The sequence below is a fragment of the Siniperca chuatsi genome, linkage group LG18 (genome assembly GCF_020085105.1).
Source record: "Siniperca chuatsi isolate FFG_IHB_CAS linkage group LG18, ASM2008510v1, whole genome shotgun sequence".
NCBI classification, from domain to species: Eukaryota; Metazoa; Chordata; class Actinopteri; order Centrarchiformes; family Sinipercidae; genus Siniperca; species Siniperca chuatsi.
The window spans coordinates 17,307,344-17,595,701 of NC_058059.1; the positions used below are offsets into that span (position 1 = coordinate 17,307,344).

Genomic DNA, 288,358 nt, shown 5'->3' on the forward strand with positions numbered 1-288,358 from the left:
AACCCCTCTATAAAAACTTCATAAAGCCATTTGCAAAACAAAATCTAATTCTACAATACAGACGGTCCATCTGTAAAAGTGTCATTGCCTTACCAACCAATATAATAATAATGGTTTGCTGTACCATAGTCATGGAAGATATTATTTGCTTGGTAGTGTTCATGATAATTGCTAATCCAGACTGCACTTCAAACAAAGTTATGGCCAACATTTTTATCACTGTTCTAAATCAGTGCTGATGATGTCATAAACTGTATGTAAACATAACCACTGCACAATTTATACACATCCATTAACTCATTATTTTCCCAAAAAGGGGGTTTCACTTCTGACTCTGAGCTGATTGACTAGTTGTTCTTCCATTGTTTTTCTATAACCTCATTACTTGTTGTGAATTATTTCACATAATGGATTCAGCAGAGAGCTTGGTGGCATTCTTTGCATACACCTGGTCCTTTCATTTGTCAAGAATTGTCAATTGACTTTTATTGTTTTTCACGCTGTGTGGTAAAGCCGAAGGCCATTTTCCACAATGTGGACAATAAAGTTCCTAACTAGCTAACTAATTTCCTATATCGCAACGCCTTGCAAGACCTTGACCAGTCACTGCAGTGTGCTTCACTTTTAACACACCCGTCACTGTGACCCGGAATCCTTATATTTTATCAAAGAGTAGAGCAGCTGGTCACATACCTGTCATTCTTCTACATAATAAGCTGGATATAACATCTATATTCATCCCGGTGACCAAATGTAAACAGTCAACACCAAACAAGAAGAATGCAAAGGGCCTCCTGAACTTTCTATTCATACTGTCAAGGATCAGGGAAAAACAAACTTGTTTTCACGCAGGAGCTGTATTGTTTCTCCACGGGTTGTTGTGCCCAGTCAAGCGCCGAGCAGCTGAAATGTGTTTATGCTGGCCTTTAGGTGCAGGTGCACAATCGAACCCAAGGGAAGGAAATGGAGAGGAGGGGTTTGACTGTGACACAAACAGGAAACAAGCTTTGTGTTCCCTCCCTCTCAGTGGAGCACACGAAAGGTTTATTCCAAACTTTGCCCTTGCGCAAGCTATTTTGTATCTAACACAATATGCTTTGCCAGGAGCTTACATAACAGGCACTGTTGAACGATATTAACCTACTAAATTGAACTCTATTATTCTAAAACCTTTTTAAGTCTCTTATTGATCACATTTTTATCTTCACACAGAGCTGTACAGATCCGAGTCAGTATTTAATGGGAGGTCTGGGCAAAATGCCATTGGAAGTTCAGGAAATGCCTCTTGGTTCAAAAAACTGATGGCAAAACAAGTCCCTTTTAAGCATGTTTGTTGCTGGTCAAATATGGGACAACTGTCCTCTTTGTCCCACTGTTGGTGATAGACCAGAAGAGTCTTTTTATTGTGTTCTGGCTGAAAAAAATGAATGATGAATGATTTGAACCCAAAACAAGCAAATACTGAGCCTGAAGCAGTAAAACTGTTAGCCATGTAACCAGCAGTAGTACTGAAATACCAGCCAACGTAAACTACTGGAAAAAAGCCAACATAGTAACAAAATATAAAACTATAAGAGTTGTGAAAAAGTGTCCTCTGGAAAACCTATCCAGCAAAGTAGTCAATTCTTTGTTCAAAACTTCCCTTTAAAAAGGACCAATATATGCAAAAATTGCCCTCTGAAAAACGGTTTATTTCTTTGGTCCACACAAACTCAACTCACTTTGAATAAAAAATGTAATGTCACGTAATGCCAAAACATAATCTATATTTCAAATGATTAATGATTGTAATGTTTAGAATATACTGTACCATCCTTCAAACTGCAAAGTTTATTCAATACATTAAGTAGGACGGACACTACTGAGAATGACTTCTGGATGGGAGCCGAAACGTCTTGATTCTGAAAACAGTGTCCAGATGACTACGACTGAAACCTTTTCTACGATTTCTACGATAATACATTAAGTATCTGGCTAGACTGCTACAGTATGTAGGTCTGTATGTACAGGCAGCAGGGTGTGTTTTCCTTGTGTGTGTGTTCAAGGGATGTCCTCCACGATGTGGGAATAGGTCCTACCCCTGTACAGGAAAGACATTAGGAACAACACGAGAGAGGGAGGGAGACAGACTGGGTTGGGGGTTCTTTTCAGGGAAAGGAGGAAACGAAAGGAGAACACCCTCGACTTTTCTTTCTCACAACAAAACCCCTCCCTCTGCCCCTTCCCCACTCTCCCCCTCCTCCTCCCCCAACAAGTGCGAAGTGTTCCTCCTCAACAATAAGTGCACTGCAGCGTGGCACAACAACAAATAGTGCGTCACTAACAAGTCACAGCAAACATTCCTGCCTGTCTGCGTTTGCATGTTGTCCACTTATTCCCGCCACTTCGTCCCAGACTTGAGAAATGTGTTTTGAGGCAGACAGTTTGTTATGGGAGGGGTCGTCTGTGTGTTTAGCTCTAATTTTTTCTCCAAACAGCCTGGAGACTTGGCTGACTGACTTTTTGTTGTGATCCAGCTATCATAGGATCCCTTAAAATTGCTTTTGCCTCAGTTTGGCCTGGAAGATGATTTGTGTAATGTTCTAAAGTAATTGATACTAGAAGAACTTTGAGACAGTTTGTGGGTTAAGCAATAGTGCAATTGTAACAAATGTTTTAGTGGTCGTTTTATAATTGTCACATATCATCCATATTTTGTGGAGACATTGCAGCTCTGAAACATCAACTTTTCAGAAATAAAAACAAAACAGAAAAAAATATATACCCAATCATTTCTGGGTTTATCCAACTTGATTTGAAAATGTTTCATAAGATTGAAGATGGCCTCAGTTCTTAGATGAGCATGTAATCCTTCAGTTGGATTTAATGATTTTCACATGAATATCCACAACGGGACACAGGGTTTTCATATAACAACAACGATTTGTGACCTGAATCTGGGCCACAAACAGCTCTTCTGTACATGCCAAAAGGGAGGGAAGAGTTTGCTTGTTTTCAGAGTGAAGTGCCACTCCAGCTCCTCTCATGGGAGTGATTCATTCCTGTAGCAAAACAGAGAGAGAGAGAGTGAGAGAGGAGGGAAATCAAACCAGGGATAAATAAATATATGGTAGTTTCCACTAGTTGTTTCAGAGGTTAAGAAAAATCATATTACATAAGAGCAGTATTTGTTATTACTGGCTATAATAGTCTCTGGCTGTTAATACAGAAATAATAACAATTATGATTTTGCTAAATCAGATGTTTTAAAATGTAAGAAATGAGGTGACTGTCCTCCCAAGAAAAAAGTTGCAATCAGTCGTTTCATCAAGTTGCCCCAAAAAAACATACTGTATGAGTATGTTAAGCCCTCTAGCACCCAAAGTAAACGGGAACAAAGGAGGAAGACAGGTGACGTTGTCATAGAATGACAAAGTCCGCAGAGGGAGGAGGTCGGGGTGGGTGGATGGGTCAACAAAACATCGGACTTAATATAAGAGACTCTCCATTTCCTGTTTCCAACTGAAAGTCAACACCTTTTTAAAACCATGACCGCAATCCATCCCTAACCTTAATTGAGTATTTATTATTGTTACAATGACAATGCAGGTCCCCAACCCTGAATGATGTAGTAATTTTAACTCAAACCATGATCTTTCCCTAACCAAACCTTAACCATAGCCTTGTTACATCATAAAACGTATTCATTTTTCAACAGTGTACAGTTTTGGAAGGTACAGACAAATAATGTTGTCCTGCTGATAGGAGCATCAGTATGTGTCGTTATAGAGAGCTTGGACAAACAATTTGTTATTTAAGTTGGAGGACTTGTTGGAAATGAGATCTCTGTGTTTGAAAATGAAGAATAATTCAGTCCCCAGCAAGAATGGTGGAGTCAGGACCAGAAAAAGTAAGTTTGACATTGAAACAGCACAGTGATATTTTTAATATTAACACTGAATCAAATGACTCCATGGAATGTGAAAGAAGAAAGACTTGCTGATACTACAGATCCCACTGAGAATCAACTCTACCGTCCTCAGCACCTTGTAGCTTTGAGACGATTTTAGCTCACAGTTTTGGTTAGCCACTCTGTATGGTTGAGTCCCACTACAGCAGCTCTCACTAATTCCCCCATATAAAACTGTAGGCAGCTGTAGATGCTCCATGCTTATGACCTCACACAAGCTAAATGTACACTGCCCAGTGGGAACAGACAAAATAAATGAGTGGCTTCAGAAAGTCAAACATTTAGAGTTGAACATCCAGAAACAACAGCAAACACCAAATATTTTTCTCAGAATTTGGTTGACCAAACCAGAGCTAAAAGCTATGTTTGGAGACTTCCTGCCTCTTTATGTGTAAAAATTGTTTAATACAGCTAACAGTCACCTTCAATGCAACAAGTGAAAATAATCCATTTTGGTTCCCTAATACTTTTGTGATGGAAGAAAAAGTCTTCCCACAATTCTTGTATGCAACACATGAAACACACATCTGAGTTTGTCTCACAAAATTTGGACTGTGTTCATAAACAAACAGTAATGCTTTAAGAGGCAGCTGTCTTCAAAACAGCATTTATAATCACAACACAGCGTCAGGTACAGCAACTTTCAGTAAACTGTGGAAGAGACGCAATTCACATGACAACTTCTGATTCATGTAGCGCTTCCTGTGTTCATGCTTTTGTATTAGAGTAAAGCTCAATTATAAGCCCCCCCAAAAATTAGACAGTTAGGAAGACAACAATAGCTGATTCATATCTATCTCACTTAATGACCAGGTTGCAGTTTGACCTTCTGACCCCAGCTTTGTCCATGACTCAATCGTGGCCTCCTAATTAGTTCAACTTTACAAACATATCCCTCAGACTGCCTGTCTTCCCAGGCTCACTGTTGTTGTTTTTTAAAGACAAGACTGTATGGAGCTGTTGCACTGGTTGTGCTAGTTTAACTGGTGATGAAGGAATCTCTGAAATCCAGGTTTAAAAACTATGGGGGGGGGGCTTGTAGTCAAGATCTGTGAAGGTCAATGTAGTTATGTTATAGTTGTAAAAGGGCATAAATAATAACTTATTAGCATGTAGAAAGAATTGTTAAACATGTTGTTGTGCTACAGAAAGTGCAGCACTGATTTCCATTTAACTGTCAACAATTTGGTGTATTTATTTACTTAAATCAAATAGATTTTTCTTTATTTCATTTTTGCATTCTGGTTATTAACTGTGGTGATGAATTGGTTGTGAATAGGACTGAATTAGTGATGAAAAATAGTAAATATTTAGTCATTAAATGTTTACACATGGTGTCCTTTCAAATTCTGTCCCAGCACAATAAATATTATGATCATGTTTTTAGCGGCATGATGTTTTTGTTCCTTATTCCTGGGATAAAAAAGGCTCACCACTCCAACAAAAATAGCTTTTGGTGAGTGATACGTACACTGAGAAATTGTATCATCATAGATAATCCAGTTAGACGTTGCATGGAAAAAGATCACAAGGAGAGACCAGATATTAGCTTTGGGTACAGCACATGATATATAACGAATTTCCTGTTTTTAAACTTACAAACAAGTCTCGTCTGTTTTTAAGGCCCTCTAGCGAGAACACAGGGTTCACAGGTTTGAAATGGTTGAAAACTAACCAACCGCAAAGTTATGGCAGAACATCGAGCAGTTAAACTACCGTGTCCTGTGCATGTCATTGATCATCATGTATGAATGATGTGTTGTTGTACTGTAAATTTGTGCAACAAGCATCTTAAAGTCTAGCTTACTGAGTGACATTTCTTTTTCTTTTTTCTGAGTGCTTGTTGTTATGACTAAGACGAAGCAGTGACTCAGACGATATTTTGTTTAGAAGTCTTTAATGATGTTAAATTGTCCGATAAGCTGCAGGGTCAAATGGTTTGGCAGTGAGTCAGGCCACCAGCTGCTGGCAGCCATTGTATTTGGGGACTGACCTCTGTCACAGTGATGGAGAGGAGAAGTTGAAACAAGAGCAAAACAATCCTCAGCTGAAAGCGTGATATTGTGTCAGGGGAGCAGTGTGTGTGTGTGTGAGTAAGAGAGAGCAAAATGGTACGTGTAACTTGTAAGGGATTCATGTGAATACCTGCACGCATGCATGCATTTGTATTTGAGCGTGTGTCCGTATGCTTGTGTTCAAAGTGTTCGGAAAATTTAATTCAGACCAAAACTGAGACGTGATTTCTTCATGCACTTGTTTTGGAAATGTTTTGGAAGACAATCACCAATCTCTGGTGTGTGTGTGTGTGTGTGTGTGTGTGTGTGTGTTTATAGAGCTGAACATTGCAAAAAGAAAGCACTGAAGATCAAGACCTCCTGACTTGTGACCAGGCTTCTTCCATTTCTTTAACTTTCTTTCCATTTTGAAAAAACCCCACTGTAAGACAACCACAGGTTGTTTCCTCTCATCCCTTCCCATCCTTCCTTCTCTGCACTTTCCCTTCCCGTCACTCCTTACTGTAAGTGCTGATCTTGCAGATGTCGCCAATGTCTTTGTTTTCTCAGAACAATATGTTTTATAGGTTGGCAAGGGGGAGAGGAAAATAAATATAATTGTAAGATGACAGTTGGGATTTGAGCCAGTGGATTTTGTCAAAATACTTTGTAAGTTTGCACACTTTGACGTTTTGCAAATTTTAATGTCAAAACAATTATTGTGCATGTACATCAGTGTACATCAATACAGTGCATTAGAAATCAAGAAAACAGTCTATTTTATTATCTTAAAAGTGTTCTTTTTCATAGTAGACTTTTGGACATGTCATAGCAGGAAAAGCATAGGTGTAACTGATAACAAAAATGCTGGCTGTTTTCTATTTAGTCTTGCCTGTTTATGGCCCTAGTATTGTTCACTCACTAGGACGCTTCAGTGGAGCTGAGCCATCGTTTATGTTATTAGTTCCACCTGTGCTTTTCCTGCAATGAAAAGTCAAAATGTTTTCTGAGAAAGGTTGTCTTCTATGAGGATGTGTATCCTGTATTGTTTTACTACTTTGTGTTCTTTTGGTAGTCAGAGTTTTAGTCATGCTAGCGGTGTAGCTCCAGGTAAGGCAGTGTTTTCCTGTCGGTGTGTCGGTCCAATGATGAGCTGTAATAAAATTAGTGGTCCCTTTACTTTTTATGCTGCACTATCAGGTAAAAAAAAAATCCAATACTTTAGTTAGTTTAGTTAGTTTCTAATTAGCTAATATTAGCATGCTAGCACACTACACTAGTGTACATAAACCATATGTACCTAACCATATACCTGCTAAACATCAGCATGTTTGCATTGTCATTGTGAGTATGTTAGCATGCTGACGTTAGCATTTAGCTAAAAGCATAGCTGTGCCTAAGCACAGCTTCACAGAGCTACTAGCATGGCTCTAGACTTGTTTTCCAAAGTGTGTGAGAGCCTGAACACCTGCAAACAGACAAGATTAGATCCAAAACAAGACTGAATCTGATGTTGGCAAGTAGGAGAGGATGGGGAGTTGGTCTGTTTTCTATTGGACAGTTAAGTACTGGTCAGCTAAAGATACTACAGCTATAGCACTACTGCTATTTGTTTTTGTTTTTCTTTGGTGAATGATTTAATCTTAACTACTTCTTATCGTACGTTATATTTTCTTGTCCTGTCTTAATAATTATCACCTCTTCTTGTGTCTTACATTACGTGTTCTCTTTTAACAAGTGAGCTAAATAAAGCAGCTATGACTCAAAGTGACTCACACCTCAATCACTTTCCTGTGCATGTGGGTACACATATACACACACACGCACACACATATATACACACACACACACACACACACACAAACAAAGACAAAGGTGTCCCCAAGCAAAGGTAGCAGCTGGTCCCAGCATCACGTTGCATGTTTTAGGAGAGAAATATATCAAATATCTGAAAAGTTCCCCTAAACATTTGAAAAGGTGGGATACAATACACACAGACATAAACACACACACAGACACACAAACTGTGCAAAGTCTGGTGTGTCTTACAACTTAATGCAACTTGCCAGCTTGTAGTTGCCAGAGATGGGGAGAGTACACCTAATGAATGGCTGACCAAGCTCTGGCCTCCCTCTCTCTCTCTCTCTCTCTCTCTCTCTCTCTCTCTCACACACACACACACACGCACACACACACACACAAACATGTACTCTCCCCCCACTAGACAGGATCAAATGTCCTGAGCTGCTCTTTGTTGAGTTTTGTTAAAAATGTCACGATATTTAAGCTAAATGCTAAAAATGCCCAGAGCAAAGAAAAACAGCAGCTTGTTAATTATCTGTGTCCTTTCTGATTTTATATCTATCTATGGATCTCAACCTTCTATATCTCTCTCTGACAGCCTCTTTCTAAACTTCTTCTTCATCTCTATCTGAGACTCTGGCCTTTCTCCACAGCCCCTTTTCTCTCTTTTGCTCTCTGTTCTTATGCAACCAGCTCATAAATAGAAAATGGAGTGTGTCACTCAATTACTGTATTTATACTGGAAATGAACTAAAGGCTCAGGCCAAGGTTTATACTGAAGCCCACACAGGGTTTTAAGCCTTCTTCCATTAACTTTATTTTTGCTCCAGTATCAAAACATGGTGACTCATTCATCTCGGCTGCACAGTTAGATAATGTGTTGGGCTTTTTGTTTGTTTTTAGACAATATTGTTTAGCAACTCAAAAATCGATAGATTTATATCAAACTCCTCATGAAAACTGGAACTCACACGTGTGCAAGCATGAACAAATGTGCCAACACATGCAGGATACAAAGTTGAGGATGGAAGGAAGATTGTCATCCATTATTATTCCAAGAGGGAAGCAGGTTTGGCTTTCTGTTTTCTTTTCTTTACACATTCAGTTGAACACACAGCAAAGTGTTAGTGACAGGGTACGACGCAAACATGTCAAACAGATGAGCATGTTTCATCTTCCAACTTTTTCAAAGTGCATTTGTGTATAGAAAAACATCTACACACACAGCTATTAACCCTATAGGTGCACGTCTTTTGATTAACTGATTGACTGATTGTTCATGATTCATCGTTTCATCTCAGTGTTTTTGTAGTTTTGGCCATCATCTGTTGCTGTATCATTTATCTATCAATTTGCTGAATTCTGGGGTTGCAGGTTTACAACAGTGTCCAAGAGGGCAAGCAACAAGGCTAGTCAGACAAACAGATGGTTTCAAATAAATCTCCAGTGTAACACAATTATCTAATCCACTGAGGTGAATGTGAGAACGAACTGGACCCAAAATGTGCTTCATATTTCTCCACTGCATTGTAAAACTGCATGCACAGACTTCAACGTGGAACCAGGAAGTAGCTCTGCAATATCTAAAATAATTTGGGGAATAACTTAAATGTTCACCTTTTATTTTCAAGTATGTATGATTAAAAAGGTTAAACTATGATAACCTGTCTGATCTCTTGTGTGGTTGCATTATAAGTAATTGTAAATTATTAATTTTAAATGCTACTACTTTATTTTATAAAACTGTAAAACTGTCTAGCTGATTAAAATGTCATCATAGCCAATAGAAATTATTTTCAAAACTTTAAAATGAGAATTAAAAAAATGTCTCTTTAAAGATTATGTGTTGAAGCAAGAGACTGTGACCTTCATCACTTGTGTAGTTCCCAAATAGCACAGAATGCTAATAAAATATCTGCTGGAGTTTATTGGGTTGTTTAGCAATACCTCTTACCCACAGTCTTGTATGTATATGTGATTCATTTGTTTATATTAGTAGAGAAGAAAAATTATTTGCCTTCAGCATCAGAAATTCCTCTGCAAATGGGTCCTGATGCACAGAAAAGATTCATTCCTGTGAAATGTAGAAATTAGAACTCGATTTAAACATTCACTTGTCTGCTTGTCTAGCTTGAAGAAAAACTCATAAAAGACTTTTCCAGCCCAAAAGACAAGACGGTAATCCTCTCAGCCTGGGATCCAGGCTCATTAAAACACACCACCACTCTCGTCATGAGAGGACCCGTCACCAGCTGAACTGTGACCCATTTTGGGTGTGACCTTTTCGTTTGAGAAACTGGGCTGCGGAGTCTATTATTCAACACCCTGGGAACTATAGCTAAACCCAGCACTCCTCTCATGTGCGAGCCAAGCAGCGTTTATATCAGCAGCTGAATAAAAGACCTTATGTGTTCTTTCAACAGTTTAATGGACCAAACTCTCTCAAGCACATTTCAGTGTATGTGTGTGTTTGTGTGTGTGTGTGTGTGTGTAGAGGTGGGAGGGGTTCAGGATACAGACTAGGGAGTGTGTCCTGCAGTTTGAACAATCACACCCAAACTTCCACTTTACCTCAGTCAGCCACCGGACATTTCCCTCCTGTAACCTCTCGTTCCCTTTTACTTCCTCTCTCCTCTCTCTTCTCTGTTTTAGCAATTTTGCACACTTTGTTCCTTCCCATTCTTCATATCTATGTTTTCTTTCTCTGTTTTTCTCTTCCTCTGTCTCTCATTTTCTCTCTCTTCTATCCCTCTCTGCAGGTCAATTCATTTCAATTCAGTGGGCGCCCCTGGCATCAGGGGTGGAAAGTAAATAGTAATTACTTTGACACTGTTGTTACTGTAACTCAGTAGCTTTTTCAGGGGGTACTTTTTTTACAACAAATTCTACAAGTGTTGAATATGAAAATGTCACACTTTGGCGAGGGGATACGTCAGAATCGTAGGGAGGATGTAGACTTGCTTAGTTCAACATTGTAAAATACTGTTACTACTACCACTAGTACTCTCAGACGCATGCTTCAGATCTCTTTGCAAATTACATATATCTCCAAAGTCTGCACACTGCAAAGAGTTGATTTTTTTGTTTATATGTCAGATTCAGAGAATGTAACGCTGCCTTGTACATTGGGGGTGTGGAGTCCAATGCAACATCACAGATTTACATCCACTATCTATACCCTCATATCCTTTTTCAGTTTACATTGAGTGAGAAGTGGGGTACACCCTGGACAGGTCACCAGTATATCACAAAGCTACGTCAGATTTATTTATACATTTTTATGTATTTATTGGTCCAGAGGGCAGTTTTACTCACTATTGGCCAACATCATAATTAAGTGAATGTCTTATGACCTTCTCAGGAGGATTTTCTGTATATTTGCTTTGAACCCCTTTCCCCTCATAGAGGATGATCTGTGATAAACCTTACTAATACTAAAAAATATACTTATCATTCATAATCAGTAAATTGCAGAGCAGTTGGTTTGCAGGTAGTGCTGTTGGGGCCAGGAGGCCACATTGGCCTTTTGAGCTGTGAAACTATAAGTTTCTCAGAGTAGACACCAAAAAAATGCTTTCTTTCCCTGTGAACAAGTGGTCCAAGTCACATAACATGTAATCGAAACATTCCTTGTTCAAAAAATAAAATAAAATAAACTTTAGTATTTGTACTTGACTACCTCACATAATCTGGCTACAAGCAAATAAGCATTCATCATGATAGATTTGTAGCAGAAAATGGTAACATACTGAACAATGGCCTTGGGTCAATGCTGCTCATTTTGATGTGTGACAGCAGCTGAATTTTTCACACCACAAGACAAAGTAAGAAAGGTTGCCATGGGTTAAACTAAGGATGGGTTCAATTCACTACCATACTTTTTTCAAAATAAGTCTTGTCTGTATTTTCAATTGTTTAACTTGAGATCCAGTCTCAGTTTCACATGAACAGAAACGCACAATCTGCTGTACTTTATATAAAGCGCTTCAGCCCATTTCTTTTTTTCTCTCCTTCTCTGTCTCTGTATGTGTTATGACACCTCCCCCTTGTGTTCATGTTTGGTACTATGCACTACAACAGCCAAGGGGAGGATCAGAGGGTGGAGCTCCACCTTGCTGCGCTCTGCTCACAAGCACAGGTACATTTTTTTTAAAGGCTGTAAGCCAAAGCCAGCAAAGCAAGTAGAAGCTGTTAGTGTTAGGGAAGTTGCCAGCAGTGGAAATGACATGCAGAGCCAGTGATGTACAGTAAAGACAATGGACAGCACAATCAAGCAGCCAGAGGTTGCTCTTAACTAAATGCAAGTTAGATTTTAAGGGCCTAACTAACAATGGGGAGTTTTGTGACCAATCTGTTTCTGCTCCTGCTGATTGCCACAGGACAAGTTTATGGAGGTAAGGCACTGCAGAGGAGAGAAAACCACCTTTCCTCCTAACTGTGTGAACAATTATTCAACTTTACAGTTGAATGATTTGTTGCGTTGCTATAATAGAACTGGTAATGCTGTAAAAAGATTTCCCTTATAGAAGCATGTAAAAATGTAGTTTTTAATGGTTGCTAATGCAAATTTATTAAAGCTAACCTTTAACATTCACACACAAGCTGTGGTTGTAGTATTGTTGTTTGTACAACCTTTGATTAAGTTAAAATGCATCTGTGACAGTTGGCAGTTTATAAAGGCAGCTTGTTTAATCCAGTCTAATATGGCAATATGCTGCTGTATACTGGATTATTTACTTGATCTGATGTCACACTGCTCACCAAATGTCCTCCTAAAATTAGGTTTCTAAGATTTTCCTCTAGTGATGTAACTAAACACTGCCATCATAACAAGTTGTTCCTTGCTCTTCCCTAAAAACATTTCATTGCACACAGCAAAATCAGTATTTAATGTAAAAATGAACATTTAATCAGTGTTTCTGAATCCACACACATCAGAGTTCATTTAATACTTCACTTACTTTTGAAAAGCCGCCTCAGAGCTTTATCAGTTTTGTCAGTGGACTACTTCTCAATCAACACTTCTGATCAAATCTAAATAATTGCCACTGGAACATCAACATTTCGTAACAAAGGTGCAGGAATAACAGCATATCAGCATTGCTGATTGTACATATCTCTGTACTTATACCTTCTCATGACAGCGCATTAAAGACCTGCATTCATATTCGAGGTATGTCTGTGACTGTAGGAAGATTACTAATAATCCAATGTTCACTGGTATTATAGAGGCAGATTAGAGATAGATGGACAGACATGGGTTATACTGACAGCAGGCCTATAGGCTTTATGCAGAGCGGCATGCTGGGCCACCCTGCTGACTGAGTACTTCTCACTGGGAATAGTCTTATAACACATAATAACAGCCTTGATCATTTATTGCAGGCAGTGCATTTCCCAACCAGAGTTGCGAAGGGATTTAAAGGCAATAAAGTAATAAGCAATTACGATAAATGACACCAATGCAGGCATAAAATGAAAAGAACAAAAGGACAAAAATATGGAATGCAGAAGAATGTATGTAAAGGATGATTATTTTAACATTGTTTTCTATATGTTTTTAAAAGCAAATTTGTACAAAAAGGAAAATCTGTTCAGATTAGATGTTTGACATGTTTAACACACATTTTTTTTTAACCAAAAAAGCTTACCCAAAATAGTTTCACCAAAATTCAGTCAACTGAAACCGTTCCTTAGTTCCTGAATAATTTGACAAATTAATTAGCAACAATATTTAGAAACTGACCACTATGTTAAATGTTAAATGGTTATGATTTCCTACATGTAAAATTGTAGCTTGAGTTGCTGACTGACTTTTATGTGTGTGATGTGGGAACATAAATTATTGGATTTCATGTAATTACACTGTAGAGTTGTACACAGCAGCTTTTGTGAGTAATTTATTCATAAAATGTCTCTGCTTCGTTTTTTTTCCCCCTTCATGCCAATTCTTTTTATTGAGACAGAGAGAGTCTGATGTATAAAACTATTTCTTTAATTTTTTGGATCTGGCCTTTCATTTGAATCATTTAAATGCGCTTTAATAATTTCTTTAAGTTCAGTTTCACTGTCATTCCATACTGCTGTACTGTTTAGAGAGCTTGTTGCTGTTCCCAACCACACATACACACACACACACACACACACATCTCTCTGACCTCTATTTGCTGTGTGTTACGGTTTCCACAAATTCCGTGGCAGTGACAGTCATTTTGACTAAGTGCTCCAATACAGCTGCTTTGTAGGTCAAATTGATTAAAATCAAGACAGCTTCTTTTTTTATTCACAGATGTGAGTGGTGGGTACACTGGCCTCAGTACCAAATACAAGTACACTGTAATACATATAGACATAATTATAAAACCCTAGAATGGAAAAGTGTTGATCAATTGTACCCCATTTGTGTGGGCCTTTAGACAAAAGCTTCTCAAATGAAATGAAATGCAGTGGGATTGCGTCATGCATTTTTAGCCACAATAATTGCAATCTAGCCTAATGATTTTGGAGACCCCCTGACTTTTCCTTTAACACCACCATGAGGTTGACATTTGGGGTTTTTGTGCCATGACATTTGGTACAGACATTCGTGTTTCCCTCAGGATTAGGTTAATTATAAGAACTTAGATGATCCCTTAACATTTCATCTAGCGCCAACATCAGGTCAAAATGTTGGCCAATACTTTGGTTTATGAGCTAATACCTGCAAAATTAATGACATTCATCATCAGTCTCAGCTGTACTTTGTGTTTAGTGCTAATTAAAATGTTAGCATGCTAACGTGCTAAACTAAGATGGTGACCATGATAAACATTATACTTGATAAACTTCAGCATGTCAGCATTGCCTAATTACAGCCTAGAGCCAAGTTCAAACTAGCCATATAGCAGTGTAGTTGATATCTGGCATGCGGGTACAGCCATGGTCTTGAATGAATTAAATAGTTGTTATTTACACCTTTTTATTTCCATTTGAACCATGGGTTCTCAATTTGAGTTTGCAGTGAAAAACAGCTTCTTAAAAAAATTGCTAATTGCTTTACACCAATGATGTTATTTGTACGTTCAGAGCAGCTCTGCCATTGAGAAATGTGTGCACAACTAATTGTCCAATCCGCGTCATTTGGGTCAACAGTGAAGTCTAATTAGCATCAGAACATTTCAGGATGACCCACTCCGGAATGCATTAGTTGTCATTAATTGAATTCGGATAGCAGGTGTAAAGTGCAGAGTAGACACCACATTGACGAGCCAGTCAATACAGATTAATGGAATAATCTTTGCTGGGAGAAAGCCTTTGGTCATCAAATGTTTATTTCATTGTGGGTGTCAGTAGATATTTTTGTATATAGATATAACTGAAAAAGAAATAAAAAAAAAACAAAGTATGCCAGCATGGAACAAATCTCCAGTTTGCCTTTTTATGACTGTTTTATGACTGACCTCATAATAATTTAAGAAAGCTGGGATTAAAACTCTGTTTCAAATCAAGTTAACATGATTCTGACTGGGCTGCAAATCAAAACAGCACAATATGAACACCTTACAATATAATGTAAACAACAACAAGACAAACTACAGCCTTAAATCACGGTGTAGTCCCTCATTCGTCTAGGAGTGTTCTATCGTAGAAAAGGTTTCAGTCGTAGACACGCATCCGGAAGTCATTCTCAATTGTGAAAAAAAACATTTTTTCACAATTGAGAATGACTTCTGGATGGGAGCCGAAACGTCTTGATTCTGAAAACAGTGTCCAGATGACTGACGACTGAAACCTTTTCTACTACAGCCTTAAATATTACTACAGAGTTGAATTAGCACCTTTCTGTCAAAGTATTAATGCTGTAAGCTTCATTACATTTTCTTTTGTTGCAGGGCCATTGGATTGCATTAGATTTCATAGGTGTTTATGATATAGTGGCCACCAACTGTATGTCAGCATATTAATAAAATTGTTTTGGAATACAGAAACTGGTTATTTGTGTTAAAACCCAAATCAACCTTCCACAATTACATTGTGAGTCAGCAAAAACTTTCCATACACCTTTATGGACTTTTACATTGTTGTAGTGTCATTCTACGGTGATGGCTACATCCACCTGCGGACAGTGGAGGCATCCATTCAGACGTTGCTCCATGTACGATTTCGAACCTCCAGTCAGGCGGGGCTGCTGTTTTTGGCAGCTGGACGCAGAGACTTCTTGCTGCTGGAGCTGATCTCTGGACGCCTGCAGGTAGGCTAAAGCACATATTAGGATATTAGCACACTTGTCAAAAGCAAATGGATGGATCATCAAGCAGGACAAACAAATTAATTGTTCATTTTAAAGAATGCAAAGGTTATGACAGGATATTTGTCAGTTTGTTTTTTGGCCAAGGAAAGACCATTTGGATTTTAGCAATATGAACATAAATGAGTCACAGTAAAAGCTGTCCAGAGGCTCTCAAATAAAGATGCCTCACACCTTCAAAACCAGAGAAAATATTTGTCCCTTGGGCCATTTTAGCTCATATACGTATATTGGCATTTACTATCCTGAAGAGAGCCAGAGAGAAGTCTGAACACAAAGCTTGGTGTCGGATTGCTTGCAGAGAGAAAAAAATAACCCCCTGGCACTGGCTTCATTTCAGAACAAGTTCCCTCATGACCCAGGTTAGGAGAGAAGACCACAATAGTTTAATGATAACTCATGAGAGAGTTTGGTGGTGTATGTGGAATAAATCCTTTGATTTACAGTTAACAACTGCCTTGATTTTTTTTTCAATTGTGCACACTCAACATCTCATCATCATGTTATGACTGCTTTTATGTGTTTTGCTTTTCTTGCAACTTTTTCTTACTAATTAAGTTTGTGTTTTGGCACAGAAACAGATATTGGAAAGCATTTCATGTGTCTTGGTTATCACCTTTTATCACTCCTTTCCTCACTCTTTCCCTCCTCTCCTCCCCCTTCATCCCTCAGGTACGTCTGGACATGGGCTCAGGTGAGCGTTCACTACGCTCAGAAAAAGGCATCCATCTTAGCGACCTGGCATGGCACTCCATAGAGCTGACCCATGACCACCATAATGTCAACATGACCGTGGACCGAAACTCTCATACCCGGCTCCGTATACCAGGACCAGATCTGGAGCTCAGTGTTGAGGACGGGCTTTTTGTTGGTGGGGCAGCTGGACTGAACCACCCATACCTTCTCAACATCTCTGCTGGGTTTAGAGGTTGCGTAGATGAAGTTGTGTTCAATGAACATAACCTGCTGTCCAGCCTAAGGCCCTATTCTGGGTACAAGAGTGTCCACGAGGTATCTCTGGGCTGTAGTCCGCAGTTTTCTGCAACAGAAGAAGATTCTGTCAGTTTTTTCAGCTCTAAAGCCTTTATCTCTCTCCCGCCGTGGGAGGTGCCACAGGAGGGGGTGTTTGAATGTGAATTGCACCCCTCTGCAAGAGAAGAAGATGGCATGATCCTGTATAGCTCTGGCAACCAGGGAGGGTTTGTTGCCATAGAGATCAGAGATGGTCACCTGGTGGCAACGGTAGGAAATGGAGAGGGGAGTAAGACTGAGCTGCGTTCTCTAACACATGTCCACAGCAACCACACCTGGTATCCCATCCTGCTGCACCTGCAGCCCCACAGCGTCCAGCTGAAGGTGGGTGAAGAATTGATCAAGGCCAACCTGAATATGGAGCTCCAGGTTATCCAGCTCAAAGGGCCTCTCTTCCTGGGAGGGCTGGACGAAGATGCCCGGGGAGAGGCAAGGCGAGCTGGGCTAATGTCCGCTGTGCCTGGGGGGAAACTGGCTGGGGGAGGAGGCTCCTTTAAAGGCTGCCTCCGCAAAATGAGGGTGAACACTCAAAGAACAGGCCTACCTCATGCTGCCATCACTAAGGACATCACTGTGGGATGTAAGACAGGCAGCAGGCAAGCTCCAGATGCAGTGACCACCACCAGCCCAACAGATCGTCCTGAGGTTGATGTTACAACCACACCACCAATTATCAACAATAAGAAGAACTCTAACTTTTTGTTGCTGAGAAAGCTAGAGGTAGCTGAGGGAGGCCGGGCACCACTGGAGCCCAAACACATGAGGGTAGGACTGGTTGTCTCCTGTTGATCTGTTCTAGTTTTCACTTTTAGTTATTTGACAGGTTTCTTATACATAAATGTCAGTAAAATTAAGCTGGAGTTATGTAGTTTCCACATGATAGCACCAATATATAAGTCAGTTCCTATTTGCACTCCCTTCCAGGTGAATCTGGATTTTCGGAAATTGGGCATTCATCCATCCCAGTTGATGTTCCGCATTGAGGGGCAACCTGTTCACGGCCAGCTCCGTCTGGATCTCAGTCCAGACCCTGATGGGATGCTGGATGAGGGACAGGACAGGACTATCACAATTGGAGCAGAAGAGGTCGACCGGACGTTCAGCATGCTGGACCTGTGGCAGGGCAGGGTGATGTACGTTCATGGTGGGTCAGAGGACCAGCAGGACTTCTTCATGTTTTCAGTTTTCTCCAGTAATAAGAAGAAGCTTCCTGTGTTTCTGAAGGGCAACCGCCTGCACCGGTTTGATATTAGCATCAGTCCTGTTAATGATGCACCTGTGCTCAGCCTGCCAGAGGGAAATCTTTTCACTCTGGTGGAGAAGTCCAAACGACCGGTAGGTACAGCAGAATGCCCGGATAGTATGTATATGTGTGTATACTATAAAATTAAAATGAATACAACCACAATATCCCCAGCTGACAACAGATGTGCTGAGAGTGTCGGACCCTGACAGCAGTCCTGCAGAGCTGGTGTTTAGCTCCCTGGGAAACCTCAACACTGACGTTGGACACCTTGAGCACCAGGATTACCCCGGAAGGTTTGTGTTACGGCTTCTGAGGCTTTACAGTGCCTTGCAAATCTTCTTACAACCAATCATAAGAGGTCTACTGGAGAGAGATGGTTTTGAAAAAAAGGTTTTGACAGAACCTATTTCAAAGACTTGTTGAAGAGGTTGTTAAATGTTAAAATAATACAATCTTTATCCAGATCACACAAAATATTCTATACAAAAATGAATGCTAGTGGATATATCTTTGTGTTAGCAAAAAAAAAATCAACATCTATTAAGACAGGACCTGACAAATTAATCAAAATAATATAGACAATTCTGTGGTTGCCAGATTTTGATATGGGCATGTCACATTCCACATTCACTCTAAGCCACTTTTGTTACCTTGTTGCACCTGGTTATGTAGCCAAAATTAATGCTAGCTGCTGCTACAAGATGTGATAGTGTTTCAAATCAGATGAGTATCATTACCGTTTACTGTTTGTCCTGAGTGGACCAGGACCTTTTGTTGCAGTTAATGATAGATTACCTCTACAAACCATACACATATAATCAAGGTGTCATTCCTCATTTATTCATTCATTCATTCACTCATATTAATTTTATTAGTGTGACCACTGTAATGTTCTGTAGTCGATCCTGACCGCCAATCACCTTTTGCAATGTCAAGACAAACAAGCAGAATACGAGACAGAACAGAACATGGAAGTTAACATCTATGCATCTATCTTCCAGGGCCATTAACTTGTTCTGCCTGAATGATCTAGAGGAGGGTAAGATCAGCTTTGTCCACACTGGGGTCCCCACCTCCAGGCTGGCACTCAGGGTCAGTGATGGGCAGAAGGTAAGTAATTTAGTAGCATGTCCAAGACACAATAAACCCATAAACTGTAACATTAGGATGTGAGATTTAGGGTTGAGGCATTTAGCCACGCTAGCGGCTTTAGGGATGGCAATGTGGGTCTGCCGGTCTGCTGGTCGTTTGGTTGGTACATGACTTTGGTCCAGACTGAAATATCTCAATGGCTATTGGACAGATTGCCATGACATTTAGTACAGGTATGCATGGTGCCCAGAGGATGAAAACAAGCAACTTTGGTGATCCTCTTATTTTTCATCTAGCGCCACCAGCAGGTCAATGTGTTCACTAATCCAGTGAAATATCTCACAATCTACTAAATGGATTGCCACATTTTGTACAAACATTAATGATTATTAGATATTATTAGAATCCTAATGACTAGTGATTCCCTGACTTTTCCTCTAGCACCATGAGGCTGACATTTGTAGGTGAAGTGAAATGTTTTGACAACTATTGGATGGATTGCCATGAATTTGGTACATTTATGTCCCCCTCAGGATGAATTATTATCACTTTGGTGATCCATTACTTTCCATATAGTGCTTTCATCAGGTAAAAAAGTTTTGTGCAATACTTACCTGCAAAACTAATGACAGTCCCATCAACTTTTGATGTACATTGTATTAATTAGCAAATGTTAGCATGCTAATATGTTAAACTAAAATGGTCAACATGGTAAACATCAGTATGTTAGCAATGTGTCATTGTTTGCATGTTAGCATACTGATGTTAGCATTTAGCCCAAAGCACCACTGTGCTTGAGTACAGCCTCATAGAGCCGTTATTATGACTGTAGACTCTTTGTCTTGTTGACTTGTAGGTGATTGTTTTATTGCACACACACACATTTAATGTTGCCATTGAGTTATATCTGTATAGGCTTAATTAACCATGTGCTCCCACTTCTCTAATCTCCTCATTCTTCTCTCCTCATCTCCTGTTTCCTCATCTCCTCCCTTGTTTCCTCTCCCTTTGTCTCATCTCATCTCCTATCCTCACTTCTGGTGTTTCCTTGTTCCCTGTCGTTTCAATAGTTGAGCAACACAGTCGTTTTGAGGATTATGGCGGTGCCACTCGAACACAAACTGGTGAATAACACCGGACTGGAGGTGTACCAAGGCGGGGCTGCCATCATCACAACCTTTCACCTTGCAGTACAAGTTAATGTGGCTGATCAGACAGTGGAAATCCGCTATGACATTACAGAGTTGCCACAATATGGTGAGCTCCAGCGGTTGCACTCAAGTGGCGACTGGAAACCGACAACTTCCTTCTCTCAGAAGCTTCTGGAAAAAGAACGGATCCGATACCTCAGCACTTATCATGGCCTTCAGAATAAGAACAACATCACTGATCACTTCAAATGTAACATCAGCATCGGTTACCTGGCTACTGAGGAGGTTGTTTTCCTCATCATGGTACACTTGATCCACTTCAAGGTCACACGCAGCAAGATGGAAGTCAACGGTGTTCAGACTGCTGCTGTCACTCCCGAGGACCTGCATGTGATTTCTAAGGGTGTTAAACTTGATGAGAGTGACCTCTACTTCAGGCTCCTAACAGTCCCAAAGAAAGGGCAACTATTCCTGAACAACAAAGTTCTACAAAGGAACTCAACCTTCAACCAAAAGAATATCACCGATGGCTTGGTGAAGTACGAGCTGCTCAACAGGCTGCATGATGACACAAGAGACACATTCAGCTTTCAGGTGTTTTCAACACATGCCAGCTCAACAACTTACGACTTCAGAATCAACATCAAAGCCGAGTCGACTGCCATCACTGTTGTAAACAAAGGCCTTTCAGTCCTGGAAGGAGGAAGTAAAGTCATCAACAAAGATATCCTGTTCACTCACACTGCAAGTAACCGGGAGGTCCAATACAGCATTACAGTGAGCCCCAGGCACGGACAGATAAGAAGGATCAACCTTTCCAACTCAACTTCCATTAACGACAACATTGTGACATTCACAAATCAGGATATCATTGGGGAGAGGATCATGTACGTTCACGATGACAGCGAGACCAAGCAGGATTCCTTCACTTTTCAAATTATGGTTTACAAACCACACAAACACACCAGCAAGAAGGAGGATAGAAACACAGCCGAACACACCTTTAATATCTCTGTGCAGCTCGTCAATGATCAGAGACCCGTCAGGGTTGTCGATAAAGTTTTCCATGTGGCCCGCGATGGGCAGAGATTGGTGACGTTGAATGACCTTCGTTACCGGGATGATGACTCGAACTTTGAGGACAGTTGGTTGGTGTACACGCGGAGGGGGATTCCAATGGGAGAGCTAGTGCTGGCCAGTGATACCAGTCACAAGCTGTATGAGTTCACACAGCGGGACCTCGAGCAGGTTCGCACCATTTATCTGTGAAGATTCTTGGTCATCCAGGTGGTAGAATATTTAGAATCATAAAGTCAAAGGCATGGGGATTTGTTGTTTTAGTCTTCAGATGTTTCTGTGTCATGATGTCAATAATTCTCATGTGATCCTCAATGTCTGACTAATCCAAAAATAGGTTTAAAAGCCTTGCAACTTCCCTTTTACTCACCTCTGCACACTTGGCCAATTGCTGCATAAAGTGGGTGTACCTGTCAGATCATTGGTTTGAAAAGACACAGTCCCAATGTTGGAAAGGTGTGGAGGAAGGGATTTCAGATGCTGTTTGAAGATCAGACAATCACTTTAAAATAGCAAATCCAGCTGCCTTTGACCTCTAGATACTCTGTTGTACTTAAAAAGTAATACTGGTGTTTCTTCAGTTCGTAATATTTTTTGTATAAAGCCTGCTGATTCCTCTTCTGTCATCTCCTCCTCTTTTCTCTCCTCTCAGAAAAAGGTGTTGTTTGTCCACAGAGGAGTGAGTTTCGGGCGTTTTGTGCTTTTTGTATCAGATGGGAAACATTATGTTTCAGCACTGCTGGAGGTGATTAGAATGTCTTCACACTTTATGTATTTTATGGTTATATTTATTTATTTATTTATATTTTAAAGGGAAAATAATTGTAAATAATTAATTTCTGTCTCTGTTGTGTAACTGGCTGGTGCAGGTGATGGCCCAGGATCCTTACCTTCAGGCTGAGAACAACACAGGCCTCACGGTCCAGCGAGGTGGGATCACAACCTTGACCTCTGCTAACCTCAGCGTCTTCAGCAACCTTGACATCCGAGACCCACAGGAAGTGACATTTAAGGTCTTCCTTCCACCTAAACACGGTGTGCTCTGTTTTAACGATGCAGATCGTGAGACTGTAACAGAAGCAGATGCAATTTCAATATTCACCCAGCAAGATTTGGTGGTAGGGCGAGTGGCATATCACCACGATGGCAGCCATGAATTGTCTGATTGGTTCAATGTGACGGCTGGAGCAAGGGAGAAGAGCACAGAGAGGCGACTGGACAGAGGGAGGAGGGAGGTACATCTGGACATCGGAGTGCCGGTAAAAATCTACCTGGAGAGTCACCAGAGGCCACCAACGGTCATAAGTAACCATCCAGTAGTGGTGGCAGAGGGACAGAATGTCTCCATAAGCAGGGAGCACTTAGAGGTAAGCCAATAACCATAACATAGTATACAGTATGACTCATTACTTAACCAGGTGGTCACTTTCCAGCCTGTATTTGATTCTGACATTGCAAGAGAAGTTACTCAATACTTGACTTGGCAATATATCAAGATGTATTGTTTATTGTCTGTAATGTGATCATACTGTGGGAATTTTATATATGTAACAGTCTGCTTTCTAAGTAATATATTTTCCAAGGTAACACTTCAAAGCAATTACTGAGTCAGATTTCTCCCTAATGATACTTGGCGACTGAAAATGACAGTTTCGCTTTGACTTTTATGCAGTCCAGTGACAATCTAGACAATCTCTCATGGGATTTTCCATATCTAAACGGGTTCAATTATATCTGTCAATATCAGAAGTTCATTGCAATGTTTATTTTGTTCCATACAGGGTGCCCACCTGTATTACATCACTCCTGTGACATTTTATAGTTTATTAATGTCATAGTTTAATGCCATTGTTATAGTTCTGTATGCAGGATTTGTCATCCTCATCTTCTAGTGTACATACGTACTATATCATATTCAAGTGTTGTTTAATAATGAGGCCTGTACTAATAAACTAGACATATTTCCATATTATTTGCAAATATGTTTTGTTTGAACAGGTGGTTCATGAGGACAGCCAGCCCTCAGAGATAGTTTTTACTGTCCAAAGTCCTCCCACCCTGGGCTTCCTTCAGAGGTTTTCCCCCAACGACAAGCACCAGAACAACAATGGAGAACAACAGCACCTCTATCAAGTACAGTGAACATTTAACCCAGCTTTTGTTAGGTTTAAAGCAGACTAAGTGGAGCAGGAAGATGTTCCACTATATTAACAAGCTAACCACAAATTTTGCCTGTCTGCAGTTTGGTGCTGGGCAGGTATTGTACAGAGGGTTTATCTGCTGATGCTGGAAACAGGGTTAAAGGCCCCAAAAACCTATTTGCTTGATCAGCTTCTTATTATGAGCCAAGTTTTTCATAAGAGTTAGAACAGTTTTGGTTGTTTCACATGAGAGATTTCTGTTTTTGTCCTTGCTTTTCTTACTTGTTTGAAGTGGGTAGGGCTCAGTTGGAAAAAACATGATGTCACATATTTCTGTGCACCAATCAGAGTTTAGCAACATTAGAATCAAAATGTGGGGGTCAAACCTGATCACACCCACACAGTCCAGATTATGCAAACTTGAAGTTTTTAACTCAAATAAATAGTAACTTAGGAGGTTTTCTCCTAACTAACAAACTAATTGTTGCTTATTTAGTCATGAATATTTAATGTTATAGAGAAGTACTAAAGATTTTAAGTGAGGCGAGCGGTTTTCAAATGATTGCAAACTGCAATTTCACCGCTAGATGCCACTAAATCCTACACAGTGGACCTTTAAAGTGTCAAAGGATTCTCACAGAAACAGCACTTGATGGGTTTGTCTACTCCATTCCTCAATGCAGGCCATCAGAGAGCAGGCAACAAACTCTTTCACCCAGGAGGACCTCAACCAGGGATTGATCATTTATCATCAGCAGGCTGCAGGAAGCACCAATGACTCTGTACTGTTGGAGGCAACCAACGGGGTCACAAAGGTCGGACCTATCAGGCTGGAGATTGATATCATCCCCATCCTGCTGCCTCTACAGGTAAAGAATGTATGTATAGATGTTAGATGACCTCGAAAATGGAAAGAATTGCATGAAACAGAAATTAATTTTCTCAGCCAAAGGATTACACAAAAACAGAATCAATTGATCAGTTAGTCAACTTTCAAGTGACCCACCAACAAACCAGTGGATCAATACTATCATCTGTTTGATTCTGTAGGTGTCTGACTTGACCCTTGATGAGGGGTCGTCCCTGCCACTGACCTCTGACATCATCAAGGTCGCCAATCATCACTTCTCAGGGATGAACTTCCTGTACCAGGTCATCGTTCCCCCACGAAACGGACACTTGGAGCACAGCCGGATCCCGGGGATGCCCATCACTGCTTTCACTCACACTGAGGTTCAACTGAGCACACACACAAATACACAGGGGACATTTCTTCAAATTGTAGTTTGGACTCTTGTTCTTTTTAAATTGGGAATTTAAAGGGTAATTGGGAAGATTTATGCTCTAAAGACTATGTGATCCAATGAAGGTTTGTTCATTAGCAATGCACATTTCTGAAAGCAGCACTTTGTTGGGAGAGTAACCATGTTAGGTATCTAGTAGGTTGAATATTAAAATAAAAACTCAACTTAATAAACCCTTTTTCGCTAATGCATATTTAGAAAAGGGATCCTTAAGATGCACTCAAGTTCTTCCTGTCAGAGCATCTAAAGATGCTTTTTTGAAAACACTTCTTAACAACAATAAGAGGCATGGGAAAGAGATTTTACAATCATTTTAGTCTTAATTTGCTTTTGGGAAATGATACTCAGCTGTGCCAAAAGACACTTTGACAAAAGACACCTCTGTTTTGTTGCTGTGTTCAGCATATTCAACATAAGACTTGTTGGTCTTATGGGGTCACGACAATGGCTGCTTAATGGTCATCACACACCATATCTGACAGATTTTTCATTAAATTAAATGGCGAACACTTATATCTGTGTATTCAAATTTATTTATTTATTTATTTGATCAGGGCCATGTTAGATTCAGTCTCTACATGAATCTTCTCCACCTCGCTTCTGTTTCCAGGTGGAACGTGAATACATCTCCTATATCCACGATGGCAGCGACACACAGAGAGACAACTTTACCATTGTGGCCAATCAGACGGAAATCAGGAAGCACAGTCTGCCCTGCACAGTTCACATCAATATCAAACCCGTCAACGATGAGACTCCTGTTGTTGCAACCAACAAGGGTCTGAAGGTGGGAAGTGACAATATACAACCATAGGACACGTTCATAAGGAGTAGACATGATGGTTATTATCAGCCCAAATATGGGAGTCTGATAGCATCACCTTTTCTGAATAAAGAGAGGCTGATTAGGATTACTTTGAACTACGTTTTGGATCAAAAAAGGAAATATACATGATTAGGGAGTTCACAAATGACAAAACCCATTAGGAGGCATCGGAATCGGTAAATATATGTTGGCCTATAAGTAACAAGAAATAGCAGTACAGAAAGGTCAAAGTCATGTTTGAGATCATGTAGGAGCAGTCTCGCTATTAGTTTGTCTAAGTTACGAATTTTTCAACTGTAAAATGTCCCGGTTAGTACATACCTTGGTCACACTTCATTAATAACCAAATTTAAGGGAACCTTATCAAATGTATTTGTTTGTGTTTATGTAAAAAATACACACCCGCATATATATATATATATATATATATATATATATATATATATATATATGCTGATATATCTTTATCGAATGTTTTCAGCTCTCATATATGGTATTATTTTGTTTTTATATGGTAATTGTAGGTATTACACTGAAACTCACTTGAGTATGTTAATACAATAAATTACAATTAAAAGAAAAGTCTTTGGGAAATACTCTTATTCGCTTTTTTACTGAGTTAGATGAGAAGATATAACGTGTTAATTAGTTAAATTTAGAGTTAGGTGGATGTCTTTCCAGTCTTTGTGCTAAGCTAAGATAGCCACCTTCAGACGAGTGGTATCGATCTTCTCACCTAAGTCTCTGCAACAAAGCAAGTTAATTTCCCAAGATGTCAAACTATTCTTTTAGTAGCTAAAGTTGATAGCCTTCCAATCCTTTCCTTCCATCTTTCCTCTCATTTCCTCAGGTGTGGGTGGGTTCAGTGACAGAAATCACCATAAATGATCTTAGCGCAGAGGACTCGGACACTCTGTCCGAGGGGCTGGAGTTCATCGTCACACCACCCAGCAATGGCTACCTGGCCCTGAAGAGTGCCCCCTCCAGACACATCCTGAACTTCACCCAGAATCACATACAAACCGGACAACTGGTGTTTGTGCACAGTGGTAAGCACATTTTGCTATTTGTAGTATGTTTTTCTAGACTTTTAGACTAACAGATGAGTCAGTCTGGAATAAATGATGTTTTCTTGATGTTGACTCTGTTCTTGTGTAGGTGCTTTGTCAGGTGGCTTTCACTTCCAGGTGAACGACGGCGTGAACTTTGCCCCTCGCCAGATCTTCAGCACATCTGCCCACTCCCTGGTCCTCACCCTGCAGAGAAATCATCCAATGGAGGTCTACCCAGGTGGTTTGACACTCAGGACTTGCACAAAGACATTTCTCTGCTCAAGTACAGTATCTACATGTGGTTTTTAAATCCAAACTGGTGAACTTGATGAAAATATCACATATAAACATATAAAGTTATGTTTCTGCCTACTCAAACACATTACAGTACCTCTGTGTTCCAGTCAGTGCCAGGCTGATAGTGCCACTTTCCACTTTATTCAAGTGGTTCTAACCTGTAAACATACACACTTCACACACATCAGTAGTTTCTGTGGTCAAGGTTACATAAGTGAAGCTGTTATTCTGATAGATAGTCAAGTATGAAACATTCAATATTGTATTTGCTGATATTAAAAAATATATATCTGACTTATATTACTTATATTACTTGTGGTGATAAAGATATAACCATACAGTAAAATTACCTTATGACTTTACTAATATAGCAAATCATAATTTTCTATTTAAAATATGTATTCAGATCATTCAGAATTTACTACTACAGTATGTGGTATCTACTGATAATACATTTAACCAGAATCATTCACTGCCTCTTCTCTGTCATTGTGAGCTTTTCCTCTCTCTCACTGTGTCTTTGTTACCTTTAAAGGCTCTGTGACACCAATCTCTGAGCAGGAGCTTCAGGCCGTAACCAACGATGTCATTGACATCAGAAGAAACCACTCTGTGGTGTTTGCAGTGACCGCACCTCCTAAACTTGGTCGCCTGGTCCGACGTATGCCCGACAACTCTACACTAAACATTTCCACGTTCACACAAAGCATGGTAGGGATGTGTGTGTCTGTGTATGCGTTGTTGTTGAAAACTTTACTTCTCTAATAAAATTATTCCCTTTCCCCCTCCTCATTTCTTCGTCTCTGTCTCTCAGGTGAATGATGGAATTATCTTGTATGATCAGAACAAGCCAGAGTCAGTGGGATGGTCGGCTGCAGATGCTTTCTCTTTCACCGTGTCCTCCCCTCCAGCTTTCCTTCCTCCACACACCTTCACCATCTTAATCTCCTACCAGGCCAACGAACATCACGACAACCCTCAACACAAGACCAGACTACTGAACAACGCAGGTACTATGCGACTGCATGTTGATATTTATTGCATTTTCCCTCTCAGTACAGCATAAACAAATGATAAATACTAACAAGTTAAAAATTATTTCAGATGTTCTGCATTGACATAAGTATTTAAACTCTTGGAAATAGCATCACAACTTGCAGTTATGAGTAGCTCCAGCTACAGCCGGATGAACTCTGGAAAGACAAAGCCAGATTATATACTTTCAGATGGATAAACACTTGTACCAGGAAGAATATAAGTTCAAGAGGACCAATTGAGGTGTTTGTATCTGTCATTCAGGTGCTGTGGTGGCCGAGGGAGGTAGGGTAATGATTGACAGGTCTAAACTCGATGCCTCAAATCTCCTTGGGAAAGTCCCAGAGCCCCACCGGAAAGACCACCACATCCTGTACCGTGTGATTTCCCTGCCACGCCACGGGGCTCTGTCTATACGAGGACACAACCTCACCAGGTGCTTGGATCCTTTCTTGGTGTCTCAATAAATTAACTGCTTCAACAAAAACATTCACCAAACACTACTAACAAAAAGGCAAACTGAAAATTATATTATTGTAAAAACTTTAAATAAAGCCTCAGGTTAAGAATATCCAGTGTGGTCCTTTTAGGGGTGAGATGTGACAGTTCCTCTCAACTTAGATTTAACTCATGCGTGGTTTCCATCCTTCACGTGTTTATGTTTTTCTTTTTAAAGACAACCTTGAAAGTAAATAATAACAAATATTTTTATATCCGTCTTTTCTCAGGAACCAACCTGATTTCTCCCAGGTCACCCTAAACAAGTTAGGCATCACATACATCCACGATGACTCAGAGACGACGAGCGACAGCTTCACTTTCCGGGCCTGGGTGGCTCCTCTGGATCTCTCCTCGTCTTCCTCCTCATCTTCCTTGTCTGCTTTTTCCTCCGATTCCTCCTCCTCCTTTTCCCCTCTCTATTCAGCCTCATCGTCCTCCCTTTCATCATTAGACGTGATTTCTCATCCCCGTGTCAAGGACAGCTTGGCGGTGACAGAGACATTCAACATCACAGTGACGCCGGTCAACGACCAGCCGCCACTCATCAGAAGCAGAACCCCGAGTATGAAGGTTGTAGTTGGAGAAAGAGTCGTACTCGGACCAGACAATCTGCAGGTGGGCAAAGTGCCAATGTCACACCAGATTAAATTTATCTTAATTATAAAGTGTGTAGAAATGTTATTATTTTCCAATGAACCACTGGACTATCTATTATATTTAGATGTTACAGTTTTACAATTGTAGGTAGCTTGCCTTTGCTTGTTAATGATGGTGTAAGGAGATTATAATATTAAACATCCACAGTATTCCTCCAATGCATAAAGCATCAAAAATCATCAAGTCACAGTAATAACAGGGATAGTGATATTTTGAGATGTATTAAACCAGCAGCAACAATATTTGAATACGAATGTTTACTTTGAATGAACATTCCTTTTAGAGTCTTATAAAACACAGTCCTGTCAATCTACATGTCCAGGTTGAGGATCATGACACCCCTCCAGAGGAGCTGCACTACCTCGTGATCAGTAAGCCCAACAACGGCTACCTGACACTGGGGGAAAGACCGGAGCCAGTGACCTCCTTCACCCAGTATGACGTCAACCACGGCCGGCTGCACTTTATACAGCAGGTGAAGAGTCAGTCTGCTGACGGCGACTTTACTGCTACAATTCTTTTTTACAAATGCGTGTACATTAGGGATGTCCATTTGAAGCCCCAAATGTGTGTAGGTTTTATGTGATTATAGAATTGTATAACAGCATCTGATGGCAAAAGTTTTTGCTTGTAGAAAAATGTGCATTCAACACAAATGTTCAGATCCTACAAATTGGGGGGTTTAAATAAAGTTTTTTATCCTCCACTGTGTCAAAAAAGTTTAAGCTACAAAAATACAAATTTGTCTTGTCTTAAAAATAGGTAACATGTTTTAGAAAGTGACATGTGGATGCTTTAAGAACCAGAGCATGTTAAAGTCAACCTCTGCAAATCGTAGGCTTTAGGTTTTTTAAAAATGTATTTTTCCTGGCCCAGCAGTAGCCATTGATTGCCATTCTTTTCAGTGTTGTGTGGAAATCAGTTTGAGATATGTAATTCATCAGCGTCTTATTTTGTCAGTTACATCATTGTTGTGTGATAATGTTGTGGGCTCTTAAGTTTATTTGGTGTTTTTTCATTCCATTTCCACTCTGTTTTTTCTCTCTTTTATCCTTCCTGTGTTCCTACTATGTCAGGGTGAGCCCTCAACAGGTGTTTTCTACTTCAACGTAACCGATGGTCATCATCGTCCACTCTACAGACTGTTTAGTTTGGAGGTGATAAAGCCCTCTGTCTCCATGGTGAACAACACTGGCCTGTCATTGGTTCAAGGCAGGACCGCTGTGGTCCTGGCAACCAACCAGCTTGCAGCTCAAACCAACAGTCGCAGCCCGGCCAACATTACCTACACGGTCACCACACACCCTCGCCACGGACGCATTGCTATTAATGACCAGGAAGTCACGACCTTCTGCCATGAGGACCTGCAGTTTGGCCGTGTTGTCTATCACATGACTGATCTCAGCGAATCAGAGGACAGCTTCCAAGTCTCAGTGTCAGCTTCATCCCCTGATGTTGACTATGGAAATGTAACTGCACAGACGGTGAAGGTAACTGTGCGGCCGCTGATCTACCTGAGGGAGCCAGTAAGAGTGCCCAGTGGTATCGCTGTGAAACTGGGGAAAGCCATGATCGATGCTTCTGAGCTGGCGAGAATCAGCCGAGCTGACCCGGTCTTTGAGGTTCTATCTTCACCAAAACATGGAAAACTAGTCAAGGTAAAGCTTTTGATAAAGTTTGATACTTGTGTTTTTGCACAAGAGCTCAACTCCAATTTGTGTACATATGAAACTTGTAGAAACTTGACACTCACTTGTGATAGGTAAATAAATGTTTACTGTGATGGATAGTTTTCACTCCAACAACTTCACTCCACTCAGAACAGTATGAAATCGATAATAAAACAGAAAGATTACAGAAACCTCAGTTACTTGTGTCACTAATCATCTGATATCAGTTCACTCTCTCTTCTACTGTGTCTGTGTGTCCATGTATGCAGATGACCTATGACCCTAACCGCGCATCAGAGGTCCTGAAGTCGTTTACGTTCCGAGATGTGGTGCAAGGCCGGGTCGCCATCAAGGAGACTCTCAGTGATGGTGACAACCAGCTCCATAATAACAAATCAGCACTTGCAACAGCTCGAGGCCACGCCCCCGCTACACCTCTCAATGATTCTTTCATCTTCCTGCTGAAGGCCGGAAACGTCCAACCAGCGAAGGGCGAGCTTCATTTCACCATCTTTCCCCACCACCAGATGCATCATGTTCCAAGTGTTTCAAATAAAGCAGACGGTGCAAGTCGTGAACACACGACGACCCTTCTGCCGACACATAATAGGACTACTACCGGAGGAGGAAGAGGAGGTGGACGAGGGGGATCCACGACGCGCAGCGGGATCGGGGTGGGATTGCCCCCCGACATTTTGTTACATAAGAACAACAACAAGACACAGCACAAGTTGAGGCCTCACAGCCGCTGGGGGAACCACACACGCAGTGGGAGTCATGGAGGAAGATCAGGGAGCAGTGCAGAGGGAGCAGGGGGAGGTCACAGTCATGCCCCACAACCACACAGTCCTTCTGTCTCAGACAAACACGGCCCAGCAAACCCTCCTGACATCCACCCGGTTCACGTTGAGGTCCTCCCTCGCCCAGCATCCGACCCTCTTCTCATTATCCTGCCGCTGCTGTCGTGTTTGCTCCTCATCATAATCCTCGTAGTTTTGATTCTGGTGTTCCGTCGCCGGAAGGAGAAACAGGCCCAGCTGCGGCTCCTCCAGCAGCTCGCTGCAGTGGCGTTACCCACTGACGAGGGCACTGAGGGCAGCCCTTACCTGGGCCGGGCGGAGCGGAGCGTGGCTATGCCCTCTGTGGTGGTCACCCCGCTGGGCCCTAGAAGCTGCCCTAACTCACCCAGGGTAACCATAAGTCCCAGAAGGAAGAGTCTGGCCCCTGGGATGACCTTCTGGGGGCCATTTGAAGCTGACAGGGGAGGTGGTGATAGAATTATTAGAGGTGGTAACAGTAGTGAAAGAGATAATGTACCATGTGGTAATGCGGTACCAGCTGTCACTGCAGGATTCAAGACCTCTCTGAGATCTAGGTCTCCTACTCCAACTCTTAAAGACAACCAGTACTGGGTTTGATGGAAGTAATTCAAAGACAAACTGTGCCTTAGAGATGTATTTTTGGTGTGAAAGGTATACATGGCATGTGTGTACTCTCCAGGGTACATCTATAGTCAACTAAGGCACATTTGACCTGCTATGAACTTTTTAAATACAGCACAAAAATATGCACATTTATTGAAGAGATTGTTGTTTTTGTAGGAAATGTATAAATTACATTATATTTAAGTCATTTCACTGAACCAACTTGAACTGAACTCTGGAAAAACTGTTATTTAAGACATTACACAGCTACCTAGAAGGTGTGCGGTATTATTAAAAGTAAACAGAACCCATTATTACTGCTTAGGCAGCTGTTTGCCATTGGCATTTTCCAGTTTTTATGCAAATATGCAATTTTTGTAACCAAAAGTGACTAATTCCTCTGCTTTTAACTTCTATAGTATTATATTTTTGGAACTGTTGCTGAACACGGAAGTGAAACACAAACTGAGTGAAGCATTTACTGTAAAAAAAAATGTCAGATTTAATGTAGCTGAATTTGCTGAAAGTTAGCTCAAATGTGAGTACTCTCACTTACAATATTCTAACTGTACAGAGTTGATGTGTTACTTCTTCAAAACTATGTATGTCAGCTGGTAGATCATAGTGTTTGTTTATACATGTGACTAAAGGTACTGTAAGCTTCCAAGTCCATGCATGCAAACTATTTTAATAATATTCACCCCTCACAGCCACAGGTGTCATTTAACTGTTCTGCACTTTTCTGTTTCCTATGTCTGATTTCGTCACAGCTCAAGGCAGTGAGCTATTTCTAATAGTCTGTATAGTATTAACAAAGACATCGGTAGCTTCCTAAGGTCTTTACTGACCAACACTTTTGTCACGTTTGACCCATTTTATGCCAGCCTCTGTTTGCCATGCACTGTGAAAGATTTATTTTTAATAAAAGATATTTCTTAAAGATGTCTGTGTGTGAAAAATAAACAAAAACCTAAGTGCAAACAATAGTCAGTGGAGTAAAATCTAAGAAAGAGGATCAGAATTCATCTTTTTCAACTCATGAGCTTCCTTTTGTGCAGTGTTTTTTGCTCTGTTAATGATCAACAGCAACAGACTGTCCATCTGCTGACAATGGGGATGCACATTTTAAAAGCGGAGTACTTGAACACATAAAAAAACGGATATAAAACTGACTTAAAAATGGACAAATGTGTGACAATTACATAAACCCATTTTAGGTTTTATGTAACTTGCATACGTAGGCCTCAGCCTTCAGAGCCATTCAATAAGACAAAAAAAAGGCTTTCACAATCTACAGGTAGATATGTTTTTTGTTATTTTAAGTGTATGACCCAAATATGCACCACAACACTTGCAAACATATGCAAATTATCCTGAATAAATTACTTTTGTGGTCTTTAAGTGGTTTCTCAACCTTGTCCTGTATATAAAGTTTTAGAAAGTTTTTCTGTTTTTAATCAAATAATTTGTGTATGTAAATGTTTTTTAAATTACGGCCAGCCTGACCAACAGGTACTCCTGCTGTGATACTTTTAAAACTTGGTGGATTAGGTGCAGCATTTAGAGAGCAGGAGAGACTTTTTTGTATGTGGGAGAAAATATCTTAAAAAAATAATCTTAAGAATATCTTGAATTGAAAGTATTGGCTGATTCAGAACAGCCAAGAATAGTCATTTGAAATTATTATCAAAAACCAGTAAAGAAGAAAAAGAAAACAGGGAGGAAAGGAGAAAGAGTCTGGTCTAAATAATGAAGAGCTTGCGACTGCAGTAACCTGACATGCAGTCTGTGAACTCTGGTGTCAGATATCAGGGACTGGAGTGCTGCTGCCTCCACATGAAAAACAAGTGATAACACGCTTATCTTTGGGAAAACGTTGCACTGAAAACACACTAAATACACATTTTTATGAAAATATGATGGAGCAGTTGTCTTGTTTTAAAAAAAAAGTGATTTAAAGAAATAGTCTGACATGTTCATACAAATGTAATGCTGTTCTCCACTGCAGACTTATTTGACCAGCATTTACGTGCTCTATAAATACGTTCTCAGAATGTCATATATTTGGCATTTATATTTCAGAGAACAAACAATTAAACAATGCACTGTATTTGAATGTTTACTTTTTATGCTTACTGTGCAATGCACTATTACTAGCAAAAACATCTGGGTGAAATTAAATAACTTGTAAAAATGTAGGTGATTGTATATGTCAGCAGTTTGTGGTGGTGTTGTGTTTCGGTTAATTAGTGCATATCCAAAGCAGCACATTAGTGTGTTTTCATATTCAGGACATGGGCTCTTCTCTGATTTTGGTGAACAGTGTTGGTGTTTACATGTGACAACTCAAAACAAAACATCCTGAATATAAGTAAAACATTCATCAAAACACTAATTGGAAGACACAGAACGGATCAAGTGAAACTATAAGTTATATTTTGGGACAACAGTCAAAAATACAGATATATGATTGAAATAAATTCTACTTTCATTTATCTACTGAAATGCTGTTCCGTTGTGTTACATTAAAAGTGTTTAGAAACAGTGACATCATAGTGAATTATGTGTTTCTGAAGACTGGTGGTTTATCCTATTATAAGTCTTGTAAAGTTAAATGCCAGGAAGGGAATGTGAAGTCACACCTGATGTTACGACATTTACCAGAAATACTCTATGCAAGTGCAAAATTGGTTACTTATTGGTTTAACAAGAATATTTTAGAGTAGCATGTTAGCATACCAAGAAGAGCAACCATCCTTAAAGCCACTATATGTAGAATTTGAACATTTCCGATTTTGGCGTCCTCAAGTGGTAATATCAAAAAAGACAGCGCTGTCGTGCCTTCTCGGAGACACTAAGAAGAATGTGGTGAAAGAAACACATAGACTGATTTTCACCAAGATTGTCTTCACTTTTTAACAATAAAAAAACCGATGCCCTCTCCGAAGAATTTGAAATATGCTATAATCACAAAAGTCAACACACAGTGGCTTTAAACTGGTAGATCTGGCTTTAAAGCTTCAATGCCAGGAAGCATCCATCGTGTTGAAGTGCCTGTACCCTGAGCCTGACCTCTGACCTCCCCAGATTGAGGGAAAGCAGAAAGACTCATGTGGACTTTGGGTTTTAATAACCTCAATGCCTGCAGTAACCCAAAGAAAAAGAACTGTGGAGCAGCTTCTCAAAACAAGCAGAGACAGTCAAAACATAAAATCAGTCTGAGATCAATTATTTGTTTAGGTCAGGCAACTGTAAACTAAAATGCAGAACACAGGGCTTAATTATAATATGGTAAAGAAGTGAGATGTTAGACATCAGAAGTAGGTCAAATTTCAAGCTGTAATGAAACTATTAAACTAATTCAACAGAGTAGATTATGCCCAGTTTGAATCTTTCCATATTCACAAACAATCACTTACGTGCTGTCATGTCCCAACAAAACAATACTGAACAGGTCATTCAAGTAAAAACAGATAACAAAAATAATTAAATTCATTGAGTCCTGTCTTTCAATCATTAAAACATCCAGTTTGGGGAGTGATTTGGGGAGTTTTAATCTCTAGGCTTCTGTCAAGTTACCGTGTTCCCGAATGGAGGATTTCCATGAAGTGGCAAGGCAGTGGAGGCATGGAGAGATCACGTGACCCTGAAACCGGGAATCGAGAGGCAGCGCCGTCATATTGAGAGCAGCTGTTTTTAATATCTGTCGCAGTCCCGCTGAGTTGCAAGATGTGCCTGGAGCGTCAGCAAAATCTCTGTTACTGGTACATTCATCAGAGCCGTCAAGATAATCCAAGAAGTTGTCATTCTACAGTCCAGTGGCCTATATTTTTTAAAAGAGTGGTATATTTCTTTCATCCATTACATCAAAACATTTTCTCTCTTAAAGGAAGATAAGATGTTCTCCATTACTGTAGGACGAACCCATCAATCATTTCTGTCTGGCCCTCTCTTCAAGCTTCCCCCAGTTTCCTCAAGGCCTTTGTAGTCCAAATTCTCAGTTTTCTCCCTCTCTTCCTATTGGACATCGTCATATCTCTGAAGCGTGTCCTCCAGCTTGGCGGTGATCTTCTGGAAGAAGCCGATCTGCTGACGGAGGTGGTGCTGCATCTGTGTGCGGAAGTCCCGTACACGCGTGCGGTGGAAGTGTTGGATCTCTGCCAGCGTGGCGCAGGAAATGATGTTGCAGCGGTCGTGGAGCTCACCTTCCTGCTTTGGACAGTCTTTCACCTTGGTCAGTGCACCTGGAAAAAGATGGCGGAGGAGGGCGCGGGAAGAGAGGGAGAAGACTGAGAAAATGTGGCAGGTCTTGTGTAGAGACAAACTATCGGTTTTACTAAGAAAACCTAATCCAAAATCACAGGAAAACTACTAAAAATGCAGCCTTGAAACATAATTAACAGTGTCATACAGTTCACTGTTTTCAGCAGCCTTATTGTATAGTTTTCTTGTTTTTCCTTCAAAGTATTTGCTTTCTTGCTGAGTTATATGAGAAAGTTGATACCACTCTCATGTCTGTCCGTTACTTAAGAAGCTACAGCTGTTGTTTTTACATTTAGTTTTTGTACAGATTAAACAAACTAGAGATAACGTGTTAATTAGTGAGCTTTAGAGGTGCTGTTAGGATGATTTTTTTTTAACCTTTTAACAGAGCCAGGCTAGCTGTTTCCCCCTGCTTCCAGTCTTTATGTTAAGCCAGCCTCCTGGCTGTAGCTTCATATCTAATGGACAGATGCTAATAAATTAATCATTGTTTAACTTTATTAAAGTCATAAAGGGTTCAAACTCTAACAACAAGTGCTGTAGTCAACACTAATTTATCTTAGAATATATACAGTAAACAGCGGGAACACGTTTCACTTTTTAACCCTCTATTACACTGAGTTACAGAAGCTAGTGGGATAGGAGCTAGCCTGGAAGTAATGTCAGGACAAGCTAGTACAGCCTACAGTTAAAAAGACTGCACAGGAGAAAGGCAGGCAAATTCTCCAAGACGACCATGACATTTTATTCATACTACAGAAATGAGCTGGTTATTGCATGCCGTTTCCAGGTTTCCTTGCAGTCACCCAACTCCCAGTCGTGACTCAGAGTGTCTAGTTTAGTGTGACTAAACTTTCGGGGGGGAAGAAGTACAGTTTGGACAGACATGACCCATAAAAAAATGGATGAAGAGGAACTCAGAGTAAGGCTCTAACATGGCAGCACACCATCCCTGCACAAGTACGCTAACAAACTGAAATTAACTTGGACTTTGCTCTCCTCGCTGCCAAGGCGATTACGGAGCTGTAATCTGAATTCTTATACTGTCGGCTGGTTGGAAACTTGTACTGCTCTGTAACTATCTGCACCCCCTCTTACATATACACACACACACCCCTCCCCTCTTCTTCTTCCTCCTCCTTCTCTTCAACTTGCTGTATCACCAGGAGGAAGGAGGGAAAGAGGGAGAAGAAAAGAGGAGGAGGGGAACCTAATCCTGAGACCGCTCCATTTTGCATTCCTGCAGTCCCAGGGCAACACAGGACAAGAGGCCCAGGAATCTCCACTCATTCAAATCAGATGTAGCTTTTGGACCTCACAGACAGAACCAGCAAAGTCTGACGATACTGTACGGGGACAACTAGGTCAACAAAGCTGTCCACCTTAAGAGCCCAGCAGCTGTTTTACTTGCTGATCTGTGCTGTAATTTTGCCATGTTTTTGTAATTTGGTGGTTATTGGAGAAATGTTCAGCGCTATATGAGAGACAGAGATATTTGTGGAATGTAGAGGAATGGAAGTTTTTGAAAATGTGAAACCTCTGCAGTCAGGTTTTCTTTGTGTGCGCTAAGTCAGAACAATGGCATCCAATGGTTATCTTAGTTATAAAATTTCTCATATCTTTGCACTAGTGCAAACATTTCTCAACATTTCTCTCAATGAGTGTCCTTCAACAAAATGACTGCTTAAGGAAACTGTGACTAAACCAGCCATCTTTTCTCTCTCTCAACTATGACAGCAGTGCAGACTTTGCATTGTGGGGATGTGTTAATGGGTGTTACTCAAACAAAAAAAGGAACTTCCTATGACAGCAGTGATGAATTACTCAGTCTGTGGTTTTATCTCTCAGCCAGGACTGATTACATGATCTACCACATGCTGGGTACATTAAGAGAACTCTGAGTCAATGACTCTCATAAACTTGTTTGTCAATTAGTTTGCAACTAAACAGTCATGCAAGTTACAAAATGTTTTTGGTCTTTTTGCTTAGTTTGTCTATTAAGTGGCAGGACATTTTGACAGATTTCAATGAACTTTGGTGGAAAGTTAGGCCATATCCCAAAGAATGAATTGCCCAAATGCCCATTGCCAAAATGATTAGAATTTGGTGTGGATCCAAGATTTTTTCAATTTTCTTTAGTTGGGATACAGTCTGCATTTTTGAAATAAAAACAGAAAGAAAGAACGACTGCTGTTCCCATTCCTCCCATTAATCTAATTTGGTTTCTCATAAAGCGTTGCTAGCTATGGTTTCCAGAAGTGAAAGCCATGCTGGTACCCAAGAATGATGACAGTGATTTGTGTGAGATCCTATGAAAGCAGAAATGATGACGTCATATCCTATGAATTCCCTTGAGATCTGATTCATTAAGTTTTAGGTCAGTTTTGAGGGTTAAAATGAGATTAAATAGTTTTAGTTAAGTTAGCTTAGTAAAGGTTTAGGTAAAGTTTTTATTATGTTTCACTTACATACAAGTTTACCCTGCCTGGTTTGAGTCATTATGATCCGTTACTTTTTGTACGTTGTCCCATTTCCCATTTCAGCACAAATGAGATCATGCTCCACAGAGACACATATTAATTTTGCATACTACGTAAGTTAAGTAATCAATTTCAACTTAAGCTTATTAGTCAAAGCTTAAATAGTAAGAACAGTATCTTCCAGTGCAGCAGAAGTGAGAGAAATGCGCAAAGTTGTTAGAAGTTAGAAGCTCTTTCAGGGACATAAAACAAAGAAAGTAGGGTAAGTCCTGTCAGTCTCAGGGACTATTGGGATTCAGATAGTGTTTCTATAGTTCGGAGCTGTGATTGTATCTAGAGAACAGAGGTCAGCGGACTATAGAAACAGTGCCTCTAGGTTTGGAAAACATCAGGACTTTGCGTGCCAGGAGCAACTCCCTCCTCCCAACCTGCGGGGAACTAACAAGCTAACTCCTCTGCAAGTCCTTTGTACATACCCGTGTGAGAGTTTTTCTGTGTTTGTGTTTTCCACTGAGCGAGTACAGGCTCTCACAGTACCCAGAGTGTTACAATGGACTGGACACTGCGATTCAGTAAATGAAAACAGATGTTGAAACAGTCTCTAGGTCTGTGTATTATCTGCCTTTATAGTGACATGATTAATAGATAGGGAGGCTGTGGGCTGGATGGCTTTTGGAAACATCGTTAATTATTTTTGAATGCAAGTGAAAATAAATAAATCTGTGAGTCTTTGGTTTCAGAGATTATCCAGCCTGCAGGATGGAAACTCGAGAGCGAGAGGTCTGGTGTTGTTCTGACTCCTCCCCAGATGCAACCCTCCACCCTGCAAAGGCATCCATGAGTAAGACTGACAACTCACTCCAGCTCTACTTGAAGCTAACCCTTGACCTCTGACCTCCCTGTGAAGAGAAGTATGCTAGGTCCTGCATCTGTTTCATTTCTTGCAAGCATGTTGGTGTTTTATTGCATTTTTTGTCAGTAACTCCTTTCACATACTTCTGCCATTGCTTGTCACAGCACTGCACAATTTCTTTTTTTTCCTCTCCAGGCTATGACATGTTTGGTATTTATGTCCCACATCAAAAGACTGAGTGGAAACATAAGTGTGTTAAAGAGCTCAGACGCTGATTAAGATAAAAAAAAGGTAAAGGCTTATTTATAATACTTTCAATAGAGATCATTTGGCTGAATTGTGTATGCAAATGAGCTCACTGTGTTTACATTTATGCTATTTGGCAACAATGTGGTTCTAATTTCAGAGCACACACACACACACACACACACACACACATTCTCACCTTTCTGCACATGGATGATGTCAGGAAAATTGGCCAGGTGTCCTCTGTAGAGGTCCAGAAGGTCAGAAATGGGATCCAGGTCCTGGCGCGGCTGCTCTGCGAAATACTCTCCTATCGCCTCGTAGGCCTCGCCAGTGTCGGCGATGGCTTTGTTCAGGCCAGCTGAGTAGGCTTGCTGGTCCAGCTCGAACGCCTGTGCCAGGAGTTTGAAGGACTGTCCGACTTTCTGGTACTCCTTCTTAAACCCCGTTACCTGTTTGCGAGCGAACTCGTTGATGGTGGTGTTCACGACCACGCTGTTCTCATCCATCCTCTTGGTGAAGGTCTTGAAGCCTTCGATCTTGCTCTCCACTTCCTGGAGGTCCAGCGGGACAGCAGGTGTACTAAAGAAAAGAATGAAAAAGACCACAAGGCTTTATTTTAAAACTCCTTTAATTCAAGCATTACATCATCTTTATTACACAAACACATGAGAGCAGATTATTCCTCTGATCTACTTATCTCATCCTCACTATCAGGCACTCCCTATGATGAAAGCTTTCAGTTACAACACATTAAAACAAGGAAAACTGATAACACTTGCTATAGGGCAAATATCCTCCACTGTTACTTTATCTTTTACATGACGTGGGTGAACAAAATTACTGGAACACCTTCAAATAACTGGAACACAATACTATGATGTAAAACAAGGTCACTTGATTTATACCTCCTCGACACACTATGAAGTGTTCCTGTCATTTTGTCCACCCCCTGTAGATCATTCATTTGCAAAGTTTGTTAAAAATTGTGTGTAAAGTGCTGTTATATATGGTTTTGGTGTAGTTCTTTCCCTCAACTTGCCACATCTTGTACTTCTACTTCAGCTAGTGATTGCCTACATTTCCCAGAATGCCTTTTACAATCTCCAGAGAATGGGCTGGAACCTGATACGTTCAATGGCTGGTTATAGACGTAGAGCGAGCGTGTAATAGTGATGACAATAGAGCAACGAGTGTTCATTTTTCAAGTTAAGAAGGTGAGGACCGTGGCCCTTTTTGAAAACCCCATTTGTGTTGTAGCAGCATTGGATTCGGTCTATTTCCTGCTCTTATTGGTGTAGATGTTGGTCTCTATGCCTCTTCTACAATGGATTTCTCCTTACGCTGAATGTTGTTGGAAAATGGTGACTCTGCCCTTGTTCTTGCACTACAAGTGCCTGACATCAAACCTGGTGTTTTAGATCAATAAAAGATTTCTGCAACTCCATTGGAGCTGATGGAAGTATCAGTTATCTATATTACACATCAACCAACAGCCATCTCCGACAGATACTTGTTACATTATAGGCTGTGCAAGCCATGTAGAAAAAAAGATAGCTGTATTCATCCATTAAATTCGAAGCCAGCATTTGAACCCACAACCACTGAAGTATATAACCCAGCCTCCTACCTAATTGTGAGGAAGAAATTGGCCCCAACCAGATCGTCCCTCTCTGCCTTCCTCTTGCCTTGTTTCCAGGCCTTCTCATCTGCCCCGCATGTCAGGAAATGCTGGAAAACATCACAGCGAGCCAGCACCGGGTGGCTGGTCATGTGGTTCATCCACCAGATCAGTCCCTTTCTCCGCTTGGAGATGAAGTCCTCCTCGAAGCGGCCGGTGGCCTGCTTCTCTGGCAGGTGGGGCACCGAGATGACCGGGAAACGCTCCACGAGCCGAGCGTACAGCCAGTCGAAGTGTTTATACCTGCGGGGATGATGGAAGGGGAGAGAGTGGGAGGATTTATGGGGACATTTTGAGTGGATGAGAAGGGAGGGAGAAGGTTTGGTGAAAAGGAGTGAGGGAGATTAGGAAGTGAAGTAAATGGAAAACGAAGGAAGGAAGCAGGGAGGGCAAGAACTTTCCCCAGCAGGACCAAGTGGAAACTGAAATGTAAGGGAGTAAGTGTTGGTTTGAAATGACAATGACAGGGAAACAATGTAAAAGGTGCAGAGGGAATTTCAGAAAGGAAAGAGGAGATTCCTGAGGACTCCAGAGGGCAAAAAGGCCACAGTTTTTGCCATTTTGTAGGAACATTTGTGGCCACAAGAAAAGCCACAGAAACATTTATTGTAAGTGTATGGGGGCCGGGGGGGGATCCGGTGAAGAAATAAGCCCAGTTTGGAAACCCCCAAGAGGCAAGAGGAGGAGAAAGAGAAGGAGGAAGACGGCCTGTACCTGCGGTTGACTTGTACATTGGTGTGCGTTGGGGTCAGGCCGTAGGACATGTAGCTCTTCATGCCTTTGAACTTGGTCTGCTTGGTGGGATCATCAATGGTGCACATGAATGGATACGGGTCCTCCTGCCACTCCGGCCCATGCTTCCCCATCACCACACAGATCCTGTCCCCGTCCTTCACAAAAGCAGAGGCCTCCCCAAGCAGGAAGGCCTCCCCTCCGGACTTGACGAAGGTAGAGAACCTGTTGAGGTTCCTCCCCACTGTTGCTGAGCTCTTGGCCTGCTGCTGATGCTGCTGGGTGCGCTCACGTCGCCCAGGCAAGGAAGACGTCACCGGGTACAAGGGGGGCGTGCTGCCGAGACCCTGAGGCACATCGGTCGCAGGAGAGCTGTCGTCCCAGTCGTCTTCCCAGTCGTCATCACTGCCCTGGCTGGTGTGGAAGCTGCCCCCGCCGCTACCACTACCACCGGCCCCGAGTCCTCGCTGAGACTGGGTGTCCGAGGACATGTAGGTAGTGTGGGTGGGCGTCAGGGCTTTGGTTTTGGGCGAGGAGAAACCGTTGTTGGTGTTGGAGGTGATGTGGTCCCTGATGATCTCCACATAGGAGGCAGGGAAGAGGCCAGCCTCCCCCCTGCTGTTCTCCCCCTCCAGCCAGCCCTCCAGCTCCTCCTCGTTGAACAGAGTCACCAGCTCATTCTCTGTTATGGAGATCTCCCCTGGGTTTTCAGACTGGAAGTCGTATAACACTCTGGCCTTTAACGCCATACTTGTACTAATATTACTTTTGTCTTTTTTCTGTTTATATGTCCGGTCTTTGTTGCCTCAAGAACTTGCTTTTGTTCCCGGATTAAGCCTTTAAGATCTCTCTGAAACTTGAATGAGATTTAGATCACGCAGCGGCAACAGCAGCAACAAGTGGGTTATTTTTTTTCCACCTTCGTCACGACCAAACAGACTTATATAAAATAACATAAAAGAACAAGAACAGCAACACACAGGCTTGTGTCAGACACCCACCTCCTCTCTCCGCTCCTGTCTGCGGGTTCAAATATCATTTGTTTCCATGCAGAACTTCATCCAAGTCGGAAAACGCACAGGAAACCAGCCTTTTCGGGATGTTTTCTCTCCAAGGGAAGATGCCGGTTAGAGGTTAAAGCTGACGAACTTGCGACGGCGGTGTAGCTGCTTTATTCCTCCAGATAATAATATTTCCTCCTCCTCTCTATCCTTGCACGTTAAAGGAACCAGTCTTAACACGTAGTTGCCTAGACTGGCTGACTAACGGAGGGTGGAGCCAGGGGCAAGTTCAGTCAAGGCACCGCATTCATACATGGAAAACCCCCACATAACCTCTTTTTAAAAGCTCCATTTTAACGGCATCATATAAATGTATAGTCCTGCTCTGTAGTCACGTCATCGTCTCTACTTTCAATATGTCTGTGCTCACCTTAATTAAGAGTTTAAGACGTGTACATAGGAGTATGGTTTTGTGACATCACAACTAGTTTGGTGGCCAGTCGTGGTGCAGTATGCAACTTACACAATTGTGATGTGGAAACATGAAGCAGCACACTGAGAATGGACTTTTCAGTGACGTAGGAGACATCTTGTTTCCAGCAGTTTAACTTCTGAAATATTTGTATATTCATACATTTGGGATCTTTCAGTGAGGTAGAGGGAGTAAAAAACATATCAAACACAAATTCAGAGTAAAAAGCAAAACCAGAGTATATTTATGTCCTACAGTATATCTAGAGATCTTTACTTATGGTTCTATGCAGATTTAATTATCATATGGTCTTAAAAATACATTTCCCTTCTTCATCTCACATTGCTTCCCATAGAATTATTGGTTTAGTGTAACTTAATTATAGGAATTACTTTAACACAACACTGAATGGGCTACATTACCCAAGTGCAAATTCAACTACTAAATTTAAATTGTATTTTTCCCCAAACAATGCACAGGATAGATGCCAAAACCTTTAAAACTGTCTGAAAACTGGTAATTTCCGTAAAATTGTTCTCACAGGATTCCCCTGTTTAATCGAACATAGAGGGATAATATAATATAATATAATATAATATAATATAATATAATATAATATAATATAATATAATATAATATAATATAATATAAGTGGCCCGGTGCGTTGATCCACCCCGGCCACTAGAGGTCAGTGTTACATCACACAGTTAGAGGAGACAACAGTTCCTAATCGTTCCTCCTCCTGTCCAGCTGCTGGCAGTAAAGCGACTTTCACGTTGGATTCTGGCGACATTAAACTGCCTCTTTCCTGGTTTTCGACACCAGTGTCTTTTGTTGAGACTCTGAATTCTTATTGGGCAACATCAAGTGAAATGCTGCACACATACCAGTGGTGGGTTCGATTCATGGTTTGATTACGAGCCTGGCATGAGCCACTGGAAAACAAATCTAGCACCGGCCAACCAGGAGACTTAAATCGAACTCATCCTGATGTGAGAAGAGAAGGTCGATGAGCGAGCTGAGGTAAGAAAGTCTGATAAATAAGCGAACGAATAAGACTAGAAACCATAAGCGGACTGCCCATCGGGAGCACCAGGACGCTCATGATACAAAAACAAGAGCGAGAGAGACGCGTCGTCGGCCCACTTTGATTACACGTGGCTGGAATAAAGGTTGTAGACTTCAAAAACGGAACCTAGCCTTTAGTGCTTGCCTCTTAATGTTAGCATTAGCTGCCAGACTAACATTAGGAAGCTAGCGTTAGCTGGCTAACGTGCTAGCTAACAATGAAAATAAACTCCCCAGCAAGACCTAAAGCGACAAAAAAGACTGAATTTGCCTGGCATTTGTACTCCTGTCCTCCACGTATTTGTACTACTGTCCTCCACGAGAATGTCTATGTTTGTAAAACTTTGTGAAACATGACAACATGTTGCTAAAGTATTGTCTGTCTCCTTGCAGTTCTTTAAATACGTCTTAAATTTGATAAATATTAATATTGAATTAAATAGTCTACATTTGTATCAATGGAGTCTTAATTACAACATAAACATAATTTCATTCATCCATCTATTTTTTTTTCTTTCCCTTCACCCCCAAAATAAGACAAATGGTACAACAGTCAAATTTTCTGATATAAAACAAAACCTAATTCTGCTTTTTATATTGACCTGCTACACTTACTTGCTGGGACAATTCCTGTAGCTACTGTAGTAGATGAACCCAACACACATTTTATTTACCTGCCATACGTCTCTGTAGAGAGAATAAAAAGAAAATCCTTATACTTTACCTGTCCCACTTTCTGTGGAATAAAGTCCTGTGTTAGATTTATTACAGTAGCTTCTTGCTGTCTAACCCAAAGGATACTTGAACTAATGATTCCTGGAATAATGTGTTTAATAACCAACCATATTCCTACCTAAAATTGACCTCTGCATTGAACAAAATATTTAGCACTGACCTTTAAACTTAACCTGCAATCCTGTTTTGAATAAGACAAAGATGATTCGTCCTAAAAGAAGAAATAAATGTCATAGAAAGCATTAAATTTAAGATTCTCACTCAGATTTACAAAACAAACACAAATTATGAGTAAACTGTTTGTGTTTCTTGAAAATCATTGCTTTACATGTTTTAGAACCTTATAATTCCAAGCAGAAAGTGAGTTCTTAGGATTAGAAGAAACACTGCACTCAGGCCAGGGCTAAAAGCATTCTTAGAACCTTCGGTAACACTTTATTTGAAGGGGTGTGCATAAGACTGACATGACACCCGTTATGTACATGAAGGTTTACGACTGTTGTCATTAAGCGTCTTCGGTCAATTATGTCACTTTTAATGCAAAGTTGACATTGTTTGAGATGTCTTTGTTATGACAAGTTGACATTAACCAAGAAAACATAACTTGTCATAAACGGGCCTAATTATCAAACTTAAAGAAACTATTTAGCTTTACGTATTAACATTACATTATACTGTCATATGTGGTTGATTTTGACATTGGCTGTCATGAGACCATTATAATTGTCATGAATAATTCCCTTGACCTTAAGTAAAGTGGAACCATTTGAACTCATCATAAAGATGTCAGTAAGTTTTATTACACTGTCAAATGCTTTTATATCCGTGTCATGAATAATTCCCTTGACCTCAAGGAAAGTGGAACCATTTGGACCATAAACATGTCAGTAATGTTATGAGGGCAGTTTGACGACAGGGTACAGTACCGAGGTGATTTATGGAGTTTCCTGATGGACAGATAGCTTTACTTGTTGCTAAAGTTACGTTAACTAACCTGACCACATTGGTGGTGGTTGAGGTGGATTTCCCCCCTTCACTGTGAAGTGCTTTGGGTGTGAAGATAAAGCGCTAAGGTTATATAAATGTAACTCATCCATTATTATTATTATTATTATTATTATTATTATTATTATTATTATTATTATTAGAACCGCGAACTGCTGTTAATTGTAACTGGTAGCTGCTGTTAGCTATTTAGCTCGTTTAGCCGTGCAGCCAGCTGTCCTATTAGCTGACTCAGCCACGGGGTGCCAGAAGCCAAACCCAGCAAGAAAACACCTCGGTTCTGTAGTCCCTGTCAAACAGGCCACTCTTATTTCCGTGGACTTAAAATCATTGTTTTATTTGATTGCCTTGCTGCCCTGCTATTTGGCCTTTGTGCCGTCAAAACATTGACAACACCAAAGGCCAAGTGACCTTGCCCCTAAAACGATGAGATTCCGGGCCTGGATATGATAGACATGTAGGCAGTCTGATCATCGACAAGATGTCTGTTTGTCCCCCGATGATGGTTGAAGTGTTGTTTCAAGTGAGAGTTGCATGCTCGATTCACTTATCCAGCTGTGTTATGGTGTGAGTGATTGAGTATGTGTGTCTTGAGAGAGAGAGAGAGAGAGAGAGAGAGTGGGAGAGAGACAGAGAGAGGGGGTGATTTTTCAGACAGTTGGATATAAACACATATACACTGGGTAAGAAACTGTTTTCTGTATTGTTTTGTATCTTAAAATAATCTGGAAATCAATCTTTATTCCCAGTGACACAAAAAAAATCCAATTGAAATGTGCAGGCTCTGTCTCTGCTCTGTTTATTTAATATAATTTCAGTATGAAATTTAAGGCTTGCTCATTCTGTTCTCTGTATACATGTAGATGTACACATTGGCCTATTGTATAGCGCTAACCCATAATGGCTTGTAATATTGTGATGTTAAGCACAGTTTTTTTTATAAATTTGAATAACCTTTAATCACATTGAATTTCATCTACGCTAGCTAGTAATATAATATGGATTAGTTGATCGACAGAAAATTAACCGACCAAAATAAACTCTTGATAATTGAATAATTGGTTTAATCATTTTGTCAGCAAAAATGCCAAACATTTGCTTGTTCCAGTTTCTTGGATGTAAAAATGTGATGCTTTTCTCTGTCATACGTGATAGTAAAGTGAATCACTTTGGGTTTTGGACCGTTGGTCTTACAAAACAAGACATTTTAGAACATCAGCATGGGCTGTGGGAAATTATCATAGGCATTTTTTACTATTTTTTGACATTTTTTAGACAAGACGATTAATTGAATGAAAGAGAAATGTTTTAAGCCAGTCGTTCTCAAACTGGGGGGGGGCTGCTGCTGCTGCTGGCCCCTAGTAGTGCTGCAAACAAAAGACGGTTGGAGAGCTGGAGAAAATATTTCTGGTTTTATGGAAAAGGTTGCGTCAGTTACAGATATAAACTTTTATAGACATCAAACAGTAGTAAACTTTGATGAAGTGATTTGAGTTTCGGCAGCCTTAACAGTTGTTATACACTAAACTAGCAATGGCTGCAAGACACCTTCTCCTCTCTGTCTTCTCTAGGTTTCTATCATGTCCGACCCGGTACAGACCACCTCTGACAGTCTGTGTAAACTCGTCCGCTGGGCTCACAGCCACGGCACCATCTGCGACCTCATCCCCAGCCTGCAGCACCTCACCTGTGGTTCCTACAGTAACGTGCTGACACCGGAACCCAGTCCCCATGGCAGCAGCGTCCCTGTCGCTGTGTGGGGTTGTGGCGCTGGACACGCCTACCACTGGCCACTCAGTGACCGTAGCAACGGCTGCGGAGGCTCAGTGAATACCAGCCAGGGCCAGGAGAGGTTTGTTGGAGGCCGTCCATCCAATAAGGTAAAGTAGAGATTTAAGGTATTTTTTCTGTATAATCTTGAATTTAACAGTACCTTAATTTGAGATGCACAACCGTAATACTGGCAATACAATAAGATGCTCTCCAAAGGGCTTTGGGTTGTCCCACTGTAAAATCAGCTTTCCCTTACTTACTTCCTTGAGGAGCCCTTGGAATGTGACTTGCAACCGCATTATGGTGTATTCAGTCTTGAAATGCAAGGGGCCGTGATTGTCAAACTTCTCTTACATTGTCTACCAGAAATTAATTTCTGAATAAATTTGAGAATTTTGAAAAATTTGCCATTCAGTTGCAGAAAGAAACATGGTTAATTTCATTTGGATAAAAGTTGTATTTGAGGTGCTGGAGTTGCTGTCTACAAGTGTCTTTTTTTTTTTTTTGGTATCACCAGTAGGACGCCGGATCCTACAATTCCCATATTTCAACTCAGTCGCATCTTTTGTTAGACTTCCCTTACCTGGTAAACACCTACGTCTGCCGAACTCCATGCCCCAGTTTGTAACGCAGACTTTCTGTCAAAAACTCAAGCCCAAGCTAGATGGAGATTCAGTCTGTAACTCTACTTCCATTCGCTCTTTCTTACCTTCCAGGTGACAGCGAGGGCGTCATGTGACCTCTCCTGCAGCGAAGCAGCATCAGAGGGGGAGGAGTTCAGCAGCCAGCTGTTTGACATTGCTGGATGTGAGTCATCGGCCACAGACGAAGATGGCGACTACGAGCCCCGCCCATCCAGGAAAAGAGGCGGGGCACCAGGAGGAGCAGTTGCCAGGAAGAAGGTCAAGCAGGAAACAACCTCAGCAGAGGATTTTGACACAGCCGCTAACATAGCTAGCACGGGGTTAGCAATGACAGACGCTGTCGATGTTTCGCAGGCTTGTCAGGCACCAAACACACACTCTCAAATCACACTCACACTATTGCCGAACAAGCCCCTCCCACCCTGCCAGCAGTCCCAGCATGGACAGAATCTGGGGTGTGAGGGATTAGTGGACCCAGAGATGGAGCTGCTAGGAGAAGGCAGCTGCATGACAGGGACCACGGAGCAGGCTGAGGGATGCAGCTCCGCCACAGAGACTACAGAAAAGACTGCAGGTACAGCTTTGTTGTTAGGCTTGGACAAACATGCAGAGATAGAGCCTGCACGTTTTGATTGGATTTTTTTTTGTGTCAGTGGAAATAAAGATTGATTTTCCAGATAGTGAAAACACAAGATTAGATGATTATTATTATTATTATTATTATTAAAACACAAGATTATTTTATGATATATAATAATACAGAAAACAGTTTCTTACTCAGTATATATGTGTGTATCCAACTGTCTGGCTTCCTGTGTGTGTGTGTGTGTGTGTGTGTGTGTGTGTGTGTGTGTGTGTGTGTGTAAATCTGCAGGGGGGCAGAATGAGCTGGAGAAGCTGCGAGCGTTACTTTGTGCAGAACGCAGCCGCAACCAGCAGATGACAGAGACCATCTCCAGCCTGAACCAGGACAAAGAGCTGCTGCAGCATGAACTCACTAAAAAAGCAGAACTCGTCTGTGACTTCCTACAGGACAAACTACGGCCAGGTAGAGTTTGGTTTTAAAATCCACCTATCAATGAATTAAGTGACTATACTGTGCCGTTTATCCTTACGAAAGTATTGCTACGGCGGAAGCAAATTTCAGTGCTATTAAAATGATAGCAGGTAAGCAATTTGTTGGTGCTTTTAAATAAAATAATTTTTCTATATATATTTTATTTATTTTTTATTATTATATCTATTTTGTGGAGAGTAGTAAAAGAAGTAAAATAAATCAGTATACTATCAGTAAAAGATTACTCTGAACGTCTACATTAAATTTATGGAAATCCAGGAATCCCAAAATGAAAAACAAAATAAAAATAAAAATTCCATTGAATAATAATCTCCCTTGTATTCCGAACTATAATACTGTAGCTTAAAAGTTTCTCTTGCCGCACTGTTACTTTTTATTGGTATCTTGTAATCTTAACCAAATTCAGAGTTTCCATTTTTCTATTTCTAATCCTAGAGAAGAGGTGGTCTCGCCGCTCTAATCAGATGGAACCGGGAACTTCACACATTACCTCTCCTGACGATGTGGCAGGGTTTGATTCGCCAACACAGTTTGACTCGTTTGAGGAAATGGAGCTTCACCCTCTGGAGCGCCATCGGACCCTGAAGACCAAGAGGAGCCGGGACAGAGAAAACACCCGAGTCAGGAGTAAGGACATGACACATTAAAGAAGATTAACCAAGATTAACAACTGTGATTATAGGCGCCCATAGAGTAGAATATATGGTTATTAGTCAATACTGCATTAATTAGCCTCTTGTATGTGCTGATGTGTCTCTCTTACTGCCCCTGTATATCTCCTCTCCAGTGAAAAATGTGGTGGGTGTGATCGCGCGCTACATGACAGCCCTCCAAGAGTTCCGCCGCGGTGTTTCCATGAAGGTGGCCTTTGACCGGGTCGGCGTGGACCGCAACACGATCTCCCGTACAGCGGCCATAGGTGAGCTCAGCCTGGCCGCTCCGGAGGTGTTTCACGCACTGGCACCGTGGGATGAGAAAGAGGAGACGCTGGCACATTATGCCCACCGCTGCCGACAGGCGATGGATGACAACATTAAGGCCAAGATCAAAACGATGAAGGCTAAAGGCGAACTGCTGCCCATTGTCTCCAAGTGACAAACTGTTGGAGATAGTTTGCTGACTGACTCTTTCTGACTGAATCAGAGGCCTACAATGCACACTTCTTGAACATATAAAAAATCCAACACAACACACGTCAAAGAAAAAGCCTATCCTTAGATTCTCTTCTTCTACTGTTAGATACTGTACCGTCTGAGTCAGTTGTGCTCAACTTATTCCAGGAATTATATTGCCAGGTTGTTGTACTTCTGATCATGTGACTGCATTAGATTCTGGCCACATTTCAGCCACTGTGGGTGTAGAAATAAATCTTTCTGCCTCCTGTCCAGTGGATTTGTCCTTGTATGGCTGTGAAACATCTGTGCAATATTGTGACTGAAGATTAAACTCTTGTTCTGAGATTGTCACCAAAACCATTTACTATTATTTTATTTATTTTTTAGAATTCATTATAATCAAGTTCCAACTTTTGGTAATTGGTTAATTCTGTGGTGGTCACTCAAACCACCTTGTAATGAAATGGCTCTACCTTTGATGTTCCAGTAAATAGTCTGATCAATAAGGGACTTGTAAGTATTCAAGGTTGAGTGTTTTTTATCCATGGTAATTACAGTATTCTGTTTTGTGTGCTGCTGACCACTGTTTTACAATAAACCACTAAACACAGTGAACATTGCGAAGTTAAGCAAGTTTTCTTTCACTTTAGAGAAGAAAAAATATTCCTTCTTCCATGGGTGTAGTGTAGCATAATAAAATCCAATTTCAAGCACTCAAGTGGATGGTTACAAATGAAAGGCCTTGATAAATTTGGGCTAATTTTTTTTTAAAAAGACCAACTCGGATTAGCGCGCATGTTCACTCGCTTTTTTCGGGTAACACCCTACCCGTGGATGAAGAAATGTTTTTTTTCTTCCCCTTTCTCCCTCCAAGAGGGTAAAGTGAAGTGTTCCTGTTATTGTCTTCTTTCATATTCACACTCAGTGATGTGTCTGCCTTTTTGTCTGTATTGGCTCCAGTGCAAAAAAACTGAAATTCAATAGATATATATACACACACACACAATTAAATGTAACAATTTTATTATCCAAATAGATACAAATGTAAAAAAACAATGTGATTGGTGCCGTGAAAGGCAACACAGCAGGATGGCATTTACAGTATTTCTGTAGACTTCGTTTTTAGCCCCTGGACGACTTGGATGTTTCACAGCTATCTGGAACCGACTTCCGACTGTTTTGAAAGCTTTCCTAAATTCAGCAGCCAGCTTGTTAGTCTGGAAAATGTAAAAATGATAGTCACGCTCCCCTGAGATCGTTTACAACATGACAAAGAACTGTCCATTAATCACAGACTTAAAAGAGGAAACCGAGAGTGGCCGGGGTCTGATGTGCACGTATGTCATTCCGAAGCTTTGTCTCATACCGGGCAGCAGGAGGATGAGGACAAGAGGTAAAAAGGTCAAGACTCAGGCTCCAGGCGTGGAAGGACGGGGAGGATTAGGTTCCCGAACGAGGAGTCTTGAGTGATGAAGAAGCCTGATGAGTGTGTGTGTGCATGCTGAAAGAGAAGACACAGTCAAACGTTTATGTTAGCACACCTGTATGAGGAGTTTCTACTGAACACATTCACCAGTTAATAATCATATTGATTAAACAAATGAGACATACTTGTCTTTAAAAAGGTGCTGGTAGACGGAATTACAGAGAAACCTTACAGCACAGTAGCCATGGACAAATGTAGGAGGTGTTAGTTCGACTTGCTTAAGTTTTTGTGTTTTCACTCTCGCACATTAAATCACATTACAGTGTTTGAGGATGATGCGCCAAAAACCACGCAGTGACCGTGGAGCCTCTTTGTACTTCTGTGAGATGTTTCATGTTGCCTTGAAATCTCTCTCTCTCTTAAAATGATTTTCAGACTTCTGTTCAAGCCGGTGACTGGTATTGAGCTGCTGTTCAAACATGTTTCAGTACAGGTGCCTTCGTGCTTTTACAAAAATTGAAGTGTGACTGCATTAATAGCGATTTGTCATGCCACTTGTTGCAGTGTGGAAAAGGATATGAAGTCTTCTCTTCTGTCTCACCTGCAGGGCAGCTTTCTGCTGGGCAGCGATGTGCTGCTGTTCTGCGCTGTCCCTGAACTCCTTCAGACTCGGTCTGGACAGAGAGATGCTACAGGATGAGAGGGCAAGGAAAAAAGAGAGACAGTTTATAATGTTATGGTGTAACTGGAAATTTGTTGACAATACCCTTTTGTATACAAGGATATACTGTATATGGATATACGATATCAATGTTTAATTTCCCCCCATAAAAATGTTTCTCCAAGGTTTTGACTGAGATAAAACTCCTGTTACCCTCTATGGCTGGACACTAACCCTACCTGGCTCCAGGAGTGTTCATGGACTGATTCTGCATCAGCCGTCTCCTCTCCTTCTCCAGCTCGGCCAGGATCGCCACCCGTGCCTTGTTCGGGAAGGCTGGATTGGAGTAAATGCAGATGATTGTGTTAACCACACAATGTGATAACCAATGGTAAATTAGAAAAAAATACACATCTGCATTTTACTGTCTTGTTGAGTTGCAGATATATAAAGGTTAAAAGGGGTAAAAAAAAAAAAAAAAAAAAAGAACATAGTTATTTAATACTTTACAGAGCAGATGTGTCAGATTAGAATGACATTTAATCACAAAACAGATCAGGTTAAAAATGACAAATATAAATAAAAATCCATCTCCACAACTGACCAGATATTGGTGGTGAATATCATCATACAATTTTGCTTCTGTAATTATGCAGTGAGAGAACCTTAGATGGCAGATTGGTGAAGACCACAAACTGAGCACATATAGACCTATAGACAGTAGTTTTATGCTCAGTTTTTGTAGTAACTGTGGATTTCTTTTAGCTTTCATGCATCAAATTGTAGCACTCTATTAGCGTTTGTAGCTACGCCCCTAGAGTCAGGAGTGGCTACAGATTGCTTGATAAAGACAAAGAACTTCAATACCAATATCGTTTGTCACAAAACAAAATAATTACCTTGTCCTGGAGGATTAGTAGCCATGTCGGTGCAGGTAGCAAGAGGTAGGTGTAAATAACAAACTACAGAAATGATTATATTAATGGTTTAAACAGTATTTGTGTGTGTTTCCTTCCGACCAGCTAACGTTAATGTTGCACTGATGGATAACGTACAACGTTAAAAGTCCCCCTGGAAGATAAATGGAACTTAAACTTGAGTTGGCTAAACTACACAGACTTTGCTGTTGTACACCACTGTAACAGTAACTGAAAGTTTAAAATAACGATAAAACTCGTGGTTATATATTGTCGGTCCGTCGCATTTTTCCTCTTGAAACAGTTACCGGTTTTTTTCAGCTAGGAAGGTCAGATAGGAGGATATGAGACGAGGTCTCACTCTTCTCTATTTCCGGTAACCAGTAAACGAATCATGGACCAAGAGAACGGCACAGGATAGTAAACAAGCATAATTATTAAAAAAATATTATGAGCTCTTTAAATGAATCAAGATATCATATGGAGGCCCACTTATTTGGAGCCCAGATGTCTGTGGAAAATATATGCACACAGGAAATCAAATACAAATTGTTTGATCCTCTTGAGGATCAATAAAGTATTTCTAATTCTGATTTCTGATTCTGATTTCCTCAAATGTTAAATGTATATGGTCAATAAAGTTAGCACATCAGTTGTGTGCTTGTTATGTAATTACTTCGTCATGTGCACAAGTTATTTAGTCTAGAGCACAAATTATTGATAGCACAAATAATCCAAATTTTGACCACCTGCTTAAAGTGATCAATAAATATGAGCGTGAACATTCAATCTTGACTTTGGGAAATAGATAAATAAATATTGGTTAATAATAATAATTAATAAAACTTAAGGTCCAGTTACTAGCTTATTTCCTTGGCTTTCAATCACATTTCACGGTCCTCTTCAGCAGATGAAGTTTGCTCAGTTGTCATGGAGATAGTTTAGTGACAATGACAGGGAAACATTTCCATGATAAATGAGCTCTGGAAAATGCTAGTGAGTAGACCTTGAGTTAAGAATGTTTTTTGTCTAATTAAATGTAATAATATTTTTATTAATATTTTATTCATATTGACTGCTTTTTAGATGATGTTTCCTTCCATTTTTTTGTTGTGCGGTGTGGTGTTACAAGCTAATAAACTTGGTAAAAAAAAAAAGCAGGGTTAGAAGTTTCAGTTGACTGATCTTCTCGATAGACGATCTTTAGCATTTCATTCGTTGCTTGTTGTCACGTGATACATATGTTTACATCCGGGTTCGTGTAGTTTAACGTCCGGAGCTGCGCAGTGGGAGTCAGCTGACAGTTGTGACCAACCAGCGGGTGTAACATCTCAACTGAAGAGACCCTTGAACGGAGAAAAAAAAAAAGCCTCCCTCTGTCTATACTAACCGTATCAGCCGTGGAGAACCGGACAGCCGTTACCACCGATACCCGGTCACGTCTTCTCGCCTCCTGCAGGATGAGTGTCGGCGCTCCGAGAGGCCTGGCCAGCTCGGGGCAGAAGCCTATCGCGGAGATCCTCCACCCGCTGTCCGCCTCCGAGGAGCCGCTTTCCGTCACCGTCAACGTCGAAGGGAACAAGGTAGGGTCTGCTGGGGCTGTACCGGACACCGGTTTGGCGGTTTGAAAGCAATCAGGGGATGGAGAGAGGACGGTTAACCAAACTAAACTCTGTACACTAACCTGTTTTCAGGCAGCCACCAGTGTCTATGGCTAAATCCACAAAGTAAGAAGTAGCAAACTGGTGGAAGTTAAATGGAGAAAACGGGATAAACGTGAATCATCGCCCTTTTCTGGTTAATGTTAAATGTTTTTCTTTCCATGTTAGGTTTACTGCCCATGACTGGAGGTTAGAGCCTGAACCGTTTTGAGTTTGTCACTGAATCACTGTTGGATGAAAGAAAAATCTCAAAAACCAAAAAACAGTGTTTTAGCTAGCTGTGTCTTATAACGGTACTTACGTTTTATTACAATACAGCAAATAATCACAAAAACATTAAAAACAAACAAGCACAGAGAAAAGGAAAAGAGGGAAGACATCTTACTAATGCACAAATAAACTCACAAATACACACACAAGGCTACTATGTGTAATGTGTTAACACCATTTCAATTGGATTAGCCTAGGTTTTAACATGTGTTGCACTACACTGACTCCAGTTTACACATATTTTGGTTAGAAAACAGATTCTCTCGTTGCACTTTCTAAAAAGAGACTTGACATCATTATCAGCCTAGGTGTGCCATATAAACAAGGATGGACCAAGCCAATAAATCACGAAAGCTTTTATTTATCCTGCTGTTGTTTTACTTAGGAGTAACAACCTTAGCAACCACTTTGGTTTTGCAGTTAATTATTGCCAACAGGAGATGCTATGATAAGTCTGCCCAACAAGGTTACTTTGCATGGTAAAGTACTTTCCTTACTTCCTGAATACCCAGAGAGCCAACCGGAGGCAAAAACAACCTCCACACAAATTAAAAATGTGAAGCCTGTAAGAGTTCCCCTGTCTACTCCTGTCACCAAGGAGGTTATAGTTCTGGTCCCAGTCTGCTAGCAGGATATTCAATGTGTCAACACATTTCAATAAAGTTTAATGGAAAGTTAGACCGTGGGCCAGGGAACAATGATTTGTCTTTGGCAAGATTTTTTTGGGAAGGATTTCTTAACATTGCATTCTTAAAATGTTTTAACTTTTTTTTTGTCTAATGAACTTACTAGAATGACAAAATCTTGTACATATATGCCATGATTGTCTGTCAGCAATTTTGTAATTTTATAATGCAAACCCAGATCCATCGCAGATTTAACATTTATAAACATTTCTTATTATAAAAGAATACATTTGGAATATTGTACCGCCTTGGTGGATGAATGAGTATCGTCTGGTGTTTTGTCATATTTTAAATATTTATCTAAGCAATCTTTTTTTTCTATGCACCTTCCATAAGAATAATAATCCTCTGAACAGATTTTGTATAGCAAAACTCAATTGTCTCATTGTTTGTTTGTGTTTTTTGCCTTCTTTCTTTTATTTTATTTTTCCTCCTGGGGTCCACGTGAAAGTTTTTGCAGTACTTTAGTGAACATAGTACACACAATGTTAAACAACCAAATCCTGTCATTGACCTGCTGCTAAGGGTTCAGTCTTAGTTTCTTAACCCGAGAAAGCAAACAGGAGTTTGTGTTTGTACAGACATTCTTGAAAATCTGGAATTTGCATGACTGATCATGACATTTTTACTCAGTCCCACAATATCAATAATGTAGTGATATGAGATTTTGGGTATGACTATTAGTGTTTGCGCACAATATTTAATCACATCCTTAAGTAGAGGTTGATGTCATTTAATATGCCTTTTTCACAGGAGATATTTTGACATGTCATGTCTTTCTGGGAAGCCATCATTAATGTTATTACTAACACCTGTGTGTTTCCTACTATGACTAGTCAAGATGTCTGCTGTGAAAAAGGCCTATAACGATAGTTATATCTGTGTGTCTGAGTGTGGCTGTGTTGCAGTGGCTTTGGTTGTTCATTCACAGTGGTGTAATGATGCAACGCAACGTAACTATCTGAACTGTGATTACCAGTGCAGGTTAGCATCACAGTGTAAAAAAAAAAAAAAAAACTTACAGGCTGCTGACTTCGTAAGTCAGCAGCCTGTGAGTGAGAGAGGCGAGACAGAGGGGTAGCACTTTTGTCGACACTGATTGAATTGGAAAAGTTGCACACATGCCCACTTCAGGTGATTTAAAAATATATAAATAAAATAAAAGTGTGTGTGTGGCAGAAAAAAAGTGATTAAGGTTGAACATTAGCTTCTCTGCTTTCCACATCTGCACCTTAACCTGTTTCAGGAACTAAGTTGTTCCTTCCTCATGTGAGGCAAGATGTGGGCCCAGAGGACATTAGTGTGTTCAGATTAAATCAGATGTGGCGGTACACGTTGTTGTAGTGAGAGATTTGGTTGGTAGCTTTATTTTCACAATCTTCTTTCGATGATGCAGCCCTGCTGCCTGAGTGTTCTGCCTACCTTCCAGTTGGAGTGTTTACATTTTAGTCTTTGTTTACATTTTAACATTCTGTTGCCTGCAGTCCCTGCTGCTGTTTGCTAATGAGATCTTCAGAGACCTTGCTAAAGCACCTAGAAGTAGAAAATCAACCCCATAATTCTCTTTTCTCTAATAATAATGTGTCCAAATCCACAGGTTGTCTCTTCATTTGAGGAGACACTTTCCAAAGCCTCCACTTTTGTCTAGTTATTTGCCTTTTTATAGCTTTCCTGAGCACTTTTGCTGTGTTTTGATGGAGCCTGTGGAGGAAATTTGTCATTTGCTCTCTACTTGCTGCTATAAAAAACACTAAAATTTAAAGTGCTAGAACAAATCTCACAGCACATATTTTATACTGACGTAGCTGTGGAAGAGTGTCATCTGTGAATAGCCTATAAATAGTTTTGCATCAATTTGATAGTGATATATTGATCAGATCTGTAGATCCAGATACTGATTGTATTGATTAATGCAACAAGCGCCTACTTTTGTCCGAAAGTAGAAAGGATGCCATGAAGGGCACTTCGCGGGAAAACTTATCGTCTTTTATAAAAGTCATAACTAGCCATTGTTTTCCCACAGTTGGAATATTTTGTATTAAGCCTGTGGAAATGTATCCCCAGCCCACAAATGCTCCATTTCTCTCCTCTCGTCCATCATTCAGTTAGAAAGACGGGAGTAGTGTCAGATGATGTAGAGTGTGTACGCAGCAGCAGCCTCAACAAGAGCCCCATTTACAGAGAGAAACAACGGCATCAGCATCAGTCTATCAGCTCTTTGTTTGCAGCTTTTCCCATAGCAACATCCGAATTTGATATCACCATGGTCTCTGTCCACGCAGGAAGCAGGGCTGACCAATGGCACGCCGGTTGAGACGTCGAGTCCCGCCTCCGCGTCCTCGCTGTTCAACAGGCTGCAGCTGGACGACGACCTGGAAGCAGACGTCCGGGACCTCTACACCTCCACAGAAACCCGTGACCTTTTTGTCACAGTCGACGACCCAAAGAAGCACGTCTCCACTATGGAGACCTACATCACCTACAGAGTCTCCACCAAGGTCTGCTATTGGCCGGTGTCATGGTAACACTGTCCACCTGGTTTTCTTTGGACAATAGGGGCTGTGTTAAACTTCTATCTAATGGGATTATAGCGGTTGTGTAGCATGTTTTAGCCCACCTACCAAGGTGGTAGCCTAATCCATCATAGTCTTCGTTTCATTGTGCTTTATTATTGTTTCAAAAACTCATCTTGGTGGTGTATTCTAGGCAAGTTTGATATCCAAGTGCTAAGAGCTGTCTCATGAACAGCAATGTTTTTTAATATAAGAAACTTCAGTTTTTATATTATATGTTCCTCAACATCCATATCTGCTTGTACCCATTCAGCTTCTCAGCTGCTAACTCTTAAATCCCAGGCAGTTGGACCTTTTTTCTTGCTTTGTAAAATGCCGTGCTGTAATGTTAATACACACAATTAGTATTTAATGGGATAAAACATGCAAAACTACCAGTATGGAAGATCTAAGGTACCCTTTGGAGGTTTTGATCACTATTAGCATTATGGAGCAATGTTTTTATGAATGGGTTCCCGCATTGTTTGTATCTTGAGCACATGCACACTTCTCACCATCGTTCCCACTATTCGACTGATCGACAGTTTGTGGCGGTAATGTGCCCAGAAACGTAGCAATGCGCCAACAAAGGCAGGGAAGAAAAAAACTGGATGTAAACAATTAATCTTAGAAATTCTTCCAAAAATTGGCTTTGCAAATGAAGGAAATGCACTCGCCACATTTGTTAGGCCTCAAGAATGCACACAATACGATTTGTTGAGAAACACTGAATGTAGACATAACTTTGTTTTTCTACAAGAAAACTCCACAGGGCACCTTTAAGAACATAAAAGATAGAAATAAAATAGAAATTTCCTAAATTTCAAACATTTATTAGAGGTGAACCACCATATGGTATTGGCTTGTGACTCTTAAACTCACTCACTCACATTTAGCAGGCTGCAGATTCTACACAAGGGGGAGCTGTTCAGTCATTGTCCCACCAGTTCTACACAATGCCAACCTGTGCCACCTACAGGAATGCAAAGTAATCGCAGCAGCTGCAGCAGTTTAGCACTACAGACATACCAGTGTCGCCACCTTCAGGCAAAGAATGTATCCCAGGGGTGACTTTTTCCTTAACCTTCCCATAAAAGATTTATATTCCAGAGGTGAGATGAATTCAGTAACTTATGTGTTGTTTACCAGGTGGATCCATCCTTCAAATGTCGCTGCTGGTAAACAAGAGCAGGAAGATCTCAGAGCCACCACTCTGCCTGACAGAACTTAATTTGTTCTGACTTTCAGCAGTGAATCGTAGCTTTGGATGCCTTTCCATCATGTAATGAAAGAAACAGATTCAGAGGGAGACACTGCCAGGAGCTCTTGGGTGGCGTCATGACAACAGTTGCTATGTGCACTATGGTGCTTTGGCTCAGAGGTTGCAGACAAATATCACAGCCCAATATGAACACAAAGTGTTAATTGAGAGCATATGGGGGGTGCCTTTTAACACTATATTGTCAGAGCGAGAGAGAGAGAGAGTGTGTGTGTGTTTGTGTGTATGCACTAGGGCTGCACGATATGGTAAAAAAAAAATCATATTGCGATTATTTTGACAGATATTATGATTGCGATATGATTCACGATTAGTGGGAAAGATCATTTTTGCATCACGTATTTCATTTTCACTGAAAAAAACTATTAAAATCATGATGATGTGATGATCGTGTTTTCTTACATCTGGAGATTGAAATTTGTAGGCCAGGGCATCTCTGCAGCACTACAGTACTTCATTGTAATGCTGTTTTGTCACACAATTGACCTTTTATCAAAAAATTGCAGCTTCTGCGATTTGGATATTGCACTTGGCCATATTGCGATTTTGTTAATATTTCGATAGATTGAGCAGCCTTGGTATGCACACTGTCAGCTATATTTCAAGGTCAATAAGCATATACAGTAATCCTGAATGTGCTGAGATGAACAGAGACATGGCCGACCTCCAGTCTAGTGTGGGCATATGAATTCTACTGCTGTGTGCAAACGTACTGTACTTCCATTTATGAACTTATTGACTTATTATACAATGAAAACTAATAATAAATAACTAAACCAATCATTAATACGCTTATGTTTAAGCTGTGACGTGAAACATGATTCATTGCTACTGATCAATTTAAATCCTGTAAATTGTTTTTTTAAAAATAGGTAATTGTACAAACTCGTGTAATATTTTTCACGTTTGACTATTTTAGCCATTTTAACAAAATGATGGCGCAGTAGTCTGTCAGTAATAGCTGAATCTGGAAACAAAAAAAATATTTGATAATAGACTAAATATTCAGATGTAATAGGAAAGTCAAGTAAAGATACAGTGGTATACAGTGTAATATATGTAAAGCATAAAAAAATAACTCAAGTAAAATCTACTTTCCTTGACCAAGCACACCCAGGGAATTTGCAGCCAGCGCCCTCTTTGATTTCACAAGGCTCCTAGTCAATATACTGGATTTCTCTAGCCCTCAGGCCCCCAGTTACACAAGGGTTTGGGTCCCTTTTCAGTGTTGTGTTAAATTAAGGGTCAGAATTGGGCTTTTAGTAAGTAATAAACACTGTATCCTCCTCGGTAACACAGCAACTATGCTTGTGTGTGTTTTTCTTCAGACAACAAGGATAGAGTTTGACCTGCCGGAGTACTGTGTGCGACGGCGCTACCAGGACTTTGACTGGCTGAGGATTAAGTTGGAGGACAGCCAGCCGACCCACCTCATCCCTGTAGGTTAAATGAGCCACTATGCAGCCTTCTGTCCTGCTTTCCATCGAGAAACGCTTCATTTATGTTCTCTGCTCTGCTTCTCCTCTTTCCTCCTCCTCTATCCCTCTTGTCTCCAGCCGTTGCCAGAGAAGTTTGTGATGAAGGGCGTGGTCGACCGTTTCTCGGAGGAGTTCGTGGAGACGAGGATGAAAGCTCTGGACAAGTTCCTGAAGCGAGTTGCCGACCATCCCGTCCTCTCCTTCAACCCACATCTAAACACTTTCTTGTCTGCCAAGGTAAGACAACACAAGGGTGGGAAGTTCAGGGACATTTTGGTCTTTTATAAGAATGTATGTCCATGATCACTGCTTCACCCCTTAACAACAACAGTAAAAATGTTTACTGATGTAAAAGTTTGTACATCTGCTGCTTCAGGCTGGGTAGTTTTTGGCTTTGGCTCAAAATTGTTCTGTATTTGACACACACACACAAAGTCAGGCGCTCTCTCTCGGAAGGTTATAAACTGTAATGACTCCTTCATTCAGAGACACAAGGTGGACAGTCAGTGCTTTTCACTGTCACATGCTTGTATGCAATTCATTTTATGCAGCACCTTGCGTGTTTTAATGCAAATAAGAGATCTTTCAGTAAAATGCAATACCACAAAGTACAGAGCTTCTGCTTCTTTACGTGTGCGTGTGTTTTCTCCACATCTGCCATCAGTCACAAATTTTGTCTCTAAGTACCTGAGACACAAGACAAAACTTTACTGATCCCTGTGGGGGAAATGAGGTTATTGTAGCAGTAGCGCATAAGCATACTAGAACAGTATCAAATCTTTTTTTTTTTCTCCTTTTAATATTTATTTCAAAACCATACAGGCTTATTAAACATTCAATATTTCAAGTAGAGCAGGTCGAACAATTGAACAAAAATGAAACCAAGAACAAAGAAAGCCATAATTACAGGGTTGAAAGAAAGAGCATCCAAATTATTACTTAGCCAAAGTGCATTCTAAGATTTACAAAAATTCAAAGACTCTTTTAAAGATGACATATCATGAATAAAAACATTAAATAAAGGTTTAGTGTTGCCAAATTTACATTTGTGAATGAAAAAAATTTCCACAACAATCATACTATTAATTGTTAAATCTTTTGATTTGTCCTCCAGTACAATGCCAAATTTAACATCATTGTAATCGAAAGATCGGACACCCAAGTTATTTTGATAAGCCCAAATACAGAAACTATCCCAAAATATCTTTGAATAAACACATGAGAAAAAGAGATGCTCATCTGTTTCAATGTTAGCTAAACAAAAAGTACAAACATTGTCCTCAATATTAAATTTTGAATGTAAAAATTCTTTGCATGGATAAACATTATTTAACAATTTGAAACGTACCTCTTTAGCTTTGGGTGGGACAGGAAGTTTTAAATAGGTACATCTAAACTTTTTTTATATTTTGACTGGTGAAACCCTCCATAAGAACAGTATCAAATCTACAATGTAAAATGTGTGGTAAAACACTGAAGGTAATAAAACAGTAGAAGAAGCTGTCTGTTCACAAAATGAAGAAAGTCCTCTTACCTGTTTTATTGCCACATTAATGCATTTGCTTCATTCCCATGTAGTGGGATTCATGATATAATGTTGCCTGTTGTGTGTCTGCAGGACCTGAACAAGCGTCAGGGTCTGGCCCTGCTGACCAAGGTGGGCGAGTCAGTGAAGCACGTGGCCGGAGGCTACAAGCTGCGGGCGCGGCCGGCCGAGTTCTGCGCCATGGGAGAATACTTGGACACCTTCAGCCAGAAACTGGGGACCATCGACCGCATCGCTCAGAGGATCCTCAAAGAGCAATCAGGTAGCAGACCAGTAGAGAAGCCTGATGACATAAAATGACCCATGCCACTCCAAGGGTGATGATTCATTGTAAATCAGTTTGAAAAAGAGAAATAAATTCACAAATAATTTTAACAGTACAGGTTTTAAACAGGAGCGTAAAAGATGCATTTGTTTTTCTCTTTGAGCTGATTTACCAATTCAATTATCATTAACACAGAGCCTTATTGTGGTGAAACTTTACATATAAGCCCTGCGATGTAACAAGCACTTTCAGTGGCTAGAGAGCTGAAGCCACTTTTTCATAGTTACTTCTTCCAACGGTGTATTTTAGGCACCAGGAAGCAACATTTTGAAACAGCGGTCTGTGCTGCTTGCAACATGGCCTCAAGTAGTACTCCTTGTAGTTCTTCTCTCAGCAGACCTTCTTACTGGCAGCTATTCGTATGTGCTACAACACAGTGCTTGTGATTAGCTTGTGTCATGAGATGGTTCAGTCTTGAGCCGGGTGGCTAACGCTAGCTTGTATGAATTTATCTGCAGTATTGACTTTTTCAGTGCTGTAGTGTTTGGTTTGGAGAAATCCCCACAGACCTTTGGGCCTTGTTTTTGATAAGTGCAAGCCTAACTCATGCATGACAAGTGATTCTGTAAATACCTGTCATCTGCCGTGTGAAATGCTCGTCGACACCATCTGTTCGAGTTTTAGATGTGCTGCAGTTTATGGCCTGTAGCGTAAACGAAAGGTCCTTGTTTCCATATTGGAGGAGATAAGATGGGAACTCGGGGATAATATAGATAATGAAGGCCTATGAGCTGGCAGAGAGTGTAAAAAAGCAAATGCCGTGCATGCTTGACTCAGCCGGGCGTTTAGCCATCACCCTCTCTCATGTGTAATTTACAAATATAGATTTAGCAGTAGAACATGGCGATCCCTCCTTATCACCTGTGAGGAAAGAGAGAAAGTTCTGCTGTGATTTGTTTTCTAGTCCAGCAGTGTCTTGTGTTGTTGCAGAGTATTAGCCACTCAAACTTAAAATCTAGACACAGAGTATCCACAGGTCATTAAGTAGACCATAACTCTTCTTTTCTTAATTTCTTACTTGGCTGTCTAACCACCTCTTTTTGCTTCTACCCCCTCTAGAGTACCTCACAGAGCTGCGTGAGTACGGCACCGTGTACTCCAGCTGGGCGGGGTCTGAGGAAGAGCTGCGGCGCCCCCTGGAGGGCGTTGCTGGCTGCGTGACGACGTGCTGTGGATCGCTGGAGGACCAGAGTGACAGCATGAGCCAGGACTTCCTTCCTGTACTCAGAGAGTACGTCCTCTACATAGAGTCCATGAAGGTGAGAGGGACGAGGGATGTCGTACAGGAAATGTTTTGTTTAGTTTATAGATCCAGAGAGCTGGATACGGTACAGCGAGTCAGCCTGGTGGTCAATTAGCGACTGCGGTACTGCCACAAAAAAATCTCCTGCAGCCAAAAAAGCATTACCCCTGTAGACATCCATTATTAAAAAAAATAAATAAATATGAGAGTAACTACTCTATCTTGCCACACACGCTGTGTCCCAAACACTCTGTTTTTCCTATGATTGAATACTTTTTTTTGTTTTGTTTTCCAGGATCTTTCTGGAGCAGTTTCACCACTACCCGCAATTTGTTTAATGTCTGCATTGTGGGAGAATAGTGTGCATCAACAGCACATGCAGAAATCGTCCAAATTTAGTATGCTCACTATCTGGTTTGAGTAAACCTGATTTTGTCCCTTTTCCAGTGTGAACATACTACATACTAAAAACCTGCTGAGAATTAGGTTGTAGTATGGCTTTGGGACACACCTGCTTCTTATTTGAGGCTGAACAGAGGAAGTGGCATCTGAGATTCTGCATGTGTCCCTTCCTGTCCCTCACCAAGCTGCTGATTCAGCATATCTCTCCCTGTTAATTATTTTTCACATGTTGTCTCTCTCAGAAATATTACAGTATCGGTAAATGTCACACTAACAGTGCAAAGTAAAACAGCTGATGTTTTCTGGTTGATTACAGAATGTTTTGAGGAAGCGAGACCAGAGCCAGGCGGAGTACGAGGGTCGACTAGAAGCAGCCATATTGCGCAAACAGGAAGACAGAACACCAGTAAGATTCCTCCTTCCTCTCATCTGAATCTGAAGCTCCTTTCACACATAGGTCTTAAAATTGCTGTGTTTACTGTTGCTATTTCTGGCATTGTCTATAGTTTCCCAGAGTTCATTTCTGGATATTACTTTCTATCCCTAAAATTTCTCTGTTGTAAGCACATGATGTGACATTTAAACATTTTAATACAAGTGTTTTAACTATACAATTAACTAAACTTCACAAAAATGATTTTATAGTCCATCAATGAGTTAATTTCTTCAGAGTATTTAAATAAAAGCTTTTAGTGCTGATAGGATTAGTTGGATATCGTTTGTCCATACGCAACACTAACTCCACAAAGAAAGACTCAGGATTTGAGAGGGAGAGTTGGTGGAAGTCTTCTGTCACTGTCAAATTTCTCTAATACAACCCTCTCCTCCAAAACTCCCGCACCACCCAGATCCCTGTGGTAGTACTCCTGTAGCCTGTAGTCTTGTATTATGTCCCCTGAAGGCCCCTGTAGCTGTAGTCTTCTCTGTCTCGCCGTAGATGCCGGTGGAGGTAGAGAAATGCCAGGACAAAGTGGAGTGTTTCAATGCTGACCTGAAGGCAGACTGGGAGCGCTGGCAGAGCAACAAGAGACAAGACTTCAAACAGCTTCTCACCAGCATGGCCGACAAAAACATCAATCACTATGAAAAGGTACGCAGGCTGCTGGAAAGCACTATGTAATGACTTAAAAACACTGCAAAAGGACTTTAAATCTCTTCGGGATAAAAAGATTTAATTGTCTTGTGATCGTTGATCAAAACATCTTAATAGTTAAAACAGAAACAGAAAATATTATCTGTATTGTGTTGGGATGTATTCACAGATTTAGCTTTTCAGAAAGTCTTAGGCCCAGTTCCAATGACCTCCCCCGACATTTTTCCTTTTAATTATAATCACTTGTTGTTAACCAGCGCTATGTATGTGTAGTTGTTTGTCGTATGATGGCAGATGCTGATTTAGTCGGACAGAGCTGTTTCACTTTCATCAACAGAAAGTTCATTAAACTGCATTCAGACATACAGTCTGAAATATCAGCCTCGTGCTAAACTGTGCACAGAAATGTCTGTGTCCAGGTAAAATGATTTCACAAAGTGCTGTCCCATTCCTCAGACTGCGTTTGGTCACATACTTAGGCTAATGTCATGTCCATTAAAGTCTGTGAGGGTTCAGTGCTTAAGGCTTAGTGGGGACATCGGAGCTGGCCCACAGCACAGACATTAACCGGCTTTTTTCTGCGGCAACAAATGACGACAAAGGAGACGTTGGTTTTCATGTTTCCCACAATAACACTAAAAGTGTCAGTGGAGAAGAGAAGGTTATGGATGCGTGTCATTACAATACCTGAGATACCAAAATAACACTTTAAAAAAAGTATTTTAAACATGTTTCAATACAAAAATCTATTAATCTATAAATTTCTGAAATGCATCAGTGGTAACTGTTTTAACATGAAATTAAAAGTATTATTATTCACATCAAGAAATATCTGATCATGGAACATGTTTTACTCAATGCTCAACAAGTCAGTCAGTACTCAAAAAAAGTATTGTTTCTATAGATGATACCCACAGGTCTGCAGTAAACACATAATGATAAGTCAATACTGTAAAATAATTTAGTATGTGTAGCAAGCTGAGCTTTGGGACCAGAGCCAACGGAGAACTCAGTCAGTTGTTGACCTTTTGTTTATCCAGGGTAAATTCACTGAACATGAATGCTCTTTAGCAGAAACGTTCACACTCACAGTTACACACACTCACACCTGGAAGTTGCCCAGTACAACATCTACTCAAGCAATAAGGAGTTAAATTCTTTGCTCAAGGGCAACAACGTGGTGGCAGTGAGGGAGGAGTGAGGACTACTTTTTCACTTACACCAGATTATCTCACCAGTCCGAGGGTCGAAGTAGTGATCCCAGACGGTCAAAAGCTGGCTTCTCAACATTACTGGCAACAGTGAGAATAAATCTAAAGCTGAACAAAGTGTGTGACAAAAACAGATACATTCTGTATTTACATGAAGCTGCCACTGATTATTACACTCCCTCTGTCTCTCCCTCTTTCCCTTTCACTTCATTTTTTGCCTCCGTCGACTGTCTTCATCCATCTCCACCCTCTGCAGTGCCAGGCAGCGTGGGAGTCGCTTATAACGCTCCTCCAGGACAAACAGACTGAGGACAAAACGAGTGAGACGAACTGAAACACCTCCTCATGTGTCGGCCCCCTCTCTGTCTAACACACTCTCTCGTGCCAAGGAAAAGGACCAACCGGGGCAGCAGACTTGAACTGCTGGACTTTGCCCCTGTTCTCCTGTGAGATGATTGTACGGAGGGGAGTCGTCTCTCTCAGTGATCTGACCTGCGAAGGAGGTAACGGATGGTGCATTCAAGGCTGGCGGGGAAAGAGGAGAGACCTACTATGTACAGACACTTTTTGTTTTGTTTTTTTGTCGTTGTTCTTATTGACTTTTTCTACTTCATATTTCCAATTAACAGTTGCCAATGCTGCTTGTGTTTATTTAACCGCGGCCTCAGAGAGGCATTTTTTCTGTCTGTTCTCTCCATGTTCACATTTAGCCAAGTGTTATGGATGACTCTTTAGCGTTGCAGAAAACAGATACAATAATATTATTTTGCGTGGGCATGAAGTATTCAGAGCATCCCCGAGATTTTTTTCCCTGTCAGGTTGTAAAAGCCTTTGGAAATGTAACACTAAAACTCTCCACTGATACAAGACTCATTAAATTCTCTTTCATCTCTTAAAGGGACCACATTGGCTGTAAATTTGAATCTTACTACTTAATACTTAATTTAAAGGACCATACCCATTCATGAAGCTAAGCACAGATCCACACAGCAGATTTGGTTATACATGTGTTTTGAGTGCAGTGTAGCAGCACCACCTAGTGGTTAACCTGCTAATAGTTTTCATTCTTTTGAAACTGGTGGCTAATACCTCTGTTGGATTCTCCTGATAGCACATGTTTTGTTTTAGTTTTTTTAATTTATTTTTTTACCATGGCCATTTATACCTGCTGTAGGGATTTCAACTTCTTCTTCAAGCGAAGGCTTTAACTTAGTTGGGGATGCTAAAAGGAACAGCGGGCAGAAAACGTCTGCATTGGGAACATGCGGCATTATTGCACCTCATTAACAAAATGTGTCTTGTTTTAAGAAGAGAAAGTCTCGAAGGCTGGATATGACCTGAAATAACCTTTTAGAAAAGAGTTCAGAGTTTAGAGCTGTCATTGAGGCTTCTGGGAAATCTCTGCGGTGTCACCTGAGGAGTTGGATAGACCAGTGCTACAAAATTAGTTTTGTGAAAGCTCTTCAGGTCAGAGCCAGATGTTGCAAAAACTACATTCTGAGTGATACACCCTTTTACTTTAAAATCTAACGAGACTAAATGACTCAGTACTGTGGAAATGGTTTACAGTTTAGTTCTGTTAATCCCCTCTGACTGAGCAGTTTGACGATGTGACCTTGTCTGCTCAGCTTTGACGCATTTTTCTTTGACTCACATTTTTAAGAAGGTGTGGTAGCACTGCAGCATGTACGGCGACCAACAGCATTTTTGCGTAACACTTGTTTCCTTTTATGGGTTTTTTTTTTTTGGCTCAAAATGTTGTTGATGATGTGGCCTTGCCTTGAAGGAAAAATCCATTCTGAGATATTCTGTTATAAATACATCAATGCCTCATCTTTGATGAACCCACTTTATTTAGTGATTTCTGACTTTTCCCAAAATGGCTTTCAGCCATAGAAGATAAATGCAGCTTGCTGAGAGTTTAATGTTATTCCTTTTAATATCCTGGCTAATTTGAATTTCCTCAGCCGTACTGCGAGCTCATTACGGTCAGCATAAAGTAGCGAAAACTCAACCAATGATGACCACGGGCAGACTCAGTAAGGGACATCTTCATCAGAACCACATTTACAAAGACACTGATTTGAACTTTTGTTCATTTGTGGCACAGATCCCACAGTGTTGTAACCTCATGAACAGAATTTTTTTCCCCCAACAAATGTAATAATAACTTCTGTTTGATGACGAGTTTCTTCAGCGTCATTTCATTTACTGAAAGGATTTTCAGAAATAAAGTGCTGATTTGACTTGTTGCGGTCTGTGAGAGGCTTTGTTAAAAACAGAGAAATCTCCTGTGTTTTTAGTTGTTTCTTTTAAATGTCCTTTGATCTAATTGTCCTGGAATGGCCCTTGTCCTGTTTTTTTAAGCTGATGTCGCATTACTGAGCCTGCCCTCAGTGTAGCCAAATGCGAGTGCTGTAAGACAGCGATGAGAGTAAGTTACTTTGGCTGTTTTTAGTACTTTGTCAGTTCTCTTTTTATTTGTCCTTCATGTTTTCCTCGAGCTTTAAAAGCATGAAGCAGCTTCTTCTTACTACCAGAAGTCAGTGAGGTGGCACATGAAGAAAATAGAATTTTTATTTTGGCATTTTGAATGCAGCCAGTTAGACGGAGAGAAGCTTTCTGAGTAACTGTGTTCTAGTGTCGAGGCAGCTACGAACAGTACTACAGATACACTAATGCACAATTATTGTATTTGTACTGAAATATTAAAATCCACATGTTTCTTTCACATATACTGTAGAAGAAGACCTCCGTTTTTATCCCCAAACTACTGCTAGAACCGTTCCACTATAATTTTCCACATTTTCCATCCTTTTTATGTTAATTTTCATAACTTACATGAACATGCACCACAATGGAAGATATTTTAAAAATGGTTTATCCAAACCTCACAGACTGAGTCACTGTTATTCACTTGGCAAGAGCAGGAATTCAGGAAAGGTAATGCATCACTATTAAGCAAAGTTAAAGGTACCCTGTAGAGTTTTTGACCACTAGTAGCACTATGGAGCAGTGTTTTTGTGAGTGGGTCCCCAATTTGTTTTTTATATATATATATAATTAGTTTTGACTATAAAGTTTCAGATTTCAAAATCTGTTCACCATTTCATATTAGTGCACTGCACTCGGGAACAGAAATGAGAGAGCAAGTTAATATAATGACTTGATAAAGAACTAAGGAATAGGAAATGTAGCAAACATGATAAAAGTTAATCTGATAGGACAAAAAGCGGCTTTGATCACGGTTTCCTTTTAGTTCTGTTTTATTTACTGGATCCGATCGATACTCTGTATCTGTTTGTTTACAGCTGATCACTGTAAATCGTGGCAGTGATTTTTAAAACGAAGGCACGGTGCATCTGTAGGCTTTGCTGCTATAAATGCTGTAAATGAAGTAACTGTACTGACACGGTGTAGTCCCTCATTCGTCCAGGAGTGTTCTATCGTAGAAAAGGTTTCAGTCGTAGTCATCTGGACACTGTTTTCAGAATCAAGGCGTTTGGCTCCCATCCGGAAGTCATTCTCAATTGTACAATTCTACAATTGAGAATGACTTCCGGATGGGAGCCGAAACGTCTTGATTCTGAAAAGTGTCCAGATGACTACGACTGAAACCGTTTCTACGATAACTGTACTGACCTGACCTGAGCATGCACAAGTTATGGGATCATTCAGACTTGATTGAAATGTATTTTTGCTCTGATGGTAATATACTATATAGTCAATATACCCCAATGTACAGCTGAATTATATGGTACAGCTGGGTCTATTTTTGTATAAAAGAAGCAGGAGATCATTGTTGGGTTTCCAATGAGTATGTGAAGTACAATAACACATTTTAAAAGGGATTTTTGAAGATTTGTACCGATGTAAATCTTGCATAGCCAAAATGCTCATTGGAACCCCAACAATAGTTCTCTGATTAATTTACTTCTTCTTACTCATAGCCATTGTAAAATCCCCATCTTATACTAGGTGCCTGCTGATTTATTTTTGCACTATATACATAGGACGGTGTAGTCCCTCATTCGTCCAGGAGTGTTCTATCGTAGAAAAGGTTTCAGTCGTAGTCATCTGGACACTGTTTTCAGAATCAAGACGTTTGGCTCCCATCCGGAAGTCATTCTCAATTGTGTTGTAATTGAGAATGACTTCCGGATGGGAGCCAAACGTCTTGATTCTGAAAACAGTGTCCAGATGACTACGACTGAAACCTTTTCTACCACTATATACATAGCTCCACCCCCTGCCAGAAATGTCTGCTGAACAAAAGACTACATTTGCTTTCTTTCAGTTGCCAAAAATGACAATAAATAGTCTGGTGTCGAGTTGGTTGAGACATATTTTACGTCTGTTTGGAAACTTGGTTCTCTGATGTAAAGAAAGTCATCGTCTGCAAACAGGGATGACGATGGCTGCCACTAAAGAGGGGAGAGTCAGGGGAGACGGGAGTTTTGTTTTTCTTTGACGTACAATTCAAATGTTTCCAAGCCAAATGTCCACGTCTTTTCCTCATGCCTTCTTCACGTAGATTCACACATGAAGAGAAAATCTGATTTGCAGCATAGATTAAACTTGATCAATCAAACCTGTAAGAAAGGTTAAAAGTCAGGCGACTTATGAACATGTGAATCTAGCTTCAGTCTTTACTTCTGTTCCCCCCTAGTGTGTACTGTTTACGTTCAGAGTTTTTATCGTACATTTGGATGCTAATAACATCTTGTTGTAATTATAAATAAGCGTGTATACTGATGTTGTTTTGATGCAATTTATCTTTACCTCAAATGATTTTTTTGGATATATTGGACCAATAATAAAAAGTACGAATGCATTTGATACTTGTCTGCTCAGGTCTGATTTCTTTTTTCTCCTGTAACACTATTTGTTTTCGCCAGTTGAAATGTATTGTGGGTGCACCAATTGCTCAGCGCACAATTATTTGATGAAAATACATAGAGTAAAAATGTTCTGACGAGGATGTAACAAAAACATGAATTGAACGGGTTTAGATATAAGTCTTTAAATGCAGTACTTATCATTTCGAAAAATCCATTTTAATGTTTTGAACACTTATTTGCAGAATTCAAGTGAATTTCATAATACATTGTATCCAGTTAGTTTCATATAAACAAAATCAAATTACAAACCTCAAAACAAATGTTTATAAAAAAAACTAGACCTTTTATACAACTTTCATTACTGCAAATGTTTTCCCTTTTATTCTAACCTTTACATTTACAATTTACCCAAATTGTACCTTAAGTGTAATAACCTTTATTTAAATTGAGAAACTCATTGACACCTACCCTTTTGTATGTGTGCTTTTCAAAGTGACAACAAGTAGAAGTGCAATAATATATTAATGCATAAAATAATAATAATATAATATGTGTAGCAAGTAACTCTTGTTGCACTCCAAAATACCATAAAGTGCATCTATTTTGATTTTAATCTATTTACAAAGCATTTCTATTTTGGAAGACAACAGTTGGTATGGTTTTTGGCCACATTCTCACTACAGTTAATGAATCTACAATTCATCAACAATGTGTATGGACAAAACACTGCAGGTGTACACATCTCAGAACAAAATAATCTAAAGCCAAAGTACGCAATCCCAATAACAATGTAAAATCCTCACTGATGCTGCATGTATCAGCAGATGTACTGGTTACTGGAAATTCATATTCCAACTTGTGTCAAACTTTATATTCTTGACACTTCCCAATGAAGTGTCAGAGTCACAATGGTATCAAATATTTGATATTTACGACTGAAGACTAAATGTGATCCAGTTTGAGGAACACAAACAGGAAACTTATTTTTAGTTCATTCTCCTTCTTTAGGTGGTGCTCGCAAGGGACTTTTTATGTCTGACGCATTCAATGACAAATCCACATTATGTTGAAATCACATTGGATTTGTGGACATGACTTTCACTGGCTGATGAAATCCCTTGGTTACTGACATTTGCCTGCATCTCTGTCAAAAGTTCAACAATTTAAAACTCTTGTCAGACTGACTTGTCAAACTGGGTTGGGATATTTTCATGCAATAATCTCTGGGCATGTATACGTCTGCATAGGCCTCATTAAAATATATCAGATCATTTCTGTTTTTAAATATAAAATGCTCGTGAAAACATAAAACCTGCTGTCTGTTCCTCCTGTAACAACCAAAGCCTGTAGGAACTCCTGTCTATAGTTTTAAAATTGTAGGAAGTGAGATTAAAGACACCATTCTCCTTTTGCCCATTTCAAGTCTCAGTTACTGTCTGCCTCGTACCAGTGCTAACTCACTGCTGGTGGTGATGTCGGTGCCATCAGTCTCCCTGAATCCTCTCATACTGTCGCCTCTGAGGTGATCTACAGCCGACGATACTGGAGGGAGGAGAGAGGAAATATTCTTGAGATGATGTGTGTCTTTAAGTCTGTTTTTCATTCAAGGTTGTACATCATATTAACACTGGACGTAGACAATGTAGAAACAATAGCTGTTTTTCACATACCCTTAATGATGATTTTATCTTAATATAAGATTTATTGTTTTCTATTTTGTTTAAGTAGCAGATTGTTCCCCTTTCTCCAAGATGACACAACTCAAAAAAATGTTGTGGTTACAGAAACTGAATAGCAAAATAGGGGAGAAAAAGCAAATGAGCTGCTCCTGAAAAGTAAAAAAGATGCTATGCTAAGCTAAGCTAAGTGAGCTTCTTAACTAACTCTTGGTAGGAAAGCCAGTATGTGTATTCCTGAAAATGTTGAACAATGTTAGTTAATAAAAAATTAAGTAAAAACAAAAAAAGAAGTGGCCAAACTACACGGTCAAACTACAAAGAGCTTGCATTGTAAACAGTGTTCTTAAATGTTTTCACCCTGATTTTTTTGTATTAGACTTTTTTAAATCAAATTTTCATACATTTTAAAAACATTCAGAAAAACAACAACAAATGCTTTTATAAATTTGTTTAGTTGAAAAATGAATACTAGCCTTAAACAAATATTGAGCCCTAGGAATAGATCAATTGTTATCACTGCCAGCAACATTATATCGTCCACACCCTACCTGATGGGTATCATTCCCAGTACTGTAAAGATGCTGGAGAGTGTGAAGACGAAGCCTGGGAACCAGTCCAGGGTTCTCTGATAGATCTTAGTAAAGGCAGGGATGTACGCCAGACCGGCAAACTTCAGAGCCAACTGCAGGGAGGTGAGAGTGATGCCTGATGGGAAGGAGGACAGATAAATCAAAGGAAAGAGATGTAAATTAGGTTCAGAGTGGAAACATTTTCTTTTGGGATAAGTTAATCTCACAGAGATCTCTTTAAAGAAATAGTTTGCCATTTTTGGGAAATACACTTATTTGCTTTTGTGCCGAGAGTGAGATGAGAAAATTGATACCACTCTCACATCTGTACGGTAAAGATAAAGCTACAGCCAGCAGCCTGCTAGCTTAGCTTAGCATAAAGACTGGAAACAGGGGGAAACAGCTAGTCTGGCTCTGTCCAAAGGTAACAAAACAGCACCTCTAAAGTTCAGTTAACATGTCATATCTCATTTGTTTATCTATTTATCTATTTTCCATTTTCCGGGGGGTTATATGTCAGACTATTTTCTGGCTGTAGGACCAGTTGACTCCAGAAAGTTGTCGAAATGTCGAACTTTTCGTTTTAAGGTTGTCTTGTATTCATACATATTTTTCAAATTTCTTGTATGTGTGTGTAAGTGTGGACAGGAAAAGAGCTGTGTGTGTTGTCTGTTGACTTCTCAAACAGACATCATGTCATAGCAAACACACGGGGGAAAACCCTGACAATGAATAACCCTGCTTATCATCTGTGAACCCAGTCTGTGTTTTTGTGTGTGTGTGAGAGAGAGAGAGCGAAAACAAGCACGACACTCTAACCAGTGGCAGAACAGGCTCTTAATCATGCGTCATCCTTTTGGTATAAACCAGCCTGACTGCAGGTTTCCATTATACACCACTCCCCCATGTGTGCATACTTGTCTACAAGTTGCAGGACACTGTGACACACACAAAACACAAAAACTAAAGACTACAAAGGATGGTAGCTTGATCAAAATCTATAAATTATGAACTCAGAGATGCCTAAACTTTCTTCCTTGGAAATCTAAAAATTAAGCTAGATGGGGGGAAGAGTTCGGGTCAGAGGCAAACACACTATATTATACTGTGAATTACTGTATTGAAATAAAGTTTTTAGAGGCAGTAAATGCACTAAACATCACAGACTGATAATAGCAGTGTCAGAGGATCAGTAAGGGTTTTTTTCTTTCTGACCTGTCCCATGACCTTTAGACTGCAACTCAACTTTCAAGAAATGCCATGTTGCCACAACTTCCTCCTGTACTCACTCTGACATACTGTGATCCTGCACTTCTCTCTGACCTTTGACACCATCCGTATGATAATATTATAATATTTTAAAATCTCTATTGTCACTCTGGATAATCCATAGACCTTGCTGTGAACATCTTTCTTTGGAACTACTTTCTACCGAAGAAATAGTCCCTCTAGAAACACTAGAGGTATGTGAGAAAATGTTTTTTTTCTTGTTTTTTCTTGTAATTAAGGCGAACTGACCCTTTAATAATCTAAAACTGTTAGCAACAGCTTTTAGTAGAAACTTCAAGTTGTAAAGCCACACATGTGCTGTCCCACGTACTCTCCATATTTCTAACTTCTAGTCAAATGAATATTTTGAAACCATCAGTAGCATGTGTTTGCATAATACTGCTGTTTATTTTAATTGTTTTCATTGTTCAATTATCTCTACTGTTATTATTACTCATCTGTAGTGCTTTTACACACACACAAACACAAACACACACACACACACACACACACACAGAGGTTGCATACTCACCACATGAGGATGCTGGAACCTGCTGTGAGAGCAGAGATCTGATAGTTGGCATCGGGATGAGAGCAAACAGGTTGAGCGAGCGAGCTGCAGAGAAATGAGCATTGATTAATTTTTTCCCTTTCATTTCCCTCTTTTCCTCCACAATGTCCTTTTGTACACCCAACCACCCACAACTGCCACGCAGTTACTATTTCTTCTCTTTGGCAAGGTGTGTGTCAGGTCTCTAATGGTGCTGTAGCCAGTTTGGTATCATCTCCATCAATTGGTATCCATTTTGTTTCCATCTACCACTCCTTGCTTTAAAACAGGACTTGTTCAACATTATATCAGTCTCATGAAGGCTTTTCCATTTCCTGTTGTGTGCAGCTTGTGTCTGCTAGCGCTTTCCTTTTGCAAAGAAAATTATGTGTTTAACATTTCTGTTTTATTTGGAATTAACACAAGAAGTGGGTAGTTAGTATGCACAGCCAGAGCTGAGCACTAAAGATGAAGAACATGTGAAAAAAAAGAGAGCTGTTTCATGAGAAGATCGATACCACTCTCACATCTGTGTGGTAAATATGAAGCTACAGCTAGCAGCCGGCTAACTTAACTTGAAACAGCTAGCTTGGCTCTTCACTATTAACAAGTTGTATCTTGTTTGTTTAATCTTAGGTATTAGGTTAGGTATTGCACTATTTCTTGGCCTGGACCAGTAACTTCTTGGAGTCCTCACTAGTTGCTTGGCAACAGGTCCTGTCCAAGAAATATTCCGGCTAAGCTAAGTTGGCTGGCTGGCTGCTAGCAGCAGCTTCATACTTAGCATAGCGATATCAGAGTGGTATCGATCTTTTCATCTAACTCGGCAAGAAAGCGAACCGAAAATGTCGAACTTTTCTTTTAAGTAATTTATCTGCATTTTGACTGACTTAGTCAAATAAATATTTGATATTGACTTCATTCAAGTCTTAAAACAAGACATTGTCCTAATTAAAATAATCTTTAATTATTTAATGATTTGTGCGACTTCTATCAAGATGAAGTCATTGGGGAGCAAATTCAGTGCCACTGAATAATTTGTTACAACAACATTTGGACATTTCCTCAGTATTGAACGTGTAAACATAATGTAAGCAATACCACTAGATTCAACATAAGCACAAACACTGTAACTGGTTGTGTGTCTCTCTCAGCTAGCTGTGTTGCTAACACTGTGCTACAAACAACCATTTTCCAGTGTATCTGTAGCATGCTGGATGAAAATTAATACATTTTCGTGGCTTCTATTCACTCTCACTTCCTCATTTTGGTTCGTACATTCTTAAAATTTGTGCTGATAACCTAGATCTGTGAGATGTGGAACCAGCAGACACAATTAGACCTGTTACAAGAAGTAAGAAACTTGACAGCTTGACTTTTAACACAAATAAGATGAATCCAGTTCCTCATTCTTACTTTTGCTGAGTCAAACCTAGAAAACCAACGAGACACCTAGTATTTTCTCAGTTTTTTGTGTTAGCCATTTTGCTAAATGAAAATGAAAGTGAAAAAAGAGGTGACTCAGAACACCTGGCTGCAAAAAAACAAATGGCTTCATGAATTTTTTTTTGTTGTTGTTGTTGATATACACAGATAAGCGTCTAAGTGGTGCTGGACAAAATATATTCAATACATTTCAAACTAGTGCTGAAACAATTAGCAGATTTTTAACAGAAAATTTATTGCCAAAGTAATTTATCAAGCAAAAATACCGGTTCCAGATTCTCAAATTTGGGGAGATTTGTTTGTTTTCTGTTTCATATGCTTGTAAATTGATTATTTTTGGGTTTTGGACTGTTACACAAAACAACCAATTTGAAGATGTCACCTCGAGCTCTACAAAAAGAGTGGTGGGCTTCTTTTCACTATTTTCTGACATTTTATCGACTAAATGTTTAATCAAAAAGTAACTGACAGATGACTTGTTATTTGCAGTTCTATTTCAGTCCACCAAACGGGTTTGACCTGGTGATACAACATAATGGGGCGAATGTTAAGGAAGAGTTGATGGAGTATGTTTCTGTTGTGAAAAGAAATGGTGAGTACGCAGGAACGGTGTGGCCTTCGTCAGGGGGTAAGACATAAAACTGCACGAAGATAACATGGCATGGAACTGCAACCTGCAAGGATTTTTTTGGGAGGGTTAAAATGTCCATTCGTCACGATCCACCACGAACTGTGCCTCAGTCTGAGATGCTCAGTCTTACCGAGGTAGAACATGTAGGTTGCCGTGACGAAGGACATGAAGTAAATTCCAGAGGCGAACGACAGCATGCCGATCAGAATGAGCATCACGTCGCTGACGCAGCGACGAAACACAATGACACCCAGGAAACTGGTGAGGAAAATCATGGAGCCTGCTGCGTTCCCATAACCCACCTGGAGGAAAAGAAGTGAAAGTGTGAGGCAGAGAAAGTGAAACAAAGTAAAGGAGAGAATTGGACAGAAAAAGAGAAAGTGCAACAGTGAAAGAAAGAAAAAAATGGAGAGAAAGTGAAATTAAAAGTGAGACAAAATAAGTGAGACTGAAAAAATGAATACACACTATACTGTAAAACGCACAATACATATATGTATTACCTATACCTAAAATTCTATGTTGCTGCCTAATCATTTTATTGGACCAATTTTAAATCAGCAAAAACCCTGTTATTTTATCTTTCATGCATCAAAACCTAAATACATACATGCAGAGAGAGCAAACCTGAGTGGCGTTCCAGCTGAGTGGCTGTTTCATCACAAAGACGGCCAGTATTTCTACGGCTCCACCCACTGCAGAGCCGTACAGCACGGCAGCTGCAAACAGCAGGGCCACGTTCACCATGTTTATCCCAGCAGGAGCCTCCACTGCAACATTACTGGAGGCGTGAGAAGGGAGCTGGCTGTTCTCCTCTGGCTCTTTTTTGGAGACTTGCTTCACCTTAAATTAAGACGGGCACACACACATTTAACATCTGCATGAGCTGTATACCGCTCTCAGCTACATAGTTTTCTGTTGAATTAAAATGAATATTTGGGCTACATTTTGGGGATAAAAAGCTGAAAACGTGCTTCTGACAAGATGAAAACAATGTCAGACTGAAATCCAGTCAAGCTTGATGGGAACAAGTATTTCTGGTAAAGTTTCAATACAAACATTTATACCATGGCCACTGAACATTTTGGATTGGCTGGACAGTGTGGATTAACTTTTAGTAGCTGGAGCACGCTCAGTCATGTCAAGATGTCTGCCTCAGTTGTGTACATTCTTGCTCATTCTGGTTCTCTGTCCCTCTTCAGCCACATTTTCACACTCGCCAGGGCCCTTCATTGCCATTTTCCATCTATCCACCTGATCTCCTAAGACTTTGCCTCCTTTCCCCATCACCTGCCTGCCCCACCCATCTACACACCTGTTCCCACTTCCTCAAAACCATTTATTGCCATTCCCTACCTACCCCACCTGGAGCGCGTTCAGCCCCGACAAAACATAGCAAAGCGTTCATTTAAACGGAAACGGCAGTGCGTTGACCTGTTGTGTTACGCAAGCGTTGTAACTATGGCAGCTGAGAGGGCCATTCTTTGCGTTCTTTTCGAAGAAGTTTTGGAGCCTGGTGAAATCGGTTTTAATACGTGTTTAATACTACAAAATACGCTCGATGTTACAGTCACTGCCCCTAGCTGTCCAGATTAGCAGAGAACATCCCAACCAAGTGAAGGGGTATGTAGAAACTGTGGCTCCTAATTATAGTGACCGAACATTTCACACTTCTTACCATCGTTTTACAATCTACATGAGCTAATTATTTTATTATGAGTATTAGGCCTATCTTTATAGCTGGTAACTGTACTGTGCGCACTGTCTTTTTCATACTGAAGGGTTTATATACACGTCGCTACTGATTGGGCAACACCTCTGACACACCCACCAAACGAGAGAAAAGCTCAAAGCCCGTTGCGCACCGTTTTCAGATTGAACGTGCCCCTGTTCTCACTTCCCTCATCAGCCACTCACTACATATGCCAGCCCAGATGCTTGGTTCCTTTGTCAGTTCATTCTAGTTGCTATGTTCCTGTCTTGCCTTGTCTGGATCCTTTCTATTTGTGACACTTCAGTTCCACAGTACACACAACAGCCTTCATAAAAAGTATGTTTTTGAAATAGAGTTAATAGAGAATAGATCCAGGGAGGCATTGATTTGTGATTAATCATCAATCCAAAATATTTTCAAAGGTGGGGAAAGGCTGAGTGACAACAGTAAAGCAATTCTCAGACTCTGGCTATTTATTAGCTGAATCAGAATAAAATGCTTCAAATATATTATGGGATTGCAGTATACAGCTAACCTTGACAAAAAGTTTTAAAAAAGACCATTTCTGGGGGACAGGAAGCCAAAATGTAAAGGAAACAGGATGTGTTATTTCATCCATTTTCACTCTTAATAAATGATAACTATGACCCATTACTTTTAGAAATGTGCAGAAAGTTATTAACTTTATCTTTTCCAAACAGGCTGGTAATTGTCACATTAAAAAAGAGAAGTTTATCCAAATAATATTTATGGTTATATTATCAAACCTAAGCCCAATAAATCTGGCATGTTTGATACTGGTCCGTGATGGTAAGCTATTTCTAACATATATCTAAACAATTATTGCCAGATGACAATACACTGGCCAATCGATGGTGCAGCCTTGGCTTACAGAGACACAAAAATCAAAACACACATCCATAGATATCCTCTGTATATTACACACACACACAGACACACTGACCTGCAGCAGGACTATGGAGTGTATAAGGCTGAGCAGGTGCAGCAGTGCGCTCACAGTGAGCAGGATGGTTCCATGTCCCAAACTGGAGCCGTACAGCAGGAACAGATGACCCGACGCCAAACTGCCCACCAGACCAGCTGCCCCATACAGCAGCTCCACTCTCATCATCACCTGGATGCCATATGGGCACACATTACTCGGGTTTATATGCATTAGTTTAGGGGCATGAATGAAATGCCAGTATTAGGTGTGACATAGTTTCAGAAAGTCTTGAACATAACACAGCGCATAAGAGGGCATATAAAAGTAACAATACTCCAGTGTAAAACACTCAGTTACAAGAAGTCCTACATTCAAAATGCTGGCGGCTATGTAGATTTTCCACCCATCAAAATGTGTCATACTGTACACAAAGAAAATGTGTGTAGTCATCCAGCTAGTGAGACTTCAAGCAAGATGTAACAAATAATTCACTGGACTTGTTATTGTAGTTTAATATGTTGTAGAAAGGGAAAGAATAATGAGTTATGATGGTGACCTGCTTAGAGGATCAGCTTATTGTAAAAGCATGACATGTTTATATATTATATTGTTCAAATATTACCTCTAGTGATATTTTTAGCTATAGTTGGTGTAAGACAGTGCTCACTTAAGATTTAGCTACTCATTGAGGACATTTGTGCTTTGCCTGTTTATAAGAATGCAAATTCTCAGCCTTATAACTTTGTTGCTAAATGACAATTAAATTACATTTAGATAATATAAGACATCTATAAGTAGCCTAGGTCTACTTGTTGCACTATGTTGTGGATCTGAGAACCCTAACTGAGACTACTGACCTTGGACCGGTCAGTCTCCGTGGAGCCGATCGACGCCAGCGTCATCACGCCGGGCCAGTAGGCGCAGAACCCGCCGGACAGCCCGAATAGAACCGCCGCGCCGAACATCACCTCCAGCGGGAGGCGGAAGATGACCACCAGGAGCAGGGCGATCCTGGACAGCAGGTACCCGCTCAGGGGCACCACGATGGGGGCTCTCCTCCAGCCGCGGTCGCCTAACCTGGCAAGGAGCAGCGCAGGTAAGATCGGAGTCAGCTGGATGATGAGGTTGTAGGTCATGTAGAAGTCCGACATGGCTTTCTGCTGGCTGTCCTCCCTGGAGAGATGGGTTTCGGGGTAGGTGGCGTTGGCACACTGGTCCTTGACCACCATCTGCAGGGCGGTGTCGAAGAGAGTGCTGCCCAGCTGCTCCAGCACGAGAATCGGCTCTATCTGCCGGAGCACCGTGAAGGCTGCTTGACACAGGTTCGGCAGGACCATGATTAGACTTCTTCTTTTTTTTTTTTTTTTTTAAGTTATCCAAAGAATAATAACTCCTCCACTGATACGTCAAAATAAGACTAAATGTGAAGAACTGCAGAAGTCAACAAAGTAGCTGTTGAAGTCATTCTGATATAATGAATGAGGAATGAGGCTCTGACTTCTCTTCCTTTTCTTCCTCAGTCAGTTGTGTGAGTGTATCAAATAAACCAGCGAGGTGGAAATAATCTCTCACGCCCACTTCCTCCTTCCTCTCCTGTGCTCAGCTGGTTCTAGACGGGCAAGATGAAACTGAAAGGTGTGTATGCCTGTGTGTGTGTGTGTGTGTGTGTGAGAGAGATATTTGGGAAACCACACTCCCCTCAACCTCAACCCAATAGACTTATTTCTTTATTCCAAAGAGACTACCGTCTGTTTTTGCTGTGGCCTCCAACAGTTGAAACACTTTGCTGAACAGAACACTAACACAAAAGGAAAAGTTAAGCATCTGATCAGAACAGATGTTATTACCCCTGGCCTCTGTGGTATGGTATTCAGAAAAAACAAGACATCTTTTAATATTTATGAGTAGCCTGTACTAAAAGGTTTTAGACTGATTTCCAGCCTTCTTTGCAGCCACTGATTTCAGTTCATGTCAGAAGAAAAGCAACTTGCAGGAACTGGGAACACGAAATCCCTCTCAGTTACTTTTTCAGTGTAGTTGTGGTTGTGTGTTGTTGTCTGTAAAATCTGAAAAAATGACAGTCACATGTTCTTGGAGCCCAAAGTGACCTCTAAAACAGTCCAAAAAGCCAAAGACATTGAGTTTACAATAATGTAAAACATGGAGCTGGAACCGGAAAATGTTTAGTTTTTGGAGCTTAAATGACAGCGACAGTGTAAATTTAGTTGTTTAATTTTTGTCAAAATGATACCAATGTTGCTAGAAATGGTTGTAAAGTCTTCTTCGTTTGAGAGCTGAAGGAAGTCGGCCGCTTAAAAACAATGCAGTTACAATCACACACACTTCATTGCACTAACCACAAGGTACTTTCAGAACAGTTGCTGCTCACAACTGTATTATTACATGATGTGACAAACAATAAAGCTGACCGTGATAAAAACACAAAAACACCAGTACAGTACATGTCTTAGTTAAAAGTAATAACATACATGAATGAACCACTCAGGAATCCCACATTTACAGGTTTTGTTTTTAATGAGAAAATATTCATAATATGTGTAGTAGGTGTATAACTGTGCGCCTTACATGTGCTATAAAATAACAAAGCAGAGTATGAGCATACAAGTGGTTAACATAGGAACAGAGGTTATACTGTATACTGTAGAATAAGATTGCTTTATCACTCACAGACAGCGTGAGTCCCACACTGAAGCTGGCGCTTCTGCAGGCCGAAACAAGCTACCAGCATTTAAAAATGATAAATAAATCATCTCTGCACCATGAATTCAAACAACAAAAGCATAATAATAATAATAATAATAATAATAATATATCACACAATTACAACTCCTCTGCATGGGCATGATGTCTGTTACCATTTCAAAGGCATTGTAGTGTATTTGATGGTGTATTTGATACACAGTGTGTGTGTGTAGAATAACAGTTTGTCTTCCTGTCGCAGCCCAACTGGCTGTTTTCGTTTGTCCCTTAACTCTTGTGGCAAAATTAATCTCGTATCAGCAGCAATGACACTGTACCTCCGTTGCATTTGTGGTATCTGTAACACACTTCCATTTCTGCTGCACCGCAAAAAAGGGACACAAGTCCTTTAAATGTGTGTTAGTGGCACTGTGGTCCCCTCAGAGAGCATATCACAGACAGCCAAGTAAGATAAGTTGCTAAGAGAGACTTGTCCTGCACTCAGGATGGGACTGTCCCAATAAATATAATAGAGAGTCGTTATTGTCAAGGGTTAGTATGTGTCCCACAGTTCTTTATATTTTGTGCAATTTTACCTCAGTGTACATTTATATTTCAGGCATTTAGCTGAGGATTTTAGCCGGTGAAGGTCAGCGCCTCGCTGAAGGACACTTGAACAGGCCACGCTAGCAGATGCGGTGATCAAAACTGTGACCTGTGGTTTAGAGGGAAATCTTTCTCAACATCCTCCTGACATCCTAATGCTGAAAAAAAAATCTCAAAGGCTTCAATAAACAAGCTAACAAACACTGAGAAGCAGAATCATTTTGCTACTTTGCAGTTAAAGTGGTTCACAAATACTGTTTCTTCGGCCACGCTGACACATTTCTACTTTGAATTCTCATACAAAAACAGTCCTGTAGGCTCCAGGGATTTTTCCGATTATGTTTCAGTGTGTTTACTGTTTTTTGAATCCTGAAGCTGAACCTTGTTTTCTACACCTGGACAATCCACAGAATCACCACATTCATAGAGGCCTGCATTTCGTTCATTTAACAAAACAGAAAATCCTGCTAAATCAAAGCTCACAATATATTTAGTAAAAAAACTGACACCCCCAACTCACGAATCTCCCCTTGTTATGTTATTGACATATATAATAAAGTCAGTTGCCTTCTTTTCTCTGCTTGTTGTGTGCTTGTTTTAGGTTAGGAAAGGAGTGTAATTTCATGCACACAATCAGTACTTCTTAAATAGACGTAAGAGCGTAGGCTGACTAAATAACAACATTCTGTTTTGGTATAACAACTTTTTATAAAAAGCTTTTTCAATATTTTTCATCAAACATTATCCTCAGCTAGCAAGGTTAAGTAGATACAAGGCAGTTGCCCCGCTGGAATCTCAACATACATGTTCATACATCAAATACACAGTCCTACCTCAGTATAATACATGAAACGACTGCTTACATCAGAAAGCACAGGTCAACAAAGCGACGTAGCCAGCAAAGGTAAAATAAGTGATTTTTAGAATACAAACCCCCCGAACCAGCCCTTTAATTAATACACACACTGACGCAAACATGACCCGCAGTTAGCTTCCCTCTTCCCCGTCGGTCGCCTCTTGTCTCAACTTACTGCACTTAATAGACATGAAGTCACTGAAATAGTGTTTTATAGACAGACTTTCTATCTAATGTGGTTGTGTATTTTCTCTAAGGTCTACTGAAACTGTAGTAATACAGAATAAGAGAAGATAAAATACATCATACATATTGTGCATCCAACAATTACTAACGGTCTAAGGCAAAGTTGAACCTTTCATGCACATTTCCTCACTAGCATTCAACAGTTCAAGAATGCTGACACTCAAATCGGCACTTAAGATTTTATACAGATGCTTGAAAGGAATGCGAAAGCTCCCACCAACATGTCATATGTGTGGTATATGTGTACTGTGGTGTACTGTGGCACTGCAGGATGCAGAAGTTGAAACTTAACGGGTTCTGAAAGTGACTGGTTTCTGGTAAACATTCCTGCAGCATCATCATCAAATCCAGGTAAAAATAATTCTGAAATTACAGAAATGATGTCTGAGTGTATCAGCTTTCAGTCAGAAGTTTCTTGATAGTCACTCTGCACACTCCTGCTTTTTGTTTTTTCCTGTTGGTAATGAAAAGCTTTCCACACATTTTGAAGATGATTGGGATCATTATCAAGCACCTGTTGCCAAAACCATCATCAAGAAGTCTCAGGCAACCTGTCAAAATAAAATCTTTAGATCTTTAGACCATATTTCAATAACGAAATTTCAGGTAAATGAAAAATCTTATGAATATATAAGTCATTCAGCGTCTACCGACTAGTAAAAACCTTTTAATCCTTCTCTTAAACCACCATAAAACCCTTTCAAAGTGTCTCTAGCATCACTGACCTTTTTCTCTCCTAACTCACCTCAACACTTCAAATGTCTCTCACATACTCAGTCACTCAACATACTGATGCGCCTTCAATCCTCAGGTCCAAACACCACAACTTGATGCATTTCTTCAATGAGCCCCATTGGTCAAGCCAGTGGGTCATGTGATCATCAGAATACTATTAGTGAAATAAATACTGTTTCCTTTCCTTCTCCTTTATCCCTTGCTTCCTCCCCCTCCTCTCCTCCTGTTTGCATTTTTCCTTCAGTCTCTTTAGCCTCCTCTTCCTCCTCCTTTCCACTCAGCCCCTTAACTGTCTCTGAAAGGAGCTGTTTACTCCTCCTCCTCTTCTTCCTCCTCTTCTTCTTCTTCTTCTTCCTCTCCTTCCTCATTGGCGTAGATACCGGCTTCCCACTTCCGTGCCATGTCGCTTTTCCTCCTGGTGACACGAGTGGCCTCCAGAACCTGTCAATTACAAAACAACCCATCAGATGTACGCACACTCAAAGCAATGTAATAGTTAGCATGAGCCAGCTAACCGCTAAAACTGTTCAAAGCCATGCTTTTTCCCAGCTCAAGGGATATAATGGCAACACAATCACAAAAGGAAACCCACCACAGTGACTTTAATATGACATGCAGTGTATGTCAAAAACTGAGGGAGCGCTTGGTTAAACCATCCTGCAGTGAAGGGTTCACAACTAATGACATTATGTTGTATCTATCAAAATAAACCACCAAATGAAGCGCACCTGCAGAATTTGACAATAAAAACAAATTTTACTCCATTTCAGGGAAAGTTTCATGCTTGAACACTAGATTTGTTCCATATTTTATGTTCCCCAATCACCGTCCCTTTCACACAATCATGCTAAGACACACACAGTCACAGGCGCACACACACACACACACACACACACACACACACACATCACACACACACATCACATACAGGAAAGACTTCTTTGTGAGCAGGAATCCAGGGTGAAGGTGAAGTGGATTGTGGGTAGAGGTGCTGTACGGTAGTGAATAAACACTGAGCCCTACTCAAGCTTCTAAGCTTTTGTAACTATGACCTCCAGTCGATGATGATCACAACACTTCCACCACATATGAGTACAGAAAAGCTTTTTGCTTCTTTGAATGAAGCATGCTGTGTAGTTAGAAGAAAAAATATGAGTGTTTTACACCTCCATATATCCATTTGGTAGAAAAGTATAATTATCTGAGGTTTATTGTCCAATATTTGCACATTTCATAAAATGTTTTTTTTGCCAAAAAAAAAAAAATATTCTGTTATATTTTAAAGAGCAACATGATTTGTTTAATGTCATTAGCTATTCATTCTTTTCAATTTTTTTCAAAAGTAGCGCACATCTTTTTTAACTGGTGCTGTACAGAATACAGTATGTTTTATATACAGAGGGCAAGTGCATTGTGCAATGGAGGGGGGGGGCACACCAAATCCATGGACAAGCACATGCAGCACCAACACCACAGAGCAGACACACAAGCAGACCTGGGACCAGATATAAAACTTTTTAGGTTTCCTTCACAGAATCCAGTCTAGGGTTTCAAACTAAAATAATACATCCCTGTTTATATTTTCTGGACCAGTTTCAATTCTGGGAGACTGAGTGAAGGGAAGTTTTTGTTTCCTACTGTTGACTCATCTACATTTACCATTTAATGGAGAATAAGAAAGTGACTGCCAGTGGAATTCTCCACTCTTATGACCCGACTGTATTTGGAAATGTTCTCTTCTTTCGTAATTGAACTGAAATAACCCTCGTGAAAACAAACGACTTTAGATTGCCATGAATGAGCAGTTCCTTCAGTCAGATGTGATACAGATATATAAAAATGTTTTTTTCTACTGGTAGGACCCACGGTATGTCTTAATCTATAAAACTATAATGGGATGCAAGTCTTTCTTCAATCTTTACAGAATCAGTCCACATATACACAGGAATGTATTACTTTTGCTAACAGTTTTCTCTTTAGTCTGACCCAGGTCTGTCAGTAAAGGCAATTAATGGAGTGAACAGGTTTGGGGTGCGACAGGTACCTCGGTGGTTACCTCGTTAGCCAGCAACAAACGGGCATACTGACCGACCAGCAGGAGGGAAGCAACAGTACACATAGTCAACAGATGTGATGTCATCATGGATAAACAATAACAAGATCAGCAACAACATCAGTTGACCCTGCTGCATGTTCAAGATAAATTCAGGTAAATATCTTGAAAAATGCTATGAATGCAATGTCATACTTCCCTTTTCCGTTTATGATCTCCTAATGGTTGTAATGTAATGTTGCCGTAAAGTGTCTCTTTTCTTGTATGTGAATGTTAAAGCGAGTGTACTGTATGGTGCTCATGAATTAAGAAAACAGACCATGTTTTAATTTTCTGGTTATGCAACTTTTTTTTGCGTCATCTAAGCCATTTTGCAACTCAGTTATTCTTCTAGACCTTTACAAATTCTGCCAAGATTCAATACTTCCTCTAAATAGAGACCTAATTCTGAACACTGTCACACTGCCAGAAGGAGTCTGGCATTAAAAAACGTATTCAGGTACAAAACAATGAGAAAAGATGGAGTCAGGACAGAAATCCCCCAGCGTCTGTGCCTTACTTTTAGTTTAATTTCCTCCTTCAGGCTGGGAAATTCTTTTTGGTGTTGTACAGTATTTGCTCATGGATGGAAGCATTCAGCCGTGTTGACTTAACAAATCCCAGTGAACCACAAGAGTCAAACAAGTACGTAATGCATGATGATCACCTTTCTCCTACTTTCACTCACTGAGATACATTTTGTCATCTTTGTTGCATATCCACTGTGGTGGGAAGTCCAACAATAACTTTTGTGAAAAAGTTCTACATGTTTATTTAGTTATATTTTATTTATTTAGAGTAAGAATTTTGAACAAGGGGGTCATACTAGCTGCTGGTCACTAGAAGTAACAACTGAGCAAACCCATAGAAAATGCATTTGTCCTGTTTTGTTTCAGCAGTTGTCTAAGGTTGACAGCTTTGGCTTTTAAACAGAGTTCCTATTGTTTTTGTACAGACACATTGTTTATACATCTTCTTTTCTCTCTACTATTTAAGTTTCTTCAGGTTTAAATACTTACGCTGTTGTCCTCCAGTTTCTCCCTCCTCTTCACCTTGTGTGATTCATAGTCTTCCATAAGTGTCTGCATGAAGTTTTTGGGTCGTGATCCTCCAGAGTCCTCGCTGCCGGCGTCAGACAGGGCTCCTTCTGAGGGTGAGGGTGAGACAGGCGGTGCAGGTCGAACCTTCTCGATCTTTCCTGCACATCACAGAAAAAAACGCATGGAGTTAGATGCATGTTGAATTAGCATGACCACGCAAATATTAATGATGGCTGCACTCCATTTAGGTTTTTTTTAGTTCTAGCCTGCTATTTTGCATTCTGGATCATTGTTATAGCTTACTGACGCTTAAATGGAATGGAGCCATCGTGCTAGGTGTCTCAAACAAGGACCAATGAGAAGACTCTTGCAAAGCGTCATGGTACTGACCCGGTGCTGTCCTCGCTGTCAGTGTGAGTCTAGCTGGCAGGCTGTTGCTCTTCATCTTATCTGCTGGGGAAATGGTGGTTTGCCGCATCCCCGTCCTCATGTGACCATGACTGCTGCTGGAAGCGTTGCTGGGGCGGACAATAACAACAGGCTGCGTCTCCCTCTGTTTCTTCAGCTCCTCCTCCCTCTGCTGAGCTGCTCGGATCTCCTCCTCGATCATTGACAAAGTTCGCTGCTTCTTGGAGCGCAGGCGGAACGGGCCGCTGGCCGGCTCAACCTCAGGGGCTCGTGCTGCTGCCGCTGTGCTACGCAGCTCAGCCGCCTCTGAGTATTTACTGAAGTAGCTGAACTCTGGTTTCTCCGGGCTTGGAGGAGAAGGGGGGCGGTAGACTGGGGTTGGCCGGGGAACTGGAGCTGCTGCGGCAGGGGTGTGAGCTGGAGCTGGAGCCGGAGCCGGGGCTGAGGAGGCAAGCGCTCTGGCATAGGAGGACTGGATTTTGATCCTGGGGCCTCCATCTTTGGGCCTCTGTGGTGGCGAGATGGGCTGAGAAGGAGGCGGAGAAGGCGTCTGGAGCTGTGGCTGCTGTGCTGGACTGGAGGGCTGCTGCTGCTGCAGAGCCTGTTGTGATTCGGAAGGCTGCTCTTGGTAAATGACTCTTACCTCTGGCCGTCTTTCTGGCTGAGGGGAGAGGTTGGATGGAGCAGGACTGGAGGACACAGGTGACTGGAGACTGGGAGCTCCACCAGAAGACACAGGAGAAGAAGAAACTGGCACTGGGCTACTTGTAGAAGCTGAGGATGGAGACACAGGGGTGCTCAGTTGTGAAGAATTCAAGTCAGATGGCTGCCACTCCCCTCCATTCTGAGCTGCCAGGGCATTTTGGATGGCATTTTGGACAAGTACCCCTGCGTGGTACTCCAGCTCGTCTTCTATTGGACTGTCACCGGTTTGCCCATTGACTGGCGTGGTGAGCTGGGGGGTAGGTGGTGACACCGGGGTGAGTGGCAGCGGAGTAGGTGGTAGCGAAGTCCCGCTGTCAGAAACATTATCCAGGCTAAACACAGTAGTGTCCTGAGAACGGACAGATAAGTCGTCTAATCCTGAGTCAGACTCCTCAGGGTGAAAAGATGGGTGGAAATGGCTCTTCCCTTCATCCTCTTCACGCAGGATTGTCATTACAGCTCGTGCAGAAGTAAACTCTCCCGCAATTCCTTCATCTGACCAGGTCACGTGACCCTCTCCGGTTTCTGCAACAATGTCACTGCTCCCCTGGCTGCCCCGAGTTATGGATTTCGAAAAGGGTTTGGCGGAGTATATGTGAGGTGCTACGTCCCTCTTGGTTGCCTCCCCTTGGAGAAACTGCTTCCTGGCAGACGAGAAGTCGATCTGCTCCTCCACAATGTCCACCTTCCTGTTTAGCTCCGGGTCAAAGGTCACCATTGTGGGAGGACCTGACACCTGCGGCTGCAAATAGAGAAAGAGAAGAAGAAAAAGAAAAGAAAGGAGAGAACTAAATGTGAGACAGAAATGTAACAACAACAACAACAATCGCCCTCACTCGAAATATAAAAGCTAAAAAATTCTAATATTGGCAGACTAATCAAACAACATTTTAATATCCTGCATCACTAGTCCAATTTTGGTCTCCTCTTGCTCAAAGAACATGGTCGAATGTGTTGTCCTAACTACTGAACATGAGCTTGGTAGTCAACCATTCGTATTTTGTAATACAACCACTCATCTGCATTGCTTCAGAATGGTATGGTGGTATGGTGTGTGTGTGTGTTACCTGTGTGTATGTATAAGTAGGATTCTGTCTCTGCTGTTTCCTCTCCTGGTATTTCTTGAGAGATTCAAGCTGCTCTGCATCCAGCTGTTCTTCCAAAGGAACCTTGAATGAATGAATGAATGAATAAATGAATTTATGAACCAACCAAAGAACCAATCAACCTGTTTGTCATTGGAGTTGACTGAAACTGAAAACAAAGATTTAATGGGAGGCTACCTCCTGAGGAGGGTTCCACCAGCGCTGGGCGATCCCAGGGTTTTTCTTCACTGCCTGGTCTTTGATCAGTTCCTGACGCTCACGCTCTAGCTCCTCAACCTGACCAGGACAAGAAGAGACAAGAATATGAATATGCACAAAGAATATTCCCAATAATTTTCCGTTAGCATTAGCTTCTCATGACATATTAGTTGTCAGTTAGATAGAGAAAAGTTGTATGCATATTTAGTGTTTGAAGTCAATTTGCCCCCTGCATACCAGTGCCTGTTTGAGGCCTGCTGACATGTGATACAGGTAATAAATGCTTTCCATTGCCTCACCAACCAGTTGTATTGCCCTCGAGTAAGTCATGTTATACCAAACTACTCTAAAGGAGGATCATAAACAGTGTGACTCGACTAAAAATTATCTAGTTTTCCAGGGAATTTATTTTTCATAGAACAAAGATGTTGGTTGATTTTAAAACAGTTTCCACTGGACATCACTGTTTCCTTATCTCTGATGAAAATGTGAACTACAACTGACCTTTTGGGCACTGCTGCCGCATCATGTGCTTGTGTTACTCAGGGTGAACTTACGACACACTTTCAATTTCAAAATCTCTCCCTGTTTGGCTGTAATTTCTTGACTTCATGATTTGAGCTATAGTGTTTTGTGGTAGTTTTATCTATAACTTGTGATTTTGGTCATAACTCATATAAAACTGTAGATGAAGAGAGTACAAACAAATAACTTAATAATGTACCTTAAAAATGATTTTTGTGCCTTTTTAACGCAACACTCTCAGGACTGACCTAATTCTATCTCCATACATTTTCACATTTCTCAGACCTGTGTAGAAATGCTGTGGCTGAATTCTCAAAACCTTCTCAGAGAAAAAGCCTTTATTTCTTTCAGTGAAAGTTGACAGTCATGAATACAATTTTGAATATTTCTAGTCTTATATTGCTTACCAAGAAAAAATATACAACAGTTCAGCTTTTCTTTAAGATAAACTTCTGGTTTTAAAATTGTTACAATAAAAAGGACTCATTTTAGAGAGGGATCAAGAAGTATTAATACTACTCAATAACAGTAATAGTACTGTAGTAGTAATCATTCCTTTGAAGCTTAACATTTCATTTTTAAGCTTACCTTAATTTAGCTGCTGTTTTTATCGTGTCTCATACAACACAGCAAGCAGTTTAGACTGACAAAAGGCAACAATAACTGTCTGACTTTAAAGGGACTACTTTAAGTAAGTCATAATTTATGCTTGTTTCCATTATGAATACTTACTCAAGAATACTGTAATGTTCTTACGAGTCTTCCTCAGAACTCTTATTACTTATTAACACTTTTGTCAACACAGACACTGAGTCTAGATTCACAATAACAGTACAGCTGTGTTGTTTTTGTTACTGTGTGTCTGAATACTGTATCTGTTACAGCTGATACTTTATCTAATGTAACAGCCACTTACCTCCTCTGTGGGTCGTCTCCTCGTCACCCTGACCTGCTGCCCCTCTCCGGGGGAAAAGAGTTTCGCTGGCCGTCTCTCCTCCTGAAACGCTCTCAGCTCAAACTTCGCCCCGTTGCGTCCCGACTCCTCTCCCTGCACATGCCCGTTGGTCCTCACAGCAGAATCCTCCTGATGGAGGAGCGTGGTTTGTCTCTGCCCCTCCACAACAATTGATTGGTGCTTGACAGGAGAGGAGGCTGACACGCAGACAGAAGGAGAGTTTCCATCGATGCAGATTGGTTTGGTGTGTTCTGACGGAGAAGAGTTTCCGTTGGTGGGTGTTTCTGAGGCGGCGTCTAAAACCTGGTCCAAGTAGCGGATTTCCTGTAGAAACAGCAGATATTCACATTGCTGTTTTGTACAGTACTATTGTACTATTATGTTCACCAAACCCCTCCTACTATTATAGTCAGGGGATAATATGCAGATGAGATGAATAGCCAGATAACTATACAGTAACTATACTATACAGTATATCATGATATATGAAAACAGTGGTTTTATCACAGTAAATGACAATACATGTAGAAGGAGCCACTCCTACACCATACATTTTTTAGTCATTCAAGTTTTTTTTTGCCAATTTGTTTTTCTGTCATTAATACATATTTAAATACCATCTTAAAATGTTATCTAAATAATTACAGAGATCACATCAATTTTGACATCATCCCATGAAGCTTTCATATAAGCACAAGTCTAGTGAATGGGTCGATTTGTTTTTTTTTAAACATATGTACGGTATACACATTGTGCAAATGTTTTAAAATTTCTACAGTATATGACACCCAAATGCAACACAGTTTATTTCTAATATACCAATAGAAGGCTATGGATATGCAACTTTATGGAAATGGTGCCAAATTAAATTAAGCTAGCTGTAGCATGGGAAACCCCTGTCTGTTAAGGGTAATATTGCTCAGATTGCTAAAAAGAAAACACAAAAGAAAGAAAAGTGACTTAGGAAATAGAGAAATTTAATACCATTCCTTAAGACTGTGACAAAACCAGTGCAATTCCCGCTCAGCCCAAAATAAATGGCTGCAGGTCAAGGTATTTGGGGTAAATACCTGTTCCATTCCAAGAAATAAAACAAGAAACTGAAAATCTGAGCTGAATCTTGTTAAGAGAACCTGCTTACCTGCACCACCTCACTGTCAGGAGTCTCTACTTTTACACCAACTGCATTGTGGGCTCGGTTACTGGGGCTGCTGAGGCAGCCATGTTGAATCTGCTGGCTCTCCAGTTCCATGGCTGCAGGCCTGTCAGTGATAACGCTGACCGATTCCTGGAAACTAACACTCTTCAGGGCTCGCTCTCTTGGTATTGTGTCACTGACATCCTCGGCTGCCCGCCACGGTTTCTGAGTCACAAACAAGCAAAAGAAATGAGGTTCAGAGGTACTGTATGGAGAAGCTGTACACTGTCTCATGATCACTTTAATAAAAACAGGAATTAAAAGTTAACCTGTTTTACTTCAGATTTTTTTCTCAGAGAGGTCAGACTCACACACACCTCATACAGACACATGCTACACACATATCTGTCTGCATTGCAGTAGTAGTTGCAGTGTGTTAAGTTAAACCCCCACAGTTCCCACCACTAGGGGGTGCCAACTCCTGCTCTGCTGCTTTATGACAGACCAGAAACATAACAATCTTCCATAGTTCTGAAAACTATTGTATCTTTGTTTAAAGACCTTCACAGTTCTGTGAATGAATCAGTATGCTGAATACTTGGCGAATAGTTCAAACAGTCACTCTTCCTGCCTCACATTTCTGCTGGTTCTCTATTAGACAACAGCCAAACTGGCAGGTGGGATGGCAGATAATTAATTTGATAGTTTTTGGAGAAATGTTTGAAACAAGTTGTCAGAATATAATAAAATGGCCCTCCAAATGGCTTCCAGATGAAATGAAATATGTCAACTTACTGTAATACACCGCATACATTATGAACAAAGGTGACTTCAGTTCATAAAATGAGGAACACTTTTATCCAGTGATGACATTGGGATATTGACGATTAACAATTAACACAGTTACTCAATATAATTATTATATCATCTCTGAAAAGTATGTTACACCCTTATGAAGCATTAATCACCAGTTAATGCAATACTGTGATTTTTACATTAATCATCAGTTTATTTGTGACTTTTTTCTTACACTTTGAGAACCAAACTCTGATTTTACAAAATACTTTTATCACTTTCTAAAATAATAGAAACTTATAACCCATGCTTTACAGCCACATTAATTCACTTATCAACTGTGGTAGAGATTTCACAGTGTGATTTATCCAGGGAGGAAGTTTACAAATGGGGGTTGAGTGAGTGTCATGTTAAAGGACACGTTGGAAGACACATTGGCATGTAGGGATCAAACCTGTGACCATCTGTTTTTTTTAACCATTTATCCGACACATTCCAGACCCACCGTCAGCTACATTTACACACTCCTGTCTTTACTGACCTCTCTGTTTCTACATGGGCCACTAACAAATACTCTATTGGCTTTCTGTTTTACTGCCTTGCACCCATTGCACCTCTATCCCAAGGATGTGTTTACTTTCATGAGGGGTTGTTGAAACCCGTCTTTGTAACATGTAAGAGTGTGTGTATGGTGGTTTAATGAGGATCACTTCAGTCATTGGTTCACTGTTCAGTTAAAGCACACACAGCCATAAGGAGGAAGGCTTTGCTTTTTAGCCTCTCTTACACTTAAAGACTCAGACACACTCCATTAACAGCCAAGCAGCCAAGCCTTAACTCTAGATCATTTTCTTTTCTTTAGCTACCCCTCTCTCCCTTACGATTTCTTAGTCCCTGTGCCCTCTTTCGCTGAATCCCCCCTCTCCTTCTTTACTGCTCTTTTTGCATCTTTTCCTTCCTCTCTTGCTTCCTCTGTCGTCTCTGGGATTGTTAAGAGTGCAGAAACGGTTGTCAGTGAAGTCACATGGTGGATTATAACACTCTGACTCTTCCCAAAAAGCCTTGTTTTGTCCTCCTTTCTCTTATCCTCATGTCTTCTGTTTCTATACTGAGAGAAAAAAAAATCTCTGAGGGCATTTTGGTGACCCATCTGGCTCAGTCACATGCAAATACCTCACTTTATATTGTCTCATGATGTCTCATGTGATATACAGTATGTATTGTGTATACATTCATACATACATATATATATATATATATATATATATATATATATATACACTTTATATACATATATATGTATGTATACAGTATCAGAATAAACACATTCTCTTAAATGAATACCTCACACATTTCCAATTCAAGACTGTTGATTGACTATTGAAACTTTAAGGTAAAACACCATCCATCTCTGTGTCAAGGTAGTTCTAAAAATAAAACTGTTTTGATTCTTATACAAGTGATACAGAAAATGAACCTATCAACCAAAATACCAATTAAAAAGACAGGAACGAAGAAAGAACACATTAGACTATCTATGTATTAGAGTCTACAGTCTGTGAGGCTGTACTTAGGTACAGTGGTGATTTGAGCTAAATGCTAACATGCTCACAATGACAATGCTATGATGATGATGCTAAGCAGGTGTGATGTTTACCATGTTCACCATCTTAGTTTATTTTTTTTGCATGCTAACATTTGCTAATTAGCACTAAACACAACATACAGCCAAAGCTGACTGGAATAGTTTTGCAGGTATTTTGTCATAAACCAAAGTATTTGACAAACTGATTAATCAAAAGTTAAGAGATCACCAAAGTGATTACAATTCATTCTGAGGGGGACATGAATATGTGTGTACCAAATTTAATGGCAATCCATCCAACAGTTGTTGAGACATTTCACTCAAAACCACATGTGGCAACTTCATGATGCCAGTCCATCTGGTAGATATTGAGATATTTCACAGGATTAGTGAAAACTCTGATCTGCCGGTGGCGCTAGATGAACAGTCAGAGGATCAACAAAGTCATTAGGACTTATCTTCTGGGCGTCATAAATGTCTTCACAAAATTGAATGGCAATCCACTCAATAGTAGTTGAAATATTTCAGTCCCAAAGTGGTGGACCTATCAAACAACCACTAAAAAGACACAGAAAAGAAGAAAGAAATATTGTATCACCACTTTTGCTGCTAAGTTAGCATCAATTTCTCATTTGGGCAAATAATCATACTGTTAGCCACAAGCTACTTTATCAACTTTTAACTTCAGTGGTTTGTTTAACCACACTATGACTGACATGGGACAATATTACAGAAATGTTTAAACTACTGTATTCTTTTCTCCATTTTTCTTTCATCTCCAGTTTCTTTGTTTTGCTTCTCACTCGCTCATCACCAAGTCAAATGATTTTTCACCCAGTTAACGATATTAGCAACCATGGGAGGACCAGATGTCACTTCTGTGTACACGCTCACACATACGAGGTCTTCTGTATATACTGTATGTGTAAGTGTGTGTGTGTGTGTGTGTGTGTGTAGGAGTGTGTGTCCAGCAGGCAGGACAGTACAGAGTGGGAGGATATCCTGTTACTGCCTCAGGAAAACAGAACTACAGTACAGGAATGTCTCATATGCAATGCTATTCTGCTACACACACACACACACACAGAATAAAAGGAGTGTGTATGTGACTGTAGTTGTGCAGCAGTGCATGAAGTGTGTGCGTGTTCTATTAAGTGTATTTGTAAAGGAGGTGTGTATTCAAGTGTGTGTTTCTGACTCTTATTGAGGTGAGCTGACATTCCAGGCATAACAAGCTGTGATGAGGGACACTGTACACCCTGCCTGGCCAGCTAAAGGAGCAAAGTGTGTGTGTAAGAGTGCATTTGTGAGTGTATGTAAGTGTGGAAAGAAACATGTAACTGTAATGAAAAAGCAAAAATTCTTCATGATTTGTTTGAATGTCTGAAAACATCCGAATGTGTTATTGCCCTTGGACCAGCAGTTAAGGTTCCATTAGCATGTAAATACACATAAATGTCTATGTAACAGTTACATGAATGTGAAATATAGTGTTAATAGTCGTAACAGTCCCGCACCCTTACCACCATGATGTGTCAGCTGTTTGCGCTTTGGGTTTTTCCAAAAACGGACAAAAAGTTAAGGAAAATCCTGACTAATTAAGTTGTTAAAATATAGTTTTTGTTTTCTCTTTCAGATGAATAACTTTAGAAGAATTCTGCTTCCACATTAACCCAGGAGTACAGGTTAAGGTAGTATGTAACTGGGAGTGTTACAGTTAATTATAAGAAGTAGGAATCAATGAATTCAGTGGAAAGTCCTGACTAGTAATACAATCATGAGTCTATCTGAGTCAGTTTTACTGTTTAAATGCTGTCTCATTCTCCGCCTGTTGCCATTCCCATCACATCTGGAAATGCTTATGCTCTGACTGTGAACACACACACACACATAAACATACACACTCGGCTGCATGCCTGAGACGCTGGGGGGTTTGTAAGTTAGAAAACATTTACGAGAATATGAATACACCCGAATACTCTCTGACTGGAAGTAAACACACAACCTTGACATCTCTCACAGTCTATCTTTCGTGTTCTCTCTATATCCCACACAAACACATTTTCCATGCCTTTTATATCGCATCATAGGCTTCTATCAGCACACGCTGTAGCCTGAACACATGGCAAATGTAAAAATGAAAGCCTGATGACGTACGTCCTCAAACACACGAACACATGCGCACACACACACACACACTAAGCTCCTGTGAAACCCAGTGCAGTCAGCGTTCCCAGCTCTGTTTCCTGGCTAAATATGATCCTGTATAGTAACTGGAGCCTGCTGCTGGCTTAGCCTGGTGTTCTCATATCCAAACAGCCTGGATTGTGAACCCAGGCCAAACATTCATGATTTCAGTCAGTCTCTACTTAAGACAGTTTGGAGATGTTGAATAAGAGTGATGGTGAATCACTGACAAACTACAGCAGTGGGTGACTGGTTGGCAGTGTCAGCAGATAGACAGGTGGGCTGGGTGAGGGAGCAAACAGCTGGCATAAACATCAGGCCAGAAGAGAGGATTCAGTGAGGTCTTCAAGCCAAAGTGTGCAGAGGCTAAAGTACACAGTTCAGTTCTCACAACATTATGTTGTAACATTTGGACAACCTTTACCACCACAACACCAGAATCTCAACTTTGACATCAATACTTAATCTAAAACAACAACAAAATATGACTATAAAAAAATCTGTTTGGGTTGGACTTTTGTTTATTTGGACACTTCCTCCTCCTGACTGTATAGTATTCCAGTTCACGTTTGCCCTCTATAGCTGACATTTCATTGAATTTGAGCTCGCAGAACACATTTCTGTTTAAAAAAACTGAAGTGAATCTTTTGCAATGGTATCAGAGCCATGAAACCATATTCATTGTAAGCAGTCATTTATTCTTTTTCCTCTCCTTTTTCTCATCGAAACAAAGTATAATCTATCTAATAATACAGAAAAGCCATAAAAATACCTTAAATAGCAAAACAGAACTGTCATACAACTCAACAAAATTATATACAGTTATTGCTCACCTGCTGCTCTGACAAGTACCTTGTGTCTCAGTAGATTTCCCTATTTTAGAGATATCTGTAAATCCATGGTGTAATTTTTAAAAGTAAGCTTCCTTCAGTTTTGTAATATTACAATAACTTCTAATATCCATGTATGTTCCTTCTTTTAATAAGCTTTATCCGTTTTTCCTATTTAGCTCTGTTCACTTCAGTCCAGCCTTGGTCTGTGCGGTTCCAGATAGTAGGAGTGCCGGACTTTTCCCTGGCCAAGCCTTTTCCTCCTCTTCTTCTCCTCCTTTTCCTCCCCGCCCGTCTCTTTCCTCTCCTCCACAAAGCCTCTCCTTTCTCAGTAACATTCCTGCAGGCTGCTCGGTAAGCTGTGATGTCATGGGCTAAGTGTGTGTATGTGTGTGTGCATGCTTCTCCAGATGCCCTCCCGCACAAAGACCCTGTCTATGCAGGGCCTCATACAAACACACACACACACACCAATATCATCCACCCTGTGGCTCCCCACTCCTCCCTTCCTGTGTAAGACCAAGCCCTCTCTTTCCTCACTCCATACAGTACGTATGTCGCTCGCCCACTTTCCCTTTAACCTTCAGCTCCGTCAAAACTGAGGAAAGAGGCAGACAGAGAGGCGATGATGAAGAGATGATGACTGAAGAAAGGGAAAGGAGGATAAGGGCGGTAATAGTATTTCTTCTCATCATCAGTATGGGACTGGTGACTCAGTCCCATATGAGGGTTAGACTGATGTATTGGTTGTATTCACCTTTTAATAAAAAATAAATGAAATTAAACCTGCTGCTTCATCCTGCCTTAAAACCTCAAAGTATTTAATTATTAAGTTTTAGTGGAGACTTGTTACATGTAACAGGCTGGTCTTCATGCTGTTTCAGAGGCTTGTCCACCTAGACAAAAATAAAACTTTATGGAAGAAACCAAAACCTAAATCAGCTACTGATAACTTCAAAGCCAAATTGAAGGAGTAAACCCACTGACAGAAATCCAATTTTTACGTCTCAGGGTGACTCTAAGGCTACTCGTCTGCATTGGTGTTGAGTGTGTACCAGTTGGGTCATAGGATCAGGCCAGTGGAAACTAGAGCTGACCTGAGTCATGGTTCACTTTCTCTGCTCACAAACACTACATCAAGACACACTGGAAACACTTTCCTCGAATTTACAGGATCATTTAGCAAGATTGTGTTAGCGGCTGCTAAATGATGGTGTTACAGTACAAGCCAGGTACCGGTGTCAGAATGCATTTCAGCAATTATTGCTGTAAAGACTATTTTTTTAAAGCCAAATAAGCAAATGACAAAGCATTTTTACCACAGTATTTGACAGAACTATATTTTATTTCTTCTCTGGGCACTACCATTGCTCTAATAGTTTCCTCCTCTCTACTGTGAAAAGTTGACCTTGTGTCGATGACAAGAAACTGAAGCAAGTGTACACATGCAGGGACTTTGTCACACACTGGCCACAGAAAGCACAAGCACTATTAATCAGTATTTTCTTTGAATATCTGAAATATCACCTTTCAAACTTTTCAAAATTGTGCAACAAAATAAAAGTTCAAAAATAAAAAATACTTCAAACTACAGTTTGTAGGACTTCTCTTTGACCTGTACAAACCATCAGTCTTTTAACTTTAGGTTTAATGCCCCTGACATTATTTATCCAATTGACTGAAATCAGGGGAGTGTTTTGAGAACAGCAGGGTGGTCCAGACTAGGTCAGAGAGGTTATCCTACTTTGTAACTGCAAAGTGATGCCTGCAAAAGTCATTGTGTGCCCATTAACAGCTGTGCATCCTGACAGAGTGTGACAAACAGTAGTTGTCCCTGATCACTAATTGTGAATTTCTCTGGATACCATCATTGACTACAATGCAAAACAAACAAAACAAAGAAATTAAATGTGAGCTGTGTCACTCAGACAAAATCCTAATACCCCTGTCCCTGTTTAAAATGACAAGTTCTTGGTGAGATCCCAGGCTAGAAATAACTCGGAGCCATATGATGAAGAGAAATTGGTCACAGAAAATTGGGACAGTAACCCAATTATTGCATATGCACTGGTGAGTTCCTATTCCTATATGGGTTGTAACACACAAAGAGACTTGTGATGGTCATCATGCCAGTGATTTATAGAGGGAAGAGCTAACAACTAAAGAGTCCAGTAACGGACACGCTGTGCAAGATGAAAAGAGATGTTATTAGAAAATGAAAGACAGGAAAAAGAGACGGAGGAAGACAGCAGGAGCATATGTGACAGTTTATTCTTGTGTGTGTCTGCATGTGATTGCATGCATCTGGGTCAACACTTTCCAGTCAATAAAGAGTAATGCCCAGAGCAGCCTTATGTCACGGAAGCTGACCATGATTGATCAGAAACACAGCGAATGACACACTTAACCATCGCAGCATGACAGAAAGACACAAATGTCCATACACACACACACATACTGTAGAGTACACACACAGAAGATTTTGCAAATACAGTAAGAAACTAAGGTGTTTACATGAGTGAGAACAGAAAAATATGATCAACATGTAAATCACATTTACCCTTTTAGTAATTAGGTCATGTCCTGCATGGCTACAGGGTATACAGTCTGTGTGTTTGTGTGTGTGTGTGAATGTTGCTTACAACTATGTTTGCTTCTGTTAATCAATCACAGGTGACAGACATAAACAGCTAACCATCCTAAGGGAAGTGATGTATTTAGTCACATACTGGTGAAAATACGGGGGTTACAACACACCAAGCATACAAAGAGACAGAGAAGAGATTATGCCTTGCCTTAAGGAGCAAGCTTGGAATATTTTAAAGCCTAAGGGAGAGTGTTTGATATTAAAAATATAGGTTTTGCTACATGAGATGTAAGCTTCTTCACCTTGTTAAAACTCGGTGTTGTATAATTAATAAAGAGATAGGAGGTGGATACTTTGCACAAAATGAACCATGATTTTGTATTATCATGGTCTATTTCTCTCTTCAAATGTATTTAACAGCTCATTTTGATGGATATTTAGGAGACATCTGACATTTCCAGAACAGGAAGGAAGGGTTCATAATGATGCCTAATTGATCCGATGTCTGTTACAAGCAAATTCAACTATGGACAATGTGTGAGGACTTTTCCAGGCTGTAAAATCCTATTAAAAAGCAACCCTTTCACATAAAATCTGTCAATTGCTGAGTCCAGCAGTGCCTGCAGTGAAGGGTAACGCTCTCCTAAATCCTTTCCAGTCTCATACAGTTACTTTAAAAACATTCAAGTCTTGCCGGATGATGAAGACAGTGACAATGACTTTAAAGATGTGTGGAACACTGGGTGGTGAACACTTTTAAGGAATTAAAAGAAATGATGTTGCAAAGTAAAGGAAGCAACTGATTGGATAAAAGCCTATCACAGCTCACAGGTTATCTAAACAGGAAACCAGGAAGCTGCGCTAACTTGTATCCAAGGAAATGGCCCTCAACACAGGAAATACACCAAAAACTAGAGGCCACCTGCACTAGAGCACATACACACACATAGACACACACACACAAAATCACAGACTACCTACAACATGCTGTGAAGTTCACTGGGGTCAACATTTGGCAAAATACATAGTCTGAAAGACAACAACCGAATTAGCCAAGTCAATACAAAATGGACATAAAAATATAAAAAAAGCATTAAAACGTTGTAGATTCTCTTTAGTGTGTTTGAAAATTGCCATATTTGCTTTTTTACAATTTTACACATTTTAAATTGAAATATTTAAGATCTGACTCAATCTAATGGATGGTTAGCTGTTAGCAGCGCTGAACCAATATTCCTAAACCCACACAAGGACTTCTGGGGACTAAACAGTTCACAGCCAAGCAGTACAGTACCAATAAAGCAATGTCCATCCCTGTTTAAGAAGCACTAGCACAATAAGGTTTGTGTGTCTGTTATGTATCTCCTCCCAGCTTCAAACACAGACACACAAGCACAGTGACGCCATATTGCAGCACTGCAAAAGAATAATAATGAGGGCGATTTTCACCTACCCATTGCCAGAGAGCTTGAAACAACAACCAGACTGAAATCATGTTAAGAAGCCTTGAGTTTTGAGTGTTACAGAGGAATGCACCGCATGTCTGGACTCAAGGCAACTATTTGTGTCCCTTTTCAAGTCTGTCATGACACCACTCACACACAACCCAGACCCCCCTAAGACCCCTTCATGAAACAACAACAAAGGGCCCGACAGGCGCTTCAGTGAGACTCTCAAGGCTGAATACTAATTCTATGCTCCACACACACACACACACACACACACACACACACACACTTACGTGCCCACAGATGGAGGACTCTTCTTAAGGCAAGGTCTGTAATCAAAGAGTGTGACCACTTGTGTGCACAAGCTCTCCAAGCAGAGGACAGATTAAGACTCCCAGCACAAGTACAGGACTAACTGGGACAAAACACAGTCTTGCAGTTACACTGAACAGCCATCCATTATGAGTTATGTCTTGAACTGAGTAAAAGCACCGACAGTATTGCTTTTTTTTTTTAACTGGGGCCCAGATCTGTGTGTATAATAATATTTCATACTGTGAAAGTAAAACACAGATATTTCCTGGGATTGTTGCCCAGTAAAATGGTGCACTGTGCGTGTATTATGTGACAGTTAATGTAGAGTAAGTCAGTCACTGTTGCAAAATAAACTCTGTTTAGGACACCTTAAACCGGACGTGGGTGGGACTAACCTGGATGTTATTAATTTAAGCCTGAAACTGATACGGTTTGATCAGTTGCTATATTTATTAGAAAACTATTTACAGAACCCAGAATTGAGCTTCAGAGCAACGTTTTTGATCACAAGAGTAAGAGAACTATTTACAGAACAAGTTTTTATTTTTGTTTTTATAAAAGTTGCTATATTTACGAAAAATATTGACACATTTTACTCTGATGAAACTCATACTCGTAAAATGTACATTATCTGTATCGGATACTCGTTTCAGCCGAGTACTCGCTCAACCCTACTATTAATCATATGACACAAATTATTGACTAAAAAAATCTACTGTAATTTACTGACTTCTGCCAGCAGGAACCAAGAACCAGCTATAAAGTCATGAAGTGTAATAAGTTAATTTGATAAGTATCCAATCAACAAAGTGGACCAGACATTGTCAATGAGGAGTAATATGGTTAGATATTACAGAGAGCTGCAGAACTGTGACTGTAACACTAATATAATATTCCACATGGTATACGTCAAATAATATCAAATGTTAAATAAACCTACATATAGTCAAATATGCCTATATGTAAGTATATTAGAAGGGATTAGGGGTACATTTTTTAGCAGGATATTTTGAGAGTCAAAAAGTATTTGATTTAAAATGGTATTAAAAGAAAAAAAGCAAGAAAAGCATTGCATTTGCTTGTTTAGTTCCAAGGGACTAAAACCTGACCTTAGTTATTACATTTCTAGTTTAACTTCGTTAAATATATAAGCTCCAGCTATGCTGAAAATATCTCTCTCTGTCATGTTACCTGTGATTGTCCACTTATGGCAGGATTGAGAAAATGTCACGACCAAATGACAAAACTTTCCCGGAAATTCAGGACGCATTGCCAATAACTTTTTTTTAGCAATGTGTTCCCTTCCCTTCCTTTCCTCAGCCTCCCTTGGTTATGTAACAGCCCTGCTCTCTCCTGCTGTTAATCCAGCATGACACAGTGCTTGCTGTCAACTACCATTCCCTTTGTTTCATATCACATCACACACACAAACACACACAGTGACACACGACAATTCAGTGACCACAACCACTTCAGTAACTTTAACTCCCAAGCAAGTCTGTTTATAAAATAATATAAGTAATCTCAGAACTGAAACTGAAAAGACAAATATGAGCCTCTATGGAATCAGACAGACAATCAGAATCAGAAATAACAGGAAGATTGTGCAGGAAATAAGCTAGGGACAGACGTGAAGGAACAAATCTTCACTAGAGGAGGAGGGGACACATGGATGGCTGAGTTTGAGGGTTTCGAGGATGTGATCGTGCCCGGTTCTGTGTGTATGTCAGTTTGTGTGTGTGTGAAGAACAAGCCACCGAGCATATAATTGTAATCCTCTCCCAGCATGAATCAGTCCATTTTCGTGTTTTGTCCCACAGGACTCTCAGTGTAGAGACCACACAGAGAGGCTAACTGGCTAACAGGCCAATGGGCTAAAGGGTCTGAATAAAATTAAGATGTGTGGTCAGAGAAGCTAGCATGTAAGCTTTTTTTGTGGATTCATGTAGAGTGCAAAGACTTCATACATAATCAAAAAATGGTGTATAATAAATGTTAAGTGGCTTGCAGTTTCACATAAATTGCTGGACTGGTTGCTGGTTTTCAGAACAGATATATCACAACTGCATGCTGCCTCTTTTGTTGGCAATGGATTTGCCTGTTTTTTATGCAACAGTGTGCTCCATCTGCATCACTAACATCATCAACCAATCGCACATTAGTACTGTATGACTATGGGCACCACCCATAACTGTTGATGTTATGTTACAAACAATTAGCAAGCTATGTTTAGAAAGCTTGACACACCTATCTAAAACACATCCCAGCAAGCTCGTTTGGTTTGCTATCCGTACATGTTGCTGACTGGATAACTTACAGTAGACTGCATGCCAGAGCTAACACACTTTATAATAATAACTCTAAATTGAAATTATTGATTAATTTATTAAAGTAGTTTTGAAGAAAAAGAAGTGAGTACTCAATAGATAAAGTGACCATCCTGTAAAACACAGAGAAAGCTAGTCTCAATAGCAGTGATGTTGATAGGTTTTCAATGTAGTGAGTCCCCGGGACCCACAGGTGGTCATTTGAGGTCCCCAAAATTGTTTTGTTTTTTGACAAATTGTAGTGGTAAACTAGTGTTTATGGAAGGGTATCATTAGGATTTTCTCCGTACTCCTACTCTTATCTATACTCTTATCGATTCTTTTTCATGACTAAATAATTGATATTTAGTAATAAATCAGAAAAGGATTAGAATTTAATATTTTACATATAACAGCAAAGTCACTATATAAACTCAATAATATCTCACTGGAAACAAATCTAAAATGTTAGTAAAATAAATCATATTCCTGACATCAAAATACTGAGTGAAGTTTTGAAAGAATGAAGAACCTTCCTCCTGTCCTCCTCCCTCTGCTGCTGCTGTGATTCACGGCAAGTAAGTTACCGCTGGTAGAAGGAGGAGGGGCTGGTTTGTCTCAGCCAGCAGTAAGTTTACAAGAATTTGCCAAATTTTAAGATACGTGACAAACTAAGATAAACAGCTAGACTACATACAGACAGCTTTCGTTTTTGGCTTGTTGCTATTAGCCGAGCTAGCACGATGTGCTTGTGTAAACATAGTGCCAGTGGATCATACTGCGGACAGAGCAGATTAAATTTAAATATCGCTTTCTACATGTTCAGGTTTATGCTTGTTGAACAGGTTTATTGATAAAGTATTGGCTTTTTAAGCGCAATGGTTTTATTGCACTTACTTACAGTAACGAGCGTAGTTGTCATCAACTCGAGTAATCTCCACCGCCTCTCTGCTGTTCTGACTGCGCTCTGTGTGTGTCTTTGTGTGCGTGTGCTCAGCCCTGACACAGAGCAGGTGAGAGGCTGCAGCCTGATAATAAATTACACCAAGTATTTTGACAGCAAGGTTTCTTTAGTTTATTTATATGATTTCAACATGTCTTTGTTTTTCACAATGTAGCATTGTCAGGGAAATAATAGTGTGCGTCCCCTGGACGCGTCGATAGTGAGTTTACTGCGTCCTTTCAGATTTTAATGTGTCAGAGACGCAGGATGCGTACCTAGCAACATCAATGCAATAGTCAAACTATACAACTACAGTAAAATGCCTGACAACACTACTAATACAGTATGATGAACTTATCAGGAATTGTGTCTGACCTTATTATCCCTCACCAGCGCACTCTTCTTCGGCATGAGTTGATTGATCATGTAACAGATTGGTATTTGCACTGTTTCTAGAAGTAACATCCCATCCGTACGTTTTGATGCTGCATGGCTATAACTGACCCAGCCTGAGCAGCACATAGCCTAAAAGAGTTATCACAGACCTATAGCATTAGCTTGTTCCCAACCATCAGACAAAGCATATTAACACTGTTGTCCAAAGAGAGTGAACCTTTTCCCAGTGTTAGCTTATAGCATTAACTAGCTCTACTCTGCCTCACACTGAGAAGAACATTGTGTTAATCACCTGTCTATTTCAGGAAACTAGCTCATTAGCCTGCAGTATTTAGACAGAGGAAGGAGGCTTCACACAGGAAGAAAACAGCCTTGTGACAGCAAACATGTCTGAGCCTGACAAATGCAGTATTTCCCATTTATTTAGATTTTTCCCATCAGTGCTATTTTCTATGGTTTCAAAGGAATATCATGGTTTCAGTACTATTCTGAAATACAACACCAACTATTTGTGCTCAACACCATTCTGAGTGAAAATAAGATATATATATTCTTAGAAAACAAACACACAAGCAGAGAGTTAGAATGACATGACCTGAAATGATGAGATTTAAATTGAATTTATTCCTGTTTCTGCTTACACACGTTACCACTACATAAACAAAATGTCTCAACTTATACACACCCTATAAAATCCTGAAGTGCATATTATCAAAATGATTACAAATCAAATAACAAACATAAAGTTTGTGAGAAGATCGTCCATTGACTTAGTTCAGCTCTGAACACTAAACCTTTATCACTGACTAGTTCTAATCTTAAATGTAACAGAAAATTCCTAAAAATGCCCTGATTTTGAGGGTCCACGGCTCAGCTGGGCTCTCGCAAGGAGAGGAAATGACAACACCCACACAGACGACGGCACCCCGCGCCACCCTCACACATTCTGGAACACCTAAAGCCCAAATGGTATTCTGACATTCCAGTCTAAAGCTGGAATGTGATAAAGAGACTTCTGCAGCTTTTCACCACCAAAACACAGCACTGTGTTATGAGATGAAGCCCTGACATTAGAGGTCAACCTCCCTCCTGACTTCCTGGAACAACAGATTAAGTGTCTGCTTTAGTATTTCATCAAACTGCTTCTTGTTTATTGAATTCTTGTGTGGGGAAAAACGAACGCAATTCAGCTCTCTGCTTCTGTCGGGGAAGTAAAAGCTAATTTACATGGTTTTAAAAGTTAGAAAGTTAGTGCTGTTCTGTTCAAAGGCAGTTTCCTTAATTAAGTCCTGTTCCCTGTATTTTTGTGCTGCATTTTCATTGTCTATGTGTGTGTCTTTGTTGTAAACACAGCATTAGTGCTTGCAGGTGGTTTGTGCTTTGCTTTGTGTTAAATGAATGACTTCTGTTGCACACTACAACAATCGGTGGTGGATGTTGTGGACAATAGTGGGTGTCGGAGGTTGTGTCATGGTGGCCATCACATGGCTGGGTTGTATTGTCGCATTTCCTACATCCCTCCAGTTCTCTTCCTCTCTGGAACACAAATACCACAACACTGGACAAAATACTTTTCTAAGATGGAATGTGACAAAAAAAAATCCCTCTTTGACCTTGTTAGGCATTTCATTCAAACAAATGTCTTTCATTGTCATTTTCAAAGCGACATGAGTCTTAACATAATATGGGAGTAAAAACTCTGGTTCCTCAGGATACATCACACCATGTGGTGTATCCTGAGTTGGAGAAATAGCTGAGCCAGTCAGAGCTTTGTAGACAGGATTAAGAATGAGGAAGTCAGCAATCATAGACAAGACATTAGACTGAATAATGAAGTGAAAACAAGATGGCAACTCAGTTTGATTATCAGGCAATACCAAACTTTGATACCAAAACCATATTTAACTGGATACCCAATCACAGCACTTGTGCCCATGACTCAGGTGGAAACCATTATTTCCTTTTCCCATGACATGATGATTGGTTTCATTTTGAAGAATCCAAAATTTTTACAGTTTAAGATCATGATAAAAGCATTTGAGTACCTTCATCTCTTCAAATTTGCTCTTCTCTTACTATATCAAGGTGACTTATTTTTGCAGTATTATCAAAGAACAAGTTATGAGAAATAAACCAGAGACTCACGCAGACACCACTGTGTCCCTTCATCCCTTTTAGCTGTCATCCATTCCCATGGTCCAAACAAAAATAGCCACTAAGTGTCATTCACACCCCAAAGAACTACTTAAAATTCCAGCTACTTCAAACATGCGGAGGCTTTGATTAAATGCTGGGAAAATTATTTTCAAGGCTCAGTCTAATAGCTGGCCTGAGGGGCACTCACATGATTTCCAATGACAAACACCCAGTTCTCTTTCCTATTCATGTTATCCACTCATTGTCAGCTGATAACATTACATTTGTGAACTGAGAGATGAGAGCATATCCACAATGTGGTACAACTGAAAATATACCACAATTGTGTATCAATGACATTAGTGCCCATCACTGTTTTGACTGTAGTGTTTGGGACTTGACACAAGCCGGAGTATCACTCTCTTCCTGGAAGACAGCCAGTGGAGGCCCATCAACAGATCGGCCATTGAAAGGCCATCGGCCAGTTAATGTCAACAACACTTCAGGCCGTGTGAGGCTGAACAGACTTCCTACTACCATCCTCCACCTACCTCCCTCACGTTTTCCTCACTCGCCTTACATTCACCGCTCCAACTACTCCCCACACACACACCTGCACCGCCCTTTATCTCTCCTTGTACTCATTGTTTCTTGTCATCACGTCGGTCTCTCTCATCCCGTCTCTCCATTCCCATTTCCACCTCCTGTGTACTCTTGGCTCACCAAGCTTTAGCATCATCAACCACACAGCTGATATATAACCTGTGATTATGTGTGTGCATGTGTGTGTGTGTTTTCTGGGAAGAGGGAGGGGTTTGGAGGAAGAAGACATCACTGATAACTTTGTCGTTCCTGTCAATGTTCTCACACTCCACGGTGCTGTGAGGGGCAGGGATGGAAAATGTACTTCCACCAGACACACACACACTGCACAAACACACAAAAACCTTGAGCTACACTAACAGGCACTGACTATCTCAACAGGACATTCAGTATGTGGCAGGTACCTCCTGTCATTGACTATCTAATCAAATTGGAGAGCTGGCTGTGGTTTGTCTGTCCCCAGGCCTAGCAGAGGTATTGGCAAACACTCTGTCTGAATTGGCAGTTTGCTGCTTTGCATCATTATTTCCAGAATCAGCTAGTATTCAAATGACGACCAAACAAAACAGTGAACACGGATGATGAGCTATTCTAAATAGGGTGTGGGCAACAAAAACAGACTTAAACCTCCACCACAACTTTGTTTACCCCCCAATTTTAAATGCTACTGAAATCTCATCCGTGGCTTCACTATGGAACTATTGTGCCTTGCTTTACTGATCCAGTTTTGTGGATGATCCAAAAATCTACCTGGAAAGGTGATTTAACACACAGATTGCCTTCTCTGTAATGAGAGATGTTGATAAAAATGATGTAGATGAACTGATCTGAAGCCATGCCTTTATCGTACTGATCTGATGCTGCTTTGCCTCCTTGCTTCCTCTTCCCAAGTGGATGTGTTTGTCTGTCTTACAGGGCACTGCTGTGTAAACTGGGTGCAAAACAAACACAAGCTGTCAAGTCCAAGATTACCTAGAAATGAACACATCTCTTTACAGAGCGACTATATGAATGTTCAAAGAGACATGCTTGATTTCTGGAGCCTCCATCACCCATTTGGTACTTGTACTGGTCAGCTGCACTCAGGCAAAACGTCAGTAACTCTACAGTGAAGTAAAATCAATCGGCATGATTGAAAGTGATGAGAAAACAGGGTCAAGGTGAGTTGTTTTTTCCCAACAGCTTCAATCATGCCGATTGATTTTACTAGGTTACTAGGTTTTTCTGACAACAGCAGGAAGATTCACTTCCTTAAAACTTCCATTCGGTGGTGGTACTGTATTTAAGTGCGACATTTCTGCACCAGTGTGCATTTTTAGAATAAGTGGTCACAGTGGATTTGATCACCTGACCCAATGTGGGTTATTTATTAGGGCAGCATCATTGCTATACTGCATATATAAGTGGTAAATAAAATACTTTTTGAAGTAAACATTTAGCTCTTCCTGCTCATCAAGCTAGTGCCATAAGAATTCAGGAATTAAAATTAATCAAAATAATAAAATAAATTATAAATAATGAATTAATAATAATGATGAACAATAATCTAACATAATATATAATAATATAATAATTAATTCATCATAATAATGAATTAAAAATATATTCAGGAATCAAAAACATCATAAAAAAACAATCACGATACTTAAGTGAATTGATTTTTTCCCCACCCCTATTATTTATCAGCAAATAACTGTAACATTGAGCTACACAGAAAAAGATTTCTGATTAGGATACTTTGTCTAAACTGGAAAATGATGCTCTGATCCAGCACCTAGAGGACAAAAAACACCCATCAGCCAATTACATCCAGCATGGCAATGTCCATACCCTCGTTAAACATGGTCAAAGACTGCAATCAAAGAATTGCAAGTTGCTTGGCAACAGCTACGGACAAAGAGAAATATCACAAATTCACCACAAGAAAATGTGGAGCAAACAAAAAAAGTCTGGCTTCAGGTGGTTTGCTCTGTGTGGTTTGATCGGCTGCTACTCTGTAACACACCAGCAAAGTCATGACTGCCTCTACTTTTCACCTTTTTCAAATGTTAACATGTGAATTTCATATTCAAAATGCAACCAATGAGTGCTTTTCGGTAGGGGTGGGGTTGAAATTGTGTGCACTGCCACTTGGCCATGTACTGAGGTTTCATCAAGGGTTTTTAACGAAGAGCAAAGGCATATTATCTGTATGCAGGTCTGAGAAATACTATCACAGCTAACAAGTAATGTTAAATGAACACTAGATAATGAGCCATTATGACACCAAAAAGATGGGTAACTAGACTGGACAAAATCAATGTGAGTAAACAGCAAACATCCAGTTAAACAACAGTATAATGGTTTCGGTGACATAACAAGTAGCAGCACCAACAAGACTGTTTCTCTGGCTCTGCCAAGTCATTCAGTACTGTATGTAGATGATGAAAACCAGGTTAAGGTCATTTCTATATCTAGGTTAAAGTGATGCAGAGGAGGAGGAGGAGCACACAGAGACACAGAGAGAAATAATACTGCAGGCAGCAAACAGTCTGGTCCACAGTAAGCTCCAGAGAAGAGGGAGCAGTATCCTGTGTCCTCCCCACTTTAAAGCCAATCAGTGTAATTACAGGCTCTGTTTCTTTTAACCAACATACACACACACATACAAAGAAACATACACATAGCTAGAAATGACACACACACCCTCCATCTAAGCTAACGTGACACTTTCATTGAATAGCCTCCCTATGAGTTTTCTTTCCAGCGGAAACTTCCGTTAAAATACATTTCTGTTATGTTTATGTTTTGAGCAACATATATATTTTTAATTCAGTCTACCTGTGTGGAGAAAGATGTGTGGCAAAGCGCTGATCCCCCGAAGCTCCTTACGAACGACTAATTAACGACTAATAGGGATTAGTTTTTAACGGCGGAGGAGTAACCGACCTGCTGACTGCTACTTGTTCTTCTTTTGCTTTGTCTTCTTCTTCTTCAACGTTCACCTCGAAAACGTGAGACGTGACCACAGCTGCTGCACCACCGGCCGGCGGGACGTTAGAGAAACAAACGAACAAGAGAAGCGGCAGAACGGATGCTCGTGTTAACAGCAGTAATAACGGTAACGGCAGCCTCTGACTGGGATGACATTGAGCTCCGTTTACGCGCCAGCTTTTCCAATCGGCTGTTCCCTCCTCTTCCTCTCTCCCCTTCTCTCCTCTCGCCCTCTCTCCTCTTTTTTTTCTTCTTCTAGGCACGCGCCCTAAATAATGCAGGGCTCGCGAGGTCCCGGGAGTGTTTTCTGTCCCGTTCCAGAGATAATCAGAGAGCGAGCCGCCAGCGCGAGCTTCAGCCAAGCACAATGAGGCCGACCTGCGCGGATCAGGTTACCGCCGTACTGCCTTTCATTCATTTATTCAGCTGCAAAACAATCTGACTGCAGCCCAGCCAGCACCCCTGCTCGCTGTCCCCCCAAAAAAAGTGCGCAGGTGGCATTTTCAGAGAAACAAAAACAAACTCAGAACGCTCCAGAACAGGCGGTGGTGGTAACCAAGTGAGCCTGCCTACATTTACTCAAGTACTGTACAATTTAAGGTAACTACTTTACTTGAATAATATGCTGTTTATATTTATGCCACATCATGCTATACTCTACATTTAAAGGAGCACTTCACTTATTTTACACCTTTCAGATCACTCGTCATGAGGAGTACTATACAACCTGCGAAGACAGATGTAGGCTATATGGTCTTCAGTGGCTCTGGAGGAGCTTTCCAAACTCTGAGACAATACCCTTATCTCAGCGTCAGCTTTCAAATTAGTAACAGAAAGCTGTGTTACAAACTGGGGGTGTGGAGTTTAAAGACCAGGGCATTATCAGGCAGGGAGGGTCTAATGAAATATACTATCAACCTGCATCATTTTACAGATTAAACAAAACATTATTGGTTAATAAGATATGATGCAATGTTCTTTGATGTATCTAATAATAATGCAATGGTAATAACATAATAATAACACTGGGGCCATTCTGCATAATGAGTAGGGCTACTTTTACTTTTTAATACTTTAGTACATTTTGTATATGATACTTACATACTTTAACTTAAATACAATTTTTACTCGTAATTGGGTATTTTTTAGTATTGTAGTATTGCTACTTTTACTTAAGTAACGGATCTGATTTCTTCTTCCATCACTGAGAACAGGAGAAGGTCCAGGACACAAACTCTTCTAAATGAATAAAATAATAAACATATAAATGAATAAGTAAGTAAATTAATGAATAAATAAATATTACAGAACAGCATGGCTACTGAACCATGAAACCACAGAAAATCCTACATCAATATAATAGAAACTCACTATACTGCATGACCGGATATAACTCCCTGTAGGAATTATACAATACCGTATAAAATTGATACCATATTAGATAAAAATGCCCAAAGGTACAGTAAAGTCACTATAAATGTACTATTTAGTACCACAGACTCATTATAAGTTCCCTTTTTTAAATATTACAGTGATAAAACAACAGATAAAAATGTCACAAAGTACAGTAAGGTCATATTAAATGAGGTAACAACATACAATGGGTAATATTATAGAGACAGTGTGGTGGGACATCTCAGCACACTGCAGAACAACTATGCCCTCCCAGCATTCAGCACAAACAGTCTATGTGGAAGCACATACAGTACACTGTGCAGGAGCCTGAAGTCCAGAAGGGCTGATTATCTCACTTTAAGCAAACACATTTTTAACTTCTGCTCTTTAATGCCTCAGGGAAAAGTCCATCCGTAGTTGTGTCACTTGCATTTTGTTGTACTTGATATTTGATGAGTGGTGATGTTGTGGCGTCTGACACTACAGAGCACTATGCTCTTGATGTCGTCTTCAACTGCAATGTCTTTTGTTGTATTTGTCAGACAGTTGCCACAGACACAATAAGAATTTTCAAAATAATAAAAAAACAAAACTAACTAACTTAAATCTATGATTTTCAGGAATTCAAGGAATTATTTTAGTTTCTTGACGTGCCCACTTCCCCTCACCCGGCCCTGCCTTGTGTACATGTACATAAATATATACATATATTTTTTATTTAATTTTTTTTCCAGTTGAGAAGAACTCACAGTGCTAACTTGTCCATATTCTCTTAGCACTGTGGTTGTCTTGTTCTTCCCATGATTTGTGCGTCACATACTTTTTTAAAATATACTTTTCCTGAGGTATAACAAAATTGGTCGGGGAAAAAAAACAACAAAATCAGACCAGTCTGACACACATACACACACATATAGTACACACACCCTTTCAGTGAGTGGCAGTCAAAAAATGGATAATGGAAATTGTCGCTTGGAAGCCTGTAATCCCCCAGAAAAGGTGAACAAATAGTCCCCTCTTTTCACAAAAAGGTTTCCTGGCAGATAGCACCCTGGTGCAGCCCCTTACTCTTTTGATGTTAAACCAAGCTTTCTGACAAATGTGTGAAGACATTACATTATGTGTAGAATATCTTGCTGAAATACTTACCCTGCCCCTAGTTGTAGTTTTGGATTCAAGTAATCACACCCTTAGATATACATAAAAACACACTCACACAGATACAGACTACTCACCATGGCAGTGTGAGGATGTCTGGTCGGAATGGGAGCTTGATACCCATTTGCTGTTGTCACGGTAACCCCTGGTGTTTGGCCATAGTCTATAATACAACACACACATTTGAGTTATTGTTACCATTGTCGTCTTTGTTAATCATCATCTTCTTTCATATTCATTTGCACCTGTGGGTGACCTATACACTTTCCAGTGTATGCCCACCATCTCTATGTTAATGTGCTGTAGTTGTCAAGTAAAGAGCATGTGAAGTAGCTTCAAAATATTGACCTTTTTACGAACTAAGTAAAAACAGCCCCTTTTTGGCTTGTTATTTGGTTTTGAATGGAGTTTCACAAAAACAGGATGGAATATGTAATCCTGCAAATGAAGTGAAAACATGAAAATCCATCCCACGTCTTCCACGTGTAAATGTGACACTGTGACAAGCTAATGACACAAACATGCATCTGACCTGAAAATATGATAATATTAATAGCTTGCACAACCTGCACATATGCTTTTGTGGTGGATTTTAAATCAGCGAACTGTTAAAACCTGTTATTCTGTAAAACAGTCACTTATCATCATTGTAAGAATTAGCTTTAATTCAGCTAGAGCTTCGCATGTCACAGATAATAAATCCTAAGACTTCACTGCACTCTCTGGCTGTATTTTTATCTTGGTTCTGTTCTTTGCTGCTTCAGTGACTCAGTTCCACCTCGAGGAGTAAAGTTCATCTGATTTCATATCTTATCATCCTCAAACTACTGGCACCCACACTCACTGCGACTGAAGTAACAACACAAAATATCTACACGAATCTGTCAAAACAGGTGCATACTCCAACTACTGTACTATTGTTTTTACTAGCCTACTTCGAACACCGCCAATCCTACTTCAGCCACCACTGCCACAAATGCTACTACTACTACTACTATGCTACTACTGCCGCTGTCACAGTGACCAGTCTCTACTACCACAGTTAGTAGAGACTGTCACAGTCTCTACTAACTGTGGTAGTAGTGGCCAGCGGTGAAAGTAACTTAAATACTGTACTTAAATTTACAGCATTTTAAGGTATGTGTACTTTGCTTCAATTATTCCATTTCATGCTGCTTTACACTTCAACTCTACTCCACTACATTTCAGAGGCAAATATTGTAATTTTTACTCCAAACACATTACATGTGTTTGGCAGCTAAAGTTACTAGTTACTTTACAGATTAACGTGTGATCAGTTTATAAAATATATAGTAGTAGTACTTTTACATTGTGTTATTGCTACTTCTAAAGGAATAGTTGAATAGTTGTTCCATCACTGGTAGGAATAGTAGTGACAGTATTGGCAATTGTATTAGTATTAGCAGTAGTGGCTGTAATAGTAGCATCCGCAGTGGTAGTAGTGTATTAAACATCCTCCCAGAATAACAGGAAAATGACACTTGGCTCTCTTGTTGCACAGCCTACGTCGTGATTCAGAATCACTCTACATCTAATAATTCAGCTGACTCTTCTATTGCACCATCATTTACTACCTCCAAGAGATATCTACTACCTAATATTTGCTTTAAATGTTATGTCTTATTGTTTGGATGTAAAGTTTGACTTACAGGAGTAAACCACAAATCATGTGCAACGTTACAAATCACTTTCATTGAACTTCATCAGTGCAGTCCAAATCACAATGTTGTGATGATACATATTCTCCACCGTGTATCATCATCCTGTCGTGTCTGTCTGTGTGTGTATGTGAGAATGCGCAATAATTATCTGCAGTCTTGGTTTCTGTTAATGACATCAGACTGTCATTGTCTTAAGATAAACTAATTACTGTTTATTATCACGGAAAACATACCCATCCCCTGTGCAGAAAGAGAGAGAGAGAGAGAGAGAGTGTGTGTGTGTGTGGCTTAAATGCTAGTCCTGTTTTAAGTTGCTGGTTGTCATGACATCTCTAATATAATTATTTATCACCTTGTATTTGTAATCATTTATCACCTTGTAAGTGTGTGTCATGTTTGTGCTGCTGCCCTCCCCAGATCATGTGTGCTTTAAACTAGAATAATAACACCCAGTCCGTCATAGAGGCACATTATCAAAGGAAAGATAACACTGTACAACTGCAATACCAAAGGACTCACCATAACTCCAGTGTTACTGGTTAAACAGAACACAATCGATGGTTTCAAAAATTTGCATGTGCTGACAGATGTCCATAGTGTATTGTATTTACACTATGTGGCCCCTTCCTGAAGTGTCCTTCTGTCATACATGTGTTTAGTGCTTTAATCTGGTAGATGTATGTTTTTCTTTACCTCGACTTTTTGTCCTCTCTGTTCCTTGCTGTGGAGTTATCAGTGGTATCAGTAAAGTTAGATGAGTGAACATGCAGTGAGTGTTGGTGTACTGTTGCATGATTTCTTGCAGTACCTACTGTTACCAGGGGGGCGCCTCAGGGCTCCTGCAGAACTACGGCATGGGGTATCTAGATTGATCCAACTATCTATTTATATGGCTATATACCTACCCATCTTCCTACTTTACTTCCTTCAACACCAGCTACCTCCCTACCTTCCCCTTCCTCTCCTATCAATCTTTTTAAATACTTAAAGTCCTTACTTTCCTATGGTGCCATCTACTCAATATTTTTTGCAGTGTGTAAACTAATTAGATGCCACAGATGCAGTATGAGTCCCTACAGGAATGCTGTAGTAATATTAGAGCGATTTTTGAAAGAGAGAGATTACATTAAAAATCTGCAGTGCATCTGCATCATTGTACAGCCATCCTTTATTCTGTGCTTTAATATTTCTAGCAGGAACAGAATTGATACCATGTTGTAATTGACCTGTATTGATAGTTAACCCACCTACATTTAACTTTTAGGCTTTAATCTCATTCTCAGAGCATCTTACAGGCACAGTGCCTTGCACAAGAACACCTGTTATCTGTCAGGCCACATTATCACATTAATGTAAATTTAATAGCTTTTATTGCATTATGTGCTGTTTGAACATCATACTGATTGATTACCTTACCTGACTGTATTTATTTTGAATCCTGTGTGTTTTGGATTTTAATTTGTGTAAGTAAGTAAGTGAGCCTATGAAGGCATAGCACATGGCATACATGTAAAACCTGTCTCAACTAACATTAAAGGGTAAAAAAAAAAGTGTTAATGGTCTATTGGACCCAAAGAACTGTCTTATGTGACCTGAAAAAAAAATCACTTCAAATTGAAATGTAAAAGGTGTGTGTATGTTTGTGCTTGTTAGTGGCAGTGGGTATAATAACAGATAGGGGTGCAGTAAGGATAGCTTGTGATCTCTTTGTCAGCAGCCAATGAAAAAGTGAATGTTAGAGACAGATGGAAAGAACAACAAGCAAGAGACGGCAGGGGGGCACTGGAGAAACTCAGCTTTATTGACCAAAGATAGAGGATACAGACATCAGAGAGAGAGAGAGAGAGAGAGAGAGAAAGAATGTGACAGTGAGTTGTCATAACCAGAGAGAGAGAGAGAGAAAGAGAGAGAGAGAGAGAGAGAGAGAGAGAGTTTGAACAATAGAAAATGGCTCCTTTTTGTTTTAACAGTCCATACAACCGTGAGGGCAGGCAGAAAAAGAGAGACCCCTACAGAGTCAGAGGAGTACTGCAGGTGTGGCAGTGGGGCTGGTAAACAAGTCTGTTGTTCATGTACAGCTCCTTGCATTACATTAAAACACACACACACACAAACCCAAACAGGCAAACCGGATTGGTCAGGCTCCATTGACTTGAACTGAGCCTTACTCTTTTCTTTTATTTTTTAAAATGTTTTTTGAGATTGTGATTGCATTTCCTTTTGTAGGTACATACAGTAAGTGCTTCTTTGCTCTGTTGCATCATGTGTGTGCGTTACGACTTGGGGAAAACTAACTCTACACGTTCGAGAATACACTTCTCTGCATAGCCTCCTCAATCTTTAAAACCAAACAGTCATGCGATGAATATGTTTTGGCAAATCTAGGACACGGAACAGGTCAATGTTAGTAATTGTCCCCAGCCACGAGCCTTACAGTCTGTTTGGTGCAATAAGTGAAAATAACTGCAACAAACCATCTTGGTGTTTTTCTCCCCCATGAGATCCGATGTGGTAAATTTGAAGAGAATAAACATGAAAAGGATAATGTGTGCTAGCATCTTTTATAGCTAAAATTGTAATTTTGCAGATGAATTTCAACCTATACTAGCTTTAAAACTTGTAATGGATTCTTTAGGTGGATTACCTGTCTCAAACAAATCAAGTCAAGCAGATTCGAATGCTTTACTAACAATGAATGGAGACCAATGGCTGCCTGGAGGGAATCAATGTAAAAACTTGCAGTATGCTTTGGAAAAAGGTCCGCAGTAATGTAAATTGAATGTGATTTGTAGTTAATAGGCTACCATGCAAATCCAATGGTATGGTTATTTAAGATCCTGCCTCTGCACAATGTTTTAAGATCCTCAGATGCCTTCGAGGCCAACAGTAACACGTGTGGGAATGATAGCTGTCATCAAGAGTTCAGAGAAGGTGGTGATGGTCAGAAGAGGGGAAAAAGTTGTGTGGGGTTAATAGTGAGATTACACACAGCAAAGCAGTGAAGTTAGCAAATGAAAATATACAAAGCTTGCGTTTGTGCACTCATACAGTCGTGATTCGGCATCGTAGGACATCAGAACAATGTCTAGTACCTATAATAATCAGAATTATCTCTAGATCTCTATATAGATGTGGAAAATAAAATCATCACTAAATAGAATATAGAGCATATTTACATTCTTTATCTACACAGGAAACGAGACCCCGGCGGGCCTGGTGGTGGCCAATCACACAGCCAGCTGGACTAACTGACAGCAGCAGTGACCAGTCACACTAAAGCATGTATGTTTGAAGGCTGACCCACAGTTCTGCACTGACAGGACAGTTGAGAGGTGGGATTGTATAGCTGTGCACAGAGCCATGTAAGGACATAGCTGATTTACCCAGAGACCTTTCACTGCTGGAAATATGCTATTTGTTGCCAAGGAATATTGTTTCTGTCTTTCATTCTTTTTATGAAAATTATCAGAGTTAGTACACAGTGCAGAGATGTTATGTTCTCTACTCTATGGCCAGGAACCAGTAAAGCAGATGACTGAAGAGAAAGAAAGAAAAAGTACTTCACTCTGAAAAAAGGTTGTTGAGGCTCTTCAGGTCAGTGTCGGTTAGTGAAGTGTTCACTGTCATTTTTTCCCCCATGTGGATAAAAAGATTTTGATGTAAATTAATCATATTAAGACCCAGGTTGGATTTGAACCGGACATCACAGCCACTTGATCTTTCTGAGCCCCAATTCACATTATTTGGATCCAAAGAGCCTCTCTAACCTCTTTGTGAATGTGCAGACCTCTTTTTCAGTCACACATCTGGCCCATATAACTTTATTGATCTCACTCTAACGACAGGTAGCGCGTACAATGGCAAAGTGTAGTCGCTAACTCTCCAAAAATCAATTCACCAGATGCCTATTGAGAATCGCCATCCTCTATATTCAACGTAACATCAAATACACTTGAAATGAAGCAAAAATCTTTCCAGAGCATCCATTATCATTCAACCGAAGGAGGATGATTACTGCTTTTGAGAGCCTTTCTGAAAGCCAGCCAAGTAAATGTCCTACAGTGTCCTACAGTGTAATATATATGATGTTATAATGACACCCAGGCCACATTATTTGTAGCACCCTTGTAAACGAGGGCCTGGTTGGTTACTACAGCAAGAGCTGGCAGTGTTTTCAGTCTCTTTGAATGTGAAAGGAGTATAATGGATCTCTGGTGGCCTTCTGCAGTGATGAAGTGAATGTAATGGACAAAAAGATGAACATGAATTGCACATAATTTTGCTCTAAAAGCTCATTTGAGCACCACTGTCATAGTCGTAATTTAGTAATACGGTAGTACTTGTTAATACTCGTTATTCACAACTTTGTGCCCAGGCTGTTAGTGGTAACAAATGTTTGTTTTCATAGGTGGAAATACATGTTCCTTTGCTGCCAGAGTGTACTCATTAAGCTGCCATTAGCTTCCTGTGCTCTGTAGGAAAAGTTGGCTGTATAGATCTTACTGGCTGCCAAATGGTGTTCCACTGCTTCTTATTGGCTGCTGAGTTAGGAAGTACTAGAATACAAGGAAATGACCTCAGCAGTGGAATAGCTGGAGTTAATGGACAAAAAGACAGACAAAGAGAGAGTGAGAGAGAGAGAAAGAGAGAGAAAGATGAGGAGAAAGAGAGAGAGATGAGGAGAGAGAGTCCTATTACTACTAACTAGAGTGTCAAAAACCTCTTTTTCCCATGGAAACAGGCGTCCCAACAATTCAATGGCCTTTTAAATTTCAAAACAAAAGAAAAAAAAAAGTTCAGATAACAACAGCAAACTGAAGTAAAAGTCTAATAGAACTTCTAATTACCCTTCTAATTAAATTTGTTTTGCTAGGACTATCAATGTGGAAGAATGAAGAGGCACATAAAGAAACCAAGGCAACAAGTACCCTCCTCTCTGCCCTGGTCAGAGAGAGTCTGTACAAGGAACAGGGGTGGGTTGTCTGAGTTCGTAGGTTGGGTATGTGGTTGTTTATGTGCGTCTGTGTATGTTTGGAGACAACAGGAGAGAATCTGTCGAGCAGCGGGTTGAGAGAAAAGGAGGTGGGAAGTGACTGAATAGAGAAATAAAAAAAAATGACTGTCTGTCTGTTTGAATGTTTTATAAACTGGCTTATTAAAGGCGGTGATCTGGTTGATTGTCCTTAGAACCAGACATACTGTTTGGTTAGACAGCATGGCAATGTGACTGATTGTCCGAAAAGTCTTATAACCTGGTTTAAGCTGTTTGTCGACAAGCATCAATTTTATCCATCTATATGTCTGTTTTTACCGTTATCATAGCAACATGACAACAGCTTCATTCCTGCTTAATTTGAATTCATGAAATATACTGTGTTGTCTGAGGAGACAGGAGGCGGGAAGGCAGAGACTCCATATTGACAGAGAGGGTAACGAAAGAGCAGAGATGTAGTAGTAATAACACAACTGAGTAAAAAGTCAAAGGTCAGACAAGAGCGTGTGTGCGTGCATGTGTGTGCCAGTCGATCAGAGTCCAGAGGAGGAGGAGGAAGGCAGGGCTTCTGTTAGTAACCATCCAGAGACAGAGGAGAAGAGAGGGGTGTTGTGGGTAGTAATAAAAGGGTGGAAGAAGGAGAAGATTCAGTCACATGAGGATGCAGCACTCGCAGCGTTTCCTCTTGTCTGTACCTGTGGCAGGGGTGAGGCCGGGTGGCGGGGCCGTGTTGGCGTCAGGATTCGCGGGGGGTGAGGATGCGCTGTCGGGCTCACGGCCGTCAGATGACAGTTCCGTGCTGGCGGCCTCAGATGTGGCCGGCCGCCCGGACACGAGGTCAGCCGCCGTGCCGTCGATGATGGATAGGTCAGTGACCGTCTTCTCTCTCAGAGATTTCTCGTCGTCTTCGTCGATCAGGACCACCTCGGCCTTCACGGTGCCGTCAAAACCTAGCAGCCGCCTACTCTCGCTCATGTCCTCAACATCCTGGTAGCCGAGGAACACCATGGTGACTGGGTGCTCTGCGCTGGCTTGGGGTGGGGAGGTGAGCTCGCTGCCTGGGTGGGCTGAGGAGCCGGGCTGGGTCGTAATGGGAGCAGAGGGGGGCATCATGCCAAGCCGGGTCTCCCTCTGGAGGGTGACCTGGGCTGGTGGGCTTGAAGGGATGGATGGCGGGGCGCAGGAGGGCGGAGACAGATCATCAACATCTACTGGGGAAACATAGGCCTGCGGGGCAGCTGGGGTCACCGTCTCCTCACCCCTGCTGCCATCTCCTCCTTGTACTACAGGTCTGGCAGCTCGCTGGATCAGCTGGTCAACCTGCGCAGAGCTCCAACCGTTCTCCACGGTGGTGGTGGACACACCCCCAGAGGAAGTGACCTCATAGACCACTTTTCTGCCATCATCGTAGACTTTGATGCCGCGCGACGCCGCATCCAGCGGGCTCACGCGGTTGGCTGACAGGATGCGCTGCTCGCCGGTCTGCGGGTCATGCTGCACGTTGATCTCCATGGCAAACATTGCTGTTAGGAAGGGAGGGAGGGGTGGAGGAGTGAATGGGAGGAGAGACAGGGAGGAGGGAGGGGTTGATGCAGAAGGGAGTGGGGTTTGAAGGAAAAGTGAGGCGGGGTGGGGAGGGAACAGTGGAGGAGGTGGGGGGTGTTGGGAGGAAAAGGTGGAGGCAGTAAAGTGTGAGGATGGGGACACAGAGTTCTCTGAAACACTGATATCTACAACATGAGTTTCTCATTCAAACTGCTATATATGTAATTAGTAAAACAAGAAAACAAGAAAAAATACCTGACTTTCCCTCACTGTGCCTAATCTATGTGAGGACAAGTATACTGTAGATGGTACTTTGTAGTAAACTGCAGATATCTTGTGCGATTAAGACACTTAAAAACTATAAAATATCTAGCTAGTTATATTAGTGACAACTTCTGTACATTCACTGCCTTCTTTAAAGACTTCCAATGATTTGGGAAATATCATGAAAAATATGTCTATTTGACCTTTAATCCTCACACGGTCAATCTTGACAAGGGGCACTTCATGTATAGTGATTATAAACACATTTGCTTCTGCAGTATACACACACAGTAAGTATATTTTCAGCTAGTTTTGCTGAGTTAATATTAAGAATGAAAGAAGAATAATCATACCTGCAATTTAGTTCTGTTCCTACACTTGTACTTTGCTGCAAAAGCTTTATCTTACTGCAGATAACTGCACTACTGTCTAACGTTATGGCGCCGCCCCAAAAGCTGAGCTTTTATTTTGTAGAGCTATTCCCCACTGCAAAGTCAGCAGCACTAAACACAATGAAACAAACATGTAACATAATGAACTTAACACGAGCTAAGAACAAATTTCCCTTTACTATCAAAACATTTAGCTTTTCCTTTAACAAGAGAAACAGTGTTGCTATTACAAAGAGTAAAGACTAAAACTAATACAAATATACAAATATATACAAATACAAAGAGTAAAACTATTACTAATCCTAAACCCACTACCACCAAAACTAAAGCTAATAACGATAAACCAACTGCTGTAATATGGCACAGTAGTACTACTACAGTAAAACTAATGCTAAGTCTAAAACTAAAACAAAAAATACAGTAATACTATCACAGAGACTAAAAGTAATGCTAATACTGTCTCTAATACTAATATGATTACAATACTGCTACTGCTGCCAATAACAATATTTATACGCTTTCAGTATGTGTGGATACACACTGGTTAAATGTACATCATTATGAGTTTATGACTGTGTTGGCTGCATATTTTTCTCAGCAGACATGAATGTGTAACTGTTAAAGTCCATATGAGATTTGACTCAATTTGTGCCAACGTGTGCGTATCTGTGCCTGTCCAGCCTCCATGTGCGCGTGAATTTGTCCTGGTTATAATCCAACTTGGCTGCGGCCCAAAACCTTCCTGTCCTCCCTCCCTCCCTCCCTCCCTCTCTCTTCTCTCCCCTCCCTCACCCTCCTCTCCTCCCTCTGTCTTACCAGGTCTTGGTATGGCGTGCTCTCCAGACGCAGGTGGGCTGGTCCGGGGCTGCGTGGCCAGGACGAGGTGGTCAGGGTCGGTGCAGTCCGAGAGAGAGGCAGACATGCAGCCGGTGGCATCTAGTGAGCAGGAGCACAGGAGGGGAAATGACACATGGTCACAGGGACGTTAGAGGCTGTGAGGGACACACACACACACGCTCATACACCAGGCACATGCCGATACACACACATGCACACATACACACACCTCAGTGATGTGTAACCGCACCCTGACACAAAAACACACACATACAGCCCAGCCCCCCAACATAGAAACTAACCACACCCCTGAGTGACCCTGCCCGCCCCTATTCCACACACACACACACACACACACACACACACACACACACACACACACACACACACGCACACACACACTCATCTAACACCATCTAACTCTCCTCATTTCTCTGTTTCTGTGTCCACGGTAACTCTAGCACCCCTGAGGTTCAGTGCTTATGCGGCAGAAGCGTGAGTGTGTGTTTTTTTTGTGTGTATTTGTTACTGTTTTGTGTGTGTATGTGTGTGTGTGATGGTAGGAACAAAGCTTTAGGGGCTTACAGGGCTTGTTGATGAATAGGGGGGGATAAAGACAGGGACTGCAGGCTGCAGAGTCATGGCCTCGTGTGTGTGTGAGCTTCAATAGTCTCGCTGAGCCGGGTTCTCTGTGTGTGTGTGTGTGTGTGTGTGTGTGTGTGTGTGTGTGTGTGTGTGTTTTGGTGCATGCGTGCGTTTGTGTGCAGGTATATACACATGTCTATGTGTGCGTCTGTGGGTATAGGGGAGTGTGTGCTTGGAGGTTCAAGAGCGTGCTCTGGCCTGCATCTCTCCTGCCTCAGCGAGACTATTATCCACACACACGCACACACACACACACACACACACACACACACACACACACACACACAGAAATAGAAAGAAAGGGACCCCACTGCTAGGAAACAACATTAACTCAGGGGAGGACACCATCCCAAAGAGGTGTGTTAGTGTGTTTTTGGAGTGTGTGTCATCGCTCATACCTCCATCCTGGGTCATTAGACTCTGGAAGAGAGACAAGAGAAAATCCACATGATTAGATTCAATTTTATTGTCATTACACATGTACAAGTACAAGGCAAACGAAATGCAGTTTAGGTCTAACCAGAAGTGCAATAAGCAAGTGCAAGTTCTTGAAAAATAATCATGATAGAAGGCTTTATATAATAGACAGAGTATAATGGAATATATTTAATAATGAGATAATATTTCAGAGCTCTGTTCCTTGGAAAGCAGTTTAACACCAACATTAATGTCTGTCTTTTCTTGTTAACACTATCACAATGCCAGATTAGATATAGTATCCTGTCGCTATTTTGAAAGTTATGTTTGAAAAGCAAATTTCAATAAGACTTCTTTATTCAGCATTAACATTCAGCATTTACAGCATTTTTAATCATTGTTTTGCAATGCAAACAAAGATTAACTGCTCTGTTTTGTAAACACAAAGCAACCTAATTCATCTCATTTATATCTAGCACACTTGTGTTATAAAATAGCAGCAAGAGGTCTATACAAGACTCCATGTCATTTTCAATATTTTTTATTTGCTCTCACAAAAACAACACGCGTAAAAATAAATTCAATTATAGTGTAATAAAAAAAGAAACTGATAACAGATTGCAAAAACTGAAAACTCATGTAAGAGATGGAGCAGAATGATTTCAGTACTAGCACACTTCTTTCAAAGGCAGCAATGTGAAGCTCTCCAAGTGCCTCAAAAGCTCATACAAGGTGACAGACATGTTCTTATACCTTCTGCAGGTCTTCTATCGAGCGCTCTGTCTCTTTCAGACGTTCCCGTAGAACCTGCTCTTTGGCTGATATCTGAGACTCTTCACTCTCAAGTGCACCGATTTCAGACTCCAGCCTAAAAACAAAAAAAATATACGAGATATTTTCTGTCATGATATTGGAAAAGTTGAAGAACCAAGACGTTTGTTGCCCTGTACAGGAAAACATGCTCTGGAAAACAGCTCGAAGGTCAATATTAGGAATCAACTCATACTCAAACAAGTTGAAGGGCAGGTTTGGATCTATATTGCTTTCCAATAAGATTCAACAACATTGCATTTAGAGAAAGCTACTGTTAGTCTGAAAACCAATTGCTATTTCATGTAAGTAAAAATGCAAATGTGTTGGATGTTTAACAATGCATGCCCTCCATACATGATTCTTCTTTAGGATGTGGTTTGCATTTACACTGTACTGTACAGTATAACGTCTGGTTAAAATGTGCCTCAGACCACCTGGTTTTGGCCATCAGATTTCAGGCTATTCTCATTGCCTCCTGGGTGCATTTACACCAGCATTTTGAAGTGTATAATTCTGATCTGGATATAATCCAGATGCTCCAAATACATGAAATGACCAGACAGAGATGGGGGATCAGTAACAAATGTGCAGCCATCTGGCCAAGAGCTTTGCCTGATGGACAAATCTCTACATACTCCATCAGCAGGTTATAGTCTAATAGTCAATTGGGCACCATAGTAGTGTCCAGAATGACAGCCTCTGTTTAATGCAAATTACCAATGAGAGGTTAGAAAAAATAACTTCCATTTTAATATTGTTGAAGTAGCCTTACTGTTTATTAAAAAAACCCCCAGTAGAATGTGGCATATTCATGGCAATAAAACTAGTAATTCTGTAGTATAACATTGTAATTATGCAGTTCATGCCGATTGAGTTGTTGACTGAGATTAGCCATGGAGACTGAAGAATGACATGATCCATACGGTATAGCCTGCGCTGCTAATTCTATTTGCAGAAGGTTTGAGTATCACTGTGTCTTATCTTTGAGAGTATAAATAATCACCTAAATCCTGATCTGTGTTGAATTCTGAGTGTGATTTCAAGTAGTCAGCACCAGTATGAGAGAAACAAGTCCTCATGTTCAACATTGCCTTCCAAAACAACCTGTATTACCGGTTCAAAAGAAACTAATATGACGGTTTTCTGATCTGCTGCCCCTATGGTTCAGGTCTGGTTAAGTTTAGGCAACTAAAACTAATTGGTAAAGGTTACGAAAAGATCACCTGTGGGCTCCACTGTCAAAGAAGAAAGAAGTTTTCTGATGGTAAAATAATGTCATGCTGTTTCTGCCCTAATGAGAGGGCCTTAGGAATGTCAATTCTACAATTTTTTCTGGTGAGGACACTCTCAAGACATCAGTACCATTTCCAACACCTCACCTAAAATCGGCCCGTGTACACACACACACACACACACACACACACACACACACACACACACGCATGCATGCTCACATGGACATTTAAGAGATGGATGTAGCAACAATACTAGGAAGAGGTCAGGGAGGAGGACCAGGGTTGCTTCCTCACTCACTGCCAGCACTCACAACACTTCAGAATACACTCCTCTGGGGCACGAGGAATTTGTGCGTCAGTGTGTGTGTGAAGGAGATATTAAGGTTCATAACAATGCCATAAAGAGTTGCTCTTCTCACAGTGTTCCAGAATCAATAGGGCTCACTCATCATATCAGCATCAGTGACCATGAACAAGCACTCGTACACACTGTCCTGACTCTACTGTTTGCCATTTTATCTGAAGCAGTTTATATATGGGTGCACAGGTTTTTAGCGTGAATAGTTTCAACTGTGAGCTGTGTTGAGTTTTGAAAATATCAACAGTGGACAGGGAAGATATTTTTGGATTTGTTGGCACTAACAAAATCAAGGATTGTGTCTTTAATGTTCGCCAGAAAACCTGGTAGCTTGGCTCTGATCACTGAGGTTTAACTAAACAAATCCCCAGAGTCCGCACTCATCACTTCACCATCTGCCAGTATTTCTACTCAAGTTCATCTTCAGCTGTGTGATGTTTGTGTGTTAAGCAGCCACCTGAAGACTGTACTGTCGCACTTTCATAACTGTGAGGATCAAATACCCTTCTTCATTGGTATATACATACCCTCAGAAACCTTATAACTGTATAACCTTTATTTAATCAGGTAATCTCTTTTGCAAGAGGGGCAAGAGAGTACAGCAGAGCATCAAGCATGCACATGTGCAGAAGCTGTGGTGTATTGGGTTGGTGCACCAGTGGAGTTGTTCTTCAGTAAGAAGTAAAGCTGTTGTTGGCTGCATCTGTCACACAAATCTGTTGTTTGTCTCTGCTGAATGAAACCATGCAGTACTTTAGATGTGAAATCTTGTTTATGTCCAGACCAGTTTCTTATCATAAAATTGGCCTTATGTAACTGTGTCCTTAAGCCATTGTCTGGATCAAAATAATCAGCACAGTTCGGGGTCGTTCAGTGTTACTTGAAATCGGATGACTCAAGGGTCTGTGCATTCAAAAACAACAGTGTATTGTCTCAAGAATGTAACAAATATAGCAGAGCTTATCAAATAGCTTAGAGTGTATTGTCCATTATAATGCAGCATATCTGGCTTATGTTGGACAGGAACTTGATAGCAACTTGGCTGCTTAATCATTTATTTTGTTTATACCTATACTGTAGCATGTAGCATATTGTAGGCGGCATAAGTAGGTGAAAGTAAGTAATTCCAAACCATGATACGTACGCTGTTACTTTCAGCACTCTTACCTTTTCTTGAATGTATTTTGTGGTCTAGGAGTCTTGACAGTGAGACAGTGGTTATTTATAAATACAGTAATGCTTGACTGTATATATTATATTTAACTTTAGCCTTGCTGGTATGAGAAACAATCACCCAACCTTGGACTGAGTTGCAAGGACTGCACCACAATGTGTGATCAGTTTATGTAAGTAGACTAAGCGCTATACCTGGACCTCTAAATATAGCGAACTGATGGGTTTTTCAGGTTTTCAGGCCTGTCTCTAGGAGATGAATTTTTCATGTCATGTTCAACTTTGACACACAAATCTGACCAATAGCTAGCTGTTTTGACAGGGCGAACCTTTAATGGAGCTGACAGCTGGAGAGTCCAAAGTGGAAGAAGCTACTGTAGCTTATTAGCCGTATCGTCCACTTTTATTTAACCTCCTCTGTTGTAGTATAAACTGCTCCTTATTGTCCCGTTAGCGACCAAGCTTGCTAACTGTCAGTTCCAGCTAGCTCAGAGCAGAGATATGTGCAGTTTAAAAAAGACATTTGTGTGCCCCCATATATACAAAGATTGAGACTTGGCCTGTCCTGTTATAGCCTACTTACACTGATTATGACTGTACTCTGATTAAAACAATCACGTAAAAGTGCTTGAATGACAATGGTCTGTAGACCAGCTAACATTATTACATACTTTCATATAGGTACAGATACTGTCAAACAGGACACCAATAAATAACAGACTACATTCTGTCCCAACATCATTAAGACAAACTAAACTGCCATCTGGAAGTCAAACACAAAACTCAACAAAAACACTTCAATTCTCATCTCTCCTCACCGGCCTTCTTCAGCCATCACCTTCTCAGCTAGCCTTTCTCCTTACTACAAGACTTTTAAACTTTTAGATTCTGCAGTTTGCTGGAACTGAGCCATAGAGACCCACAGATGCTGTTTTGGACCACTAACACACAAACTGTACAGGGTTTGTCAGTAACTGTGTCCATCAAGTTGGAGATTAAAAATTCCTTGTGTCTTGTTGTACCCTCACCTATGTATTTTCTCTGTAGCAGATGTTTGTACACCGTTGCCTCTTGTGTGGCTCCTCCCTCTCTCATTTCCTTTTTTCCCTTTCTGGCAGGAAATGGCTTTTACTTCTGCTTCCTGTAAGCTGCATGAGGTCTTTCCAAAATGAGCAAGAAACAAGATTTGTGACTGGAGGAGGAAGCAGGTCTCATCCTACTACATCACTACTGGCACTATAGGAGCATCCTATAAGACAAATTTTAGTTTATTATTGTACATAAATCCTTTCCAATTGATTATAAAACTAGAAGAAATTCTCTTATCATAAATACTAATACTAAATGATTTTTGATCTAAATATGAACCCTTCTCTGTGAGTATGACCTGTCACTGCGAATGAAAAATCACTCTAATATCACCGTTATACTTCTGTAGGGACTCATACTGGTGTCTGTGGTAACTAATGAGTTTATCCGCTGTAAAAAATATTGAGTAGGTAAGACAGTAGGTAGGAAGGGTAGGTAATACATGGAAATGGAGAAGGGTTAGAAGGAAGGTAGGAACTAGGCAAGTATGAAAGGAGGAAGGCAAATTGTTGAACATCCACAGTACAGAAATAATAGTAGGCCTTCACCATAATGCGATCTACTAAAACACCACAGTAAACTACAACCTAAAAATTATTCTGAAGTTGAATCAACATCTCTCTCAATGAAGCTTCACAAATGCAACATTTCCTATAATAATATAATAATCTTTATTTATAGGGCACTTTTCAAAATCCATGTTACAAAGTGCTTCACAAAGGCAACAAAATAAAACACACAGGTCATAAAACCATCTGGGTTTAAAAGAAAACAGATAAAAAACAAGAAAAACATTTTTAAGTAAGTAAAAGTCAGTTTAAAGAAAATTAAAACTCAAGTAAAATCAGGAAAGGCTCTCCAATATAAATATGCTGTTCCAGAGCCTCAGGGCCCTGACTGCAAACGCTCTGTTCCCTTTAGTGTTCAGCTGGGCCTCTGGGACAGACAAAAGACCTCTGCCCGAGGATCTCAAAGTACACACCGTCTGTACAGTTCTAAGGTCAGAGATATAGCAGGGAGAGAGGCCATGAAGAGCCTTCAAAGTAATCAGTAAAATCTTAAAATCTATTCTAAAACATACTGGGAGCCAGTGTAAAGAGGCTAAAACAGGAGTGATGTGATCATGTTTCTTGGTTCTGGTTAAAAGCCTGGCAGCTGAGTTCTGGAAAATCCAGAGTCGATCAATAGATTTTTTGTTCAGGCAAGTAAAAAGGCTGTTACAGTAATCCACGCGAGATGAGATGAAGGCGTGTAAAATGGTCTCTGTGTCTTTAAAAGTCAAGATAGATTGTATTTTTGAAATATTTCTAAAATGATAAAAACATGATTGCACAAGCTTTGTGGTATAATGCTCAAAAGTTAAATTATTATCAAACCAGACGCCAAGATTCCTTGCAACAGGCTTAATGTGATCCAATAGGGAACCAGCAGATGGCAGAATTTGTTTTGCCATGGGCTGGGACCTGATGACAAGGATCTCTGTTTTGTTTGAGTTCAGCTGAAGGAAATTTTTTGACATCCAGTTTTTGACATCACAGAGGCAGTCGTTAAGTGAACTCAGCATTGCAGGGTCTGTGGATCTGACGGGCAGGTACATCTGCGTATCATCAGCATAAAAATGAAAAGAGACACCATGTCTATGAATAATGTGCCCGAGGGGAAGCATGTATAAAGAAAATGAAATTGGTCCATTTACCACCACCATACTTAACAGAGGAAAATGAAGATATATAATTGTTCAGAGACACAGAACCTCCTATTCAACAGGTATGATGAAAACCATTCTGAAGCTATACCAGATATCCCCACCCAGGGCCTCAGTCTGTCTAACTGGATGCTGTGGTCGACTGTGTCAAAGAGTACATGCCATCATCGGCAGCCATTAAAAGGTCGTTGGTGACCTTGAGCAGGGCAGTCTCAGTGCTGTGATACCTCCAGGAAACCAGATTGAAACTTTTCAAAAATGTTATTTTCCAGTGCAGAGAGAAATTGTTTTGACACTATTTTTTGTTAAGTTTTGATATAGAAGGTAACTTGGAAATTGGTCTATAGTTTTGAGGGAGGGAAGAATCCAGACAAGGTTTTTTTTTTTAGCAGTGGGTTCACACAAGCAGTTTTAAAACAATCAGGGACACAACCAGTGGACAAGGAACTGTTAAAAACAGAAAGCAAACAGAGCCCGACAGATTGCAATACTTTTAGTAAAGACTTTGTTGGTATTACATCAAGAGGGCGGGAAGACACTCTCTACTGTTTCCTACAAGACTATTAAACTGGATTAGATCACTGTGTCTTTGAATGTGTCAACTCTTTGTTTGGTCTTTAGCTCCTGTGCAGTGCAAAGAGAAACACACTGGCACTGGTCAAATTTGTGTCTGGTGCCCTCTAGTGATCAAACCTCAAACATGACCAAAACTGTGAGCACAGAAAGGGAAGAAATAGCATGATGATTGTTTCATGACCCTTTCTATGGTAAAATTGCCGTATTTCCCACCTTCATCTCCCTAAAACAATACTCATTATTCCTGCACAGTGTTGTGTTATGAGGTAAAGAAAGAAAAGTGGAGGCATAGTTTGGTTTAGAGATTTGTTACAGTGGGTACTTACTCTTTTGAGGGAATAAAAAACTATTATGAATGAAGTCTACAAATTCTCCAGAAGGACAACACATTATTAGCTGTCCTACGTATCACCAGATGTGTCAATGTCACTACCTGCTTTATTCCTCGTATAGTCCAGTTTTTTTAAAGCATGCCATGAGTTGTTACATAATTAAATACTATACAGTATAAACAGATATGTCTATAGAAATATGCAACAGGGAAGTCTAGACTTGCAAAACCAGACATCTGTTAAACACCTAATCGACCTATAATTTCTCATTTTCAGATTTCCTTTAGATTGGCATATGTGGTTTTTACGTGTGTGTGTGTGTGTGTGTGTGTGTGTGTGTGTGAGTGAGAGAGATGGGGCCATGACCTCACACTGTCCCTCCTTCCACCTCTACGTCTTCCTCATCCTCTCTTTACACTTCTGTGTCTGGCAGTGTTACTATCTCTGTGGCAACCCTGAAAGAGACCAGTGATGTCACCGCCCCGCCCTGTCAACCCACCGCAGGCCAGTTGCCATGGATACGCCTTGGTGGGCAGCAACTGCTTTCCACATCATACAGAAGGAGGAAGAGCAGACATCTGGTTTTATGTGTGGTGGATGTGTGTGTTTGTCAATGTGACACACACAGACTGTCAGAGATACAGAGGCAGACAAAAGCAATGACAGACTGAGGGTATAAAACAGGAAGTCTCACCACATTGTGTATTTATGCATCATACTGCATGTGTGCTGTGTGTGATTGTAGCAAAGTTTCTTTCAAGGTATAGTTCTCTTTTTCTTGTACACCTTCGAGAGGCAGAGCTGCTCTGAGGATGAAAACATCTGATTGGCTGAGGTAAGCCTCAGTGGGCGGAGCCAAAGAGCCATAGTTTTTCCAAGCAGTCCATGAAGGTAAGTAGCTGAAGTTTAAATTTATACAGGGCAGTTCCATTTTGACTCACTCTTTCTCTGCTCATTTTTGCTGCCACCCTCTACTAGTCAATATGTCTAATTAAGATGCAATGCAAAAGCAAAAGAAATAAAGGAACTACACAGGTTTTGTTACATTGTGAATTTTATGTTTTTTACTTTTCTCCAATTGTAGTTCGAAAGTTATTTAGCATTTATTAGCAGTATATAAGCCTTTAATGCATGTGAATGGCTAGTGTATAAACAGATAATGAATGACAAAATAGTAAAACACAGTTGCATTGATTAAAATATCTCTTCACAGGAGAAGTTATAATTGTTGACAAATATTGTACACTAATACACACTCAAAAATGTCCTTATATATGCTTACAACTGCATTATAATGTGCTATAAACCGTTTATTAAATGCACTGTTCATTTTTCACCAGTTATTCCAGCACGGGCCGTTTACAGATGTGATTACATTGCTGGTTTCAAATAAAAGCAGCGTTGATTTTGTGAAGATTATCACATCCAACACAACACAGATGAACATCAGTGGCCTCCACATTCAACCGCAACTACATTCAAAATCAATGAACACAGTTCAGCCCAATGAACCCTGGTGAAGAACAACAAACAAACAAACAAAAAAAACGTCTCTCCATTATCTGCCTACATCTTCAAAAATTGCAAAATCTAGTAGGCGTAGCAAAATACACATTAAAAATTACGATTTTAGAACAAATATGTTTATATTATATTGTATTTTTCAATTTAGTAGCAAGCACGACAGCTTAATGTTTGCTTCCATCAAAGTTTCTGTCTTCCATTGCATGTTAGCTTACTCACACAGAACAAAATCACTGGTCGCTGATCAAAGCTGTGTCACTCCGTCCCTAACCGTCCTCTAATACAAGCAGGCACACTGACGCAGATAGAGATTTAATGCTGTCATACAGTAGTCTGCTTCTTCCTGTTTCTGTCCTGAGTGCTGATCTGTCTTCCAGATGACAAACTGTGTGATGTGAAGAGTGACACTTGGCATGAAAACAGTTTAGCAGCTCACACAATTCTTTATTCCTTTCTACTTTTGTCATGAATGATTAACTGTCCTTGGATAAAACTCACACACAAAACCAAAGATACGTTATATATCTCTTTCTATCTCTGTCTCAGATCTTCATCTGTGCCATTGTGTATAATTAAAGGTTGTGCTGTAGGCAACATGACAGGGCAAGCAGAACGGATGGAAATCTATACACCCAAAGTACTCCATTAAAAGTTGTGCTAGAAGTTACATGAAAAGTATCACTTAAGTTATAATTTACTTAAGATCAGATAAATGTCACATAAACTTTCTTTTACTTCCTTATAGTGAAGGGAAGTTGTTAAATAATAATATCCCGATGTCTGATTGATAGAAGAGCTGTCTTTGAATCCCAGCTCATTGAGAAGCACTGTTGGATTATACTAAAAGGCCTTAATTAATTCACAACCTGGAAAGCACTGTACAGTGTGCTCTGAGGCTTTTAAACTGTCTTCTCCAGGTCCTTCAAAAGGTGAATCATTTTGAATCCATCTTTGTGGTCAAAAGAGCTCGGAATTATGAGGTTGCATGAACTTGTTTTTATAAAAAACTGGGTTATGTACATATTTGGGATTTCTGAATCTTTCTTTTTTCTTTTTGATAAATCTGTCTAATATTTGTTTTTTGCTTAATCACTTAATAGTTTAGTCAATGAAAAGTCTTGATAATGTCTTGCTTTGTTTGACCAGCAGTCCAAAACCCAAAGATATTGAGTTTACAACAATCTAAAACAGATCAAAAGCAGCAAATCTTCCCATTGGAGAAGCTGGAACCAGAAAAAACATTAAACATCTGAAGGGATTAATCGATTATCAAAATTGTGGCAGGTTAATTTCTGTAAATCAATTAATCGACTAATTGTTTCCGCTCTCATTAAATATATAGAAATGCATCTTAAACCTATAATGTCACAATCATGATATGTTGCTCTAACGTTAACAAAAAAATAATTTGGCTTCAAACTAAATGCAATTCAGGCTCTGTTAGGAAAAATTATTTGTTTGCCAGAAAAACGGTGTCTGCCCAGTGTGGAACAGTTTAATAGGCTTAAATGATAAGACTGTAAAATCATCCCAAAGGGAGGGCGTGCAAGGATAAAAGCCAGATCACAAACACTCCAGTGTCCCTAAGGAATGACAAGACATTTGGGTTTTTTTGTTCAAGCAACTGGCCGTGATGGAGTACCTTCTCATTCCTTTGTATACACAACCTGTTTTGCTTGAAAAGATTTGTTTTGACATGAAGATAGATATCAAATGCTAAATGTTTTAGATTTTTGGAGAGGCGGAACGTGACGTTTATTGTAATCTGGGACTTTGGTTTAGAACTAAGAAGACACAGGAGGCTGCGTTGGATCTGATTTTATCTACAGTAAATGTCCAACATGGATCATGGTTGTGTCATGCTCTTAAATCCAGTCTGTCCTAACATAGTGTCTTGGTCTGAACTATGTCACATTCAGTGACTAATTTTGGACTTTTAAACAGTTTTGTTAGGTACGATTTTGGTGTCTGCAGTTTGTTTTCGCCGCGGTTGCATTCAGCTCAAGCTAAAATAGTTTCTGAAATGTTGATAAGCTCAGAAATAAGGACAGGTTTACTCTACAAACTACATCACAAGACAGCTGAACTGCAGTGAAATGATCTGAACTGAACTGCATCACACTTTTCTGGTCAGTTAAAAACTATGTGCTCTCATACTGCCACTGGCAAAAGACAAATATTCTTAGAACGTTATGTAACACGATACAGGGCACTTCAATGGGCTTGTTGCAGTAAGTATAGTTTGCTGTAGCCAGCTGCCTGCTGGACCTCGTGTATTCTACAGACTCCATTTGTCTCTTCAGCACAGTTTAGAAAAGAGGTTTTCTGGTCAGAATTGATAGATAGTTAGATGAGATTAGAGGAAACTTTTTTGATCTTCTGTAGAGAAATAAGGTCACTGTAGCAGCAGGATTCAGCAGGGAAGTTAAGAATAATAGTCTTAGCACGCATAGTCTACAAACAGGAAAAAAGAAAAGTGTGAATATGTAAATATATGCTACTAATACATTTAAAGGAATAGGTCCACATTTTGGGAAATATGCTTATATGCTTTCTGAAAAAGACAAAACAAAATGCCCTCTGACATGTACAGAAACTTGTTCTTTAGCTGTGGCAGGAAATGCTGTATAAAAACTGCACTGCTCCCCTACAATGATGGCTACATCTGCACGCTGTCCGTGCAACATGAAACAAGCAAGAATCCAAAAGTAGCATGGTGTGGGTCGGGCCAGTGCCACATTGTGAAAGGGCCTTTTGCTTTCTGTGTCCCTCTCTCTGTTTACTTAGCCTGAACATGTAATGATAGGGATATCTGTAAAACTACCACTGCTGCCGCCACACTCTCTCATTCTGTCTCCTCCTGTCTGTGTGTTCTCCACGCTCTGCCAAGTAAGCGTCTTCTCTTGCACACAATGGCTGCTATTTCTTCATTGCTCTGTCGCTTTGTGTCGCTTGTGTTCCCCAAGTTGGGTTACAACAAGGAAAGCTACCACACAAACTGCCTCTGTTTCCCCTCTCTCTCTCTGTGCTTTCCAGGCTCAATGACCTCAGGTATGTGTATGAAATAGCCTGTACAAAGATTGCACTGTTCGCTCTTTTTCCCCGTCACTTTATGTGATTTCCACTTTAAGGTCAACAGCAGGCAGCGCCACACAGAGACACTGCTGTTGTCATTATGTCTTTGTGTTTTGTTTCTTATAATGTGTTTTCCATTAGGTTTGCATAATCGTATGGGTAATCTGAAGGGACGCTTGTTCTTTCTTGCTTCTCTTCTGTTTTTTCTTCATGCATTGAAAGCTCAGTAGCACTACAGTTGTTCTCCATAGACAGATACAGCTGTTCCTCCTCTTTCTTTCACTCTTGTTTATGTGTTCTCCCTTGCATGAAATGGTGTAAGTGCATCTGTAAAAGAGCTGCTGCTTTGTCTTTGTCACTTTCTGTCATTAAAATGTCCGCCAGTGCATGTGTTATTAGTCTCGCAGCCATAAAAGTGGGACGGACAAGACGTCTGGGCTTCTGTGCTACAAGACAGTGGAGTCTATTTCAGAAATGTTTATAGGTGGAGGTAGGTGTAGTTTTTATGGAAATCCAGGTTTATTCCTGATTATAGCTTAAGTCTCTCTCTCCCTCACAAACACACACACACACACACACACACACACACACACACACACACACACACACACACACACAGTCGTGTTTCCATCACTTCAGAGGACAATGACTTACATTCATTTCCTGGAGACTTACCCTAACCATAACCACTACTTACCTAACCCTAACCCTTTTATTCCCCAACCCCCAACTGTATCTTTTTAATATTAACAGTTTTCAGATTTTTATAAGGATGAGGTGTTTTATATTACTTTACCTACCCGTGCACCATTAGCCTCAGGATGTAAACCGCCTCTGTTTAAACCTAACCTTAACCTAAACCTAACCTTACTTTAACCTTAAACCAAGTCTTTACCCTAAAATGTAATGATTTACATTATGGGGACTTACATTTTGTCCCCAAAAGGAAGGCGAGTCCCCACAACATGAGTAATACATGTTCACAAGCACACACGCAGATGATGCAGTGTCCATATTCGTCCCGACTATTCACCTCTGTCCCTATCGGTGATGGAAAGACTCTGGTTGCCCTGGTTACGGGATATTCTGGGATGGTGTCTCACAGAGTGTAAATATAGATGCCACACCCTCTGCCTGAAATGCGTGCGCGCACACACACACACACACACACACACACACACACACACACACACACACACACACACACACACACACAGGGGTGGGCTGTGTATTAGTGTTCTGTCCACAACATCTAAATACAAACTTCACAGCATGACATCATAACCAAATGAATGAATTTAAAAGTTTTTCATAATTTAGACTTGTTCTGCCTTTCAAGTGTTTTGAGGTAATGCAACAAAATGTTTTGTTGCAGGGTTTCAAGTTTAAGATGTGTGTGACTGAAGGCACTCCTTAGACTCCCACGCATGTGCTCTGTGACTTTATTTTCCCCACTGGAGAAGATTGTTTTCTGAAAGCCTCGAGAATTCTATCCCAGACAGCTGAGCTCCTCTTAAGGCAATTTTCAGCACACATCTGAGGCCCTGGTTCACAATAGTAAGTGCTGGAGAGCTTGTGCAGCATTGCATACGTATAAATGTGCAAGAAGAGAAAAATGCCAGAGTATTTGATTCTGTGCTAAACTTTGTTCTATGGAGAGAGAAATTGTTCTGGATACTGGAGTGACTGTTTTTTAAGATGATAACTGATACAACTGGTATGCAGTATAACTGAAATATCTGCATATTTAAAGGAACTTTTGGCCAAAAGTGAAAAAGCCTATTACTTAGATTGTGCCTAAAACAGAACAAGGGACACTTGTATCACAAAGCATCCACCAACTTCTTGATTTAGTCAAAACTTTCTGGCAGCCGGGGAAAGTAATGCATTCAGGATTTTTCTGATCGACCGTGGGTGATTTTGGAGCTAAATGAATCTTTAACTCTGGCCACAGAGTGTATTCAGGTCATCCTTGTGATACTGCTTTGATTTTCTTCTTCCTGTCTCTTTTAAAAAGTGCTATACAAATAACGCTGGATTTGCCTACATTCTGAACACTGAAAAAAAAGTGAAACCAGACCAAAAACACGTCAGTGTAGCACAGTAAAGAATTATCTTTGTGGTTTTAATTGCTTTTGTAGATAATTAAACCACAAACTGCAATATGTCTTCTGTGAAACAGTATCAGACAACAAGTCTATTCAAGCAGCAGCTGAATGAAGTGATTCACACGAAGCGGCTCCACAATCACAACTGTACTTTGGTCTACAATGCTCTCTCTTTGACCATTCACTGCTGTTCTGTTTATACCAGAGCGAGTGTTATCCTGGTGGTCGTAATGTAAAATGTTGATGTTATGTCAGCGCTGGTGATAAGCTACAGTAGCTGCTGGCTAACAGAGTCTCTTTCATGCAGAGGTTTGATAGATGAGGAGTGTGAGCCTGACTCACTGATGCCAAATTGACCCAGAGCCTCTCTGTGAGCCAAATTTTCTGAGCGTGCTCTGATCTCCGTCCCTCAAATACATGAACTACAAAACAATAAATCTGCACAGCATGTTGGCTGATTAGTTTAAACTTCGCTCCCACTGCTTGGAACTGACAGTCTGCCTTGCCTTCCACTTCCACTATTCTTTACCATATTTTTATTTTAGTTTTTGTTGATGCAGTTTGTGTGTGTCTCATTTTCCTCTACACTTTGCTTACATGGTGCCAGTCCACCAGAGTGCAGGCATAGTGTTCTTATACTTTGGTTCCCAATACACACATACAGTGATCACACAACTCATTCATTCATTGTGTTCAGTTAACACGATAAGACTTTCATTTAATTTCACGTCAGCTTTCACTGTTCTCAGAGAAGACAAGGTGCAGCTCTGTCCGATTCTCACACCCTGCAACCGAGTGTACAGAGCATCACGATGGCAAGAGTTGGCTGGCGCCTTATTCATGGCACTGATGATCTCATGCCCCAGCTTCATCGGGGAATAAGTGACTATCTCACAGCAATGTTTGATGGGAATCAGGATGCTCCTCCCAGAAACACAAATGCAGGAAGTTCCCGCAGAATCACATTACTCTCTTTTTCCTCACTTTTTCAACCTTCTCAATACCTCCCTCTCTTCCTCTGGCAGTTACGCCCTGCTTTCACTTGCCTTTCTTCTATCTTTCTGTTTCTGCTTTATGAGTTTCTCTGTTTCCTCACTCCAGCTCTAATTTTCTTTAACATCTCCCTCATCTTTTTTTTTGTCCTCTTCATCTATCCTTCTCTTGCTCCATTCCTTGGCAGCTCTTGTCATATTTGTTTTTAGAGAAGACACATATCACACACAGTAGCTCTTGGTGTTTGTTTTCACATCAGTGCACGAGAAAAACGTAGATTTTGCTCTAAGGTTACAGAGCTGCTAGATTCCAGAGCTGCCCTGCAGAATCCCATACCTCCAATGCTTCTCCAGTAACAGTGTATGTGTGTTCATGTGTGTATTTCAATCACTGTACGGTATGAGTGTGTTTGTGTTGAGCCACATATAGTCTCATAAAATGAGAGCTCTATACTTGGTGTCAGGTTTGACGTTTTAAATAGGGCTGATGTAATTACAGAACACTATTGTTGATGTCCTCAGAGTTTGATATAGCTATCTACATTTTCACTTTGAAACTGAAAGTGTCGAAAGTGTAAAAGTGTGGAAGTTCTTGATTTGTAGCATCACACATGATGCATACTGTATGTTACTGATGCAGTCACATTGTTTTTTAGTATTTCCAATTTGGACCACGTGGACTAGATTTCTTTCTCAATTCAGTCAGAACTGAAGACAGATCGTAGTAACAGAAACAGATGTGACAACTTTTGTTATTGTTACTCTGTTAATCCCATCTGTGCAGTATATCAGACCTGATCAGATCAGCAATGGCAAAATTAGCATGAAGACTAAATAAAGCCCACACTAAGTTTCACTGTGGTGTCCAGTACCTATGTATCATGTCTTCCAGCCTCTTTCCTTGTTCTTCATCCCGTTCCAGCTGTTTCCGCCGTGCCTCCCCTTCCTCCACCCCCATTCCCTGGAGGAGCCATCGCTCACGCATGGCTTTGGACTGAGGAGGGAACAGAGACATTGTTAGGTGCTTACAGAGGGATTTTAGGTGATGTTACATATTCTGGCAGCCATTCTGCAGGTCCTCCTCCTCAGCTCAACAGTGAATGTGAAGAGCTCATTGTGTTTTTAAATGTACAACCTGTCCTTTGGACTTTTTAGGTATAAGAATGCTAATGATAACAATGTCTTTGCTAAATGAGGGCACTGGCTAGTCAGCTAGTAAACAGTTTGCTCAGGTTAAAGGTGCCTTGTGGAGATTTCTTGTAAACAAAGACAGTTCTGTTCACATTCACAGTTTCTTACCAAAACACAGTGTGTGTATCCTTGAATGCATTTCTTTCATCATAAAACATTTGTGTAGCAGATTTTTGGAATTTTTTGAAACATGCATTGTTTACATCCATGTTTGCTAGCTGGCATCTTCATCTTCCCTGCCTTTCCTTACGCTTTGCTGCATTTCTCTGGGTCATTACCACCACCCACTGAGAATCAGTTGAAATGCATGAAACTTGCAGCGGAAATGTGTATCGCACCCCCTCATCAAAGCATTTCACTACTAATGGTCAAAAACTGCACAGGGTACCTTTAACAGCGCTAACCCTTCTCAAACTAGAACTCATAGTTAATAGAAAAAACTCATCAGACTGTGCAGCTCTACATAACTCTCTTCAAATAGCTCTTCTTTGCTAGCCTGGTTGTGATATTCTTAGACGTTTTTAACAGCCAGTGGACCTCCATTACAGAGACTAATTTGTGAGAGATTTGTGAGATGACTGCCAAGCAGAGCTACAACAAATAAATAAACACGTAGACCCACACATGCACACAGTTTTTACATAACACAGACTCTAAACTCAGCTGTTACTCACAGGAAAACATTCTTTGCTGAAGGTGAATCCCATCAGGACAAGAGAACAGTAATACAGTAATTAGTCCCCATGATATGTATAGTAAGTTATCTTGTGACGTACACATGCATGAAAATATTTTGCTGGTTTTGCTCAATCTCTTATTGTCCATCCACAAACAAGTCTGTTCTTCTTCATTCCTGAACGTTTTCTTTGAACTTTAACACGTTTGTTTTCCTTAAATTCCAAAGAATCTGCCTTTCATATGAAACACATATATCTGCTATCCAGCTGCAGCCTGAAGACACGGCAAACTGTCTCTCTCTGTCTTTATAGCAGGTCTGCAGCTCTCTCTCCAAGACACGTTTGAACGCACAAATGTCCGATAAAGTCGGTTTATCACAACGCTTATGTTAATAAGATGTACAGTCTAGATTACAGTCTAGAATGTTATAAAGATGAATGCCAGGAGCTGTGTGTTTATGTCGCTAATGTCTCGTCTCTGTCTGGAACTCTGTTTTGTTACCACAACAGAGTCGAGCTGGAACACTTAGCTTCACCTTTGGCTGTTTACTGTCAAACTGTTGCTTGGCTCTAAGTCGTAGAGCTGACAATTAACAGTATGAGTGCCTCCACGTACACACACACACACACACACACACACACACACTGACACACACCACACAATGAGCTCTGCAGAAGTTACTGCAAAGCGTTTTACCACCTGCTGTCAGAATGTGGCAGTGGGGCTATTTGTATGTTTGTGTCTGCGTGTGTGGCGGCTGCACACCCAAATAGCCAAGCTAACCTCACATAGAACGTCACATACTCAGAGTTGTCAACTAGACTTACTGAATACGCTTTTTTGAAATCCATTTTAACCGCTGAATTAAAATTCAAACATCCCAAAAATTAAAATACCTGTGAATGTTTGTAGTTTTCAAGGTGTTCCCTGTCACACCTTTTCTTTTGTAAATTTTGAGATTGCTCATTGCTGATTTTGTCCTCTGCTTAATCATTTAGATAATTAAGATGCCCCTGCGCATAGTCTGTAACTTATTGTTGTTGTCTATCTTGAAAAAAAATCTGAAATATAGCTTTCCTGGGTAAATAAAGGGGATAAAACGAACAATACATTTGAAGTCTGGAGTCAAACTTACTTTAAAGTCAAAGTGACTGGTGCTGAGCCTGTAGCTAGCTATCAACACATACGCAGCTAGTTTTGCCCATCCATGTTGTTAGACCTCCTATTTTGCAGTTTTAATCACCACAGGGCAAATCAAGATCGTAGCAATATTCTGTATGTGAGGCAAAGAAACCATCATTTAACCACAGGGGGATGCTGGCCTGTAGCTGACCTTAAGCTCTGACCTCCCTGTGGAATTTTATCACTAAAGTACTACTGTACAAAAAAGTATCATTCCATGTAAATAAAGTTTTCTGGACCATTTTGGCAGTCTCTCACGCTGTTTAATATACTTTCCATTTCCTGTTGAGCTCTGACACACAAACGCTCTGAGTTGGACTCTTACAGGGAAGGGTTGGGGCTGTTCAGAAGGCCTGTGCTATTCATCAGAAACTGAAATAACCAATTTACAACAGACCGAATCACCAAAATACATAACTTCCAGAGGGAAAATCAACTGTATATTGAGGACACCAGGTTTCAACAGAAAAATGCTGGGTAAGGTTAACTTTGCTCTGAATTCATCATGGTGTTCACATGGTCCCAGACTCAGACCAACGCCTCCATTCTGAGAGGCTTGAATCATGCAGCCCAGAGGTTCTTATCAAATCTCCAGGCTCCATTTCCTGTCCCAGGCCACTGCGTCTCTGGAGAGCCGACTACAAAGCCTGCTTCATGCTGCCTGGCTGTGTGGCACTCAGAGGTAATGGCCATTAAATGGGACTGTGTGACCAGATGTTGATTACATCTGGAGTTCAAGCCTGCTGGTGTTGTATGCAAGAAAACTAAACAGAGCAGCACACAGGCTCTGTTTAGCTCAGTGGATGAAAGAGCAAAGCACAAACATGTCTGGGTTAGCGCGCATTTAGATAATATCTGTTACTTCTTTTCATTCTTCTCTGCAGAGCATGAGAAGTACAAAGGGAATAGATACAAGACGCAGGCCATCTCACATATTTATGAACACTTTTTTCTTTCAGACTTTTGAGTTTGCAGGTGGTGCTTCTTTCTTTGTCCATCTATGGTGGCTTGATAAAAAACTGGTAACGTAGGTTGCATCATTTCCTGTGCAGGAAGGAGCTACCAGACAACAATTGGGGTGCCGCGGTGGCCTGGGGGTTAAGGCGCTAACCATGAACTGTGGCGTGTCATTCCCCATCTCTCTCCCCTCCCCTGTCATCTCCCTACTGCCAGCTATCTCATAAAGGCATAAGAGATTGAGAGTAAACCCCTGGGGTTTTCTGCAATGCAGCATTGATTGATTAAAACAACACAAGCTAGTGAAAGTGTAGTTACTGCAGTAGTCTGAAATGTCAGCAGTTGATGTCATATGTAATTTGTTATGATTATTACTTTCCATGCAGAGTAACCAATATCAGGGCAAAAAAAAAAAGAAAGGAAAAGAAAACTGACTCTAGCAGAATAAAATGCATCAGCGCTACATTTAAGACACACACAACGAAATATAAGTTATATGTATCAGGTTTACATAAAAACATAAAAATGTCTACTTGCAAATGATAAACGTTTCAGGTTCAAACTCTGACCAGCAAAGCTTAGATTAGTTTAAATGTATGTTTTGCAGCTGGGCTCAGACTATAGAAATCTGGACTCAAGACTGAACAAACCCGGGTAAGACAGCTTAACCTTCATTAATGGTTGTACTGCATTGAACACATTGCTTTAATGGCGTGAAACACACTGCGCGCATGGCTTTAATCAATGTTTCTCTTTTGTCGATATTTCTGTAAGTGGGTGTTAAATGCTGGAAAACGCCGCCATGTAGGAATCAAACTTTCTACTATAGGAATCATTCATGCCAAGTGTGTTCAAAGGCTCTAATTAGACAATGGAATGTATTTTTATTACAAATATTAAAGCTGGCTACCACTGTAGTATAATGGACCCACAGCTGTTTTCCCCACCCACCCTGCATCTGTGTAGCATTTAGGGCTGCAGAGAGGAACATTTCCTCTCAGCCATCAACAGTCCAGTATGCAGAAAGTGCAACTCAGTCAGGAATTATACTGTACATTAACTAAGTTGTGAATAGATATGTTTTTACAATTAAACTTCTTTCTACCTGTTTTTGACTACATTTATTCACGTGTACATTCTAAAAATATGATGAGGAAACAGAAATAAGGGTTAAGAAGCAGAAGATTAAGCAGAACGTATTTTAAGGGACGTCACATGGTGTATCAGCCGTCAAATTATATAGGATGCCTATATCTGGTGCGTCTCCACCTGACAGGACTGGTCAAGTGTTTCTCTGAGCTTGTATGAGAGGTCAAAGGACTCATTTTTCATTGGTTAAACGATTCAAGTGCTCCACAGAAATTACTGATGCCTGAAAGCTGTTCATTTTTTCAAACTTGCAATCTGTCAGCAGTTCGTGTCCCCGTTTACGCAGCACTTACTATTTGAACGTCAAATCAATGTTTACTTGAGACAAATCTTGGCTTACCAGTAGCGGCTGGCAGTAATTATTAAGGGATATGTTTATGTGTGTTTGGATTTGTGTTTGTTTTTCTGGAAAGAAGAAAACAGCCAGGCCTGCCCTGCTTGGCCAAGGGAAACTCTGCACTAACAGGCCTGCACACCAGGAGCACTGAGATTTGGATGTTTGGATGGAACGAACCACTACCTGTCAGCCAGAAACTGGCCAACACATTCATCCGTGCACACAAGTAATTAAACACACATGCACGTACGTGTAAAAGCAACATGCAGGAACAGAACAACACTGTAAAAGAAGGCACATGATGTATGTTTGAGGGCACATTCTGTCTCTTAATCTCTCTATGACATTTCGGGTCAAGGCAAGAACTATGTTTATGTTTATGAACTCTCTACCTTACCTTCACCTTTACACTGACCTCATCAATATCTGACCTTAAACTAACTGTTACCTCAAGTCTCAAGCAATGCTTCATCTCTTATGTCTCACATACAGCAGCCCACACTTTTGTTATGTTTAGCCCAGTTGTAGACCAAACAGCAAATATGTTATATTGAGGCAGAGAGTCAGTACATTATAATGCAGCAATTTTGTCATATAACCCAGCAGACATGGGAGCTATACTTCTTTCTGGAATCTTTGCATCTCCATAATTATTGCACCGTTATCACCGAGATCAATCATGACTACGACTGAACATTTATATTTTTACTTTTTGTTTTATGTCTTGGCTGTTTTTAATGAGTGATGTGATGATGTTTTTTTTGACAAGTATTTGTATGGCTGAGCGGGTTCAAAATGCAGAGGTAGGAATGAGTAGCCTGACATAAATAGAAGCCATGTGTAAACGGCTATGTGCGTTGGAAACACTCTGAATGAAGATAGATTGTAGATGGACCGCCTGTAATTTCACCAGCAGCAAGACCGCCATGTTTTCAATATACTGTAACACAAACCAACCTTGAGATGCTGTAGTTGTAGCACCAGGTCATCGAGCTGATTTCTTTTGTCTTCAATCTCAGTTTGCCGTTTTCGCTTCTCCTGGCAGACAAAAAAAAAAAAAAAAAAGAAGAGAGGAAAGGTCATTTAAAAGTTCATTGTTCTGGATTTATATTATCTGGAGTTTCATTAGGTTTTCTGATTGGAGGGCAGTGAAAAAGAAAACAGAGTTGAAAAAGTTGAGCGTGATGATGCTCTAATGCATGCTGTTGTATCGATTGAATGTTTAATGTTAATGCTCATCATCTGCAAGACAAGATCCCTTCGGGGCAATTAAGGTTTTCATACATTCAATTTAAAGGTGAGCAGAGACTTAATGGCGTCTTATACAGTATACTGTCCAACTCAATTTAAACTGATACAGTCTTGTTAAGTCTACTGGGTTGATTTTTTTCGTCTCTGGTATATATATATTTATATATAAACAATACAGCAGAATAATGAGGGAAATCAGACATTAACATATCGAAACAGGCTATAGCTTTAAGAATATGTTTCTGAAAGGATATATAACAACCAAAAATAAAATATTCCACGATTCCTCTCATTAGTGCAACAGCAAATCTCCACTACACTGACTCCATCTGTACCGTTCAACTTCTCATTCTGGAGCGGCGGGGAGAAAAATAAACCCCGGGCACACGCAGGACGGAAGTGAAGTATTAGAGGGATTGGGGGTCAGGGCTTTTCCGGGGTTGAGAGGGGTCAGGATCCACAGGCTATCTAAAGGGGGTGGTGGGGTGGGGTGGTGTTGGAGCTGATTAGGCCTTGAAGCCTCTAAATGGTGCTGAGGTTGAACTTGAGGTGGGGACAACAATCCTTAACTTCACGTGGAGATGAATGAGGCTGACGTCTGGAGGACGGGCTGGGAGGACGGTGAGTGGGAGGTTTGAAACAATGAAAAAATATGGAACAGACTGAGGCGATGTGGAGTCACTATATGCATGGGAATATAAACAAAGCAGATCCCAGAACAACCCTGTTTGGGGCTGAAGGGCATGAGATACTCCAGATGTGTATGTGGCTTTATCTCTTTCTCTCTCTCGCTTTCTCAGTGGGAGCAGAACGAGGATTTCTGGCTACGTTTCCCGACGGCTAAATATAACCATCAGGGAAAACCCCATAATGTGAATAAACGTTAGACCACCTCTCAAAGGGACTAAAACTGAGTGAAGCGTGACACAAAATAGAATAAAGAAGATAAGTGAGTATAGAGGAATGGAACAGAATGGGATGGAAGAAAAATAGATCAGAATAGAATAGTTGTTGGAGTATCAGAAAACATAAATAAAACTATAAAAAAAATTCTGGGTAAGTTTAGTTGGAGGACTAGCTGTACAAATCACTATTTCCAATGTAAGCGTTGTATCACTAGTTTTATTTCTGTTACTTCGAAGGACCCTGACTGATCTGCATTCAAATCCCTCCAGCATTTTCTCCACATTTTTGTTGGCACTTTTTACCGGAAAATACTTTCTTATGTTTCGATTTTCCTGACAAGCGACCTGTTGTGGTCGTGTGAATGATGACTGTTGCCTCTCAGAAGCAAAGGCAGAAGTAGCGTGACGTTATGATGCTGGAAAGTACCCTAGGGAGGAGGCTGGGGTGGAAGGTTGGGCGTGCAAAGCATTTGAGTTTGACACCAGAGAGACTACACTCCACAATCTTTCCCTTACTATGGGTTGGAAAGGACTTGTTGTTCAGAATGATATGCTGTGCTGTCCTCGCCACAAGAGGACCCAGTTTCTGGTCAACCATGGTGAACAAGTGTCTTCTTCTTTCTTGGAAGAAATAGACAAACCCTTTTGATGCATAGGAACACAATATCTGAGCGAAAATACGTCTAAACAGATCTAAAATCAGGAAAAACAAGGATCCTCACAAACACCATCTTGCTGGGAGAACGCATCACAAAGCTGCATCCAGACAGTGAAAACATCTGCACCAAACCTGAGGTCATCTCTCTCTCTCTCTCTCTCTCTCTCATTACACACACACACACACACACACACACACACACACACACACACACACACATGTTCAACCACACACACTGCAGCAGCCTACACAGCAGCGGTTCCCATGGCTTGTGAAGTACAGTCAGAGAGCCCGAGAGGTATGGTCACCAGATGTCAAGGACTGTTGAGGACATGTGGTCGAGGAATGGGCAAAACAAACTGCGTATACACACACACACACACACACACACACACACACACACACACACACACACGCAAATACACATCAACAGAAACAAACAAAAGCAAGTACATTTACAGGCACGAATATGTACACACAGATGAGTAGACACTAATATATTCTCTAAATAAAACAGTGTATTCTGTCCACTGGCCGTACAGAATACACACACAGACACACACATGCTTGAGCTCTCCAGATCACAGATGGTTTGACTGCCATTTGGTTTCCATCACAGTCCAGAAATAAAATGTATAGAATGGGCATTCCCATCCACAGCAATGCTCTACTTAATTACATTATACTTATATTGTATACTAAATATAATAGTTAATTTCAGTGGTTGCTAAACTGTCCTAAAGGCCCTTTCAGACTGACAATAACTCTGTGGTAAATAACACACACTCCTTATTCATTTCATGAGCCAACGTAGCTGGGGTGTCTGCCACAGAGGGATGTGGGAAAAAAAACAAAAACAAGGGGGTAGTCTGGTAAAAAAAAAGCTGACACTGGCTTTATTTTTTTTGCAGCGCAATGCAACATAATCTTGCAACACACTGCACTGGCCAATCAAATACTGTTCATCCAAGCACACATACATTGCAGGTACTGTAGAATACCTTGTAGTGTACTTTTCACAAATGTCCCAATTTAATCTTTTATCTACTATCTAGATGGAGAAGACAATTACTGCTGCTGTGAAAACTTGAGTTGTGCAATCCTGCCTCAAAAGAGAATAAACCTTAATTAATACTTAGCAGTAGCAAAACCTTAGATAAATGCAACCATTGCATTACTGTAGAGCAGAAGTCTGAAGTCTTTAAAATGATCCTCTCAAACAAAATCCCAATCTAACAATGTCTTCACACATCTTCGACCATAATACTTTATATGTATATATGGAGGAAATATGCTTCCCTAATCTTTTGTACTTGTACAGCTTGAATGAATAGAAACACTACTGAACTTTGGGTTGAATTGGGTTTCGGTGCCAACTGTGGAGGACTGTTCAGCTCCCTGGGGTCCTAGAGTTCCTATGAAAGAGTGTTGGATCAGTTCACGAGTCCAGCTATCACTTCTCAATCGGAACAGAAATTCATTAGCTGGAGGGATCGTCACTGTCTGCGAGAACAGCTTAAAAAGCTGCCACAGAAACTAATTAATTAGAAGTTAATAAAAAAGTGAAATGAATCCTTAGCCTTGTACAGTTGAACTGACAGGAAAAAGACCCTTAGCCCGGCTCTGTTAGCTGTATTTTCCCCCAGAGAACACAGCTTCCTCCTCAGGAAAATATGTTGACATTCTTGGTGACACACTCATGGCTTCCCACACTCTGACTCACTGAGTGTTTGGCCCCACTTGGCTTGCTGCTAAGCTCTTATACAGAGGACATCACTTTTCCCACTACTGTTGACACCATCCAAGAAGTTGGATACAGAGCTCTGTGTTCAATATTTAAGATGATTGAGCCCCATTGGAGACGTTTACTTTGTCACATTGCTGTTGGTTTGTTGTTAGCTTCACAGGCCAACCAAATGTCACCAATGACTGGACAGAATTTAGTAACCTCTCATTCTACAGGGCTAAACATTTTGGCAGCGGAGAGGGAGTCAAAATAACAGAGTGCAGTTCCTATAAACCTAAGTTCAGCGCAATTAACTTTCATTCTTCTTCTGTGGTGTTCACACCAGAAAAGACAGAATTTAGGAGGCTAAAAGTCAATGTCTGATGTCCCTTCTGACCCTAACCCCTTACATATTTGGGTGGTTTCCTGTAGTAGATCTGTATAATGTTCTCAGCCCTAACAAACTGTTCAACAGTACTCTTGTTAAGAGGACTGACACTCATATTTTCAGGCAAACGGCCTCATGCTCACCTGGACAAACAAACAGAACAAGACTTGCAAGCAGGTATACCAGGGACCAAGCCAACATTTTTAAATTTAAATTTTTTAATTTAAGAAAATAACTTTTTGTCTTTTTGGAGTTAGTAGTCAAATAGATGTAAGAAATTGTACCAGAATGAGCTAAAACAAAAACTTTAATTTCAGTGTAACTATATACTGATTGGATAGCTTACATAAAAAAAGAAAATGTGTCAGAATTTGTATATAAAGACACTTGAATGCAAACACACAACCAGCATGCAATCACACAGACTTGATTATAATGTGATGTAACCCTGTTTCGATTTAAAGATCTGCTGGTGTTGAGATTGTGACCAGAAGTGAGCTACAGATCAGGCGGGTCACATTCTGCATATGCCAACACACCCAGCAGAGACATCTCACAGTGAAGCTCATCTTCCACTCAGTGGACAGCCATATCTGAATGCTTAGAGAACAGAGACTGAAATGGACCTGCTGTTTAAATGTCAGGGGTTTGATTCTGCACTTACTGCGCAAGAAAGATTGTTGGATAGTAGTAGAAACCATGAGCCAATACGCCCTTATCATGAGAGAATACATTTAGTGTTGAAACAATTAATCGACAGAAAATCAATCAACAATTTTGGTAATGATGAAATTAAAATAATCATTAGTTGCAACACCTGCAGGCCTTCAGTATGAAAATGTCGATTCTGCCATTAGTGGTGACCATATGAATGTGATGTCCTCCTCAGACAATGCTAATGTGTTAGGTCTAGAATTAACAGAATGCTAACCTGGTAACTCCTTAGCCAATGGTGGTGTCATTAAATGCAAGCTCAGCACATTGCTGAAATATCATGCATGCTGTTGTCATGCGATAGCAGCAGGTGGTGACTATACTCATCATGTCCATATTGAGGAGAGATACGAGTCGGCGTTCACATGGACGCACACATACACAAACAAAACATGGTATGTTTTTTTAATGTCTCCGGACGTCTGCTTCATGAGTCGACAAACAATGCCACTGCTATCAGCAAACCACACTGTATCTGTTATTAGGAGAGTAATGAGACTAATACGGTGTTGCATTCACAGCTGTATCACCTGAAAATACCTTTGCTGCATGTCAGTCCCTCTGCCCTCTGCAGCATTTCTCTGTCCTGTCACTCTGCATTGTTTACTATCCAATTAAGCTCAAATGTCATGAAAATAATTTCAAAACCAGCAACGCCCACTAGAGCTGCATTCCAACCTCTCCTGTCTCAAGTCTCTGTGAACCCTGACTCCACTCACTTGCGCACACACACAGGCATGTACACACACACACACACACACACACACACACATACACACGCCAGAATGTCCAGTAGGTCCAAGACAGCTGCTGCTAATTTTAGACGGCATGTAATGCCTGTCGTGCCCCTGACCCCCTACTGCTCAACAAACCACACCCTCTCTTCCTCCTCAAAATGACTTTGCCCCAAGCGCACTCCCCACCCCCATAAAGCGGCGAAGTCCATAAACCAAGCCTCCTCTAGCCACCTATCCCCTCCTGCCTCTCCAGGATCCAATATGCTCAGTTGGTAGTTGGCAACACCCACTCTGCCAAATATTCGAAACCTAAGACACTAATTCAGGAACCCTATTGAGCAATCATATGCGGGCAGTCAGACCTTAACATATACTGAAACTGATGCAGTGACTCCAGTGACTCATCATAAACCAACAGCTGTGTCTTTGTGCTGTCTGCATATACAGTATTTCCAATTTAATCGAACAGATGGGGGCAATCTGACAACCCTTTTTGTCTTTTCAGTAAACTGGACCAAATAAGCCAATTCCCATGTTAACTAAACACATGCTTAAAAGATGGCAAACATCTGTTAACTAGGCGGGAAATTTTTGATTTAGCTGTACTTATCCTGACTAATTGCTGATTGTGAGGAAATAACTGACACAGGGACAAACAATCCCGTACAGAGATTATTTTAGGGTTTCTTATTGCTCTGCAACACAAAGTATACAACAGTTTGCAACAGTTTATCTAATTTCCATTACCTGCTGTAATTAAAATAAAATTGCAAATAAAAGCAAAGCAGTAAGGTAAAGGCTAATCTGTAACAAACTGTTCACTGGAAAACTGTAAGGACTGCTTCTTTCCTTCAAGGCATTCAAATTGTTTGAATTGATTTATATTAGCCTCATGTGTGCACTCAGTAACAGTTCAGTAACAGGTATGTTTGACTTGGAACACAAGGCAGTGCCATTAAACCTGAGCTCCATGATTCAGATGTGCCTAAATGCAGAGGACAAACCACTTAAAGTAACAGAAAAAGGTGTAAGTGTGTTAAAAATGTGATCACAGCCTAAAGTTATTATTAGTAACTCATAGTTAGGAGAAAACACTTGACTACATTTTGGCAACCTCAACCAATATTTTCCAAATTGTTTCCAAGGGTTCAATGCTGCCATTATGTCAATCTATCAGTAACTGTGCAAACTGAAACTACACATTCCTGCAGGCTGCCCAGCCCCCCACTCTATTTACCTCTCTTAACGCAGCCCATTACCCCGGCCCTCCACTGCATGCCACAGTCACAAATCTCAGTGCATGCCAAGGTCTAGCTATAGCCTCCCCCTCACCTTCACCCTGCCCCGCTCACTTCCCTCTGTTAGACCTCACTAAGTGGATCCAGAACACTGACCAGCTTCCAGAACGACCCTGAGTTACACAGATTACTTCTCTGAGCTCATCCAAGGAGATCAACCTGTGGTCGAGTCCAGGAAATAGAATAATTCATAACTGCATATTAGTCTTGCAGGATTGTTAATAATACTCTTAAAGGAGCAAGAGAGGCAATAGGCACAGAGATTTTTATTTGAGCCGAAGATCTTTTCGTAATGAAATATCTCTGGACCCCAACAGTCTCTGTCTTGTTCCCCAGCGCCAGCAGCTGTCATTTCCTCATTCTTTGTCTTTCCCACAAACACACACGCGCACACACACACACACACACACACACACACACACACACACACAACACACACACACACACACACACACACACACACAAGTTTGCGAAGCTATCCTTGTTAGGACATTGCATTGACTTCCATTCATTGTGGACAGCCTAACCCAAACCGTTACCCTAACCTTAACCATAACCAATTCATGCCTAATCCTAACTTCAACCTAACCTCAATTCACACCTTGCCCCTAACCTTAACATTTTGCCTCATTAGGACCAGGCTTTAGTCCCCATGAGGACTACTGGTCCCAACAAGGTCAGTGTTTACACCGGAAAAGGTCCCCAATAGGTAACAAAAACGCAACACACACGCACACCATCTCACTCCTCGTGCACCATTTCCTAATTCCCCTTTGACTTGGGCCCAGCCGATCTGCGGCCTTGTGTGCATTTGAGTGTGTGTTTGTGTGTGTGTGTGTGTGTGTGTGTGTGTGTGTGTGTGTGTGTGTGTCGAAGGGAGCAGCTAAGAGTCCAACGGGCTGAGGTCATCTGTGTAAACATATCACAGACACTACAGAGAAGTCAGTGAATGAGTGCATGCAAAGACCCGCACACACACAAACACACACACACACACACACACGCGTATACTGTATGTACTTCGCCGTGCCGTTTGCGGTTAGCAGGCCACATGGGCAACAGCTAATTAGAAAGATGAAGCACTCACCATTTGTTGGCTGATCTCAAAACCACACGTAGGGTTTTGGTGAACACACACGAATTTACAAAAAACACACAGACATAAACACATGCGCAGGCACGCACACCCATCCACACACACACACTCACATACATCCTTGTACTTCTATCTTTGTGAGGACCGTCATTGACATAATGCTTTCCCTAGCCCCTTACCCTAACCTTAACCATCACAACTAAATGCCCAACCGTAACCCGAACCATAACCTAATTCTAACCTAACCCTTAAAACCAAGTCTTAACCTTCAAACAGCCCTTTGAAGTTGTGAGAACCGGCCAAAAGGTCCTCACTTTCCAAAAATGTCCTCACTCTGTAGGTAAAAAACGTGTTTCAGTCCTCACTATGTAGCAAGTACACAGACACAGACGTAATCAGTTTTTTGAGGAACCCTGACCAGGCTCTACTCCATCCGACAGCTATAATCACATGTTAATAATATACCAATTACGGGGTTCTGGATTTAACAACATGACATCACAACTGTTCCCTAATCTGACCAATTAGTAACCATGGAAACCTGCACCGCTGGCAGCTGAGAGGCCGTAATCACTATCAGACTGTGGGAATCTTTGTGTGGTGGCCAAATGAGCCAATTGACTAATCAACTCTTAGATTAAACACTGGCAAATGTCCCACCCTTTGTTTTACCGAATGATTAACGCTAAGTAATCTTATTATATAGAAAAGAAAACAACAAGTAATACCCTTTTTTCAGTTTGGATGGGACTATCTCTGACAAAACTCAAAAGAGAAACATCTTTACTGAACTACATTTAACATGGCTAAGTTTAAAAAATGCAGTAAGAAAACTACTGTAAATAAATTGTGCAGGAGCTGAGAGATGCCACACGGAGTTCATTGCTCTTCTGGTACTTCAATAATTAATAAGAAATATAAAAGTACTTACAGAAGAACGTTACATATAGGAACAGACAGATCGGACAGACATACTGGATGCTGGCAGTATGTGGTCATTCTAGAGCTGGGTGATAAATTAATACAATTCATTTGAGTCTTTGTTTTCTTATACATAAAATAACTAATTTGAGAAGTTTGTTTTTCACTAAAAAAGACGATAACTGGCTACCTGAATAGCTGTCTAGAGTCACATTTCTGTGAGCTGTTGCACATGAAGTCCTTAGAAATATAAATTTTTAAATCATGTTTCATCTTTTAGCATTTGTGCAGAAAAAGAAATGTATTAAAATCATGAATTGCCCCCCAGTATGTTATATATTATAATGTGTTCTGAGCAATTGTTGTAAAGAAGTCTTGGTAGAATTCCGTAAATTCTCACTACTCTGTGTCACTGTAACAGCTGTGATTGAGCAGATAATTATAATGTCCTTTCTGCTAAGCTAAAAAAAAAAAAGGGCGCTGGTGATTCAAAGCCAATCGTGCCATGCTTTATTAATGAGCCACACAGCACGTCTCTGTGATAAATGAACATTGTACTGACAGCTGTCTGCTTACCTGACAGTGATTTTTTGCTTCAGTTCAACAGATAAAGCATGGCAAACTGGAAGTTCATATGATATGTTCAATAAAACCAGTGTCAGATTCAGTGGAGGTGTGTCTGAAGACACTGACATGACTGGTATAACCCTCGGCTCTGATTTTAGAGGAAGCTTCCAAATTGGCTTGAGATCTGCTAAAGTCTTGATGAGGTCAGACAATGATGGTGATGACAGATCAGAGTATCAATTATTGACAAAATCATTAGCATGTCAGCTTCAGACCGGAGACAATATGTGTGTGTGTGTATATGCACTGTACGCCTCTCTACAGGGGTTCAGCAATGATTATTCAGAAAGTCAGTCAGACAGATACAAATACCGCCTGTCTTTATCCTTGTTCAAGACAAAATCGTCTAGTTTTTGCACCTATGATCACTCAAACGTTCTCCCGGGGACAGTTTAAACAATTTCAATCTTGTGTTTTTGGTGTGCTGAAACTGCCACCAGATTAGGGAATGCCATTGTAAAATCCTTCCTCTTCCCTTTGAGATGCTCTGCCCAGCTTCTGTATTTACACTTGACCTCCATTGGCTGGCTGAGGCTGAGGCTTACAGAGTGCTTAGCTGCCTCAGAGAGTTGTTAGTACTATTAGTGTAATAGTAACCCATCTCTATTTAAGTGCCTGGTAGGGCTTGAAAGCTATTAGTGCCGTTATTGTCTTTGATATAGTGTACACACACAGAGCTGAGACAAGACAGATGCTCATTTGGAGGAGGCAAAGAGGCTCAAATGATTTACTTCTATTGAACAACTGACCTTACTTTAAACGTATGTAGAAGCACTTGGCACTTGCAGCAGGATCTCTGACAGTACTTCAGGGTAGAATTAGTCCAGATTCAGCATTCTCTGTAGTGTTTACGGCAGCTGCCGCCAGAATACTCTGCAGTTTTTCTTGGCCCGGTGCACCAAACCAAAACTCATTTACATGATAACATAATCAATGGTTTTGCAGTATTTTGCCAAATACACATGCAAGAATGATGCAAGAAACAGAAATGCTTGTGAGAACTTTCCACTCTAAGTACCTGACTGGTTTAAGTACACGCAGCCTGGTATGGCTGCCATGTTTCAACGTGGCCAAAATAGCTTCTCCATCTGCTGCTGCCGCTGTTTCCCCCACTTGTGTGTATGAATGTGTGTACGTGTGTGTTCCTGTGCCTCTGTGCGTCTTGAGTGTGTGTGGTATGCTGTGGTTCCTCGCTGGCGCCAAATTTAGTCCCAGGCAGTGAATCCTGGTCTAACTGTGGCTCTGAAGTCCTACCAGGACCGAGCCAAACACTTCAACAGATGCATGAAACATAACGGTGAGTATCGAAACATGTTCTAGACCACCTCGCAGCTGAGGACCTTCTATCTTGGAAAGCACACACACCTAGAGAAACCTCAGACTTCTGGCCAGAAAGAAAAAAAAACTGAAAGAAGATTTTCCACCAACTTTCCTCTGAGTTTGGTTTCCCCCCCAAAAAAAGACATGGAAGAAGATGAAAGCTGACACGAACAGCAAGACAAACACAGCAGCAGTGCAGGACAGAAGGCCAGTGAGGCAGCATTACAATGGGTGCAACAAAAATCACTTTGTTTTGTGTGACCAAAATGGGTGTAGGAGGTTTTGATGTCATGCTGTAGGGCTTCCAACGCATTAAGCTTATTCACTTTTTTAATTGAACGACTACAAAGCAATCTGACACAGAATCTCCCCGATGCAGCTGTGATTATCAAAAAAACTGACATGCAGAGAACAATGTTTATTTTAGCTTTTGTCACCTTGGTTAGCATTTAGCCTTCCACCACAGAAACTAAGGTGGATGACTATTTGCTAACTAGGTGAATGTGTAACGCAGAAATACACATGCAACACTGGATGTCAGTTGTATTGCATAGCTTCATATGTTCATATGTTATAGGTAGTTGGCTTCTAAAACACAAGGTCAGACCAGCTGCTTCATGTTTAAGTTTCAGCCAAGGGGTCACCGTGATGTTTAGCACCTCTATTGTGTATATATCATACGAATTCTTCAAAACTTTGGTACGGAGCAAAGAGACGGATACTTTTTCCCGCCCTCTACATGTGTTGGAATTGATGTGAATGGAATATGAATGAATAATGTGACAAGGCAGAGAGACAGAACTAATGTTGCAGGAACTCAGACAGTTAGGCGAGATATTGTACTGTGAATGACAGAAAGAGATGAAGTCATGGTGAGAACCCATGAAAACCCTCATGTTTTAAGTCACTGACAGACAAACAGACAGCAAAACAAACAGACAGAAGGTCAAAGAAACATCAAGGGACAAAACAGAGCAAAAGCAGACCGTTTGAACACACTCTGACTTACCGCCAAGGCCTGCAGCCTCTCTTTGTGGAGCTGAGCCTCCTCACACGACATCCTGAGGGGGAAGCAGGGGAGAGGGGGGTGAAAGGAGAAAGAGACGTGAGATCTGGGAAGACAGAGAGCCGGAGACCCTCAGCGAGAGATACAGAGACTGAGAGGGGAGGGAAGTAGAGGAGAGAGGGAAGACAAGGAGAAGAGGAGGAGGAGTATCCAGACGAGGTCCTTCCTCAGCAGTAATCCAACCAGAGAGAGGAGACAGTGGGTGAAGCAGCTCGCACTGAGAGGACGCAAAGATCTCTCATTCACTGGCCATGTGCCTCATACTCAGCCCGCTGCTCGCATTCTCTCTCTCTCTCTCTCTCTCTCTCTCTCTCTCTCTCTCTCTCTCTCTGTCTTTATCACCCACTCTTTCTTTTGCGCTCTCTGTCTCTCCTCCCATTTGTCCCCTCCTTCCCTCCCTCCCTCTCTTTTTTAGGCATGAGCCATGTGTGATTAAACAGCTGGGAGGAGCAGCTGAGAGAGAGAGAGAGAGAGAGAGAGAGAGAGAGAGAGAGAGAGAGAGAAGGGAGGAAGACAGAAGTGATGGCATGAAGGTAGAAGAGTGTGAGAAGTGAGAGGGAGAGAAAAAATAATGAGAAAGGAAGAGCAAAATAAAATTGCAGAAGTAAGGAAAAGGGAAGCAGAGGAGTAATTTGTCATATTTGAAAGCTGAGACGAGACAATGGGACATTAACAGTTTGAGGACTAAATTATTCGTTTTTCAATAATTTTTTCCCTTTATCTTCTGCCCAAAAGCTTTACTTTTTCTTTTCCTAAGTTTTATTTAGGCTTATGTATTACAGAGATAAACCAGAAAATCAATATACACACTTATCCATCCTATCACAAACAGTGATTGCTCAGTTCTGAGCTTGAAGGAGCATTCCACTAAAACAAACATGAGACAAAGTGTGATTTTTTCATTTAACTGATTTTAGCGGTAACTTAGTGACATTTTGGTCTAATATACAAGCTAATGAATTCAGCCACCATGGCCTGAAATTTCCATTGGCTCACAATTTGAAATCTGCTTACCACGGTCACAGAACTTAATCTAAACTCTGAAACACAGAATACTGCATGTGTTTTGGACACAAAAGTATCTTGAGACAATAACAGGAAATAAAAATGACAACTTTACACCTAAAAAATAAACCTTTTTCATGTTTTGGGACATAACTCACTGGTCAGTTGATGCCACTGCATTATGACAAGGCAAACTCCTCCCAGCATCCCAGCCTTCACCCATGGGTTATTTAGTTTAAAGCTGCTGCTAAGAGCTATTGCTATGCTACTGTGGGCTGTTGTTGCTGCTAACTACCAATCACAGGCCACTACTGCACTACAAGCTGACACATATGTTTCTCATGGTAGGGGCCATGCAATATATTTCTCCCACTTTAAGAAGAGAGACAAAGTGCCACAAACCTGCACATAGCATGTGCAACTCTTGTTTTAAGATATTCTGATCTTTTAATAAAATTCTGAGAGACCAGAGGGAGTGATGCAGCCCAAACACAAAAACAATCCTACAGCTGACTCTTCAGGTTCTATTTCTGGTCACTCTGGTCATACATTTATTCCAGCGCCTTTCAAAGTGACTTCAATAGAAGCCTCCTTCTTCAGAAAAACAGGAACAGGATAGAAAAAAAGGGGGAAGAATATATAATTGTGTCACTCCATGAATTGATGTATACTTTGGAAATACAAACACACACACACACACACACACACACACACACACGCACACACACACACGTAGACAAAAGCAGAGTTTGTGTAAATGGGTCACTGTTACCTGTGTCCCAATTTTCCTTTCTCCCTATTTTAACTCTTTAGGTTCACCTGGGTTTCACCATTCTTCTTAATGCCTCATCTCTTTCACTCACTCTTTTCCTACAACCACATTTATATTCCTTTGTTCTTTCCCTCCATCCTTCCTTACATCCCTTACTCGTTTCCTCCTCTTGTTTTCTCTTTCCTTTGCTGCACTCCTCCCCTGTTTTCGACATTCATGTCTCCTTTCCCATATCCAACACTTTCTCCTCTCTCCTCCTCAATCCTTTCTGTCTTCCTCTCTTCCCCACTACTTTGCTACATCCATCCCTCCATATATCTTGCTTTCCTACAGACCTCCCATGGTGAATCTCTGCCCTCCATCCCTTACTTATTCTGTCCTCTTTCCCTTTCAACTCATACTCCACTCCAACCTTCTCTTCCTCCTTTCCTTTCTCTCTTTCCATCCCTCCTTGTGTCCCCCCTGACCCCCTTCCTTCCTTCTCCTCCTCTTACTTCCCATCTCCTCCCATCAGCCCCTCTTTCCATGCCCCCATTTCGCTCCGTCTCCCACCTGTCCCTCCTTCCATCCACCCATTTCTTCCTCACACAGTTCCTCCTCTCCCTCCATCCCTCCCATTCTCCTCTCTCTCTTTTTTCTCCATCCCTCCTTCCACAAGCAGACGTCCTTATAAGGAGAAACAGCAGCAGCAGTCCCGGCTGACTCTTTAGGGAATACAGAAGCATGTAACACACACACACACACACACACACACACACACACACACACACACACACACACACACACACACTGACATAACAGCCACTGCATTACTCCAAGAAAAGTGGGTAACAAATAACTGCAGCTGGAGAGTATCTGTCCTGCAAAGCTGCTGGGCAGCTGCAAGACTTGAATAAATCAAAAATGACACTTTTTTAGCCCTCAGCTATAGCTTCCTTATTTGCATGTGAACTGTTAAACATTTAAGGTTCTCTGGGAGTTTGATGTTTAGAGGCGTTACGGAGCTGTTAAAAGTCAAGTGAACCAATTACGGCGACTTGAAGGTGTACTAATGCAGAAAGACAAGTCTCGTGTAGATTCATCAGTTCAGGGGTGCTGACATTTTTATCTGTAGTTTGGAAGGCTTTTGTGCACGACAACAGTAAAGAGCATCTTCTCCTTTTCGCTATAGTTAAAAATTAACACAGTAATACTGTAACACAGTCTTTAAAATATGAAAAGTATTATTTTTTAGAGACTAACTTTTCAGTCTTTTTGATACTTTATCTTATAATGTTGTGAGGAGAGTGTAGAGTGTTGTGTTTAGGTCCTGATTATTTGCCCACTTTTCAGTGCAGTTACATCAGATTTTATTCTAAATTTCCCTTCTTTCTTTCTTTTTTCAAAAGATGACTTTATCTAGTACAACATTGTTTTATGCCTCCTGATTTCCTAATAAGATAAATAAGCACTAATCAATATTCTTTTTATAAACAATGGGTCAAATGACGTGTGTGTAATGTGAAAAGTTTCGTAGTGTGCTGTTCCACTTAGCTCAAAGGAGCATTTTAACATCTTTAAGCTTATTTTTTTGGTTTTACAGCCCACAACTTTACAGTTTTGGTTCACTGTCACCGCTATCATAGCTATGTTTCCAAGATGCAGCTGTTTCAGTGAAAAAGCTCTGATTAACCACAGTCCACTTCCTGCCCAGCACCAACAGCAGACAGATGAAGTTAGCAACTAGCTGGTGAACACGTGGAGCATTTAGAGCCAGATATTTCCCTCAGGAGTTGGTGGAGACCAAAACAGAGCTTAAAGGAGAGGGAGTGTTGAGCTTACATTCAGCAAGAGACCCAATTTCAAACCAATGCTAATGTCACTTCATGTCTGCTGTTCTCCATATCAACTTTATAAGGGGCAATATGTTGATATTGTGTTTACAGCTTGTTGCGCTGCCCTGAAATGGCCAAAAAAAAAAAATCTGTTTGAGTAAAATATCATTTGGAATTGGAATTTCTTCATTTGAGGTTTTGATGTATAGTCTGTACATAGCAGGCTTGGCTAACTGAATGTTAGGTTTAATGGTTGTTGTAGTAGTAGTGGATATGGTGAGCTGGAATTTATTTTATCATTAATTTTCTGGGGGTTTCTTTACATCAAAGGTTTTCATTTTTTTCCCTACGTATTCTGTTGGATAAAATCTAAAGCACAATTTTAACATACTATAGACTTACTAGAGGTTCACTATCAAGATGCTAAAATAAAAACTGTACTTTTTCAGCCTGGGAACCGCCCTCATTAAAACATACTGCTACATCTTTAATGTGCGCACTTGCAGGTTGTAGACCCTGACCTGTTTGGGGTCTTAGTAACATATAGTGTATGTGAGGAAACCAGGCTCAGCTCTGCAGCTGTCTGACTTTACAGCCAGCAGCAGTCAAAGACTTCTGGCCTCTCTGAGAGTCTCTTTGACTGGATTTACACCAATCTAATAATTATGTTGGCTGCGCCTACTGTCATTACAAATCATACTTCCTTAATTTAACATTATTCAACTTCTTTATAACATTTTTTTTTAATTTCCTTTCTAGCCCACTTTCTCCCCCTACTTTTTAACTCTCTCCTCGCCCCCTAAAATGCTGCCAACGTCCCTCCCCCTTCAAACCCTTAATTCTGGCGTCAGCTACGTTGGTTGGTCGTCGTTGGAGACAACAGCATCATTGTTCCTCTGCATCGCCACGACGACGCGATGACCTCACTGCACAGCCAGCCCAGCCCCGCCTCCGCCCCATCCCAGCCCAGAGGTAATGGCCTCCAGATGTGGAACCAGAGGTAGGAAAACACACTCACACACACACACAGAAATATAACAACATGCAAGTGAGTAGGAGGCAGAGGGAATTAGCAAATATGGACTTTCAAGTAAGTCAGAAAAACTGTGCATGTGTGTTTGTGTTTGTGTGTGTGTGTGTTATGTTAAGTTAATGCATCCATCTATTTTGCCTGCCTTTCCTGAGCTTAGTACTCCTACATTTCAGTTCTCCCCAAAATGACACACAGATAGAGAGACACACATGTGGTACAGACTGGTCTCTGCTGCATATGTGTGTGTGTATGTGTGTGTGAGAGAGAGAAACACAGAGAGAGAGAGAGAGAGAGAGAGAGAGAGAGAGAGAGAGAGAGTAGAGGGGGAGAGAAAAAGCAATCCACACAGACATATTTCTGGCTATGGGAGTGCCAGACCGTGATCTCATTCATATTTTATACATCACTGAGGAAGGTCAGGCTGTGTTTGTGTGTCACACTGTCTGTCTGTCTGCACAGACAGTTTAACTAAAAACTATTAAAAAGTATTTACAATCTGCAATTCAGCACCCTTTCTCTACAATGACCAATTCCCTGAGCCCTGCAGTCCTTGTCACTGCTAAGTATGTTTATTGTCCACTGCTAAAATGGTCTTAAATTTAACCCCCAAAAAAAAAAAAAAAAAAAAATAATTGTAAGCATTTATAAAAGGCAGTCTAGGCAAGAAATGTTGGTGATGGCTAAACTTTTGGAAGTCACAGCCTTTCAGCAACTAATAAGATATCAGCTCTCCCTGTTTTTTCTAACTGATAAGACTCTATTTCAGTAATTCAGTCAAAGCCAGTTCTAGCCACTTTTATTTTACTGTAAGACTACAGGATCACTAATAACCTTCAAAGCTGATGGTAAGCTCTGAAGACAATTAGTGTTTCATTTCAATTACTGCAAACAGCTTCATGAAAAGTAACACCAAGGCAGTGAACAATCCATACTGTGCCTGTAAAAACACGGCTGCATACTGTAGATGCAGGCAGAGCCTCTCATGTTTCCCACAATCATAAGAATTGATAATAGAATAACTTATTAACCCAGTTGCTCACAGTATGAATGGCAGTTTAGGTAGCCTATGAATTAGCTCCTTTTGTACTGGTTAACAGTAAATTGAGCTGCCTCCTCTGTGTCAGTTCAGCCTATTGTTTTATTTCTCTCTTTTATTCTCTTAGGAATGATTTTATGTTGAGAGAGAAGAATTCACATGCATGTCCATACATACTGTATAAATGCATGCATATGTGTGTCTGCATGCATTTATAAGACCTTTTTTAATTATATAAAGCAGCTTTTAATCGTTTTTTATCCTCAGACGCAGTGTAGATGAGAAGCAGATGTCTTGGCCTCCAGACACTCTGATTATCACCACCTCAGCATGTTCTTTCGGCTCCCTCTTTCTCTGAATGTCATTATTTTTCTTCTGCTCTGTAGTTTGCACGTCTCCTCTTATCCAGTGTTTACAATTCATGCTCTGGTATTTTCATTTTTATGGAGTAGAGATGGATAAGGAAAAAAAAACCTTACATACTGTGTAAAAAAAAAGCACTTATGTGAAATGGATCATTCGAGTAAAACAAAGCTCCACTCCGTTGTGCATAGATATTGAGGAAAGGTTCTTTGTCTATCTATCTGTGTTCATGTTTGAACATTTAATATTGTTTTTCACTCTGTAAAGCACTTTGAATTGCATTTGTATGAAATTGTGCTCTATGAATAAACATGAACTTGAACATGGGAGACCTAGTGAGCTTTAGTTTTTAATTGATTAATCGTTTAGTCTATGAAATGTCCAAAAATAATGAAACATGCTCATTTCTCAGTAGCCAAAGAGACATTTTCAAATTGCCACCTTGTAAAACTGGATATGCTCAATCCATCCCATCACTATTAAGAGCCTCTTCCCTGTAAGACTTCCCTGAGTGTGCAATAAATAGCAACACGGGCCATCTGCCAATCTGCCATTGTGGTGTCTACGCTCCACATGACCACAAATACTACCTCGTCTTTCTGCTGAATCAGTGGACAACCCAGAGAGTACACAGAGTATATAGTGATTAAAAATGAGCCCATAGCACAGAGATGAAACAGACAGAGCTAAGGAGAGATAGGGTGGGATAGACTGACTGAATCACGACAGCACTGTCTCATTTTCCCAATTATAACATTAACTATTGATGTACCGGCGAAGCACGTCTGCTTCACGCCACACTGCACCTTCTCTGCCTGCTTCATGGGTGCGGCTCTGATAGAGGACGCAAAAATCACCCCAACCTGTCACTCAAACTGCCCGTCGACAGCTGATTAAGAATCTCAGCTCGTAGGTGAGCCGCAGTATGACAAGTTATCACTCAAAACCAGCTAACTGCTCAGCTTCCCCTGACCTGCAACATCTTACAGAACATTTCAGTTTTAGTAATTTACAACCAAAGATGCACAGGCTGTTTGATCACTATAATAATAACAACATACATACCCTGCACAAGGACATAGCAAACTGCACAAACTGTATCATCTGTGATATACATGTGCACGCACCAAATTTGCAAAAATAAGATCTTTAAGTTGCACAAGCCCCCACAACAAACAGATGTTTAGCAGAAAGCTAGCTGCATGAGATTAAGATGCATAGTGACATGTTATTATGACTCAAGTCCCTTCAGACCCGGAGATGCAGATGCCGTCTACCTTATATACATTAGCCTCTCTGGTTTTCAAGTTTCTGAATTCCATTTTGTTGTATGGTAGCCATATGGATTTCTCCACCAACAGTAGTTTCAGTAGAATACAACACAGTACACCCACAAAGCTTTGAATGTTAAAGAACAACTCCCACTCTCCTGTTCTCACTACAGTATCACTGTCACTACTTCTCTCCACACAACTTCATATAGCAGCTGATCGCAGCACGTTCAGGTGCAACAAAAAATTATCACAATTTTAAGACTTTCCCTTTCATCTCAATGAGACCAATAACCTGAGGACTCAGCTGTTTGACGATTTCCAAAGCTTTTGACTTCGTAACACTCCCATTTTACTGCACCATTCATCGTCTAGATTTAAAATTAATGTATTTGTCCTGCTCTTCATTGGAGATGAGGAAGGTTTACCCTACGATAAATCTACCGAATTTATCCTCATCCTTGAAGCTTCCCCTCCTGTTAAAGTTTGACATATAGTTTGAAAAACCTTTTAAAAAGCATAGATCTCACCTTTGTGTGGTCTGGTTCTTCATTGGGTGTTTCCGTCATGTTGTTTGACGCTCTCCTGCACTTGGGCGAGCTAAATTCTGGGACCACAGTAACATTTTCTCTGACTGTTAGCATTTTGGGGCTCGCTATCAGTTTTTTTTTTTTAAAGATTATTTTTTGGCATTTCTGCTTTATTGTGATAGCTGGAAAAACAGGAGGAGAGGGAGAAAGAGAGGGAATGACATGCAGGCCTGGGCTGGAATCGGACCCAGGGCCCTGTAGTAAGGACTCAGGCTTGATACACAGTACACACTTTACCAGGTGAGCTGCCGGGGCGTCTGGCTTGCCATCTTTTAACGCAACTTTCTGTGATGGTGATGCCTGGCTATAGCGTCTGTAGCGTCTTGGTCACTTAACAGATGACTTTCCACGAACCACTTTCCACTCGTTTCCACTCTTAATGTTTATTTTCTCCCCGGTGACACGAGCCAGCAGAACACTCTAGGATAAACTGGGCTCACTGAACAGGTTTAGGATTGACTAACTCCAACAGCATCACTGTAGAAGAAAATTTGCTAGCCTAGCAACGCTAAGGCTACAAACAGCCCATAACGCAACTTTCTCTTAAAGCAACAAGCCCACTATGTAACACCCGATCTGCTACTTGCTCCATTAAAAATGTAGATGTGTTCTCTCATAACTTTTCAGAGCAAAGTGTTATGTTTAGGCCAATACGGATAGAAAATGTGATCACATCGTAGCATCATTTATTGTAAAACACAGGGGTATTTTTCTTATTTTCGTCGTACATTTTCTTTTATGGTTTTATATGTAAATATGTAAGGAAAAAAATATTTGCCTGGAAATGCAGCTGATGGGTCAGTCTGATTTGAAAATCTGCTGATACTGTACATCTCCAGTACTTGTGGGACACTTCATCAAAGACTTGACAGTCAGCATTTGAACAGCAACATTTTCCAATCCAAAAAGCTTCCAGTGTTACATGATTCTTAACACATTGCCGGCGTTTGCTTGATATTTGTCTTGCTGTGATCTTATGACTTTAGGAATACCGGTGTATTAATCATCAATGCAAATATGAGTTTCAAGTGGTTTTAAGTAGATTTTCATTTTCAGATACAGACACACAAATCGCACACAGGAAGAAGGGGTCTGCAGCATGGCGGACTGTGCTGACACACAGAGGATGGACCAAGCCTGAAGCCTCCACACTGACTATGCTAAAACATGCCACATTACACACACACACACACACACACACACACACACACACACATTCACGCATACTGTATGTTGAACAGTGAACAGTGAGAGGTTGAATAAGATGAGGGATAAGGAGTGCAGGACTGATTTTGTAAAAAGACACATAGAAGACAGTGATGATAGAGAGAGGACAATAGAGCAAGAGAGTAAAGCCATGAAGGGTTGATGTGCGGGGAGGTGAGAGGTTTGCAGAGAGAGTGTGAGGGTGAGTGAAGAAAAGAGAGGCAGGGAGAGGAGAGGGAGGAGTGTAGGACACGGTGTACCGCGTGTCTCCTCGCCAGTCATGACTGAGCAGCAGCCTCACCATGACAGAGCTCCCGTTCCCATGACAACCCTGTCAGATGGAGGGGGAGAGAGGTGGAGGGATGCAGGCAAGGAGAGGAGTGATGGAGGGAAAGATAGATAGAAATACAAAGATAAAGAACATCTACTTACGGTGCTGTTGCTATGCCGTTCCTCTGCAGAGGTGCGTCTGACATGGCTGCAACACCCGTCTCCTCTGCTCTCCTTCCCTTCTCCTCTTCCTCGTCCTCCTCTCCTTTTCCTGTCCTCCGGTGTCCTTTTGACAGAGTTGTGTCCTCCTCTTCTGTCTCTTCCTCCTCTCCTCCTCCTCCCTCCCTTCCTCCTAATCTTCTTCTCCTCCTCCTCCTCCTTCTTTTCTCCTGCCTTTTCGGTGTGTATTCGTCACGCAATGTGTGGGAGCAGCTGCTTCTGCCGCTCCTGCATCGCCCTGAATGCTAGCAGGAGAGCATGCTTGCGTGTGTGTGTGTGTGTGTGTGTGTGAGAGAGAGAGAGAGAGAGAAAGAGAGAGAGATGTAGAGAAAGAGTGGCCGCTTCTGTATTTGTATGTATAAATGTGCAGGTGATGCTGTCAATGAGAGAGCGAGAGAATGAGGTAAAAAGATGCTGTGACCAGGATCGAATGTGATAGTTGACGATGAGAGAGGAAAGGAGGATAGCTGAGATGAGAGAGCGGGATGGAGAGCAGAGGATGGCAAAGAGACTGCAGAGAGATAGAGAGAAAGAGAGCCTTAGGGGAGTAACAGTATAATGAAAGGAGTGGCCAACCTGCTCACTCCGGCTGCTACCCTGAGAACAACCTTTCCCCTTTGAGACTAAGGAGGGATTCATTTAAAGAGGCAGATAGGATACTCAAAAAAACCCCTCCATTGTTAAAAAGGGGAAAAAAAGAGTATATCTTCCACATATAGGCTCTAGTGTCCCGCAACACCATACAGGACGAAGTGTTTACAGAAAATGGACGGATGAATGATCAGGATTTGTCAGTGTTTGTAAAAGAAGCCTCACAGTCGGAACACTGATATGTGATTTTTGTAAACAGTTTGAGACAACTGATGTGACCATGCCGACTGATTTTCAAGTCTGTCTTCACTCATTGTCTGCGAGAATTAGGGTATGTCACCACGGAGAGACATTATCTTATAGTGGGCTGCAGTTTAGGATTCAAATCCTCCGCATCCAGATCCAGACGAGTTGGAGCTGTCATGTTAATATCAGACATGCCTGATTTTTACAACTGGATTCAGACAAATCTGAGTATAATCCTTGAAGCGTGTTTAAGATGAGTGTGTGTCAGATGTCTGTCAATACGCAGATCAAACTACAGGGTCGCATTCAGTACTGATTTGAGTCCAGTCAGAAAAATCAAACATCTTTAATAAGACAGGTCCGAGTTCCATTAAGAAGAAGAGACCATCACTGGTGGACTTGCCCCCCCCTCCAAAAAACGCTGCAAATGTGTCCTCTTGGATGCTTGATAAAACATGATAAACTGACCTCTACGGTGGCCCATGTGGAAGAAAATGTGATTAAATGTACTCTAGGGTTCCCTTCCAGTGGATAAAGTGCCCAATTTTAATCTTAAAGGGTTTGGAACTGTTTCACCATAAATGCTTCACGACTTCCTGCATGCGGGTGCCCCATCGCATAAAGCTGGGGCACCAGCTTAATCACACTCATAAAAATCAGTGACCCTAACCAAACATACTGCAATGCATATGATAATCTGTCAGATCTACAGTAATATGATCCTGGCTGCAGATTGAGCTGGTTAATGACATATGTGAATGTGATGGTGAATATTCTGAAAGTTGGACAGGATTTTAGAAGACTGCTATTTATACACTGCACAGCAGAGATAATCATCAAAGGAGCAGCAGAGTTGGCTGATGGTACTTGACATGCCACCTAAGTTTTTAAACAGAATTTCTCTTCTGATGCTAGACAAGACACAAATCAAGCTGCTGCTGTAAGTACGGTATGGTGAGAACAGTTTAGTCTATGGGGGCTTGCCGCAGATATTTGTCCAAACAAGAAGCTCAGCAGACTTTTTATTAGGTCTATAACCTGCTGGCTGAGTACTCAGCAGCACTGACTGGAGGGCAGAGGGAAAGCAAGACCTCCATTCATCATTCTACGCTTCCTGCCCTCTCCTGTTCCTCCTTTCCATTCTTGTCATTTATATTCCTATTATGTATTCCTTCTAGCTTTCTGGCATTCCTTTGTTTCTCTAGGTGGCTTCTTTACTTTATTCCTGCTTTTTTCAATCCCTTGTTCCTTCCCTCTTTGTTTGCTTCCTTTTTTCCTCCCTTCCCTCCCTCTTTTCTCACTTTCTCTATGCCTTTTCACATTCCTCCCTTTGCTTGCTTCTTTTTCTCTCTCTCTTTTCTTTCCTCCTATCATCCCCCGTTATTTTTCCCCGTGGAGAACTTATTGTCCCACACACTTGAGCATGTTTCTCTTTACAGTCTATAGTAGATTAACCATGATGTGAACAGCCTGGGAATGAATCAGTGTAAGTGCAACCTGGTCATTAAATACACAGCAGAGGTCCACTTTAAATATGTATACATGCATTGGATTAATCAGACATTCTTTTTATGTCGAAACAAAAACTTAACGCAATTAGACTGAAAATGTACAGAATGAGAAATAGGATAAAAGAAGGATAAATATGGAAATACAGAATCTCCATAGTGTAAGAAGTAGAAGGAGCTAAATGAGCTGGAGAGAATGGGAAAAAAGGATAAATTTAATGTGACGGCCAGTAAAACCAGTGGAATTTCTCAGTGTTTATTGTTTTGTACCAGCAATAGAGTAAACAACATGTCATTCCCAGGCTCAAAGCACAAAGTGAAGGTCACATCTGTTAAAGTGGCAAGACATTTCACATTCCTGGCTGTCACACATTTAGATGTTTACACTTGTAGAGACCTTTTCTTCCTAACTTATCTGCCGTCTCTCTGCTCCCTCCTCCCCTCTCTCTTTAGCCTTCCTGACACTTCACGCTGAGCCCACGGTTATCATATTGTGTGGTATGCCAGTTATTCCAAGGCTACTCTTCAGGTTTAGGTAGCGACCTTAAATGGGCTTCGCACATGCACCCTCTACCCTCCACACTCCCACCCACTTACTCCCACCCTGCCGGCTGTGTGTTATGAGAGTTGTCAGTGTGTCTTTGGTCAATCATATTGCTGAGTGTAGGCAAGCTGTTGCATACAATATTAAAGTGCAGATTCTATCAACTAATCATGCGTAGCTTAATTAGTGCTCTATCGTCCCAGATAAGTGGCAATAAAATGAATTCTTGCTCTGATGTTGAGAAATAGAGTTACAAATCGAGATGATGCCATCCTTATAACTGACTTGATCAGGATTAAGTCTTTGCCTGAAAATACATTCTAAAGATTTGAGTAACTTTTGAAAAACTAAAGTTATGTATTTGGCTAATTTGTGAACAGAACAATTAAATTATGTTTACACTTACACATCACATTGGACTGGAGACACAGTATGTAATTCAGTATGATGATGGTAGTAGTGGTTGATGTCCTTTTTTAACATATGGAGTATACTGCCATCTTGTGGATTTATAAAGCCGTTTGAAAATATCTGACACTACTAGTGGTAGTTTCAAAATAGACATAGGGCCGAAAGTAATGGCCTTACTGAATGTCTCTGAATGTCTACATTGATTCAGTTATTAAACATATGGGGGGTGATTCTTACAGAATTTGGATGTATATGATTTCTTATGAATTATTTGTTTGTCCTTTCCTGTTTCTTGTTAGCTAAAAAAAAACACTCAAATAACGATATGAAATAAAAGTGTATTCTGAAGATGCAGGTTATGAAGCAGAAATGGTAAAAGGTAATGGACTTACTCATGGTCGTAGACTTACATTAGAGTCCAAACAAAAAAACCCAACTGTTTCTTTGTAATTCTGATGGGATTCTAAGATGTTTTACATGTGAAATAATGCAGATCATGTTTACCAAATGATGTATACATTGTCTGCAGTACCAGTGCATAATAATTAGGTAATAATGCACTGCCAGAGGACATCCAATAGAGGGCACTGCTTGTCAGGTTTTAAAGTTGAGGTAACATGTTCCAATGATACTTTAAAATTTTTAAGGTTTTTGGAAGATCACTGCAACTTTTGCCACGATCGCTTTCAAGATTTTTCTTATTTACCTCTTGTTTTTTGATGCATACCCTCACTGATGCCATACCTATGTGTGTGGCTAAACTCATACAGTATAGGAAAGGGAATGTTAGTGGAGGCAGCAGTGAACTGAGAGTAGAGAGGATAAGGAGCAGGACACTATTTTCAGTTTTTCACCAGCTAATCGTAAAGAAATTGACCTAAATTGTAGAAGTTTTAACAGTGATTGAAAACAATAAACTCTCTTAAACCTGTGCTCCCTGCAATAATGCTCACATCTCTTCAGTTTTGTCTTGAAAATTGATGTTGTACGTCTGAATGCAGTTAGTCTACTATTTATTCAATATCTTGCAAGGTAAGTTCTGCGTCACATGCGAGGTTCTGTTACACCTATTTCATTAGTGTCAGACACAAACTTTTGCAGGCTGTGTCTTTACAATACTGCCAGGTCAGATTCCTGCACACTCAGACACATACTGCAGGCAGATAGACAGACAGACAAGCAAACACACTTGGGAAAGTAGACAGAGAGTGAGTTGGTGATGCTTTATGCTCCAGTGGGTTTTGGTTGTTGATCCAGAAAGTCTGTCAGCTTAGATAAACCAGCGATACAACAGGAGCCACAACTGGGATTTACTCTGACCCATTTCAGAAGCGCTCCAAGCTGTTTTACTGCAGCATATATCTGACATCTTGTTACACGGGGAACAAAAGGGGCATTTAATTAATCGTGTCACTGTACTATTGGACCGCCATTGTAAAAACTAAAAAGTTAGGCTTTTTAATCTGTTCTTTTTTATTCAGTATGAAATTCAGCCATTAAAAGTAAAAGGTTAGAAATGTATAGTTGAAAGTGAGATTTATTCCGAAAAACAGTACCGGGACAGTACCAAAATAAACAGTCTCAGGGGCAAAAGCCAGAAATCTCTACCACCTTACCCAATACTTGCATCACTAGTATTGATCATCAACTCTATCAAAGCGCTTAGACATTCAGTATGGTGCAATAACATTTTAAAGGTGCAATCTGTGATCTGAAAGGGTCAGACAGCAATAACACAGGCTTATACTGTATTTTCTAGTATAATTATAAAAAACCCCACACAGAATGCCTCTTTTCGTTATTTATATTGAATTAATTAACTTATATTTATTTTATATGGTCCGAAACATATGTATGTACAGTGTGAGAAGAAAGCAGTGTAATATATAATAGATTAATTAGCACTTTTTGAATTAGTTTTGCATATTCACCATATCCCTCTGCTGAAGGCAGATTGATATGACTTTCACAATGAAAGTCAGTTATAGAGGAAAAACTGTGCCCTATGTTGATCACAAGGGAAAACTACTCAATGCCAATGTGGGCTTTTGTTGTGAACAAAGCTATTTAGCCCAAATATACTAAACTTTGATACAAAGGGTGTGTGACCCACTTCAGTTGTGCAAATGCGTGTGTTTGCCACAACAGTGATAAACAATTCATTAACATCCTGGGCAGGATTTGGGTGATGATGAAGGATGATGACATCCTTCCTGTCGCTGCAAAGTTATTAAAACAAGTGAAATATTAAACAAAACATTCTTTGCTGCTGCAGCTACAGCAGGTAAATCTTACTGCGATTTTAAGGCCCAGTCTGCCATCAAAATGTAAAATAAATGTACAGTGACAAACAGCATCGGATAAAATGACATCATGTGAAAGAAAGGTCTCAGAGGTTTGTCAAAGTCACAGTATTTCATTGTCAGCTGTAACCCTCCTCTCTACTTAATGTCAGATTTTCATAAGTGAAGCAAAACGGCATGTTTTCAGTTCCATGCATTTCAGACTTTATCCAGACAATTTTGAAAGGGCTTAATTGACCCCAGACGATTCCCTTGACCCCAAAATGAACCATATCATCCTACAGATGAAAGTTGAAGTCACAAAAACTACAGTTGAATGAAAACTGAGCTGTATGTGTTGACTCTACACGTCTGTTGAGATACTTTTTTTGTATACTGTTGTATAAGCCATAATATCAACAACTGCAACATGAATGTGGTCCACCTTCTCTGGTATTGCTGTAGTAATTAAACTTAAATTGTCCTGGTTTGAGGCTTTAAGAATGAATGGTGATACAACAAAATCTTAACTCAAGGTTCACTTGCTAGATTTTCCAGAGCTTACGAATATATCCCACGGCCGCAGATTGTATCCCCTGTGTTTGTTCAAGATTCGTCTTTGCCATCAGATGTGGATGGCCTCCTTGATCTTTCAAGGAGTCCACTGACTCCTGGTAAGTGTTTGTCAGATATGTTTTCCCAAGGTCCAGAATGAACCTCCACACTCAAATCTAAAAAGATGTGATCCAGCTGCAGACTATCAACAAACATTGTAGTGAATTATGCACTCAAACATAGAACCTACATTAAGGGGAGTGATGGTGAGTGACATTGTTATAGTCTAGAAAGGCACAACGGACATGTGCTTAGGAAAAGCATAATTTTGAATAGATGATTGACAAGTGAGGCATCAACATGAACCTGTTTGGGTGAATGCACTGAGCTGTCATTAGTTTCTCCTTACAATTTTCACACTGTGATATCATAACAGCTGTTAAATTAATTTATTAATAACAGATAATTAAGCCTAAATTATCTGCCAAAATCAGATTCTGAATAAGTTTCAGACTAGGAATTGGCCCCACAGTTACAGAATCGGGCTTCATTGTACTGCATATCTACAATGTGTAGTTTAAATAATTGGTCTCATGGTTCAAGAGTTTCAAGACATGGCGAGGTCATTTACACCACCCTCCAGAGCTCACTGGTCCAGAGTCTGGCCGTTGGGATCAATCGATTCTTGACAATGTTTTCTAGGCTAAAGGCAGAAAACTGACCATGTGTGCTCGGGCCTGGCTATGCGAGGCTGAGGTGGGGTGAGGTGCTGTTCGATGTTGTATTAGTCATCATCAGAGTCCAGCAGCATTTTTCTACATACATAAAGCATCAGAGAGGAGAGTGTTTTCATTCCAGTCCATTGACTTGCCGGCCAGCTACAGCAGACACACACAAAGACCATGCTGATAGCTCAGTTCAGAGCATTGGGATGTTGGTGTGTGTATATGCGTGGGAGAGAGAGGGACATATTATAGAGCTTTCTGTAAAGGGAGGAACAGTTGGGAAAGCCCTTTCAGCATTTCACTTGGAAATCCCAAGCAGTGGTTTGGAGGTAGGGGAGGCGTGTGGGAATAATTTTTGGGAGAACCCTGTGCTCAGAGGGTGGAGGGGCAGTGCTGTGAGTGCATACAGGATGTAGCAATGAGTGTGTGTGTGTGCATTGAGGAGTAAATATTTGTTTTGTGGGTTTAATGTATTTATAATTGTGATTTCTGTGTGGGTGTGTATGTGTGTCCTGGTATGTGTGTGCGTGTGTGTGTGTGTGTGTGTGTGTGTGTGTGTGTGTGTGCGCGCAGCTGTGGCACGCAAAAGAAGGCCAGGGCCCCCGAGACAAACGTGGCCGCTTACCCGCTCGGTTGCCATGGTGACGGGGAGATGGGAAAGGCTCTGTCGGAATTGCCATTAAAATGGAGAGCAGCACACCACTGCATGCCTGCACACACACACACACACACACACACACACATGCCTGCATACACACAATGTATTCACATGAAGACAAAGCAAGCATACGATCTCACACACCAACATGAGCATGCACACACACAGTTGTAGGGTTCCTCTGCATCAGTAGTGTTGTTGTGGTGTTTATCAAATGAGGGATGTGATGTGGTGTGTTGGAACGTGTGACCCAGCCACAACTACAACATCAATATCACAATTAACGGCATAATTCCCCTGGGCACAGGTGTGTGTGTGTGTGTGTGTGTGTGTGTGTGTGTGTGTGTGTGTGTGTGTGTGAGTGTGGACAATATTAAAATAGTGCTGTGGAAGAGAAAATAGCTGGACCCAGCAGGACACTTAAAGAGAGAGAGAGCTTGGGAATGCTTTTACCAATGCAGTCTCGTCTCTCTCTCTCTCTCTCTCTCTCTCTCTCTCTCTCTCTCTCTCTCTCTCTCTCTCTCTCTCTCTCTCTGTGCTACTGTATTTTACTTATCTTTGTGAGTTGCTTGAGAGTGAGCACATTTTTGGAAAGTGATAATATTTTTGACCTCACTTCTTCAAAGAGTTGTTTGAGGGTCAGGGCATGTAGATGGTGATGGTTAAGGTTGCGGTGCGGGATTAAGAAATGGATAATATCCATAAGGGTTCTCACAAGTAAGGGCCTTCATAAAATTGAAATATTGTCACAGAAAGAATGAGATCCCAGTAATAAAAGACCAAGATATTTCTCCCCAGGGTGGCTCGTCTAACTGTAGCCGAGCCCATAATTCAGGAGGATCTCACAATTGACCGTTCACTAAGCCCCGTACCCCTTAGTTATTGTTGCTATGCCTGTCAAGCTTTCCGTTCTCACGTGGGACATTTTACAATCATAATGTTTTAAAATGTTTTGTAGTTTTTGAAACAATGGGGTCCTTGATTTCTGACAGAGGTAGACAAAAGCAGGCTTCTCATTTCTTGTCTGCTGAAATGACAACTGTCTCTATAGCATATTTTTTTAGCGCTAGCAAAATAGCTAATTAAGCTAAGGCTAGCTTCATGAGTTGGTTGAAAATGCTGTCTCCAGGGGACTTTTAAATGTTTCCAGCTGGCATGTTTTAAAACAGGAACCTTATAAAATAATCTTATGCTATTTACATGATATTGTGCCAGAAGACTGAATATCCAAAGCTTGACAGGCCTGTTGCAGCTAGTTACGGTTGCTAAACTATGATTGGACTATGATTTCGGCAAGGGTTAATGCTGCCCGTGTGCAATGAGACAAACCAACTGAGGTGGGTATAACCAGGTGGAAAAACTGATTTTTGAATCAGTTTGAATCAATTTTAAGGAATTGCAGACCAGAACTGCAGGTCATGTGGCACCTTGGGACAAATCCATTACAAAAATGAGTGCAATAATCAGGTTGTTGATGTTTGGAATGTTCATTGAGTGTTTAATGCATTCATGCTGCACAGTCAAGTCAAGTCAAATTTATTAAGAAACAGACACACACGGTAAGCTAACATGCACATATGCATTATCCTGCTGATTTACATTGGTGGTTTTGTGTGTCTGACAGTAGAGGACTGTCCCTGTGCTGGAATCCTCGAAGGCATGAATACATTTATTTGTGTGTTTATAGCCCCAGCAAGGGTAATCGGTCCACACACCAGCCATAAAGAAAGGTTAAACTAAATGTTATAGAAAACCTCAGGGGTAAACGCTCGATTCCCAGCTGACTTCCATGTTTTGTTCTACTAAAAAAGAAAATGCATTCAAGGAAAGTGATTTGAAAACAAAGGGGCATTGGTAGGACGATGGCTGCAGCCTTGATGTATGTGGTGGTGATGTGTTCACAATGTGAGTTTGTATGGGACATTGCTACAAATGTAGGCTATATGTATGTGTATATATGTCCGTTTCTCTCTCTGACTTTGTGTGTGTGTTCTTCAGTTGTTAGACTTAGCTAAGGTGGAGCAGGTGAATAGTTTTAGGTTCCTGGGAATCAGCATCACAGAGAACCTGACATGGTCCTCTCACATCTCCACTCTGGTCAAGAAAGCTCAGAAACGGCCATCTGGTAAGACATACAGAAGCATCTGCTGTCGTACCACCAGACTACAGAGCAGCTTCTTCCCTCAGGCTGTGAGGCTCCTAAATTCATCCTCAGTACTCCACCATCTAAAATTGTTTTCATTTCTATTACTTATTATTTCTATGACTTATTATTTATTCACTGATCTACAGAATAAATATTTTTTTATTGAGTAGCATAAAGGGAGCTACAAAACAAAATCTCATTAAACAACCCTGTTTTGTAAAATGATCACTAAATCTGTATCCTGTATCCTAATAGATTCACGTTGTTGCCCAAGGCTCACAGCTGCAAAAAATAATACATTTCATAATACTGCTGCTTTGCTGCCTGCGTGAGCCTTTTTCAGTCTCTGGATCCCCCTGCCTTCATATCTATTTTTTTTTCATCCTCTTTCCTTTCTTCTTAGATTCTCTCTCCTTAATTTAGGCTACACCTCCCACTCCTTCTCTCTTGTTGTCATACATTCTCACAGACAAGGAAAATGTCTTTGCTTTTCTGCCTCCCTTTACTTCCAATGTCCGTTAAATATGAGCACTTATTTTAAGCCTACATATTTAATATCCATTGTACTGTACGGCTCATCTTCAAAGGAGTGCAGAAACAAAGAGATTTCAGAGAAAGCTTGGCAGAACATTAGCTTGGCCGCAGGTTTGCTAGGTTTATTTTTAATTGAATTAATGCTGTATTACTGATGACAGATCATTATAAAGCTTTCACTATGAATGAAAGGATTTTTGATGTTTTAAAATGGATCTGTTTTATGTGTGTAACAATCACTGAAATGAAGACACTTACTCATGATGATGTCACAGTAAGATGTCAATTGCACACTGCCAGTAGTCGGGAGAGTCATCCCAGTTTATGAAGACTATAAGCATGTTTAAAGGATGCAGACAAAGCAGAGAAGGCAGTGTGATGTCACATTTATCTTGATGCATAATAACGTCACAGCCACAATAAAGGTGCTTTCAGACAGTGTGCTGCTACAGCTGATTCTGCAGCCCAGTGACCATCGTGTTCTCTATTTCTCTATTTTGAATACCCACCTTTGAGAACCTATACAGGTACCTTCTCTACTAATCTCATTATATAGCGTCATAGACCAGGTTGTAACATAAAGTAGAGCTAACAAATATTTATTAACATTGTTTATTGGTCTGATGATCCAACTTTGAAGCTGATGATGATTTTTAAACAAACGTACAGTATATTTGTTCACTGTTGCTCAAGAGGCGTACATTTCAGGGTCCTCATACCAGTAAAACTAGCTCCTGCATTGTTTTCCTCAGAGTGGTTTCTGTTGTTGCCTTGGTCACACCGTGAGCGGTGGCGGCAAGTCGGACAAGTTCAACCATTGTGAACTCAAGCTGGAATTAATGGCCGCATTCACAAGAACGGCATCCGCCCTCCCTCTCCTTGGAGGTGGTGAGGTGGTAACTGAATGCACCTTAAGTCGTCATTTCATTGAGAAGGAGTGTGTTAAGTTAGCTACTGATGCAGTCAGTATATACAGGCCTATGTATATATATATATATATATATATATATATATATATATATATATATAATGTGTCTGGATCGAGTTATTTCAGTGGCATCAACAGAACATCAACTTCAAGCCATGCATATTATGTTACAGCCCTCTCACATTCCAGTAATGTAATTACTTTAGTGTTGACATTTATGATGTCAGCAGCATGGCTTCAATGTGTGTATGATCTAAAACAAAAAATGTACTGCTGCAATCAATCATTATGTTCCTATCAGTTCACTGCATTTATGATGACAAAGTTGTTTCAGTGAGACATCAGTGACCTTTGCAGGGTGGATTAGCATCAGGGCTAATGAAAATGCAAGATGAAAAGATATTCTGTTCTATTCTGTGACACATGAATCTTACAGCATGGAAGATATTCATGAACAGATGGGTGGCCGTCATATTTGCTTCACATTTGTACTTGTGCTGTGTTCACTGGCCTGTGAGACTCTGTTAGGAGAGGAGAGGTGACAAAATATGAGAGAAGAGGAAGGGAAGAAAAGGTTGTAGATGCTTAAAGAGGGAGGAGAGGAAGAAACAAAACATTGTATGTTGTATTATTTATCTCCTGCAGATGTAAGTCTACATTATTTATCCTCATGGGCAGCACATTTTTTCTCTTGCCAGAAATAAATTACATTCTTGGTGTGGGGGACAGTTTTTTTTAATCACAGTTCAGATCCTCTGTGTGGGACTCATGCCCACTGTGTGCACTTAGGATTCAGAATTGAATCAAACAAAGTCCACAAAATATAAAGTATTTGGGTATTTGGATATATTCACATTTTCATATTTCTCTTTTGGACACTTCAGTGCCCTAAGCAAACTCCATTACTAATGTGTTTGCTTCTCTGTGTCCCCTGTGTGTGTGTGCGTTTGTCTGCGTTTGTGTGAGTCACAGTGCTTCCATGAGCTTTCAACCCTCTGAGTCTCTAATGGAGATGAATGCTGCCTCCTCCACCTTACAACACTGATTTAATCACACAAATAAGCAGCCCAACTCACCTTGGTGTGTATGTGCCATGTGTATGTATGTACACAGTTTGTATATGTGTGCGCGCGTGTGTGTGTGTGTGTGTGTGTGTGTGTGTGTGTAATCCTCTGTCATCCTTTAGGTCAAACCACAAGGTACAGAGTTTCTGAGAGAGCACCCTATGGCCTGTGTATGAAATTGCACTAAAGTGTGTGACAGTGTTTATATTTATGCACGTTTGCGTCTGTTTCCATACTTATTAGGACAGTGTCCTCACAAGGTTGGACAATCCGAGAGAAATCTGCATTTTGAGGACATCCTGCCACTCCTCACATTTTAAGGAGTTATTTTTGGGTCAGGCTGCGGGTTTATGGATGAGATTAGAATTATGATGAATTTGCCCGAGGTTAGGTTAAGCATAGGATGTGCGTATATTAAGTAAAGAAGGTTACTGCAGAGTTAGGATTTGGGTTTTACATTTTAGGGAATGAATTCAGTCAAAGAAAATCCTCAAAAAGTTTTTCTTTGTGTGTGTCAATTGCTATCTTTATAACTCAAAGTGTATAGCTTAATCCGCATTGCCATGGCAACCATTTAAAGTCCTCTTCCAACAACATCATATGCCCATTCATGCTTCCCAGGCTTCTCAGAGAACATCTGCTCCCATTCAGCTCATATTGTTCACCTCAAGAAGTGACGTCTGATCATCATCAGCATTAGGAAAACAGGGTTGAGTGGACTGTTTTCAGTGAGCAGGCGTCATCTTTTACTTTTAATTAGCATTTTAACCCTGGTGACTTGTTTGTGATGATCATAGAAAGTACAAAAATCTATCTGATTGAAGCATCAGCATCTCTTTGCGTCATTGGCTTTTAATGTGCAGCATCCTCATTTTGATAGATATGAAAACTGGGCCACTCATTGTGCAGAAATTGTATAACACTCCGAGAATGAATGAGATTGGGCTCCTGTTTCTGCTTCTTTTCAGTGTGAATTATTTTTTTTTCTCTACATCTGTAATTAAATGTGTTCAGTAACAGTTGCATCAGCACTAAAAACTGGCATTCATGGTACAAAATGTGCTGTTTTCTTTTGTTTTGAAGGAAAGTGGAAGGTCCTGTCCCACTCTGAGCACTAAACACCTTCCACAAGGACTGTAATAAAAGAAGCTAGACTGCATATTCTCCTGAATCAAATCCATAGCCTCATAGTTTGGATGTAGTTCAAGTGCAGCAACCAGCGGACAATTTAAAGGAGACTTTTGAAATGTCAGATTTAATTGTGTTCTGCCTCCATACTCCAGTTCCGTACAAATTGTTTGAAAAGTTAGTTATACACTAACGTGGCTCTGAAGCAAAACTTTCAGTTTGATTTTATTTGCGTCTTGTGTTGCAAGAAAAGAAGATAACTTCTTTACTGCAGCACTCTGAAGGGCTTCAGTCTTGTGGGATTTCTCTGGGGAAATCCCCCTTCACTGTCTTCAAATACACAGAAAGAGATGGAGATGGAGAACCAGAGATACAGGGGAGAAGCTGAGAAAGGAGCCGGGGAAATGGAAAGAAACTGACAAATGGAGAGAGATGTAGAAACAGAGGCAACAACAACAGAGAGGATTTTCCACCGGTTGTGTTTATGATCAAACAGATAAACACAGAATGAAGCAGGACAGAAAAACACCACAGAATGGGTGTGATGATTTATAGCTGATGCAGATGAAAAGCTCCTGCTCCCTCTGCAGCACTGGGCTTTTGTCTTGCCTCACTAATCCTCCCCGCACCCCCTTCTCTCTCTTCCTTAAGCCCATATCCTCCCTGAACGTCCCCATTCTGTGTTTTCCCATCATCCCTCTCACTCTCCTCACACATCTCCCTGCTGCCTTTCCCCGTCGAATACACCTTAATTCTGCCCTTCACTCCCCTTTAACCCCTCCTCTCTGATTTTCCCCACTCATTTAAACATCTCCTTCTCCTCTCTCGGCAGCTCTTGCACATCAATCCTGCCCTCTGCACCCTTTCTCTTCCCAGCCACGACCCACCCCCTCCTCTCTCTGTGATCCCGTTAAAGCTTCATGTCAGCATTAGTGTCGGTTCACACAGCGGTACGCCACATATTAAGCCAGACAGCTGCTGGGTGAGTCCGGGGGTTGGAGGCAGACAGACTGTAGGTCAGCACCAGTATCTGTCCTGCAAGGCCAGGAGGTTTGGGGGCTAATGAAATGGGATAGTGCCTCTTTTTAGTACTAGCGGATTACATTTTTAATATAAACTGGAAAAGGTAAACATGTCTGTTGACAGTCCATAGGAATATTTGAAGTCAAGATGTTCGTCACTTGTCTTTAACTTCACATTTTTTTTAAAACAGTCTGACAGGATTTTTATGATATGAGCTGAAAGTATTTGGACACCTGAACATTACACTCATATGTGTTTGCTGAACGTCTCATTCCAAAACCATGGACATTAATATGCTGCTATAACTGCCTCCACTTTTCTAGGAAGGCTTTCCACAAGATTTTGGAACCTGGCTGCAGAGATTTACTCCCATTCAGCCAAAACAGCATTAGTGCGGTCAGCCACTGAAGTTGGGTGATAAGGCCTGTGAGAAATATTTCTTTATGGACCTCATTTTGTTGATGGGGACCTTCCCCGAACTTCCCAGAATCTGCCCTAAAGTTGGAGTTATACTGTATCGTTGTATGCTGTAGCATTAAGAGTTCCATTAAAGGAATAGTTCATCATTTTGGGAAATATGTTTATGCGCTTTCTTGCTAAGAGTTGTATGGGAAAAGGACTATTTCTTGTGACTTCACAACACTGCTCCTGGCAAAGAAATAGTCATGCACACAACCCCCCATAAAACCACAACAGATGAGTTATAACATGTTAATTAGTGAGCTTTAGAGGTGCTGGTAGGCGGATTTTGTTACCTTTGGACAGAGCCATGCTAGCTGTTTACCCCTGTTTCCATTTTTTAATGCTAAGCTAAGCTAACCATCTCCTGGCTCCAACTTCATATTGAACAGACAGAGTGGTATCAATCTTCTCATCTAACCCTTGAAGCTCTTGACCAAATTGGGCACATTATATAAGATAATGTCTACAACATGTTGTCAAATATTATATAGTAATAACTTCAGTTTCCTTTCTTCCCTCTCAACTCCCCTTCCCTCCATCTTTCCTTCTTACTTCCTCCTTCTTGTCTCTACTTCTTCATGCTCCATCTTCTCCTCTTTGGTCCTCTTCCCATCCACTCTTCTTGTTCTCTTTCCTCCTTGATCTTCTTCCAATCTTCTTTCTCATCTCACTTCTCTCCTTTCTTTACTCCAGTCTCCTCTTTGCGCTCTTCATTTCTTGTACTACATCTTTCCTTCTCCTCTCACCCCTCATGTTCTTCTGTATCCTCTCCTCTATCTCTACATTGATCTTTTCCATCTCCCTATCCTGCCCTATACCTCCCCTCTCCTTTACATCTTCCCTTTGTCACCGCTTGTCCCTCATTGAATGTGCTTTTCTCTTCAAGGAGCTGAGCGTTCCCACCCTGGCATCAGTTTGTTGGTTGCCACGACAACCTCCGGAGCCAAGTTATTTATAGCAGCAGATCAGCATGACTCCCACACAAAACAGGTTGTGTGTGGATGCATGTTTTTTTTGTTGTTTTTATATATTTGTGCCTGTGTGTGAATTTTCCTTTCAGAGAAAGTCATCCCTAATGATTAAAATCTCAGTTAAACAATATGCATACAAATAAAAAAAATAATAAAATAATTGATATGAATGAATGAGTATACATGAATATGTTTGATTGCATTTCAGGCAAAATCAACTTTCTTGTTAATATATTGCTGCATTTAATCAGTAGCTCACAGACACTAACTATTTTCTGGAGGCATTTACTGACCATCAATAGCTAGCTTAGCCCCAGTGACTGCATGCAGCACCACTTCCTGAATGTAGCCTTACCCGTGGCTAACATTAGTAAGCTAGCTAAGAGGATGCAACTAAATAAGACAACTTTGGAGTTAGCCGAAGGCACATTCTTTGTTTCCAGGAGGGACATTTCTCCTCTTTTGGTAGAAGCTAACCGCCTCGCTCAACATCCAACCCCTGCACCAAGCTAACGCGACAGACCAGGCTATCCACTGAACGCAAAGAGTCCAAATCCGCTCTCCATCATACTGTAATCCCTTACACTACTCGTTACTGAAAAACTAATCACATTACTTAGCAACACAGTACATGGTTTATGAAATACACCAGTTTTAAAAAAATATGTAATATAATTTCTATTTTTGTCAGATAGCTGTTGCACATTATCTTTTGGCTCAATATTTGTGGTTTGAAGGTGCATTCAATTATTTTGACTAAGATTACACTGAATTTTGTTTTTTGTTACATTTAGGCTAGGTTAATTTGGTTTTACTTGCTTCAGTGTAAACTGTGTGGTCTGAAAATTCATCTTTAAGACCTACCTATCAAATGATACTTGATGTCCACCATATAGTATCCATCAGGAAAATGTTTGTGAAAGTTTTGACCTTTAAACGTCAGTCAGATCCACACTTAAAATTGTTGTCCATTTTTTTATGCAAGCAAACTGTCTCACAAGTGTGATCAAAGTCAATCCAGTTAGTTTGCACTGGTCACAAACTGGCTAATGCATCTTGCACATATCAATATCAGTTTTAAGTCTGTTATATTTCTTTCTTAACACAGAAACACATTTGTTGTAAACACTGAAAGCTGCTGGAGTTTTCACATTTCCCTGAAAGCTGAAACTTTGAAACTCTGCTGGTAATTAACATTATGCAACACTTGATCACAAAATGAAACCTAAGCAGATCTGAGGGGATATATTTCCTTTAAATCAAGCTACTGTGTTTACAGGACAGTACTTTCTGTCAAGTTAATATCCTACATAGTTTAATAAAATGGAGTTAGGCCACTGTAAATTGATACTCTGTTTTCTAAATGTACATTACTTCCAGTTGTGACAAAGAAAGAGGGAATCTCTGGGTAGCACTGGAAACAGACAGTAGTACATTTAAAACCTCTCCAATGTCTGGTCCTTAGGCTGTGTGTGTGTGTGTGTGTGTGTGTGTGTGTGCATGTATGTGTGTGAATGGCCGTTTGCAAGTCTCTCCAGCAACATTGATCACAGCCAAGGCCGGTGCTTCGCGACCAGCCTGTTACGTTGCCATGGAAACGAGCCCACCACTTAGAAGCCGCCGAGAAATCAAACACCCTCCGATCAATAAGCTTCTTGAATAATGGGGCTCTGGACACACACACACACACACACACACACACACACCCACACAAAACACAGACACACACACTCACACATAGCAGTCTCAGCACAACTCTGAAGCTCCATCAATAAGTAGATCGTTGTACAAATTTTGCCACTTATTCAGAGTACAGTGAGGAGAAAGAGTGTGGAAGAGTCTTTTGAAACCCACTGAGACACTTAACCGAGTGCTGGAGAGAAGGGTCATGGCAGTTGGCAAACTGCTGAAGAGGGAGATCTGGAGTGTGACTATCACTTGCCTCACAAAATGTAATGAAATAAGCAGAGACTCTGAAATACAGAATCCACACTGTGGACATTATTAACATAAAGATTACTTTCTTCTGCCGTTAATGGGATTATGTGGCAATAGTATGAAAAGAACACACCGCTTTCACCAGTTTGTTACATGAAAAGAAATCAGCTAATGGTTATGCTTTTAGGTAAATTAGGATTTCTGTCAAGGTATCAAGATTAGTGTTCATTTTGGGGAGCTAAAACAGCGATTTTCCTGGGAAAACAAGAACTAAGGCTGAAAATGAAAACTAATTGTTACAACATGGAAACTGAACACAATGTCATTGATCTATTTACTTCCCTGGTCAGGCTTGATAGTTTAACTCTACCTGTTACCATACTGTTAATTGATATACTGTGTATAGGTGTGGTTACCACTTTTAAAGCATTTTAAAGTGACAAATATCCAGTTGATATCAAAATATTATCTATCTAAATGAATGTGTGGTTCAGAGTCAGTGTGCAGACATTATTTTTAATCGCTGCTGCTTTCCAATAGCCTTGTTGTGCACGTAATTACACTTCTCTCTCAGCAATTGTTTCTAATTGTTCCTGCCACTCCGGCCTTCGTCCTTATTATAAATTATAAATGTGTCACTCTTTTCCATGTTGTCATTTCTTGGTTGTGAAACAGTTTTTGCTAACTTTTTCCTACGTGTAAAATATGAATTATATTTTGAGACATTGCGCTCGTTTCCCAATGTTGTGAGTGAGGGCAAGTTAGTAATAGCGGAGGAGTAGCTGGGTTGAAGAGCCAGGTCATCTAAACTTTAGATCAGCCTAATAAATATTTCACTTTAGACTCTGGTCTTAATTGATTTTGGTGTATCATTATGCATCAGTAGGTCAGGTTATCAATAAAACACAATCTTGTTATTGTGTGTCCCTCCAATCATCTCCTTCCCAACATGCTTTATTGCTCTCTCTGTTATAATATTGGTGAAACTCTACACTATATTGTTGAGTCTGTGTGAAGCTTCTTTAGCAGGTGGAGAGAATAACAGCAGACATACAGTATATGAGATGACAAGCATACACACTGTGTGATATGTAGTGAAAGCTGATATTTCTCTCTGTGTGAATGTGTGTGTAGTCCCCGGGGCAAGTGTGTATAAGGAACACAGGCCTGATTCTACATACTCAGCTCTGTTCACTCTTTGGCTCCTTTTGTTTTGCATGTGTCACATAGGACAATTTAAGTAGATTTAAGGAAAAATGCGGACATGAATACAGTTACTGTAAATTCAGCTACTGGGTTTCCATAGGAAACAGTTTCTCATTTCATGAAACTGCTGTAGCTCTAGATTGTCTACTTCAAGGTCTGACGAGTCAAAATGCACTGAAATGCCCCTCTGCATGCCACCGTTACTGACCTGTTTGCGTGATTTTGGCTAAAGCGTTTTTTTTTCAGTGACTCTCAGTTGACCTCTCTCTTGTCAACAAGCCTTTTTAACCCCTGCAAGACTGCAGCTGACTGGATGAGTCATGAGTTGTTGTCCTTTTAAACTCAAGGCACTGTGGTGCAGAGAAACTGGAGATGCTGGAACTGGTAAATTCTGGCACAAGAAACCATACTTGGTTCATGCCTTAATACACATTTTTCAAGTCTTCCCAAAACGCAGCTTAACCTTTTGACCCTGTCTTTAGGCTTCTTACTTGCACCAATGGTGGCTATTATTCACATTCTTCAATATCTTACCACTGTTTGATCATTTACAGGATTAATTAAAAAAACCCACCCACATTTCAGTTCACATTCATTTCTGTGAGTAAACAGTTTCTGCTGAGAGTGCCATCAGAATATTCGTAAACACAACTTGATGAAACTCTTTCCCACGGCCGACAGCATTCCAGTGGGATAACCTTGGGAACTTGAACTTTCCAAAATGAAACCTGAAATGAATAAACTCTATGTACATACTGTCTAGATAACACAATTATCCATTATATATATTATTTATTAGATAGATCGCATGATGTTTCATAACCACCACATAAAATTTGTTTTTTGAAGGGAGACAGGAAGTTTGAACTGTGATTATAAATTAAAAATACTACTTGTTACTTCTACTGCACTGCATTTCACAGAGACATATATACTTTTAATCCACTACATTTATTTCACAGTTAAAGTTACTAGTTAGAAGTTTGAAGATTAAACTTTACATGTAAAACATATGATCAGTTTTAAAACATGGTGCATTATTATAGATTAAACTACCCAAAAGTATACGAAGCACATAAACCAAAGCAGTTCCGCACAAATATATCTTAGCACTGACCAATAAATCCACAGTCTTCTGCTGTCAGCAACTAGACAGATGCCCTGAGCCATTAGAGGTAAAATGCCTTGCTCAAGAGTGCATTGGCAGTTATTTAGATAAGAGTTTGCCACTCCTTCTCGTCCCCTGCCAATTCTCTCCGATAATCTAGGAATTTATACCCTGCAACCCTCCGGTCACAAGCCTGATTGTTGTCCTCTAGGCTACTGCTGCCCCCGTTAAGATCCAGTGCAACACCTTAAATTTAGTACCAAATTTATCCACCACATCTTCAAACCACTTCAGCACTATTGTTAATTATAACTTGTGCTGACTGCACATTTTTATGATTTTACAGTAATATCACTTTTTCTGCTCAGTTTGGTTAATGTGACTGAAGGCCACATATGAGAGATGAGGGGAGGAGTGAAAGAACTGGGCTGAAAAAGCTGAAAAAGCAGAGGATTGGAAGGGGGGGCGCTGGACGCAGAGTGTAATGTAGCGTGCTCCCTGAATCTAGATCACTGAACACACCAGTGTTTCTTCAGTAATGTCTTGTAGCAGAGATGGGCACCCTGGTTTCACTCCAACGTGTCTGTCCCAGTTTTGGCAGCAGTGCATTCACAGTGCTAATGCTACAACTAGCTGGGTCACAGAGGTGGGACTGTAGATTTAGACTTTGCTTTGAGACAAGATATATTATGCAATAAGGTAGAGCAACAGCTGGATGAAGAAAGGGGGGGAGACAGAGACGACAGTTGTCTAGTTTCACTGGGAATGGGCCTTAAATCCTCGAGTGTGTGTCCGATGCCTGAGTGTGGCCTGAGTCATCTTGGTCTGTTTAAACCATTTGTATATTGTGGCTTGATTTGGTAGCTGATGAACATTTATGTGATTATAGCATAGTATGTGCTATATATACACACTATATATACTATAGCATAGTTTATGCTATAATCATAGTCTATGTGTTGTTTTGGTCCCATTCATTTTCTGTGTCTCTGGGTCCACTCCAATCCAATTTTACCACCAGATGGCACCAAAGTCAGACATTTTCAAATCCTACACATAGTGGCTTTAAAATATAAAAACACACTGGGGGACAGTGACATAGCATTTGTGAAATCATAAATTGGTCTATGATGCTATGACTTTGAGTCTGGATTTTGGATTTGAAATACTGAAGTCCAAAGATTTAAAATTCGGGCACTGAGGGTGAAGACTGGATGGAGCCGAGGGGGGACTAGAAATCGAAAACCACCATGACTAAATGCGATAGCACGAGAAACCTGTCAATCAAGTAAAAACAGGCAAAAACGTACTTTAACAATTCTTAAAAACCTAAATAAAAGAATCCCATTAATACATAACCAAAGGTGACATTAGCTATCAAGCAATAACATTTTTTTGTAAAACTGACGAGTCTGGAAGATTTATTGAGTTTTTTCTTTCTTGCTGACTCATTTCAATACAGTCTGTGTTGTCTTGGAGCCAACATCTAGTGGCTATTAGAGGAACTGCATTTTAAGGCTCTTCCACATTAATTTTTCACAATTAGTCTTGGCTGTCACTACACTGTTAGTTTGATAAGTATCTCTAAATATCAACCAATCATAAAACCAGCCTGTAAATTCTTTATTAATATCAGAATCTTGCTATTTTGACACGTGCTATCCAGCTATCCACAGTAGCTGTTTTGTGGGTAAATTCTTCATTTAAACTAACGACTGGGAGGCAAACAGTAATCCTAGAGTTTCCTATTATATATAATAGATGTATTATTTTGCTTCATTGGGTTCTTGGCAATTACTATTTATTTAGACTTTGAGTGCTCCATAATTGTCTGAGAGAAATTGTGATGGAAAACATGATGAAACATTTTTGGCAAACAAAATGTCAAATTTGAATACAGTAGTACAACATCTCGGCTTATATTGAAATGACTGTGTAACAAATGGTACCAGTTTGAATCTTCAACACTCCCATATCAACATCAGCAGGTGGCTACCACAGCAGCCACAACTCAGCAAACCACTCACCCTGTCTAACTATGAACGTGTGAAGCCCCATGAACATGAAGCAGGGTTGAAAAGACTCATGCAGCCTCTGTGGGATAAGGTGGGGTTCCTATAGGACCCGGGGGTCTATAGGGCAGGATGGCTGAGAGAATATGCAGGACAGACTGCCGACTTGCTTGTAACACAAGGTCCCTACACAGAATTAAGTACGCTCCGCTGGACCCGAGTACGCGTCTTGTCCCCGCCCCCCTCCCCGACGAGGCACAGCATCCATGCTCACGCGCTCACACGCTGCGTGATCCCCGTCACAAACCGAGAGCGGTGGCTCTGCTGAACCGATGGAGTAGTAGTACTCGTAGTAGTGGGAGTGCTCACGGGTTCCTTTCGCCCATTCCTCCTCTTTTTTTTTCTTTAATGGATTCGCCTTTTCTCTGGAATATTGCTTCATCCCATCGCGGTAAGTGTGTGTGATGCTCGCAGAAGCTGTGGGGGAGAAATAAGGGGAAACGGGACCGTACAGCTATTGTCTGTTGCTGAAGCAAGTTCGGACCTTAATCAAGTTACAACGCGGGAGTCTCGTTAGATAAAACGAATGGAGGATCGTAATGAAAACGGTTTTGTGAATGGAACGGATTTCACCGCCGATTCAGTGAGAAATGTGTGGAGAACAGTGTTTTAATGCTTGTAAAGAATCGATGTCGGTATTTAGACAGACACCTGTCTCTAGCAGCAACAGTGACCGCCCTCCAGCCCTTATTTACGCTCCTGCAAACAGGAATTTTGCAGATATTATGTGTCTTGAGTGCTGTCGCATCCCTCGTTTAGAACAGTAAGCGCAAATCATCAGTGCAAATGTTCCGCCTTCGTTGCCGAGCAAATGTGTCTCTAGTCCAGCAAGAAAAATTTGGCCCATCTCCCCGCCCCCCACCATCAGAGGGTGGCTATTCCTCCTCAACCAGCCCCCCTAGACATGCACAGCGCAGTTGATCCCTTTCAGATGACTGAGAGACTGGAATCCCATGCGTATTAAGATGCCTTGATGAGCGGTTTAGGGTAACCTTGAAATTAATTCAGTTGATTGCTTCTCCTATCATCATATTCAGAAAGTCGTGCTATAGATGTGCAGCCTTTATTTTGGCTTTAATGAGAATGATTAGAAGAACCAAAGTTCATCTTCTGTTAGTGCTAATGCCAACACTATAAGAGTAAAATCAGATTTCTGATGTAAAGGCAGGGCTTCTTTGTGATAAAGCTGTTTTGGTCCTCTATACACTCATCATGCAGCTGCTTTCTGCTACCACATAAGGTCCAAATGCATGAGGAATGTGTTTTACTTTCAGCTTCAAGTTGTATATAAGGTTGTGAATGTGACCAAACAATACAATTTAAAAAAAAAAAAAAAAAAAAAAAAAAAAAAAAAAAAAAAATCTGGGCTGAATAACAACAAAATTAATCAAATTATTTGCGAATGTACAGTTGAGAGGCACTGCAGATGAGCTGAATGCTCAGCAGACCAGTAACCAAATGGTTACTGGACCCTCAATGTAGCAGAAGTCAGTGTTGCCCAAATCTATTGTCTAAAAAAGTGCACTGCTTATTTTGAATCACCTGCTCTCTAATTAGCGGATTGTATTTCCTGCCTACATTCACAGTGATGGGGATGGATATATTGCTTTTGCTGCTTTTGTACTTCCTAACTGCCTGTGTGCACGTTGCCATTTGTACTGAATCGTCCTTGTGTCCCTTGGCTGGACACTAAAAATAAGATAGTATCACCCAGCCAGAGAGGCACATTTTTCTACCAGCTATTTGTAGCTGGAAGCTGTGCGTTTGTGCGTTTTGCTGCGTGTGTTTATATTTGACAGGTGTATTCAAGCTCGTCCCTGTAGTATAGCAGGCAAGAGGTATTATTCAGCAGACAGATGGCAGGTGGCTGGGCATCAGGTGAGCCTTTCCTTGGCTGTCTCAGGGGCCCGCTAAATGCAAGACACCTCTTGGCATACTCCTATCATGCCATTCTACATAAAGTCACAAGTGTGCATTTATACAGTATGTGTGTGTGTGTGTACGTTGTAGCTTTGAGTATGCAAATCCATCTTGCATACAAGTGCTCACTCGCTCAACTGAATGCACACGGGAGTGCATGTGTTAAAGGTCTATACTACTCATACAGAAGGCCTTGTTTTGCTGTAGGGTGCGTTTGTGTGTGTTTACCCTTACTTGAAAGGTTATGTCACTTTTGACCAATCAGATAACAAAACAGGCTGAGGTCACAATGACATCATCATGCCTGGCAATGATATACTGTAGTGATGTTTGCCTGTGATATCATCAGCAGCATCAAGTGTTCTGATGTGGGATCTCAGTTTCTAACATCAACACTTATTCAACTAATCATGAGTGATATTGTTGTTGTTCATTTTTCATCACAATTGTGGTCATTAATAGTATTTAGTGTTGGTCACATGTCATTTGCTTATCAGTAGTTTCAGCCTACATTTTGTTTTATTTAATGACAATTCATGAGTAGTCTAATATTGATTTATTCCTGTGTGATGGATAATTTGGATCTGTAGTTGGTTAAAATTGTGGTAAAACACTTTGTAGGGCTACCACAGTCACCATCTTTGGCTGCATTTATTGCTTCATTTTGGTCCTGGATAAACATCAATGAATATGTTTTTGTTTTCAATTTCAAATTTACTATTTGCAATCTTTGTGCCTTGTGTGTAGTTTCGGCTCTGCCACATTTCACCCTGCAAGCCCAACTTTTAGAATAAAGCTGCACTAGGCGAGATTTTATAGCCAAAATATGCTTGTCTTATCATCCTAAATCTCCAAGTGAAGGACAACCAGAGGGTTGCCTGCAACAGAGCAGAGCATCCCATGAGATTTGTCAAAATGAAATTCAGCTCTATTGTATGGTTACCTCTTCACATAGTGAGTGATAAATCAAAACCATACAAGTGAAATGTTACATGCCTCCTGAGCACTAGTGAGTGAGCGCTCGGGGGAGACTGGATACACAAACAGATGTTATTTCTGGCTGTTTAGAATAAAATATTTCAGTTATTTCTTGCAGCCTTTTGGCGCCACAAATACACAAAGCTGCTACAGTGCACTTAACATGTGGAGAAATAATCATATTAGTTGCAAGGTGCTGTTCTGAAATGTGTTACAAATTACAATAATTACAGGGAGACACCAGCAGATGCCTCGTGTTGTTAAAAAAAAAAAAAAAAGAACACCAGACGGACATATAGTAGTGAGACTGCAGGAAGGACTGACCTCTGAACCCAAGTCTGATATCTAACGCCTCCTCCACTCCCACACTAGAGACTGGCTATTGATCACATGCACACACATACATACATGCTCAGACTGCCGCACACACAAACCCTTTCCATGGTCCATTGATAGCAAGTATTTCATTACCACTAGATGTGGGGGCAGTGTTATTAGTGCAGTGGGGGTGTCCAGATTGGGCAATAGATCTGTCACTATGATGTCTCCGGGGGGAATGATAACCCCCAAGGTGAGATAAGGCCTGCCTCTGGAGGCTGAGTGCCCCCCCCTTTATCTATAAGAAGTCTGATACACACAGGTGATATGGTGTCAGAGAGGAACAGGAAGAATGGCAACACTGGCAGCACCTCATGAATATTTTTGCTTGGTAGAAGCCAGACAATAGAGTAGCAGCTAATGTGGCTAAACATCTATATTTACAAGGATGCTTGATTAATATGAGGGAAAAGTGGTATGTTGTTGGCTCAGATACACAAATACACCCAGTATTTGTAGCATGCCAGAATGCAGCGCGAGCTTCTCAGCCCAGATTTGTGTATGTAATTAGTCAGAATACGAATGGGTGCTAATGGAGAAATACTTGAAATTGCAGCCAAATATCCCTGCTGGCTGAGAGCCCTAGTTGTGTTTTTTTAATCCATTGTAACTGACCATTTTAAGGAGGAATTTGAGATTGCTAATTTACTTATTTGGGTACACACTGAAAACAGATCAGGAGTTTCATTTAAAAAGGTAAACCACTACACCACTACGGTTTGGTGAAGAGTAATATGGTTTGTTTAATTAATTATCACTAGTTTCCATGTGAAGTCGCATGGTCATGTTTGTTTGTAATGAATCTTCTATGTTGTCCTGCAGCAATTTGAATTCATGTATTAATTAATTTGGATTGAACATCAAACCCCTTACCTTTACTGGACCTGCTGAGCTTGTGTGGACACGTAGGTGGTGAGCACACTGATAAACATACAGTAAGTGAGAGTGAAGTAATTTCTTTTGCCTTATAGTGTTATCGCAATTGTGTATATATATGATTTAGTATATATATTGTGTATATATACAAAGTCAATGAAAAGATGTGGGTGGGCGCGATTAGAAGCAAATTCGGCGTGAACTGAGGCAAAGATGTGTCCGTTTCCGCGAAAAGGAGAGAGGCTCGAGGGAAATAACAGAAAGAATGTGTGTTCCTGCTGAATTCTGAGGTCAGTCAAGAGTCTGAGTTGTCACAAACACACAGACACAATGGTTGCGTTGCTAGCTAGTTAGCTATCTAAAGCTAATGGTTATACAGTTGATACATTGGTTGTTTGGGGCTAATAAACACAGACTACACAAACAGTCCAGCAGTCGAATTTGTGCGAATTACGCAAAGTGAAAAGTTGCTTTGGGTTCTATCTGAACACACCTTTATATTCCTCTGAAGCAGTCGGACGGACTTCACAACTGTTGTGCTGTGAAGCTGGCATGTTTCGTTCTGCGCCGCTTAAGCTAAAAAGTTAGCTTGTGAGTGTCACGCCCAAATCTGAATATCGTTGGAAATGTTTTGCTACTAGTGCCGATAGCCCAGCTGAGTAAAACCTCTCTTGTCTTGTCAAATGTTAAATGTTGCAGCTGAACAATAACTTTGCCTCAGCAAAATACAAAAATTGGCACAATGATTTAATGATTTATGATTTAAATGAGTAAATATCTGACTTGTCGATTTCAGAACTTTTTGTGAAGTTGTCTGCAATCGTTTGGTGGTGGTCTTTGTGTCTTCTGGAGGCATAAATGATAAGAGCAGGTAAAGATAAAAAGGACAAAATTATCAACAGTGTCCTAAAGTTCTATGAGTGCCTAAAATGGTTGCGGTATTAGTAATAAGCTATGACACATTACACAAACTAAAGTACAAACACAGATTGTCCTGTAAAACATTTCGAAATGTACTTCCGATTGCAAGGATGATGAGGGGCTGCACTAGCATGATATTGTGGGAATATTGGGAAATCTAAGGAGGGAAAAGACTTCTTCATCTCCAGCCGGGTCAGGAGGACGGTGCTGCGGTGGTTCTGATGGCTGTTATTGGGCTGGAAAATAGCTGAACACTCAGAGATCAAGAGCTCGTTTGATCTAAATATAGACCGAAATGTGGAGATGTTACAAGGCAGCATGAGAAAAACTTGCACAGCATCACTCAGCATTCAACACACGGAGTAAAAACACACACACTTACAGAAGCCTCGGAGCAATTGTGTAAATGCATTTTCCCAACTTAAAAATTTACATTTATACATATGCAGATTTACCTGAAGCATTTAGAGTTGTTTACTAATGGCATTTGCTGGGATGCAAAGCAACAGCTACCATTCCTGCTGGATTAATTCACTGCACAAGCTTAACCAGAACTGTTGATTTTAAATATAAATATATAGAAGAGATACAATATTATAAAATCTAATTTAACCTTAAGCCCCCCTATGAACAATCAACAATAAGTCAATAAAAGTAGATTGCACTGAGAAGGAAGCTCAAATCAAAAGTTAACGGAAAAGCATTGACCTCATTAAGATGTCACCGCACTGTGTTTATTCAGTAGGAGAATTTTTAGTGATAATCAAGTAGGTGATAATGAAATTTGACAGTTTTTTCATGAGCTGACAGATATATGACAATCAGGCAAAAATGATCAGGGCTGTGGTGATGAGCTAAAACGAGCTTCAGAGACAAATACCACTTTGCTTAATCAGGAAAGAGACATGAGGGTGAAACTCAGGTCAGCAGCTGATTCAAACCCAAGATATGTGGAAATACAGAAATGTGTTTGAAGGCTTTTGAGTACATGTGAGAGTGTTGCTGGTTAGCAGCATCTGAAGAAACAAGCTTAATATCACCTCAGCTCTTCTCTGCTGCTTCATGTCTGGCTTCTCTTTCTCACATACTGGAAAGTCTCTCTTGGGGGGAATGTTTTTTTGTTGTTGTTGTAAGTTTGAGAAGTTTTGATTCTTTTCTAAAAGGATATGCCTGATCTTCTTTTACTCTCAACTTCGTTCTGTTTCAGATCTCATCTTACATGTCTCTGTGTTTGTCATTCTTGTGTCCTCTACTGTATATCGTTGCCAGGCATCATGCAGATTTTCCAGCTAAGCTTTCTGTCAGAAAGATAAAAAGTGATTCCCATAGCAATCCCTTACAATCGAGTGTTGATGCTAATTCCCAAGTTATTCTGTAATCAGAGCCGGTACAAAGACAACACAACTTTATTTAGAATTAGTGCAGTGGTAGGGCCTGAATTAGATACTAACCTTCATTGTGGTGTGCATTGTTTTAATTGTAATATGAAGAAACACCTACTTAACATATATTAAAAACACACAGCAAAATTCCACCATGTGTGTTTTCAAAAACAAGGGTCTCTGGAAAGCTTTAAAAGAGTATACCACTGATTTACCATTGCACTCCTATAACATTGCCGGACTCACAATTGACAGTTTAAAAAAAAAAAAGTATCTAAGTCGATGCAGCAGAACCAGAGATATTGTCTTTTTTTATTGCATGCATTCCTCTTCCTTGTCTAAACCTGGCGTCTACATAACCCACAATGCAACTCGATCGCCAACTGTTCAGTCGGAGATTTGTGTTTGTTTTGACAAGGAAGGAATGCTTGGAATAAAAAAAGACGATATCTCTTCGTTCTGCTGCATCAATTTTGATACAGTTTTGAAACTGTCCATCATGGGTCTGTATCAGTCCTGCGAAAGTGAATTAAGATGTGGCATTCACTCTATTTTATTGAATATGAATTGCACTGTTAATTGATTCTCATTTTGTTTGCAAAGTAACTGACAAAATTAAAGATATTGGATATCTCCACTAAATATAAACTACAGTATGCGCATCTTCAGTTTAAAACTGTAAGAAACAACAGATTTTACTGTCTGTAAAATCCATATAGGCTACTGTATGTTGAACCCTAAATATAACTTTTCATATGTGCAAATGGTAGGTGTAGGATATGTGGAGGCGCCAGGAACTGTGGCTGCCAGTAAGAAGAGAAACCATTTAGGCTATAAAGACTTTGCCCATAACTCCTGCTGAAAATGACAAGCAGCTTGTCCCAGAAGAGGTAGCAAAAGTTCTTCTCCCCCAAATGAACCATCTTCTTAAACACGATTTCCGCCTCACTTTTTTTTTTTTGTTCTTTGTCTTTCTCATGTCTTTGCTGTCTCTCGCTCTGAGTCACTTTCCTTGTCTGATGTTTAGCTCTTGGGGGAGATAGGAGAGGAAAGTTGACAATGCTGTTGTGTGTTAACACACAGTTGTATGTATGTGCATGTATGTGCATGAAGTTTGGAATGATATTCTTCTAAAAGGTGGTTCAATGGACGATTGTGACCCTTCCATCTCGAGGTGATCTTTAGACTGCTTAACATTAAACCAGAGTGTAGCGCCAAAATGTACAGAATGTGCATTGACGGAACTGATTTGTCAACAAATGCTTTGTGAGAAAACCCATTATTATTGTTTTCGACATTCTACAGAAAAAAAATTGATTCATTTCCCGTGAATAACTTTTAAGAAAGCCACAAGGGAAGTATGAAAACGGACTATTTATAGCAACAAAGATACTCTGTTGGCAAGAGTGGTAGCCATGGGACAGCTCTGTGTCTGTGAGGGGGAGTGTGTGCACAGCTGTGCAGTCTGCAGATGAGGAATTCAAAATGAGATGTATATACCTTGTTGGCCATGAACCTTTTCGTCAGTTATGATTTTAGGAAGAAGTCTCGTGAAAAATGTGATTCATGGGTTGTATAATAAATGTGAAAAATAACCATTTGGTGACAGCATATCCAAAAACTTTTTTTCTAGGTTAGGTTTGGACACAGACTGGCTTGCTGAGTTGGAATACTTCCCAGCAAAACATGCTTCTCGGTTTTCATGCAAAACTACTCAAAATAGCTTAATTTAGACTGCTGTAACTGTGCGTAGCACCTCAATAACATCAAACAGAAGTGATCGTGATAACCACCTCTACGTCAACATGTGGAAAGCAGCTAAGGTAATATTACTGTAATATCAATGTGGTTTTATGCATACAGTGGGAGCACATTTAAACAGGTCTGTAAGGCCCAGTCACAATGGGTGTCATCAGAAACTGTTCTGTATTTTTGCAGAAGAGTCTAAAGTTGGCCATTTTTGGTGTCATAATTTGTTAAAATAACAGATGAATCATTCAGTGTGAATGATTAGGGAATAGTAGTAGGGAATAGTTTGACATTTGGGAAATACGCTCATTTGCTTTCTTACTGAGAGTTAGATGAGACAATTGATATCACTCTCTTTCCTTTAGGCTTGTAGGCTTGTATTTAAATACAAGCCTACATCAGCAGTCAGTTAGCTTAGCTTAGCATTAAGACTGGAAACAGGGGGAAACAGCTAGACTGGCTCTGCCCTAAGGTAACAAAATCCACCTACCAGCACCTCTAAAGTTGGAGGATGTTCTTACTTTTGGACAGAGCCAGGCTGTTTCACCCTGTTTCCAGTCTTTTTGCTATGCTAAGCTAAGCTAAGTTGTTGCTGGTTCTAGCTTCATATTTACCCTAAAGATACGAGAGTGGTATCAATCTTGTCATCTAATTCTCTGCAAGAAAGCAAATAACCGTATTTCCCAAAATGTCAAACTATTTCTGCAAGGTGACACTGAAGCTGTATCTGCCAAGTTTTTTGAGATGTTTTTCCTTGCTCATCTCTCTGGTTTCCTCTAGGACTGCAGTTTGATTTATAGATTCATGTTTTGATTAACTGTTTAATCAATTAATGTATAAAATGTCCATCACAAGTTTCTAGAGCCCACCTTACGGTGACACTTTAAGATTGCTTGTTATGTCCAGCCAACAGACCAAAACCCCAAAATATTCTATTTGCATTTAAAACAGGGTAAACAGCAAATCCTCACATTTGATAAGCTGAAATCAGTGACAGTTTGGGTTTTTTTGCTTGATAAATGACTAAAAAGATTCATTGTTTAACTGTCAGCACTAGTTGCCTCTCATATAAAGAATCATAGACCATCAGTTATGAGTGCAGCTTTAAAATTCTGGTTCTGGTTCAGTTCAATAACTGATGCTCCTCGGAAGGGCACATGGCCACACCACCAACATACAGGCTGGGAGAACAGAAGGTAATATTTCATTTTCCCATACCCAGCGTTTGACACCCAGCTCTGTCACTGACTCTGTCATTGTGGCAGTTTAGTCACATTCAGCAAGTCATCACAGTCAGGCAGAACAACAGGGATGGTCAATCGGATGATATTTCTGGGCTCAATATTTCACAGTCCACTCTTGCCGTCTCTGAGAGGAGAGTAGTCACGTCTAGACAAAGTCATCACAGGCCGGCTGAGTGGAGAGGAGATACTGATGAATCCTGACAAGGCCTGTAGGCTGCACGTTTGATGAGCTCGCCTCTGGGAAGACGATCTGATCACCTTTCATCTGACTGTAATCAACCGGCTCTTGGAATTGGAAGAAAAATGCTCCTTGGTTATGATCTTTGGAACATCTTCTGAAATCGTGATGTCCCGAGGCTAGAGAAAAAGAGAAATCATGTTAAGGCTTGACTGTGACTAGGTCCAATTGTTCAGCGTTGTGACTCCTCAGAGCTGTGAGGCTGTTCTGGTGAGTGAGAAATAAATAAATGTAGTGTAAACTCTGTGACATTGAGTGTGGCCCCCTTAAATTTTCTGATTCGAATCATCTGTCACAGAGCCCCCAGTCAAATTATCAAGCTCGCAGTCCAACTGTCAAATTGCCAGTTGTTGTTTTTTTCTTTTGTTGGTCTATTCCCTCTGCAGCATTGGCCACAGAACAAGACAAAATAAAAGCTTAGAGTGCACAGTTTTGAGTCTATCTCAAAAATAGACAACATGTCTCGAAAGATTTAAGGTTTGTAGCCACTTTGAGCATCAAAGAGACAACACTTGCCAATCATTTTAAGCAAAACACATAGTTCCACTTTTCAGGAAACCATTATTTCTCTTACTACTAAATAAAATACAACTTAAGACTCAGCATTAGTCTTAGACTTAGACTTAGTCTTTTTGCATTCAGATGACTCTATGTCGTCATTACGCTGTAGTAGGCCTTTTTGGTAGTACTGTACATTCAGGTGCTTGAGTAGGAATAATGATGTCATCAGTGTAAAAACCAGTGTAAAAAACCAAACACACATTTTTTTTCAATTAGTTTTACATCACTTACATACCTGTAGTTTGGTTCAGTTGGACATCATTGTGTTTTTTATCTGGTCTGAGAGAAGTCAATTTGCAGTGACTGACAACAAGTCATGCAACGCTTCACTGTGCCTTTATATTTGGTGTCACAAAGAGCTCACAAAGAAATAATTATGAGTGTTATCAGTCGAGAATGCAACTTGACCTCATATATGTCATTGGTTCATTTTTGAATAATGACGGACAGGTAGAAAAATGACGATAAAGAGGCATCTTGTAACATACAGGGGGGATAGTTGTGTGCCTCCTATGTTTCACCAAATTTTAATGAGGAATTGCTAAAATACATGAAGCAAGCACAAGCAGAACACACCTTTGTTTTACCTCTGCAACACTTTGCTGATCAGGGAAAATCTGTATGCATGTCAATGCATACATGTTACCGTGGTTGTTTGCTGGGCTGTCTGGTGGCCTAGTGATTAAGATGCATAGTGTATACTATGATTGCAACCTCCCCAGTTAGTTTCCAGCTGCAGACCTTTGTCTCTCTCTCTCTCCTCTTGTTTCCTGTCATTTCTTGATTGTCCACTGTCGAATAAAGGCAAATTATACTTTGAAAGAAATTGTATTTGCTAATATGTATTGCTTCCTTGACAGTTCCCATGATCAGCAGATGGATGTAATAGTAGTTTAGTTTGAAATCACCCTTTAACTATTTTATATCAGTTTTCTGTAAAAGTGTAAAACGAAAGAATGTGCAGACTTCTGCTTTCTTTTGTTTCTTATATATATTTATTTATTTATTTATTTTCAAATACTATGATTGCAGGTGTTTGTATTATAATATAGTGCATCATCGGCTGTGCTGCACATTGTTGTGGGAAAAATATTATATCGCATTGTGACTTGCACCCCTAGTTTAAAGTGCTTTGTTACTGTGTTTTGAAGTTCCAAATTTTAATTGTATCTTCTCTGCACTTATACTCTGTTGCTCATTACCACTGTATGTATAGGGAACAATGCTGTAGATAACGAAAAAAACAAATCAAATTTTCCACTATGATAAAAAATCACAGTTGGCTACATGAACTGTTTCCATTTGACTGTCTTGATAAAATAGCTCAGTGGAGCAAGCTGCAGAAATGATGAATAATTTAATTCCTGCTGGTGGTTGTAGAGAAAATTTTAAAAATGCCACATATCTTGGAGTATCGGAAGTATAACGGTGTAAATGTGATTTGTATGGTCATTTAATTTTGGGGGCTTTTTACCACATTACAAGCATGACTGCTCAATTTCCTCTCTGTAGTTGATGCCATAATCTGAAAAGTCACTGAGTCACTGGAGGCCGGTTACACTGTTGATGTGCACTGAGATGGATGTCTAGCAGTAGTGTTTTTTTATATGGATTTACTGAAAGCAATTCAATTTACATGGCATGTGAGACTTTCCAGGTGGGTGCTCGCAGTTTCAGTGAACTGTTAGACCATCCATCAACTGGAAAACCTTAGTTCAACTTCACCTGACAGTTATCCACCCTGCTGAAGTGTCCTTGAACAGGAGAGTGAGTCTCTACAGGCTCTGTAGTTGACACTGCAGCTTTATCACCTGACGTCACACATACACAGGTGTTAACCGTTTTAAGTACCATTTGTGTTTCATATACAGACACCAAACAGGCTTTATTTGCTGAACCTTTTTTCCCACTGAGACTGATGGTCAGATTGTTTCCATCTAATGTCGTGTTGATTAGCCTGGATTGAGTGTTAAATGAGATGGGACAGGCACTTAGGGACTGATTAGACCTGCCAGCATCACTGTCTGCCTGCGTCTAATGACTCAGTGAGATTTGAAGTGTTTGGTTTCAAAATGGGATGAGAGTTTCACCGGTATTTTCCTCTGTCAGTAGAACTTCATGTGAGGTGTTCAGTAGCAGAAGGAACTTTGTAGTCTGTGCTTATGATGCAGCAACTACAAGTAACTGTGCTAATAGTGTTGCTAATGCTGCTGTCACTGCATACCTAAATCATCAACACTGACCAGTGTCCTACACAGAGCTGAATAAAGTCTTCATGATTTGCAGCAACTAGTCTATACAGATGTTTTCCTTTTCAGATTTTTCTAGATACTCCCAGTTCAGTTCCAATAGAGTTTGAGCAAATGGTTCAGTGATGTTTAAATGTCAGGTTATGGAGTTAATCCCTCACAATCAAATAGCCACGTCATACAAGGTGAAATCCATTGAAGATGAGGCTATAGCTAAAAACAGACCAGAACACAATGTAGCTGCAAGACAGTTTGGGGCTCTGAGACATGCCGTTATGTTCTCAACCAGGCTAACTTCTTTCAAATATCCGCCTTCAATAGAAAGCATAATAATAACTCCTTGACTGAAGCACTGAACATAACTGATTGATGATAACAGTGATATTAAACAAACGTGGGGGGTGGGTGGGCAGCTACACTTCATAAAGCAACTATAATCTATCCTTTTAACACGTCAGTTCTTTTATGAATTAAACATATAACGTGTTACTTAGTGACCTTAAGAGGTGCTGGTAGGTGGATTTTGTTGCTCTAAGCTGAGCTAACCGGCTGCTGGCTGTGGCCTTATATGGACAGATATGAGAGTGGTATTAATCGTTTTCACCGAACTCTTTGCAATTTCCCAAAATGTCTAACTATTGCTTTAACACTAATTATTGACTGTTATAATATGAATATTTGCAGAAGTAGTAAAGTGCGAGTAGTAAAATCCTCAAGCAACTGACAAGATATTCATGTACAAGATTTGTAGCCAGAATACCATAATTTTATACTTTAACTAATCTATTAGTTGCAAATGTTCCCTAGAATTATGATGGAGTACTGTTAAATACATGAAAGGATGACAGTAATGATTGCTGACCGTGAGTTTCATTGTCCATTCTGTTTATGTGTCTGACTGATGTACGGAGTCTTGAGTTTGACTTTGTTGCCGAAATTTGTAGACAAATAAGTTACTTATCAGACAAATGTTAAAGGAAAAAAAGTACAGGATCAGTATATACTTGTTATGTGGTAAGTAGAGACGCATATGCAGTGAAAATTACACATCTACGTGTAGATAAAGGCTAAGTGTCAGTAGTCAAGATCTAAACAGATTTTCCATGTTTACACTGGTAGCACCTTTGAGCTCTGTGAGATTGTGACTCCTGCTGTGATCCTTGTTATCAGCTTGACTCTTTTGTCCTGGATTTTTGTTGAATTTTGTGCTGCTTTGTTCAGATAAGAAGGTTTTATCACAAAAGCTCCACACTAAAACCCATTTTTAGGTTGTGAACCGCTATTTAGTACCACATACCTATAAAATGCAACAAAAGTGGCAATCTTGTCAACATTTGAAATAAATAGAAATAGAAGCACCAAATAGAAATATGGTGTCTTGATATTTAACTGAACCTGGCTTAGTCGTCTCTCCAGTGGTTAAAATGAGCAGCCAGTGTTCAAGGACAATTCACTATCTAGTACAAAAAAACATCAGTTGGTAAAAAACTGCTTTAAATGTAGAATTTGGAACACTCCACTGCTCCCTTTCTCTCCAACTTGGCTTCACAACAGACCTCCTCCTCTCCACACTCCTCTCCACTCTCGCTGCCTTTCATTATTCAGAATTGCACAGTCGGAGGAGAGAGAGCTCAAATCAGACACGACATTACTCTTTAATGGGGAATTAAGTACGATTACAGCCCCATAACTCATTTATGAGCATTACATATCTGCAGGGGGTCATAGCTTTGTTGAATAAAACCAGTAACTCATCAATTACCACAGCAGATGCTGGAATTTCTGGCTTTCCACAACCACTTTTAAAACCCACCTAATCTACACCCACTGAAACTGCCAGACACCTACTTGCACTGTCACTCCTCAGCAATATAAAACAATGCTAAGAGTGAGTGACAAGCCAATTCAGCTCCTCAGCTAGTCTCCTTTACATATTTCTCTTTGATTCCCACTCTTACTAATGAGCTCGCTATTCTCTATGGGGAAATGGCATGTTATTGTTTGTGACAATTAGAAGCTGTAATGAAATACAGTAAAACACGATGACAGGAGGAGAACGGAAGCAGCGCCAGATAATGTGTTTTAGTGCGGGAGATCAGTTCTATCTATGTGGTTGCAGTCTCTGCTGGTTACTTACAGCCAGTGAGAGGAGTTAAAGGTAATTTTATGTACATTTTAATAACACTGATTCTGAATTCAGTTTTGTTCTCGCGTTAATACAACAAATATTAACTCTTGTGGGCAAATTTAGTCTTTGACTCAGAGAAATATGTTCAAATACAAACAAGAACAGAGCAAAATATCAACATCAGAATACAGCTAATAAAACACAATGTGCAGCCTTTCCTCAGTTTAAGTGTTGCCCAGGGTGTTAAACGTTTTGACAGATACAGAAAATTGATAGTTTTTGTCACCAAGGTCCACAAAGCCTGTATCTGCCCCGACCTATTGCAAATTGAACAACTTTTAGTTGTGGACAGTGATTGTTAGTTGCAGCCCTAACAGGAACGCCTGCAGGTGCTTCTGGCCTGGCTGTGGCAACTATTAAGGAAGCTTCCAGTCCACCTCCCTTTGGAGGTTTTGTGGACACAACTGACTGGGGGGAGGAGACCCAAGGTTAGACCTAGGACAACACAGGGATTGAATCTCCTAGCTGCTCTGGGAGTTCTTGGGACCCCCCCTCAGAGAGAAAGAAAAAGGTCATTTGAGCAATTCTGCTTGTCCTTTTCTGCCTCTGGGACCCAATATAAGCAGTGTAAGAATAGAAATGGATGGATAGTTGGCTAGGCTAGAGGTGCTTGTCAAAGCTTCCCAAATGCAGTGATTTTGACAAATATAATCCTTTGCTCATCATCTTTCTGCAGAGTAAATGACAGCTAATGTAATTTTAGCATAGTACTTCTCTGTTAGGAAAGAAAACCTCACCCCATCCATTGTTTTTTAGTCTTTATTCTTTTTTAGATATATGGACAGACATTAGAAAGTTCAATTAACAGGCACCGAGTCTGTGAAAGTCTGTAGGTGACCGGCCAATATCAAGAGTGGTTCTCATCAATACTCCGTTTCGCTGAGTACTCCTAACAACATAGATCTAGTGTAATAGGTAGAAATGGCATTGGTGCATTTCTGTCATTATCAGATAATGAGTGCTGACACTTGATGTCCCCATCTTTGCAGAGTGAGCTGCTGTGAATCCTGAGAGGAGAAGTCTCCCGACAGGAGACAAGATGGCGTCCAACAACACCCTGCGCAGCTACTCCATCATCCCATGTTTCATCTTTGTAGAGGTGAGAGGTTCCGCTTCTGTACAAAGTGTAAAATTCACGCATATGTGCATGAATTTTGATCCTGGTTTGGTGAATGTACATGATGAGTTTGTGTGTGTGTGTGTTTGAGTGACAATTTAACCATTAGCAAATTACCTCTTCTGTTAAATTATACACAGTTAACCAAAGCGTTGGAATGACTGGAAAGCTGAATGTGTGTGTGTGTGTGTGTGTGTGTGTGTAAGAATTGTGCTGCTCCTCCATATTTAATTACCATGTCAGCTGAAAGTCCTTAATCAGAGAGATGTCTCAGGACGCCGTGCATTACTCTCTCCTCTCTCTCTTTCTCTTTCACACATACACACACACACACACACACACACACACACACATGCTTCTCTGAGGAAATATACGGCATAACAGTCTTAGATGAGTTTATGCTCATCTTTCTTTTATTTCTTTTATCTCATGCCTTCTTCTTGACTTCTTATGTGTCATATTTTCTAGCAACTATCACAAGACTCTTTTATGTAAATGGATATAATTGTCTGCTGTGCTGGTGTGTGTCCTCGAAGATAAGTGAAATTTGACTATTTTATATGATCATTTCCCCTCCGATTCATGATGTTCTACCTTACTGCTTTTGGAGCAGCCTCATGGGATATTGTCTATTTTTTTCCTCAGTCCTTCTTATGTAACAGTCACATTATTGTTCTGCGCTTCTTTTCACATCTGAGACATTAACTCAAGACACCCCCAGTTATTGATTAGGCAGATATCAATAATTTAAATGGAGCTTTGTGTCGATGAAACAAGGAGAGACGGCAAAAATCTGCCTTGAGTTGTGAGATTATTTCAAATGTAAATTTTTTGTTTGCACTTGAGCTCTGCAACACCTCACCCCATCTGGAATAACAGACAGGTGAGCCAGGGAAATCAGTGTTTGAAAGATAAAGTTTAATAACAGGTATGAGCTGTTCTCAGAATGACTAAGAGGCACTTAACCCTTCTGTATACCTGCAAAAAATACATGTTGCCCGGTCTATTCTTATTAGTGTTTGTCAGAACAAGTCAGACATATATGCTATAATTGTAAACTGTTGCCATATTAGAAATCTAAAACTAATATGTCACTTTGACTCCCACGCAGCCAGACTTTACGTTAGCTCATGTGAGAAATCGCCATGTACAGCAGCTATAAACATAAAAAACACAGTGGACACAGACATATTTCAAGCACCATCCTCATGTAAAATGTTTTTTTTTTTTAATTGTGACACATGATTAATCATCACAAAGTCCTTTAGCTTCTGTAGAAAGTCCTTCTGTTGAACAGCCTGTCATCATTGTTCAGCAGTTTGCTCATTTACAGCTTTCAAGTGTCTTGGCTGGAACTCGGCATGACATGCTCAGTTGGACATTGCTAATCATGGCTGTGCAATTTGTTTAATTAGGATGTGTAACTAGAGGGGGGTTAGTAGGTAACTAATTATTATGTTGGTGACAACATCCCCGGATCAACATCTAGGCGGTAAACTCTAAACTCTATATTCAGGAAGTGGATCTAATTGAGGTTGTTTTGTGTATAAACATAAATTGGCCAATTGGCCTTAGAGCTGAAATGTTGGCTTTCAATTTCCAAACAATTCTTCTCATTTTGAATTTGTAAATTTCCTATAATAATAATAATAATAATAATAATAATGATAATAATGATAATAATAATAGTGTGACAATGAGTCAGTATGAGCTCTCAGACTGCAAAATGACTTAACTGTCTGTGAAGAAGAAACCATCAGCTAATCAGATTTTGATGATCAGATTTTGTGTTATTTCAGACTTCCTGCAAAATACTACATTACCAACTTTAGCTTGTACCCACCAGCTAGAGACACTGTTACCATAGCAACATTTGCATCTTCAAAGTTGTTCATCACTGGTAGGCAAACCACTAGCAAATAAGCAAGCAGCTCTTACTGGTTATTGATGAATCTACACCAGGAGATTTGGCTGTCTGATGATTTTATTGGGGATGAGAGAATTATATCATTACAAGTCCCAGTAATGGCCATTCTGTCACTTAATCACATCAGTTAGTATCATTGCGGAAGATGAAGGAAAGGGAAATGTTCACAATGCTTTATGAGATTAGAAAATTTGTCCCTCTTGAATAAACATCAGTGTAGGAGTGCAGCTTTAAAATGGTTGAAATCAAGATTAATAACAGTATTATTCCAATATTGGCATTTATATCCCAATATGTATATAAGCACAATCACATGTAATGATGATAATAATAATGGAATGGATGTTCACTGAAATGAACTGTGTTCCACTCCATCAGAACAAACTCTACAAATGCGTAAAACAAAAACTTGAATTACTCATTTAAGTAATTTATAATCACCCAAAGTGATTGAAATCATTAATTTGTACAGCAATTCTGTAAAATGATAGCACAATATGATACCACTATAATATAGCTTTGTCACCCACCCCTGTGACGTTAATTTTATTACACTATCTGTTGGCTTTCGGGATCTATATGGGAAGCACATACAAGCACGAGACACAGTGCAATTGTAATTTCTTTTTTAATTTGATTTTACATCACAATCTCAATATTAAAAAAATCCATCACACCGTGTGTATTTTCTCCATGTTGCAGCAGAGGACAGGCAGAGTGCTCCTGAGAGAGACACCGTAATAGCCCATTGAGTAGCAAGCAAGTCTTTAATTTTCATTACTCTGTTTTCAGTCACTCCCACTGTTCTTCTTCACAGACAGTTCTCAAAGGCATCCTATCCATCTCCCTGTGTCACTCTGCCTGTCCCTGTTTTCTCTTTCCCTCCCTCTTTGATGTCTCTGTCACATCCTCACAGCCTCATTTCTCTCTCGCCCCTCTTCTCTCCACTGAACCTGCTTCCTCCCTCAATCTTTCCCCTCATCTCTTCCTGTTTCTCATGGTGTTACAGCGGCTCTTCCCTCCCTTCACCGTCTTTATCCTCCTCTGTATCGCTCCATCTCTCCAACTCTTTCTCTGCTCCTTTGTTTCTTCTCTCTCTGTTTTTTGCCCTCTTTCTCTTACTCACCTCGCCTGTCACGAACAGAGCAAGGCAGAGGGACAGTGCTGTCACATGACCTGAAACAAAGCGTCCTGATTGGAGCAGCTTGACTGTGTACTTCAGTGCCAGAGGCAGTGTGACAGGGAGGATCTTCATTTATGGTGATTTGTTTATTTAGTCATGTAACTTGTAGCTTTTCTTTCATCCGTTACTTAACCTCAAGATGATCGTTTGTTGTTGCCATTTGCCATTACTGTGAAAAGGGACTATGAGGTGAAAGGGAATAAAAATAAGAATGGGATGAGAGGACTGGAGTGCAACAGGAAGATGGGACACAAGGGAGGCGAAAGAAGATGAAATGTGGAGGATGAAGAAAGTAGAATGGGGGAAGGAAGTGAAAGGTTGCAGAAACAATGAGATATTAATTAAAAAGGCAGAGCTGTAGAGGTGAGCAGTGAAGAATGAGGAGAGAACAGAAATATCCTGTACCTCCCCCCGGATGAGATTATGTAATACACAGAGCCCCAGGCTTTCATTAATCTAACTAGGACTGCCTAGACTTTTCAGGTTTTGTGTACAAAAACGTAAACCTGGCGTTCTTCACTTATACCGAGGGCCTAGTAAAGTCTTTTCAAAACATCACGTGCACCAGGCTGTAAGGAAATGAACCAATCTCTTGACTATAATTTGTGAAAACTTCCACTCTCACCCTTAGAGATAATTTCTTTCTTTTATCTTTCTCAATCTCCTCCACCAGTCTGGCGTAATAATGTTCTAGGCTGTCATTATTTCAAAAACAAAAAACCGATCCCCGCAGGGACAGTCTCTCTCCTGGCTGCACTGACACAATATGATTTTAAATTGGGATTCTGAAAAGGGGCTTTTATCTGGGGAATCGCTTGTTAAATTTAGTTTTGGAACAGCACACAGTCTAATTAAACCTGATAGTTTTGTTTAAGTTTCGACAGGAAACATGTCTGCAACCTGCAATGCCTGCAGTTGGGGATTTAAAGCTGAGGAGAGGACAGTCGGAACCCACAAGATGTCATTTAAATCAGATTTGAAACCACCTGTGACCTGAATCATTTCATCATGTGTTTTTTCACTGTTCACACTGCTATGGATATGTGTGTGTCCCATGGGGGGGGGGGCAAGGACTAACTACTAACAGCTGTCTGCCTGGAAATAACATTAGACCCACTTTGGAACAACATAATTATTCTTACTTTTTTAAGATGCTGACTAAAAATATTTAAAAAAATTAGAATTTAACACTACGGGCCAGATTTACTTGATCAGCAAATGTGCTCTGCGGTTTTTATTGAGTTTGTGGCTGCAATCTGCGTGTGTTTAGCTCCTGATTTCCTAAGGCAGCAGAAGAAGAGGTCATACTGTAGGCAATAGTTCAGCGGTGGGATTTCCATGAGTTTGTCAAGTTTAGAAAATAGATAATTACGTGGTGATCTTGACTCCACAATGTTTACTTCACCTGAGCAAAAAGTTTATTATTCGTAAAAGTATAATATTATAATCTTTAGGACTAGTTATATTATTGATACAATAGGAGACAGGTGAATTTTATGGGAAGTGAAAAAATAGATTAGCTCAGAGTGCAGCAGGTGGAGATGGTGTTACGAGATACGAGAATACTGATACAATCTTACAATATCACAGTCAAGTTAAAATTCAAGTTCATATGAACATAAGCCACAGCCGCCCACCCTCTGTTTGTTTGGTACAGTATAATTGCACATATTCCTTAATAGTTATTGCTTTAATCTGATTTAGTTATGGGTCAGTTAGTTTATTTATTTTTCAATAACTCTGTGGATGTTTTTGTGGTGCGACTATCTGATTTCATTGAGATTTCTGTAGAAAGAAGGTAAAGCCATATTTCTTTTCCCACCACAACCTTCCTTGTGACTTGTGTAAATCTTATTGGCACTTTGTTAACGCCCGCTTTTCAGAGGCGGCAATTTTTCCCTGGAAAACCTGGCCATCGCAAATTGCGTGACCTTAGTAAATCATGCGGAATAGGCTATATAATCACATTTTGTTGATATGTCTCCTCTTATTTTTTTGCGATCCTCTCTTAAATGTGTATGCAATAAGTTGAGAGACGCACCTTGCAAGTACTTGGTAAAATGACATGCAAACTTCAGCCTGGTGCACCAGCTTGATAAAATACACTGCATGTGGGGCAGAATGCTTCACATCTATACCTGAAAAACAGACCGAAAAGCCTTAGAAATCTGGCCCTCAATAGACAGACCCCACAGAGATTAGATGACCCTTCTTGAAACCCCAAATGGCACAAGATGCTGTACTTAACATATTAATGAGACTGGATCTAGAGATGAACGGTCTTTGTTAAAGCGTTTCATTTAAAGCTATTTAATACAGTGATTTGTAATTTCTTTTCAGTAAAGACTGTAAAAGACAAATTTTATGTCTTGCTATCAGGCCCAGACTCAAATTTAACAGCTGACTATTCATCATTATATCCTAGCTCTTTGAATACATGGTAGAAAAAACAGTAACTGTCTTCTGTGTGACTTAAAGACAAGTTTGACAACAGGAGTGTAATATCACGGTCTAAATCCGGGCAAGCCAGGCTAACATGCCCATTTCTGTCAGTTTTTCCCCCCATTCTACTAACACGACATGACAGTGAAGTGAAAATCTAGGACTTGGTGTTAGATTTATATAACATTTTCCTGGTTGTTTTCATGGTTTGAGGGAGGAGATATGCGGTGGGACTGACAGTAAAAAGATTTGGGAGTGAAGGAAACGAAGAAGAGAGGGCTGAAGAAGGGAGTGATGGGTAAAAATTGTATTAGGTTTGGATTTTTATTATGATGAAATTGACTTGTAGAAAGTAATTACAAACATATAACAAAGTAGTATTGCAAAGTAGGTCCATATCCACCAGAAAAACAAACATAACTATCAGTCATATGACTTAAACTATAGAATTTATAACTGACCCTACATATTGCATTGAGTTAAAGTGAGACTATGCTACTTTTGCTAAACACTGGCCACTGTGGCCACAGCTAAATGCCAAAACATTAATAGTAGTAGTCAGCAGACTGACCACTGTCCCAGACCAAGTAAGGCTAGTAGCAGCAAAAACTTTTTTTTTCTTCTTTCAAAAGTAACATTGTCTCGCTTTAAACCTGCATTAGTTGATATTTATGGCAATTTTGGGAACGCATTAGCAAACAGTTGGAACAGTATTTAGCCTACACATCCAGCAGACAGAGCAATATTAGCATTCATTTGGAGTCATGTTTCTGTCCACCTGATGAATGTAAGTTGAATATTCACACTCCTTTTAGCTCTGTTTTGGTCTCCACCAACTTCTGAAGGAAATATCAGGCTGTTCAGCTGCTAAATGCTCCACTATGTTCACCAGCTAGTTGCTAACTTTGCCTTTCTGCGTTTGGCGTTGGATAGCGTACAGTCGGTTTATTAGAGCTGATGAAAACAACGTTGCTGAGAGCGGAGAAATTGAAACAAAACAGTAACGTTGTGGGCAAAACAATATGCTGAAAGATGCTATAAATCCCTATAGAGGTGAGGGGAATTACAGAGTTGGGTGATAATTCTCTGCGGGGTCATCACTATGAGCGATCCCTTTAACATTACAGGCATTTGATCCAGTTTTAATTGTGAAATATTGATTAGAACAGTTTTAAGGTTGAGAGAGAGTAGGGGATTTTACTTTGTTAGACCTATAAGTAATTGATTTATAAATGGCGGCAGTAGGAAATTCTTGTCCATTCTTCTGAAGTGATACACTTACCCAAAAGCCACTGAGAAATGTGGCATGTTCAAACTCAACAGAGGTAGATGGCTGCACCAAAATGCCCTGCCAGAATCTTGGGTAAAAGAGGTGAATTGTACCCTCCAAGGGAGAAGGATAATAGCATAGTGCAGTAACTTTGTATAGCCATTTTACGACAGCCAGTCTTGTCAGTCTGCCCTTCACACAGCTAATGCAGCATGACGCTGGCTGGGGAGTGAATATAATGGAGCCACAAGTTATGCTTTACAGAGAAAGGGACACTTGTCCAGATGTAGAACTGTCACACAGAAGCCAGCTCATGAAAAAGTCACAGAAATGGCTACCAGCCTCCAGGGATTACACTACACCACTATTTTCTATTCAGTAGTGTTGGCACACTTCAACATCTTTATCAATAGGTAAGTACAGGCCTGACTCCAAGTAAGGTCTGCTACAGACTACAGGAAGAGAAGAGCAAGATCAGGCTGAACAAGCTGAAAGTGCTTGTCTCTCGTGGCCTGTTTTGGTAATTTACCACCGCCCGATGACTCTCATCATGTCTAATGGCTCACTGGTTGTTTATGGCTTTCTATGATTTATAATGTGGAGAAGTAGAAGGAGGTGGGGTGAGTGATAGAGGAAATATGAGTTTTATAGTGATCTAGAAAAGAGAATGTGATTGTGATGAACGTAGGAGGGAAGGAATGGTCTAAGGACATCTTGATCTTCCCAACCAGCTCAATGTTTTGTACCAGCAACCTGAACTTTTCAGGCTACTGCTGAACCCAGGCTGGTGAATGAACACAAATGTGGTTCCTGTTGTGATTGAGCTTGAGGCAAGCTTTGGTCTTTTTTATTCTTTTTTTTCAAATGCAAATAAGGTGAAGGTCAAAGTAAATGAAATCACAGTAATAATAATAAAGTTCAACAAGTGTACTCTAGTGTACAACCCTCTTATTAATCTGCCCTTTTCAGGCATTTCCTTGTAAGCTTGACATCCTCAGGTATGTGATCCCACAAGGTATAACATGGCATTTCTGCAAGCGAAGGAATTTACACATTTTCAAAGGAGACCTATGAATAACGTTTTAGCCGATTACCCTGCTGAAACTTGTTTGCGGAGCAACATGAAATCATGAAATTATCCCATATCTGTCTGTCTCTGTATTTCGGATGCTGGTTGCCGACAAGCTGCTTTAAGGAGGGTTTTTTGTACAATTTCAAACACTGAAAATGTAATTTATGCTAATGTAATTTCTTCACTTTGCTGTTTACCTTTAGTTATAACCAGGATATGGCATGCATAGTGTGGTGTGCAGCCACATCATCCTTCATACCAGTAGTTGTTAATGCATGTGAACCTCGTGAAAATGTTTTCCACAGCAGGGTTCCTTTGTAATAAGAGGAGAAAGCAAAAAAAAATATTGCTAACTAGCTTAGTGTTATTCGAAAAGTTGGCATAGAAACGAATAAACCACACACCCCCCACACACACACACACACACAAACACACAGGCACACACACCTAGACATCTCCGCATGGCCATCTGTCACAGGACTAGATCTGCCAACATTTCTCTCCTGTCCTCTGTAAACACAGTTACTTTCTTGCCTTCCCTGTCTGAACCCCACTGGCCATATTGTCCTGTCTGGTTCGCACACCCGCCATATTTTACACTATATCAGATTGTTTTGCATGAAACAACTGTTTGTTCTGGTCAACTAATTTACAGTAATTGGACAGTACATATTGTTGAGATTCAGTAAAACAGCTCTAGCGTGTTTCACTTTTATTGTAGTGTCTGACTCAGGAAAGCCAGGAGCTGTTTACTGTATGCTGCTGCAAAATTAATGCGTTTGAATCATATACAGGTCAGTCTGTACTGTAGCATAAGATAAAATAAAAAGTGCTTTACTAGCCTAAATGTGTTGGCTTTTAAGCAAGCTTGAGGCTTGGTAGAACGACGATCCATTTTCACTTTGAAAAGTTTCAATAATACCTACGGCACAGCGTGCTATCTGCGTTTTTCTTTACCCAGGATCACTGGGTAACATGTATGCTGATTTACGCTTTTTGTGTAATCATTTCAACATGTCAATTTAAAAAAAAAAAAAAAAAGCTTTCCTCACAAGTTAGATTTGATTTACTTGATAAAGTGACAACTGAAGAATGGTTTGAACAAGAGGATGAGCAAAGTTTAAGCCTGTTCCAGGTAAATTACAAAGAATAAAAAGGAAAAGTAAACAAATGCGGGTTTCTGTAGCACAGTAAGCTGTCTTGCCTTTAGCCCTGTCCTGTAATCAGTCTGAGATGGAGCTGGTGAAGTGTCATCTCAGTTAGTAGTCAGCAAACTCATTCGTGAAGTAACTGATGCTAATGTTAACATGCATCTTGGCATTACTAACAGTACTGTCCTCTACAGAAAATGAGTCAGAATTTGTTTCTGTGATGCACTGAATTTCATATGAATGTCACTGATTTGTTGCCCCAGTTGGAATTCTGAACAACCTTATGAATCTGCTTTAAAGGTTGTACTGTTTAATAATATGTGTAATATGACAAAATATCAACAATAGTCACTGAAATATAGTGAGTGAAAGTACACAACTCCCAGTGGGCTCACTAGTGGGATAAAAAGAGGTGGAAATGTTATGGATCCACAGTTAGAAACTACAAATCAGCTACGGATATTTTTATCACACTGTTAAATGATAGACATTTAGCCTAATGCCCAGTTGGGCTGTCTGCGATGTCGTGGCTACTTAAGATCAGTGAAATGTGTAACTTTATGTACACCAAGCTCAACTCTAGATGCACGCTGTGTTTTCACAAACACAGTCAATCACTGTTCTAGTTGGCTGAAAATGTTTAATAATTCATATAATACATTAATTTACTTTTTTAAAAGCACGCAATTTAAAGTCCCAGCAGGTTGTGGAATAGACTGTATTGAAGCAATACTGAGCCTTCTGCAGTAGCATAGTGACACCTGGTGTTGGAGAGAAGTATTACAAATGGCTTGCTTGACCATGTTTCAGGAACCATTCATAATACTGCTATCGCTACTATATGATGTTTCAACAAATATAAGCATTCAGCAGATTGCAGTTTTTCAGCAAACAAATGTGAAAGGATAATCAGACATGACTGCTTGCAACGTGTTTACCAGTCTCATCGATTTGTAATAATCTGATACTTGATAGATTCCTATGGGATCAACAAAGCATCCTATTATTCTGTAGGAGAAGGGAAGAAATTTCACATTTTCACCGTGACCATAGGGAGCTGAGTAGCTGTTAGTCCGCTACTCTAATGTTACCTTTACGTGACTAATGCTTCCATTAATTAGCAGTACCTTTGCCTGACTAAGATTTCCTACTCCTTCCAGTTCCGGTGACGTTATAGGGCCTTTCTTCTATCTGGCAAACATCTCATCACTTTGCTTTGATATAAAACACCCCAGCATAGTGCCAGCAGGTTGGCTAGATAGATAGCACATTAGTGGCTGAATGACACAAATGCAGCTGATTTTTCATTTGTAATTTGAACATTAAATGACTTGCTTGGCGATGTCTTACATTTTCTATTCCAGTGTACTATATATATATATATATATATATATATATATATATATATATATATATATATATATAAAAAAACAAATTGCTTGCAGCCAATTCTAGAGAGAGAGCGAAAAGAGGCCAGAGACAAAAGATGATGTTAGAGGGATAAAAGGATGAGGGGGTGAGGGAGGAGAGGAGGTGGTAAGTGATGGTGGTGCTGGTGGTGGGGGGGTGCTTGTACACGACAAGTTAGCATGAGATAGAGAGAGAGAGAGAGAGAGAGAGAGAGAAAGAGAGAGAGGAAAAGAGATGGTTTTAGAGGATTTATGCGGTTGTTTTGTATTAAAACCTATTAGACACGTCACAGCTGGGAGAGGAGTGGAGTGATGTTCAAGGATCAGCCACAAAACAACTCGTTTAAGGAAATCGACTTCTTAACTGCTGAAAACGGAATCAAGGAGGATACCCTTCAGTGCACTGGATATACAACTAACACGTCCCTCTTTCCCCCTTCTCATTCTTCTTCTTCTCCTCCTCTTTTTCAACTTCCTCTACTCTCTGGCTCTGTCTCGCTCCAACATGTTTTTCTTCCAGCTCGTCATCATGTCCGGCACGGTGTTGTTGGCCTACTATATGGAGTGCACGGACCTGTTCAGCGTGCATGTGCAGGGTTTCTTCTGTAATGACGCGGAGCTGATGAAGCCGTACCCCGGCACAGAGGAGTCCAGCTTCATCCCCCCTCTCATCCTGTACAGCGTGGTGGCTGCTGCTCCCACTGCTATAGTGAGTAAAAGGCCATTTTATGTGTATTTCACCACACTGCTTAAAACCGGTGACTTCTTATATTATTATGTCACATGTTGGAGTGTAAACAGCAATAATGAGATGTGGCATGAATGTGTTTATTCTCTCAGTCTCCCTGCTTTTCTCTGAAAGAACAACCATGTCTTCACTGCTTATAGATTTTCATCTATTTGTTTAAAAAAAACAAACACCAAAACTGTTTATGGGACAGTTGATAAGTTTGGTACCGATTTCAAGACTGAACTTTTGGCTCTCTATTTTGTACTTTATACAGTATCTCTTAGACTTGTTATTTGCTGTTTCGCACTACAAAACATCATGCTGAACGCGGCGGTGAAGTGTAAAGTCATGCTGTACAAGGAGCAGTGTATGTGTGCTGCATATGACGAAGAAATATTTTCCTGGACTATGATGTGATTTCTTACACAGTATGTCCATGGAGATTCTCAGTCATCCTGGCCACAGGGTATCTCCGGTGAAACTTCTTCGACATCAACAGGAAGTCAAGTTGCCTTTGCCTTGTCATTCTTTACTTTCACAGCTGTTGTTAAATAGAAAAGTTAAAATAGAAAATGTGTCCCAAATCCGTACTACTTACTAATTCTAAGCAAGTTTTAAGTATGCAGTGTATTCACATTGGAAAAGGGACAAAATAAAGTATACTCAAACCAAACAGTGTGCAGTGTCGACTTTTGAGTACACTGTTGACGGACACTATGCTCCTACAATGCAATGCATGAAGGAAATGGAGGAGCTGGTCCGAGCTGGGAAAAATAAAAATAAATTCTGGGAGGTGGTGAAACGGCTCCAGAAAAAAAAAGGTATTAAATCTTAAGACAGCTGTCTCTTTGTGAAATTTAAGGGTCAGTGACATTCCAAAGTAGTTTGATTGACGTCCGACGATGCACATATTGCACATACTGTACTGTATCAAATTAATATGTACAGTAGTATGGATTTGGGACATGCTGAGAAACATACATCAATGGACCTTTTTCATGGATGTCTGCCCTGACATTCATTTTGACATGCCATTACAGGAATACTATAGGTGTAACTAATAACATTAATGAGCTTTTTTTCACAGCTGATAGTTTGACTTGTTATAGCAGGAAAAGCACAGGTGTAATTAATACCGTTAACAATGGCTCTGTGTCATTTAAGTGTCAGTGAGCCAGCATACACAGTGGAGTGCGGCCCTCATTTATGATACTAATTACACCTGCGTTACCTGCTGTATGACTTTACAAAATACTTTCTGTGAAAAGGGTCTATTAGAAATCTTTTTGAACACTCAATCATCAAAAAACATTAGACTTGTCCAAGCTGTTAATCTGTGAAGCTAAATCACAGTTTTAGATGAAGACAGGGCAAGGGTTACATGTGCTTTGCTGATTCAAACGCCTCATACAGGAGTAGCAACACACAGCCACCAGGTGTCAGTTTTGCTCCATGCTTCTTGACTCCAACGCAGCACACCAGGCCAGGCACCATATGTCTCTGGGCCCCTGGGTCACTTCATTATTATACCCGTGTCAAATATTTTCTGAACACCTCCTTAAGAGTGTTTGCATGTTTGTAATATTATAAAAGATTTTTTTCATGTTTCAAATGCACCATATGTGAAGGAAAAGACGAGTCAATCCCAGAATACAGATACAGTCTGGTTGGTTTAAGTAGCTGATACTTGATGGTCCGACACTGGCCTCAGTATGTTTTAATCATGCAGTGCATAAATGTTAAGGGCTGCGGTAGTGCATCACATCAGTGCAGATGTGATGTGTTAGCTGTAAAGGATTCTTTAAAATAATCAATTCCACACAGTAGCTTTGGCTTTGACTTTAGTGCACGTCATCTGGGGAGTCAGGTGTTAAAAAGAAAATACTATGGTAATGAGATAACTATAAATAATTTATTGTGAAGCTTTAAGTGTTAAGCTAAACATACAGTAAAGGTGGTTTGATGTTGACTAAAGGATTCAAGGAGAAACACTGCTAACCTAAATTATTAGATTGCACCGTGTTTGTTCTCATTGTTATTATCTAATTTTTGTTCATTTAATTCAATCAATCAAGCCTTTTTTGCGAAGTCACATCCACTACTGACATATGTGTAAATGTGCAACAATTGTACAATAATATACGATAATTCACATTTGAGTTGGTGAACGTTGACTGTAGTTATTTTACATTTACTTATTTATTTTACATATAGTTATTTTAGCCAAAGAGTGTATGTGAGTCGTTTAAGTAAAACAGCAAGAATTGTCCTAGTCTTTCCCCATTGTGCATGCTGTGTATTGTTACATTCTGTACTGTACAGTATCTTAAATACATTTTTAAATCATTTTTTTTTGTATAGTGTAGAGTGTACAGAGAGAATTTGACTCATGAATTGTTAGCATTTCACAATGATATGATTTCCTGACACACTCTTCTAAAACAGTTAAGAAAGTTAAAGATATAAACATTAAGAGTCACAAAACCTTAGAGATAAACAGTTCAAGGTTATAAAATGTGCCATTACAGGCACTTTCATCGCTCACACTGTTCTGTACTACAATTATACCTTTTCTATGCATTCACCATCATTTTATGTACATACTGTATGTACTGTATGTATACTTTACGTACATATAAGCAGGGAGGAATATATGTAGTAATAGCGTACTTCTTCTACACCACTGGAGTATGTCGTAATATCTTGATGTCATTATAGACTTTGATGTCTGAAACCTACATCACATTAGTCTCTTTCTTGGCCCAGTACCACAAGTCATGTTCTATTGAATGTTCTACAGCAAATCTAAAATGTACTAAAACTGTATGAATTGTAGCGTGCCATGGAAAGGCTTTTAGCAGTGTACTGTATGTGTCCCACTTTTATATCCCAGGTTCCTTTCCAAACAGGCATCTCCCTTTTCTATTACAATTTCAAGAGGCACTTAATCTGGGATGTGATTGTTAAAGATGTCTGGTTCCTGGACACACGCCACCCATTTATTTGTAATGAGATATTACTTTTCTGCTGCCTCTTTGTGTCTCCCGTTTTTTGTACTTATTATCTGGGACATTTCGTTCGTTGGTCTCAGGCTCTAAACTCTGAGTGCGGTTACCGATATGTTAGGCTGAAGTAGGATCTGAATTATTGTCACTTTTATGAGACAAATAAAACACATCCTGTAGCTTGCATTTTCTCCCGGTAGCTAATTGGTGTGCAGACGCAGCAGCAGTCCACAGTGTTACACACTTATACTCACACACGCACGCTACAGACACATACGCACGCTACAGACACACACACACTCTGACATACACAAGAAAATACAATAAATTGGTTAAAAATCCGGAAGAGTGCTCTGATTGGCCAGGAAATGTGACAGACAATATTATTTACAGCTGATTTGGTTAGAGTTCATCTGTGTGCAGTTTTGACAGCCTCTTCTGCACTGATTACTTCACAAAACAAAAAAAGAAGGAAATTTCATTATAGATCGACTGGAAAGTATAACCAGTAACTTCAGTGTAAATCTTGGTACACAGTAAATATTGTAAACACAATTCTTGATTAGTTTACTATTGGAAAATATTTGCTTATTTAAAATTAAAATATAAATCTTTTGTTCCTACCATTCTCTTTTTTTCTTTATATATCAGCATGGTCATGTTATTTTGTCTCTTATGGTTAGACAATTTCATTTTTTGTGTGTAGTTTTATATAAATCTCATTAAATCCTAATAAGATGAATCCTTCTTTCCTTTATTCTGCTTGTCCCTGAACCCCTCCTCAGAGAGGGCTGTGTCAGCTGTTCAAGTTTTGTTTAGCACTGCTGGTCATTTCTTATATTTACATATCTTTCCTCTCTCTCTCTCATTGGTCTATATGTGGCCTTTGTATTTCACAGTCTCTTTATCCGTCTGCATGCTACCCCAAACTTTTTAATTGTGCCCTTTAAGAGTGCTGCGTCAGGTGCTTAAGTTGTGCTTGACATTGTATATCACTCCATCGCCACATGCGTCATAAACCAGAGAAGCAGCCAATCAGAATTAATGATGACATGGCTGGGATGTTGGCCAATTAGCAGAGAAGCAGTAATTTATGCAGAATGTTCCACATGGCCAGACCAATGGGAGGCTGTGGAGGCTTAGATGGGTCGTATTCATTCAACGGTCTATAAACTTGTTCAGTCATGGACAGGCATCAGAAAGTCAGTCCTTCGCCCTCAGAGCCAAGATAATGAAAGCATGGTGTTGCTCTTGTCAAGTGCGGATCCAACAGAAACAGGGGGCTGACTAATGTTAGGTACCGAGCGGTAACCACCATGACTGACTGTAGAAGTTTCTCAAGACAAACTTTTTCTAAAGGTGGAGAGATATCAGATAAGGGACTGTACTGAAGTAAATGGTAGACCCGAAACTCCAGGTCCTTGGTGGCAAATTCCACTTCATTTTATGTGTGTCTTGGTAGCAATACTGAAAATTATCATCTCATTAAGAAGACATTAAAGGAGCATTAATTGACCCCCCCCCACTTCGGGACAGCAACGTGAGCAAACATTTGCCTATTTACACTTCCAGCAGACATGAAGCAACATTAGCATTCATTTGGAGTCATATTTCAATATGTATCCAATATTCACTCTCATTTTAGCTCTGGTTTAGTCTCTAATGACTCCTAAGGGAAATATCTGGCTCTTTAGCTATTAAATGCTCCACTATCTTCACCAGATAGTTGCTAACTTTGTTAGTCAATCGTTTGGTGCTTGATTGGAAAGGTACATTGGGTTTATAGGAGGTTGTTTTCTGAAAACAGCTGGAAATGACGGTGAGAGCAGTGAGAGTGAACCAAACAGTAAAGTTGCTGGTCGGCCAAAACAATATGCTGAAAGACGCTGAAACACTCTGTAGAGCTGAGAGTGACCTGTTAGAGGGCATTTTTGACTGATTGTTTTGGTCCTTTTGAGGGCTCTTTGAGCCTGCATTACATATTTCCAAACAAACTTTACTCAAATTGAACTACTAAGCTTTGTTTCATTAAAATTAAAGATTAAAGATCACATATAATCAACAGCCTGTAAAGTGTAACAATCGAGACAAGTTTTCTGCTGCCTCAGGCTGCATGCTTGATTATTTTCTGATCAAAAATCCTATGCCAGCTAGTATGATGGAACAAACTGCATCATGAATCATTTATGGTTTTCGACAGGGGACAGTTGTCACATTTAATATGTGAGTGAGTTAAAACAAGGTGAAACATATGCAAAAAAGGTACTCCTAAATACTGTGGGCAGTTACTGTCTATCATTTTAATGTCACAGGTAAAGTATTTTATGGCCTTTCAAGAGCACTGCGTACCTGAGCTCCCATTAATCTGTTACAATGGTGGATAGGTCAGCGTTATTAAGATAGCAGATGAACAAGAAGGCTGTTCTGTTCGTTTCATGTCCAGCTAATTACTCCTAAGAATTAGGCACCCTGTGAAACACCACGTCAGTTGAATGCCAAGTTGTTCCTCAGTTTTCTGACATGGTACATTTGGAGATAGTTGTTTTCAGTCAGCTCAGTTCAGTTTCCATGGCATTTGCGTAAAAGAGAGTGGGGGTTACATGAGTTGAAATGAGACGATCAGTCAGTGGTAACTAACCTTTTCAGTGCTGAGGCAGACTCTAGTGAGACAAATACTTAAAGGCAATTACTAGTTGCTTGAAAATGTTAAAGTCATCATTTAGGAAAAGTATCTGGAAATGACTCACTGATTAGCCGCATTTGAGGGACCTGAATAGAAATGAACTGAATTGAATACAATTATTTTAAAAGTTCTAAGTGCCAATAACTGACTGGAGAAAAAGGTACATCTGAGCTTGCTTCATGGCAAAACTGATCTATATTTCAGATGCAGCATAGCATAGGTCTGATGTCTGTTTGGTTTTTGTGGATTCTTTGCATATGCATGACTTTGATTATGTGTTCTACACATAATGCTGAAAGAGGCCCATGAATAATTTAGTTTATACTTAGATCATGAATTTTTCCCTTAAACAACCCAAGATTTATAGCCTGTAGTGAAATTATCTTATTCTTTTATAGTTACAGTCTATTTGAAGGTAAAGGCCTTTTTTGGTTGTTTTTCCTTTGAAGACAGATGTTTCTAGGTCATTATGCATCTGAAGATGGATTTTTCGGTCATGATGCATTCAATGATAGGTCATTTGGTATGTGCATGCTTTATGTCAGTCATCATCCCATGGAAAAAGTGTTTGAAAATATTAATTCAGCCTCCTTCATGCTGACAAATCCAGACAGGACTAAATCCAGTTCAGAGCTTTAAAACATGCATACCCATTTTCATGTGACTGCTGTCAATCTCTTTGTTCTTTGTTTTTTGAGTTTTCCAACATCACAAAATTAGTCGCTCTCGCTGCTTGTAGCCACAAAGAAATAAATAGATTAGAGTTGCATTCACAAGAACATGTTGATGCTAAAAAAGCATTCACGAGGGATGGAGGAAAACACAGGAGTTTTGTTACCTGTCCTGGGGCTCAAAACAAACTCCTTTTATGAACACAAACACACACAAACACACACACAGACACACCAAAGTCCAAAATCACATGTGCACACTCATATGCACTTACTGTATGCACACACTCCCACTCATAAACACACACATATTTTTATAGCAGCCTGCTTCACCCAAGGCAGCTGGCAACGAGTTTCATTTTGTGTGTCCAGCATCAGTTTTTCCATTAGACCTGATGTAATGTCCACACTATAATGGACCTGAAGAAAGGCTGCTTTAAGACACAGTGGTTTATATACACTGGCCAGACAGGGGCAAAATGTTCCTCTGCTCTATAATGGGATGCCTAACTTCATGTTTTCTTTTCTTCCTTGTCTGTGTGGGTTTCTTTTGCTCTTTCTTTTTGTATTTTCAACTCTGAACCTTTCTGAATCTTTCTTCCTATTTCTGTTTCGCTCGCTGACATTTTCTGTGTATTTGTGTGCTTCTGTAGATTTTCATTGGAGAGGTGTCCATGTACGTGATGAAATCAACGAGGGAAGCTCTCCTGGCCCAGGAGAAAACCATTGTGACAGGAGACTGTTGTTACCTCAACCCCCTTATCCGCCGCATCATACGCTTCATAGGTAAGAAAGTTTTCATGCCAAATAGTCAAAACTGCCCTAAACTCCTTCATGTTGATGGTACCAGGTAGCAGCTCACAACTCAGAAACACACTCAATCATGAACGAACACACTCACACATCAAAAATAAGTGTGCATGTTTTTTTCACATCTACACATGGGTGCAAAATTAGGACTTTTTTAAATGGCAAGTGTATCTTATGGGATACACTGACCATTCAGGGTAAAAATAACAATATTGAATAAAGTTTGGAAGTGCTGGTAGAACTGTTTTAAACAAGAGTCTGTCTCAACATTTAGTTGTAAACTTTCATTTCATAAGCAACATATTAAAACCTGGTCATAGTGGAAACGGTTAAGTAAAACTAAATCAGTATCTTATCGGCATTAAGGAAGCACATTCATTTTGTGCTCACAACACATGATGGTGTACATCTTGCATCCTCTGATCTCCTCAAACCTCACGTCATCCACAGGCCTTGGGACCTTTGGGTGCTCATTGAGTACCTTAGTAGCCACATTCCTGTGAGGTCCCTGCCTGGTGCATCACCTCAGTGCAGCTGCACTGGACCAAAAGACCAAAACATAAGGATCATTTTGCTGATTCGCATCATTTAATTCAGTTCAGTACAAAGATTCATACTCACTGACTGTAGTCTGTTTTTTGTAGCTAAGTGATCACATCATTATTCAAATGCATATCATAATGCAGTGACATTAAGGCGCTGCTTTTCACTGCCTTCAGTTCAGTTTTGGATTCTGTTAAGTTTAAGTTAAGTCTTCTGCTGTTTCATTTAGTACAAAACTATATAAACACTATTTATAAGGTTAATAGCTCAGTAAACTACATCTGCAACATCATGATTGTTACTGTGATTTTCACAGTCTTTCAGTAAGCTTTTAACCAGGAAGCAACATGCTGTATATCATCGCTAAGCTGACAGTTGAATGCGGGTGCTGTCAGTCACCTCTGAGGGGAGCTCCAATACAAAAAGCTACCAATTTGAGCAGTAACCCTGATGATTCAGAGTTTCAGGATTTGGTGTTAACAGTGTTAACTGTTGTTAAACACTTCTAGCATCCTAGAAAAAGGACTTGCCGAAACAATAATTTATCCTCCAAAAGACAAAAGAGAGTAGCAACCAACAGAGAAAACAAGCAACATACCAACAAATAGGGTCATCAAGCAACCAAAGTTCCCACAACCTGTGAATAACATGATATATGACGGGATCAGCCATTTTTCTGTTGTGTCAGACACAGGTCGATGCACATTGAAGGATGAAATGAGCTTTAGAAGATGAGGTTAACAAGGTCGGGCAGGGTGAGGACGGCAGCAACATCTTCTACCCAAACATGTGAGCCTGAGATTGTCCACAAATACTTATTTAGATCAGCAGATTTTGATCCCCCGTGTTCGTTACTTGAGAATAAAATGTTAATTGGAGCTGGTTATGTCATGTTATACATCTGGTTTCAACGTGGTTGGATCTCGATTGGCTGACCACACCGTCTGCTTTGATTTAACCTTAATCTTAGGTAGGTAAGCTGAGGTAAACTTGCTAGTTGATGCTTTCCAGTTTGAATACAGCAAACTTTTGTGACTGAACGGATTTCAGTAATTCTTCAGTGAAGGGAGCCAATTGGGATCAAGTCCAGCTGTGATGCATTTACTGCAGCTTCTCTAAAACCGCATTAGCCACTGAAACAGAATTTAAACATCTTTATTAAACATGTTGTATCGTAATTACGCTCCATATAAAAGATTTTCTTTCTTACAATTGGGCTGCTTTACACCACAATTACAGGTAAGGTTTGTAACCTCACACACATGTCATTTTTCCAAAATAGATTACAAGACATCCAACTAAAACCTTTGAATTTACATTTTTACAGCCACTATTCTACAAAGCTTGAGTTGAAGTGGGCAAACTGACAGATTCTTTGCTATCTGTATCAGTAAAGGAGGTCGTCTGCTGGACTTTCCTGGCACAATCAGAACTGTAGTGTTCATTTTTAAATAATACCCCGTCAATTATTTAAACACTCATCAGAAATTCATTAGGCAATTCACAAGATTTATATTTCCGTCTGCTCCCGAACAATCTCTCAAATTTTGTAGGATCGTTGAGTTTAGTTTCCTGCTCTCTTGCTCCCTCCCATCTTCTCTCCTCTCACCCTAATTCCCCCTCTCTATTCCCCCTCAATGCCCTTCGCACAATTGTGTCCCTGTACCCCTCACAGGCACCCCCCAGATGAGAATACAAAGCAGAGTAATTTCATGGCTAAGCAGGCCAGATAATCAGCAGTCATATTTCACAGCAAAAGGAATGCAGACGCAGACACTGGTCAGGGTTGGTGGGCTGAAATTGTCAGTGCAATCATTCATATTAGGTGCAATGTTTTTCTGTGTGTTTCTTTCCCTGCCTGTTGTCCACTCCTCTTTCCCTCCATTTTAACTTCATTTGATTCCAACATTTCTGTTCTGTTCTATTATAAATAATATTTTATTTTTTCCATAGTAGACGTGTTTCAGGGAATAAATGTAATGTTAACATTAGATAGTCTGGTGTTTGGTTCTGCTTCATGACAGTTCGTAGCTTATGTGCCAGCACTGGGAGCCAGATAGTCACAGCCCAATTTAACCCCGGATATAAGGTGATTGCATTATGATGCAAGGTGGAAATGTGTGTAAAGCATTTACGGCTTTGTGTTTATGTGTTAATGTTTCTTTGCTGTGGGTGTGTGGGTTTCTTTTTATGTGCTATAAATTCTCATTGTGTATCTGTTGTGTCTGTGTGCCCCAGGTGTGTTTGCATTCGGTCTGTTTGCCACAGACATCTTCGTCAACGCGGGCCAGGTGGTGACGGGAGGTCTCTCGCCCTACTTCCTGTCTGTCTGCAAGCCCAACTACACCGGCACCGAGTGTCGTTTTAATCACCAGTTTATCATCAACGGCAACATCTGCACTGGGAACCCTGTTGTCGTGGAGAATGCACGCCGGTCGTTTCCATCCAAAGATGCTTCGCTGAGTGTTTACTCTGCTGTTTACCTGACGGTGAGAAGAAGGGACACGAGTATTGGGCACTATAATGAAGTTTAATGTGGACATTTTACAGACAGAGAGGTTTAAACAATGGAAAAAACATTTCACTTTTACATATTATTAACATAGATGTAGTTTGATTATTGCCATATGGCATGGTAAAAATTATTATTTTATTATTCCTTTCCCTTTTAAGACTTTAGAGCTTGTATGTTGCTTTGACACATATACACTACATGTACAATACATCTCATCATCATTAAGTTTATGCATGTTGGCCCTAAAGTGCTGTGACACCCGACCGTGTGATGGTTTTGCGTTATTTACACAGGAATGAGGACATTTGTGATGATCAAACCCCTTTCTACCTGCTGTTTCCCCACTTGTGTTAAAGTCAAAATATCATGTGTGAAGTAATGTAATAGTATAAAGACCATGCATGTGTGTGTCGTTAGATTTAGGGTGAGAAAAGTTGCCCTTTTGAGGATAATGAAGTCTGCTTCATTCATTCATTTGAGGCACTCATCACTGTGGATAATTAAGAGCTATTCAGCTGCTGAACTAAAAGATACGACTCTAATCATGCAGTTTGTTGACGAAATTCTAAATCTAAGTATGTGTTATTGGTAAATAAAGTTAAAATCAAATTAAGGCTATATTTGTACGGAAATATAGTATATGTATACTGCAGTACAGTTTGAAAAATATTTTCCCTAAGCACAAGTACTTACTGAACTGAAAATCTTTTTTTTTTGTGTAGACAAAACAAATATTGAAATTCTCCACCAGATTTTCTTCCAACACAACCTGAGCACAAATCAATGTCAAATGTTCTTGTGGCACTAGAGTTAGAGTTTGGGACTGAATATATTTAGTTTACATCTTGGTTGAAAACTGCATGGAGGAACACGTGAAGAATTACTTTTTGAAGGGCTATTTGAAGAGCTGCTATTTGACGGAGGGGCTCAGCTGCTGAAAAGTGAAAGAGAGAGCAGAGGTGCAGATTTTATCAGCATGAGCAATGCACGAGGATTGATCCCATGAAAGAAGCGAGAACATATGTAGGAAGACTGAGTGTATGTTTTTAAATTCTGACAGTCTTCTGACAACTATCAGTCACAGTAAGTGGTTCCCTTATTAGCTTAGTCTTGAAATCTTTTATTCTCTGTGAAAAAACTCTTTGTTTTGGAGTTATTTCACTCATATGATGTAAGTTTTTGACATCTTTCCTTAACCATTTTGTAATGCAATGGAGGCTTTGTGCTCTCATGAAATGGTAAATTTTTTGACTCAGTTTCTGTGGGAACACCTCCAGTTGCTCTGCATGAGATTGCTTCTGTTCTTATCTACCTAAAGATGGGAACAGGGGCTCTTGTTAAAATTTGGGACACAGTAAAGAACCTTGTATTTTTACAGTTGTTGGTCTAATTTAATCTGCGTTCTACCCTCCTTTTCTAGATGTACATAACCAGCACCATCAAGACCAAGTCCAGCCGCCTGGCCAAGCCTGTGCTCTGTCTGGGCACGCTCTGTTCGGCCTTCCTCACGGGCCTCAACCGAGTCTCAGAGTATCGAAACCACTGTTCGGACGTAGTGGCTGGATTTATACTTGGATCAGCAGTTGCTCTGTTTCTGGTGAGGATGAAGGAAGAGTGAAAAGTTTGGGGAAATGTGGGAGTGGGGATTAGAGGAGAGGGGAGAAAAGAAAGGAGAAGATGATGGTGGATTCTGGTCATGACTTATTTTCAAATTATAATAATCATTTCCAGCTTCATTTTGGAACTGACCCAAGCCAGTAATTAAATGATTAATTCAGGCTGTAGTCCTTACCAAAGTCTGTAACATGGTTTTGGTTCCATTTTTAATGCAAGTTTATGTTCTAAAATTCTTAAACACGGCATTTTAGCATAGTTTAAAGTTAGCAGTGTATCAATTCAGTCATGTGTAATGAGTTCCTAAACACTTATTTGGTAAATAAGCTAAAAAGAGTAGTTTGTGAGGGAGAGGATGTGAAACAGGATGAAGCATGGTTTATACTGAGCTTGAAGGAGGTTCAGATGCAGGTGAGTTAGGCTAGAGAGAAAAAGATAAGGATGCACTGGTTGATTGGGGGAAAGAGGAGAAGAGAAAATAGGAGAGAAAATACTGAGGTGGCACCTGGATTTCTACTTAGATTAGCAGTCGCTCTGGTTTTCAAAGAGCTCACTGAGGAAGGGTAGTGAAAGGCAGAAGGACCAAAAGTGAGAAGAAAGTTGAGGGAAACACTAGCTTTAAATAGTGGTTGTATTTAATTCAGTGATGATGGAGGGAACCAGTGATCTCATAAATTCTGGTTCTGTAGGAACTGAAGGAATCTTGTTATGTGTCTTATTAAAACAAATGTCATAACAGGGTATACCTTGTGTAAACTGGACTGTTTCCAAGCAAGAAATTTCCCTGTCCTGCAGTCTTTAATGTAAAATCAAGATTAGCCTCCTGTGATGTGTTGTCAAACAGCCTGGCTTCCACTGAAAAATTGAAACAGCTTTGCTTTGTCAACATCAGATTTTGTGCTGAGTGTTTAAATGCAGGGAAGTGATTACAGCTGAAACCCTCAAGATGTTTTGGGGGTTGAAGCAGAAAGCCCACTGAGGAGAAAGAAAGGTGAAGGGAAATTAAAAAAAGATGTATTTAACAGTCTCAGAGTCCTCATTACATGCAATTGCTGCTGGGCCTCGAGCCTCAAAGCAGGAAGGAATGTGAAAGAGAGGAGAGGGAGGAGGAGACATGGAGGGAAGAAATCAGGGATCGTTATTTGTTCACTGGCTGCTGGTGGCTGATTTCATAGCTTTTTGATTCAAACAAAGAGAACCAGAGTTGTGACATGTATTCACAGGGAAACTCCTCAGATGTTCTGTTACTACTGTGATCAAACACAGTGCAGTTGTTTGAAGATTGTATGGGAATTTATACCTTGGCAGAGACACACCACAGGCTAACACACAAGTTACATGATAACAGCCCTCATATACAGAGTAAGTAAAACTAAGTAAGTAATTTGACCAACGTGTGTTTATGAAGGCGATTATAAAGTGTTGGATTGACAACCAGTTTTTGGATTGATAGTCAATATGACATTATGAAAACATGATATTATCATTAGAACTAGCTGTTTTAAAGTTTTAAAGCAGCTGGGTTTACTACAGCTATTCATTGGTAGGATAAACTCAGGGTTAAAGTGGTCATATTATGCTAATTTTCAGGTTCAGAATTTTATTTTGGGGTTGTACCATAATAGGTTTACATTGTTTAATTTTCAAAAAACACCATATTTTTCCTCATACTGCACATTGCTGCAGGACCTCTTTTCACCCTGTGTCCTGAACGCTCTGTTTTAGCTAATGAGTGAGGCATCTCACTTCTATTCGATCCTTGTTGGGAGTTGCACGTGCACAGTACCTAGGTAAGGATTACTAGCCAATCAGAAGTAGAGTAGGGCGGGTCCTGATGAGCAAGGTAGTGTCATCCAAAACAAAGGCGCTTCAGCCGGTAACTATGGCTTGTGGAAACTGCTCAATTCATGCATTACATAGTGACATAGATACATTACGGAAGTTAAGGCTGGACTACAATCGAGCTGTTTTTAGGCAGTTCAGGAGCAATGTTTTCTGCGGGAGAGGGTAACTCCCTTTGGGGTGGATTTAAGGCTTTTTCACTATGCAAACCTATTACATGCACAAAAAATATATATAGCACATATATATAGCACAATAAAGGAAAGCCAAAAAGCATAATATGACCACTTTAAGAATTAATTGTCAAAATTTGGAAACAATAATAATGAACATAAAACACTCTCTAAACACTCTATCGTATTTAAGGTGGATGACACTGACTGGCTGGGATCTGATATTTAAAAATAAACCAAAACAAGGCCAATATACCAGCCCAATAACACAAATATGAACAAGGCTACGAGTCTACAGCAATGCTAGTGGCTCTGTGAGGCTGTACTTAGGATTCTTTGAGCCAAATGCTAACATCAGCACATTGCATGCTCACAATGTGACAATGCTAACATGCTGATGTTTAGCAGGTATCAGGTTTGCCATGTTCACCGTCTTAGTTTAGTGTGTTAGCATGCTAAAATTTGCTAATGTCAGCCTTATGGTGGTGCTAGAGGAAAACTTAGGGAATGACCAAAGTCAGTTGGATACATTGTCTAGAATCATGAATGCCTGTACAAAATTTTATGCCAATCCATCATGTAGATCTTGAGATATTTCACTAGATAAGTAAGACCTGCTGGTGGCCTTAGAGGAAAAGTCATGAAATTGCCAAAGTCAGTAGGCTTCATCCTCTGGAGACCATGAAATGTCTGTACCAAATTTCAATCCACCCTACTTGTTGAGATATTTCAGTGTGGACCAAAGTGGTGGGCTGAGCCACTGAGAGACTGACTGACTGTTTTGCTATGTTTTGCTATGTGACATAATATTTAATATTTCATAAATTGCATTGTTTTGCACCTAGATGATAAAGACAATGATTTCCATTAGATATGGAAAAACGTGCTTGTACATCTCTGTATCTTAAACTTACTGTATGCCTGGTCTGAGTATTACATGTTTGTGCAGACAGAGTAGTAGTGCAAGATGACTGGTTAAAACCATGTTGGATGTTAAGAAAGTGTAGGGCAAGAAATAGTGACAGCAGTGAGATTTACAGACAGCTCTACAGGATGAGGAGGAGTCCGGATACCACGTGGTGAGCATTAGGAGGGTAAATTAAGACCATAGAAGATCAGATGATGATAGATTTTGGTCTGAATAGATAATTACAGACAATAGAGTCTGTAATTATCTATAGAGGAAACAATAGAGTTTCCTGGGTGAGTAGTAGCTATCATACCTGCTCTTGTCTTTTTTGTGCCATTGTGTTGTGGACTTGGGAGGAAGCTAAAGGCCAGTGACGTGCAGTGTGGTCAACATGAAGCAGCTTGTCCTTGGAACATGAGGAGGAGGAGCCACCACACCCCACTCTTTGATGAAGGATATAAGCTTTCAATGACTGACCTATAAAAATTGACATACATTGAATCAGTGATCTCCAGGGAAAGATGAACACAAGGAAGTCAATCATCACCTCAGCAGCTTTGAACCTGCTCATTTCCAGCTTATTATCAGCAAACCATGAACTGAGGTGGGCTGCCTCTTCACTACACATTTATCCAATGGTCCTGAAGAAGCTTATCAAGGTCTTGTCATCTGAAAACTGAGGCGATTTGATGGACCACTATCTTGAGGGAAATGAATTGGTACAAAGAGAGTAGAAAGCAAATATAGCTCAAATCCCTGTGCTATCAGTGCTCACAGAGAGGAGATCTGAATGGACTCATCAAACAGCAACTGCCTTTGGTCTTACAAGAGGTTTGTCCTCTGCCAGCAGATTTAGGGATCAGTGTTAAACACGTGGTCGAGGAGCTGCAGGATGATGTTTGTAAAATCAGGAGACAAAGGTGTCCACTTAATCTAAGACAAAGTAGAGGCCCATGCTGTCTGCCTGCCAGGTCTTATAGAAGCAAAGCTCCTTGAAATTTAAAATGTCTTTCAATCTAAACCTCTAATTCAATGGTTTCAAGGTACTATATGTAGAATTGCCATATAAAAGGAATGTCTGACACATATTTTATGTTTCAACATAGGATAGCATTTTAACATAGCATTTTATGCAGATCTGAAAACCAAACACAATGTACTCGGATCTATTGGATCCTGTGGCAGGAGAATATGCAACTTTTATTTTAAAGCTCAAATCTGATTTTTCAGCATTTCCATGGCAACGAGCTAAATTTCACTTTGTTCACCTGAGACAATAGATGCCAACGTGGCTGAGCCTGTCTTAGAATGGATGACAAGATGCAAAATGGAAAGAAAGCGGTCTTCCACGGTCTTTGGGGATGCGCTTCAGTTGAGTGAAAACAAGAAAGCAGAAACCATACTGAAATGTATTTGAAACAAGCAGCTTAAAAGATAGATAAGAACAGTTGTGTGAAAACAACAGAAAGGAGTGTCAGTGTAGAGTTGAGCCCAATGGCGAGCACTTTGAACACTTTTGACTTGCCCATGACTCAACCTAATCAACTTAAAGTTTAGATTAACTGTAACAGACATTTTTGTTAAGAATTCATCTGTTTTTGTGAAACAGTGATGCTGAGTGATGAGTGTCGTCCTTAGATTCTGGCTCAGCAGCTGTGATTCATTCATTTGATTGGTCTGGGAACACTAGAGAAGCACTATCCATTAACTGCCACAAACAAGGAAACCTTGAGCATCCTCCAGCAGTGAATCGCCCCGCTTCTTTTTCTCCTTTGCCACTGCCTGAGGGCATGGTTGGCCTGGGGTAATTCTCCCTCAGGCTGGATTAACTAGTCAATGGAGGAGTACAGCAATGCGGCAACCTTTGTGGTATCTCTACTGTTAATAGAACTAGAAAAAGTAACTGTAATTTACAAGAATTTTAGCAGACATATACAGTAAATACAGAAACAACGCATCAGTTCACTGTGCCTGCTTGCATAGAGCCATTCCACAAAGAAGAGCACCCCGGAGCATCTCCATTGACTGCATTAAATGATGGCTGCATTTTATAGACTCATACAATGTTTGATTCAGCTTTTATACCCATATAAAATTTAGATTACATTTATTTTATATAACTGAAGCAAAAAATATGGTCACATCTCTCCCACAAACTGTTTTACGATGATCTGCAAAGTAAAATTACTGTTTTTTCTCAATGGAGTCTGGTGCCCATTTGTTTTGGTCTGAAATGAAAACTGACATTCACTGCAATGAAATTGCAGTGAATGTCGCTTACAGCTCCTTTAAGGTATAATAAATCTCATCTTAATATAGACATTAAGTGACGTTCTCTTTTAACAATGTTATGATACTCAAGCTACATTGAGATGTATCTGCAGATAACAGTGTTGCATCTGTTGAATACCACTACTTTGTCTGATAATAGGAAGTTAAAATGTGTCTTGAGGGACCAGATGCATAAACACACCGTTGTTTTTCCTCTTAGAGACCTGTAAAATTTTTGGAAAGCCTGCAGTGCAGCGCAACTGTAAATATTATTTGGTATATGGAGTCTTTATCAGGGCATGATTTTTTTTTCGGTCCACAACTTTTGTCCAGACTGAAATATCCTAACAACATTCGATGGATTGCCACAAATTTTTGTATAGACATTCATGGTTCCCAGATAATGAATCCAAAGGACTTTGGTGATCCCCTGACTCTCTAGCACCACCAGCAAGATGACATTTTTGGATTTCAGTGAAAAGTCTCAACAACTGTTAAATGGATTGCCATGCAGTTTGGTACTCACATTCATGTCCCCCTCACGATGAATTGTGATTTATTTGGTGGTCTTTTAATTTTTCATCTATTGCCACCATCAGGTCAAATTTTCTGTTTGCCCAATTCTTTGGTTTATGACCAAATACCTGTAATACTAATGAAATTCCCATCAGCCTCAGCTGTACTTTTTTTGTGCTAATTAGCAAATGTTAGCATGTTGACATTGGCATTTAGCTCAAAGCTCAGCTGTGCCTAAGTACATCCTTGCAAAGCTGCTAGCATAGCTGTAGACTCTTAGCCTTGTTATAACATTATAATGATTTGTCAAATAAATGTGTATTTGGACAGTTTTTGAGGATTAAGGTTAAATATTTTGGTTATGGTTAAATGAAAACTTTGTCATGGATTAACTAAACATAATCTCAAATAACCTAATGCAAAAACCTAATGTGGATCCAGTCTGGTTGGGTCCACATTAGGTTTGTAACTTTTGTAAACTACCAGTCAAGGCCAGAATGTCACAGCTGAAACTAACTTTCCTGTGAATCCTTGATGTTTCATTTCCATGTCAGCCTCTGTCATTGTTAACCTACCTTGCTATTAATGTTGAACTGTGCTTCACAGGGTATATGTGTTGTGAACAACTTCAAAGGTGTCCACAGTGCAGCAGTCAAACAGAAAACTGAAGACTACCGCGGTCTGCCTCTGATGACTTTCCCCCGTGTAGAGAGCCCTCTGGAGACCCTCACTGCACAGGTACCTAAAAACACTTTACCTGGCATCCCAAAACCTTAATCTCTGTAATGCATATTATCTTTCCCCATTAATTGGCAGAACTCCCTCAAGACTGAGAGTTTAAAACAAAAATCCCCCTTTGGATACTTAGAATTTAATCTACTGTAATTTGGTTTTTACGGTAATTTGCTATGTAATGTAATTTGTCGTAATTTACTTTCATGTCCTGCTTCAATTAGTAATTTCCTACATTTCCCAGAATTCCCATGGAAAAAGCATGTTACATTAATCAACTATAGGGTTTCAGTATCAGTCACATATTTGGTTGACCGTTTGTTCTTTCTTTCTTTCTTTCTTTCTTTCTGTTTACACAAAGCAATGACATGTCCAAAAGAACATACAGGCATGACATTTTGCACTACACCACTGTCCTCCTTCCCAAATGCACAGAAACACATACAGAACCTCACACAGATCACTCCTGATACTGGCTGACAATGATTTCCTCTACCTTTTCATTTCCACACCTTTTCCCTTTCCTGCCTCCTTTCCTTTCACTTTCTTTCTTATCTCAATCCTTATACTGCTTTCTCCATCACTCCTCCCACATCCATTTTCAGAACCACTCGGCATCGATGACGGAGGTCACATGACTAAGGGGGCAGCACCGGGTCACGTTTGCGTCTCCACAGCACTTCCAGACACAATGACGAGGACGCATGCCACGTGGCTCCGAATGCTTAACAAAAAACACTACTGATATATCTGTTTAATTCACCTGGGGGACAAAATACACTATGTTTCTAATGGCTCTCATCTAGTTGGGCTATGCTCAGTTCAACCTGCCACGGCACACAGATTGCTTCAGTGGCAAAAATATCACAAGGCAAACTTAAGCACAGATTGTTTTTCCAGATATTTGAAACCATTTGAAACGTGGGACATTTTTTCCCTCCAAGGTGTGCTGTATGTAGTTAGAGGATGGTGTTTTGTACATTTTGTATGAGCGAGTGCTGTAGCCTATCCTGACGGCGTTAAATCTGCACACTTCCTGTCAGCTGACTCACTCTGTTTTACATCACATCCTGTCAGGTGACTTGCCGCGTTAATCACCACATCTATTCCCCTCAGTCTGAAAAATCTGCTATGGAAAAAATATTGATGTTGTTGTTCTGTGATGTTTGTCATTTGTACAGGAAAAAAAGACAGAATCCTTCTTTTTATTATCTCTTTCTGTACATTAATTGACCATGTCAGGTCATATTTTGTAAAGATTTTTGTTAATCTGTATGACTATTATTGTATGATCCATTTGGACCTGTTTGCCTGCTGTAAACCTGGATATGTTTTGGTATCAGTTTAGGTGTTTTGGGGAACGACCCCTCTCCCCTTTTTGAGGAAATGACAAGGAAGAGTCAGTGACATCCTCAGAGTCAGAAAATGGGGTTAGGCACTTGCAGCGCCATGTTATCAGCTACAACAAAAATGAAATATGATTGGTTGAAATTCTCACAATGAGTGTGTTTCACCCCAATTTCCTGATTCACTGTGTTGTTAATAGGAATTTTTCTACAGAGAGGTCTAGTGTGGCTAGCCTGTGCCAGACCTGCCTGAAGATTTCACTGGTATGGCTTTATAATTAAATTTAAACTGAAATCCCAATGGAAGACATCCTTGTAAGATACATGGAAAAAAGAGAAAAAAGAGACAGAAATGCTCTTTGGAGTGAAACTGAGTGACATACTTAAGACTTGGCTAGCCCTTTTAATGGAAACCAGGCTAATGACTCCTGCTTCACTTTTCCTCCTTGAGGCACCCCTACCCCTCCCCGACCCACCAGTGGATTGTGATGCAATGTTGTGACTCCATTTCCCATTGGAAGATACGCCCAGCATGGAGAAGTCAAGATGTTTTATATATATTCATGATTTGAACTATACTCATTATCATTGTGATTATAATCGTCTTTTACTTTAAGAACAAAAAACAGTGTTTCATTTGAAATGCTACATATATATTTTTCTTTCTTGGTTTGTCCACAAATTAAATAGTCAGTAGCAACAATGTGTTCTCTTGTGTTTTTCATTTTGTGTCAGAATTCTCAAATTAAAGTTGTAAAGTTGAGCATAATAGGTTTGAAACAAACAGCCTAATTCCTCTCCTTAAAGTAAATAGATAATCTCAGGACAATTTCACTAAATAGATTCTGAGAACAAAAACACAACTGAAATTCATGTTGTGAACTCCTAAAAAATGCTAATATATGCAATAAGTGAATATGAACATGGCTTTATTCTTGTCCTATGTACAGAGTGTCACATCCTGTGAAGCAGGCCTTTCCTCTTCACACCACAACCCTGTCCAACCACACATGCCACCCAGACAAGTGATTAGAATGAGCATAGATATGCTAAAACCTGGCTAAAACCTTATTTAGTTTTTCTGTTGGTTCATCCTGTTACGACTGCAGCGACTTCAGTGATGTTTGTGTCACCGCTAAGCAAGGCATACACACACAGACACAAAGAAAGCTGACGGCTCAGCCAGTCACTTGCTCTTTTGCTCTGTCAGGTATTCATTTCAGCTGTGACAGCCTGCGCTTACCCTGCAGACACACTGGCTAAATAGATAGGGACTGTTTGTGTGTGTGTGTGTGTGTGTGTGTGTGGGGGGGGGGGGCAGTATTTGACCATGCCATGTGTTTATAAAATGTCATCCTTGGCTGTTCCGAGTATGCCTTCCTGTCCGAATTGCTATCCCCTAGCAATATGAGTGAAGAATAGTGCAACAACCAAATATCGTTTCAAGGTGTGCAGGGTGTTTTTTAAACCATAATGGAATCTATTTAGAAGGGAGAAAATAAGTAACTGCAGGTGAATCTCAATGGGCAACAAAAAAAACCCAAACAATTTCAGCAAACGCACAGTTTGATTGGTGTGCCCTGGATGTCAGCCATTATTCCGTACCTCTGGTTTCATTGACTCATCTTTGTCTCTCTTACAAGAGTTGGAAACTTGTTACCTATCAGTGAAAGCACATCTGTTTAAATCATCAAGCCTCTGGTCTTGATTTGAGTCAGTTGTCAGTAAATTCAGCTTTTTGCTAGAAACAAATGACATTAAGGTTTTTAGAAAACTGAGAGGAGTCGCTTCATAACTAAGAGTTTCAACAGTTTATGCAACTATGTACAAGGCTGAAAGACTCTCAATGTCCTAGATTCTGCTTTCCAAATTGTATATTGATGTGTAAGGTAGTTTTAGGGGTATCGAAGAACAAAAAATTTCAATTAGGGTTGGGCGATATGACGGTATATACCCTGCGATGGTAAGAATGTGTCCACCGGTAGAGATTTGGCAATACCATTTCCACTGGGGGAGCTATCCCTTAGTGTGTCTGCTATGTATTTGGGACAGGCTATGAAGCAAATCAGGGCTGAATTCTCGCGTGATCTTGTGATATCGCGATTGTCCCATCATCTTGCGAATCCAGCTGCCTCGCAAGGTAACGTGATTTGGGCAGCAGTACTGCTTACCACGTGAGAGCGACAGTTGGTGGTGGTAATGCACCCATTGATGTATAATAAGAACTGGATACGGTGTTGCCGCTCAGCCTTGCATCCAAATTTGCTCAGTGGTCACTTGTGGTATTGCATCGAAAAATTCCCCCGCGGCCCAAAAAGCATTTTCCCCATAGAGCACCGTTATAAAAGAGACATTTGTAAAACTGTTGACAGGACACCTCAAACTGCAAACAAGGCCAATTTGGTCAATTTCGTTCTATTATGAATTTTTGATCCATGGATGTTTTATATTTGTACCATCTTAGGGTCCGGTATCCAGTTCTAATAATACATCCATGAATGCACCTCTAAGCTGGTTTGTCAGCCGCAGCAGGAGAAGAGAGTGACAAGAAAACATGGAGAAGGAAAGTGAAATTGTAAATACGGAGTTTTTGTTTGTATGGGAGTTCTAAATAAAATAAGAAAATTATCAAATGGGATCAAGTATGGTAGGGTTATTTTAAACCATCATTAACTTGTATCGTGATATATATTGTTACCGTGAAATAAAATTTCATATACCGTGATAGAAGATTTTGACTATATCGCCCACCCCTATTTTTAAAAAATTGAATGCAAAGAAGAGTGGTAACTTTTTAATAACAGAACACATCCAAACGCAAACAGAAACGATGCAAGAAAACAGGTCTCATCACAGAGGGACTGTTTCAGTGTGTTCAGTTGTGAATGATCATCATATTCAAATAAGATGCCAGAGTTTGACTAGTGGTCTATGTTCATGTTTACATTTACTATTCAACAATGGGTTTGTACCAAAAACCGAATTAGTCCTGTGTTTGTTGTGTCACAAGATTACAAGAGCACCGTTAAGATCTCAAGAGGCTGGGTAAAAAGGTCATGTTTTGGGTCCCTGACTGAAAAGCCAAAAACTCTTGGATTTATTACCATTTTACCTATGTTGTTTATAACCCCGAAGCCATTATGAAGAAGAAAAACTTCTAGACCATAAGTCAAACTCTGACAAGTTAAATGATTTAGTAGGTGCAGCTTTCTTTAAGAAACTAGAAGTGCATTGGTGAAGTGCAGGACAACATGATACAGGGATCCCTAAAATAAGTTTTGTATTGTCCTAAAATCCACCACAAGATGCCAATCAGATGAATGATGGTTGGAATCGTATGATGAATATAGGTGTCTCGCTGAAGCTTTATCTTTAGTTTTCGTTTTTTACTCGTGCACCTACCCTCAAAAAGATGCACTAGAAAAACACAACCTAAGCCAAATCAAATGTATTGTCAAAGGCCAGAAACATTAGGTCATCAATGGTAACCAACCAGTCACCAGCAGTTGTATTTATTTTCTTTCCCCCTCAAAGATACCAGGTTTCAGCAAGACATGAGGACATAAAGAGTTAAGTGGCTAGGTTCAACTTCAGGTCATTCACACTCTCAATGAGTTTCAACATAAGACTCAGGTGAATTAGCCCATTAAGCTTAAATACCAAAGAGTCTTCATATGGAATGGAAGTAAAAGGAAAAAATGAAAGGATCAGAAAGAGGTGAAAAGGAGGTAAAGAAAATGGGGGAAGGGAAGTTTAAGAAGAGGAAGGTTTGCACAGCTCTTCAGTGACAGTAATAAGCTAGTGAGAACAGATTTGATTCAGGGTCCCTGGTTCACCTTTGTTCAATGCCTCTTGTCTAAGTAAATCTCACATTCCAGAAGTCAGAAAATGTTCTGCTGGAGTTACAGAGCAGAATCTGATCCCTGGAGAACATTTCAGTCCAGCGTTCAGGGGAACTCCAGAGCCGGAGGATTCAGCTTCCAGAAATCTGTGAAGGTTCCAACTTCAAAACTCAGACAAGGATCCTTTTCCAGAACCTACAGGAGGTTTCAGAAACTAGTCCCATGTCTAACCAGGTTTCTCTGGGCAGAACAAAGGAGAAAAGCTTCAGAACTCTGGGAGTGTGTTTGTGTGTTGGTTAGTCTGCTGGTGGGACTGGGTATATTGAGCAAACTGGTTAGACTGGTGCGTAGTGGGCTGACTGGGTGCAGTCTGGTTTGCTTGCTGGTTTTCTGATTGGTACTGTTCTAACTCTCTCTTCCTCCTCATGGCTGACTGCAGCTGCTGCTTGATTACGAGGATTTGACCCTCCAGTTCTGACAGCTCCTGTGCCAACGGGTTCCGGCCCACACCCAGGCCGGGGCCGCTGTCACCCACACCCAAACCCCGGCACTGTCCCGATGTTATGCCCTGCCCAGAGCCCCCCTGCCCTGGCCCCAGTCCTTGGCCCAACCCCCGCCCTAAAAGGTCGGAGCGACCGTTAGAGTTGGTCACTATGGGCAGGTGTTTCTCCAGTAGGGGAAGAGAATGGGGATGAGGCTGGGGCGATGGGGGAGGTGGAGGAGGAAGATCCTGGGACGATGTGTGTTCCAGGTCATTCTGCATCTCTTGTGGAAGGACCCTACGCCTGTTGCAGTGGGAGGACTCTGCAGGATTCCAAGAAGCTGACTGGTTGTTTCCCTCATTGCACCTGGAGATAAGACAGATGCATAGAGAAATGTAAGGTAGCAATTCTGTTTTTTTCCTAAGAATGCCAATGTGAGAGATTGTGTATGATCTGACTGCTTCTTTTCAGGCTGAAGCCTGTAAAACCAGTGGCTCAGATGGTATTTTTCCTCACAGACTATTGTACAGACACCATAGATTATGTCATCTATGTGCTTACATTCTGAATTGTTGCTGCACATACAGTATAATTCTATGCATGTTGTATGACAAACAATTAGGGAGAACCAGACCTTGAACAAGATAGTAAAGTGAAGAGCAATTTCCCTAAACTGCTGTGTGGGAGAGTTCCAGACATTATTGTTGTCTTGTGTCGAGATTCTTGGAGGAATACAACAACCAGTGTGAATGCTTGCCAAGAGATAGTACAAGTGTTCTCCCTGAATGCCCCATTAAATGAAAAATGCCCTTTTCATGTGTGTCTCTGAGTGTATTATTCTGCTTTTTATCATGTAATATGTTTTCTTTTTATTTTGTAGTTACACTAGCAGCTTGGCTTTAGGGATGGGTGTGTCGGTCAGTCCACCAACCACATTGGTCCAGACTGAAATATCTCCTTAAATATTGGATAGATTGCAATTAAATTTTGAACAGACATTCATGGTTCCCAGAGGATGAATCCTACTCACTTCACTGATTCCCCAACTTTTCCTCCATCATGAGGTTGACATTTTTCGCATTAAGTGTAATATCTTGACAAATATTGGATGGATTGCTATGCAATTTTGTACACACTTTCATGTTCCTGTCAGGATGAATTATAATAACTTTGGTGATGCTTTAACATTTCCTCTAGCACCATCAATAGGTCAGATTTTAATTTGTCCATTACTTTGGTTTATGACCAAATACCTGCAAAATGGATGACATATATTGTATTTGGTACTAATTAGCAAATTGCATTGCTAATATGCGCACAATTGCTCACAACATGCTAACAATGGCAGTTATGAGCATGTTAGCATGCTGACATTAGTGTTTAACTCAAAGCATTGCTGTGCCTAAGTGCAGCCTCACAGAGCTTCTAGCATGGCTGTAGACTCCTAGTCTTCTTTTAATCAGAATCCCACACTTTTCTTGTCAAAATAGTCTGAATAGATTTGATCATTAATTCTCCATTTGGGGGTGTATATGATCATAGATTTTATAGCGATTTTGTAGTGATTCAGGCCACTCCTAGTTTTATGGTGAGCCAAGACCCAACATTTGAATTTATTGGCCTCCATAATGACATTTAGCAGCCCATCTTTATTTAAAGCCATATCAAAATGTATCAAGCTGTGGTTGGGTTGTGGCAGGGCTTGCAGATTGGATGGTATGAGTACATTTACTTGAATATGAATCATGTCATTGTTTAAATGTAATGCAAAAAAAGAAGATATTGACTGTCAAGGCTCACTGGTAGAAATCAAATTCATGTCCAATTAATTCCTCTGGCACCAGCACTGATCCCACCAACCTCTCCCATCCAACCTGGAAGTCTACCTTCATCTTTAAGCTAATGAGCACAAGCAGCAGTAACGTGGGTTGGAGGTGTCAGTCTGACACAACATCATTAATGTTATGTTCTATTCAGGCTTAAACATATCAACACCTGACAAATCCTTTCTCTTCGTGCTGCTCCAGGGAGTTATGGAGGAGCAGAGTGATCCTCAATCAGTGTCCATTTGTCCTGCCTTCTTTTCAACTCATTTATCCTGCGTAATCATGTTTCATCTACTGTGGAAGCACCACAAACCACAGAAGGAAAATGTAATCTCAGAGCTATTTCATTGGTGCTTTAAGGCCACACAAACTTAAAAAACAGCAAGCCATGGTTTTCCTTGGTGACATATCAATTCCTTTGATGGCACTGACCATGAAAAACTCCTGCAACATCAAGTCACCTTGGACCTTTGCCCAAAGCTTCTCCTTTTTTTACACAGCATCAGCACATGATAGCAAGAAGAAAGAAGAAGAAAGTGGCATCTGCAATACATGATTGTATTTTACACAAGGCCGGTGTCATCTTGGGTTTATAGAAGGTACCACTGAGTGTCCTTGCTTTTATGCTTCACCAAACATTGGAATTTTTTTTTTCTAGAGGCAGACCTAGCCTCTGTCCAGATAATTGATTCTGAATATTTTGTTATTATTGAAATGTTAATCTTTTGGTTGATACATAATCAACTTTATGAAATTGACTTTGTTGTAGTCTACTGCTTTATTAAAATAACATTATGAGGTGTTTTGGTGAGTCAGTGGATTAAATGCCACATAAGGGCCACATCCTGAGTTCTTATTCAGACAAACAAAACAAGAAATGTTGCATTTTAAGACAAATTTATATTCATAAGAATGGTAGAGTAGTAAACAGATTAGTATCAGATTTTAATGGTAGGGTTATGGTACATTATAAAAAATCCACTTAAAAAAACTTTTTTATGAACATAAATTTTAAGCATTATGTTAAGCTCCTGAGATCACTCTGTGCTCCCTATCACTGAAAATGAGAACACAACTCAGTATACAAAGCACCAATATAATATAATACATACTGTAAACTCTAAAGTTTCCTGCAGTCATTTATAGGATACCTCTGAGTTGCCAGAGACTTTGAAAAGAACAAAATTTGGTTTTCTCTCTCAAACAGAAACTTTTCACATCTATTGGACCAGATCTGCAAGCTGAAAAATAACCATTATTTCATTAAAGGAGTATGGTGGAGAGATTCCCATCATATGAATTGAAGCCTAACTGAAGAACTCTCTGAATCAAAGGGATTTTTTGCCTGGTGATAAAAAAGTGACAAGAAGAATCTAATGAGATACTTCTGACATCAGAAGAGACCTTAAGCGGCGTGATGAGACATCAGAATATAAAAACATGAAAAGAGTTTCATCTTAAAATGATATATGCACTTTTTAACAAGAAGGCACCTGTGCTTACATCACAGCTACAATGAAAGAGAATATTTTCCAAATATGGTTAACATTATCAGATCTCTTAAGCTATGAATCTTAAGATAATCACCCCAATTTATAAGCAATACGTATTGATGTTAGTGTCCTATACAGCACAGATGTTCTCTAACTAATTATGTTATTTCACAGCAGCCAGATGATCTCAGGCAGGTCCCTGGTAGGTGATTTAAAACAATTGCTGAGCTTTTGTGCTACATTAGTACTCAATGAAGGTGGAAAAGTCAGGCTTTTAAATCCCTGCGTGCATTGTTTTTGCTTTTATTTAAGAATAATCTTTTGTTTTATATTTTTCATTTTGAAAGCACTTTGTGGCTGCTCTGAAAAGTGTGATGCAAATAAAGATGATTCTTATTATTAGCAGAGCCTCTAGTCTTTCCACATAACTAAAAAGCCTCTGCTGTTTTTCCATCCAGCCTCTAATTTATTTTCCTTAGCATTTAGGAGTCCATGTAACGCCGATATGAAAGAGGAGAACTTTCAACTTTCGTGATATGAATGGGCATGGTGATTGAGATAGAGCATCTCACTAGAAAATACACTAACACTAACTTTTTTTTTTTTGCCTGGCAGAGATTCCCACAAGAAATAATTATATCAAGGTCAGAAAGAGAACAGTGCACTGTGCAGTGTTGGCAAGTGTGTTTAGCAGATGAAAAGCATTCTAAAAGAGAAATAATTATTTTTTTCTGCAATGTTAGGATGTCCTTCACATCATAATTATTTTCTATGATGGTATATACACATACATATAAGGTAAAGCTCATTCTTGTGTTGCTTTCAGTAACATCAGTGGGCATCTCCATTTCTAACTCAAAAACAAATAGAGCTTTGTTTTACATTCTCTATATGAAGAGGTCAGAAGCCTATATACACAACTGCAAGTCAGCCTGTTTTTACCCTCATTATTTATGGAGAGACAATTTAGTTTTCACAACTGCTGAGTGTGAGGTACTCCTGCCCCTTTTCTTCAGAGAGGCCAGATCCCTCAACACCATTTACAGCTCTCAGATTTCTCCACATAGTTTTCAGAGATATCTGAATATTTTCAGAAATATTGATTTTTTTTTTTAAACAAATGTCCTCCTGTAGATCCAGAGTTGTTAGAAAGTAGCAAAATTAATTTGCAAGTAGCAAGTACCAAAATACAGAATCCAAGGCTATTACAACTCACAACTTCCTGTAATCGCCGATACTTTTCTATCTCAGGTCAACCAGTGCAGCTTGTGAAGAGAAGACAGCTCATGTTTACCTGCAGCAGCTCTCTACGCTGCATCCTTAGAATGGAATTAGATTGGAATATGTCACCACTGACCAGTATTTCCCAACCCATCTGTCATTACAGATGTTGCTAGCAGTCACAACAACACACAAGCCCAGTGAATAGGGAGGCTGTCCTTCAACAAGCAGAACACAAGTGCACCAGAAAGACATGCACCCTGCTGAAGTGTCCTTGAGCAACATATTGAATCCCTACCAGCTCAGGGGTGCAGTTCTGTACAGCTTTAAATCTCTTGACTACCGTGTGGAGGGTGAAAATGTTAATGTCAAATTTGGTTATTAGTTATGAAGTAGCTCTTATCTGTTGTGATTACACCTCGCTCAAATTGTAGTGATGGTTGCTCTGGTTGCTCAGAAGTGAGGGATCAAGAGCAAAATACAAACCGTTTCCTAAACAGCACAGACATTGCATGATTTACCTTATATGTCATCCCACATGAATAACATACAGCTGGAATAGTGTACAAGACACAGACCAAAATTTAAAAGCATTTAAAAATGTCAGATATTATAAATACACATGAAACCAAAGGCAATCAGGACAACTAACGAAAAAACTGGAACCACTAAAACTGCAAATTGAAGGGAAATATAATGTAAAAAATGCTAACTGAAATACGTTGTGACTGATTTTAGTAATGATGAATATAGGTAAGTATAAACAGTGGGAGAAATGCTCCTATCCCATATAATTTCTCTATCAAAAGGATTATAGCAGCTTAATTGTAACTGAAATTATTGATCTAAAGTGACGAATAATCTTGTTTTAGCGTGGTTGGTTAAAGGTCTTTTCTCAAGCTACATACAGTAACCTTAGCACTGTGTTTGATACTAAATCACAAGATCTTAATTGGACATCGGAGAGTGTTTCAGGGTATCGTAACTCTCTCAGACAGACACTTCTCTGATGCCTTTGGGCTTTTCTACAACCTTGTTAGCACAGTTAGGAAATGAAATACATTATGGTTCCATCCTAAGTAGTCGTTTTAAATGAAATTTTTACCCATATGCTCCATTTGGTTACATAATGCCTTCTTTTTTATCAAGCTGTAAGATGTACACTAGTGGTAGCACTGATACTTGAAAGGTTTTTGGTGTATTTTCTTTTAACCGACCCCAAGATGGAACCCTTTACAGCACAAAACCTCATACACAAATGGGAAGATCATCCTATTTCAGTCAGTGCTTGCAAAACAGACATTTCTGACACACAAGGTTTCTGCAGGACACTGACAATATAACAGTAATAATTTATGACTCTCAGACAGCATGCAGGCACGATGCAGAAGAACTTGATTGAATGAGCATAATTATGCAGGAGTAGGTAATCTATCCTCATTACCACAGGCATCCCTCACATGGCCTCGGCTCCATAATTATTACGTGTATTTAATCCCCACTGAGTGCTCCACCTGAGTGTCCCCTCAGTGTGTGGTGCTAAGTAGGTATAGGTGTGAAATAGAGTACGGCAGAATTTTTCAAACAGAGAAAGCTCAAATGGAACTAATTTGCTCAGCAAAAGCTTGAGGGTTGTTTTGATCTCTCATTAGAAGCCTTAAAAAAGAGTAATAATCTTCCCACTTTGCTTACCCTACATCAGAGATGCTTATCTGATAGCAGAGGAAACTCAAATGTGACATTAAACATGGCAATGTGAGCAGTGACCAAATGTGAATAAACGGGGCTTCACTACGAAACACACTGTAGTGGTGTCAAAATGACTGTGACGGTTTATGTAACTAATCTGGACCATGCAACATTTGAAAAAAGACTGACCAAAAAGAAGCTTTCATGATTTACTAAATCTCCCTCTCTCACCCACTGAGCCAAACAATACTCTGTGACGTCAGCATGAGATTATTTCCTCAATTTCCCTTACTGATAATTAGCTTCCAACGGACTGACCATTCTATTTAGTTTCTGATTAAAAGTGGGTCCCTTAACTGCCACTGATGTTAATAGATGTCACTTATGCGCAGCCTGATCATTTTACCAATGGGCTGTTTAAGTTTAAAAATTGGCTTCCTGCTAGAAATGCTTCTGAGCTTTTTTTGGTGCAAAGATATGGGCTCATATGTGATATGTGTCCTAGTGACACCCCAGAATTCAGTGTGGCATCTTTCTTAAATCTAAGCAATTTTCTTTGTTTGTGTGCTGCTTGTAATGTAGTTATGGTATTTTAAAATTTGAAATGGTGGGAAAATAAAATTGCATGCAGTGGTTGGATACCACTCTGTGAGGAGTAACAATACGCGATAAAAACAGGAACACAGCATGTAAAAATAACTGTGTTTCCATCCACCTGTTTTATGACCATTTTCAATTTGAGTATAAAAAACCTGAGTGGAAATGCTGGAAATTAAAAAAACAACAACAACAAAAAAAACCTCACAATATCACAAAAATGTTTTTTAAGGTTGGCGGAGGTGGACAAGTGGGTGTATCGATAAAAGCAAAATGCGACAAAGTGCAATGGAAATAGATCTAGCGAATACATTTACAACAGGTACATAACAGTGAATCCAAACATACATGACGCATGTGACTTAAACGTCCACTGAAGCCTCCGCTCCACTGAAAATATCAGATCTGTGTGGACCAATGAGGAGACTGTAACGCTCCTCAACTTAATACATGAAACAAACATAAATGCCATACAGTGTTTTCACCATTTGAGGTTTGTCTGGAGCTCTTTTAATTACGTCAACTCATTGCGCCCTCTTCTTCTACAATGATTTAATCGCACCTGACTGGAGAATTAGAGCCACCAACTGCTTATCATAACGGCAGTGGATGGAAACAATTAAATTAATTAGCATTTTCTTTTGCATATTTTTTAGAAATTTGGCCACAATTTGCGCTAAAGTTGGATGGAAACCTGGCTATTTTTGTGTCAGCATTACTTAAATTTTGGAGCTGCCTTAAGTCAGTGGCAAGACTGTTTCTGTTTTTTGGGGGGCTTTTTTGCCTTTTTTTGATAGTGCAGCTGAAGATAGACAGGAAAGGGGGAGAGAGAGGGGGGACATGCAGCAAAGGGCTGCAGGCTGGATTCGAACTCAGCCTTGGTACATGGGTACCTGCGCTCTACCAGGTGAGAGACCAGGGCGCAACGGCAAGCCTGTTTCTGATAGGCTCATTAAAACTCTTGTCATGCAAGGGCACAAGTCCCAGGTCAAAACAAAATGTACTAAATGGGTCATAAATAATTACAACACAACTGGTTCATATTCAGTTCAATCAGTTAGGGATGAGATTTTCCTCAAATCAAATTAATAAAAAAACATCACATTAAGCATGAATATATTACAGTGATACATGTCTAGTGGATTTATTCGATTGAACAAAAACTATATTGAGCCCAGCTTTCAATGACGGGGGCGGTACCTCTTCTCGGGCTTGGTAACAGTCGGTAGTTTGTCATCAGTGAAGACTGAGTTAAGGGCCCGGTGTAATCTCTGGAAAACAAGCAACACATTAGCCTTCACATGCTTACTGTAAATAATTGTGTCAGTTCCTCTATGATTATTCTGTTGTTTATTGGGAACTTGAAAGGCTGTGTGTGTCAGAGAGAGAGAGAAAGAGAAAGAGAGGAACAACAACAAAATGTGTCTATCTAAATATATGGACTGCACTAGTAACTACACGAATACTTCTGTACTTTAACTTTGGTAAAATTTCGACTTTTGCTTTCAATACTCATACTTGCAATGGAGTATTTTTACATTCTGTTATGCCTACTTCCACTAACTGTAAGTAAATAATAAGAATACCTCTTCTGGTGATTGTAATGCTTCACTGTGTTGTATATGTGTGTGTTTGAGTTCAGTACCTGGCTAGTGTGCAGCCAGTATTTGAAGCGTGGCTCCTTGACCCTTGGGATCACCAGCTTGTACACGATGTGTTCTGCTATTGTGGTCAGTAGAGATAAGGCCACGCCCACACAGAGCATCACAAACAGACCGGAGAAATGCTTTATACCCATCTGCAGCGTCTGGAGAGTCATGGAGTTAGGGAGTGAGAGAGTGAAGGCAGGGAAAGAAAGTGAACAGATGGAAAGAAGAAAGAAGGCGATGCGGAGAATAAGAGATCAGAGATGCATATTTATTGCTTCTAATGGAGGTGTAGTTGTCTGAAAAAGTCTATCCAGGAAGTACAATGATAAAAAGTCCCTCAGGTTGTGCTGCATAGTGGTAAAACAGTCACATAACAAGACAAAACAAGATTACACTTATTTACACACACATTTATGTTTAATTATTGATCAAACCCTTTATCTTGAAATTCCCATGAGTATGGGAATATTAAGTCACAATATATATGCTTATTACACGGCTTTGTTGAATACTCAATTCTGATTGGTCAATTACGGCATTCTACGGTCTGTTATTTCTGAATAACAGACCGTTGCTATGGACACAGTTCTGATCATAGACTCTCGAGTCCAATCATATCAATCCACAGAAATTTTTTTTTTTAAATCAATGAAATCAATATTTGGTGTCAAATTACTGATTTCTTTACTAAGTATCCGTGTAATAAGCAGGATAATGTACAGCGAGCCTGTCATTATTGCGAAATTAACCCCTTCAAGGTGATTCTAGACTGTCGGGGTTAATTTTGCAATAACGGCCGGCTATCCCCTGCATAATTTTTCACAAGGTTTAAGCTCCATGGATTCACTATGGTAATGACACTGACATATTTTATTCTTTTTCTTATGGTCTTTTTTTACTTGTGTTCTGTGTTTTATGTTTGTATTGTAATTAAATTAATTGAGAACAATTGTAAAACTGCATATGTTTGGGCATCCTTATCTTATTCAAGCAGATGTTGTTTTCAGTAGTAGGTGTGGCAGTAGCTTTTGGCTGGTCTATACAAAATTGTTTCTCCAAACACTTTAATGATAAAAACTAGTGTAATTGTATTTTTTTTGTTGCTATAATTACCCATGAAATGTGTGAACCCACTGATGTATTCACCACAGTCAGAAGTTCCTGCTGTCTCTATTACAGCAAGTTTGGACGACCTCCGAGGAGTCATCCGCTCCCATTGTTTTCAAAATTCCATTAAAAACAGCTCACATAGACAAAACGCTGCATTGACAAACCTAATGCATCATGTATTTTTTCCCCATAACTTGACTTCATAACCCACAATCACTGCAGCTGCAGATGTAAAAGCTTTATACAAAAAAATGAGTGCGAGGAGACTATAGCTCAGGTTCGCTTTCAGCTCTGTTTTCCCTCCGATCACAGGTAAACAACAGTATGAAGCAGTGGAAAAAGTGAAAATAGTCTCCCAACTTAATAAGTGACAGCATTACAAAGTCATTAAAATAAAAACTGCAATGCTTGTGTGCAGCACTGAATTCAGCATCATCTTTCCAAGAGAAATGGAAGACTTTTCCAGATAATTGGACATCTGAAATAAGATATCACCTTCCCTCAGTTACTTCTCCTAGAAAAAAAGAGCATGAGTTTCATTTTAAATCACTGTGAGATTTTTACTAATTTCTGATTTTCCTCCTACTCCTGTTGAAAACCCTCAGATCATCTCACTCTGGGATATCACACTTTGCACTAAGATTGTGATCCCCCCCCCCCGATCTTAATTTGCACTCATTCTATTCTAAGTGTGTCACTCTGGAGTAACCTCTCAGAAACATCTCAAGTGTAAAATCTTCTATTGTGATAGCACACTTTTCTTAATTGAGCACCTGTTACAGTTACTGCAGATGTACAGTCTCATATGAATCTTTTTACTGCTGAGTATGGAACAGCTTGTGATACGGCAGCAGCTGCCATGATTGCATTATAAAGTCATGTTGGAAAAAAATACATGATGGATTAAATTCGTCATTGCGGTATTGTGACTTGGCGAGCTGGCTTTAATGAAATTTTGGAGAGTGGGAGCTGATGATTCCTGGGGAGTCAGGCAATACAGACAGTAGTAGCGTCTGACTGCTGGGGAGGACATTTTAAACTTTGTGGGAATTAACTGGGAGAGGAAAAAATAAACACAGTGGTATTATCCTTTAACAGTAAGACAAGCTTACTGAGGATACATGACATTAATCTAATCTAATACTTAGTTTCAGGGCATAAAAAGCAGCAAGTAAGTTATTGTGTATCAACCCACTCCAACATTCCTCACAGTTATGGGTGTTTTAAGCACATATTCTAGCAAGTTTTGGCAACACACACACTTCCTGTCTCTTGTCACTGTATGCAACCATGAAGAGCAATCCTTTCTCACAACTTCTCTTCTATGTTTTTTACCTTCTTTGGTTAGATAAACTTGCTGCAAAAATCTATGAATAACTTAACAACAAAGCACATAACACTCATAATCTTCATCCCCTTGATCACAATTTATTTCTTGGTAATGTTAAGTTTGGCCCTCTTAATGTTAGGTAATTGAAAAATATGTCATTTATTGGTATTGATTTTATTACTTCAAATGGGATCAACTTCTTTAGGGTGACAGGAAGCTGGCCGAATGCCAGAGAGTTTGGCTGCCTCACTGAAGCCAATCCATCAGATTTTCATCTTTTCAGAATCCCGGGCTTGCTGTGCTGGTAGTGTAGCAGTCATTCATCGGAATAAAAGATTGCCTAAAAAAATGCTGAGCAGGACTAAACTGAGCCAGCCTAGTCAGTAATTCATATTGCTTATATCACGTGGCTTTCCCACTGATGTCGTCCAGTGTTCATTTTGACAGCACACTGTAACGGTGCCATAGCATGCTACTTTTGTTAGGACTTTCTGGGTGACAATGAAGCTGTATATTCAAGTGAGCAATGTGAAGTTTAAACATCAGTTTAGGTTGATTTAATTTGATGATACATGCTCTGTATAACTTATTTTACAACAGTATCTATAATATGAGAACTAGAAGTATGCACATGATCATCATACTGTGATTTCTGCATGGCACCTGACTGATATGTTTGTGTGCAAAATTAAATGATACACAGATGAAGCTAAATACTGGTCTAGCAGCTTTCTCTGCTGTCACTGTAGGCAGGTGGAGGCATGATCGCAAAATGAAATGTCCTGGAGCAATTTAAATGTCTGCAACTGTAGATAGCATCTCTAACACGTCTAGCTGTTTCGCAGTGGAAAATGGTTCACTTCAGTGACACTGAATCTGTTGCACTGTAATGTACTACTTCTGCTACTCATATGAGACTCATGAGACGGTAATTTACATTTATGTATTGGGTATTCAGGTAATGTTGTCATTCAAAAACACACACCATGAGTGCTTCTTAATTAGACATTGTAATGAGCAACCAGCAGAGGTTATATGTCAGTAGCTAAGAGAGATAAATAATAGAAAGAAAAGTACAAATACAGGGAGAAGATGGGGCAGAAGGGGGACGTGAATTCCTTTTTGAAGAAATTCGTTTTTAATGCTTGATAATAGGGAGTGTGCAGTGCGCACTGAGCTAGGAGCCACTTTTGGGGATTCCAGGGTCACAGCTGCGTGAAGAGACGGCCAGGCTGGTAAGAGAGCTAAGTGCTCGGTAATAGCAGAACAGAATGGACCACGGGGCCTGGATTGTTTAGGACTGTGAAGTTATGGGAACATAGCTCGGAGGGAACGGCCAGAAAGATTGTGAAATGAGGAGCAGAGTCCTTGATAAGGAAGAAGGGCTTTTAAGGGTAAAAAAAACCTTTCATTTAGTTAGGAACTAAAAACCTGTGATAGCAACTGAAACACCCCTTTATATTTCAACCATATCCAGGGGAGGGGAAAGGAAGATACAAAATGTCAAAACATCTATTCTATCACACAAAACAATACATTTGTTGCTGTATGTAACAAGTGGTTCTGTTCCTACCTCAGTCACAGCGAAGCTGCGCTTCCCGCAGGGCACAACCTTGTACCATTTGTCATGCAGCATGTCCATGAAGCCATCTGACTTGTACTGACTAACAAGCTCTGAGATATTGGAGGTGAGTGGAGAGTTCTGAGGGAGGCCAATCCCATAGCCTGCCAGTGGAAATACACAGTACAGACTCATTATTCCTTTGTCACAACAACAAAATCATTTTCACTTCACCTCCATGTACTGCCATTATATTCTTTCACTGGTTTATAGCTGTGCATGAAAATAAGGAACATAACTGCTGAGCAGAAAGAAGGGAGTCTTGGTGATTTTTGCCGATGCTTATCAGAAAGCACTATTGTTACTTAAAAACAATGCAGGTACTTGATATTGTAAGTCAAACTTGCTTAGCATGCCAGGAAATAGTGACAAATACTGCAATAGCCAATTACAAAAGTACCTTGCCTTGGTAGGAAGTACACTGATTGATTTGTATTGTATCCTAAAGGCTTAAAGGTGCATTAAGTAATTAACAACAACACTGGAATCTGGGACTGTGATGGCCTGTAATGGAAGCAACCACCATGGGAACATTTTCACAGTGGGAGGAAGAAGCTTGCTAAATGGACCAGAGATTAACAGTAGACAGTGGAGAATCTAAGCTGTTGAAAGCCAGAAGATTAACAGCTGTTGAGTGATTGATATTGTTCAATTCAGGGCTGTCCTAAAAATGCTCATGGTCAGTTAGTCTGCAGTCATGCAGAAAGACCTCTTAAAATCTAGTGATAATTAAAAACCATAACATATTTGTGAATACTGTTGTGATGCCAGAAATCAGACTATTGTTTTCCAGTACTGACTAGTGACTAATTTAATCTAAAACCTTCTTAATCAACCAGTACCCTAATCAATTAGCCAACAAATGCTTGCATTTATATATAGTAACATTTTGTGTCCTAAATAAGGAAGTAATTTGTCATATAATAATACTACCTTCTATAGCAAAGGGTTTTCCGACTGTTAGTGTTTTACAATCTGCATCTATGGAGACCTCATAGTCCAGCAGAGCTTTGTCCATGATGAATGCATCCAGCTTCTGAGGGTCAGCCCTGTAAACACACAGCAAGTAGATATACTGGAAGTGGTGGTTCTTGACTGAGATGGTGAGAACTCAGCTGTATATACACTGTATAATACTTACCGAACTTTACAGCATTCGTCTAACACAACACGGTGTACTAATTCAACATTTCAGCGCACACACATTTTTGCAAGCACTCCTTAGGCTAACAAATAAACAGTGTAGAGTCAAATCAATCATTGCATCATTCCACGAAATATGATCACAATTAAATATATGACATTTCAGACATTGTGTGAGATGTTCAAACAGTCAGAGCAGAGTGTTGAATCGTGCCTTTAAGTTTAATGACAATCTGATCAGTGGCGTTTGAAATGGTTTTGATGGATTACTGGACAAACAAACAGACAGATGGACTGGGACTGATCCATAGTCACTCTCCCAAATTCATCGTGGTGACAAATATAACCATAGCACTTACAAAAATCTTACATCTTCTGGGAATCAACCCCAGAAACAAACATTTTAAAGCAACCCTCTGAATTTCACATGAAAAATTAACCTCTAAAACCTCCTGAGGCAGAAACTTAAATGAACCTTACTTTGCCATCTCACTCCTGGTCTGCTACTCTGAGTCTTATTTTCTGTCCTCATGTCACACCTCTGACCTTACAGAGTGAGTGTAAAGAATGAGAAAAGTTGGGGTTTTTTCATTTTATGAGTAGGGTAAAGTTGAAAACACTGTGTGGGGGTTTGAGATTCAAAACAAACAAGATCCAGTAAACAATAAAGCAAACACATACTGTAGACATACTAAACACAACAATAAGAGGTGGAACTGAAAGTAGTGAATAAAGAACAAAAAGCATGTGATGATGAATTGTTTTGTGTTTGTGGATATTTTATAGAGCCTTTCAGAAACTGAAAATGGGATGCAAATGATTCAACAAACTTTTCTCAACCTTTTGCCTCGACTGAACCTAATATTTCTCAGGCTGGTCTGGCCTGTGGTTTTCCAATACTTTTACTGGCCATATGCCAGTAAAATTACTGCCTTTCTGCCAGTTTCTGCCAATTTACTTGCATTCCTCACTCTGTTATACAGAGGTGAGATATTAAGTCACAACACTCTTAGCGAGGCTTTTACAAATCAACTCAAAATGTCTGTACTGACAGACAAAACCTACTGGGATACACATTCTACAAAGCCCTTTTCAAGATATTCTCTGTATTTTTTGCTCGCTATCAAGGACAGTGTTTGAAATCCTCCGCTATCTTCTACGCACAAGCTGGCTGTTCATTATTACAGGTTGAAATAAGGTTTTAGCTTGTGTCCTTGGTCTTTCCACCACAGTATGCTTTTGATGTTATTTATTTTTTGATGAGACCTTGGCATCAACTAATTACCTGACCAATATGATTAAAACATGATGCCTCCTTTTCTGCATCATCTTCCTGCAGTAGTGCTCGGAAAAGTAGCTGAATGATGTATTTGCATCCCGATGGCATAACTGGAAAACACCAATAGTAACAGGACGTGTGTGTGTGTGTGGATTTATTTAATACAAGGCGATGTGAGACACAGCAGTTCCATTCATGTTGAATCACTGAGGTTGATCAGGGAAAAGTCTTGACATCACAGCCAGGTTAAAAATCCTCTGGAATAAATTGGTGTGAGCTTGTGTTATGTGAAACTCATTCACAGATGAAACTAAATCTTAAGGCATATAAAAGCAGCATTTCCAATATCTCTGCTACTTTAATGAGCAAGCCAAAAAAGTACAAGACAGTTGTCTGATGGCTAATAATGCTCCAGTCAGTGCACTTTCTCAGAATGTACTAATTATATAGCAGACAGGCTGCAGTTAGTAGTTGTTGCTAGTTTCAATTGCTGTGGTGAGACGTGTTCATTAGGCTGAAACACTATGGTAAAACACAGCATTGATTAAAAACACATACTGTAATGGGTGCATAGTGTGCAGGGATGAGAACCAGACCTCCAAATTTCATGTATTTTCCACAAGCAGTGGTGTTATAACAATCGGGGTGAATGACATTTTTGTATCTATCACAATAAGAAAATACTTATGATTCAAAATATGATCATGGTCATGATCCTAAGTAAAATCCAAAATGCCAGTTGAAGAAAATCTAAAAATCTAAACACTTAACTTAAAAAAAATTGTCTTTGTTCCATGTCGCAATCAAAACTGTACCAAATTCAAAACTAAAAGATGATTAAACAAAAAGAAAACAAATCACTAGAACAGCATTGCAGGCTTTGTTTTCTTCAATCTATGCAGTAACTTTAACCTAAACAGCACCTTCAACACTCGTTCTACTTATAAAGGTAACCATGGCAATCCCAAAATCCAGTTTTGTTCGGAGCAATTCATGAATGCTGACTTTATTTTCCACGTGGAGCTATGCCTGTCAATGCAGTATACAGTAGATGCATTATACTATAACGTGAGTGTCCAATGCACATATGGCATAGTATATGATTATGTAAGTGATCATAACACCTGTACCCTTGGGGAGTAAACCCTGAACACCGAGTGTTCAAAGTTGCATTGCGGCACACTTGTATGCGATCTTGTTCCCCAGTTGTAATTTTCTAAAGATGACATTTTCCCTTGAACCCTCTAATCAGCATTTTACAAGCTCAGTAAAAAAAATCTTGTTTCATCCATTCAAATTGAGTCCTACCCAGCCTAGCCCTGCATTCCAGCTGCCTTTTCTCACAAAATTCTGCTTTGCTCCACGGGGATGCCAGTTGAATGCTGAAGCAGCTTAAGATGACAGCAATGGCAGGGTAAGAAGAAGGGGGAGATCTGCATGCAAGCAGCAGGCTTGTGGTGCGGAATGATAGCGATGTTTTTTTTTTTTTCAAATTTTGACTTTTCCATTGATTTTCAGGGAATGATCACAGCAAGAGATAACTGGTGAAGATGCCAGTGGTACCAGGTTCAGTGACGACCACTGTGAATGTACAGTACATCATTTCTTATGAGTGTGTACCTGAATGTCTATGTATGTGTCTGCGCAATGTGGACTCTAAAGTGTGTATAACATTGTCTTACTTGAGATTATGTATGCCATCTGGTGTTGCCGGGACATTGTATCTTCTCATGTACTCGTGCATCTCAGGAAAACTCTTCTTGAGGTAGTCCTCTGCGCTGCTTTCTCTCACTGTGGCAAATCGGAATCCCTGAGAGGGATGGTGCAACTGCAGGAAAGAAGACAAAAACACAGATGTTACCCTTAGAATGCCTTCAAAAATATTGATAATATTGATAGTTTTCATCTTAGCTTGTTGTTTTTCTTTTCTTCAGTAGGCATTTTTATTCTCACATGCAGAGGGAAAGCGCTTGTGAAATAGATTTTTATTTTATTTTATTTTCTGGAACCAACTCATTATTCCTGCACTCTTGTGATTTGGAGAGTTGGTGAAATGACAAAAGGCATTAATTACCTTACCCCAATTGCCCATACAAAGGTGGCTTCGTTAAATAATATATTTGCTGACTTAAAAGTTTAAAAGACTCTACTCTTCACAATCTGAATCCTGATTGGTGCAGTGAAGTATGTGACATTTTCTTTTTCTAACACACACAGAGAAAACAAGAAATGCAGAATTGTCTAATGTGAAATAACCAAAACTGTGCTAACTTTGGTAGAAAAGAGTGTACTAATGTAACATCTCATCACTCATATTTAGAAGCTGATTGAGAAAATATGTTTTCAGGGCCCTTAAACTTCAACTTTTTCAACTGCAGTTATTTGCAGTGTTCTGAGTTGTATACCTTTGGGTCATGTATCCCTGACAGTTGTTCATAGGTCTTCTCCCCAACCATGACAGCAGCTAGATTAGCAGTGTAGGTGGACAGACAGAACAGACAGAAGATGGCCCAGAGGTTCATCAGTAGGCGGCCTGTCCAGCACTTTGGCGGTTTGATGGCTACCGTTCTCCCAAACAGAATAGCGTAGCACACATTGAGCGCTGAGGAGAAGGAGAACACCCGGTCGCGGTTGCGTCCACGTGGAGTCATACCAAATGGGCTGTGCCACTCATACAGGGTGAGGAAGACAGCGGTGACATGGAGGGAGACAAAGATGCCGAGCCACATGGACCAGTGGAGAGGCCACATGAAGGCACCGATGGGTGCAGCTGTGTCGCGAGTACGAACCTGGGCAGGGTGGACACAGAATTGTTATAACTGATATTATGAAAGTAAGAAATTAGTGTCATTTCCAGATTTTATTGTTGTTCTTCATTTTTACCAGTTGTTCATGATGAGATGGGAAGGAATAAATTGGCTAGGAAGGAAAGTTTCAATCCCCCCATCACCATGTAATACATATAAATACTGTAATTAATGAAACTATTTCACACAGGAAGCTACAAATCCACTAGCCTAGCATTAATCTGACAAAGAGTTGTTTCATAATTCAACAGTCAGAGATGTGCAAAGATACATCAAAATGTATCTTGTTACAAAATACAAAATACCCCTCAAATAAATGTATCAAAATAAAATACAAAATACTGGTGCCAGAAAATATATCAAGATAAAATATATGTATTTTGTTCAAAATACAGTTAAATACATTTGGAACATTGAGCATCCTGTCACAATCTGTCTCCTTGTCCCTCCTCTCCAGCCACATTTCTATTTCCCCAGGCCCTTCATTGCTCTTTTCTTTCATCCACCAGGTGCCCTCAGCTTTCCCTCCTTTCCCCATCACCTGACTGCCCCACCCATCTTCATACCCCTTCCCACTTCCCTCATCTGCTCTGCAATTGCCTTCCCCACCCACCTCCTCACCTGCAGCTCATTCTATAATCAGCCACTCTCTACATATACCAGTCCACTTCCTTTGTTCCTCTGTAAACTGTAAAAAACAAAAACAAAAAAAAAAACAACAACAACAAAATAATACTGATAATAGTACTGCCCATCTCAGCCAACAGTGTACTGTTATGAAATGCAAATCTACTGGTAAAGGAGCTGTTTGTGACACTGTTGTTTGGGACAGAGATACTTACAGTGAAATGGGGAAGAACTGCAGTAAATGTAGTACAGTAGGGTCACTCCACAAAGCTGTACACTGACCAGTCTAGCCCCATATAGGGAACTGCATTAGAATCCAATAAGGAAGGGCTTACAGTAATAAAACTCTGCCATATTGATACTGACCACTAGCATACCAAGCGGGGAGAGTTGAGGTGAGGTCAATGACAGAGAGCGGAGAAGGATGGGCCAAAGAGTAACAGAAGTGAGATATATAACAAGAGGAAAGATAAAAATCAAATGAGGAAAAAAAGAAGTCTGAGAGAGCAAGAGACAGAGAGGTACTGACCAGAATTCCCAGGCTGGTGGAGAAGAAGGGTGATGTGAAGTCAATGACTTGGCTTCTGGCTGAATTAATGCTAAAAGATGTCACTGCCAGGTGGGCAGCGCCACTGAGCAGATCACCCACCAATCCTGTCCAGCGACCATTCTTGAACCCCCCATACTTCCCATCACCTACAATATAGAGGTCAAAAGTGAAGCCCATGTCCTCTGCCAGCTTCTCCAGCAAGTCAATGCAGTAACCATAACAACACTTCTTGTGGTCTGTGGGAAAAGACATGTTGGGTCCTGCAAGGTTATGGAAAAGTCTTTCCAAAACCGAAGATTCATTGGTGAGCGGGTCGAGGCACAGCTGCCCAGCAGGACACAACCCATCCCCATCCACCTCACGGGTAAATACAAACGGGTGCTCCACCAGTGTCACCACCCGCATGTGCAACCGTGGGGATCGGCGCCAGTCGCCTCCGCTCCCAGAACCCTGATGGCTTGGCCAGGCCCCTTGGTCCATCAGAACTTTCCCCCTGCGCCAGCGGCCCAGGCGGGTCCAGGTTGGCTGGCCTAGAGGGTCCAGCTGGAGGGACCAGATGTAGTGATGGGCCTCTGAGATGACATTTTGGCTGTGAATGTCTCTGGATATAAAACCACTCTGGCCCTCAAATGATGTGTTGGATAGAAATCTGAGGGGAAAGAGAAGAAAGAAATGACAGGGAAAAAGGGCGAGACAGGGGGAGGAGAGTGGTGGAAGGAGGATAAGAGGGAAAGAGGATAGCAGAAGAGTTAGAGGAGGAAAGCTCATATTCAGTTTTTCCTATGAATATACACAGTATATCTTGGGTGTTTCCTTCCGTGCAGGTGTGTCCCTGGGAATAACTGAAAGAAACTGCAGACAATAGTTGAACAGATCCAGGAGAATCTCGAAAAACAAACAAACAAATAAAAATTATCTTTGGAAAAACATTTAGCTTTCTATATGTTAAGTTTCCAAAGTTGAAACTAGGGTCAAATTTTTGGCATCGGTTATATACAAACACGCTTGTAGGCTTGACATGGAGACAATTAGCTCATCAGACACGTCACAGTGCAGTCTGGAGGGTAGCAAATTGGATTCAGCCAGACTGGGTTTAAATGTTTCAGTACCATTGACAGGGCAGAGTGACATCTGTTTATGTCTGTTGCCCAATAGTGGCCAAAGGTATTAATGCATAGGGATAATGATTACTAGCCAGTAAATAGTTTCATACTACCTGCAAAATACATGTACTGTTAAGTGGTCGACTGAGAAAGACACATTTTATGTTCATATGGTCTTTGCTCTCCCAATTAGATTTTTTTTTCTCAAAAAGTATAAAAGACAAAAAGCTGAGTTAAATGTTTTTATTTACAATTAATGTGTGGTTTGGTTAATACAGTAGTTTAAAGTTCAAAATTACTTTCTTGCTTATAATATAAAGTGGTCCAGTGGTCGAGATGATTAGTATGATAGTAGCAAACAGTACTGCAAAGGTGATTCATATTAGGCTGAATGCTACTTGAGCTGTCGATACCATCAAAACAGAGGCAATAACCGGATGTCTTGCTTTTGATGTTCAAATTTCCCAGGATTTTAACTGAGCACCTCTAGGACTTCTTATCTATGTTGAGAAGGTTGAGCTTGACAGTTCCTGTTTGACCTTCGAAACCTCTTTCAGTTCCATTCAGTTCCATGGTAATCTGTTAATGAGGACTGTGTAATATACCCCAAAACGCAAGTAAGTGGACCTTGAGTTGAGATTGTTTTATCAACTACTTGATTAAAGCTACACAAACATTGTCGTTTGGGTTAAAAAAAAATGACTTGGCTAAAATTAGGGAACAGTCGTGGTCATGGCTAAAAGAAGAATTACTTGGTTAAAGTTACTGAAAGACTGTGGTCATGATTTAAAAAAGAAAACAACAAATATCTGTTGGAAGTTAACGGAAAACAAGCAGCAGTCTCCCTCGTCAAAGCCACATGCTTTGTTGACTCATCGATCCACCCCAGCCTACTCCCTGAGAGGTTTCGCTGTGCTGTAACAACATCACACTACACTACTTCTGACTTTTTTTACACATAGAAATAGGTAGTTGTTGGTATTTAATAAAACAACCAATGCTGCAGTTTTTCTGGTGATGACAGTCTCATCAAAGAGGAACAGTGAACACAAGTTAAAACTATCCAACAGGGATACGATGGATAAATTCACACTATGGTTGACAAAACCTGCAACCCAATGACCCCCCTACTGTACTAAAGTCAAGTTTTTGAATCAAATTTGAAATTATTTTGTCTTGTATCAATGTGTATACAACATATCTTCTTTATGCATAAACTCTCTCAAAAAAGACACACAAAGTGAGAGTTCATAGGACATAATTCAAATCATACAACCAAGTTAACTGCAACATGCACAGCTGCTAAAGAAGTTCTCTGCTGGCTTGCTTTTTTGTTCATTTGCCAACAAAGAAATCACCTTTTCCAGACACTTAAAGATTTATGTAGCTGGAATTTACAGGCTTAAATGTAAAATTCTATTTTAGCCTTGGTTAGTTTATAAAAAAAATCCCAATTTAATGGTGTAACACCAGCACCGGAGAGGTGTATTATCTTGGTGGCCTCAGTGACTGTCTAGAGTGTGTTTGTGTGTGTGTGTGTGTGTGTGTGTGTGTGTGTGACAGGATAAGACGGATCTCGGTCCAGTGATCACGCCATCTCCCTCACTGAGCCATGATACTGGCTGTCTGAGAGTGTCAGATACCAGAGCAGACGCACACACTCACAACCACACACAGAAAAACACACACACACTTGTCTACTGAAATGGATATGTTTGTATGTAAGAAAGAATGCAGGCATCCATTCTGCGCAAGTAGATGCACACATCTTCCATACGCCTTTAGAAGGTAATGATGTAAATGATGTGACCTTTTCCGAAATGTCTCTTTCGTGTCACCTTGTTCACTGGGAAAATTCCCCTTTTTCACCACCTTGTCATTTTCCCTACATATTTAACTGGTGTTGAGTCAACCTGGCAGCTCAACTAGTCTGTCTGAAGGTCAATGTCTTCACTGTAGCTTGTAGATGTTAAACTACCTGGGGAGTGTGTCCTTTTTTCTCTCTCATTGTACACAATGAAAGTGACACGCTCTTGCACATTTCTGACAGTACAGAGGGGGGTTTTGCGTGTTAAAAGTGAAATGTCACATTTTAGTAAAAGGTCACACATTCTAATAGTGAATATTTTGTGTTTAGTCAAGACATCGCTAACATTTTACTGTGTTTCACTGTTGGAATCTGAAGTCACAGACAATTTCAGACTAATACTAGCAGCATATGTCAGCACAGTGGAGTTGTACTGTATAAGGGGAGATGAGTTTTTGATGATTTTGCCTCCAGTGGAAATTCGCCTCTTAGAAAGTCAGAAATGCTCTTTTTCTCTCAAAGGTCGCTCCAACATGGCTCCATCCCACTATTATAACAAACATGACATGCTACAACAAACAAGCTGAACAGACAAGTGCTGTGAGTGTACATGTGGATTTTCATTTCATTTCATGTAACTCTTTGGATTTGAGGGACCATTTTCTCTGACGCATCAACAGGAAGCAGGCAGGGAGCAGTTAGTAGAAGAAAAAACCCAGAGTGGAGAGACTACACTGACTGTGGAGCAGAAATTGCTGCCACTCCACTCACATAAACAGAACTCCAGGATACTCATTACGACTGGGTTTGATCCTGATTGGCTCCACTCATTAATAAAATAGTGAATTCCTCTAATCAGACAAGTTTGCGGTGGTCAAAACTGACACACCCACATCATTGCTATTCCTGTGATGACTTGTGATGATGAACACACACATTGCATTACCTTCACAGTCTGGAAGAAGCAGCAATGGCAATGGGGATGTCATTTCCTGTTCTGTATTCATTCATTCATCCAGTGGTGGAAGTAACTAACAATATTAACACAACTAAGTACTTTAGTCCATTTTATACTTCTTCTTAGAATTCTACCTCACAACAATTCAAAGGGAAATAGTATTCTTTTTACTAAACTACATTATTTTTTACAGTTATAGTTACAAATTACATAACAAATTAAGATTTTACATTTAAGACATAATGAGCTAATTAAATATGATGCATTGTAGACAAAAGTTTGTAAAATCACACACAAGATGCATTTTACTGCACTGAGTGCTTTTATTTTTGATACTTTGAGTATATTTCACAATTAATACTTATGTACTTGTACTTAAGTAAAATCTTCAATATAGGACTTTTACATTTTACAGTGTGGTAGTACTCCACCACTGATTCTTTGACTGTGGGTTACATAAGTGTTTCTCAAAGAATATGCTTATGAATGTGCCTGTTCTCCTGACTATTTACAAAAAAGCAGTTTAGGTGTGTATCACATAATGAAATCAAAACATTTGGTTAAGCTCAGTTTCATGTTACAATTTTATAGTTTTAATGTGTGCATCCTCAAACACCCTCAAAATTATTTTAGGTTTGGAGCATAGCGCATGCAGTCAGAGCAGACTATTAATCTTCTAGTTAATTTAGTTTAATCGCTAAATGTAATGTCTGATACTGAGAGATGCTTGCTCTTTAAGTTAAATGTTTAACTTGGCTATTTTTTGAGTACTTAATCACTTAAAATGTAACATTTACATATGTTTGCTTTTGTCCAGTAAGATGATGACCAGTGCAAGGACAGGTGCTTGCTGGATTCGGTCTTTTCAGATTCGCTGACTGTCAAACAAGACCTTGACTTCCTCTACACTGGGAACTGCATCACCTCCTACACTCTAAATACTCAGGTTTAAGTTTTTATACAATGTGAGATGATTCATTTCCACCCCATGAAATGGGAAAAAGATGGCATTTGAAGCAAAGGAGATGGTATTTTAAGCTAAAGAGTGACATCTGGGTGAATCATCTCCAGTATTACGCAGCAACACTAACTCAATGTCATTTCTTCCTCACGAATCACCTACAAAAGATATTGAGGATAATATAGGGTATAACCACAAAGTTGTGTTCATGTTCACATCACTGGCCATTCTAGAAAAGAAAGTGAGCAAAAAATCAAGCTGAATGAAAAGGGATGGGAATGCGCTTCAATTTTCATGTCTTGCATTACTTGCAAAATATTAACCACCAACATTAAACATGTTTCAGTTAGTATCAAAACATCTTGTTAACACCAAAAGATACAGAAATAAGCATATGCTGCTGCCTTTTTAGCAGCATAAAAGAGCCTGCCAAGAGCATCGCTCCAAACCAATCTCTCCCTGAAGCAAACAGAAAGTGTTTTACTTACATTGGTTCAGGGAATGCAACCCTCAAATGGGACATAGCATTTTCTATTTTTATGGCTGGCACATCAGGGTCTACTTGGCTTTGGTGGGCATGCGACGCTTTAAAATGATTTTTATCAAGAAGGATTGTCTCTGGTGGGAAAATAAATGAATAACACAAGCAGGTGAAAGTTGTCCTGTCATTTTATCTGTTAATCCAGGACTTTTGCCCCCTGTATTTTATCTGTATCTACATCTCCAGAGGTTATTTACAGTATTTACATGAACATGTCTTTCTCTCTTTATTTTCCACTCTGTCTTTTCTCTTTAATTTTCTGCACCCTATTTTTCTCTTCCCCTGCTTTGTTATCACATCTTTTGCCACTTACCCAGTAACTCTCCTCTCTCAGCTTCTCAGACTGGTGGGAAAACCTTATCAGTCCCTCTCATAGGCTTATACACACTTAAAATACAGTTACAGTACTTTGAAATAGAATACACCATGTTGTCCTTTACCCTTTTAATGCCTGCAAATTAATCACTGTGAAACAAAGGCAGTATAGCAATTTATTGAACAGAGAGTTTCCAATCATAACTAACCAGGCACGTCAGGCCTGTCAAGCTTTGGATTTCTGTACATGTTAAAGCAGTGTGCTTGAGTAGGGTATCTCTGCAGACCAGAGACTTTGAATGGGAGTGGTAACTGTCAATCATTTTTTGGCCAGAAGCTTATAATCATCTCTCAATCAAAAACTAATTTCACCAATATGCCGCCTGAATCAGTTGTCAATAACTTTTTAATTCGGCTAACCATCTTTCTCATGTGGACACACACACACACACACACACACACGAAGAAGCAAAGTTGCCTTGTTTCTCAATGTTTAGATCCTAGATTTTCAGCTCTAGTCAAAGGATCAACAGCTGGCAATGTTTTTAATGAACATTTTAAAGTGGAAGTAGAGAACTTCTGATCATAACAGAATATAGTAACTTTCACCACTGCTCATTTTAGAAATTACACGTCACAAGTTTTGTTGGGCTAACCTCTATGGGAAATTACAGTAGTAAGCTAACAGGCTAGAAAAGCAGTGGAAACCGGAAGTGCAGTAGTGCCCTTGCCTTACGAAAGTCGGAACAAACTTTTTAATTAGGCCTTGAAGATCTAATATGAGTGAAGTTTTAGCAACTGGATTGTTTATTTCTCTTCTCAGATTTGTTCAGAAACAGATTTTGGTGGACTGTTAAGGTAAAATAAGTGATACGTAGACTACTTCATACAACGGAACCCTACTATGTGAGCTGGGGCACAGTTAAGTCCACTGGTGTGCAGAAAGCGTAGTGTGGAGAGTTGTATAATAACAGTCAGGAAGATAAGAGCGCTCAGCTGACAGTTAGGCTCTTAAAGGGAATTATAGATGCACTTGCGCCCAAACAGAGCTGGAGAATAACCTCACCCCACGGACCAAGGGTGACCAGATGAGAATGGATGAAATTCGGGACAGGGGAGTTGGGGACAGGGGTCACGTAGCCACGGTGGTGTGGCCAAGTGCAGTACATTACATTCAGTGTCAAAGAACAGTAAAACACGTGAAAGTCAAAACTCAAGGCTAAAATTTATTACTGTTTGTGAAGTCAACTGTCTGCCTAGGAAATGACTGACTGTCTTGTATGTCAATGTGTAAATCATTATGCGTTTCATAAAATCAAAAATATATAGGCCTACATAAAATAAATTCAGAACAGGATTACAAGTAATATAGCCTGTATTTCAAACACAACTACACATTGTTTCTAGAGGAGCAATAATAATGTTTACCTCATGAAGACACTATAAGCTAAGCCTCACTGGAAACAAATAGTATTCCTGAGTTCAGTTGACTCAGTGTTTAACATTATACCTAGTTCAGTTCATGTTGAAACAACTGAACCAATGACTCAAATGGGTGGCTTAATTTTCAATATAAGGATTAAAATGTAGCTTTAAGAATAATTTAGAGTAACATCAGACTCTCTGATAATTTGTTATTAATATTATGAAGATCAGTTACAGATTCTGAGGATGAAGCACAGTGTCCTGGCTGTGTTTACAAGACGCATGAACCATTACGCACAGGTGACAGGTATGTTACAATCATTTTTAAACATCTTTTCAGCAGCTAAGCTTGTCCTTAAGCTGTAGGATCTTACAAACACATATTTTTATCACAAATTCCTCCCGCTGTGGCGGCTGCACTCTCTGTCATCTGGTTTAAAACAGGTTGAATGACATCAACAATCTGTTATTTATGATAGCCTATTCAGTGCAATAGACAAGTGAAAACACATCAATAACTTGTACATGTTTGTTTACTAAAGTTAACGTTACTGTGATACGTGCGGTGACTTAAACAGGACACAATTTTTTGTGTGTAACTTAGATTATGCTATTGATAGCCAGCTAAATCAAAAGCTGAAATGCATTAAGATTGACAGTAACTGATCAACTTGAACTAACTTATAGGTTATCTTGTTCAAATATGATTATCCATTAGGTTGGCTGGCCAAACAGCTTAGCTATCTTTTTTTCTCTTCACTTTAGCCTCTGCCCCTGTCCACCCTGGTGTGAGGACAATGCCAGTATGTCAATCCGTTCACACTGGCAGAAAAAGAAAAAATGTCCAAGGAAAAGCAAGATGAGTGCCACAGAGAAGTCGACTTTATTGTTAAAGGTTTGCTGCCTTTTTCTGCAGTGGAGGCTCCATGGTGGAGGTAAGTAAGCTGTAAAGGGTTTTGTTGTAACTTAAAGGTAGTTGGCCAGTATAGCCTAGGTAATCTTTTAGCCTAGTTAATGTTTTTTGACTTTTATAGTAGATTGTTGATGTTTTGTGTTCTAACGTCAATTAGGGAGATGATAAGAATCCTAAATCCCAAGTATCAGTCTCAGAGCAAAGACATACTGTCAAATACACTCATACCTGCATGATATGCAGTAGAAAAGGAAAATGTCAAGAGAGAGTTGGAAGACATGAGGGATGTGGCTGTGACTGCTGATGGGTGGACCACTGTGGCACAGGACCAATACTTGACAGTTTCACTCCACTATGTAAAAGAGGGTTCCATGAAGGAGAAAATCCTGCATACAAGAGTAGCGTCCACATCACAGACAGGGAATGTTATAAGAGAGGACATAAGCAATATTCTGGATGAATTCAGTGTAAAGGACAAAGTAGTTGCCATGACAATAGGCAATGCAGCAAATATGGATGTGGCAGTAAAAAAAGATAAGTATTAGAAAAATTGGCTGCTTTGCTCACACTTAATATTGCTGCTCAAAAGCTGTACACTATACCCTCAGTATCAAAGCGGGCAGAAAGAATCAGTGCTGTGGTGGTGTGGTTGAAGAGGTCCAGCCTGGCTAAACCTGTCCTAAGAGAGAAGCAGCGTCTTCTCAGTAAGTAAACATAAACATTATTTTCTGTTGCTAGCAAACACAACACACAGCCTTTCAGTAACTATTATACTGCAACCTGAGCTTATCTACACATTTTATGGCAGACTAAAGTAACATAACCCCCCTCAGTGGCGACCAATTGAAAACTCGAATATGAGGATATGGTCATCTGCTATATCGCACATTAGTTCATATTCAAATATATCAAATATATATGTAGTACTATATAGTATAGTACTATAGTACAAGTGAAAACACAGTAGAGGAGCTAATGAGTAGGACCTCGCAACAGGTGTTTATTGTCATTGGTAATCTTTTACTCCTCTTTCATTGTATCGTATAAAAGGTTTCAGTCGTAGTCATCTGGACACTGTTTTCAGAATCAAGACCTTTTCTACGACAGAACACTCCTGGACGAATGAGGGACTACACCGCCCTCTTTCATTGTAGATTAATGTATATGCCCACCATAATCTGTATTGAATACAGACATCCTGTTTATTTCCTGCTTCATTTTCAGAAGAAAATTAACTTGTTTGCATCTACATAGTGTCTTATTTGTTCTTTTTCTCTTTCGTATTTACTAGGAGCTATTTGCTGAGGAGGACATGGCAAGTAAGAACAGAGCACATTGACAGCACTACATAGAGGGTTCAGGAAGAGACGTCTACCATCTGCCCTATCCGCAGTGAGTCCAGTGACCTGGTGGTGGACCATGAAGTACACTCTGCCAATGCATTCAGACTTGGCAGCCAGGTATCTCTGTGTGCAAGCATCATCCACACCCTCAGAGTGTACATTTTCTACTGCTGAGGACACCATCAACCAGGAGTTACCTGAGAAAGCAGACATGTTAATATTTCTGAAGAAGAACTGCTGAGTGAAGCCCCTGTAAGATGGTCTTAAGTATGCAGCGGAAGTGCCACACTAGTGATTTCTCCTGCGAGCAGTAGCCTGGCTGTTCAGACCAGAAGTGCATTTCTCAGCGCCGGTCAACAAGCGATTCTGCTCCTCTGCTCTTTTCTAGTCACAATAAGAAGCTGACCTTGATAATAACCTCATGAATTTATAACTGAAAGCTTTGTATGTGTTTCTGCGGGGCATCACTTCTTCTGGAACAATGAAGTTAAAAGGATCACCTTGTGTGATGATTTGCCGGGAGGGGCACACACACAGACACAGGCCTATGTGTGTCTGTTTGCTCATCTCTCTCGCTCTCTGTTTAGAGACAACTGACAAATATATGGAATAAGTATGTCATTTAAAAAACACAATCACAAACAGCAGTGATACTATTTCTAATGAATATAATGGATGGGCAGATCTTGATATTTCATCATGTGGGGGGAAAAAAACACTCCCTAGCAGGGAGAGGGGCAGAGAAAACAAAAGGGTTGGCAAGCATGGGATATTATTTATCAGAATCAGATCATATACAATATCAATTTATATTGTTTATAATAGATTATCAGTGTGTTTTGTTGCCGGATTCGCTCGCGGCACACAGAAAAAATAGACCAGAGGCCGGAACTATTGCAGCTGAGCACAAGCCGACTGCAGAGCTCTGTGGTGGGTGTGCCGAAAGGAAGTGGGCAGCACTTTGAGGTGCTTCTGCGTCCTGTGAGTCCCTGCCATTAGACACTGCCTTGCAACTGTCCATTTATGCACTATTTCCACTAATTCAATGTATCTGTTCATTGTATCTGTTCATCCCTTTGTACTCTAATATTTTTTCCCGGGGCGGCAGAGGCTCAGGTCTGAAGGTTTTTATTGATTACTTAAAGGTGGGGTGTGCGATTCTGGAGAAATCCAATCCCATGACAAATACCATTATATAGGTTGTGGGTTAGCAAACTGTCCCTACAGTTGCTGCTGCTGCGAAGCAAACAGCCAGAGAGGACAAGACGGTTTCCCAGAGCCAGCACAGCAGCTCCAGACAGCGATACTCACAACTCTCCTGCTACTATAGAAAACATCACAACAACAGCACATCTTGGCAAACTAGAAAGTAAGCTGAATGTCCGTGGTCAAGACATTTAATGTTACCTGACACACAAATCATCAAACACCTAAGTTTTCAGCACACACAATGAACTGACAGCTAGTGGACCGTGAGGAGATATTCGCTGACGTGTATTGGATTAGAATTGCATACCCCACCTTAAACTTAAAGTTGTGGTAAATAGGTTTATTTTTTATGTTGTAAAACTGCTTTGAGTGGAAAAATGCCAAGGTGTTGAAACATATATATGTTTATATAAAATTGGTATCGAAAAAGTATCCTTCAGGAACTGGTATCGAAGTCTAGGTATCGGTATCGAAAATTTTAGTCCTCGATCAGAGTGTAGGCTAACGTTAGCGGCTGTGTCCTGCTCTATTTGGAGAAGTTCACACTCCAGCAATCGAAGCCAAATTCGTTATCAGAGATAGTGTTAGGTTCACCAACGACATTGGTTAGCCCTCATCTTTGAAGCTCTTCTCTCAGTGAAACCTACTTTTTTAAAATACACACAATAAAACATAAATCTAGTCTCTGTTTTGCTAAGTATGCAAACCATCTAAAATATTTAAGCAGCTTATAGAATTAGACTGAAATAACAGTTTTATCTTACATTTTTCCTTAACTCTACATTGCAATCCAAGAACAACGCTGTTTCTTTATTTATTTCTTCTGTCTTCATTAACTTGCGAGGATATTGAATTTTTGCCTGGAACATGTAGCTTTAGCCTCAGTTTTTTTGCATGAGATCATATACTGTAGATAGTCAAGTGCATATATAAAAACCCTTTACAGGGTCTGAAACAAGTCAGCTGGAAACATTAAAATGTCTAACGTTAGTTCAATTAGTTAGCTAGCTACAGCTGATAAATTCTGCTGTTATTTCAACTGACAAAATTAACGTTTGTCATCTCCAAATGAGAAGTCTGCATTTGTCTACCTCTGTCTGAAATCAAAGAACCATTGCAAACTGTGCCATGCCAGAACAGAAAGCTTGACAAGCGTAGAAACAGTAACTAAGGGGGGCTGGTCTTAGCAAAGTGTCAATTAGGTAGTAATAGAAACACGATAATCCTGGCTCCTAGAGGCTGTAATTATCACTCTATGACAGCTAAAATGTTGGATGAAACAACAACAATGTTTTAATATTTTAGAGCCTTTCTGAGCTGTTAGATTTTTATATTCCTTTGCGTAAAACAGATTTTGAAATTTTTTGCCTGATGAATGCAAATTTGTAGTATGTTAATGTAATTTCTAGGAGACAGGGTTGAGAGGAAATAGTCTTCGCACATAGTAAGACACAGAGTGCTGTGCTGCACTATGTACAGTATACTCCAGTGTATCTTTTGGGCTATTTCATAAATGCCAAGTGATGTGCTTTGAAAGGATTTTCCCACAGGACCAACTAAATGATTGACCAGAAAGCGCAGCTCTTAAGTGTGCTCAGCAAATGGAACCCAATGATGAATAGAAAAAAAAAGATCTGGGGTGTGACCTTCAGGATGAAGAGTTTATCCATGGTATAGCCTGACCCTTTCTTATCCTTCTTGGACCGAAGCCTGAGAAACCAGATGGAGAGACAGATGAGAATGAAAGTAATAACAAATAAATCAGCTATCCAAGCAGAAAAGCCAGCGGTAACTGATTAACCCTATTTGAAATAAAGAATAATTAATCATTTGATTTCTCATAATGGGATGCTAGTCTTTCTAAATTAGATTATTCTTGTTTCATGTTTCATTCATACCTTACATTATTTATGTCAGTATATTTCGTCCATAAATATTCTAAATATTCTAAAGAAAATTGATCTGGGGACATTTTAAATTTTCTTCAGTGGTAAGAATTGGCAAGATTCCTGTCAAACCATTTTCAATTGGGATTTGAAAGAATCCAACTTCCATACACTCAGGCCAGGTTTACACACCAGCCAAACATTACACCACAACTGGCTAATTAGCTCTCCTTTCCCAGAAGCAATTTCAGTTGAGAGTTCTGTGCCTACTTACATATATACGTTCATACATGCGCACATGCATGTCATGCTAATGTCATTCCCACACAGTTCATTTATGAAAAGTTCACAATTTCTTCACATAAAATGGAAAATGCATTTGGAATGATTTTATTAAAGCGACACCTGACACGTTATCATACCGGCAGTTTAAAACTACAGCAAGAAGCAACAGTTTGGCAATTTTGAAAAAGAAACCAATGAAAAACATGTACAGTTGGTGAGTTCAACTTCTGCAGTGAGCTAGTTATTATTTCTCACTCACTGTATGGTGAAAAAATACCACCAAACACTAGCATCAGTGCAAGTTGGACTGTAGAGTAAACCTACTAGTATATTTTACTAGTATATTTTTATAAGGAGGGCTCACATGCTTTTTAACTAATGAGGATAAAACACTTAATTTAACCTCAATTTGTATTTGAAGTTCCCCAGTAATCCCCTCATCCATTACATATTCAGCATCGCTGTGGAAGTCCCTTAACTGGCACCTGCTCTCTAGTTTTATCACTTAGCCTGGAGGAAAACATCTGGGTAAATATCTGGCCAAATGTTATTGTAGTCATGTTTTTGCTCTTCAACTTGTCACCTATCTTTGTGCATTTGTGATGTGGATTCTGTTGTACAAATTAGTTACACCTTGATCTATAATCTTTGTTGCTTTTTTATTTTTTGTGGCTTTATTTGTTTGACTACTTTTCTTATTTGCATAAATCTGCATTTTTAAATCTTTTTGTGCATTTAAGACTTTACTTTGTTAATGTGTTTTATTGCCATTCAAATGGAGTAAAATAAAGCTTTTTCAAGCAACCGTTAATTGCCTGGAGGTTTCTCATCGTGCTAACATCTAATAATAATAATAATAATAATAATAATAATAATAATAATAATCTTTGTTTATAGAGCACTTTTCAAAATCCACATTACAAAGTGCTTCACAAAGGCAACAAAAATAAAAGTCATAAAAACCATCTGGTTTTAAAAGAGAACAGATAAGAACAAGAACATGTTTTAAGGAAATAAAAGACAGTTCAAAGAAAATTAAACCTCCAGTAAAAACAGGAGAGGCTCTCAGATAAAAGTATGCTTTAAGAAGGGACTTAAAAGAGATCACTGACTCAGCCTAAACAATTTCCTCGGGCAGGCTGTTCCAGAGCCTCGGGGCCCTGACTGCAAACGCTCTGTCCCCTTTAGTGTTCAGCTGGGCCTCTGGGACAGACAAAAGACCTCTGCCCGAGGATCTCAAAGTACACACCGTGTGTACAGTTCTAAGGTCAGAGATATAGCAGGGAGAGAGGCCATGAAGAGCCTTAAAAACATACTGGGCGCCAGTGTAAAGAGGCTAAAACAGGAGTGATGTGATCATGTTTCTTGGTTCTGGTTAAAAGCCTGGCAGCTGAGTTCTGGAAAGTCCAGAGTTAATCAATAGATTTTTGGTTTACGCAAGTAAAAAGGCTGTTACAGTAATGTAGGCGTGATGAGATGAAGGCGTGTAAAATGGTCTCTGTGTCTTTAAAACATCTGGCTCCTAACTTCACACTGAAACTGGTTTAGCATCTAGCCGGTGGTTTCTGCAATGCCTCACCTGCCGTAATCCTCTATGAAACTAGAGTTGTCTGATGACAAACACCTCTATATGTCATCAGCTATTTCCCCTTCTGACTGGTTGATTGCTTGGCCAGCGAACCTGCTGCCACCATAAGTCCATGAAAATCATGCAAGAGATTCCCAGGAGGGTTTAAATGTCCAGCTTGAGAACCACTACAGCCTCTCTGTTGCTCATCTGTCACATGCTTTCTGGCTTCAACACTATTGTGGTGACACCCGTTTCCTTCCAGGTCAGCTCATCCACCAAGCACCTGACACCAGAGTTCTAACACAAAACCAAAGGAAGTCCCCTCACTGCAACAGAAATGTCTAAAATGACTGAAAACGACAGCAGGTTTAATACTAAAAAAGCCTATGGATTTGAAGGGTGTAACACAAAGGTTCCTAATGTGGGGGTCGGGAACCCACAGGTTGGCAAGAGAAATCTTTTGATGATTAACTACGTAGGAAAGAAAAAAACTATCTGTAAATAAACTTGACCTAATCATTTTGAGAAGGGGACATTTTTTCTTTGAGCTGATCACAACATGTAGACATATGCAACCTGTGAAAACAGGCCATTGTCATTGCTTCATTTTCAGGGGACAGAACCAAAACGGTGGAGACCACTGGTGTCAAAGAGGGCCAACAAGCTCTTAACTGAAAAGTAACAGTAGCATGCCTAACCAACTTGTTTTTTGCAGTGTAATACCAGTGCTTTTTACAGAAACTAATCTAGAAAAAGTCACAAAGGGGGCGTTTTTAAAGATGGCCTATTTCACTTCAAAATTGTAAAATAAGCTCTTAATGGTGGCTTCAAATGGTCTTTTTTTCAGTCTTTTCACGCTTCCACTTCCTTAAAAGTCTACTAATAACATGAAAGATACATTTATTTTCTAACACAATAGGTTTTTAGAAAGTCTTTTGAATAAAAGTTGATTATCACTAAAGAGGGCAGAGGTATAAACTTGTCATCATCAGCGTTTGAAAAACATCCATTCTGTGTGACAGTACGTCATTGTTTTAAATCAGCTTAATCTTGGTGAGACTGTTAACAAGACCTGCAAAAGGAAATTTCAGTTTCTGTAAATACAACAGGCACGACAATAAAAGTCACATAACCACTGAGCAGGAGGCTGGTTGATTGATGATTTTCTAATTGCTGTGTCTAATTAGTTCAGTGATTTTCTTTGTTGCGGCAGCACTGTGCTGCCATGGCAATTTGCTGGTAACAGGTGGAGATTTTGAAGTCAATGTATCTCACAGTAATTCACTCCATTCGTACACTCTTCTCCACCAGAGCACCTATAAGTGCTGGTGCACCAGAACAGGACTGCGGGGCAGTGACAAACTGCACTGAACAACTGTGGCCTGTTCTTGCTGCCACCTTTTTTAGCTGCTTTGTTTGAAGGCAAACATTTGTCAGCTCCTCCTTTTACCTCCTCCACTTCCTTCTCTTTTCACAGAACTAATGCCAAACTTGTTGTAGTATCAAGTCTTCCCTATGATACTTTTGGTTGTCATGGCGAAATCCCTCTTAGCATAAATTCTAACGCATGCCATATACCTTAGGCCATTATCTGTGTGTTACAGTACAGTATAGGACAAATGTATGTGTTGTTGCACACTGCTTTTTTCTTCTTACATCACCCCCTTTTTGATCATTCTAACTTATGTTAATACCCTTTTATTATACAACATGTGTAGTATATATGCAAGAAAAACATGCTTTTAAGCTTAAATATTGTTAAGATTAAAATGATATTGGCCTGTAGGTATTTATAACCTTTCTAAAATCTAATCCTAATTTCCTCACCTCATTCTCATCACCAGATCCCCAGCTAAACTTGGACTTAGTAAAAACAACATTATTAAAGAATAATATCAAACTTTAATGTGTCTAAGCACTTCTCCAGGGTCTAAATGTCCAACAGCCCTGAAGCAAAATAAATCAAAATTGCTTTCTAAATATATATAGTCTGACTTTCAGCAACTTTCATGTGCAAGTATCAGCTTCTTCCTCTGCAGAACTTGAGGACAGTCAAATCAACCTTTCGCCACACCCTCACTCGTTTATATAGCTCAATCTCCCTCAGGCTGTCTACAACCCTTGAGCCCTTGAGCCATTGTGTGGAATATTACGACTTAATGAAAAAGTCTGAATGTTTAGTCTATGTCTGTCTGTACTGCTTGCTGACAAATGGCATGTGCTTAGTAGAAAACAATGGACATGACGTAGAGTAAGGTAGAAAAACCCATGGCTACATTGATGATGCAGAAGGCAGGAGGGGAAAAAAAGTCATTGGTTACCAGCAAGATGTAAGAAGGAAAACTGTGAGACAGCAAAAATACTGCTTAGCCTCTTGGTAAGCACAAGAAACAGTGTTAAACCTCCTTGCACTCACTCTGTGATACAGGTGAAAAAAGATACAGGTGAATCAATGTATCTGACTACTAAACTACCCTGCCTCCACAATCAGGTTCAAGATCATTTCAAAAAGAAAAGGAAAAGGAAACCAATAAAATTGCACTGCACACACTATAATAATAGACTAGGAATAGATGATCATGACCCTGATTCAATTTATTGCCAATCTTGATAACCTAGAGAGACATACAGAAATTGGAAAAAGAACAATAATTCAACATCTATTAATCCCTGTAGCATGAATGTGATCCAAGCTTTACAAAAACTGAATTACAAAAAAAGGAATAATATTTCTGGGAGAACAGCCTGTCTTTGCAGAATACATACAAACATACATCCTTTCCTTTACCCCAGCATCCACTGCTGGTTATAGTATATCATATATTGCTATTTAATACCTACATATTTCCCTGAGTCTTTTCCAAATCCCAGGTGTGTGTAACAGCTTGGCTTAGACCCAGTATCCAACATGGGAAACTAACCTCTTCGGGTAAATCCCCTGCCTTCACAGGGTTAACGGCTCTTATAAACCTGGTAAAAGGTCCTAGACAAGTGTTCTTTGTTCTGTGATATGTAAAACACTGACAGACTAATCAACACTTTTACAAGCAGCTTAAAATAAACCAAAGAAATGTAAACACAATCACAAATCTCCTCCAGCCCCTGCAAGCTCATCAAGTTCAAATAATTATCTTCTTGAGAGGCTCTTTCTGCTGATTCAGGATGTTTTGAGGAGAATCTCAGTAGGAAAGGTCAAACATATTGTAATGGAGTGTGTGATCACACACTCTCTATCACTCATATCCCAGCAGTATAAAGTAGAGTGGCCTAGCTTCAGATTACAGCACTGCTGCAAAATGCAATTCATCACCGGTAATCATTTTACCACACTGCTGCAGTTATTGAGTGTATATAGTGTGCGTTCAAATATGCTGCGTGCTTGTGCAGGCATGCGCCCATGCAGATGTGTATGAATGTGTGTTTCTGTGGTGAATTCCAGATTGACATTGCAGCTGGACTGTGAGCAAACATTCTGCACAATGTGAGAAAAGTACATTGTCCCACAACAAAAGGACATATAGGAGACAAAGTAGAAACATGAAGCAGAACAGCATTCGTAAACAGCACAGGAGGGAGAGAGGGTGTGTGGGGTGGGAAGTTCAATGAGGGCTGTTAGGTGAAGATAACCCAGGTTCCATTTCCAACTTGTTACAGTGGGGGTTATGGTTTTTTGATTTAATACTGACCACAAAGAAAAACAAATATTTTGCCTTAAAAGGACTATACTGGTGTGTTACATTTCAGCACCTTATCTATTTTATCTTATCTACACTGCATACCAATGCAGGCTATACAGTTTTAGATGTACAGTGTATTTCATACTATTTATTTTAAAGCGGCTATAATCAATATTTTTATATTAACAATGGATCATATGAGTATTTGTATGTGAAAGGGGTCGCTCGTAGTGAAAAACGCACAGAGAATTATCGCCTGACTCTGCAGTTCCCCTCAGTTAGATGGAGCTTTGATAGCCTCTTTCAGCTCACAGTTTTCCGGCTTGCAACTTTAGTGTTTTGGTTCACTCTCACAGCTCTCATCAGCATTGTTTTCAAATGCAGCAGGCAGCTGTTTTCAGCAAAATAGCTTTAAAAACCCATTGTATGCTCCCCAGCCAATATCACACAGCAGACAAAATTGGCTAGTAGCTTACATTTAGCATTTACCCACTAAAGAGCCAGATATTTCCCTCAGGAGTTGGTGGAAACCAAAACAGACAACCCTTTCTCATTCCCAAGACGACATATACCATCGTTTTGTCACGCCCCTGTAAGTCACGTGACATAAGTGACATAAGTCACATGACGTAACTTAAAACATAAACGCTAAAGGGTACCTTGTGCGTCTGTATACAATGCCAAGGGGTGTGACAAAACGTCGCTATATGATGCCCTGGGAATGAGAACGGGCTGAAACAGAACTAAAAAGAGAGTAAATATTGGACTTACACTTGCCAGGTGGCCAGAAACACAACTCCAAATGAATGATAATGTTGCTCTGTGTCTGGATAATGATAATAATAAATAAATAAAACTTTATTTATAGAGCACTTATCAAAACAAAGTACAAAGTGTTTCACAACAAGAGAAATAAAATACCACAGTGAATGACGAGATAAATACACAAAAGCAATAAAATAAACAGCCAGTTCAGGTAAAATCAGGATATGCTTTCAGATATGTGTTTTGAGACAAGACTTAAACAAAGATACTGACTCAGACAACCTAATTTCTTCGGGCAAGTTGTTACAGAGCCTCGGTGCCCTGATAGCAAAAGCTCCGTCCCCCTTAGTTTTCATCCTGGACTCAGGAACAGACAGGAGACCCCTGCCCGAAGATCTCAAACTACGTGAAGGTTCATAAGGGATTACAAGGTCTAAAATATAATCTGGGGCCATGAAGAGCCTTAAAAGTAATCAACAAGATCTTAAAATCAATCCTAAAACCAACAGGGAGCCAATGTAAAGAGGCTAAAACAGGTTTTGTATGGTTGTACTTCCTGGTTAACAGTCTAGCAGCTGAGTTTTGTACAGTCTGCAGTTGTGTCAAAGTTTTTTGATTAAGACAAGTGAACAGGCTATTACAATAATCAAGGCGTGAGGAGATAAAAGCATGTACAACAGTTTCTGCATCACTAAGATTTAAAATAGATCGGATTTTTGCAATGTTTCTGAGGTGATAAAAACATGATTGGACAAGCTTAGTGATATGTTGCTCAAAACATAAATTGCTATCAAATAGGACACCAATATTTCTTGCAAAAGGCTTGATATGTTGTGACAGGTTACCAGTAGATGGCAGTATTTGTTTAGTGATGTGTTGGGGCCCAATAACAAGGATTTCAGTTTTATTTGAGTTGAGCTGAAGAAAATTTATCGACATCCAATTTTCTATGTCAGACAAGCAGTCCTGCAGAGAACTCGTACTAAGGTCAGTGGGCTTGACAGGGAGGTACAACTGCCTGTCATCTGCATAACAATGAAAAGAAATACCATGTCTGAGGATTACATCACCCAAAGGAAGCATGTACAAAGAGAACAGTATTGGTCCCAGAATTGAACCTTGAGGCACACCGTACTTGATAGGACACGTACTTGACATGAAGTTATTAATGCTGACACAGAATTTCCTATTGGACAGATAAGATGAGAACCAGTATAGTGCAGTGCTAGATATGCCCATCCAGTGCCTCAGTCTATCTAAAAGAATGCCATGATCAATTGTGTCAAAGGCAGCATTTAAGTCCAACAGCACAAGAATTGAACACATGCCTGCGTCTGCATTCATTAAAAGGTCAAAAGGTGACTTTGAGGAGGGCTGTCTCAGTGCTGTGGTGTTGACGAAAGCTAGATTGGAACTTTTCAAAGGTATTATTGTTTTCCACAGCAGCAAGAAGCTGCTTAGATTCAAGTTTTTCGAGAACCTTCGAAATAAAAGGCAATTTGGAGATTTGGCGATAGTTATCCAGGAGGGTGGGATCAAGCCCAGTTTTTTTTAGGACTGGCTGGACACAAGCTGTTTTAAAGAAATCAGGGACGCAGCCAGTAGACAGTGAGCTGGGGCGCAATACAATCCATAACTTCCAATAAAAACCTAGTTGGGATTTTGTCCAGATGGCTGGAGGACACGCTCATAAGAGACATGATGTCTGCGAGTTCAGGCAGTGTAACAGCAGAAAAATTGCTCAAAGAAACCCTGAGCGGGTGATCCACATCTAAAAATGCATGATTGGGGGTGATATCAGATCTTATTAACTCCACCTTTCCAGCAAAGTGCAAAATAAACTTTTCACAATCAGCATCACACTCAGCAGGAATCTGGGGTTGTGCTGATGGGCAGAAATAAGTGCAGAGAAATGACATGTTCTTGCATCCTTCACCATCCTATTATAAAGGCGTAGTAACTCTTTCATGGCCACAAAGTGGACCTGGAGACCTGATTTCTTCCATCTGCGTTCTGCTCTTCTGCATTTCTTTTTACTGCTTCAAATACTGTCATTTAACCATGGCTATTTTCTAGTCTTTGAGTTTGGTCTATTTTTCAGAGGAGCCATGAGATCTAAGGTTGAAGAACACAGATAGTTAAAATAATCAACCAAATCGTTGGTGTTGGAGGAATCAGGAAACACATTCCCAGGAGAATTGAACAGTGGACAGAATTTTATGGCACTATGCTCATTAAGGACGCGTGTGTACTTAGAGCAGGATAAGACAGTGCTAGCAGCCTCTAATTCACAGTTAAAAACAATGCATAGGTGATCAGATAGAAACATGTCCCTGATTTCCACAGATGGGGTTTTCAGGCCCAGACCAAAGACTAGGTCTAAGGTGTGGCCACGGGAATGAGTTTGGCCAGACACATGTTGTTGAAAGTTAAAAGAGTTAGTGATATTTAAAAAATCAGCAGCAAGAGTATTAGAGGAGTCATCAACATGAATATTAAAATCACCACAAAGAAGAATTCTATCATAATTTAACACAAGACTGGATAAAAAACTCAGGGAGTTCCAACAAGAAGGAGCCAGCTGGTTTAGGGGGGCGATAAATAACAGCAAATATGACCGGGAGGGGGCTGCCAAGTTTAAACATGAGCACTTCAAAGGAGGAAAAATCATTGCAAGCTGTGTAAATAGGCAACTGTTTGCTAGCAAGTTTGCAGCAATGCTGTGTTTACAGCCTATTTCCACTGCCCGAAAGTAGCCAAAAAAAAAATGGCAGGGAGATTTCCAATAGATTTTTATTGAAACTTAAAGAAAGAAAAAAGAAAAAATGCATTCAAATTCACAACAGCATGGCTTGCAAAATGGTTAGATGTGATCTAAAGTATGAAAAGTAGAAAATTGGCTAAACCATGCAAAACCACTACTTAACCATAAACCTATCACAGTGCTTTTCCAACATTGTTTATGTTGCCTAATCTTCACTTTAATGTATTTGTTTTAACAGACATGCACATATGGTATGTCATGTTGAAACAAAGCGCTAACAAAACAAACAAAATCATCACATTAATCATGTCCACAACATGCAACACATGTCCACAACATGCAACGAGTTTGTAGGCATTAAATTTTAATTTAATTTTATAAGAATGTGTGGGTGTAATTATCACTTAAGTATCCAAATAATGCCCTACCTTGCCAAGTATTCCCCTGAGCTGGCATTGCTCTGTTGTACATCCATACAGTTAGTAGTCCCAGGTATGAGTGCCAGGGCAGGATTCTGTTGGGCTGCACTGCCCACTGCCCGTGCGACCAGCTCCACTGAGTCGTGGACGTAGTGATCCAGAGAAGGGGACCCCATGACCCCGTGTGCCAGTAGTCCCAGGGGCAACCCCTCTGTTCTCAGCTCAGCCACATTCTGGCTGTCCCCCAAAACCCAGTGAAACTCTGGGAGCATCATCCGGGTGGCCAGCGTCCACAGACGGCGCACCTCACGGATCTCGCACCCAAATGTCACCACTCCTGTTGTGGATGAAGGTTCTCTCAGGGCCTCAAGCTGCCGCATGATAGCTTGCTGCTGGTCTGATTTAGAGGAGGAAATGGACGAAGAAGCAGAGGATGAGGCAGCGGGGGAGAAGTAAGGTAAAGACGACAATGATGATGACGCCTCCGCTCCTGTTGTGACACCTGATGCCACTCCTGAGTATGATAATGGAGATGAAGATGGTGGTGAGGTTGAGGCGGTAGTTGTCAGATTGACAAGAGTGCCCAGGTGGAAGCGGGTGTTGTTCTTGATGAGGACAAGGAAGTCACTAATGTCCCATTCCTGGCAGAGCAGAACGCTGATGTCCCACCAGCCATTCATCATCAGTAGGGAATAGAGGAGACGGGATGGTGGGGCCTCCACGGTCTGCATCGCCATTTGGAAATGGAGAGAGTTCTGCGAGGAGATTGCAAAAGGGGGAACGGGGGAACGGGTTCACACAAAGGAAGAGAATCATGTTGGAAGGGTGAATGTGGAAATGAGGTGATTTGGGAAAGGGGAGGTAAAAGGTGCATTTACAGAGAAAAAAATTGAATGAGTATAGGGGAGAGAGGGAGGATGATTTAAGAGATTGAAAAATGGATGGAAGAGATATGAGGAAAGAGCATAGGGAATGGGATTGGAGAGATGGGACAGAGATGAAGGACAGTTAAACAAATAAACAGGAGGAAATAGAGGGAATATAAATGTAAGGGTGATGGGAGTGATAAACAAGTAGTGATGGGGAGGGCAAAGGGTCATTTGGATTTCAAAGAGGACAGAGAGACAGGAGAAAAACATTAGAGGAGGGTGTTTGAAATGAGGTGAAGATTGCAAAGAAGTAGTAAGGGAGAAATGAGATGGATGAAAGGCAAAATAAGGACAATGGAAGGATTGGCGGAGGAGGAGGTGAGGTGTAACGTTAAGGAAGAGGGGAGAAGGTTAGAGAGGGATAAAAATGGGAAGATGGGGCACCAGGAAGGGGAAACAGAGGTAGTAGAGCAGAGAAGTGAAGAGAAAAGGAAAGAAAGAAAGAGAGACAGAAAGGTTATAAATCCAACAGTAGAATTACTTTCTATCTTAGAATTCAATTTGTTCCTTGAGAACAAACACAGTCTGCTGGATATAATGGATTTCAGCCTCCACTTACCTGCTTCCATGAATATCATTATTCACATCATAAGAAATACACTACATCTATTTTTATTTGTAGTCTCTTCATATTTTAAGCAATACCTAAGACCTAAAGAAACTCAACTGGGCCCCATTTCAAAGCGGTCTTTCAAATACTGTACTCAGTCATTTCCAGGTAATTGAATTCACGCCTCAGATTTGCAATTCATAAATTCATCAGTTGATCGATGAGGCCTGGACAGATCAATGTGTAAAGCATGGCAATGGTGTATGATTTCCACATGGACCAGGAATGATAAAGGAGCGTGGTCTCATAGTGCTGTACGGTGCTAAATGCTCAAAAAAGATACTAAAATGAGAAGCTCGATTATATGCTCTGTTTTGAAATATCCAAAATGCATTTCTGCAGTAGCTTCACCAAAGACATAGATAGCACAAATATAATTTACACAGTTTTTCATCATACATAATGTTGAAATTCTGAAATAAACAGGATCTCAACTATTGTTTGTAGGTCCTGTTATGTAAGAGGCTGACTGTTTTCCTGCTTTGTAGTTTGGGAAATGGGCCTTCTCTCAGTGATGATTGAACTTGGCCAATACCACCTTCAGAAGAGAACAACAATATATTATGTTAAAGGACCATATAGGTGGTATAGAGGTTGGTTTCACGTCATTTCAGTATGTTTAATCACCTTTGAAGCAAATCCACAGTGAAAAGTCCATTACCTTTATTTTTTTTTTTTGGTCACAGTTAATGTTATCTTTGTGTAAGGTTACAAGCAGGGAGCAATTTCAGAAGTCAGGTCAAGTCAAGTCAGTTTTATTTATATTGCCCAATATCACACTACTATAATTAATATTTGTATATACCATGGATGAAAAGACTACGTTATGTGTAAGGTGTCACTCATAGTGACAAACCCACAGAGAATTATTACTTGAACTTTCAGCTCATTGTTTTGGTTCACTCTAACCTCTCTCATCGGCATTGTTTCCATCCATTTTCATACCATACTTGAACAAACTAAAACAGCTTTCTGCAAGGTTGGACATTAATCTTAAAAATATATTGTATGCTATAGAAAGTACAGTAAAGTAAAATATGGATGATTTGTAGGTAATTGGCTAAAACAGGCAAAGCCACCGCATTGTTCCACAGACTCCCTTAGTGCCATTATGATCGGACCAGTGCAAACTTACTGTCCTCTACACATAACAGTGCACTGCACCTACAGGATTATTGTAAGCCAGAAGATCAGCGCAGATACGTTTCAGAGTTGACACAGTCACCCCTGTAATACTTTAGATAATATTAAATAGGCCAGATCAGACTGCATGAGCTGCCAGATCTGCTTCAGTGTACTTTGGCATACTGTACCCAGCACACAACATACCAGCCACCCAGGCAATCAATTAGTCATGCATTTGCTTGCATGCACTCACATACACACACACACAGAACTACACACACTTATAAGGCCCTCAGCAACTCTGCTTAATTGACTTTACAACTTTTACACAAGCTTTGCACTAAAAGTCCATTAGATTAACCTATTGGTTAATTTCATTTATCCCATTACTCACTCTACCCAATAGGCATGCAAATAAGACAATCATTATTCATCTGCTTATTGCACATACACGGCTGGATTATTCCTGCAACAAAAGCACCAACAAAAGCTATACTACGTGTTTTATTTCAGATTTAGAAGTCCTGTGTCAAGGAAAGAAATGGTAATGCAGTCCACAGGGCATCAGACTTTCACCTCCTCTCATCACCCAGGAGGATTGGAGGATTTATTCTCAGCTGCCACAATTCTGCACTGTGATCACCATAAATCTGTAACCCCTCTCTTTGTTCCTCATGTAAATAAACAGGAAGAATTTTGCTAGGAAGCGCGGCTGCCTGCTTGCTTACATAAATACAGAGGTATGCTGCTTTCGATGCAGCGGGAAATCCCAGCTCTGTTGTCACTGTACTCTCTTTCATCACTCTTCTCTCTTCAAAAATCATAATTTTTTTCTGTGATTTCTACACAACCAAAATATATTCGCTGTGAGTTTTTATGCGAGGAAACTCACGTATGGTAAAACTGCAGGGACTGGCAGAATCATGAGCCAGTGAACAAATCAAATAAAGTAGTAATGACTTGGTTATTGATCTTTTCTTGATTAGATGATTCATTGTGGAGAAAGTGCGAAAACTGATTTAAATGTGTTTCAGGTATTTTTTTTTTACAAGATTAAAGATGTTTTCTTTTGTAAACATATAGAATACTGTCCAGTTCTTGCAATAATTTACAGAGAACTGTTGATTTTGCAAAAAAACCTCATTATCTTGCAAATGTTGCAAAGTCCTCCACTAACTCACCCCATAATC

General features: G+C 40.1%; 9 protein-coding genes across 23 annotated transcripts in view; 4 read left to right on the plus strand and 5 right to left on the minus strand.

The window, feature by feature from the left end:
- Nucleotides 1-11,914: 11,914 nt before the first annotated feature.
- Nucleotides 11,915-33,939, plus strand: LOC122865711 (chondroitin sulfate proteoglycan 4-like). 2 transcript variants are annotated; one of them, XM_044174525.1, is made up of 22 exons: nt 11,915-12,140; nt 15,813-15,976; nt 16,706-17,830; nt 17,990-18,400; nt 18,483-18,604; nt 19,313-19,421; nt 20,474-21,802; nt 22,284-22,376; nt 22,501-22,998; nt 23,630-23,764; nt 24,456-24,650; nt 24,823-25,005; nt 25,687-25,863; nt 26,753-26,951; nt 27,061-27,192; nt 27,787-27,962; nt 28,066-28,261; nt 28,551-28,722; nt 29,015-29,402; nt 29,767-29,919; nt 30,521-31,102; nt 31,384-33,939. In XM_044174525.1, the coding sequence occupies exons 1-22, from the start codon at nt 12,077-12,079 to the stop codon at nt 32,530-32,532; spliced, it is 7,752 nt and encodes a 2,583-aa protein (XP_044030460.1). In that variant the 5' UTR covers nt 11,915-12,076; the 3' UTR covers nt 32,533-33,939. The 2 variants fall into 2 exon arrangements, with proteins under 2 accessions (XP_044030460.1, XP_044030461.1); XM_044174526.1 differs by having other exon boundaries at nt 24,456-24,641.
- Nucleotides 33,940-34,952: 1,013 nt separating this feature from the next.
- LOC122865713 (sorting nexin-18-like) lies at nt 34,953-44,674 on the minus strand. Of its 3 annotated transcripts, none has more exons than XM_044174536.1 (5): nt 43,795-44,674; nt 42,776-43,643; nt 42,011-42,304; nt 40,580-40,962; nt 34,953-36,782 (listed from the first exon to the last, which is right to left on the minus strand). In XM_044174536.1, exons 2-5 carry the CDS (start codon nt 43,540-43,542, stop codon nt 36,556-36,558), a joined length of 1,671 nt encoding a protein of 556 aa, XP_044030471.1. In that variant the 5' UTR covers nt 43,543-43,643; nt 43,795-44,674; the 3' UTR covers nt 34,953-36,555. The 3 variants fall into 3 exon arrangements, with proteins under 3 accessions (XP_044030471.1, XP_044030470.1, XP_044030469.1); XM_044174535.1 differs by having other exon boundaries at nt 42,776-43,649; XM_044174534.1 differs by having other exon boundaries at nt 42,776-44,674.
- A 330-nt stretch (nt 44,675-45,004) lies between these two features.
- Nucleotides 45,005-52,299, plus strand: LOC122865714. Of its 2 annotated transcripts, none has more exons than XM_044174537.1 (6): nt 45,005-45,289; nt 48,646-48,954; nt 49,564-50,065; nt 50,366-50,539; nt 51,005-51,196; nt 51,357-52,299. In XM_044174537.1, the coding sequence occupies exons 2-6, from the start codon at nt 48,655-48,657 to the stop codon at nt 51,662-51,664; spliced, it is 1,476 nt and encodes a 491-aa protein (XP_044030472.1). In that variant the 5' UTR covers nt 45,005-45,289; nt 48,646-48,654; the 3' UTR covers nt 51,665-52,299. The 2 variants fall into 2 exon arrangements, with proteins under 2 accessions (XP_044030472.1, XP_044030473.1); XM_044174538.1 differs by lacking the exon at nt 45,005-45,289 and adding an exon at nt 45,305-45,438.
- Nucleotides 52,300-52,690: 391 nt separating this feature from the next.
- LOC122865718 (ints3 and nabp interacting protein) lies at nt 52,691-55,058 on the minus strand. 2 transcript variants are annotated; one of them, XR_006375532.1, is made up of 4 exons: nt 54,671-55,058; nt 54,011-54,107; nt 53,051-53,799; nt 52,691-52,901 (listed from the first exon to the last, which is right to left on the minus strand). XR_006375532.1 is itself a non-coding variant. In XM_044174542.1 (4 exons), exons 1-4 carry the CDS (start codon nt 54,693-54,695, stop codon nt 53,087-53,089), a joined length of 309 nt encoding a protein of 102 aa, XP_044030477.1. In that variant the 5' UTR covers nt 54,696-55,035; the 3' UTR covers nt 52,691-53,086. The 2 variants fall into 2 exon arrangements, 1 of the variants encoding a protein (XP_044030477.1); XM_044174542.1 differs by having other exon boundaries at nt 52,691-53,185; nt 53,712-53,799; nt 54,671-55,035.
- An 895-nt stretch (nt 55,059-55,953) lies between these two features.
- On the plus strand, nt 55,954-71,837 carry snx30 (sorting nexin family member 30). Of its 2 annotated transcripts, XM_044174540.1 has the most exons (9): nt 55,957-56,271; nt 59,588-59,803; nt 62,465-62,575; nt 62,693-62,851; nt 64,233-64,422; nt 65,545-65,744; nt 66,447-66,536; nt 67,068-67,220; nt 68,691-71,837. In XM_044174540.1, exons 1-9 carry the CDS (start codon nt 56,149-56,151, stop codon nt 68,766-68,768), a joined length of 1,320 nt encoding a protein of 439 aa, XP_044030475.1. In that variant the 5' UTR covers nt 55,957-56,148; the 3' UTR covers nt 68,769-71,837. The 2 variants fall into 2 exon arrangements, with proteins under 2 accessions (XP_044030476.1, XP_044030475.1); XM_044174541.1 differs by lacking the exons at nt 66,447-66,536; nt 67,068-67,220; nt 68,691-71,837 and adding an exon at nt 66,024-66,434 and having other exon boundaries at nt 55,954-56,271.
- Nucleotides 71,838-73,469: 1,632 nt separating this feature from the next.
- LOC122865715 (thymic stromal cotransporter homolog) lies at nt 73,470-83,713 on the minus strand. Its single transcript, XM_044174539.1, has 7 exons — nt 82,937-83,713; nt 82,098-82,268; nt 80,047-80,262; nt 79,550-79,721; nt 77,325-77,408; nt 75,503-75,659; nt 73,470-74,817 (listed from the first exon to the last, which is right to left on the minus strand). Exons 1-7 carry the CDS (start codon nt 83,414-83,416, stop codon nt 74,760-74,762), a joined length of 1,338 nt encoding a protein of 445 aa, XP_044030474.1. The 5' UTR covers nt 83,417-83,713; the 3' UTR covers nt 73,470-74,759.
- Nucleotides 83,714-84,595: 882 nt separating this feature from the next.
- On the minus strand, nt 84,596-171,050 carry LOC122865712 (A-kinase anchor protein 2). 6 transcript variants are annotated; one of them, XM_044174528.1, is made up of 17 exons: nt 170,525-171,050; nt 160,946-160,997; nt 149,253-149,333; nt 143,674-143,795; nt 128,575-128,689; nt 127,803-127,824; nt 126,739-126,858; nt 124,417-125,244; nt 117,124-117,209; nt 95,393-95,614; nt 94,213-94,575; nt 92,751-92,849; nt 92,535-92,636; nt 90,745-92,209; nt 90,334-90,512; nt 89,279-89,305; nt 84,596-87,663 (listed from the first exon to the last, which is right to left on the minus strand). In XM_044174528.1, the coding sequence occupies exons 1-17, from the start codon at nt 170,566-170,568 to the stop codon at nt 87,532-87,534; spliced, it is 4,059 nt and encodes a 1,352-aa protein (XP_044030463.1). In that variant the 5' UTR covers nt 170,569-171,050; the 3' UTR covers nt 84,596-87,531. The 6 variants fall into 6 exon arrangements, with proteins under 6 accessions (XP_044030463.1, XP_044030462.1, XP_044030464.1 ...); XM_044174527.1 differs by having other exon boundaries at nt 89,267-89,305; XM_044174529.1 differs by lacking the exon at nt 89,279-89,305 and having other exon boundaries at nt 170,525-171,047.
- Nucleotides 171,051-192,871: 21,821 nt separating this feature from the next.
- Nucleotides 192,872-240,000, plus strand: plppr1 (phospholipid phosphatase related 1). 4 transcript variants are annotated; one of them, XM_044174569.1, is made up of 8 exons: nt 192,872-193,072; nt 208,355-208,464; nt 219,457-219,645; nt 226,679-226,811; nt 229,617-229,867; nt 231,314-231,490; nt 237,826-237,957; nt 238,313-240,000. In XM_044174569.1, exons 2-8 carry the CDS (start codon nt 208,405-208,407, stop codon nt 238,316-238,318), a joined length of 948 nt encoding a protein of 315 aa, XP_044030504.1. In that variant the 5' UTR covers nt 192,872-193,072; nt 208,355-208,404; the 3' UTR covers nt 238,319-240,000. The 4 variants fall into 4 exon arrangements, with proteins under 4 accessions (XP_044030504.1, XP_044030505.1, XP_044030502.1 ...); XM_044174567.1 differs by having other exon boundaries at nt 192,874-193,072; nt 238,557-240,000; XM_044174568.1 differs by lacking the exon at nt 192,872-193,072 and adding an exon at nt 193,150-193,668 and having other exon boundaries at nt 238,557-240,000.
- A 2,076-nt stretch (nt 240,001-242,076) lies between these two features.
- grin3a (glutamate receptor, ionotropic, N-methyl-D-aspartate 3A) overlaps nt 242,077-288,358 on the minus strand; it is a 54,947-nt gene continuing 8,665 nt past the window's right edge. The window contains exons 2-10 of the mRNA XM_044174918.1: nt 284,514-285,259; nt 262,543-263,212; nt 260,985-261,368; nt 260,262-260,407; nt 257,091-257,206; nt 256,110-256,261; nt 252,093-252,254; nt 251,648-251,718; nt 242,077-243,987 (exon numbers count right to left, since the gene is read on the minus strand). Of these exons, the coding sequence (XP_044030853.1) occupies nt 243,405-243,987; nt 251,648-251,718; nt 252,093-252,254; nt 256,110-256,261; nt 257,091-257,206; nt 260,262-260,407; nt 260,985-261,368; nt 262,543-263,212; nt 284,514-285,259 (3,030 nt within the window). The 3' untranslated portion in view covers nt 242,077-243,404. The remainder of the gene's footprint in view (nt 243,988-251,647; nt 251,719-252,092; nt 252,255-256,109; nt 256,262-257,090; nt 257,207-260,261; nt 260,408-260,984; nt 261,369-262,542; nt 263,213-284,513; nt 285,260-288,358) is intronic.

Bases quoted from the DNA above. Each gene is read 5' to 3' on its own strand.
- snx30 (XM_044174540.1), top strand. From the start codon at position 56,149: ATGAGTGTCGGCGCTCCGAGAGGCCTGGCCAGCTCGGGGCAGAAGCCT. The intron at 62,576-62,692 runs GTAGGTTAAATG...TCTTGTCTCCAG, and splicing joins AGCCGACCCACCTCATCCCT to CCGTTGCCAGAGAAGTTTGT. The intron at 66,537-67,067 runs GTAAGATTCCTC...GTCTCGCCGTAG, and splicing joins AACAGGAAGACAGAACACCA to ATGCCGGTGGAGGTAGAGAA.
- LOC122865718 (XM_044174542.1), bottom strand. From the start codon at position 54,695: ATGGCTACTAATCCTCCAGGACAAG. The intron at 54,108-54,670 runs GTAATTATTTTG...ACTCCAATCCAG, and splicing joins TACTAATCCTCCAGGACAAG to CCTTCCCGAACAAGGCACGG. The intron at 53,186-53,711 runs GTGAGACAGAAG...CTTCTCTTTCAG, and splicing joins AGCAGAAAGCTGCCCTGCAG to CATGCACACACACACTCATC.
- LOC122865714 (XM_044174537.1), top strand. From the start codon at position 48,655: ATGTCCGACCCGGTACAGACCACCTCTGACAGTCTGTGTAAACTCGTC. The intron at 50,540-51,004 runs GTAGAGTTTGGT...TTCTAATCCTAG, and splicing joins ACAGGACAAACTACGGCCAG to AGAAGAGGTGGTCTCGCCGC. The intron at 51,197-51,356 runs GTAAGGACATGA...TCTCCTCTCCAG, and splicing joins AGAAAACACCCGAGTCAGGA to TGAAAAATGTGGTGGGTGTG.
- LOC122865711 (XM_044174525.1), top strand. From the start codon at position 12,077: ATGGGGAGTTTTGTGACCAATCTGTTTCTGCTCCTGCTGATTGCCACA. The intron at 18,401-18,482 runs GTAGGTACAGCA...CAATATCCCCAG, and splicing joins TGGAGAAGTCCAAACGACCG to CTGACAACAGATGTGCTGAG. The intron at 23,765-24,455 runs GTACAGTGAACA...TCCTCAATGCAG, and splicing joins AACAACAGCACCTCTATCAA to GCCATCAGAGAGCAGGCAAC.
- plppr1 (XM_044174567.1), top strand. From the start codon at position 208,405: ATGGCGTCCAACAACACCCTGCGCAGCTACTCCATCATCCCATGTTTC. The intron at 231,491-237,825 runs GTGAGGATGAAG...TGTGCTTCACAG, and splicing joins CAGCAGTTGCTCTGTTTCTG to GGTATATGTGTTGTGAACAA. The intron at 237,958-238,556 runs GTACCTAAAAAC...ATCCATTTTCAG, and splicing joins TGGAGACCCTCACTGCACAG to AACCACTCGGCATCGATGAC.
- LOC122865715 (XM_044174539.1), bottom strand. From the start codon at position 83,416: ATGGTCCTGCCGAACCTGTGTCAAGCAGCCTTCACGGTGCTCCGGCAG. The intron at 80,263-82,097 runs GTCAGTGTGTCT...TCTTAATTTAAG, and splicing joins ACTCCATAGTCCTGCTGCAG to GTGAAGCAAGTCTCCAAAAA. The intron at 74,818-75,502 runs GTAGGGTGTGGA...TCCTCCCTCCAG, and splicing joins CTGGGAATGATACCCATCAG to TATCGTCGGCTGTAGATCAC.
- LOC122865713 (XM_044174536.1), bottom strand. From the start codon at position 43,542: ATGGCGTTAAAGGCCAGAGTGTTATACGACTTCCAGTCTGAAAACCCA. The intron at 42,305-42,775 runs GTACAGGCCGTC...TCATCCCCGCAG, and splicing joins AATGTACAAGTCAACCGCAG to GTATAAACACTTCGACTGGC. The intron at 40,963-42,010 runs GTAGGAGGCTGG...TCTTTTCTTTAG, and splicing joins AATTTCTTCCTCACAATTAG to TACACCTGCTGTCCCGCTGG.
- LOC122865712 (XM_044174527.1), bottom strand. From the start codon at position 170,568: ATGTCAGACGCACCTCTGCAGAGGAACGGCATAGCAACAGCACC. The intron at 160,998-170,524 runs GTAAGTAGATGT...CTTCCCCCTCAG, and splicing joins AACGGCATAGCAACAGCACC to GATGTCGTGTGAGGAGGCTC. The intron at 117,210-124,416 runs GTACAGACAAGA...GTTGTATTATAG, and splicing joins CGGCCTCACCCCTGCCACAG to ACTATGGCCAAACACCAGGG.